The sequence below is a fragment of the Dasypus novemcinctus genome, chromosome 5, assembly GCF_030445035.2.
Source record: "Dasypus novemcinctus isolate mDasNov1 chromosome 5, mDasNov1.1.hap2, whole genome shotgun sequence".
In the NCBI taxonomy this organism is placed as follows: domain Eukaryota; kingdom Metazoa; phylum Chordata; class Mammalia; order Cingulata; family Dasypodidae; genus Dasypus; species Dasypus novemcinctus.
Window position 1 is genome coordinate 146,740,943 of NC_080677.1, and position 288,358 is coordinate 147,029,300.

Here is a 288,358-nt window from a genome sequence, read left to right on the forward strand (position 1 = left end):
ACCTATGGGATGAGCAAAAGCTGTACTGTGAGGAAAATTCATAGTCATAAATGCCTACATTAAAAAAGAAGAAAGAGCTAAAATCAAAGACTTAACTGCACACATGGAGGAATTAGAAAAAGAACAAAAAACTAACCCTAAGGGAAGGAGAAAGAAGGAAATAACAAATATTAAAGCAGAGCTAAATGAAATTGAAAATAAGAAAGTCTAGAAAGAAATTTAAAAAAACAAAAGCTAGTTCTTTGAGAAGATTAATACAATTGACAAGCCCTTAGCTAGACTAGCAAAGAAAAAAAGAGAAATGATGCAAATACGTAAATAAGAAATGAAGAAGGGAATATCACCACTGACTCCACAGAAATAAAGAGAATCATAAGAGGATACTTTGAAAAATTGTGTGCCAAAAGATGGAAAATTTAGAGAAAATGGACAAATTCCTAGAAACGCACAAGCAGCCAACATTGACAAGAGAAAAAATTGATGAACTCAGCAGACCAATCACAAGCAATGAAATAGAATGAGTCATCAAAAACTTCCCAACTAAGAGAAGTCCAGGACCAGATGACTTCACAGGTGAATTCTGCCAAACATTCTGGAAAGAACTAACACCAATCCTGCTTAAACTCTTCCAAAAAATTGAATTGAAGGGAGCATTGCCCAATTCATCCCATGATGCCAACATCACTCTAAAACCAAGGTCAAACAAACATGCCACAAGAAAAGAAAACTATAGACCAATCTCTCTAATGAACCTAAATGCTAAAATCCTCAACAAGATACTTCCTAATCATATTCAACAACACATCAAATGAATTATACACCATGACCAAGTGAGTTTCATCCCTGGTATGCAAGGATGGGTCAACATAAGAAAATCAATTAATGTAATGCACCACATAAATGGAATAAAAAAAAACAAACCTCACAATCATCTCTATAGATGCAGAAAAAACATTCAACAAAATACAGCACACTTCCTTGATTACAAAAAAACTAACACTTCAAAAGATAGGAATAAAAGGAAACTTCCTTAACATGATAAAGAGTATATATGAAGAACCCACAGGTAATATCATATTCAATTGTGAAATCCTAAAAGCTTTCCCTCTAAGAGCTGGAACAAGGCAAGGATGCCCACTGTCACTGCTTTTATTTAACATTGTGTTAGAAGAACTTGCTCAAGCACTTAGGCAAGAAAAAGATATAAAAGGCATCCAAATTGGAAAGGAAGAGGTAAAAAAATTCATTATTTGCAGATGATAAGACCCTATATCTCAAAACCCTGACAGATCTAAATCAAAGCTTCCAGAGCTTATAAATGTGTTCAGTAAAGTGTCAGGTTATAAGATTAATGTGCAAAAATCAGTAGCATTTCTGCACACCAATAATGAGCAATCTGAGGAAGAAATCAAGAAAAAAATCCCATTTACCATAGTAACAAAAAGAATCAATTATTTAGGAATAAATTTAACTAAATATATAAATGACTTATAAACAAAAAACTACACAACAATGTTAGAGGAAATCAAAGATATAAATAAATGGAAGAATATTCCCTGTTCATGGATGGGAAGACAAAACATCATTAAGATATCTATCCTACCCAAACTGATATACAGATTTAATGCAATCCCAACAAAATCTACCACAGCATTTTTTACTGAATTGGAAAAGCTAAATATAAAATTTATTTGGAAGGGCAAGGAGACCTGAATAGCCAAAGACACATTAAGAAAGAAAAATGAAATCAGAGGATTCACACTACATGACTTTAAAACATAATACAAAGACACTGTGGTCAAAATTGCACGGTACTGGCACAACGATAGACTTAATGAACAATGGAACCAAATTCAGAGTTCTGATACAGATCCTTGCATATACAGTCAACTGATATTTGACAAGGCCACAAAGCCCATTCAACTGGGAGAGAATGGCCTCTTCAGCAAATGGTGCTTGGAGAACTGGATATCTAAATCCAAAAAAAATGAGAGAGGAACACCATTTCACCCCTTCTACAAAAATTAACTCAGGATGGATCAAAGATCTAAATATAAGAGGCCAGACCACAATGATCTTGGAAGATAATATAGGGAAGAATCTACAGAACCTTGTACTAGGAAATAGTTTCATGAACTTTATACCCAAAGCACGAGCAACAAAAGGAAAAATAGATAAATGAGACTGCCTCAAAATTTAAAACTTTAGCACCTCAAAGTAGTTTGTCAAGAAAGTGAAAAAGGGAAGCAGACTTGGCCCAGTGGATAGGGTGTCCATCTAGCATATGGGAGGTCCACGGTTCAAACCCCGGGCCTCCTTGACCCACGTGGAGCTGGCCCATGCACAGTGCTGATGTGCACAAGGAGTGCCGTGCCATGCAGGGGTATCCCCCGCGTAGGGGAGCCCCACATGCAAGGAGTGTGCCCCGTAAGGAGAGCCACCCAGCGTGAAAGAAAGTGAAGCCTGCCCAGGAATGGCGCCGCACACAGGGCGAGTTGACGCAGCAAGATGACGCAACAAAAAGAAACACAGATTCCTGTGCTGCTGACAACAACAGATTGGACAAAAAGAAGAACACACAGCAAATGGACAGAAAGAACAGACAACTGGGGCAGGGAGGGAAGGGAAGAAAAATAAATTAAAAAAAAAAATCTTAAAAAAAAAAGTGAAAGGGCAGCCTACTCAATGGTAGAAAAAACTTGGTAACAATATATCTGATAGGGGCCTAATATCCAGCATACAAAAAAACCTATACTTCAGAAGTAAAAAGACAAACAACCCATTTATAAAATGGGCAAGCGATCTGAATAGACACTTCTCCAAAGAAGAAATACAAATGGCTAAAAAACACATGAAAATATGCTCAACATCACTGGCTATAAGGGAAATGCAGATCAAAACCACAATGAGATACCTTACACCCACTGTATAGACTGGCAGCTATTAAAAAAAGAGGACTACAAGTGTTGGAGAGGATGTGGAGGAATGGGAACCCTCATTCACTGCTGGTGGGAATGTAGAATGATGCAGCCATTGTGGAGGACAGTTTCTCAGAAAGCTAACTAAGGAACTGCCATATGATCCAGCAATTCTACTACTGGGTATATACCCAGAATAAATGAAAGCAGGGATATGAACAGATATATGCACACCAATGTTTATAGTAGCATTATTCGCTACTGCCAAAAGTTGGAATCAACTCAGTAGATGAATGGATAAACAAATTGTGGTACATACATACAATGGACTATTACTCAGCTGTAAGAAGGAACACAGTATTAACATATGGGATAACATGGATGAATCTTGAAGACCTTATGCTGAGTGAAGCAAACCAGGCACTGAAGGACAACTATTACATGACCTCACTGATATGAATTAATAAATTGAGCAGACTCACCAAGCTATAGTCTGGAAGACAGGTTTACAAGAGTTAGAATGGGAGAAGAAAGTTGTAAGCTACCACCCATATTTGCAAAATCTATGATAAGGTGGAAGTGTGTAGTTGTGCGGTGGAGGGGCATAACAGTGGTGTAGTGACACTTTTGGCTTGGGCGGTGCTGGATTGTCAGGGTGGTAGGTTGGGGAGGGTGGATTGGACCCACTATTGAACTGGGGGGATGGTTAGGGGAGGGAGCAGGTGAACACTGGGGATTGGCAGGTATGTGGTCGAAACTACAATGCTGGGAATGTTCTTTTGGTAATATGGCAGTAAAGGATAAATGGTTAGAGTATTGGATGTGGGGGGTATTTGGGACAGGGCAAACCTGGGACAGGCTTCTAGAGAGTGTATAATGTTCATCTTGTCATAGTTTGTTGTATCAGTGGGTGGAAATTCACATAAAGAGTGGGAATATGTTGGACTCCCATCCTGGGGAGTCCTGCTGTATTCTCAAATAGAGGGGCAGGAGTCTCTCCAGAGCATAGGCAGTCCCTAAGAGGGGAGGACAAAGCAGTTTGTCAACCCCTCAATGTTTCTGCAAATAACTATGAATCTTGTTCTTCAAGGAGTGAAACTTGGTGGTTGCCATGGGGAAATAGAATAGAGGGTACATGGGGCGTTTTGGGGATGACAAAAGTGTTCTACATGATCTTGTAATGATGGATACAGGTCATGTTAAATTTCATCAAAATTTATAAAATCGTATGACCCAAAATGTAAACCAAAATGTAAACCATTGACCATGGTTAGTAGCTATATTTCTATATTTGTACGTCACTTGTAATAAATGTTCTATTTACACGTAAAATATTATTAATAGGGTAAAAAGGGGAAAAGGGAAAGGTGTTGAGTATATGGGAATCCCCTATATCCTACACATGACTTTTCTGTAAACTAAAACTTTTTTGAAGACAAAACGAAAAAGGTAAGATGCAGGGGTAATGAAAGGAAGAAAACATCACTACACACACAAGGCAATAGATCTTTCAGTTATGAAAGACATAATGTCAAAAAATGTTTTGATGTTTTTTCATTATTTTTATTGTCTCAAATATTTTTATATTTAAAAAAATTTTGTATTTTATTTTTAAAACTATCATTTCATTTTCTTATTAATTGTATTTAGCTATTTTATTGGCTTCATTTTTGAAGAATTTTGGATCACAGAAGGGTTACAACTATGACAGGGAAGGATCATTTGTGCGGGGTATCAGTGATGGGGGAAACATGGGAGGAGGTTCACCTGGGCATACATATAAGGCATATAAATGTGCTAATTGCTCATGGGACATTTTCACAGTGGGTGGATATTCACACAATAACTGAAATAATATCAAATTCCCATCCTGTAGATCTCTTCCACATTCTCTAATGGAATAGCAAGAATCGCTTTAGTACAGGGCAATGACTAGTGAAGGAGGATGGTCCATTGATGGGCCCTTAATATTGATGACTGTACTTATGAACCTTTACTTTTGAAATTGAAACTTAGCCTAGTATTACAGGGTGCCTAAGAGTTATCTCCTGAGAGCTTCCTTGTTGCTCAAATGTGGATTCTCTCTAAGCCAAACTCAGCATATAAATGCATTACCTTCCACCCAGTATGGGACATGACTCCAGGGTATGAGCCTCTCTGGCACTGAGGGACTACTGCCAAGCACCATCTAGCAAGGAAAATGGAAAAAGCCCTTGACCAAAAGGGGGGAAAGGTAAAGACAAATGAGTTTATATGGCTAAGAGACTTCAAAGTAAGTTGGAATTATTAGGGTTGATAGGTGTACATCCAAGAGACTAAAATCTTTGCACTGTCCATGTGCCAGCAGGGCCCTGAATCTCAACAGAGTTGCATAACCTACTCTCCAGTTCATTGGACTCACCCAGGACAACTAACAAAGAGATGATGATGAACAACGACCATCCCAAGGAACTGAGTCTACAACTGCAAGCAAGAGAGTCCTATCCATCTGCCCCATGGGATCGAAGCCCCTTCCTATTAGAGGACGAGTGGGCATCACCATCCCAGAATCCTCAGGACTGGGGAATGAACTATGACCTAAAGTAGACTTACTGGTATTCTATAGACTTATTGTGATTCTAGCAATAGAAGAAATTATATCATTGATGTGGAAGTAGTGGCCACTGGAGGTTCTGAAGGCAAAGAGAGGGAAAAACAGGTGAAATACTGGGATATTTTCAGGACTTAGGAATTGTCATGAATGACATTACAATGACAGATCCAGGCCAAAACCTACAAAATCATGTGGGAGAGAGTATAAACTACAATGTAAACTACAATCCATGCTTTATGGCAATGCTCCAAAATGTTTTCATCAATTGTAACAAATGTACCACACTACTGAAGGATGTTGTTAATGTGGGAAATTGTGGGAGGTGTAGGAAGCAGCGCATATGGGAATCCCCTATATTTTTATGTAATCTTTATGTAATCTAAATATCTATTTAATATATATATTTTAAAAATATGTGTATTGAAAAAGAAGAGTGAGCCAGCGATGCCTCTGTCTTTCCATATTAGTTGTAGCTTTATTAACTACAACTAATTAACTGGGTAATGGGTCAAAACATCTGAAAAGTTGGGGGAAAATGATCAATTAAATAGCTGAACCACAAATCTTTATAGACTTAAGCGTTTGCAAAAGCACATAATATTGGAGATCTGACAACTCCAGATTTTATTGTTATTGCTTATTAACATTTTTTTATCACACACACACAATATTTGTTCATTGGAAGTAATAAGTCAGTACACATAATAACCCAAAGGGGAATAAAAATATCTCAGTTCTCACACAAACATGCAGGCCCATATTGTTTCTAAACCTGCTTTTTTCACTTATTCATATATCCTGGACATATTTCCATGACAACAGATATTAATCTTCATAATCTTAACAGCAACTGAATATTAATCCATTGTATATTTTTACAACAATTATTTAAGCTGTTGTCATGTTTGGACTGTTGGGTATATCTACCCTTTTTTAAATTATGGACAATTTGATGACAACCAATCTCTTTAAATGGAAAAAGTACAGATTTTATATGAAGAGAGAGGGCATTTGGACAAGATAAAATTCAGTGTGCACCAATATTTTAAAGTTTAAGTTGCTCTTAAACTTTAAAGGCTGATGATCTAGTGCTCTATATCTAATAGCAGGACACTGGAGTATGGCAGAGATCGAGAGACTGGCTTCAGCTCTCCTGAGCTGAGGAAAAGGACCAGCAGCTGTGCCATCTTCAAAGCTACCAGGTGTTCTCCTATTCATCATTACTCAACCTGTTACAGCTTCAATCCATTAAAGCAGTGGCTCTTAAAAAATTTGCACTCATCACGAAAACCTATGAAGCTTGTTAAAAATACATATCCCTTGGATGCACACCCAGAAATTTGACTTCACTGGTTTTGGGTGGAGCCTGGGAAAAAAAGACGTAATTCTGAAGATCATCCATATTTGGGAATTGATTCACTAAATCTGGTGGAGAGGAGAGATAAAACCATTCACTCAGAACCTTGTCCATGGCAAAGACCTTTTTTTCCCTCTTTTATAATAAATTTTTTTTTTAGCACTCTGGGTTTTAGAGAGATGAACTGGAGGATGTGAAGTGATGCTTTCAGGAGGCAAACACCAAACACAAATGTTGTGTACTTCCATATTTCACCTAGGGTGGCCCTAAAGTAAACAGCTCATTTGTGTTGCTATTACAGATTCCTTTTGCTTAATACAACCAGCCTTCTCTTAGTCTTTTTTTTTTTCATCTTTTATGCGTTCAACAAATATTTATTTAGCGTCTAGTACGTGTCAGGAGATGTGTCATCCATCCCTACAGCGAACTCTCAAGTGGGACCATCTAAGAAATTCGTTTCTCCGGGTAACCACTGAAAACAGGTGTGACTAGTTTGCCTCGCGAGCCTGCTCTTGGAGGGTAGGACTACATCTCTAAACTCACAGTACCTTGACTGGCTCATCGATAACGTTCATTAAAATTAAGCTGCTTAGTCAATCACCCAACATACGGGGCATGAATATTTTAGCACTTGGAGTTTTCTAGTAGAGCTGTCAGAGAAGCTGCCTGGCAATACAGGGGTTTCTTGAGGTAATAAGCACTCGTGTCTTATCTCGCCTGCCAAGCCTTTCCCATCCCGTCCCCAGGCGGGTCCTCCAGCCTCTGCAGGGCACGAGACCAGACCTGGGCGAGAGGCTGTCCACCTACGTTCAATTTCCTTCTCTTCAACAAGTGCGGGGCTGTGACAGCCTATGATGTGCCAGAGCCCCAGTGGCGACAGGGGAAATGAAAGCTTCCTCATCGCCGAGCTAGCAAGGCCCACGTTTTCCCCTCAACTGGAGGGTCGCCCCCCACTTCCATTCGCCGCTGACCCCAAGCCGGAAAGCCAGGCGGAAGAGACCAGGGACCCCCGCGGCTCGCGGACGTCCGCCGCCGCCCAGTTAGGCGCGCTGTAGGAAGCGGGGCGCACGCCTCCGCCGCCGTTGCGTTCCCGTCCCCCAACCGTCGAGAAGGGGCGCGAGCTCCCGGGCGGGGTCTCCGCGGCGGCCGTCGCGCCCCTGCCCGTCGGCCGGTGCCCCCGCACGCCGCGACCCGCGGTCGCGCCCCAGACAGCAGGTCGCGCTCGGCCCGCCCCCGAAGGCGGGATTGGCGCAGCTCCTCCGCGCCGCGGCCCCATTGGTGCGCGCCGCCGCCCCTGGGCGCTCGAGGCCGGCCCGGGAGGAGGCGGGCGGCCGCGCGGCTCTAAAGGCGGCTCGGAAGGCGGCGGCGGCGGCGCGGAGGCAGCGCCGGCACCTCGGCCGTTCCCAGATCCCGCGCGGGCGCTGCGCATCCCCTGACAAGCCGCAGGCACCTCTCGGCGACCCCAGTCACCATGAGTACCCCCTCTACCCCCCAGGGCTCCTTAAGGAAGCTCCTGGAACATCTCTCCGGGGCCGGCAAAGCCATCGGCGTTCTGACCAGCGGCGGGGATGCCCAAGGTGAATCAATAAGTCACCCCCTCCCCTGGCCCCCGGGAAAGTGGGAGGCTGCGGAGGAGGGCTGCCTGGGTCCCGCAGCGGATGCAGTCGCGGGCGGGGGCGCTGGGAGCGGCGGCCCCGGGCAGAGGGGCAGGAAGGAGGGTGGGTGGGGGCGCCCGGGAAGACGCTCCCAACTCCCAGGACTAGCGGTGATACCTGTTGGGGGGACGAGAGTGGGCACGGAGCCTCCGGAGTTCCCGAGGCGTGGGTAAGGGGCGCGGTGGAAGAGACTGTCATGTTTTCCAGGAAGAATCAATTTTCCACCTCCACTTTTTAAGCATTGAGCTTGGCGGCTGGGGCGCCTGAACTGGCCCCCCCGAGGCCATCCTACACCTCGCCCGTACCCCGAAAGCCAGGCCGCCCACCGCCACTTAGACACGGCCCTTCCGCGACCGCGGCAGCTTCCGATGCCGCAACTTCCACCTCCAGCCCTGTCTTTGCACCTTTCCGCCCCTCCCCAGCCCCACCCCGCCAGCACCCCGAAATGAAATCGAGAAAAAGGGGAAAAAATGCTTTACTCCCCGGCGGCTGCTCCCGCGGATCGGCGCCCTGTGCGGCGCGGGGAGGGGAGTGGGCTGTGGTGCTGCATTGCAGGGGCGGTGGCGGGCCTGGCTTCCTGCCGGGACCCCGCCCGAGTCACCCCAGGCAGCCCGAGGGCACTTGGCGTTTTGCCTGGGAAAAGGCTTTCTCCCCCCGCCCCCCCATCCCCACCCCCACTACCTCCTGGCCCCTTTCGGCTTGTGACAAAAGTGAAAATTAAAATGGGTAGCCAGGCCCTCTCCCTCCAGCCTCCCTTCTACGGGAAAGACTTCCCAGCGCGCCGGCGGGAAGCCGGGGAACTCCCCGCACGCCCCCCGCGCGGGCGCTGCGGGCTCCGGCGGTGCCCGAACCAGTCCTGGGGACTGCCATCGTGGAAGAGGAGGCGCCGCGCCCCGGGCCGGCGACACACGGAAAGAGAACCTTGAGCCTTTTTAAAGGAGAGGTGACGGGGCGCGCCGTCGGTCTTGGAAGGATCCTCGGGACCACTGGGGGCCACTGGAGTCCCCGGAGGATGTGATTTCCTGGTCCCTTGTGAGCCCGCAGTTGGCGGCAGAGCCAACAACCGCGAAGTAGAGCAGCGCTTCTCAGGCAATGCTCTCCTGCTCTTGCAGTCACTTGGTGCCTTAATGATTGCTCAGGCTACGGACGGAGTCCCGGGAGCTATTTTTCCTCCCTTGTCCCAGTTATGTTGAAAAGGCTCGAATGGTCACATTTTTTTGAGGCCCCGTATGGCATTGGGATGTTCGAGCGAGAGACCGAGCTTTTCCGGTCCCAGCCTCTCCTCGGTGCCCTGGCCTTCTCCCCGTGCCGTAACCTTCCCTTTGCCCTTGAGAAGGGGCCCACGTGCGGGGGCAAAAGCCGGGTGGCGCGTCCTGCGGTGGGGACGAGTTGTGGGCGCTGCGAGGCGCAGGCCCCTCCCCGGGCCGCGCGGTGCCTACGTGAGGCCCGGCCTGTCGCTGCGGGGCCGCCTCCTCGCCGTCGGCCCTCCCGCCACCCAGCGGTGATGCCTGGGTGTCCCGGCTTGTTCCGGGCTCGGCTGTCTCCAGACGCAGGGCGGCAGAGTACGCGGCGGTGGCTCTTGCCCAAGTCCTCACAGCATCCTCTGAAGAGAGCCCCGGAGGCCGGAAGGGAGCCCGGGAACTGCTGGCTGTCCCGTGGTCGGAGCGAGACCTTCCTCGTTCCATTAAAGGCTGCCATTGCCGAGCCAGAAACCTTCCACCTCCCACTCAACACACTTCCATCCAAGCGAAGGCTTGGTGTTCTAGGACTTAAGTATAAACGTTCTTCGTGGAGGGCTGACTTCCTAGAGAAAGAAAATATTGTGATAAACCAAAGGCTGAAATTGAGCATGTAAGAGTGAAATAGGAGATAGCTCATTTTCCAAGTTATTTAAACAAAGGTCTTAGGATATTTATGCGTGGGTTGGGGGTCGGCACTGAGGAGTCACTCCTCTGTCAAATGGCTTCAAATGCATTCCCTCCAAAGACATCAAGCTAGGACAAACTTGGATGCTCTCTGAAGGTATCTGATCTTGGGCTGTGAAAGGGAGGAAGTGACGTGTTGACACAGGAAGAGGAATTGATCTCTTCAAGCCACGAGGGCTTCAGGGTTGGGGTTTCAAGGTCATTTTAGAACTAAGGTCAGTGGGGAAAAAATTATGGGTCATGTTTTTTAAATCCTTGTCTAAAAGTTTGGTAAAATACTTGGTAGTTCATGTACAGACTTGGGAGCTAGGGTACAATGGATGGAATCTTCACATTTTCTTTGTTACTTATCATGGTTATGCTTCTTGTGGGGCGATTAAGAAGAACAAAGTTTGGGAAGTCAGTACCACTTCTGAGTGGAAGAGGATGCACTGAACACCACAAATGTATCAGAAAGTTGCTGGGTTGGTATAGCATCAGGGTCATGGGAGATGACTGCTCTGAGCAACAAATGGCCTCAAAAGACAGCATTAATTTCCTAGGGCTGCTGTGGCAAGGTACCACAAATGAGGTGGATTGACACAGAAGTTTACTGAAGTCTGAAATCAAGGTGTTTGGAGGGCTGTGCTCCCTTTGAAGACTGTGGGGAAAATCCTGCCTTGCCTCTTCCTAGCTTCCAGCCGGCAATTTGCTTGGTGTGCCTTGGCTTGCAGCTGCAGCTCTTCAGTATATGACTTTGTCATCACACAGTGGTCCCTATGCCTAATGCTCTCAGTTGTCACATCTTGGAAAAGCCAATAATTGCCCATGAAGGGCACTTTCCTTTGGACAGTGCCAGGACCTTTTACTTTTTATTTTTGAAAATATCATGTAAACAGTTTTCTCCTGCTGTGATATTATCTCGGATCAGATATAGTGGATACATTTATTTTGAGAAGGTCCCTGTCTTAGTTTGCCACAGGACTGCCAATGCAAAAGTATCCGAAATGGGTTGGCTTTTCTAATAGGAAATTTATTAGGGGTAGACTGAAATGTCCAAATGAAGGCATCAGCAGAGATGCTTCCTTAGAGGTCCTGCCATGTGGCAAAGCAAGATAGCCATAGATCTCCGCTGAAGTCCCTACCTTCCCCTCCAGAATCTCCCTGCCTTCCCCTCTATAATCTGCCATCTTCTGGAGCTTGGCTGTGGGCAACCAGGCATAGCCCTTGTCTCTTACTGGACCTCCTCTCTTAGTCTTGGCTGCTCTGCTTCCTTCTCTAGTTTGGCTGTGAACTCTCAGGCATATGGCTCATTTCTTTAGCCTGGGCTTGTCTCCTCCACCTTGAGCTCCCGCATGGGTCCAGCCTCTTGGGGGGGTTGTGCTTAAGCTTTGGTTGTTATTGATCGATTGTCAAGTCCTCACTCAACGTCTGAATCAAATGCGGCAGCTTCTTTTTCCTGCATGTATCTCTTTCCCCATGTCTCCATTTCTATCAGCTCTAGTAAGAGGGTGGAGACTCAACCTGAGTCACACCTCATTAGTGTAGTCCAGTCAAAAGGGTCTCACACCCACAGGAATAGATTCACTCAGAAACTTAATCCTTCTCTTTTTGGGATTCATAAAACAACTTCAAGCTGCCACAGTCCCCTTAAGATGTGTTCAGAGAACCTAGTCTTACGAGCAACAGATTTTCAGACACTTAGTAGATTATTCCTAGGGGTATCTATTTTGACCCCATTCTTTTACCATTTAGTCTTGATTCAAATTATACAATACTTGATTTTCTCTGGGATAGAAGAATTTTGCTTGAGGATAAAAGGAGAACATTTTAGGATCTTTCTAACCCAAAATTAGAAATTATGAAATATCTAATTGTGAAATTATGATAAAATTCCATGTTGAGATGGAATAGATGAATAGCTACTATCTTTTGGGCACATTTTATATACGAGGAGCTTTACCGGTCTTATCTCTAGGCTTAATTGCATTACTCCATATTATGTATTTTTCTCCATTTTGGAGTTGGGGAAAATGACCAACAAAGCGATAAGTAACTTAGTTAAGATAACTAATATGTGCTAATGCCAGATTCACAAAATGGCAGGTGACTGTAAGTTCTAGTGCTCTTCTTTTTTTAATGAAGTCATTTAGATAAAGTAAACCTTCACTGACCAAAATTACTCATTTTTTTTTAAATCCCCAGAGTAATATTTGTTAGCTATCAATTCCTCAATATCAGAACTCTAGAAACAGTAGTCAGAAGTGTGAGCTACCAGTTGATTTAACCCAGGCACCAAGTTGATCTTTCCACTCAGCAAATATAAATTGGCCTACAGGTCAGTGTATTGCATTGGGTTCCTTCCGGGTCCCCCTGAACTTTGCTTGCATGAGGCCCCAGTCAAATGCAAAGGGAACTAGAGATCAGCGGATATCTTTCCTCACAGCTCCAGGGCCACTTACTATCCTAGAACTCTGTAGAAACAAGTTATTTAGAATTATTATTAACCTTACGCCTATCATATGAAATCTGTAATTGCGTCATTTTTTATGACTGCAAATACATTTGTGTGACATATTTATATGACCTATAAAAACTAGACATTTTGCCGTCTTTCAGAAAGAGCATGTTTTTCTCCCTCTTGATTCCAAAGGAAAAAGGGAAGGAAAGCTCTTATTAGAGTACTCAAATCTTTTATCATGCAGTATTGTGATGAATTAAATAAGCTCTGTTAATGTAATGGGCTATAAAACAGCAATTTAAATGATGACTATGATAAAGTGGCAGTTAAGGGCAAAAATCTGGATATGAAATTTTACATCTACTATGATCGCAACTATGTTGCAATGTTTATTGAACAAAGATCAGATGGCTGTATGTTAAGAAAAGTTGCTGAGTTTTCGAGTCTCTTTTTCAACAACCTTGGTATAGGGTTATATTCTTTCTCTTTCTTTTTTTATCTGCCTGGAGGCTCCAATTTCCTCTCAACTACCCTTTATTCTGTGCTTCTTTATCACCATGTACTTAGTTTGTTCAGAAATACAGTAATTGTACCTGTCAGATGTAAGAAGCAACTAGCTTCTGGCAAGAGCAGTGTACTGAGAACTAAAAGACTTACTTACGTCTTGGTCCCATGACAGGGTCACAGATTTTTCATTTGCAAAATGAGGAGATTGGAATCCATCACTGTCTTCTCTCCCCAGTCCTGTCTTCCCTGCTTCCTCTCTCCCCCAACCCTTTTCTTTAGTGGAAGAGTTCAGGCCAAAGTAGAATGTGTAAAAGAGATAAAAGCTGGTTTGCTCTGGGGTCCCTCCAGAAGCCCTACCCTAAGAAGCTCGTTAGCCACTGAGTCTCTGCCTTCATGAGAGTTTGAATTACCTGAGGTTCTGATTTTGCGGGTTCTGATTTAGTAGGTTTAGAGGTTCTGCTTTTTGGCTTAACACACGCAGAAAATGCTGGTGCAGTTGATACCACTGGTACCAAGTTTTGAGCCAGAAGCTAAAGAGAGCAATTTGAAAACCCAGGTAGTCCCACTTTTCTCAGGTTTCTCCAAGATTTAGCCCATCTCAAAACACATGAATATTTTCTGAAGTTGGCCAGGATTTTGACTTAGAAGATTAATTAATATAGGGCCCCTTAAGTAAAAAAAATAAGTGTTTATGAAAATCATCTCATCAGAAGTTTCTTTAAAGAGGAAAAGGATTACAAAGTGTTATACATTACCCATATGCAGTCAGCCCTTATTTTTCCAGTTCTGCTTTAATATTATTAGTTTCTTTTTTTATTTAATCATTATACAAATTAAAGAATCACCACTTATGTATCAATGCTTTAGAATAGTAAAGTCCCTTCTCTCATGGAGCTCACAATATTGTGCTTTAATAGAGGGAGGAGGACGAATAAACCAATATATAGTGTCAGGGGCTGATGAGTGCTAAGAAGAAAGCTGTCCAGGGGAAAGAGTTCCTATTTTATGTCGGGTGGTAAGGAAGCTTCTGGTTCAGGACTTTGACCCACCATCGGATATAAGCAAGTGAGCCAGCAGGAAGCATCGGGTAAAGGTCAAAGCATAGGGGCCTACTTGGCTTCTAGCAGGAACTTCAAGAAGGGTGGTGTGGATGGAAAGGGTGACAGCTGTGTGAAAGTGGTGGGAAATAAGACTGGAGGGGTAGTGGCGGGGGATTGTACAGACTTGACTTTATGTGAGCTGGGTGGGCGGCAACCTGGGCTCTTTGAACTTTAGTGGAGTGATGCAAAGAAAACCTTGAGCCAGGTTAAGAAGAGAAAGGGGGAGGAAAGGAAGTGGAAACCTGAGGTTAGGAAGGAGGACAGAGAATCAGGGCATAGATGGAGGGGCTGTGTGTGAGTGGAGCTGGGGTAGATGGCAGCATGGACGTATGCCCGTAGGAACACCTCCGTGGAGAGGAAATCAACGATGCAGGAAAGAGTGGGGACTCCAGAACTGAGTGGCTTGATGAGGTCAGGGGGTGGGATCTAGTTTATAAGCAGAGAATTTGGCCTGAGATTGGAGTTCATCTTTTGCCATGGGATAAAGGCAGAGTATATGACTATATGCGGGTAAAAGGATATTCTTTGTGGCATGCTCATAATAGTAAAAAGGGGAAAAGAAGCAAAAACCACCAATAGGAAATTAATAAATTATGGTACCTGCAGTGGAATACTCGTCAGCCTTTAATGAAGAGGCTTTGTGTTGATTGTGGCCGGATGTATGCAATGCATTGAAGATTAAAAAGTAGATTCAAGAGCAGCCTACCCAGTAGAAATGTAGCTTGCATTGTTAGCTCATATGTGGTTTAAAACTGGCTAGTAGCCACATTAAGAAAGACTTAAAATTAATTTTAAAAGGTTTTTATTTAACCCAGTATTTCAATACATAACCAATATAAATATTATTAAAGAGATAGTTTACACTTTACCCCCATACTAAACCTTTGTGTGTATCTACCACAATGTATCTCAATTTGGACAAAACACTAGGCTAGTGGGCAGTCTGGTGGACAGTGCATTTCTAGAGTAATATTTAGTATGATACTGCTTCTATTTAAGAGACAAAGATATGAAAGTTTATGGTAAAGGTCTGTATGGTGAGCATAAGACCACTAGGAGTGGCCTGTTGCTAGCTAAGGTTTGCAGTGGGCTTATAAACGCAGCACGTGTCAGGTTCGTTCCACCATATGGCTTTTGCTTGACTTAAGCTGCTCTCTGCCTGGAGTGCACTTTTCAAAATGTGCACTTGACTAATGTCCCTCACCTTCGATTCTGTTCTCAAATATCACTTTTCAAAGAGGCCTACTCTAAGCGCTCCATTTGTGATTACAACCCCTCTCTGAACCTTCCGCATACCCAATCCCCCTTTTCATTTTTTCAACTTCTACTATTGAGTGTAATTTACTTATTATGTTTATTGTTTGAACTCTACCAAGGCCAGGATCTTTTTCTGTTTTGTCAATGATGCATCCCAATAGTACCTGGTAAACAGTAGGCGCATGATACATATGTATTCAATGAATGAATGAATGAATCAAGAGCTCCTTATAAGTTTGACAATAGTCTTAACATTAGACGAGGTAATTTGAATAGTGCATGAGAGAAGCTCTCAGCCTGATAACTTTGATTGACAAGATTTTCCTTAGGATTTTTTTCTCCATATCTAAATTATTAAAAGAGAAAGATTTTTCCATTACCAAAAGTTTTCCATCATCTCCAACAAAAAGTCTGTACAATTGAAACATTAATTTCCTATTCCCTACCCCCACTCTATTCCCCACTACTGACACTATGAGTTTGTTTTTCCTAATTATTATTTCATATCAGTAAGAACATTATAGTATTTGTCCTTTTGTCTAGCTCTTTCACGCAATATAATGTCTTAAAGGTTCATCCATGTTGTCACATGTATCGAATATTATTCCTTTTTATAGCTGAATAATTCACTGTATATACCACATTTTGTTTATCCATTCATCATTTGATGGACACTTGGGTTGCTTCCTTCTTTGGCATCTGTAGATAATGCCACCATGAGCATTGGTGTGTCAATATCTGTTCCAATCCCTGCCTTCAATTCCTTTGGTTACACACTTAGAAATGGAATTGCCAGGTCATAGGGTAATTCTATACCTAACATTATAAGGAATTACCAAACTATTTTCCACAGTGGCTGCACCATTTTACATTCCCAAAAATAATGAGTTGAGCATTCCTATTTTTCTGCATCCTTTCCAACATTGGTAATTTCCCATTTTGTTTTTTTTTTAAGCAGCTATTCTAACAGGTGTGAAATGACACCTCATTGTGGTTTTGATTAGTATTTCCCTAATGCCTAATGATGTTAAATGTCTTTTCATTGCTTTTTGGACATTATATGTCTTCTTTGGAGAAATGTTTATTTAAGTCTGTTCTGTCCATTTTTAAATTGGGTTGTTTCCCTTTTTTTGTTGACTTGTATGGTTTCTTTGTATATTCTACATATTAAACCCTTATATGTGATTTCCAAATATTTTCTCACATTGCATAGGTTGTCATTTTGTTTGCATGTATAAAGTCCTTCGGGGAATAATAGTTTTAATTTTAATGTGGTCTAATTTATTTTCTTTTTTTCTTTTGTTGCTTGTGCTTTGGGTGTAAAGTCTAAGAAACCATTGCCTAACACCAGGGTTCTGAAAATGGTTTGCTACCTTTTCTTCTAGGAGTTTTATAAGTTCTGGCTCTTATATTTGGGTCTTTGATCCATTTTGAATTGATTCTTATATATGACATAGGGGCCCACCTTCATTCTTTTGCATGTGGAAATCCAGTTTTCCCAGCACCATTTGTTAAAGTGACTATTCTTTTCCAGTTGAGTGGTCTTCAAACCTTTGTCAAAAATCAGTTGGCCATAAATGTAAGGGTTGATTGCTGAAAGCTCTATTTGATTCCACTGGTCTATATGTCTGTCCTTGTGCCAGTACCATGCTGTTTTGACTCCTGTAGCATTTTAATATGTTTCTGAATTGTGAAGTGTGAGCCCTCCAACAGTGTTGTTCTTTTGCAAGATGGCTTTAGCTATTTCAGGGCCCTTACCCTTCCATATAAACTTGATGACTACAAAGAAAGTGTTGGAATTTTGATAGAGATTGAGTTGAATCTGTACCTTGCTTTGGGTTGAAATAATATCTTAAGAATATTTAGAGTTCTAGTCCATGAACATGGACTGCCCTGTCATTTATTTAGGCCTTCTTGGATTTCTTTTAGCAATGTTTTGTAGTTTTCTGTGTACAAGTTCTTTACATCCTTGCTTAGATATATTCCTAGAAATTTTATTCTTTTAATTGCTTTTGTAAATGGATTTTTTTTCTTGATTTCTTCTTCAGATTGTTCATTACTAGTATATAGAAACACTTGATTTTGGGATGTTGATCTTGTACCTCACTACTTTGCTGAGTGCTTTTTTTTTTTGTTCTATTAGCTTTGTTGTGGATTCTTCAGAATTTTCTCCATCTAAGATCATGTTATCTGCAAAAAGGGAATGTTTTACTTCTTCCTTTCCAATTAAGTTCGTTTTCTAACATATTCTAACACTTTTGCTTTGGTAGAAATATGAAAACTATACAAATTTAAGTATAAAAGAGTAAGACGAATGAGCAGCCTGACTTTATTTTCAGAAGGGACTTAAATATAATATTCACATTAGTAGGTGAGTTACTGTGAATACTGGGAAATATTCATGAGACTTGGGACAACACCCAAGTCTTAACCTTAAAAAAAGGTTAAGTAAGGGGATTCATTACATTCTTCAGGTACCAGTGGAGATAAAAAGTTGAATCAAAGTTATTTTACTAGAATCAGTATATTCCTCTTTTCTTATTAGTTGATCCCAATTTAAATTTTATCAGAACAGAATTTCAGGAAGCATTTGGAAACTGGTAGGTCCTACTCAAGGTAGCCAATAACTAAGGATTTATGGGCTACTTTCTTGTTAACGCCGGGCAATAGGCACATAAGACTCCCTGACCTCAGGAAGTAAGGTGATCTTAGTAACAATCTTAAATGCATTATGATTTAGCAGAAACTATTTTAGAATATATAATGTCAAGAAAATAATTTAGTAATATATGCTTTTTATTACATCTAAAGTAATAAATTATGTATTTCTTACTTAATTGCACCCTAAGTGCTTCAAAGTTTTATTTTTGGTTCACGTAGTACAATACTGGACATTCCCTGAGGACTAGGGTGAAAGTTTTTCCAAATTTCCAAATTTCAAATTCAAAGAAGTGGCTTCAAAATTTTCCAAATTATGAATAATTTGGAATTACTTTACAATATTTATGATTTCTTGCTTGGTAACGTTTTCCCAGAGAAGTAATTATAAAAGTGTGTCCATATTCCCAAATCAGCTACCAAATAAAAAAACTCAAAAGCCCAAAGCACCAAATTCACCCAATCATGCCTGAACTGTTACCAAAAACAGTAGCTTGAGTGTTAAGTGAAAGGCTCTGCACTGCCAGGCATTCGAATGGATGGGTAGCTGAGGCCAAGGGCGGCCCTGAGCGAAATAATAAGTCAGGCAGTGTTCACCTGCTTGGGTGGTGTAAAGCTCCAAATCGAGCAGCTTAATCCCTGCCACTTGGCGTTTGTCCTCCAAGGTCCTCCACTGCTTGGTAGAATATACTTCAGGCCTGTCTTCTCAGAACACTTCCACCTCAAGGGCCCAGCATGAGGCAGCCGTTCTCAGTCCAGGTTTTACACGAAGTTCACGTGGTGAGCAAACAGGCCCCAATCCCAAACAAATAAGAATTTAGGACCCAGTTGGGTGTCTTTAAAAAGTTTCTTTTGGGGACTTTAATGCTCAGTCATTTTAATAGAGGAAATCAGAAAGTCTTTTAAGTTAGAAAATAAGATATTGTAGGCCAGGGTTCCCATTCCAGCTCTACCTTGCGTTAATTTGCTTAGCTGTGGCTAATCAGTTTATCCTTGCAGAGCCTCCATGTTCACCTCTCCCCAGGGTGAAATCACTTCCTCCACCGGCTTCCTGTGGGAATTTTCCGGGAGGCTCAGGGAAGTGGCGCTATTATTATGGTACAAAATATACCAGGCTCCAGCCAGGATGCTACCAGCTCCTCCGCTGCTGGGGCTGGAGGTACGCCGCGGCTGAAAGCAGGCTGCCTCCACTTGGTTACACTAACTTGCGACCCTTTAAAGCGGAGAGCTGTACATCTCAAAACGTGGTGGCCGGTCACCCGCATCCTTAGACAGATCCCCGACTGGGAAGCTCTGGGAGGGCCCAGCAGTCTGCGTTCATTCCAAGCTCCCCATTGACAGATGCAGGCCTAAGGTGAAGAATTACTGCTTTAGGTAATAGTGCTATTTTCCCCCAGAGAAGACAGGTTAATCCGGAAGAGGCATTGGCAGTGAGGGTGGTGTGAAGATGTTCAGACTTTGTGGGGCAGAGTTTTTGCCCCATAGGGATTGAACCTAGGATCTCCTGTATGGGAAGCAGGCGCTCAACCACTTGAGCTACATCCGCTCCCTGGGGTATGTTTTTATTCTACACGGGAACCTTCTGTGGGTCACCTGTACCATAGCCTCCTTTTCACATTTTTTCTTCCCACTATTTCCGATCCACTTACATTTTCTGAAATTCAAAAAAAAAAAAAAGGGATTATGACTTTGAAAGACCCCATGGAGGTCTTCAGAAGGAGGATGGGGTGCAAAAGGCAAAGCAAACCGCGGTAAGTCAGGTATTAATTGTGCTTCTTTATCACCTGGTGCCTCTACCGTTTAAATACTTGGTGGTTCATTTATCAATTACACTGGCTACAGAATAAAGTCCTGGAATCATCGACTCTTTTGGAAGGGGTTTTAAAAAGCTTTCATTCATTTCCTTAAGATCTAAAGGTAAATACATGCATTCACTGAGCTGCATGTTAGGAGAGCCAAGTTAAGTTAGGCTTTCTGAGGCCTTCAGACCTACAGCCTGATTGGAGAGATGGACATGCAGGCACATAGGTCCAATAAAATGTCACAAGAGTGAGCACAAAGAGGATGGGGAAATTCTCCCCTGCCAGGATTAAGGAGGAGTGAGGTGAGGGAAAAGAAAAGTCAGGAAATCTTCATGGAGAATGAGAGAAGTTGAATAGTCAAGACTAAGAAAGGGCATTCCCGTGGTGGGGGAGAAGGGTCTAGTGATGAGACATTAACAGTCCCTTGGGGAAACTGCTGTAGTTCCAGGCAGATGAAGGGTGAGGGTCAAAGGCAGGAACATGCAAAGATGGGGCTAAGCAGGTAGGAAGAGACCTGATCACAGGAGATTGTTCTTTGAGGGGTTTGGATTGTACTCCACAGGCCTTGGGGAATTCCATTGTCTACAGAAAGATTGTGACCAAGGGAGTGACATTGTCATGTTTGTATTTTAGAAAGAGAAGATGGATGCTAATATAGAAATATCCCAAACCTATTGTTGAAGGTAAAAATAAAAAGCAAGTGCAAAGCTACATATAGGGGAAGTGGGTGTGGCTCCAGTGAATGAGCTCCCGCCTACTACATGGGAGGTCCTGGGTTCGGTTCCTGGTACCTCCTAAAGAAGATGCGCAAGACAGTGAACTGATGCGATGGGTGTGTGCGGCGAGGTGATGCAACAAGATGATGCAACAAAGAGACACAAGGAGGAAAACATAATGAGAGACCCAATAAAGCAGGGAGCAAGCAGAGGTGGCACAAGCAATTAGATCACCTCCTCCCACATGGGAGCTCCTGGGTTCAGTTCCAGTCCCTCCAAAAAAAAAAAAAAAAAAAAAGATGAGCACACAATGAAAACACACAGCAAGTGCAAAAGAGTGGGGGGAGGGAGGAGAAGTAAAATCCTTTAAAAAAAAAAACAACACTACATATAGGGTAAAAACAATACTAACAATTTAATACTGAATTTTCTATGGGTACTTCTATGGCTCTTTCTAGGAGGGGAGAGGGTCAGGAAAAGAAGAAAATAGGGTATTAACTTTATTGGTGATTTTTTTTTAAACAGGAAGAGTGCACTTATTGAAGACAGGCAAATGCTGGATTCCTCAAGGTTCTTGGCTATGTTGCATGAATGAATTTAAGGACAAGCCAGTTTAGTTAGGCCAGTAAAAAGAATTTATTGGGAAATGGGGAAGAACAGAGCTTGCTGTGGAATGGGAAAGATGAAAATACACACCACGATTTGGTGAGGGCTCCTCTAGGTAGAGAGAGCGAGCTCTGCCTTGTGTGGTTACCTTTTAAACTGTTAATTGTTTTCCCCCCTTGCTAATGCTACGTGCATGGGCCCAGTTGTTATGGTTTACCCCACCTATGGTGGGGGCCAATGGTGAGGCCTGTTTGGAATTTCCAGGGCCAAGGGGAGGCCCCAGAAAGAGAAACTGGGTCCTCAAGGTTAACCTCAAGGTCTCAGCGAGGTCTCGCAGCCATGTTGTGGCTCGTATTCTCCTCGTTTCCTTGGCTAACCTGCCTCACTTATCAATAATTTATATCATAACAAGCAAAAGAGAAAAAAAACTTTTAATCATTCTGGTTGTGGGTATGGATAATGTTAGAGGGAGACAACTGGATTCAGGGAGAAATGTTAGAAGATTTAAATTTTATGGGCAAGAGGGATCTAGGATATTGGCAGTATCTAGCGTTAGTGACAGAAAAGAAAATTGTATTATTCAGCAAGAGAGAATAGAGGAGGAGGGAAAAATTACCAGGGTAAAATAATTTATTACATTTTTAAATGGTAAGTTTGTTTCTGTAAGATGACCACTAATTAATCAGTAAATCATTACCATTATGTAGATAGCCAAATGTGATATGAAACTGTCTTTAATTTCTTTCAAGGAAAGTCCTCTGGGAAAGTAAGAAAAATGCCCTAGATTTAGTTTGTTTAGGTATGATTATTTATAGCTTGTTGGTGTAGTTTAATCTTTTTCTAATAAAATTGCCTGATTTGTCTTGTATTTAAGGCCATAGTCTAAATATTTTTTTGCCCATGGTAGACAGTAATGAAATAATCTATTTTTCATCTCCTCAAGTCACAGACCAATTGTCCTTTTTAGCATTATTTTTTTTAAAATAGTAAATGTAAGTAAACACTTATCCTCTGTGTTGTTTTGCAATTGGATGTAGTTGCCTGCAAATTCGAACTGACCTGAGGCGACACATATTCTGCACCTGTTTGCAGCAAGAGACTCTAAAGTAAAGGTGGTAAAGGTACTTTATTTATAAAGATATTTAATGATTGCTTGAACCCTCAGAATGCCAGACATCAATTGTTTCTCTTAACCCTTACACTTATCCTGGAGGTATGTTTTGTGCTCTTTTGTCACATTAGGAAATTGAGGCTTAAGAGAAGTTATGCAATTTACCAAAGGTCATGGTTAATTAACAGCAGAGCCGGAATTAAAACCTAGTTCAATGAAAACCCTAAGCCACCGTCACTATTTTTATGTTTCCTCCTCAGGTATGAATGCTGCTGTCCGCGCTGTAGTGCGCATGGGGATATACGTGGGAGCCAAAGTATATTTTATCTATGAGGTCAGTTTCTGTTATATATTCACTTTCTCTAATCCTCGGGAATGAGCTCCTTGCATTTGTTCAGTGCTTTGCAGGGTGCAAAGGACTTTCACATCAGCCGCCCCGGGGGCTCCTGGCAGTAGCCGGAAGAGGTGCATATGTGATGCTGGACAAATTCAGACAGCTAATTAGGAGAGGGCAGGTCGGGTGATCCAGGTGGCTTCACTAGACCAGGTGAGCCAGCTTCTGGGGAATTTTACGCTGGAGTTAGTACTCACTGGCCTGGGCCACCATCTATGTACAGGCAGTTGGGAAATGAGAGAAGCGATTAGGTATGGTACAAATCTCCATTTTGATATCGATTTCTGGTTTTGATTTATGGGATTAAACATCTCAAATAGGCTATATTTATCTGTCGGTCTTATTCCTATAGAAGTGATATATTCATTTAAAATGTGGACTGAATTTTAATAAACATGAAGGTTAATGGAGGGAAAACTGAGCTGGTTTGAGCTTTACATCATTAATGGAAAACCTAAACCACCTCTCTACTACCTATTTATGTGTTAACTTAAAGAGTTGGAAATGAAAGAGCAGGATTGCTCATTGTCTCCTATGTTTTTAGACCCTTACAACTTAGGGGTTAGTTGATTTGGAAGAAAGGTATCAGCATAGTTTGGACTATGTCATTTATTTTAAAAACTCTTAAGAAAAATAATTTATATGTATTTCTTTACATTTTAAAGCATAATAAAACCTTAAAAATGGAAAAAAAGACAATATATTTTAAAATCATTTAGTTCCTACAAAATCACTGTTAGTTTTTTAGTCTGAATTTTTTCAGTATTATATATGTACAAACCTGGATGGAAATACATACATAATCATAATTACAGCAAAATATATTTTATATAGTATATTTTTGCCTCCCATTACATTATGAATATTTTCTGATTGCCACAGACTCCACAACTATTAATTTTAACATCTATATAATATGCCATCAAAATGATCTCTTATCACTTACTTGACCAATTATTTACTCTAACATCCCGTACCACTGGACTATTGCATTTTTCAGCTATCATAACATTGCAAGATCTATATTAATATTTCAAGTTTATTCAATATTTTGTATCATTTCCTGGGTCCCAAGATAGGGCGTTACTGAACTAAAAGGGATGATCTTTATAATGAATCTTGATATGTCTTGCCAAATTGATTTCTGAAAATTTGTTCCAACTCCCAATCCCATAGCAATGTATAGAAGCAGCAATGTCCCCAAATCCCCATCCATCATGTGGGAGACTGCATTTATCTAACTGTCGAAAGGCTGATCATATTCCCATGTTTGTTTACCAAGCCATTTCCCCCTTGGTGAAATGGCGTTCTGATTCTTTTCTCGTTTGTCTCTATAATCTTTTGTCATTTGCTGGAAAGATTTTTCTCCCCTGTTTTGATTTGCTTTTTAAGGTTGTGGTCATATGGTTTTGTTGACATTTATCTGATTTGGGTAATTTTTAAATATTTGTCTAATCAAAGTATTTCCAGGCTATTGTTCTGCCATTTTAGATGTGGATCTTTTTTTTTTTTTTAATCAGATTGCCCTTGTGAGTTTCTGTTGTTGGATCCCAGCCATCCAGGCTGACTGTCCTTTGTTCATGGACATGGAATGAGTATATTAGGCTCAGTGATACAGTATCACATTTTTTTTCTTTTTTACTTCTTCCCTCTCATATTTTGAGTTTGCATACAGTTATCCAAAATAATCTGTCACCTGGGACTACTTGCTTTTTTTTTTTTTTTTTTTTTTGCTACTGATGAAGAGAGTGAATGATGTGTGTACTATTTTAGTTTCCCCTGCCTTTTCTTTTCTTTTTTGGTGGGGATGAGCAGGGGGTGTACATTGTGCCTCAATATTTAAGAGATAGTGCAGTGCCTTCATGTGATAGCAGTTCCTAATAAGTAAGCATGGCTTTTAAAAGCTTTTTAGAGGTTGGGGCATCCTCAGATAAGGTTTTTCTGTTACCATTTTTAAAGTGTGCTCAAATTCCCTGTGGACTCATTTACTTTTTCTTCTAGGTTCCATTTTATTCCCCCAGGAATATAACCTTTACTTTTTCAGCACCAAGTGCCGTTCCTTTTATATTGCATATTGCACTTGTATATTGATTTGACATTGCTTCACAAACAGTAACTTATCTGATCTTTCTAATGATTTTGTGGAGGGTGGGAAGTGATGCAAAGGAAGTTGTTACAGTTATTCATAGTTAAAGAAACTGATGCATTATAGCCAGTATACTTTCTCCGTGACTTGAGGCTCCTTTTAATCTTTATCATGCTAAGAGTGAATATCTACACATTTTACTGCAGTAGTAATTTGATTATGGTATGCTGCTTCTGACTTAACTAAGAGTATTAGATAAAATGTGCTATAACATCATATTGCTTTTTTTTTTTTAAGATTTTATTTATTTATTTCTCCCCACCCCCTTGTTGTTTGCACTTGCTGCGTGCTGTCTTTCAGAGACACTGGGAACTGAACCCAGGACCACCGATGTGAGGGGGAGGTGCCTAATCCCTTGAGCCATCTCCGTTCTCTGTTGTGTCTCTCATTATGTTTTTTCTTTCCCTATCTCTTGTGGTGTCAGCTTGCTGTCTTGCTTATTTTCTTTAGGAGGCACTGGGAACCTCTCCTCCCTATTTTGTTGTGTTTCATTATGTTTTTCTTCTTGCGTCTCTTGTTACATCATCTTGTTGTGTCAGTGTACCATGCCTGCCTATCATACCAGCTCACTGTCTTCTTTAGGAGGCACCGGGAACTGAACCATGGACCTCCTGTGTGGTAGGCAGGAGCTCAGTCTCCTGAGTCACGTTCCTTCCCCACATTGCTTTTTTAAAATCCAAAACTTCTGAATTCTTGCATGTCTCTCCCTCTAAGGTTTTTGCTAAGTGACTTTGGACATATAGGGAGCCAAGTGACTATGGATAAATAAGTTAAGCTTTCTAGTTCCATTTCTTCATCTGTACAAGGAGAATAATATTTGGCCTTCCTACCTTTTTGCTCTTGAAAGCACTTTGAAACGTTTGAACTCTCAAAGAGTGCAAAGTAGCAGTGCTCTTCCCGTTTGCTTGTTTGCGACCATGGCATGTGTGCCTCCTGATTATGGTGTTTTGTAGCTAAGCACAGAATCAGAATGCTCAGCTTCATTTGTTTACTTATAGACTTTCTCAGAATTTGTGGAAATCTAAATGTCTCCTTTGTCTTAGTGTTTTCACGGTTATTTATGCTCTTATAGCCTGGAATTTCTTAGCCTCAGCCCTACTGACACTTTGGGCTGGATAATCCTTTGTTTGGGGAGGGGACTGTTGTACAACCACCCCCCCCCCCAGTCATTCATGACAGTCAGAAATGTTTTCAGACTTTGGCAAATATCTCCTGGGATGGGGCAAAATCACCTCCAACTGGGGACAACTGGTCTGGACCTAGTGGGGCTCAAATTTGGAAGATTTGTTATTTTTTATTTTTTTAAATCATATTTCAGTAATTTAATATATTTGTTTAGTTATAGTCTGGTTTCTAGGACTGCCTAGAGCTTTCCAGGTCACCAGCAGACCAAACCAGTAAAATAGGTTAGTATCAGTTTGTATTAATGATTTCCGTAAAGATTTTCTTTCTTTAGGACAAAGTGTGTGAACAGTGTCTTAATCCGAAAGCTCTCGTCTTTCTGCTTGGAAGTCTGGCATTTTATTTGATTGTGCTGTTCTGTCTGGCTTCTTCTTGATCTCGTAAATCTAGGACACCTACGTGTGGTACGTGCCAAGCTCTTGGACTCAACTGTGAGGCAGAGTGGTGAGGGTTTGCAGATTAACCCATTCTTTCAACCTAGAGAACAGATTGTTGATTCATTCTTTGTTATTTTTCTTTCAGGCAAGGGTTTTTTCCATTAAACATATAAATAAATGCCTCTAGCTTTTTTATTTCAATCCCTTTCAGCAGTTCATCTTTCCTATTAAAAACAACACATTCTAAACGTTAGGTACATTATGGCTTCTAATTATAAAAGAATAAGAGTTAATAGAATGGAATCAACAATTACCATGCTAGTTGTTTCGCTTTCTTCTCTGGGATCCAGGTCAGCTTTCCCTGGCTTTGAGATCTTTGAAGGTCTTGGAGCCCTGCCTCAGCTTTCTCACCTCAGCTTCAGATTCACCTGAAGTTGGCCTTTAATCAGAATTTGAACTATCAGCATGCAACCTTAGCTTTCTTTCTTTCAGGCCCTTTGACCCAATACACTAAATGAGCACTAATTTATCACTTAATAGCTTGGTATCTTTAGTCGGTTCTTAATGGAAGCCCTCAATTTTGCCCCAAGTCTCATTGGTTTTCTTCTCTGATGTGATGAGCCATCTACCTTCACAATTTTTCAAGCAGAGGCTTGTGACTACAGATAGCACTATCTTATCTAAGGCAATCCGGGTCTTTTTACTCAGAAATGTTGGCATCCCCTTCTCCAGCCTGAAATTCTTTCTGTGGTTGATAGGCTGTTTGAGGAAGGAAGTAGCTGACTTTTCTCTAGCAATTTTGTAATCTAGACAATGTCTGCATTCTGGGAATGTTGTAGGCATTGCTCTCACTCTTTGACCAGACCAAGACCAGGCGCTAGGATCAATGTTGTCTTTTTGGAGGCGTGCCAGACTTTTGTTTTTCCTTTTTTCACCTCTCTTGTCACTGACTCTAAATTTCTCCTTTTCCCAAGAATTTTGTAAAGACCAAACAAGGTTATCAATACCACATTGGGTCATATCACTTTGAGGTTTTAAACATAACTATTTCTACATTTGTAACTTCCTTAAATTGAACACTACTTATCTGTTCAATGTCTGCCTAAAAATAGTAAGAGTGATGCTTGAATGTATGGTTAAATATATCACCCTGCAACTTCTCATGTATAGCTGTTCACTGCCAAACTCTGCCATGTCTGACCCTTTTGCTAACATGGACGAATCTCTCTAAGTTGCGTAAGTTACTTAATTTGCAAAAGGCACGCCACCGGGGAATTTCCCTGTAATCCCTAAATTTTTTAATTGAAAAGTTGGCCAGGACACATTTGGGATAATGAAAAGTAATTAGAGTAGTGAGAGTCACCTTTTTTGAAGACTTCTATCGCATGCTCCATTCTTCATGTATGATCTATGACTTTGATTGCTTCAGACAAACTATTTATGGTCAATATTTTAGTTTTCAAATTGCAGAAAGATATCTCTTATCATTTTTTGGTCTGTTCCTCTATTATCTCAAGGGGAATCCATACATCTTAACTGCAGACTTTGCTGTAAGAGAAATACCTATACTATAGAACTTTGGAACCTATCACTGACTTATAGGGAAAGGTTTACTTAATTTTTTCCTGCTCGTGGATTTTGATTTTGTATTTTACCTGGAGTTGGGTGTGGTTTCCTTTGGTTAAAAGAAATTTAATAATGCTAGAGGGCTAAATAATCATGTTTCTGTGTTACTGTTTTTCCAAAGCACCAAATATTGGATTAAACAATGACTTGTCTTGTTCTAACCTATTTTAGAAATTTAAAGTTGATAGTATCTCACCAAGGACAACTCCTAAGGCAATTCCATAGGAATTTTCCATGAAGTCATTAAATCAGTGAGTATAATTGAATTAGTTGACTGTTAGGTCTCTAGCCTAGAACATTCCTCTAGAACCCCGTAGGAAGATAGAACAGTGATCTGGAAGTGTGTTAGGGAGAGGAAATATAGAATCTGGTGTTATTCTTATTAATTTCCTTTGGACATAATTAAGTTCCAATTCTTAAACTTTGGAAACCATCCATATAGAGAATCTTCTACTTCCACCTTTTTCACGAATGCTAAGTTTTGAACAATGACATTTACTAAATCTATGACTTGCGAGCAATTCAGGAACTTAACATCTCAACCTCTCTTAAGTATAGTCTCTTGAACTCTATATGAAATTTTTTTTTTAAAGATTTATTTCTTCCCACCCCTTGTTGTTTTGAACTCACTGTCTGCTTTCTGTGTCCATTTGCTGTGTGTTCTGTGTCTGCTTGTCTTCTCTTTAGGTGGTACCAGGAATTGATCCTAGGACCTTCTGGACTGGGAGAGAAGCACTCAGTCTCTTGTGCCACTTCAGTTCCCTGGTCTTCTGCATCTCTTATTGTCTCTCCTCTGTGTCTCTTTTTTGTTGTGTCATCTTGCTGTGCCAGCTCTCTGTGTGGGCCAGCACGCCTGTGCAGGCTCGCACACCACACGGGTCAGTACTCCTCATGGGCCAGCTGTCTGCTCAGGCTAGCTCGCTGTGTGCACCAGCTTGCCTTCACCAGGAGGCCCTGGGATACAAACCCAGGACCTCCTATATGGTAGATGGGAGTCTAATCACTTGAACCACATCTGCTGCCCTGAAATTCTTTAATTCACTGAAAAATTAAACGAGGAAAACCTCATTTTTCTAGGAAATGAAACATATGTCTATAGATACAGCATCTGTCTTTGAATGCATTAGCCACATCAGTAGGAAGTAAGTGAAAACAGTATCTAGAAAACACTTTTTAAGTATGTGCTATTCAGTAGATTTGTTTTCATATGGTAGTTGCATTGTTCGCTATTCAAACAGCTGTTAACTAAAGCTTTCAGAAAGTCAGATTGGAAAAAAGCATTAACAAGGTGAAAAGCTACAGGGACCCATCCAACATAAGCTTTCTAAAAGAAAATGTCTGTTTTACTATAATTTTTTTTAAAAATGTATATTAGCTTGTATTATGAGAAAGCCCCTCATAGACAAATTCGCCCTTACTCTGTTCAGAAAGTATTTAACAAATGCTTAAAAATGCAGGTCAAAATTTCACCTCTTCCTAAGCAATCATTTAAGAGCAGTTTATGCTTATTTTGACATTGCTCAGAACAATTTCAAATAAGACGTAAAAATGACTTTAGGGCCTGTGGTTCATCTTAGATAGATTTGATCATTGGTCAAATGACTCAGTGCAAAAAAAAAAAATCTGTTTGACAGAGCATTTAATACAGCCAGCCAGAAGTCCCTTAGGTTCATCTTGTAAATTAGAATGAACAAGACAGATAATCTTATATTTGGTCTCAAACTAAGGGTGGCTTTAAAGGTTTTATGGTTTCTTTTGTTTCTCTTGAGTGTCATAAAATTGCCTCTGAAGGCAAATTCTGAAAGGGAATCTTAGGAAATGTTTTGGGCTGTGGCTATTAAATAAGCATTCAACCTTCCAATGAGAAGACTTCCGTAGAAAAAATTCATCTGGAGGTGTAAATTATAGTATGTTTATATAAAATTAGTCTTTCTAATTGAGTTACATTTTCCTTGTTCATAAAAGACAGCTTGAAACTGCAGTTAGTAGTTATTTTTTAAATGTTGCCTGGGCTTAATGACTTGGCAAATTGAAGAATGAGTCATTTCCTAGCTTCTTAGTACATGTGTGCAATAAAAAAGAGCTTTGAAAGCAATGAGGATCAAATCATCCTTTTTAATTTTTTAAGCCTTTTCTTTACCATATGTATTTATGCTACACAAAGAATTAAATTAATTTTGGAAAGCATTTCACTTTTCAAAATATGTGTTACGGCTTATAAAGCAATTTCCTGTGTTATTCTATGTGCAGAGGCATTTGTAAAAGCTGTTTTTGTTGAATCATTGTTTAAATTCTTAGAAATAGTGAAGAGAAAAGGAATTTTCTATTCCCAATAAGGTCTATTAAGCAGTAAAATTTTATGTGATGGTTGACACCAAGGAACAATTTCTGTGAGAATGAATGTTCTAGGAACAATCAAAAGGTTGATGTTCTTTGTCCTGAGACAATCTAAGGATCCTTAGCAATAGTCAGTTCTATCCTCTTAAACAATGAAGGGGCTGGAACTGGCACTTTTCTCCATCATCTCTATGTTTAAGTAACAGTTGAATATTCTGAAATTATTATAGTGGGTTACCTGTGCAAGGGGATTAGTAAGTCCTCGTCTGTTCTGTCAAGCCTTACGGTTAGAGCAACCACACAGCCTGATTGGCCTGAGATGCTATTCTCATGAGTGTGCAAGCTTGGATGATAAAACACTGTCAGCCAGGGCAGGGTGCATTTCAGCACAGTGGCCTATGTTCTGAAACTTGGATCAGGTCACACACGTGGCCCCGGTTGTTTCCTTTCTCCCAAGCTTCTGAGGGCTCCTTGGGTAGTTTACCTCCTCCAGCAAGCCAGGACTGCCGAAATGGCTGCTTGTTCAGTGCTGGGCTTGTGTTTGCAGAATGGCATGTTGTGTTGTGGGCACAGAGTGAAGTGTGGTTCTTAACAGAAGCTGGGGAGTTTTGGGAGTGGTAGAGAGAATTAAAAAGGCAGCCCTTGGGCTAGGTTATCTTTCTATTTATATTTATTTATCTTCATTTTTTTATTTTAAAAGAAACTTTAGATTTCATAAATGTTACATAAAAATAAAGGGATTCCCATATGCCCCGATCCCTCCCCTTCCACATTTTCCCAAACTAACAACATCCTTCATTAGTGTGGTACATTTGTTACAACTGATGAACACATATTGAAGCATTGCTACTGACCGTGGACTACAGTTTACATTATAGTTTACACTTTACCCCGCACAATTTTGTAAGTTATGACAAAATGTACAATGGCCTGTTTCCATCACTGCAGTGTCATGCAGAACAAATCCAGTGTCCTGAAAATGCCTCTATATTACACCCATTCTTTCCTCTCCCATCCCTCAGAGCCTCTGGTGGTCACTACCTTTGCATCAATAATAAGAGTTCTTCTATTGCTAGAATAATTATAAGTCTACTTTAGTCCATTGTTCATTCCCCAATCTTGAGGATTTTGGGATGGCGATGCCCACTCTGTTTCTAATTGAGAGGAGGCTTAGATCCCATGGGGTGGATGGATGTAAGTGTCTTGCTTACAGTTGCAGGCACTCTCTGTTCCTTGGGATGGGCATTGTCCATCCTCATCTCCTTGTTAGTTGTCCTGGGTGAGTCCGGTGAAGTGGAGAGTAGGTGCTGCAGTTCCGCTCAGGGCTCACCTGGCACATGAATGGACCAAAGATTTAAGTGTTTGGGACATATGTTTATGAAGTATAGTGCTAATTATGGGTTCAAGTAAAAGGGGCAGAAGAGCCATGTGTAGAGAACCTATAAATAAAGTCTAACTCTGTTAACGCTGGGGAACATAAATTCCAAAGTATGGTGCCAAATTCCTGAGCTGTCTGCTCTGCTTACAGTTTCTGGATATCTCTAGAGCCCTCAGGAGCCCCGCTGTTTGAGGCACTGTTTCCTGTGGCAGTTAATGAGATCCTGCTATGATCCTATTTATTTTTCATTTACTGTTGAAATGAGATTCCTAAGAGTCACACAGAATGAGGAGAGGGCGGGGCTTGGCGTTTGGTGCTGAAGCAGCAGAGTTTGTGCCTTCTCTCCTTGTACATACAGTTTACGTCCCAGGCAGCAATATAAATACCACCTGATATGCAGGGCCCTGTGCAGGGGGAAGGCCTGGATCCAGTCACGTTCTTCCCTGTCAGCCTCTCTAGTGACAACTGCACCCAGTTCTATATTTAAGTGCAGTCATTTAAAAATGTATACGCTGTCAAATTTTGAGAATGAAATAAAAAGATCAAAGGGAATTTTAAAGGTAGACTGAGATAAGTTTAAGAAGATCTGTTGCATTGCCTTGGAGACAGTGGGCCAGCTACGGGCAGGCCTTCTACCAGCCTCTTTTAAGGGCTGAGTCGGCCTGGGACCTTGGGATCCTCAGGTCAAGTGCAGAGGTGCAGAGAAACTTATAGCAATGTTAACACTAACCCCTCCCTTACTTGTCATGTTCTACTTACTCCAGGCTATTTTTACCTTTGCTGTTTGTCATATGTGTAATTTTAGAGTGTACACACAGAAAAACATACATAAATACATACATGTTACATGTGTGTGCATATGCATATATTATATTTTGATGGAAAATTTACATTTATAAATGTTAAGTGTATGTATTGATCAACTATAAGGGTACTTACACTCTATGATTAATTTATGCGTGAGGATCCATACCCAATAGGATGTTTTATTTATTTATTTAATTTTAACAAATCAATTTTATTGACACATTAATAAAGCATAAACCCATCCAAAGTGTTCACAGTGATATTTGGTATAATCACATAGTTGTGCATTTATCACTTCAGTAATTATTATAACATTTTCATATTCCAATAATAATAATTAAAAAACAGGCAGAAAAGACCTCATCACCTCTCAGTCTCTCTATCCTTCCCTTGTCATACATACCTGCTATTCTGTTTCTTTCTCTCTAGTTTATTTGTATTTATATTTTGTAAAAACAGTCTTATATATGCAATATCACCCATATTCATATTTCACAGGAGGCATCACTGTGTTACACAGTCCATGTTACATTTTTTGGCTTTCCTTCTGGTAATACACATGACCTTGGACTTTCCCTTTAAAATACTGTTGTACCCATAAAATAGCTCTGTTAGTTATAAACATTATGATGTACTTTCACCATTTCTATTCATTTCCAAAGATTTAAAAACAACTTTTTACCAGTTCTGCACAGGTTAACCTTCAACTTTCCATTCTTTACCCTTTTTTCTGTTGACCTATATTCTAATTATTAACTCCATGAGTTTACACAATAAATTTAGTTCATAATAGTGCAGTCATATGGTATTTGTCCTTTTGTGTTTAACTTCAGCCAATATGTCCTCCAGGTTCATCCATGTTGTCTCATGCTTCACAACCTCATTTTTTTCTTACAGCTGAATAATATTCCACTATGTGTATATGCCACAATTTGTTTATCCATTCATTGGTTGATGGATATCTGAGTTGTTTCCATCTTTTGGCAATTGTGAATAACGCCAATATGAACATCAGTGTGCAGAAGTCTATTCTTGTCATTGCTCTCAGTTCTCAGTATATACCTAGCAATGGTATTGCCAGGTCACATGGCAAGTCTATATTCAACTTCCTTAGGAACTGCCAAACAGTCCTCCACAGTGGATGTACCATTCTGCATTCCCACCAACAGTGAGTAAGTGTTCCTTTCTTTCCACATTTTCTTCGACACTTGTAGCTTTCTGAATTTTTAATAGTGGTCATTCTAATAGGTGTGAAAGGATATCTCATTGTAGTTTTGATCTGCATTTCCTTAATCACTCATGATATTGCACATTTTTTTCATGTGTATTTTTGCCATTTATATTTCTTCTTCAGACAATTGTCTATTCAAGTCTTTTGCCATCTTTTTATTGTTGAGTCGTAGTATCTCTTTATAAATCATAGATATTAAACCCTTATCAAGTATGTGATTGCCAAATATTTTCTTCTCTTGAGTTGGTTACCTTTTCACCTTTTTGACACAGTCCTTTGAGGTGAAAAATTGTTTAATTTTGAGGAGGTCCCATTTATTTTTATTTTGTTGCTCATGCTTTAGAGAAAGGTTTAGAAAACTACAGGCTATCACAAGATCTTGAAGATTTTTCCTACATTTTCTTCCAGGAGTTTTATGGTTCTAGCTTTTATATATAGGTCCTTGATCCATTTGGAGTTAATTTTTGTAGAACATGTGAGGTAGAAGCACTGTTTCTTTCCTTTGGCTATGGATATCCAGTTCTCCCAGCAACATTTGTTGAGTAGGCTGCTCTGCCCCAGCTGTGAGGGCTTGACTGTTTTTTGCAGTGTTTTTATCAAGAAAGAGGCTGTATTTTGTCAAAAGCCTTTTCTCTATCAATCTAGAGGATTTTCTTCTTCAATTTATCAGTGTGGTTTATTGTACTAATTGATTTTCTTGTGTTGAACCACCTTTTCATACCTGGGATAAAACCCACTTGATTGTGGTGTACAATTCTTTTAAAGTGCTTTTGGATTAGCTTCTCAAGTATTTTGTTAAGAATTTTTGCTTCTATGTTCATTAGAGATATTGGTCTGTACTTTTTTTTGTAGTATCTATGAGGTTTTGATATTAGGGTAATATTGGCTTGGTAGAATGAGTTTGATAGTGTTGATTGTCTTTGGGTGATTGGTAGAATTTACCTGTGAAGCCGTCTGGTCCTGGGCATTTCTTCTTTGGGAGCCTTTTGCTGACTGTTTCAATCTCTTCACTTGTGATTGTTGGTTGAGGCCTTCTATTTCTTCTAGGGTCAGTGTAGGTGGTTTGTATGTTTCTAAGAATTTGTCCATTGCATCTATATTGTCTAGTTTTTTGATGTATAGTTGTTCATAGTATTCTTAAATTCTCTCATTTCTGCAGGGTCAGTGGTAATGTCCCCCTCTCATTGCTGATTATATTTATTTGAAGTTTCTCTTTTTTTCCTAGCTAAGGGTTTGTCGATTTTGTTGATCTTCTCACTGAACAAAGTTTGGCTTTTGTTGATTCTATTTTTTTGTTGTTGTTCTCAATTTCATCTATTTCTACTCTAATAGTTACTATTTCTTTCAGATTAGTTTGGGATTCGTTTACTCTTCTTTTTCTAGGTCCTCCAGGTGTGCAAATAGATCTTCAATTTTAGCTCTTTCTTCTTTTTTCATGTAAGCTTGAGGGCTATAAATTTCCCTCTCAACACTGCCTTTGTGGTGTCCCATACATTTTATGTTGTGTTCTCATGTTCATTCAACTGAAGATATTTGCTGAATTCTCTTGGAATTTCTTCTTTGACCCACTGATTATTTAATAGTGTATTGTTTAATCTCCATTTATTTATGAACTTTCCTTTTTTCCATACATTGTTCATTTCTAGCTTCATTCTGTTATAATCAGAGAAAGTGTTTTAATTTCCATCTTTTTAAATTTATTGAGTCTTGTCTTGTGACCCAACATATGGTCTATCCTGGAGAAGGATCCATGAGTGCTTGGAAAGAATGTAAATCCCTGCTGATTTGGGGCACAATGCTCTATAGATGTCTGTTAGGGCTAGTTCATTTATCATATTATTTAAATTCCCTGTTTATTTAGCCTCTGTCCAGATGTTCTATCCAATACTGAGAGTGGTGTATTGAAGTCTCCAACTATTATTGTAGAGATGTCTATTTCTCCCTTCAGTTTTGCCAGTATGTGCTGAATTCCCTGAAGAGAAGCACTTTGACTCACCCGACCTCCTCCCTTGTAACAGCTGATGTGGAGGAAGATGTCTGTTCCCCTTTCAGTTGGCGGCCGTGAGCTGAGGGTTTTATACAGGCTTAATGTCTTGATGGTGGAGGATGGGAGTTGCACAGCACTGTCCTGGTCTGCTGACCCCCAAAGCAGGTCCTTGGAAAGATTTTGATCCTTTCTCCAATGTTTTTTCAGAGAAGAACATTGCCTATTCCTACACCATCTTCCTGGAAGTTGAGACTTTTATTCTTGAAAAACATTATTCCTTTTTTCTTCCCTCTTGAATGTTACTAGGTAGGGAATATGAATCTATAATAATGTGATATGATAAGCTTTTCTAAATGTTTAATAATAAATGACTCTTCTGTTTTAAGGATAAATGCTCTTTGATGTGAGTCATAGGTAAAAATGCGAATAGAACATCTGTATTTCTTTACCTTGTACAGTCTGTAGAAAAGAGTAAGAGTTGAACGATAAATATCCTTGGGTTTCTAGACAAACATGTCTACTGAAATCCTAATTCACTGTAAGTTTTAACTCAGAATGGTAAATTGTCTCTAATTGGAAAGCAAGGACAACTGAATTATTGTAATAGTCACCTGTGCTTTTATATATCTAAAGGGAACATGGATTGCCTTGCCAGATAAAGGCCCTGGCAACAGAAATTGACAAAACTGTCTGCATATACATTTCTACTACTTTATGAGCAGTTAAGGTTAAATAGATCTCTTTTCAATCCTCAGGAACCATTAGGCAATAAGAAAACCAAATTTTATGCCCTGTAGTGCTCTTTGGACTAGCCTAGAATGAAATCCCCATTATTGGAGATAAATTTAAGAGGTTTTACCACAATTTATTGCTTTCATCTGACAGTTTCACTACTCTATGTCTTCTAACCACTGGACTTGTAAGAACTTAAAATCATTGTAATCTGTAGTTCCATTTTATATAATTTAAGTATCAGTGTTCAAGTTTAACCCTTTAAAAAAAAATTCTCATTTCTTCTAGGGTTACCAAGGAATGGTAGATGGAGGTTCTAATATTGTTGAAGCCACGTGGGACAGTGTCTCAAGTATTTTACAAATGGTATGTGATCTGTTTCTAGGTTAGTAAATGACTGCTAATTTGAAATCTTAAATATTTTTGCATCAGTAATACATAAAGCAGATTAATGGGCTAGTTGGTATTATTGTTACTTATCTGGGAAGCAAACACCCATAATTTGTCATTTAATTTAAAAAAAAAGTTTTATGAGATGTCAACTCTAGAATTATCCTTGCAATAAAAAGTTCTTTTTTATAGCTAGTGTTAATTGTACTTCTAGCTGAATTTTTGTTTTTTTCTTTAGACCAGATCAGTGCTGAAGCTACATCGGTCTGTTGTTGCTTTGTGTTCAGTTGCAAATCTCTGTGCCTTTTGGGCTTTGCGTGTGTCATTTAACATTAAGTATAACAAAGCCTTGGAATGATTCTGGCTGGCAGCCTCCACGGGCTGTGGATTTAAGGGGAAGACATCATCCAGGTTCAGGTTTGAATTAGACCCGGCTATTTCCTTGGTGTGAATACAAATGAGGTAGTTATCACTTCAGGTGAACCAGTAGTCCGTACTTTTAATTTAAAAGACACTTCCCAAAGTATTTTATACTCTATAAAATACCTGAAACACTTCAGTGAAGGCTCCAAATCATTTAAGAAATAAAGAGATTATTTGGAAAGAATAGATTCATAGAAACTCTTTGTAAGTGGTTTAATCTTTTTTAAAGTATGTATTAATCTGGCTTATTTTTGAGTACCTTTTAATGGAAAGAAATCAAATGGCTATACTTGGTCTGAATATGCTAGTGGGGTATATGTTTTAATGCTAGTCACATTAAATTGTTTTGTCCCAAAGAATAAATCTTGTAAGTTTGTATTTGGATCTCTTTTAATGTACTATTCCTATACTTTTCATCATTCCTGGAAAAAGGTGAAGGAAATTTCAACAACCATCAAAAATTAAATCAACAGTATTTACAAACAGGACTGTACTAAATTCCAGAGAGTCAACCTGTGTGTGAAAAGAGCTTTTCTTTTCTGGTTTTGTATTTATGATAGGACATTTACATATGGGGTGTGTGTGCATGTAAATGAAAGGTGCAACTTCCTTATTCGTGCTTTCATTCCTGAGACTGCCCGTTTATTCTATTTTGGTATTTCTGGGTTGCTGACTTAACCTCCACTTGTTATATATCGCATGATCTTCCAACGACTCTTTCTCTAATCAAAGTTCAGAGAAAAGGCTTCTCTCTACTTTTTTCCCTACATTTTCTACCATTGGTTCACCTTTGCTGTGCCATGTTAGAATATCTGTCACAGCCTTACTCACTAGTGAAAACAGTGCTGAATAAATTTCAATTTATCACTGATTTTTGTAATGTTCTGAGCCATTAAATGGTGATAATTTTCATTATAAAACACAGCTTTTTCTGATCTAAAAATAAGCATTCATAAATTAGTATTAGCTATGAACATGTCCTAGTTGTATGCGTATGAACAAATGCTATGGCATAAGCATCAGGGCTTTTCAGAAAGTTCTATCACAATAAAAGTCTGTCTTTACAGAAATAACATTATTGATAAGCACTTTACTTTATGAAAGATGCATGGATTTGAAGAATTGAGTACAAATTGAAGTTTTAGAAACTCATGATTTTTAAAGGAATCATGCGTTTTTCTAACTAAAACTAAGAATCATTAGTTGGTGTTTTTTTTTAAGTATAATAAATCATGATTTTTCTCCTGAAACTTCAGCTCATCAATTTGTTTTCTTTTTATTTATTTATTTCTAAATAACTTTTTAAATTAAAGTTAATAGCTCACATTAAAAAACATAAGCGGTTCCCATAAAACCCACATCCTGTGCCCCCACCCCATCATTTTTGTAAATTGTAATTTTTTGGAAATACATACATCACAAAAAAGGTTACATTACAAAAAACATAAGAGGTTCCCATATACCCCCCCACCCCCACTCCATTCCTCCCACACCAACAACCTCCCCCATCATTGTGGCACACTCATCACACTCGGTGAATACATTTTGGAGCACTGCTGTACCACTGGATAATAGTTTACCCTGTAGTTCACACTCTCCCCCAGTCCAGTCAGTGGGTTATGTCAGGATATATAATATGCAGCATCTGACCCTGCAATATCATTTAGGACAACTCCAAGTCCCAAAAATGCCCCCTCATCACATCTCTTCTTCCCACTCCCTGCCCTCAGCAACTACCGTGGCCACTTTCTCCCCATCAAGGATACATATGTTGGGGATTTTCAGAGTAGCTACAGTTACAAATGACAATGGAGGGAGTGCGAGTTCCTAGCCAGGGGAGCTCTGTCACATTCTCCAATGGAACAGCAACAATCCCCCAAGTGCAAAGGCAAAGACCAACAAAGAAGGATTTTCCAACAATGAGCCCTTGATACTAAGGACTATGCTTATGAGTCTGTGTGCCTGAAATATGAACTAGGCCTAGAGCTGCAGGGTGCCTAAGGGTTACCTCCTGAGAGGCTCCATGTTGCTCAAATGTGGCCACTCTCTAAGCCAAACTCAGCAAGTAAATGTATTACATTCCCCCCCAGTATGGGACATAACTCCTGGGGATGAGCCTCCCTGGCACTGAAGGATTACTACCAAGCACCAGCTGGTGATGTAAATAGAAAAAGACCTTGAATAAAAGGGTCAACTCAGATCAGCAGATATCTCAGCCCACATGTAGGATCATGTGTTAAAAACAGCTTTTTGACCTTGAATAAAAGGGGGAAATGGCAAAGACAAATGAGTTTATATGGCTAAGAGTCTTCAAAAAACAGGAGGTCATCAGAGGGGTCACGCTTACGCACTCCTCAGGAGGACCTCAGAAATGGCCAAAGTGGGTACAACCCCAGGTACTTGTTCTCCTAGGGCTTTGGAGACCCACAGGGATATGGTCATGGAAGATAGCTCTGGAGTTCAGTACCATGTCAGTAGGCCCTACTTTGGAATTTGTGTCCCTGAGTGTGATAGAGTTGGACTCAGATGAGACCCTTTACATGTGCCTCTTCTGTCACTTTTACTGAACCTTTGGTTGGTGCTAGGGTTGGTGTATACTCAGGAGACTTGAATCTCTGGACTGTCCATGTGCCAGCTGGGCCCTGAGCCTCAGCAGAGTTGCAGCTCCTACTCTCTGGTTCATTGGACTTACCCAGGTCAGCTAACAGGGAGGTGAAGATGGTCAACCACCACACCAGGGAACTGCGAGTACCTACCACTGCAAGCAGGAGAATTTCGTCCATCATCCATATGTAATCTAAGCCCCCTCTCAATACAGAGATGGAGTGGATATCACCATCCCAAGGGCCACCGAATGGAGAAATAAAATATGGATTAGAGTGGACTTACTGATATTCTATCATAAAATTATTATGACTACTAATTAAAGAAATTGTTTTCTTTTTAAAAGGGTAGCAATGGAAAAGATGTAGCACAAGAATAAATCCTTTTCACTCCCAGATTTCTTTTCATTTTTGCCTGGAAATATAGTAAGCTCAGGCTAATAAAAGAAAAGCCTTGGAGGAAGTGGATGTAGCTCAGTGGTTGAGAGCCTGCTTTGCATGTGCAAGGTTCAATCCCCTGTACCTCCTTTTAAAAAAAGCCTGGGTTATATGGAACGTTTGCTGAACAAGTTGTTTCTCTAGCAAAAAAGGTAACCAATGATGGGACTGGTCTTTGGCTTCAGTGTTTACCTGATTTGGTTCATTCACTCTTAGTTGAGTTTCTTCGTAGGCTTTCTGAATAATTTGTAATTTTGCCACCTCTTTTGTCCTCTGTATATTTAGCTAATGGCTGCCATATGTTTTTGTTTGCTACCACTTTGCATGTATATATTTTTATGTAGAGAATTCCTGTATTGGATAGCATATGGGAAAATCACAATTCTTCAAAAGATTAAAATGAGGAAAACCTAATTTTTAAAGTCCTGGGTTTGCAGGTCCACATATGCATGCACCAATCTATCTAGCTTTCTCTCTAGTTGAAAGGTGATAAATAAACACAATTTTATTTCTTTTCTAGGGAGGGACGATTATTGGCAGTGCACGTTGCCAAGCATTTCGTACTCGGGAAGGTCGCTTAAAAGCTGCTTATAACCTGATCCAGCCTGGAATTACAAATCTGTGTGTGATTGGTGGGGATGGAAGTTTAACAGGGGCCAATATCTTCCGGAAAGAATGGCGTGGACTATTAGAAGAATTGGCCAAAGACGGTACATTTCTGCTTGACTGGTGATATTCTAATAGATTTTCTGTTTTCTTCCATTTTTAGTTCCTTGCCTTTGAGAACATTTCAATCCATATATTCTTGCTCTTTTAACTATTGCAGAAGTATTTGTTGTCATCATTGCAGATCTTAACAATTCAGCACTCCAAATAAAATGTGCCCCAAATAATAACAGCAATAATAAAAATATGTATTTAGCCTTCCTCGGTACCAGTCATCTTGCTAAGCTTTTACATAGGTATTTATATGTAATCCCCACAACAGCCATCTGAAATAGGTTTTTTGTTTACCCCCATTTTACAGATTAGGAGTCTGAGGCACTACCTGAAGACACACAGCCGTAAGCATGGAGTCACGCATGTAGTCAGACTCAAGTCAGCCCTTGTAGCCGTTATCTATATACCTCTAGCTGCACTGGTGTCTTTTCAAACTTATTGTTGCAAGAATTTAAATAGTTTGTTGCTCCGTTATACTTTATCATCTTTGAAATTATTTCTGGAAGGATTCCTGAGACTCCTAAACATAGGGTCATTTTTATCTTAAAAAATAATAATAATTCAAATTTAATAAAAAATATGATCCATGAAAATGTATTATTTGAACTAAAAACAACTTTATGAAAGGCTAAAAGGCTTGACCTTGCAGTAGAGCAATTGTTGCCTAAGTTTTGTAAACTCTCCTTAGGGAATGGAGAATGACTGTCCAGCTGTAATCAACAGTGGCCTAACAGGATTTTGTTGTCCATCTTGTTCTGCTCTAATGTGGGTGTATTGATAACATGAAGAGGAATAGTTGTCATGCTTTCCATGTCTAAACATGCCCCCAACCGCCTTTGATCATTCCAATTCCATTTCTGCAGACCTGCCCAATACAATCTGTACTTCATGTGAGGCTAACTAGATACTTACTGACTAGCTTTCCCATGGCACGATAAGAAACTAAATATTAAGATTATGTAGTATTCTGGGAAATGGGTATGGCTCAACTGATAGAGCATCTGCCTACCACACAGAGGGTCCAAGGTTCAATCCCCAGGGCCTCCTGACCCATGTGGTGAGCTGGCCCACGCGTGGTGCTGCCACGTGAAAGGAGTGCAGCGGCACCCCTGTGTATAGGAGCCCCACATGCAAGGATTGCGCCCCACAAGAAGAGCCGCCCCATGTGAAAAGGAGCGCAGCCCGCCCAGGAGTGGCACTGCACACACAGGGAGAGCTGATGCAGCAAGATGATGCAGCAAAAAAGAGATGCAGTTTCCTAGTGCCACCTGATAATATAGACGGATTCAGAAGAATACACAGTGGGGAAGCGGACTTGGCCCAGTGGTTAGGGCGTCTGTCTACCACATGGGAGGTCCGCGGTTCAAACCCTGGGCCTCCTTGACCCATGTGGAGCTGGCCCATGTGCAGTGCTGATGCACGCAAGGAGTGTCGTGCCACACAGGAGTGTCCCCGCGTAGGGGAGCCCCACATGCAAGGAGTGTGCCCCCGTAAGGAGAGCCGCCCAGCGCGAAAGAAAGTGCAGCCTGTCCAGGAATGGTGCTGCACACACACAGAGAGCTGACTCAACAAGATGACACAACAGAAAGAAACACAGATTCCTGTGCTGCTGACAACAACAGAAGCGGACAAAGAACACGCAGCAAATAGACACAGAGAACAGACAACTGGGGTGGGGGTGGGGAAGGGGAGAGAAATAAATAAATAAATCTTAAAAAAAAAAGAACACAATGAAGGGACACAGAGAGCAGGCAAAAGAGGGGAAAGGGAGAGAAATAAAATTTTTAAAAAAATTTAAAAAATTATATAGTATTCTTAAGTATTTTGTAATTATGACATTATCCTTACTCAGAGACCTGTCATTCTCCAAAAGCATTGCAGGTTAAAATTCAAATGTTATCCATAGATTGCAACATGTGGATCTCCTTTCTCTCTCTCCCCCTCCCCCCTTCCCCTCTCAAATGCTTGTGTCTAAGTGTCAAATGGCAGCTCACATTTTGTGTAATTACTTTCACTTTTGTCTGGCTTTATTTTCTTAAATATACAGAATGATGTCATATCATTGCAAGAAAATAAATTAATAGAGAATTTAGAATAATGGATTACTTTATTCTTGGTCATTTTATTTCAAACTTAGTGGTGCACCAGTAGAAATGAATGGCTATTGCTAGTTTAAAGGGTTTTGTTTTGTTTTTTAATGCAGGCAAAATTGATACAGATGCCGTGAAGAAGTATTCTTACCTCAACATTGTGGGGATGGTAGGCTCTATAGACAATGACTTCTGTGGGACAGATATGACGATTGGCACGGACTCGGCTTTGCACAGAATTATTGAAGTTGTTGATGCCATCATGACTACTGCCCAGAGGTAAAAGAACTTAGGGAAACCACTGGGAATAGAGATTGGAGCCAGTGAGGTACTATGGCTTAGACATTAGTGCAGGCTCATCTTCAGAGATTCTAGAATGTTCCACAGATGGGCATTCTGGTACAACTCTTGTAATTTGAGTGTCAGACATTACTGCAAGAAAATTGTTCTCAAACTCACTTTTTATTTTTATTTAAAAATTTTTTTTCTGCTTATAATGGAAAAGTGTGTTTATTGGAGATAACTTAGAAAACAGAAGAAAAGACAAAAATGGTTACCCAAAGGCCTTCTGAAGAAATAACAAAAAGTAAAGCTCTATGTGTAGACTTTGCCATTCTACTGATGAGAGATGTGCATGTATGTTTCCTTATTGTTATAATTCTAACGAAAGTTTGACAAAAATGTAGATAAAGCCATAAAATTTTAACAGAGATGATATGGCTTCGTGACAAAGTCATTACTATTACTTTTTAATTTTTTATATTTATTTTTAAAGTAGCTTTAGATTACATAAATGTTATATCAAAAATGTAAAAATATAGGGGGACTCCCATATACCCTACCTCTCCCCCTCCCACACTCTCCCTCACTACAACATCTTCCATTGGGGTAGTACATTTGTTACTATTGATGAACACATATTGAAGCTTTGCTACTAACCATGGACTACAGTTTACATTATAATTTGCACTTTGTCCCTCACAGTTTTCGAGGTTGTGGCAAAATGTGTAATGGCCTGTGTCCATCATTGCAATGTCATGCAGTTCAATTCCAGTGTCCTAAAAATGCCCCCACATTACACCTGTTCTTCCCTCTGTCTCCCCTCAGAACCTCTGGTGGCCACTGCCTTTACATCAATGATAAGAGTTCTTCCGTTGCTAGAATAATAATAAGCCTACTCTATTTAGTCCATAGTTGAATCCCATCCCTCTCTTATGTTTGTTCATTCTTCAATCTTAAGGATTTGGGGATGGTGATGCCCACTCTGTTTCTGACTGAGAGGAGGCTTTGATCCCATGGGGTAGATGGATTGAACCATCTTACTTGCAGTTGAGAGTCATAAAACTACTTGCCGCTACATTCTGAGAAAGAGTCCATGTTTTTCACTTGACTGGCAAAGGGGTCCATGGAACAAAAAAAAAAGGTTAAGAACCCCTGCCTAGCATTTTTAAAGCACTTTCACAAAACTCTGCAAAATAGTACATAGAACAAGTACCTCCCATTTAATGGATGAGTAACTGGAAAATAAGAAACAAGCACCTAGATAGTAAGGCCTCCTGATTTGTTTGTGCCTGTGTGTGTTTTCCCCAGTCTACAATGCTGCCTCACGGGGCCGTCTCAGTGCACTGCAGGTGAACATCAGTGGCCCTCCTGAAATGCCATTAGAAGCCCTGAGATCTCTTCAGTGCTGAAAGGATTGTTTATAGTAATCAGATTTTTCCATTCGATGCAAAGACCATAGTTGTTAGTCGTGAACTTGATGGACTTTCTACTGCCATATGTGTTTGCTGTTGCGTAGACCCAGCCCACTATTCTTGACATGAGAAGTAGCTGACTTTGCCCGGAGTAGTCAGTCATTTTTTTAGAAAGATCTTAGAAAAGTGTCATAGAAGTATTTATTATGTCTTAGGGCACGAGTCAATATATGTTTTAAAATATATAGCTAGAAAGCATACTTGCTGCTGAGGATCATTTGCTTACAACAGTTTTTAAACAGCTGTTGGAAAAATATTTGCTTTTGTAGAAAATGTACCATTTTTTGGTAGTTCAGCTATGTGCCATAATTATGAAATAGAATTTCTTTCTAACTTGGCTGAAAATATGCTTTTCTCTTTATTCTTTATGTCAGTCACTCTATTAGTAAATGTACGCTACCTTTTATGTTTTCCAGCCACCAGAGGACGTTCGTTCTTGAGGTTATGGGGAGACACTGTGGGTATGTATTTGTAGAAACAGTGTGGCTGGAAAGTAACCTTAGCAATCATCTCCTTCAGAACCCTCCGCTTCCCAGTTCTGAATGCTCATATGGATAGTTCATGGAGGAGCCAGGACTTGAACCAGAGTTTCCTGATGCGTAATCCAGTGTTACAGCAGCTGAAGTATATTATATATTATTGCGTGTTAGGTACCCAGTGCTGAACGCATAAGAAGATTCATCCTTGGTTTACTGATAGTTATTGTTATTTCCAAATAGGTATTTAGCTCTGGTTAGTGCCTTGGCCTGTGGGGCCGACTGGGTGTTTCTTCCTGAATATCCACCAGAAGAAGGTTGGGAGAAAGAGATGTGCATGAAACTATCAGAGGTAATGCATACATGTTTTATTTCCATTTATTGTAAATTATTTGGGTTGACTGCTGTAATCAAATCATGATTTTTAATGGCTTTTAGAATTTTCAACTTGGACAAAGTTTTAAACAAGTGAAAACTTTCTGATTCTAAAGTTTTTTCAAGCTTGCACAGAGTAATACAAGTAGAGAAACAACTAAGGCCTATTTTTTAAAAATTCAAAATAATTATAGATTTAAGTAGAGTGGGTACCATGGGATCATGGTTATTAAAAGAAATCACATTTTGGAAGAAAATCAGTTTCATCTATACATAACATAGCTTGAACAGATCTTGGTTTTTTTTGTTCACCAATCTCAATTCCCCCCAAAACACCTTGTGACACATATTGTCACATTTCTTTCAGCTGTGTGATCTGCCTTAGGCTTACTTTCAGGTTTGCCTATTTGTTAATTACTTTGAACCAGACTTCCTTCTTTCTATTGTTAGTTGTATGTTCGTATTTCGCACTGTGGATTATTAGTGTAAGGCAAATTTACTTCCGTGAAGGCTTATAATTAAGGCATAAGAGGTCTTATTTAAAATAAATAGTGGGAGTGAATATATTTCAGTGGTTGAGCTCCTGCTTCTATGTGATGTCCTGGGTTCAATCCCTGGTACCTCCTGGAAAAAAAAAAAAAAAAAGCTTTCAGGACAGAAATCACCAAGTGTGGATTAATTTTTCTTCCCATATTTGTATAACTATTTTATAGTTGAACTACAGGTAAATTATGTAAGCATTATGGCATAAGCCTAATTTTAGTTTTATTCAGCAAATGTGCAAGCACTGCTTATGACAAATGACACATGTGCAATAAGACATGGTCATTGCCTTCAGGGTAATAGAGTAGAAGAAAAGAATTTTTTAAAAGGATATCAAATAAGCTTTGCTAACTTAAAAACCTATTGAAGAACGCTCTCCTATATGCTGGGAAAAAACATATGTCCTTTTGAAGTTTGTATCTTAGTGGCAGAATATCCATAGTTATGGTGGATCACCAAAGTACAAATATTGTCATTGGTTTTTAACCCAATTTACCCACCGGAGACATGAGCAGCATTCGCAGCTACCCAGTTATATGGAGGTTATAGAGAGCTGGTTCCATGAGACCAAGGATGATATTCCTTTCAGACTGCTGCTTTTTCATGGCATGGCAGAATCGCCATTTAACTGATATTCCATAGGACATTATCAAAGGAGCCATGATCAGATCCCCTGCCCAGCCATCCTTCTCCTTCCCTAGCACAGTTATTTGCATGGTCTACAGTGATGTTGGTCACAAGTCCAGTGGCAGTATTGCAGCAATGGTGAAACTAACCCTGACTATACATAACTGGCTAGAAAAGAAACTGTGGTAAAGTTGTGGGATTTGGGCATCCATTCAACTTTTTAGACACTGATTTTATGTGACTAGATTATTTCTTTAACTGTACTGTCTTATCCACACATCTCCTTGGATTTTAGACTGTATAAACTTCAGTGTCAGATGTGGCAAGGAATAAGAAAGTATTAGGCCCCCTCCCCGCTTTAAATGTTGGCACAATTAGAGCTGATGATTTAAACTAACCTATGTGTGGGGATGCTTGATATTGTTATATCTGCAATCTATATTTATTGGTCAGTAATGTAGCACTACAGGAAATTTTCTAAATTCCATGCTGGATAAAGTGACTTAGAAAATTAGGTCCCAGAGCATCCCTAAGCCATATGTATTTATATCACCTGACACTGAGACTGGAGGATCCCTTGGTAGAACACCTGCCTTAGGTGATATCGCTTTGCCTTCTCCCAGCTGTGCAGTTTTAGTCACTATTGACGTTGGGATTCACCAGTGCACACACACTACATTTAAAAATTTCTATAGGAGGTTCTTTAGCTTGGGACTTTGTAAAATTATGAACAAATTCACTGAGAATGACTAAACCCACCTTATGCAGAAGTTGCTATGTTCATTTTCATGTATAATTAAATGACTCCTGTAAACATGTGTTACAGTGTAGCCATGGCAACTACAAATATTTGAATAGCATGAGTCTGGCTATTAATGTTCAGGTATGGCTCTGTTTTGGACTTTGTACTCTGTCCCACTTTCTTTTTTGTGCCCTTTCTATTTCCTATGCCTGTGTATAATAGGATCTTAAAGTCATTGGGGCTAATAATGGCAATATTAGTGGGTTGGTGGGGGGTAATTTTGGAGGAGCGGGCCTGAATCTCTGGCTTTTATAAGGAGATTGAAAGGATAGTTTTCTGGTAGACTTAACTGGGAAATTATGGCCCCTGTGCTCACCCACCGTCAAACACCAAGCACACTTGCCCTGTGGTTGATGGAGGGCTTAAGTTTTAATCTATTGTTTGCAATATCATATAAGCTACCAAAGACCTTTTCCAGTTGCTCTGCAGCAGTGATGCATTCCCTCCCTCTCCCCTCATTTATATCTCCTTACCCCGAAGTCAGTCTTACCTTTACCTCACATTATCATGAAGCACCACTTGTGAAGTTTGGTAAGTAATTCTATTTGGAAAGAAGCTAATACAATTTGTAACAAACAGCCATACTTTGTTGCTGTTATTAAGGAATGGTTTAGGCATTTGAGGATTTAATTTTTCTGTTTCCCTAGAACCGTGCCCGAAAGAAAAGGCTGAATATTATTATTGTGGCTGAAGGAGCAATTGATAGCCAAAATAGACCAATTACTTCTGAGCAAGTCAAAGAAGTAAGTGCATGCAATTTATTACTCTTATTCTGTTACCCACCTGGAAGTTTGAGTTTAGAACTTCACAACACTTTTAAAAAAATTTTTCTGACACTTAAAAATATTTTCTTAATGAATCATAATTTTAATGGAATGAGTAGCCTCTAGCTCACAAACTTTTGAAAGTCAGTGCTTCTTACCTTTAGTTGGTATTAATAATTTTTCTAAAGGCTGTATGGGCTCCCCCACCCCCAAACACACAAATAGAGGAAATACAGCAAAATAGCTAGTTGTGTTCTTTATAAGAGAAAGTTCCAGCTCTTAAACCTCCCCTGCTCTGAGAAAGAGGAGGATGAACCACTTTGCTGCTGGACCTCAAATGTCTCCAGCTGTGGCAGTAGAAAAGATGACATCTTTTTCCTTTCTTCTGTCCTAGAGCGTCAGTTGAGCATATTCTTATCCACAAAGAAAGCCTCTGTGGAAACTGAATCATTGCATCCCATGGGCCTAAAGAGGGAACAGGCAATAGGAGTCTTGTTGCTTTAGGGCTTGCTCAGAGGGGGCGCACTTGTTTTCACGGAACTCATAACATAGTCTGGCCAAATTGCTCTAATTATTGGTTAACTTGATTCGTGAAGGGACCAGATGCTTGGGGAGCAGATCAGACTGCGGTTGGAGCTGCAGATCATGGCAAAGAAAGTTATCACCTTGGTTGTGCAAGTTGGTTTCTTTATTGTGTTTAAGTACAGTCACCTAGTAAGAGAAAAAAAATCTTATTGATTCCAAAGCCAGCTGTGCACCTGAATATGAAAAAAATGGAAAGATATCTGCTACTGTTACAGGATGTTATCAGTAAAACCAATGCAATGATTTCCTTTCCCACTTCACTGAAGTTGAGACTAAATCATGGACTGTTAACCAGGAAGGGACCATAGCAGTCATATAGTCCAACACCATTGCTTTGAGAGGAGTATAGAGAAATTAGGCTGGTCCAGGTCACCTGGCTGGATTGTGCTGTTGAAGTCACAACTCTACAAATCTACATTTTTACATTTTCATAAAATATTAATGATACTATAAATACAAGTTATATAGATCGTTCTTTTACTCATGTTCTTATGTCCATTTGCTAGGTGGGACATGAAGATTTTATTCGCTGATAAAAGCATTATTTGAAATAAATTTCAGCCAGCAGCTAAACTAAACATTCCTTCAGAGAGCAAAATTTAGGAATTATTATTTTTTCTAATTAGATTTGAAGAAAGACTAGAAAAATCCTTTTTCAATACTCAGCACCTTTAATGCCTCCTTTAGGATTTGAAATGCCTCCTTTAGGATTCTACATTTCCTAAGAGAGATACTTTTCTATAGCTTGTAGTTAAGCAGCTGGGATATGACACTCGAGTGACGATACTAGGACATGTGCAAAGAGGAGGAACTCCGTCAGCTTTCGACAGGATTTTGGTGAGTGAATATGTTAATATCAAACATTTTCACCAGGTCTCTAGGAAAGAAGTGTTTCTGGAAATTCAAAGGAGCCAGCTGACTCCAAAGGCTCACCGACCTTTAATAAGCTATCTGATAAAAAGTGTCTATGTCTACAGCATCAGGTGATTCATCTCTGGAGATGCTAATGGCCCGTGTTTGTATTCTAAACATCTTTTTGAGAGGTGCTAGCTTAGAACTACTTCTAGACGTAAAGTCACCCAAGCACTAGTATGCCCCACGTATTATGGAAAGTTCATGTGACTGTCATTGAGGTGGCTGAGGACTCCAGGAAGAACAACATCCAGACAACGGAAAGGCAATGTTCTAAGTGTTAGTTTCTAAAACCGTAGACAGTGGGAGAGCAGAAATCCAGAGTCCAAATCCTCCAGATTTAAAAAATATCCTGCTTTCATGTATCTCTCACCTTTTTCTCTAGATACCATCTTGGCAGTTTTCTTAGAATTATCTCCTTGTTAAAGAGAGGTGTGTTCCTATTTGGAATGATGGAAATGTTTTTGTGATGGAGGTGGTGATGGTAGCACAACATTGTGAGTGCAATTAACAGGGTCACACAACATTGTGAATGCAATTAACAGCACCGAAATATATATCTCAATGTGAATAAAAGGGGAAATGTTAGATTTCATATATGGTAACAGAAGAAAATTTTTTAAAAAATCCATGGAGCTACACTACACAGTGAACCCTAAGTTAAATTGTGGGCTTTCATTAATAGCACAGTTAGAAAAATGTGCAATCATCAGTTGTAACATCTGTTCCACAACAATGCAAGGTGCTGGTGGTGGGGTGGTGTGTGGGCATCCAGATTGTTCTGCAAACCCACTTCTTTAACAAAGGGGAAAAAAGTAAATGGTAAGATTTTAAGTACCTAATAGAGACGCTATTCAAAAGGATGGAAAGTAAGTTGATGATAGTAGAGAGTAAAATTCAGTTGGGGCCCTCCTGGACCATGCAGTACCAGGGCTTATGCCCAGGAAGCATCTGTTTGAGGGGACACCCTGGAGGTGATCTCCGGAGGCCGTGGATGAGAGAGAATGCCGCCTTAGGGAGAACGTTGTGCTGTCCTTGATAGTCGTGACTTTCACTTCCAGGCCAGCCGCATGGGGGTGGAAGCTGTCATTGCCCTTCTGGAGGCCACTCCGGACACCCCGGCTTCTGTCATTTCCCTGAGCGAGAATCATGCTAGGCGCCTGCCCCTTATGGAGTGTGTGCAGATGGTGAGTTCGGGGATGGAGCCAGTTGGTCGCCTCTCACTCGTTAACTGTAGTCAGAGGACTGTGGGTAACAACTGCTGCTTGTTCATAATCCAGTGGTAAGACAGATGCAAGCAGAGTCCTTTTGTCTGTCTGCTCTGCTGCTGATCAGGTGAACAGTGAGTTCAGTTGCCTTTCTAAGAACAGAATTAGCTGCCCCATAGGCAATGGTCACCAAGCTGTGCCGTTTCACTCTTTGGACAGCCTAGCCCATTTTAATTGCCACTTTTCTTTTCTCCTAAGCTACCATGTGTGTGACTTAATAGTAACCTTCACTAAAAATGAGTCCTGTCTAGCAACCGTTGTGTGTTTATATCAAGTCAAAGAAGATCTAGGTGGTTCCTATGTATTAGATGCTGTGGGGAGCCAAAGTATAAGAAAATGCTATGTGAGAAATTTTTTAGGGTACGAAAATGATTGCTATAGAATTTTATAGGGGATAAGCAGGGACATTGTTAAATTTGCCCAAATTTCAGCCACTTCCTGTCCTTTGCTCCACAAGGACATTTAAATCCATGATGTGACAGTGAAATGGCTAATTCAGGTGATATTCTGAGATACACCCACTTCTTTTAGGCCATAGGAATGGCATGCTAATGGACTTAGAGAAAATGATTTCTAATGTTCCAGTTATTTTTTCACTATGTGGCAGTGGATTTGCGTAATACATTTTACATTCGTTTAGCATCTTACAGTTTTCAGAGTTTTTTCGTAGCTATCATTTTATTTAGTCTTTCCATTGACTCTGAGGTCTATGGATTTCATAAAATTGACAGAGAAGAAAGTAATTAAAACAAGGAGCTGGTTTAAAGTAATCTTAGAAACATAATTCCCAAAAGCCTATGGGAGTAAATAAAGCTTTTGTGTGGGCTGGTGTGTGGGGGTGTGTGAAAGAGGTGGTAGGATTAAGAGACTGAAAACATGGGAAATATGTGCAATAAGATTATTTTTAGCCTATATCTTTGACCCTAGTATCTGTTAGTTTAGAAACAAAAACATGTTTGTTATAAGGTGACTTGTCCTTGGAGAGATCACCTAGAGATTTGGTTATTAAAATTCACAGTGACCCATTCATTGAGGACCTTTTTCTATTTGTCAGATATTTTCCTAAGTGTTTTACATGTTTTTAATCGCCATAAGCAACATCAGAAATAGGGAGTGTTTTTTCTTATTACAGTTGACAACATTTAGGTTGTTCAGAAAGATAAATCACTTGCCCAAGACCATAACTTGGGAACAGACCAAAGGCAGGGTCTGACTCTGGCGTGGCCAAGTCCAAGCTTTCTGTCCCTGTCAGTGCCACCTGCCTCCCCTCCCCAGGAGCTGCCTTTGTCGGGCGCACCTAGCAAGGCAGCGAGTACACGCAGGGCTTTGCTCCTGGCCAGGGTTTTGTTCTCTTTTGGTTTTTCAAGTGTCGTCACTAGAATCAAGCTGAGAATTTTTCAACACCCCTGCCTGATAGAGTAATTTATCCGGGCTTTGTTCTCCTGAAGAGGAATCTTTAAGATTACAAGATCCACTAAGCAATGTTTAACATGCCCATTAGCATCGGGCACCCGCTCATCCCTTTGTGCTAAAGTGGCTTAGAATTGGGGTGGGTGCTGGCAGCTCTGCCTCCGGGCCCAGCACGCGCCTCTGGCCGGAGCTGGCCACTGCTGGCCCCGGGTGTGTCCCATGGAGGCTGCTGGGCCTGGTGAGGTCGCCTTCTGCAGGGGGCACCGGAAACTGCAAGGCGAAGCTCGTTCTGCCTCCCCCACCTCATCGTCCATGGGATGTACTAAGCCTCCACGCTTTCTCTCTTTCATGATTTCCTTTTAAAGACCCAGGATGTGCAAAAGGCAATGGATGAACGAAATTTTAAAAAGGCTGTACAACTTCGAGGAAGGTGAGTGTTTTATATTTTTGAAAGAAAAAGCTTATTTTAATAGGAACATATGGTCCTCAGGCCATTTAGAATGAACTGGGAAAGTGTGCTTACTCTATTCCAATAAAAAGTAAAAAAAAAAAAATTAAGATAGTAAGGAAGGTCCTGCTTTTCAGGTTGAAGGCCTAGATAACCAGGTAGAGAATGATCGTGGTTGTTTTGTTTTGTTTTATTTGGCAGGGTGGGGGGTTGTTCAGTACTTAATGAGATTAAAGTGACCATTTTGCTGGCAGTTTGAAAAGGAAAAACAAAAGCTGTACTCTCTTTATTAGTCCATTTCTGAACCATCCAGAAATATGTAGCACTGTGGGCCCCTGCAGAGCGTCCTTGCAGAATCTGCAGGAGTGTCACATCCTCCATCCTCCTCTGCAGCCAGCATGCCAAACAAGCATTTGTTTGTTTGTGGGATACCTGCTTCTAAGAAAATTGATGTGCCCCTTCTCCCTCTTGTTCGGTCCTGTGTTATAAACTTTCATCCAAAAGCAGTCCTTTTATTTTAGGAACTTTGAGAGCAACCTGAAGATCTACAAGCAGCTTTCCAACAAGCTTCCCGATGACCAGATCGTCAAGGTAAGTGGTAATCTGGGCAGCCAGGCTGCTGCCTCCTCCTTCCCAGACATTCTCTGGGCCACCTGTGTTCTTGCTATTGCCTGGAAGGCTCCCCTGCCTTTGTGTGGCTAACTCCTTCTGCTTGTTTAGCTTCTGGCTCAAATGGCAGTTCTTCCAAGATTTTCCCCGACCTCTCTGACCTCTCTTGTCATCTTCTAACCTAATGTGAAATGATGCCCAACTTCAATTTTTTAATCTCCCGGGATCTGTCTCTGGCTACCTGGAGTAGCCCCAGCACTTGCCCCTGTGTGGAGCTCTTGCCAGTTGTGCAGTAAACAGGAGCTCGATGCAGTGACTCGCCTTCTCTTATTTTGCAGACGAATTGCAACGTGGCGGTTATAAACGTCGGTGCCCCAGCGGCTGGAATGAACGCTGCCGTGCGTGCGGCCGTCCGGGTGGGGATATCTGAGGGCCACAAAATGTTTGCTGTCTATGATAGCTTCGAAGGATTTTCTAAAGGCCAGGTGAGTATCCTACACGACACTGGGCAAAAGACTGCCCTTATTCAGAGTAAATCAGTAGGCCAGCACCCTCATAAAATGAGCAAGTGACTCTGAACACCATCTACCTCTTAAAATGTCCAGTTCTTTAACATCCTGAATATAATGACTGCCCTTTTTTTTTTTTTTTTTTTGAGGTAATGGTGCTCAACTACTGAGCCACATCAGCTTTCCTGAGTTGGTTTTTTCATTTGTTTCTCTTGCTTGTTTGTTTTTTCAGGAGGCACTGGGACCTCCCATGTGGGAGGTGGGAGCTCAACCACTTGAGCCACATGCTCCCCCAGTGACTGCTTTTTAAGGGCTAACTTCTGCTTAAGTGCCAGGCCCTCAAATTAAGCTCAGAGTATAACATCTCTTTATGCGTTCTTGGAAGGCAGCACTGAATGGCAGAGCCCCTGGAGTCTGATGAACTGGGTGACAACCCAGACTCGCTGCTTTATTACCTGTGTGCTCTCGAGAAAGTCATTAACCCTCTTCCTCTATTATATTAAGTGAGAAGAATGATCAAATTTGCCTAGCAAGGCTGTTGTAAAGTTTAAATGGAATATTGTAGGTGTATGCGTTTTCGAGAATACAGCAAGCACCCACTAAAATAAAAATGGTTAACATTTCTTGGGTGCTTATTCTATACACATCAGTTTAAGGGATTTGCACACATCAACCAATTTAAATCTCACAGTGAATCCAAGGTATTATCCCCGTTGTCCACATGAGGAAACTGAGGCATGATGACCTTAATCAACTTGACCCGAGGATTAGCTTGACCCAGATTTTAAACACAATGTTCCAGCTGCAAATCCTATACCATTAACCAGGTGCTAAGTTAGTCAATATTATTTATCCATTCAAATATTGAGCAAATATTTGAGTACTTACTCTGGAATTAAATTAGTGAGCAGAGCAGACAAATCTCTGACTCTGTGGAGCTTACATTTGAGAGAGAGAGAGAGATGGTAATAAGTAAAAATGAATCAAGTAAAATACATAGCATATTAGGTAGTGATAAATGCTAGAAAGACTAAAAGGGGGCAGGTAGGAAGTACTGTAGGGCGTTTGCTTTAATATCCTGAAGACAGATGCTGTTGAGAAGGTGAAATCTGAGTAAATAATTGAAGGCAGTACATGAGTGACACTTATCTGAGGAAGTCCACTCCTGGTAGGGGAGAGAGATAGTGCAAAGGCCCTGGGGTAGGGAGTATTGCTAATGATCAAAGGATCGTGAGGGGGGATGGTATGACTAGAGAAGAGTGAGGCAAAGGGAAATAGAAAAGAAAGAGGACAAAAAGTAAATGAGGGCCAGATCATGTAGTACCTTAGATTTAATTGGAAGGAAATTGATTTTTATTCTGAGTAAGATGGGAGGGTTTTCAGCAGCGACATGGCAATGCTGACATAGTTTTTTCAGGATCACTGTGGTGTTACTAAGAGGCAGAGGCAGAATGCAAGGAGACTAGTCGATAGGATTTTTGCAAAAATGTGGGTAAGAGAGAATGGTGGCCTGGCCCATACTGGCAGCAGTGGAGATGGTGCGAGGTAACCTAGAGAGTCTGGATGTACTTTGAAAGTAGAACCAAAATGACTTGCTGACTAAATAGATGCGCAGGTATGAGAAAAGGCGTCAAGAACTGCTCCATTTCTGACCTTATCAAATATAAAGGGTAGTGTTGCTGTTTCTTGAGATGGGGAATATTTTTGAGAGGTGCTGGCATGGGAGGTAATGTCAGGAGCTCAGATTTAGAGATGTTAAGTTTAAGCTCTACTACACATTCAAGTGGAGGTGTCAAGGAAGCAGTGGGTTATTTTATTTTGGAATTCTTCAAGATGTATGGGCTGAAGATGCAGGTTTGGGAGGGATCAGCATATAGTTGGTATTTTTAAAACCCTGAAACTAGATGAGATTACCAAGGTGGCTTGAGTGTAGACAGAAATGAAAGGGGGTCCAAAAACTGAACCCTGGGTCCTTTGATTGGAAGAGGTGGCAGGGGAAGAGAAGCTACCACAGGAGACTAAGAAGGAGTGGCAGGGATGAGGGTGGAGGGAACCATCTACTTGACATTCCTTAGAAACACCTCTGGGGTACACTGAGGTTCAGATGCCTCGCTTTGCACCCTGGCCAATTGAGGCTCAGCAAAGGGGTAAAGCCAAGGAACCCCATGTCTTGGTGGCAGAGATAGGACTAGAGACAGGCCCAACTCATGAATGAACTTTACTTTCCCCAGTCTTCCTGGTCCAGGCTTCAAAAGATTAATTGGTATTAAACTATTCTTTGCTTTATTTAAAGAAATACTACCTTCAAAACTGATTTTTATAAGGTTACAGCTTTCAATTTTGAGATTTTTCAGTGATATTATTTTGTATTACTAAAACATATATGCTGGGAAAATGTCCACCTTCTGGTTTTGGGATGAGATATATGTTCTTTAAACATAATTAATTCATCTAGAGATCTCATCACGGCATAGTAGTGACTCTTAAATCGGTTAGCTTACCCAAGATTATATGACTAGAAGTTGGCAGAGCTGGAATTCAAGATGAAGGTTTCCTGATTCTGTGGCCTGTGCTTTTTCCGCCCTGCCACATGGATGCCCAGCCAGGAATTGTATGATTACTGCCATGTGCTGACAGTTACACACTTATCATGCTTGATTGCTTATGCAGTATTATTTTTAGGTAATTAAGCTTAATTTGCTCAGACAGTCATCTGTACATTTAGATTTTTTTTTTTTTAAGAAAAGGAGTGTTCTTTTCATCTTAATTCAAAAAAGCTGTCATTTTAATTCTCTTTTAGTTTTACTTTCCAATGATAGAATTTGGCCTGCTAAATAATCCATTTATTTATGGGGAAATAATATCCAATCCTAGAATAAAATGCAGGGGTCTTCCTCTTGGCAGTGAGAAATGAATTCCATTGCTGTTCTTAGTACCTATTTAAGGTACAGAAATGAGAGCTATTAAAAAAGCTTCCTAATTTCCTTTCTTTTTCACTTCAGCTGTTTCAATATGTGTTTGTACATTAGATAAAAGAAATCGGCTGGACAGATGTTGGAGGTTGGACCGGCCAAGGGGGATCAATTCTTGGGACAAAACGGTAATTTCCAAATCTTGATTTTCTATACTGATCTTAAGGAAGAAGACAAAAAGGCATATTCCTTACATGAATAGCTGACTATGTATGCTGCTTCATTTAATTCCCTGTTAGTGAATTCCTGGAGGAAGAAACTCTGATCATTTATTTACCTGCCCTCCAGGAGGGATTCAGAGCAAGTTTCCAGGAGTGGAGGTTGATCTATAGCATTTAAAGGTACCCCTATGATGAGCATGAGCCGTTGAAAAGAGATGACTTGTGAAATGTTTTCTCCAGTAAATCCTATTTCCACTTATATGAAAAGCATACTCATCAGGGGAAAAAGAATCTCTGGGCAATAAAAGAAGTGATTTCACTGAGCTGTAGTCACCATACTATTGAAAAAATAATTAAAGCATTATCAGTATTGGTTAGTCTTGGCAAGTACAGCAAAACTGAATAACACTGTTACTTGAGGCTCCAATAGTTCTGCGACCAAAGAAATTCACTAGAATGAAATGTATTTTTCTCAATTACTGTGAGCTTCTGTTTTCCAGCATAGCTGGGGATAGGTTATTTTTTAACGAGATCCTGTATTTAATATTAAATCTCAATGGAGTGTTTTTTTTTAATAGTTGTTTATCTCAGGGATGAAAGTATTAATATCAGCCATTCTTATATAGCACATTTTAATATGAAGGGCAGCTAAATCTAATATTGCAAATCTAATATTTGATTCCATGTAAATGTGGTAGCTTATTGTACAAAGGAAATTGTCTCAAGCCTTTGTTCTGCTTTGAAACCATATCTTTTCTGGGTGCTAGCAGAAATTCTGCAGAGCTCTATTGAGTTCTCCCAAGCTGCTTGCCTCACCAAGGGTCCACATGATTGGTGTGTTCGATTGCAAAGCTATATTTAGAGGTAAACTTATTGGTTCAGTGTTTCCTGGATCCCTTTAACTGACTGCAATATCCCAGGTATAGGCTTTGCTTTAGAAGCTGACCTGGGGTCATGCTCTTGGATCAGCTAAAGGCGATTAGGTTGCAGCTTTGGGCCCATTCTGAAATGACTTTAAAAGCCTTCTATTAGAAGACAGGGAGCAATTTTGTAGTTAGCTGCCTTGTTCACATGTTTGCTGTGTGCTTTGCTGTGCCTGAAATATTTTGTCCTAAAATTTATTATATAATTCTAACAAAACTGTAAACACTTTATTTCCTCCACTCAGAATAAAAGAAAGATGGGGGTGGGAGGGTGGGGAGCAGTGGTTAGACGAAGAATTGGGACAAGGCAGAGCTAAATAACATTGGTCTAATATTGTTTGTTACCCACGTCCTTTGAAATGGTTGATAAAATGGGCGAAGAATAGCACGTATGAGTGGATATGACTTAAAATGAGCTTGAACTGGACAATGTATAAGTTATGTGAAATCTGTAAAGTTCTATTTCAGTGGTTATCTTTACCAGTAACTACAAGCTTTTACAGTTAACTTTTCAGACAGTGGAAATCCTTTTAGGCCAAACAACTCAAGAGTTGAAAAATGTCTGTCCGTGTTCTTTGGAAAATCCGCTCTCCTGATATTTGATTTTCTGGCCTCTGGGGCCTGTGTAACTATTCCGCGCCCTCTTGCACTTGCCACCTGCAGAGCACTGTGGGACGGCAAGGACCCTTGCAATGCCCCTGCTCCGTAGCTCAGGCTCCAGGGGAGGCCTGAGGAATAAAGTCGCTTCCGTCAGGTTCGTTCACGCAGCATCTGTCCTCAGGTTTGTGAAGCCTGTCAGCATCTGACCTCATCCCCAACTCTTTCCAGGGCTCTTCCCGGGAAGTATTTGGAGAAGATTGCCGAACAGATGCGTGTTCATAGCATCAGCGCTCTGCTGGTTATCGGCGGATTTGAGGTACTTGGTTGTTCTCTGTTAACCTGCTCGCTGGTTGGTTTTGTAGGCGTCATAACCCTGGGTTGGCTTCAGATGAGCAGGGAGCTTGTTTGCTGTTGTCCGTGAACTGGGATTCTAGCTCTCCAGGCCCGAGAGAATTGTGAGTGCTGCAAAGCAACAGAGTGGCAAGGCCAGGTGTACGATTTATCAGGATCCAGTAAAGCAGCTTCATCAGGAAGTCAGATCTTGACTCCTTAACTCTGGTGCATCCATTCAGTGAGTTCTGATGTATTTCAACTCTGTCAAAATAATTCTCTCTCTTGAATTTGAAGCCCATTGGCTATTTCAAGAGGAAGCCAGATGTTCTTCAAATCACAAGTTGGACTGTAATCCTTCATTGTTTCTGTTCAATGAAGTTCCAACAAATGATAAGCTTTAGGTTACTTTAACGAAAACGTAGGAAGCTCAAGTAGACAGACAGATTTAGTATTGCTTGTCAATAATAATGTCCTGTATTATCCTTTGTGCTTAAAAACTTGCTTACCTTTGTCTGTGTTAATTTTTTTAGTGGTTCCCTGATACCCTGATGTGTGCTGTGGTTGAAGTGGCAGTCCATGTGGCTCTCCCACACACTTTGCGTTCCAACAGTGTCCCTTTTTCTCCCCTCCTCTTCCTGCCTCGCCCCCACAATTGCACACACTTGTCTGACAGGCCTTCCTGGGACTGCTAGAGCTGTCAGCTGCCCGGGAGAAACACGAGGAGTTCTGTATTCCTATGATTATGGTTCCTGCTACTGTCTCCAACAATGTACCTGGTTCAGACTTCAGCATTGGTGCAGACACTGCTCTGAACACGATCACCGATGTAAGTCTGTGTGTGCCCAGCAAAGCAGACACCGGCTGACGCTAACCCCGAGGATGGCTCTGCTGCTCTTTTATTTACCAGTGCACTAGAAAAAGTCCGTTAGGGGCTGGAACACACATACCATGAAGGCAGTTTTGTTTATTTTTGTTTTTGCTTTTCCAAGAAAAATATATTTTTTAAAAAGCAACCTTTAGACTCTGGAAACCTTTGCTTTAGCACCAGATTTTTACCACCTCTTTCCCCGTCCCAGCTAGGATGATGCAATGCCTGAGAAGATTCATTAAGTGACAGGGAGCATTTATAGTTCAAGTATAAATAGGATCACAGTATTTTATGATTTGGATGATCTTTTCTTTTTTTCTTTCTTATTGTGGTAAATCCTGAATCCAAGAGCTGGCCTTAATAGCTAAGGCTAGAACTTAAGCTAATATTTTGTAATTTGATTTAGTGACTTGAACCCGCCATTTGCACTCTTTATCTGGTGGCTGTGGCCATGGTAACATAATTTTACCCTTTGTACATTGGGAATGTTAAATTACACCCAAAACAAAATCAAGAATATCACTGCTGTTTTCATTTGTGTGTGTGTGTGTGTTTGTTTTTCTGAAAGGCAATAATAATACACGTGGAAATACATTTTTTGTTATCTTATGTGTGAATCACATTTGGTAATTCATATAGAAATTTGAGAATATCTAACACATAGTGCATTTCATTTTTTAAAAATTTGGCATCTGAAATTTTTCAATAATTATCAATTATCTTTTGAATGTTTCTCAAGATTTTTTTTCCTTTAACTCTTGATATCGAACTTATTTCTAGTACTGGTAAATGAAAAAAAAAGGTTTAAAAACAAAATTCAAATGGTAAGTAGTGCTTCATGCTTGTTCCTTGCTTTTCTAAACTTCCTAAGCTTTCTGCAGTTTCTTTACTAATGAAATCTGTCTGTAGTTTCATATTTCCGTGGCACTGGAAGCTGTTTTTATTTACAATTACTGACCTCTTATTTAGTAGCTGCTTGTGCTTTCTTCATGATTGTTGTTATTGCTTTTTGCTGCTATTAGGTTAATTCAGGTTTTTGATTCATCTTCCAATTGTGAATTGTTAAAGATCACCGTCTATCACATAATGGATTTTATCCTGTATTTTAATGTTCTTTTACTTGCTTTAGCCAGATTTCGAATCTACTTAAAGTGAGCTGACAGTAGAAACAAGTAAAACTCTTTTTCCCCTAATGAGAACCTATCACAGAAGGGTAGAGAATTGCAAAGTTGTTGATGCCCCGTTTAATGAGAGCTCTTGCGGATACAGGTAAAAGCTGGTGTTGACTTACTTCTTTGTGACATTTTGGCCTGGACTTTCAGGCGTGAAGTTAAGCACTCACTTTATAAATTCTAGACACTTATGCTATAAAGAACATTTTTTCAGATTATTAATATATATAATAGATGAGTATGGTCGAAAATCTGAAAACCAAAATGTATAGGAAAGAAGAAAACCAAATTCCCAATCCCACCTCCCTTTTACTTTCTGAGGAGGATTTTATGGTTTATTATGGTTTTTAAAACTCAGTTTTTTATTGCTTTGAGTTTCTCAAAGCTTGATTAACTAGTTTAACATTTGAGAAAGAAAAAGAACAAGTAGGTATTTTATCATTCATGATGGCTTCAGGCACAAATACTACAGGGTAAGTAATATGCATATGTGTTCCTAATTATTCTGTTTGGAAGGATCTAAGGAATTAGGCTGTCCTGGTGATGGCTGCGGGTCTAGTCTTGTTCCTGGAATGTGAAAAAGCGCTTTTGGTGGCTGAAGTCATGTGGGTTGAGAGCTTCAGTGAGTGTGGTGATGGCCACTGCTGGGTGCATTCCCCAACCCGGTGAGGGATGAGAAAATAGATAAGTCCTTCTGGGAATCATGACGGCATAGGGACCTGAAGTACGGATGTGGTGGGTCCAGATTGCTCGGTTTCTTCCGGAGTTGTTTTCATGAAAGCCCAAGTGAAGGTGAATCCTTCTCTGAGGTTTGGATTGGGTTCCGAATGAGCTAGGCTGGTCTCTCCAGGGAGAGGGGGAATCATCCTCTCCAGGAAGTGTGCCGAAGAAGGTGAAAGCGAGCCTTTCTCTAGAGACACCCCAATTTTCCAGGCATGCCACCAGGGTGTTCTGGGTTGGTAGGTTAAAGAAACCTCCTCGAGGACTGTATTTAACCTCAGTTCATCCACCTTACTTAAGAGCTTAGAACAGGTGTCTCAAATAGGTTGGCCTATAGGCATAGGTCAAAGGCCACTCGCTAGGAGCTTACAGCCAAGTGCTCGATTCATGGTAGAATTACCTTCTGGGGCCTGGAAAGCCTTTAAGTTTAAAATGCTTGGACATTGCCCAGGCTGCTTTCTGGTACACTCGAATTCTTTGTGTTCAGCTAGGTCAGTGGGTCTCACCTGGAGGAGATTTTGCCGCCATAGGACATTTGCAGTGTCTAGAAACATTTTTTGGCCATCAGGGGGCGGGTGGGGGGCAACCTTCCTGCTTCCTGCCTTCTAGTGGGCAGCGTCCAGGGAAGCTGCTCACCATCCTACAGCGCGCAGGACTGCCCCTCGCAACCAAAAATTAGCTGGCCCAGTGTCAACAGTGCCGATGCCTGAGAAACCCTGAGCCAGTCTTAGAGTATTAAACTATAATGATCTTTGGACATTTAATCACCGTCTCCATAAGTCATTCCCTCCTTTTTAGCTCACAGGTGTAGCACTCAAAATAGGTTTGGTGGAAGCTGTCTTAACTCATGTGTGCATTATAATGGTTCATTGATCTTTTGGGTCAGAGCAAAAGGTAATAAGATACTTCAAACAGGTGTTCAGAAAATTCCCCCAATATGGCTTTAAGGCTTTTCAAAGGGACTTCGTTTTATTCCTCAAAAATGCACTTTAGTTTGTTCTAGACAAAACCAGCTAAAATGTACTAAGTTAGATGCGGCCGTTGAGTGACATGAGGCATCAGGAACCATAAGATTATTAATAACCTTAAATTAGGCTCATAAAAAAGTTGAAGACCATAATAATTTCACTAAAATTCCATCCATTCTCTTTTTTCAGTGTGGATAGCTAAAACTATCCAGGGTAGCTTAATGCTATTTAAAAAAATATCTACACTGGGAGCCAGAAGCAGAACAAAGGGTCACTTTCTCACAGGACCTAGAGATAAGAGTTTTCTTTATCCTTAGAGTTTTATATTTTCTGAGAAGGGTCTCCCCCACTCCTGGAATTTCCATCCCTCTTGGAGATTGAAGGAGGAAAAAAAAAAGAGGTGCAGTGGAGCGGGAATGCTAGGAACTATTAGCAGCCGTTCACAAGTTATTAGCGATTTCAAGATGGTGTTAAAGACAGTAGCACTCCCTGTGGCCCCACCTCACCCCTTCCTTCTGGACCTCAGGTTCCCATTGGGCCAGTGCTGGGCACACTAGTCTCAGAGCTAGCCAGCACACCCCACAGACATCCAATCAGAGCCATCTCAACAAAGCAGCCTTGTTTCCATACAAATGGTCCTTGATTTATTCCTAATCCCCAGCGTTCCACAGTAAAATGAATGAGAATCACCTTTTTGAAAAGGCAGTTAGGAAGCCATCCAGTAGCAGAGCCGATGGCTCCAAATCCCATGTGGTGCCAGCGTACAAGCCCAAGTGGATGGGATTCTGCAGTAAACTGGTATAGCTGGGGAAGTTGTGTGATCACCTGCCATGACCGGAGCCCGAAAAACAGAGTCTGTAAGAAGCCTGGGGTGAGGCCACGTCTGCCAAGCTCTCGATGGCAGTGGCCATGGCGTCCTTGGGGGGGTGATGGTGACGGTTGTGTTGGGGCAGGACCCACTGCAATCACTTAATCCCATCCATGAGTGCGCAGGAGTGAATGACTAACCTATTTCTTCTGACATCCGTCTAGCTGAACTAACCCACGGCAAGTCCACAATCCCTGGTCCAAAATTCTTGGGGACACACGTATTTTAGAACTCAAAATATTTTGGGTTGCAGAAAGGTAACACAGAGCATTTGCCATGTGTTGTATAACCCTTCCAGTGAGGCATGGGTCAGCACGGCTGGAGCCAAACATTAATATTTCTGCAGCAAAATGGGTAGATATTTACATTAAGTGGGATAAAGACTATAAATCAATTTTGTCAATGAATGGTGTACTCCCCCAAAAAAACAAAAAACAGAAAAACTTTAACTGGAGTTTGTTTGTTTTTTGATATTGGAATTGTGGATAAGTGGACCTGTGTTATATGACTATTTTGGTTAACACTCTCAGGCAGATGATCAGAACTCTTTCCAAGTGCCAAGGAACAGCTCACCTTTTTGACATCAGAACGAAACCATTTCACATTGGAATTCTGAAGCAACTAATTGGGTTCTTGCTAATCTCTCCTGATATTTCTAAGGATTGCAGAGGAACAGGCAAAGAAAACTTCCTAGTGAAAGAAAATAGATTCTCGTAAAAGAGAGGAAATTTTTAGAGATCCCAGAGAGATGAAACTAATGTCAGAGTTTCCTGAGGGAACAGTCCTTCTGGTAACTGCCTGTGTCTGGCTTCCAGCCGCCACCTGCTGGGCTCACTGTGTTCACATGCCTGGAGGCAAATGATCCCTCCAGACATCAGTGAGGTGGACCAGGGTCATTTGGTGGAGCATTTATGGACATTTACTCTGGGACCCCACCTTCCCTTCAGAAAGGTACAAGATTGGCATTGTTTTTAAACTTTATTTTAGTCCAATTGGCTTGCCCCGCTTATGCTAAGATGCAAAAACAAAAAAAAAACAAAACAAAAAGAACAACTGACCTCAACCCTTTCATATCAGGATCAACCACACTGATGCCACCTGTTTCCCTCTTTGCCTGCTATCTGCTCTGCTGCCTGTCTGCTTTGCATTTCAGTTTCTCTCTGCTGCTTGCTCGTATTCAGATGAGGGTTGCACCAATGTGACCCCAGTGCATTGTTGAAGCTTTCCCTGCTCCCTGCACCCTAATGTTAATCAGAAATTTCCTTTTGCTATATTGACTTGCATGAAACAGAAAGCTTGCCATGGGAAAGTCCCTCTCTCTCGCATTCCCGGAACCACAGCCCAGATGCGCCTAGTGACTAATAAGTGAAAGCCAGGTATGCTTTGCTAATGACACTTGTACTGCTGCCTTAGGGTTATGAGGGTGCTCTTATGCTAGCTGAGGCGAGAAACCGCCATGAGGAGTTTTGCATCCCTATTTGCATCCTGCCTGCTACTATTAGCAACAGTGTCCCAGGCACAGATTTAAGCATTGGTTCTGATACTGGACTGAATGTAATTACAGAGGTAAGAGAACAATATTTCCACGTGTTTTTCTGTTTTCACGATTTGTTTCTTCTGCCCTAAGAAGGCCCCTGGGGTTGGACTCTTAAGGTCTTCTTTCATCCCAACGCTCCCCGCCCTCCACCGTCAGGAGGAAATTAAAGGAGGAAGCCCCTTCAATCCTTCAGAGTGCAGGAGCCAAATTTATTATTACTTTTTTTTTTTCCTACCAGCTTGACTTTATATCCCACTTGGCGAAACCAGATAATTTTCTCTTGATTCTCTGTTTAAGGAGAGCCTGTCTTTATCGAGTAAAAATATGTTATCTATAGTCATTTGCGTAATATTTCTAGAGTACATAAACAAAAAGCATGAGATAGTTTGCAGGTGAACTCATTTCTGATTAGGCCTGCTTCTCTTGCCTGAACTTGAAAGATGGCTTTGTGATCTGTTAGAAAAAGATCACAAAGCAAGTCAAACAGCATTCAGAAAGGCGAGGTTCAGGTGGTAGGTGAGTATACAGGTTCCAAGACAGTGCAGTGCTGTCCCCCATAAAGGAATACACCATATCCTACTGTGTGAAATGAAAGGCACTTTGTAAACTAAGATAATACTCCTCTGAGGAGGGCAGTTTTTATCAACACCACATTCCTTTCAGTGTGACTGAGATGCACCTCTTGATTCAGCAGGTCATGGAGATGGTGTTGACACTTCTATCCCAATAGGTGATAATGAGAGCGTCTGAGTCCTTCCTACCTCAGTGTGCCAGCCAGGGAGTCATGTCCGATACGCCAACTGGTCTGTGTGGTCCCTGAGGTGTACCTTAGAAATCTGGGTAGCTTCAGAGGTTTTTTTTTTTAATTATTTTTTTTTTTTTTTGCTGTGAGGAATTGTCCTCACCCAAAAGGGAAAAGAAAGAAAAAGAGCCCTGTCAAGGACTCTGTCATGGCCCTCCCAGGAGGACAGCTGCGGGTGTTTTATTTTAGATTTTTACAACTGACGTAGCTCCACGGTTTCCAGGGAAAAATCATAGCGCCACTGGAGTTTCCTAGTGCACCTTAGCACAGAACCTCAGGGAAGATGTTTTCTTCCCGGTTCTTTGTTCTCCCCAGTTGGAATGATAAAGCAGGGAAAGCAGAGGAAAGGCTTCCACTCAGGACCCAGTGTCCTGCATCTTAACGCTTCGACTTCCTAACCTGAAAGATTGCTCTTAAATGTCTTCCTCATCCTCTTATTCTGGTTTTCTGGCAGGAGGTAGAATGAGGGCCCTTAGCATTGTTCTTCTAGGACTTGAGGGTAGTGGGATGGCGTAACAGGGAAGGAACTCTAGAAGAGGTTGCCTTTCGCTCCTTCACAAGTTAGGTAGGTTCCCTTGCGCGCACCACTTAACCTTTCTGGAGTTGTGTTCCTTTGCCTGTAAATTGTAGTCATGGACAGACGGAGAAAATAGCCAGCAGTCACTGACTCACGTGGTGCTCCAGGCCCTGCTAGGCCTCTCGTCTTGAACTCCTCCGCAAGGGGCGTTGAGCTTTGCTTCACTGAGGAGGAAGTAAGCTCTGCCCCGCTCCCTGGCTGCCGCCCGGCTGCCGCCCCCTGGTGAGGTTTGAGGGCTGCCTTCCTGGGGGGCTCCCGCCTGCCCAGCCCCCTCCTCAGTCTCATCCCCCCATTTGGTTTCAGTAGAATGTTGGCTTCTTTACAGTTAGTGTAAATGACCATCAGGCACGGGAAAATGAGCCCACTAGGTGGGTAATAGAGCGAGATTGTCTGTGTGCCACTGGCGTTTCTCTGTCTTGAGAGTAGATAAAGTCCCCTTACCTTTTTACTCTTGACTTACATCTAAAAAAAAATGTCGCAGAAGGTTAGCTGTATTCAAAATGTAACTTGAAATGTTTCCTTAAATGGAATTTTTCCCAGACATGATTCTCTGAGGATCATCTGCAGGCACTGGAGGACATTAGCTTTGGACAGAGACATTGGCTATAGACGGAACGGATGTGAGGACAGCGCGCATTTGCCTGCACAGTCCAGCTCTTTGCTGCTTTCCACCTGCTGCCCGTGGAGCTCTCAGCCCTCCTTTCCTCGCGCCGCCTGCTTATTCTCCCTCCCCTTTGGGACCCCTCCTCCCCATGCCGCTAGCATATGACAAGGTTGTACTTGGGGCTGTAGCCTTCAGTTATCAGTAACTGTTTTAGAAATTGAATGGGGCATTTCATACAACTGAAGTGACATTATTTTTAGAAGAAACTCAGATGCAATCTAGGTAATGAAGAGCTTCTTTAGGGAAGGTATATTTAAGCATTAAGCAAAGGTGAACTGTTCCAGCCCACCTACAATTGTTTTTATACTGAGTAAATACTGAGAGAGAGAAGATCTCAGAAACAGAAAGAATCCGTTTGTGGCTTTTGGCTTACTCAGATTTTTTAAAAAATCTTTTCCTGTTATTTGACTGGCTGTATTTAGATCAGTATTTAGATATAAAAATCAAATAATTACACAAATAATTGTAGGAAGATAAAAGGTAAAGTTTTTCTGAGAAAATTACATTTAACTCCAAGTAAGAGATAATTAGCATAAAAGGTGATCATATTGGTTTCTTCTTGTTGCTCTAACAAAATCCCAGAAACTTGATGCTTTAAAACAACACACACTTACCCTCTAACAGTTTTTGGAGTCAGCAGTCAGGAATTTGTCTCAAAGCGCTGAAAGTCAAGGTATAGGCAGGGAGGTGCTTCCGTCTGGAGGTTCTGGGCGGGGAAGGGGGCATGGCTAGCAAGCATCTGTTTACTTGACTTTTCCATCCCTTGGCTTGTGGCCCTGTGCAGCGTCTTGCTGCAGTGCCATTTAACCTCTGTCTCTCATCTCCCTCAGTTTCCCTCTCATAAAGACACTTGTGACCACACTTAAGGCCCACCTGGATAATCCCAAATAATCTCCCATCTCAAGATTCTTAATTTAATTGCAACTGTAAAGTCTCTTTGACCACGTCAAGGAACTTTCACAGGTGCCGGGGACTAGAACCTGGATATTTTTGGAGGCCATTATTCAGCCTACTCCAGTGTCTAAAGAACATTCTCAGCAAAGAAAGTACGTGTGAGGTCGTTGTGGAGGGTGAGGCTATGGCACATCCCAGAACTGAACCTTTGCTGGAGCCAAGGAAGTAGGAGCTATCGCCAGGCAGCGGGCAGAAGAGGGTAATGCAGGGCAAGGCCTTCCAGGTGAAGGGTTTTGATGTTTACTTAAAGGCTAAGTTATTGAAGGGTTTTGGACAAGGTAGTAACTCAATCCAATTTGATTTTCATAGCTGAATCTCAGTTAGTGTGGGGAACAGAGTGGAGGGGTCCGAGAGTAGGTGCCAAGAGCCAGCTTGGAGGGTCTGACAGCGGTCGTGAGAGAGAGAAGGAGTGGTGGTTTGGACTGGTGTAGAGGAGTGGGGGTGTAGCCAACGGATTTTTTCCCTCTCTCTTTCCCTTCTTACCTTCAAGGAGGGATAATGGCAGGCTGTTTCTTTAAGGAACCAGATGTCTGTACATCTAGAAGATAGCTTTGGATACCCCTGTTCATCTTTGATTAGACATACCCTAAGCTTGGTGTAACAATCATGAATGGCCTGAGGATTACCAAAACACTTAAAAACATGAGTTTTTCTGAAGAAGATAAAATATAGTAATTCTCAATGACTGAGCTGGATGTCGACACTCATAAAATCTGAGTTCATGTTGCTAACAGTTTCCACATTCTGTGAATATGAAAGTGAAAGAAGTGATCATCTTTCCCCATTGCATTTTTCGGGTCTGCTCTGCTAGGGTGCAATGGCAGAGGCCCTGGAGTCGTACCCCAATGTGGGTCACAGTATGCTAGTTGACTATAACTATTAGCTGATTTAACTCAGAGGCAATGCCTCTTCATCTGTATATATTACATCTGTATATTTAATGCTTATAAGGGCATGTTCTGTATAGAAATTGGAGAGACTTGTGGCTCCCTGGAGGAAGCGGGGCTTTCAGTTAGCTCATGTTAGGAGCCCAGCGAGTTAGGAACCGAGGACACAACCGTTGCCCAACATTGCCGAAGGTCCCCCATTGGAATAATTAATATCTGTTATCTGTGATCAGACATGTGACCGCATCAAACAGTCGGCCAGTGGGACCAAGCGCCGTGTGTTCATCATCGAGACCATGGGTGGCTACTGTGGGTACCTGGCCAACATGGGGGGCCTCGCATCTGGAGCCGATGCAGCTTATATTTTTGAAGAGCCATTCGATATAAGAGATCTCCAGGTATGAAAACTGGGTGAGACCTCTTGGGGGAAAGGGGACTGTGTTTGATTAGAATTCACTATATAAAGTTAACTGATAGTTATTTTCCTCTGAGGACTCTGAAACAGAAAATACTGTCATGAAAAAATGTACCAAGAAGCAACTGATAAATGTGTAAGCGTTAGGCAAGTGCACTGAATAAATAGAACTTAATGTTGTAAGAGGGAACCCTATCTTGGAAAGCATTTCTCATGGAAGTCGTGGTTTCCATTGACTCGATAAATATTCCTAGTAATGTGGTTTCATTCCCTTATTGCATTATCTTGTCTTATCACTCTCATTGTATTTATCGTTATCTGATCTATTCTTATTTGACCACCCCCACTAAAATATAACCAATAAGAGCAGCTGCCTCCTCCGTCTTTATTCACTGCTATATTTCCAGCACTTATGATCATATAGTACCTGACACATAGTACACTTTTAATAAAAGCTGATGGATTAGCAGAACACTCTCTTCTAGGCCAATGTGGAGCACCTGACAGAGAAAATGAAGACTACCATTCAGAGGGGACTTGTGCTCAGGTAATGGAAAAGTATTTCCAGTCTTCGTTTAATTTTAGACCTCAGTTCTTAGAATGTATTTTATGATCTAAAAATCTAATAAGCACTAATGTCTTTGCTACTTATTTTCATTTGCATACAGAAGAAAAAGAGTAATTATGTATTGTATTAAAAACTTATTTATATTAAAATAGTGATTAAAAACATTTAAAAAATTTTTTTGCTTTGACAGCTATTATTTGTAAGCTAGCTCCAAATCATTTCTTTGAGCCACTAACCTTTAAAAGAAAGAAGACAGTATGTGGAGTCATAAAAAGGGGACGGAGGAATAGAGAGTTAAGATGATTTTGGGTCAGAAAACAGGTGGCTGGCTTTTCAGCAATATTCTAGCGAACCAAGCTCTTTCAGGCAGTCAGTAGAAGATTTTGGTACAAAACATCATCAAAAGCCTGTTCTCTGGTAAATAAGCTTGATTAATTTCCATTGCTTTAGAAATGAGAACTGCAGTGAAAATTATACCACTGACTTCATTTGCCAGCTTTATTCAGAGGAAGGAAAAGGCGTGTTTGATTGCAGGAAGAATGTGCTGGGGCATATGCAACAGGTAGGATGGCTGAAGTCCCACACCGCCGGTCATTCGTGTGTAGCCCACAGTAAATGAAGCAGTTATTCGTATAATTTTGTTTAGATTGTTTCATTGTTGCCATTTTGGAAAAATGTGTATTTATAACTAAATCCTACAATGATTGAAAACAACACCTGCACTATGTTACGGATCCATTGAAAAGTCGCCACATATCAAAAGGTTAGGGAATTCTTTCTGTTTTGTGGTAATGGGGATTTTAGGGAAAACTATCAACTTTCTTGTACCTAGTGACCCCAGTAATAAATAAAATCCTTCATTGCATTTAATATTAACATTTAATAACAATTTAGTTTGGCATATCAGGCAAATAAATATCTGAGATTCATATTATACTAAGAATGATTTGGAAAGACTCTTAGATGATCTGAAGGTCCCCATCCGTGTTATGGTTTTTAAGTGTGCCTAAAATCACATACTCAGGTAGAAGGGGTTTGGGAATGGTAGGTCCACACTCTCATTTACAAGCCTCTATTCTTTCCCTATTATTTCTCATTCCTTATATTTTATGAAACTTTAAACCGGGATCTATAAATTAATTTCAAAGACTCCATGAATCCCCTGAAATTATTATGAAATGATAGGCAAATGTGTATTTTTCATGAAAACAAGTTCACAGAGTTTATCAGATTCTTAAAAAAAAAAACAACTATGTTCCCAATATCCCCCCAAAGTAAGTATAAGAATTCCTGATAGAAGATTCTAGAATAATGAAGGTTGGTCATTGAGTAAAATCTTCTATGTCTTAACATAGGAAGAAGCACTGGGACACTTGTCTAAGAGGCTGAGTTCAGCATACAGGAGTCACGGAATTTTAGTTTGTTTTGGTCCTATCTTTAAAGAAGGAGATAGAAATTGGCAGAAAAAAAATCATATTTATAAATTTGAATCTCTTAAAAATATGTGAATCTTATTAAACAGTATAAATGTTAAAATTGGTATGGTGGTAATTTAAAAAAAAGTAATGCATTGTTGCATAGCTAACGTTTTTTACCATCAATAGGGTGGAGCACCTTCTCCATTTGATCGAAACTTTGGAACAAAACTTTCTGCCAAAGCTATGCACTGGATCACTACAAAACTGAAGGAATCTCGGGAAAAAGGTACAAAGTCAAAGGAGTAGTGGTCCTCAGTGATGAGATTGATACTGTCAGCCTCAGTGAAAATATTTATTCCTCCTTTTAAAAATTTTTTTGAAGTATATCATTCATACATGAACATACGTAAACAATAAGTACATAGTAAAAGCTGTGTGAATTCACAGAAAAAAAATCCACTTGCATGTCATCATACACAGCCCCCAAACATCACTCCACCACCTTATATTATTGTGAAACATGTTACAAACTATGAAAGAGCAACATCAAAATATTGCTAACTATAGCCCCTATATTACATTTAGTGTATTTTTCCCCAACTCACCTGATTAACACCATGTATTATTAGTATTATATATTTATTATATTAATAGTTCATGAGAGAACATTCTTATATTCTGTTAACCACAGTCCGTCTTTCACCACAGGATTCCCTGTGTTATATAATCCCATGCCTTAAACAAACCATTCAAAGTGTACACTCAGTGGCTCTCATTTTCATCACAGAGTTGTGCTGTCATCACTCTGGTTTCTCTTCAGATCCTATATATATCTTTTACCTTTTATTTCTCCTTTTTAAAAATTCATCATGAGCTGTGTATAAAATTGCTTTACACTTGCTAGTCTCTGAGTATATATGACTTTTAATGTTAACTATTAAAATATAAATATAATTAATAAGATAAAATGCTTTATACCTGCTTATTGGAGGCATCCAAATTATTTTTGTAACATTTTTATTCTTTGAATAGCTAGAAAATTGCTGTGCATATACTGTGCTCTGTTAGTATGGCAGTAAAATGTGATTTTTGTTTTGTATCTTTGACTATGTAGAACACTTTCTTCAAACTGGCTTTTAAGATAATTGAAATTTATTCATTGAGTCATTCACTATGCATTTTAGAAAAAGAAACAGTTTAGGATTGGGAGGTTGTCTAGTCTGTTTTCCTCCTTCAAAACCTAAGTGTGTCCTTCAATCATATTTTATTCCTTCCCCACCAGAAGTAACCAGAGAATTGTGTAAAGATTATTCTCTTGCTTTCCTTTCGACTTTTACTACCAATGAATACATCTTCAAAGAATATATGATTTAGTTCAGCTTTTTGTTTTTGTTTGTTTGTTTTTGCTTTATATGAATGGAAGCATAGTCTAGTTCTGAAACTTTCTTGTTTCACATAAGGTTAGGTTTTTGAGATGCATACAGATTGATGCATATTGTTGTGATTTACTAAATAGCATTCCATTGCTTTATTCCAACCTAAACCACTCTAAAACCCTTCTAGGCCACTGACACTTGAGTGTTCTCCAGGTCTTTGCTAGCTAAAACCCTGCTGAGTGATTTACATCCAGAAGTGGAATTCCTGAGTCATGGCATATGCACAGGTTCTCCTTTTCTAACTTTTCAGACTGCTTTTACCAAAGACATGCTCACCTGTCCGCGGGGTCTTAGATTTCCTGCTACTCCACATCTCTAACAATTGATACTGCCAGAATTTTTAATTACTGCCTACTTGGTGGGTGCAAAATAGTCTCTTTGTGACTTTAAAATGTTAAACTTCATAGGCAATGAGAAAAGGCAATATTTTGCATGTTTGTTTAACATTATTTCTTCCATGAATTGTCTGTTGCAATGTTTTGCCTAGTTTTCTATTGGTTGGTTATATTTACCTTTTTATTTTAAAGGAATTTTAAATATTTTATAGTTATTTAATAGGAAGTTATCTATTTTATATTTATATATTTTTTATTCTGGATATCTTGTCACATGTTGCAAATATTTTCCCCTCATTTTGCACCATGTCTTTTCATTTTCTGTGAGGTATCTTTTAATGATGTATTTTTAAATTTTAATGTAGTCAAATTTACCAAGCTTTTCCTTTATGGTTTGAACTTTTTTATGTTAATATAGTCTCTTTTTACATTTAGTTCTATCATCCATTTGAATTAATAAGAAGGATAAGGTCTAATCTCATTTTCTTCTATGTGGATAATCAATTATTTGGGTGTCATTTATTGAAAATGTCATTCCTTTTTCCACTCTGCATTATAATCTCTGTCACAGATCAGGTATCTATAAACTTATAAGATTAATTCTGGGTTATTTGGTCCACTTGTCAATTATCCTTGCCAGTATTCCACCAATTTATAAATGCTGATAACTGGTAGGGCAAGACCTTATACCTTGCTTTTCTTCCTGTGTTGACTGTCCTCACCCTTTGCATTGTTAGAGAAATATTAGAATCCAATCATCAAGGTCCACCTAAAATTCTGTTGGTTTTTTTAAAATTGGGATTGCATTTAATAAATGAATCCTTTGGGGAAGAATTTACATTTTTATGTTACTGAACGTTCCAACTCTTGAATATTATTTCCTTCTCCATATATTTAGGTGCTTTATCTTTTTTTTTTTTATAAAAGTATTGTTTTTTCCATAAAGATCTTGTATATCTTTTTAGATTTATTCGTAGATTCTGGATTTTTAAAAAATAGTATCATTGTAATATTTTAAGAAATTTACTTTGTTGCAGGTATATAGAAATGCAATTGATTTTTGTAAATTGATTTTATAATCAGCAACATTTTTATACTCAATTCTAATAATTTGCATGTTTTGTTTTCTTTTGTTTTTATCATAAAAATCATCTGCATATGCTCTTTATATTTTTTCTTGATATTTGTGTGTGTGTGTGCATTATTGCACCAGTTAATCATCTTAAGTAGATGTAGTGATGGCAGAAATTCTTGTGTTGTCCTTGACTTTAATGGGAATAAGAAGTGCATTCAATGTTTCATGATTAAGAACGTTTGCTGTTGGTCTTTGATAAATGTTCATTATTTCTTAAGTATTTTTTTTCATGGCTAGATTCAATTAGCAATTATTTCATACAGGCTTTTTGCTTCAGTGATCCTGAACATTTGTGAGTAATTTCCCCTAAAGTACTGGCCTCATCAGGTGTTGGGGTCAAGATTGTTTTATAGTCAGAATAAGTTTGGGGGGGGGTGTCCCCCACTGAAATAGTTTAAAACTAGAATTTTTTTTTTTTTAATGTTTCATAGAACTCACCTATAAAACAATCCAAGTCACAAGTTTTCTTTGTAGGATCATTCAATGAATTTCTTTAACATTTATAGAACTATTCATGTTATTTTTTAGATCAGTTTCATAAGGTATATTTTTCTAGGAAACTTTCATCTAAATTTTCAAAAATTTTGGCATAAAATTTTTCATATTATCTTTTAATATCTTAAGCATTTCCATTCCCTGATTTCATTCTCGATATTGGTTATTTGTGCCAATATCTTCATTTTACCACCACCCCCCCCAGTATTTCTTGACTAATAGTACCAGAAGTATGCTATGTTGTTAAGGCAAACCATATAAAATTTCCAATGTTTGATTTACTGAAAAAAGGCATTTAATCTACAAAAACAGCAATGCAAATAGTTTCAGCCAATTTTTAGTCATTTTAAAAGAACTGACTTTTGGCTTTGATTCCTTCTACTAATAGTTTGCTTTCTACTTTGAATTTCTGGGTTGTATATTACTTTTTACTATTTGGATTTATTTTCTTCTTTTCCCAATTTTTCCGTGCATGCTTATGACATCAATTTGCAGATACTTATAGTATGTGCACTTAATGCTACAAATGTCCTGCCATTGTGCACTTATGTTTTCAAAAATTCTATTAGGACTTCTCTTTGGACCCATGATTTACTTATATAAGTGCATGATGATACTTGCTTAATGACAGCCTAGTATGTGGTCGGGTTTTGTAACTGTTCCAAGTACACCCATTCAATTACTTTTCTACCCCTCCCCTTACCTCTTTTCCTCCTCCTCAACAGCTGCTTCTCAGTACTGGGCCACCATTAGTCCCTCCCTCCTCCGCAAACACATCACCGACTGTCCCTACAGAAACAGACTGACCATGGTGGGAAGGGTGGGAAGGAATTTCTTTATGTTGTTTGTGCCATTTGTTTCAGTAGGACAGTCAATCCAGATAATTACCTTTCTATATTACTGTGGGAAAACGGTCTTTATACTTTTTAAGGCCAGTGGAAATTTCATTTTACCTTGGTTCCACTTAATAGGTGTCATGATTCTCATAAACATAAACTGCTGCTTCTTAGTATCTAAAATGTGTCCTCCTTTCTGCATTTTAAACCAATTTTTTTCTTCCAATATTTAGTGAAATATTTGTTCCCCACTAACTGTAGAAAGGCTCCTTAACAAGAATCCCTTCAGTTTGGTGACAGTATTGTTAAGTGCCATATAAGTAGCACCTCTAAGAGCAAGTGTGTGCAAGAGAGGCTCCGTCACAATCCAGGCGCTTACTCCTCTTTGCCTCTCTTCTCCCCGAATCCTGCAGGGACTCAAGGATGCGTAAGAGGTAACAACTCTAAGAGAAAGCTGAGTTAGACAGGGAAAGCCTTGGGAAAAAAATGTTTGCCAGATGGGATCTGTGCCAGAAGTTGTCATCTAGTGACTAGAAATCACTGTTTTTCATATGTAATCTGTACTGCCTTCATCAGAATGACCAAGAATGTTTGTTAAAACCAGGAATTCTTTGGCTTCCATCCCAGGGTGGTTATTAGCAGATGACTTTGCTCCCTAAAGTTAGCAGACCTTCTCCCCTCATCTTTCCTTCTTTCATATGTTCTCCTGTATATCTATCTGATGCATAATTAGTTCTTATATCACATTTTTTTAACCTTTGTAGGAAAAAGATTTGTAACTGATGACTCAGTTTGTCTGCTGGGAATTAGTAAACGAAACGTTCTTTTTCAAAGTCTGGCAGAGCTAAGGAAAGAAACAGATTTTGAGTAAGTAAAACATTTTAAGTCTAAATCTTAATGCTGTAGAAGAAATAATAAGAGGCATGAAGGAGAGAGGAAGACTGCTATAATAATTATTTTAAGTAATTATTCAAGTGTTTTAACTAATGCGTTGGCTTTTTTGAAGCTAAGTTAAATACTAGAGTTTTATACTAGACATAACATTTTAGAAGCATAAAAATAATGATTTCTTTTGACCTAGAAAACCGCTTTATCATGTAGAAGTTATTCTTTGTAATAATAGACTTATTTTAGAGAAGTTTTAGATGACAGAAAAGTTACACCACAAGATAGGAAATTCCCGTGTAACCTCCCCCCTCCCTACCCATATTTTCCCCTATTTAATAACGTCTTACATTAGTGTGGAACATTTCTTACAGTTGATGAACACATATTGAAGCATTGCTACTAACAAAGGTCTATAGTTTACATTATGGTTTACACTCTGCATTGTAGTTTTGTAGGTTTAGACAAATGTATGACATGCATCTGTCATTGCAATATCATATAGAACAACTCCAGTGTCCTAAAGATGCCTTCTGTTCCACCCATTCTTCCCTTCCACTCCCCTCAGAACCACTGTCTTTACATCAGTGTTCACATAGACCTTGGCTCACTGCACAATCACCATCTTTTTTTTGACAGACTACTTATTGCTCGTCATGGTAGTACAGGGGCAGTCAGAAGTTGTCTTAGAGTGGCAGGTATATTTACTGCTGTTTTTTCTTCTTTTGTAGGCACAGAATTCCCAAAGAACAGTGGTGGTTGAAACTGCGACCTTTAATGAAAATTTTGGCTAAGTACAAAACAAGCTACGATGTTTCCGATTCTGGGCAGCTCGAGCATATGCATCACCACCACGCTCATGAGGAGTCAGAAAGCGCAGAGTTTTAAACACCCACATATTTATCACAATACCAGAGCTGTACTGTGTGTCTAACAATGCTTTAAAAGTTAACTTTTATTGTCCTTTTTTTGTAAGACTTAAGTTATTTAAGAGCACTTTATCTAAACAGTGTTGACCAAGAATTGTTGACATTAGTATCTAATTAGAGAGCCCTGGTCACCAGTATCATTTAGATTCCCAATATGAAACTAAAAAATAAACCATCGCATTTACTGCCCCCACTTTAATGGGAGGTGTCCACCGTACTTTGTGTCAGGCTTTGAACTATGTGTACCTAGTGGAATTAAACATTTGGCAAAAACTTCAACAATAGTATTCAGTTTTTTTTTTTTAAGTAAGTTTTTTAAACCTCAGGATTCTGTAGGTGGTTACTAAAGGTTTTCTCAGCAGCTTTGTGAGCAGATATGAGGAAAATATTTTTATAGGGATCATTGAACAAGGCTATATACCAAATAAAAAGTTAAGAAAGGGGAAACAGTATGCTTTGATCAATAACAAGTATATGACTTTCTTAGTTAAACATTTAATTCCCCTTCAGTGCCAAAACACTCTTAATATGGAGAAAAGATACTAGGTCAGGAAAACAGGGCTTTTGGTTCTGGTTCTGCCAATAATTGATGCTATGACTACAGCCTCACTGTCTCCTTTTAAGGTTATACAAAGTGAAGAATTAAATAATACAGGAACATATGCCTGAAAATAATGGAATCCTATACTTTTCATTTAATCCTGGCTGCACATAAAAATCACCAAAGGAGATTTTGTAATTTTTCTAAACATGTTTTTATTAGAGAAGTTGAAGGTTTATAGAAAAACCATGCAGAAAAAGGGTTTCATAAACTCACCCCTCATACTTGCAATTTTCCTTATTATTAACACTTTGTTACAACTGATGAAAAGACTCAGTATTAACTAAGTTAATGTACTATTAACTACAGTCCATTATTTGCAATAGGGTTCACCATTTGTGTTAGTCTGTTTTTTTTTAAATATTTTAGTAACATATATACAACCTAAAATTTCCCCCTTTGACCACACTCAAATATATAAATCAGTGGTATTAGTTACATTCACAGTGTTGTGCTACCATCACCACCATCTATCACCAAAACTTTTCCATCAACCCCCCAAAAAAACTACTGCCATTCCTTACCCCTGGTAGCCTGTATTCTAGTTTCTATGAATTTGCTTATTCTAACTATTGCATACCAGTGAGATCATACAATATCTATACTTTTGTGTTTGGCTTATGTCACTTAACATGCTGTCTTCAAGGTTCACCCACGTTTTCACATGTGTAAGAACTTCATTCAGTTTTATGGCAGATATTCCATTGTACATATATACCACATTTTATTTATCCTTTCACCTGTTGATGGACATTTGGGATGCTTCCTTTTTTTTTTTTTTGGCATTTGTAAATAATGTGGCTATGAACATTGGTGTCCAAGTCATCTTTTCAAGTCCCAGCTTTCGATTCTTGGGGTATAAACCAAGAAGAGGGATTGCCAGATCATATGATAATTGTATATTTAACTTTCTCAGGAACTGCCTGTTTCCACAGCTGCTACACCATTTTATATCCCCACCAACAATGAACGAGATTTCCTATTTCTTCATGTCCTGTTTTTTTAATAGTAACAACTATAGTGGGTGGGAAATGGTATTTCATTGTGGTTTTGATTTGCATTTCACTAATGGCTAATGATGTGGAGCATCTTTTCATGTGCTTTTTGCATTTCTTCTTTGAAGAGATGTCTATTCTTTTGCCCATTTTTAAATTGTGTTATCTTTTTCATTGTTTACTTGTAGGAGTTTTATATCCTGGATATTAAACTATTATTGTTTATGTGCTTACCTAATATTTTCTCCAGTCTGTGAAGTCCCATTTATCTATTTTTCTTTTGTTGCTTGTCCTTAGGGTAAGTCTAAAAAACCATTGCCTAACACAATGTCCTGAATATGCTTCTCTATGTTTTATCTTAAGTTTAATAGTTTTGGTAATTATATTTATGTACTTGATCCATTTTGAGTTAATTTTTGTACATGGTATGAGGCAGCGGTCCACCTTCATTCTTTTGCAAATGGCTATCCAGTTTTACCTGAACTATTTGTTGAAGACATTGTTCTTTCCCAGTTGACTGCAAATGGCACCTTTGTCAAAAGTCAAAACATGTGAGGGTCTATTTTTGTATTTTCAGTTTCATTTCATGGGTCTGTATGCCTGTCCTCATGCTAGTACTATGCTGTTTTGATTACTGTAGCTGTAAATTGGGAAGTGAGGGTCCTCCAACTTCATTCATCTATTTTCAAGATGTTTTTGGCTATTTAGGGCCCCTTCCACATAAATTTGATGATTTGACTTTTCCATTTCTGCAAAGAAGTCTGCTAAAATTTTGAAATGTTAGGATTTCTTGTTTTCCTCTTCAGACTGTTCATAAGTAGTGTACGGAAACACTACTGATTTTGGGTTGTTGATCTTCATCATTTTGCTGAATTTGATTTTTATTTCTAGGAACTTTGTTGGTAGATTTTGCAGGACTTTCTATATATTAGATTATATTGTCTGTAAATTGGAAAAGTTTTACTTCTTCCCTTTCAATTTGGATACCTTTTATGTATTTTTTTCTTGCCTGATTGTTCTGGCTAAAACGTGCAGGGTAGTAGTGTTGAGTAACAGTGGTGACAGTGAACATCCATGTATTGTGCATGATCTTGGAGGGAAAGCTTTTCAGTCTTTTGCCATTGAGTATCATGTTAGCTGTGGACTTTTCATTTACTAAGTAGAAAAATTATCCTTCTGTTCTTGATTTTCTAAGGTTCCCCTCCCCCCCTGCCCAAGTGTTTTTATCAAGAGTTGCTATTTGACAAATGCCTTTCTGCCTCAGTTGAGTGATCAGGTATGCATGTGTGTGTGTGTGTGAATATTTCTATTTATGTGGTGTATTAGATTGATATTATGTTGAAGCACTATTGTATACATGAGATAAATCCCACGTGATAAAGATGTATAATTCTTTTAATGTGCTATTGGTTCAGTTTGCTAGTATTCTGTTGTGGATATTTGCACATGTAAGGGATATTGGTCTGTAATTTTCTTGTACTATCTTTTTGTGAATTTGGCATCAGTGTTTTGTTGACGTCATAGAATGAGCTGGGAAATTTTTCCTTCTCTTCTATTTTCTGGAAGAGTATGAGCATATTTGGTGTTAGTTCTTCATAGAATGGTTGGTAAAATTTACCAGTGAAGATATCTGGTCCTAGGCTTTTCTTTTGGGGGAGGTTTTTGATTTCTGATTCAATCTCTTTAGTTATTGCTCTGTTGACATCTTCTATTCCTTCTTGAGCCAGCATAGATAGCTTGTGTGTTTCTAGGAATTTGTTCATTTTATATAGGTTTTTAAATTTGTGGGCATACAGTAATTCATAGTTCCCTCTTAAAAACTTTTATAGTTCTATGGGGTTAGCAGTAGTGAACCTTCCCCTGCCTCTGATTTGTTTAGATTCTGATTTGCTTTTCTCTTTGTGCTGGTTTAGAGCTATATAACCCTGAAAAACATGTTCTTACACTTAATCCATTCCTGTGGATGTGAACCTATTTGATGAGGTTACTTAAGTTGTGGTCTAACTCAATCAGGATAGATCTTAATTCTGTAACTGGAGTCCTGTATGAGAGAATGAATTTCAGACAGAGAGGGAAAGAAAGTCACAGGAAGCGAGAAGGTGATGGTGAATGGCACCCAGAAGAGAAGGACCAGAGGCCAGGAGAGGCTGCCATGTGTATTGCCATTTGACAGGAGCCTAGGACCAAGGACCTCCAGTAGCCAAGCCCCAGAACACCAGTCATCAGGAAGAAAGCATCACCTTGATTTGGACGTTTCCTAGCCTCAAAACCATGAGCTGATAAATTCCTATTATTTAAGCCAACCCATAGCATGGTATTTGCTTTAGCAGCCAGAAAACTACTTTTTTTCTCCATCTAGCTTAAGATTTGTCAATTTTATTGATTTTTCTAGGAACCAAATTTCTCTTTCATTTAATTTTTTTCTATTCTCTATTTTGTGTCTCACCTCTATTCTATATTTCCTTCCTTCCACTTTCTTTGGGTTTAGTTTGCTCTCCATTTACTAGATACATCAATTGTGAAGTTTAGTCTCTGATTTGAGATCTTTCTCTTTTCAATGCATTTAGAACTATAAATTTCCCTCTCAGCTCTGCCTTTGCTATATCTCTTAAGTTTTGGTATGCTGCATTTTCATTTTCATTTACCTCACTGACAAGTCATGGAAGTGTTTCTCCAAAATTCTGTCTAGCCACTTTTATTTTACTTAATCTTAAACACAAAATTGTTCCTCCAGTTTTCAGAAAGATACATAGATGAGCAAAGAGTGGTTAAGTGACATGTTCAATGTCTCCTTGATAATGAAGAAAAGGAAGAATAAATGTTTAATCATATTCATATCATAAAACTAAACCCCATGTTTTTTGGACATTTGACATTGATATAGTTAGTACCTTCACTGCTTTTGCTACAAAAATATTACATTATTAACTAGTCTCTAAGTTACATTAGTTAAAATTTTCCCTTGTATCACTATTTTTCCTATATGTCACCATATTCCTAACACCTTGTAGTGGGGCATTCCTCTATTTATATTAACCATTCTCATCTACTGACAAAATTACAGTTATGCAGCCCTAGATTAGCCTCCAGCTGTCCTCCACAACTAATATTAATCTCCTTGGACTACCCCGTTTAGCCAAAATCACATCTGTAAATCAGCAATGGTTGTTCCTTATTATGTGTTACCATCAACTCAATCCATAACCATATTTACAGTCGACTTTGTTAAATAGTCTACATATATCCAGCATCAACTCCCCCTTCTCAACCCACATTGTCTCCCACCAATCTATACTCCATAGTCCAACTCGGTAAGTCTACTCATTATATTTAATTCTTATCAGTGCGACCATATAATATTTGTCATTTTGTGTCTGGCTTATTTCACTCAATGTCCTCAAGGTTCCTCCATATCATCACGTGCTTCCCCAATTCATTTCTTCTTACAGCTGAATAGTATTCTATCATATATAGATATACATACACACATATATATATATACATACCACATTTTGTTTATTCATCAGTTGACAGGCACTTAGGTTGAATAATGCGACTTTAATCAATTATGAATAATGCCACTGTGGCCATTTGAGATTATTTATGAATCTCAAAAAGAGGAAGATTATGTTTGTAAACTGATTATATTGGATTCAGTTGAGGGCTCTTGATTCGACCACATCAGTAAGGTGTGACTCTGGTTGAGTCCTTGCTCCCTTGGTGGGCCTATACAGATACTCATGAAGACACTCGGAAGAGGAGAGAACTTTTTGATCCGGCAGCCCCAGGGAGAGATGAGTCATTTTCCTGATAGCTTACAGAGACTGTTGGGAAGAGCTGAGACTGATATAGAAAGCCCAGAAAGAAACAAGCACTAATCAAAAGAGGAAGCGCTGAGAAACAAGGTCTGTGCCAGTCTGCTGCTGAGATATAGGAAGGCCTGAGAGGAGAGTCCTAACCAGGACTGGAAGCCCACAGGGAAAGAGGAGACCCAGGCAAACATCAGTGACCATCTTGCTTCAGCACATGGCAACTGACTTTGGTGAGAAGGTAACCTTGAGTTGGACTCTTCAAGGCCTTGTAACTGTCAGCTTTTGCCCCCAAATAAATACCCTGTCTAAAAGTCAAAAGATTTCTGATACTTTGCATCAGCACCCCCTTGGCTGACTAATCCAGCCACTATGAACATCAATGTGGACATACTTGCTCACGTCCTTGCCAAATCATAGGGCACATCTATACAGAGCTTCCTGAGGAACTACTGAACTATCTTCTACAGAGTCTGCACCATTCTAAACTCCCACCAACAGTGAAGGAATGTTCCTATTTCTCCACACTCTTTCCAGCACTTGTAGTTTTCTGGTTTTGAATAATGGCCATTCTATAAGAGATGAAATGATGAGATCTCATTGTAGTTTTGATCTGCAGTCCCCTAATAGCTAGTGTCATTGAGCATTGTGTCGTGTGCCTTTTGGCCATTTGTATTTCCTCTCACACTGCTTTAGCTGTCTTCAAGCTCTTCAGTCTGCAGGAAGCTCTGGAAGAGCAAGCCAGAGGAGTTTCCTGGTTCAATCTTTCATGCTACCACCTGACAGAATGACTCCAAAGTAGAGGCACTTAAGAATGCTCTCACACAGGGCCAGGAACCCACACTGGGAGTGGCGGCTAACTCCACACTGCTCTGGGGAAGAGATGGAAGAGGGGCAACAAGAGCACAATGAGCTTCTCCTACCAATTTTAAAAGCCATGTTTTCTTGATTTGGCACTCACCCAGTTACTGCAATGCTGGAATGACTCAGTTTTTGCCAGTTGTTCAAGTATTATGTGGGGGACCAGTACCCTGGAGCATCTCACACAGCCATCTTGGTGAACTGGAAGATATCAAGGAAGTTTTAAAAAGGAATTTCTGATACTCATGTTCTTCTCCAGACCAATGAAATCATTTTTTCTGGGGATAAGCCTGGAGTAAAGCTCTCCAGATGATTCTAATATGCTTTTAGAGTTAACATCTTTTGTTTTAGATTTTGGCTATATCAAGATTGAAGACCATAGAATTATATTCTGGTTTACAGGTACAAAAACTACAGGTAGAAAAAAGTTAGATGATAGACATATTTAAGGACAGTTAAGAAAATAAACATAGATGTTTCCTGTAGTTAAAAGCACTTTCCCTCTTTTCTCCAGTTTATATTCTTTCAGATTGAGACTCCAGAAGATAACATCTAACCTTTATATTTTCACTTTATATTAGAAATGAGGAGGAAAAAAGAGTTGCTTACCAAGAAGGGAGATAATCAAAAGTTAAGTCTTGTTTGGTAAATTTGAGGATGAACTGAAAAAGGGAGAATACTGAGATTTTTTTCTGTCTGAAAAATGTAAACTGTATAACAGATGAGAGATTCCTTCAATAAAGACAAACTGATGGAAAGCTAATGCTTATTAATCTAAAATATACTTGTTCTCTAACACTAGTAATGTAAACAGGAGTTCCTCAAATTTCTATCATTGCCATGTTTAACTCTTATCTTTTAAAAAAACTTTTCCAAAGGAGCATACTTTTTAATAAATCAAAGCAAGGCTTTGGAATAGCTTTGTTCATTTTATTCATTTTTAAAATAAAAGTCCTAAATAGTATTAATTTTAGCAAAATGTCACTTAATAACTAAAACACAGGTCAGAGGTGCCTTTTATTTTCGAAATTGTTGAAATAAAGTGTTTTGGGTAAAGTAAAATAAGCATTTATATTAAGTTTTAAAGTTAAAGTGTATGAATCTTTGGCATTTGATGCATAATTTTTTCAATCATATTGTTCCTTCATGGTCACTATTTTCCTCCTCTTTTATGATGAAAGGGTTTTTTTTTTTAGTCTGACCTCCCAGTCAAAATCTTTGGCAAAGTTTTAAGAATGATATATGATTAAGATTTCACCTGCAAAAAATTGACCTTTCAGAGTTTAAATAAACAGGTTAAACTGAGTTCTCAATCACAGAATTATTGTGACTGGCTATCTTATGATCCATGATGGGTCTTTAGCAATTTTTGCATTTTCTGGTCCAAGTATAGCCAACCCATGTGTGCTCTTCCCAATGCCAAGGAACCTAAAGAAAAAAAACATGGTAAATTGTGACTATTTTCTACATTAATAATTTGGAAAGGTCAGCTAAAGTCTTTGCAAAAAACAACAAGAGAAGCAGTTATGGCTCAATCAGTTGGGCTCCCATCTACCATATGGGAGGCCCTGCGTTCTCGCGTCCACACCCCAGAGAGCTGACACAACAAAGGGAGACAAGCAGACACAGAAAAAAAAGGCGCAGTGAATGAACACAGAACAGACAGCAAAACAAGCCATAAGAGGGAGGGGATGGAATAAATATATAAATAAATCTTTAAAAAACAACAACAACAAAGAAGTCTTTGCAGTGCTTCTTTCCCCTCACTAAATACATTAAACCACACTATTTATACTCACTTATTGCTCACATTGATAAGTTTGTCATGACTGACAGCCATGAGTTGTTCCCTATGTGCCTGCTTCATCTCATCAGACAGTCCACACAAGAAATAGTCCATCCCTACAAGGAAGAAAGAGAATAATTAGCAAATTATTACACGGTCACTTTATGTACATACTTTAACCAAGGGAAATTTTTACAGGTCTTACAGAGTTCAAATCATTAAACTTCACTTTCTCATATTATATCTTTATCCAACCTCAGAGTCTCCCTGAATCCTCATTACTGGGACCCACTTTTGAAGAATGAAGAATGATATTTTTCGTAAAAAAATGAATTTATATAGTAATGTGGCCATTCTTGTGCCATTTCAAGATGTTCTCCTTCAGCCTGAACTAGCAAGTTATAATACCTTAGGCAACCCATTTAACCTCTCTGGGTCTTAGATCATTAATGCCCTAAAATTAAATGATTTGATTTTTTCAAGTTGGCAAATATCATAATGTTCTTGGCTGGATGTTTTTCCAAAATATAAATTACATAAAGAAGCATATTTTGAGGTCAATATTTAGGTGGTCAAATATGATAAGTAACTGAAATGATGACGAACCTGCTTTTGGTTCATATGTCCAAAGAAGTAAATCTTTCTCTGTCTGGGAAAAATATCTCAGAAAATTTAGCTGTGTGAAATTCTATCTGGTAATACAATTATCTGTTTATCACATTTCTCTTTACTACTTAATCAAAATACCTTTGTCTGAAGGAGCAACAGGAGCATCTACCATTGAGAAAACTGAAAGTTTTGCTTCATCTATGTCCTGCTGTGTGAATTTTCCAGATTTAGCCCAGTCAACAGCTTTTCCAAAACAGTGGAGAGTGTCTAATGAATTTGGATCCCTAGACAATCCAAACAGTTAAACATTCAAACATTTTACAATGGAAAAACAATTCACAATTATGCGTTGACTTAACAGTCCTTCAACATTTTCTATTCATTAGTGGCACTATTTTCACACTTCATTGACCAAAGAGTCCACCGACAAAATCAATTACTCTCTCTAGAAATTTAAATCCGACGAAATAACCATTTGATATTTCTCCCTCTACCTAGACACATGATTTATCTGACTAATTTGGTCACTAGATTATTTAAATGTATTTTCTTGTGATTTCAATAGGACAAGTCTGGCAGAGAAAGTAAAATCAGAATTACAATGAAATTATGGGAATCTATAGAAAAGTCAAGAAGTTAAACACTAAATTTTATTCACTTCCATAAGATAAACCCTGAATAGTCTAGGAATTACCTATAGGTAGACCAATTTCTGAGAAACTTCACTTTGTCTAAATAAAAGGAGAGCTTCCATAGCTTCTTTTTGAAAATACTAATAGAATATAAAAAACATTTTATTGTAGAGATTGGGGCTAGGGATCATTTGGTTTTCTATCCTTATCTAAAAGCACAGGTCCTAGCATATATTATAGAATATGAAACAGGAGCAAAGTAGATTTACATCAGCCTGGCAACAAACAATTCACTTTTTTGTCAAAGTATTAAAATGTATATTTTTAAAGGGGTCACAAAAAATTAAGAATTTTTTCTAAATAAAAGGTTAAAAAACTTGTGGCTATGAAAACTTAACAGAACACTGTCCACATTAGGCCTCTACAATTAAAATTAGCTCAGAAGGAACTCCGATTGTCTTCTACTTAAGCAGGCCAGTTCTCAAACACTAGGATTTATATAAAGTAAAATGTTTCCTGTTCTATACTGCTGTCCCTAAAATCTAACGACAGCAAGGATTTTGCTGGGTGTGGTTAAGTGCCACTGAAGAACTGGGGAGAGAAAAAAAAAGTAAACAAGTTTTCTTTTTCTAAGATTCACCTATAGGATGACACTCAGATAATTATTAGAACCAATGACCGTAAGAGAAATAGTGTATATATGTATACCCACATGTATAAAACAGTCATAGAAAAACTCACCTGTAAGAGTAAAGAGTGAATATTCCATTTTGGCTGAGTTTTGCACCTCCACCGTAAGCACCACCTTTTTCTCGAATTTCAGTATGCAAGAATTTAGCAGTCATCAAACGTGCAAGGATCTTAAGACTGAAATTAATGATTTAAAAAATGCAAGTTAAAAGCAATGTGGCTGATAGGAACACTTGATATAAATAATATAAAGTAACCCAAGGAGATGTCAAGAGTATATAAAGTGAAAACAAAAATAAAATCAAGTTGTAAAATAACTTGTATATTATGGTCCCACTGTATTTTTTAATTTTAAAAAAGCTTCAGAAAACTAAGAAAAATGTGAAGAATAATTTTCAAACAATTGACTTGGAAATTCATTGAATAAAGGGAGTTGGGGAGAGGTGGAGAGTGAATATAAAAAAACATTTCTAATTGTTTTAACTTGTTATAATACACATGCAGTACATGCATTTTAAAAATCTGATAAAAAGGAAAGAAGAAACTAATTGTTAAGGCAATTGTATGAATGATTCTTTATTTAAATGCCTCATTAGAATATGGGGGAAAAAAGGAAACTAGAGTAAATCTTTTTGTTTTTATAGATAAGCTTCCCTAAGAAAACATATACTCCAATGAACTAAATTTCTATTAAAGAAACCTATTTTCTTGCTGATTTCCACTATGAATGGTAATATCTGGTCCTCTGGAAGAGAAAAGGATGGTTTTAGAAAGCATCTTTATATGGCACAAGATAGAACTCATTCCAATGTTCCCGGACAAGTAAGCAATGAGTGGGTAATGTTCATCAGGAAAGATACGGTTGATTGTTATACCTACATTAAGTACACAGGTCCCAAATTACCACTACCTGCTGAATGATCTTGTTCTAAACTAGATGAAGAGAATGAAACAGGCCAGATGAAAAATTACATGAATGGACGAATATAATAATGCATGTTCATAAAGATCATGATGGGAGAAAAAGCCATCTTATTCTCATTGGAGTCAATTAGGAAAAACATGGAATAGCAAAATTACAAGGTCTCATTCAGTGGTTTGGTTTTTATTGTAATATTAATCAGCTGGTAATTACTAGAAAGTTAGGAATGCCAAATCTTTGAGGTAAGGTATCTTGTGAAAAATGGTGCTTCCAGACTTGCCAAGAGACACAAGTTTTTATGTATTTTTCTTTAGAAATTTTTATTTCTATATTACATATGAAATACATGTTCACTGTTGAAAAATCATGTAACACAGAAAGGGGGGAAAACTGATACTTTCATTATGCAGAGGTAACCACTTGTAATATTTGAGTGTTTTAAAACCCACATTTTTCTTTTCAATCATAGAAACACATTTATCACTATATATGTATATATTTATCATTACACATATATATATCACTATTAGTGATTATATAGGAAAAATAAGTATTAACTGTTATCTACAAATATGGAAACTGAAAGAACTATGCCACATATTATATTTTCTACATAGAATCTTTTTCTTAATAGAAGCTTCACTTAATATTGGTTTTGTTTCTATGAACCTACCACTAACTTTTAGTCAAACTCTATCCCCAAATACCCTAACAGCCCTCTTCACATGGCTGAGCCACTAGATGAATTTGCCTTGGAACACCTGTTCTCCTCCTCCATTCTGGACTTGCTGCCATCCAATGCTTTTTGCATCATGCCCATCTTAAGACTTCCTTTCCCTCTTCTCCTAGGTTAGATTCCTATTTTAGGAGTATATTTCTCTTCTTTGTTTAATCTCTCACTTGGGTAAGGACAAGAAAGCTACTGGAGGCTTACCCAAATGTATATTTTTGGAGACATTATATGTCTGAAATATATTTACCCTACTTTCACACTTATTGATGAATACAGAACTCAATGGAAATTATTTTCCTTTAGAAAGTATTGCTTATCAATTACTATTTAGTGTGATTTTAAGAAGTCTAATACCATTGAGAGTCTGTAAATGTTCTATTTCTCCTCTCTGAAAACTTAGAGAATATTTACCAATGATGTTCTGAAATTTTTCAATGCTGACCTGGATACAGGCCTTTTTTTACCATTTATTGCCCTAGACAGACACTGAGCCCTTTCACTCTAGAACTTATGCCCTTTATTTCTGGGAAATATGTGGTAACTTTTCTTTCCTCTTTTATTCCTCATTTTCTCAATTCTCTTTCTGGAAACACTGTAAACTGATTATCTAAATTGATCCTACATTTCCTTCTGGATTTTCTCCATTTTCCCTTTTTTTTTTTTCCTACCATCTAGGAAATTTTTTCAACTTTATCTTCCAAACTTGCTGTTGAAGTTTATTTGAATTATATTTTTTATTTCTTTTTCTCTGAATGTTCCTTTTCTAAATCATCTGGTTCTTGTTTTATGGATACATTATCTTATCAACCCATGGATATTTTATAAATATACACATATGGATTTTTACTTTTATAACCTATACTCTAATATTCCTTTTTTTTAAAATTTTGGTTAATTTTTATTTTTATCTCTTTACAGCTTCCTCAAGTGGCAGGTGATACTTGGCTATCTATCTTTAAGTGTGGGGATTAGTTCCACGGCCTTGGCAAGGGGATGGTTAAATGATTTATAAAAGCTCATCTGTTCTTGCTTCAGAGCAAAAATAGCTCTGTCCTTGCATATCTCTGCAGAAGCTGTTTCTTTTCACTTCAAGTTTGAAAACAACTTCCTCCTGCATTTCTGCTGCTAGATAGGATGTGAGTGTAGGGATAGAATTTCTTGTTCCAAGACAAAACATCCTTGAGAAATTTAACTTTAACCACTGCCCTTGGCCGAATCCAAAAATACATGATATATAAGCAAGAGATATAAAGCAGAAAGGGCCCTCCCTGCATATGAGTTTTGGTGTGTGACTCTTTCACTCCCATGGCAATTGGCACCCAACGTGGGGCTCAGGATCCCACCAAATAGGGGTGGATCTATTATATGAACCTAATAGGTGTGATTAGCAGTGCAGGGGTTAAAAGACATAAGGATGAGCAATATGCACATTTTCCATGTTCCCACTTTAGCAGAGGCAAAGCACTAAAAGTAACTGGGAATTGCACAAACTTACAAACAGAAAGGTCTCACAACAACTAGGCAGGGCTTAGTGTTCTAACAGCTTTAGCCTTTGAGGGCATCCCCAAAAGTCTGTATCCATAGGTATTTCCTCTGGCTAATCTCCCCAGAGAGGAAAGAACAAATATAAGCTTGCTATAACAACTGTGGGAGCCAATCTACTAAAGGAGCCTGGGAAGGTCTCACTACTTGGGCTGCAAATATTCACATAATGATCCTATTTTCAGTAACATTCTACACTCAGCTGTGACTCAATGCAGAGCCTCTATGCTAAACTTCATATACTTGGAGGAGAAGACTTGGGAGTCTACTCCTTACAGTAACGCCCAAACAATCTGCCAATGCCCAGCCCTACCCATAAGCTGCTTTTCAAAGATACCTTTTTTGTCTCCAATTCCTAGGCTTTCCCAGGGCTTTCTTCTTTCACCCTTTGAAGTTTCTTCCTGAATGGAGAAACCTAAACCCTAGAGGTCAGTTACCGAATGTCCTTGTGCTTCCCATTTTTTCAAAAAATTTCTGCAACTCTCTCACATTGCCTGCCATCTCTTTTTCCTTGTGGTGTCATACCTTTCTTATTCCTTTACTGTTATTTTAGTGTGGTTATTAGAGCCTTCAAATACAAGCACATGACTTCACTCTGCCATGTTTAACAGGAAATCTAGAGTTTTAAAATTATTGATTAGTGAACTAAATTGGGTATCAAAAAAGGAGTCTTGCTTAAGTTTACAGGGGTCTATTTTGTTTATAAGACTGCTCTAAGGGACATAAATTATTTGCAAAAACAAGCATAACATTAGGCAGTTTGATCATAAAGATTTTATTTTATAAAGAATACTCACGATCTGTATTTCAAATTTGCTTATATATTAACTCTTTTGATTGGCCACAGTCTAGGAAAAACCAAACTCTAAATGACAAGAGTAATACTGCATTGTTGTAGGAGTTCAAAATTCAAAGTATATACACAAAAAATTTGAATAAGCAAAGCATGTTATATTGCATGTATTCAATAAACTTTTTAGTAATGCATAGACCATAGAATGTAGCATGATTTGTGGACCTTAGAACCACTATTTTTATCTTTCTATTTCATACCTGGCATGATCTGGATCTGTGTAAGGAACAGTTCTAACACATTCACCGATATAATTCACTGGGAAAGGAAGTAGAAAATGCGTCTTCATCTGACAAGGTTTGAAAGTAGGCTCCTGAGGAATAAAGGTTCACTATTCAGATCAAGCTGCATTAACATAATATCATCCATAAATGCTAAAATTTTTAGATATTGTCTGAATTTATCATTTTCCATGAGCACCAATAACTGTGTACTCATATTTAAGAGCAAGGCACTGACAATAACATAATTCTATACTTTCTTTCACTTAAAAAAAATATGAACTAGTCCAATCTTCACATTTCATTCTATAATATATCCTTTATAGCAATAGTTAATTGTATGATCTCAACTTTTTCATTTTTCTCCAAGAATATGATAAATTGTCGGACTCTATAAATTAAATGCCATAATTACCCAAGCTGAGTAAGGGGAAATGAACCACACTGCTTAACTTAAGGTGAGTTAATATTAATTCAACACTGTATGTTATATCAAAATGAAGGTAAACTGCAAAGTAATGAGACCATGTGGAGTTAACAAACGTCTTCATAAGCACAAGGAAGAGCATATCCAAGAATAGGGCACTCAGCTTTTTTCTAAAAAAGGCAGGACTCAGGGCAGCAGAGATGCAACTAGCATTTCTGAGGACAGACATGGCCCAACTCTAGAAATGTTTTGGACAGAGAAAAATTCACAATCAGAGAGCCTTTAGATGTATACTTGTGATATACAAACTAGATTTATTCTGAATTACATTGAATTGTATTAACTTACTGTGATTAGCTTTCTTATGATTTGGGAACCCTTAACATACGTATTTTCACCTGATCCGTTATGTGCAGGTTTCTGAAAACAAAATATTTCAAACATAAATGAGAAAAATCAAAAACTCAATTGAAACAGATAAGAAGGTACATTTTATAAAATTCACAGAGCTAATAAATATTAGGGCGTATTTCTTTCAGTGTTTAAAACAATGAATATTTTAATTTGTTAAATGTTTTAAACAAATGGAATTTTCTTATAAATTTTTAGATGGTCCAGGAAAAGATGACCTTGCTGTATATTATGAAGGCAAACATTTTAAGCCTATTTTTCTTCTTTTCGACTTTCTAGTCATAAAATTGCCTCTAAAACAACAGGCTATGTAAAACGAATGGGCTATAGTCAGAGGTAGACACAAGGAAACAGCAAGCTAACTTTTTTTACGACCTCTATTCACAGGACAAAATAATGAGTCAGAATGGAAGATAGGTACATAAATCCATAAATGGAGTAAGGGATATAGGAATATAATTATAGAAGCCATTAGAAATAATTCTTTTGCAAAATTTACAAATTGTAAACCTTCAGTAAGAAGTAAAGCTTTTCTTCACTGCTGGTAGGAATGCAGAATGGTGCAGTCTCTGTGGAAGACAGTTTGGCAGTTCCTCAGGAAGCTAAATATAGAACTGCCATATGATCCAGCAAAACCTCTACTAGGAATATATCCAGGGGAACTGAAAACAGCGATGCGAACAGACATTTGCACACCAATGTTCATAGAGGCATTATTCACAAAAGCCAAATATGGAAACACCCCAAGTGTCCATCAGTCAATGAATGGATAAACAAAATGTGGGATATACATACAATGGACTACTATGCTGCTATAAGAAGAAATCAAATCGGGATACATATGAAAATATGGATGAACCTTGAAGACATTATACCTAGTGAAGTAAGCCAGAGACAAACTGACAAATATTATACGGTCTCACTAATGTGAGCTAAACATGAAGAATAAACACATGGAATTAAAATCTAGACTACAGGTTACTAGGAGATAGGATGAGGACTGAGAAGACTTAATGTATTTAGAATTTTCAACTAGCTTGACTATGGAAGTGTGGAAATGGATAGATATGATGTTAACATATTATAGTGACTATAACTAACTGGCAGATTTATAAATGGGATTGTGGCCGAAAGCGGTAGTCTAGGGACGTAAAAGTCAATTCAAAGAAATCCAGAGAATAGTCTAGGAATTGAATAACATAATGAACCTGGAGGTGGATGAGGCCTGTGGTTAATAGTACAAATGCAAGAATGTTCTATGAACTAGAACAAAGGATGTCACTATTACAAGGTGGTAAGAATATACTGATGCATGGGAAAAATACAGTTAATGTAACTTAAGGACTATAGTTAACAGCAATATTGTAATATTCTTGCATCTTTGTCAAAGAAAGTAATATATCAATGCAAAGCATCAATAATAGGGGTATGGGATTTTGTCTTTCGGACTAAGGAAAACATTCAAAGGATTTTTGGGGTGATGACACTCAACTCTGTGATGAAAGTGAGAGCCACTGAGTGTACACTTTGGATAAAACGTACAAGGCATGGGACTGTATAACACAGTGAGCCATGTGGTGGAAGATGGACTGTGGATGACAGTAAAATATGAGAGCATTCTCCCATGAACTTTAACAAATGTACAAAACTAATACATATTGTTAATAATAAGAGGTGTAGGGAAAAATATACAAATGTATGCTATGGAATACAGCCTGATCATCTTCTCTCATAATCTATAACAAATATTGCACAACAATGTAAGTGTTGGTGACAGGGTGATGTATGGAAATTCTGAACATTATGCATGATGTTGTGTAAGATCACTTCTCTAATAATACATAAAAGATACTGATGTTAAAGAATTAGATTAAAACTGACTTTTCAAATTAATCCAATTGATTAACATTTACTTGATATAATTATTCTAGAGAAAAATCCATGAATTAATGAGTGCTGTTGAAACATGATTTTCTCAATATTCCAAAATCTTACACACAGGAGTAAGGCAGAGATAATTAGACCATTGTTTTTGGTTATTCTTACACTATATATCCCCAAACAAACTTTGTTCTTCTCTATTAGAGACTGGTCAGTATAAGGCACAAGTAACAAAATTAAGCACAGGCTCTGAGGCCAAACTACAGGGTTTGAATTCACTTCTTAACTGGATTGATATTGGGCAAATTAATTATCACCCTGTACCTCATTTTTTCATCTCTCTGATAGGGCTATTAGTATCTATACATAGGATGGTCTTGGGAATTAAATGATTTAATACATGTAAAAACTTTAGAACTATACTTAGTATACTAAGTAATATACTTAGTATACTTAGTATATACTTAATATACTTAGTAATATTTAATACTTAATATACTTAGTAATATACTTAGTATACTTAGTATATACTTAATATACTTAGTAATATATAATATATACTTAGTATACTAAGTAAGTGTTTAATTACTATAAGCTATATTATTATTGTTACCTCAATTACATGTGGACGGACAGGTTTTCGTTCTTTTTTACTTCGACCAAGGTTTTTAATGAAGTTTTCTACCACTTTTTCTGCCTCAGTCATCTGCTGAGGAGTAGCATTCACTGAACATCTGTTTAAAAAAGAGTATGTATACTTAAATCATTACTATAAAAAATAAAACTGTTTTACTAATTCTCTACATTTAAAAAAATAAATAATGCAATGATAAAAGGAAAACTAGTTTTTGTACTAAATAAAGCTCAAAAATGTTAAAAAGCAATAGCTTAATATGGAAATAATATAGCCATTTTTCTTTTTTATAGTGCTTCAAAAACCCTTTCTATATTTCAATCCATTAAAGCTAATAAATAGCATTTGAGATGCAAAGACATGTTCTGATTTTAAATTCTGTGTTCCTCTGAAGGAATACAGAATTAAAGAGACTGTTAAGATCTGCCAACAATGACTTCAGATTCATATTATCAAAAGATTGATAATTTTTAAAATTACTATCTAGAAGACATGGTGAAAATGTGAATTAGTTGTTAAAATAGGAAATTGTAAGTAGCCAAAAATTATAGGCTCTCAAAAACTGTTTTTATAAATCTTTATATAGTCTACATAATAAAAAATAGTACTATCAAATAAGTTACTTAAAATATCCAGTTCATTGGTAGAGTATACATTTTTTTCCATTTAGCCTGAAATATTAATTTTATTTTAGTTAATCAATAGAAGGTATCATTAAATTAATACTAACTGTATTACAGACCCTACACCAACTGATTTACATATATTATTCCTTTTAATCCCTACAGTAAACCTACAATGTAGGGAGTTATGGAGAAAGAAACAGAAGATATAAATGGTTAAGTTACCCAAAATCAACTAGCTGTAAGCATTGAAACAAAAATTACATCCCACATCTACTTGACACTAAGGCATGGTGACACTGTGCTCTACTACTTATTACCTAAATAATCTCTTATAAAATCTGTCAATGATTTCACTGATAGTAAGATGCTGAAAATAAACCGTTAGCAATTTTTAAAATTTCAGTCATGATCACAAACCTGTGGGTCTATGGATGATTATACACTAAGCTGTAAACTATCATGCAATTATTCTTACAAAAAATTTCGTTTTTACTCTGGTTTTCAGTGAACTAACCTTTACTGGGTGGTATCACTGATTCCTCATTTATAGAACATTTGCTATTTACTTCTGGATGCAATAGAAATATCTGCAATAAAACAACTTTGCAGTTTTGGGTTTAAATTGGCTTACTTTCTCTCCTACCATCTCCATCACTTAATACACTTAAAATATTATTTTCCCCCAAAGAAAATGATTTCTAATTATTATATTTGAACTCTAGAATCAATTCAGTAACCTCTATTTATACAAGCATTCTTTTGTAGTGAAGTTTATAAAATTACAGCTTCAAGTGAAAAATACCTAAAAACTACACTTAATGAAATGGAAAAAATCATGAGATCTTTGTTTAGAAAACAATCATGAAACCTACCTCATATTATCACAGTTTAATAAATGTTTCTTGATACGTGGGAGCTTTCTCAGGACTGGTTTGATGTCTGTCATTTCTGCAATTCTCTTCATCAACCTCACCTACACCGAAGGAATCAAATATGAATAGAGGTCACATCATTAAGTAGAGATCAAAGACAGATCTTCTCAGTATGTAAACTAAACATCCTTGATATCAAAAATATGGCTTGAGCATGTGATGTGTTCTGATTTTGTGCTTATATGTGTGTATGTAATTGCTCAGTCTGGTGGAGGGGTTGGGTTGGGGTGGGGGTGATGATAAAATGAAGGAGGTAAATTTAAAAATTAAAAATTTTCCCCATGAAATTTGGGGAAAGTCAGCTTTACTGAGGTGTAATTACTATTTTACCAAAGAATATTTTATCAACTTTGGAAGATCTAAATAAACCAGAATAGCAAATATTCCTTCAAAATGTTTTCACCTGATCCATCCCATTGAAAGTTTCTTGTAAATCCCCAACAGGTGTGAGGGTTCTACTGGCTCTAATGGATGCATACAGATGACCAGAATCTGGAATTCCATTTGATAGCTCTTGAGCACTCATTTTAACTAATACTTTGAAATGTTCTTCTTCTTCAAAGCATGGGCTGTGAAAAAAAAGAAAAATACAATAAATTCCTGGAGATATATCCATATTTACTTTACTATGGGGGAATAAAGATAAACATACACACAAACACATGCACCCTTCTCTATTATGGAAAATTAAGTAGAAATTTTCAGACAATTTAAAAGTCCTCAGAAATTTTACAACAGTATAGAGGAATTATAAATAAAATTAAGCTAGGAAAACTAATCACCAATAAATGAGTAAAATTTTCTATTTTTAGAACACTTCAGACATAGATTTCCAATATAGCCCAAGAATTAACATCTTTTGCAAATAACATTACTTGTTAAATATTTCACTCCACAAATGCATCATGTCTGGTAGATTTCGATCCAGGCAGAGAGATGAAAAAAGCACACCCTAAATCATTAAAGGGAAAAAATACAAAAGAAATTAATTATGAGATAAATGTAAAAGAGAAAAAAAAAAGACAGTGGAGAAACAAATCTTCGACTATCATTGTAATCTAGAAATAAAATGTTACCTGCTCATATGTATCTAAATGTGAGTCATCAGGGACCACGTGGGGAGAAACAGCCATTCCTCCTGTTTTTAGCTCTATTTGTTGAGCCTGTTCTCTATAGTCAAGACTGCCGCAGCCCAGCCTATTTAACAGCAAATAAATATTTTCTAAATTAGTAAGGTTATCTTTACCACGTCATTTTTTTCTTTTATTTTTTCTTCTTTTTCCTACATCATTTTTAATTGTGCATTTAAAATTACAAGTTAATTCAATAATCACAGCTTTCACAATTTTTTTTACATTTCGAAAATTATAAACATGACAGCAATTTTACATTATCCCTATGAGACTGCTTACTCTGCTTCTTTACAAAGTGGAAATCAGTTTTCCTTAATTCATGGAAATCCTCTTAAAAGTCCACTGGACACTTAGGCAGCCAGTGTCTATAACTAAAAATAAAAAGTATTTTTTCTTATTTAAAAATAAAAAATAGTATGCTTTTCCTGTCCTAAGCTTTACTTTTTCTAATATATTCTGACATATATTTTATTTTCACAAATGTCTGGTACTTTTGGGAGGGAAAATCTCAAGTGTAAACCTTTTTAGTTTTTAAGAAAAGCAGACGTCACCTCAGTGTCAATGGTGGTTTTAGAAGAAACATTCTAACCATTTCCTAATAGAAGAAATAATTTAAGCCAAAACCGACAACTGTGAGGTTTTTCTAAAACTGCTATAACTATAAAAGGACAGAAAGAGAGAGCTATATTTAAAAAATAAAAAATTCTGAAAAGGCAGAGAGCTTTGAAAAGGTCAAAGACATTCTTCATTTGACCAGATCTCAGCCAGGGTACACAAGAACCCACATTCATCTAACTTTCTGTAATGTGCAAATATTTTTCTTTCTACAATATGAAGACTGCTACTTAAGTATTAAATTGGACAACAGGTCCTATCCAGTTGGCTGAAATGATCTCATTTTTCTTTAATTTATTTTCCTGGAATATAAGAAAGGAAAGCATACAGCTATGATTATCTACCATTTAGCCTGCCACTGTGGTCATTTGACATGCAGCAGAGTTCTGAAAGGGATTTATGCAACTGTGTATGACTTGTGCATGTGTTTTTAAGTAGATTCATGGGCATCTATTATCAATGGGGAATACTGACTACAAATTTAGCATAGTGGAGACACAAATTAAGGGGGAAGGTATACTAGATAGTCTTTAAAATGTAGACGAGTAGGTCTACATTTTAATTTTAATTACTTTCTTTGCAAAAACCTTTAAAAAGACACTGAGTCACTGAGATAATTGTGTCTAGAACTATCTTATCCACTAGATTCATACATATCCTAATGTAAAATAGTAAGAAAATATAATTTTCATAAGAAAACAAATTCTAAATATATTGTAGGCTTTCTTATATACTGAAAGAATATTGAAAAAGAAAGTGATAAACTGAAAAGTGATTACTATCAATGCATTAAAACAATATAAATATATATACAGAAAATAGAGAAAATATATGTTAATAAAATATGTAAATAAATCTTTAAGTTTATATATCTTTGCATATCTTTGTTCCAAATATCAGACTCTTACTTGGTAAGCACACTGCAGAAGAGAGGCACATATGGTTTTAGCTCTTCAGGAAGTGTGTTTAAACTAGAAAAAGCTCTGAAATATACCACACCATTTGTTGGTTGGGCACAGTACTGAACAGGGATTTCTCCAGCTATTAAAAAAAAAATTATTTTTAAAATTATAACCAATAACATTTTATCATTCTTAAAACTTTAAAAATAACGCTATTGCTTTCAAGGGTAAAGGTTTAAAATTTCTGTTAGCAATGAAATATTATTCATTTACTATAATTTATATAAATTTCTCTACTGTACTTTTATTATGGAAAAAAACGGAAACTGTCTTAAATGCTAAGGAATCCCTGCTTTTCAAATAATTAGAACAAAACAATAAGTAACGCTGGTCCCTACCTACTTCTGTCCATTCTTATCAACTTTAACTCAAACTTTTCTCTTTATCAGAATGGAGTACTATTAGCTCATTCCTATAATATTTTATCGTCACTATTTCCACCATTTTAAATGCCACTCATCACTTTTAGGTCCTCTAGATATCTCCTCTTCTATAAAATCCTCCCTAATGGCCCAAGTCACCCAGCACTCAACATGATATTCTGTGTTGCGATTTATATCACATGTCCTCAGTGGTGTTTCTAAATTTTTCAAAAGTAGGTATTGTGTATTTTTTAAATCCCTAGCACAATGCCAGAAAAGGAAAAACCAGGAAAGGGCCTAAAATTTTATCGATGAATAATTCACATTCACTAATTCTTTTAAAGAACATTTAATGAGCTTTAACCCATGGATACTAGGAAGATCAGGAGATACAGGGAACATTGATCTTGCTTTCAAAAAGCCTAGTCTAGAAGAAAAGATTTCATTTAGATGTATGCATATACATATACAAATAAAAGAAATACCATAAACATGATAAGCACTGTTTTAAAAATAAAAGGTGGGGGAAGCGGATTTGGCTCAACAGATAGAGCATCTGCCTACCAAATGGGAGGTCCTGGGTTCAAACCCAAAGCCTCCTGACTCATGTGATGAGCTGGCCCACGCACAGTGCTGATGCACACAAGGAGTGCTGTGCCATGCACAGGTGTCCCCCACGTACGGGAGCCCCATGTGCAAGGAGTGCACCCCGTAAGGAAAGCCACCCAGCATGAAAAAAGTACAGCCTGCCCAGGAGTGGCACTGAACACACAGAGAGCTGATGGAGCAAGATGACACAATAAAAAGAGACACAGATTCCTGGTACCACTGACAAGAATATAAGCAGACACAGAAGAACACATAGCAAATGGACACAGAAAGCAGACAACTTGGGGAGGGCAGAGAAGGGGAAAGAAGTTAAAAAAAAATAAATAAATTTTAAAAATTGAAAAAAAAAGGTGAGCTAGAAATGCTTCAAAAAGAAACCAAAATAAAACTCAAATGGAGTCTAAAATTCTATCTTAAATGGATATAAGGTGAAGTCTAACATCATAGTGAGATTTTCCCCAGGACAGATCAATAAAATAAATGATTATCTACTTGTAAGCTTAACATTAACCCCAATAGGGTAACATGCTTCCACAGAGTTGTGTGTCTCCTATGCTACCAACCAGAAACTAAAGTGAAAGCACTTGTGGGAAAGCAAAAGTAGTGACAGACTTCAGGATAAGCACTAAGACGAGACAGGAGGCTGATAACAGCAAACCTCAACTCTTCCTTTCTATTCTTCAGAAGTCATCAATATCTAAAAATTGTGACACATTTCTTTATTCTTCCACTTCCTATAATCTCTTTCATAGGTTTATATCTGAGCTGAAGAGTTAGTTGGGCAAATAAATCAAAGGCAGTCTATATCCCTTAGAACCTCATTTAATACAGTCAAAGCATAATCCAAATCCTCATCTAACTTAAGTAGCAAATTACAAAGTTATATCAAATGCACTCAAAGACAAACACAAGGTTCTCTTACTGAGTAGAAAAGTCTATCATCAATGACTGTTGAACACAATTTGTAAGAAATGTGAAGAGAAATAATTATAAATCAATAGGGCCACTCATGTTTCATGAAAAACATGCAGAACATGGTTCTACTATTATGGATACTGACATCCATGAAAACTTGCACTCATGAAAATTAGTTATTTCCATTGACCTGCCAATGCTACATCCAACTCAGTAAAAGGTATGGTAGGCTCAATATCCGAAACTTTTAATGCTGGTAAACAAGAGGCATCTTGAGGTTTACTTTGCTGAGTCCGTAATTCTAAACCTGAAAAAGGAAAAAAAGAGTAATGAACATTTGGGACTAAAATTAAAAGAATTTATGCAATTGATCTCCTCGCTACTTGTTACTACATTAAAAATAACAGGCCCATGCCAACTGCTGGAAGAATATAAGTACTAAGCTTTATAAGGCAACTACCATTTCCAAACAAACTAGATTTAGAGGCACTAATAATGTGTTCTGGTAGGTAGCCTTTTCCCAATTCTTACTCTTCAATTATTTAAAAAAAAAAAAATTGCTGGAGACTAGTTGTTTGCTCAGCAGTTTCTCTCCTACCTCCTAAACTTTTATAACAGATTGAGCTGGTTTTAGAGTTTTCAAATCATTTCTTGTTGGCTTGAAATTTAATGACTTTTATACTTATTTTCTCCTATTTTATCTCACTAATCTCAGCAAAACATCTGTGTAATCACAAAAATTTTACAAATTACAGCAATTAAATTTTACAAGTTTAATTAATGCTTAATTAAAAACATTTTTCTTGGCCTGATTTTCTATTCAGATAGTTAGAGGGTAGAAGCTCCAAAGAATTACCCTGTCTATAAGAAGAGAGAATCCAAAAGTTTTACAGTATTTTTTTAAGGATAGAACTGAATGGTATATGTGTAAAAAGACTTCATAGTTTAAAACTGTCAAACATATATACAAAAACATTATTTCACTCACATGATTCATAGATGATTGCTATACTTACTATTTTAATTCAAACTCATCACAAAGAATACTCATGGTATTTGATGAGTTGACCTTAAAAGGAAGAGCAATAGTTTCCCCATTCCCTATCTTCTATTTCCACCTTTATGAACTTCCCATCAGAACTTGTTCCTTGACAACAAGTTATCATATAACTGTTTGCTTAGAGATGGGAATCCAAAGTACAAAATGACTATGGGAATTCATAACACTGCAAGAATCTCATGAAATATAGTCACTTACAATAGAAATCATTGTGACCCATATTAAACTAAAGGCTAAAACCATTCTCTACTTCCTAACTTCTCAGATGTATATTAGGAACGACTATTTCCATGGCCCAACAAACTTATACAACTTACACTGTATATCTCTTAAGTGGAGGCTATTTATATTTCATAAGTCACATCCCTTAGGCAGAGGACGGAGGAGATATTCGGGTCTCTCTAACTCTACACTGCCACTTCTTAGCTATTCTTTTTCTAGGCTCATGTAGGAAACCTCTCTACTTGTTTAAGACTCTGGCAATTACTTCATTCCTCCTCCTCATTGCCATTTATAAACCTCCTACACCACTCCTTTCACTGAAGACTCTGGCATTCCTCTCCCTTTCCCACATCCCGTGTGATTAATTATCCACGTAAATAACCCATTTAAGATCATGTGGCAAAAACAGTAATAATCTGTATTAAACTAAAAATGTAGGATGTTTGTTGTAATCTCTAGGGTACCACTAAAAGAATACTTAAAGAATGTATTATTGACTTAGTAGAGGGGAATATAGAATAAAAGATTTGATTAATCTATAAAAAGTCAAAAAAATGAAAGTAAAAAGAACATAAAAATAGGTGGGTCAAAAAGAAAAGCAGTAAACACGATAAGTTTGTAAGTATAAATCCATATAAATAAGTAAATCACATTAACTGTAAATGTACTATATGTTTCAATTAAAGCATTAAGATTGTCAGACTCAAAGGAGAAACAAAACCCAATATATGCTATTAATATTTAAGGGACACATATTAAAGACACAAAAAGCCTCAGGAAAAAAAGAATGAAAAAAAAAGAAGGCTGGTGTAGCTATAGTAAAACAAGTTTAACAAAAGTGGCAGGAAGAGGAGTTTCAAGAAAATAAAAGTAGTTAATATTGTCAAATACTAGAGAAGTCAAGTGAACTAAGGACTGCTGAGTATTAATTGGATTTAGTGACATGGAATTCATGGATGACCTGGGGAGAAAATTTCAGGGAAGTGATGGAAACAAAAATAAAACAAAATAAGAGTGTATTATGTAAAGAATGGAAGATAAAGATAAAGAGAGCTATATCAGAAAATTCTCACAACTTTACCTGTGAAGAGTTGAAAAGAAAATGGAAGACTATTAAGGCAGAAAATCACTGACTGTGGACAACATTGGAGAAAGCACTGAAATTTTAACGCCATTATTCTGTAATAACCCCAAACCATACTTCTATGTAGCTTCCTGGGGGCAGCACTCTGCAGACTGCATACAGAAGGAGAGCAAGTAAATGGCTGGACTGATTATCAGTCTGGGGTTTTGCAAAGCAGGTCTCACTGGAGAAATGGAGATAAAGGATGCCAAACAGACTGAAGAAAATAATGGAACCGAGACAACAAATTGGCAAAAGGACTGTGATATTTAAGTGGGAAAAGAGGTGTAGTAGGACAAAAGGGTCTCAAATACTAAATGACTTGAGGTTAGAGTGGAATATTGAGCTCTTAGATGTAGTAAAGTTCCAAATGAGAAAAACAAAATCCATGGTATAAACTGTTACAAGACAACCCTTTCTGAAAGAAGCAAAGTATCTACTATTCTAAAGGTTCTCTATGGCCTTAAGCTCAAACCTGTTAGATGTTTAGGACCCTATTAGGTCTTTATCTCCCTAACCAACCTAAGTTTCCTAACCCTATGAAACAAAGTTTTCAAATTCTGTGCCTTAGCTCACACTATTTCTCTGGCCTGAAAACCCTCTTCTTGTCCTTTCACCTATCCAGTCTTACCAACAGTTTAAGGATCCAGCTTTGTAGATTGATCTACAACTACTGTGACAAGCTAATTGTTCCTTCTTTGAATACAGTCATAATTAGTATTAAAAAGTCTAGCTTTTTTTTCTCTTTCAACAGATCATTAGCTCCCCAAAAGTAGGGGCTCGATTCCTTTGCAGTACTTAATATTTACACATAGACACCAGAATATTTGAGAATTACTTATAGTTTTTATTGCACATTAAATAATTTCCATTCACATATTTAAACTGATATTTATCTACAGATTGAGCTTTAATTCACAGAGATTCCAAACACTTCAAGACTTACTGACCTGAAATAAGCATTAAATGCACTAGCATTGTATACTTCTTTCAAGAAACTCTGCAGTGAATCTTTAAAAGTAAAAACATACTTTTCTTAAATGATGTTCAATCGTTATCATACTGGTTTGGAATGGACTATACTGGATTTTCTTAAAATAGAATATACCTACAAGGCCATGCCATGAATGCATAATTACTTAAGGAACATACATTTTATTCCTTAGGCAAGGGATTATTTCAACTATTTCTAATAACAATGAGAGACTGGAACTTGTCAATTGGCACTCACAAAATAAAAGTTTGTGTTTATTATATTCATCACAATGAGTACTTCAAACTTACCCAAGAGCTTGAAAGAATTGCATGTCTAAGCAAGAATTAACTGATATAAAGTATAAGGTTACGTATTACCATTAATTTTTACTTTAATTGCTATAAACCTCACACTTAGCATGAATCAATTAGGTGGAAATTATTTTCTACCTAAAGTCAACTCTACCTCCTGATAAATCTGATAATCCCTCATATAATCCCAGCCTGACTATCTTTCTGGGATGTGAGGGTATATATGCATATATTTGCGTGTGTGTATACCATTTATAAAATGTAACAGCTTTTACTGATACATAATTTACATTCAATATAATTCACAATTTTGCAGATATAATTCAGTGAGTTTGACAAAAGTCTATAAAGTCATGTAATCACCATAGTCATGATAAAAAATATTTCCATCACTCCAAAAAAGGTCTCTCATGCTCCTTTGCAGTCAATCATCTGCCCCAAATCCTGGCCTCTAGCAACATTGATCTGCATTCTGTCACTTTAATTTTGCCATTCCTAGGACTTCATATAAATGGACACATTCAGTACATATTATTTTGTGCCTACCTTATTTCACTTAACATAGTGCTTTGAAACTCACCAATATTATTTTTGAGAATTGGTTCCTCTTTACAGCTGAGTATTATTTCATTATATAGATATCCACAATTTTCTATTCACCAGTTGATGAAAATTGGGTTGTTTCAAGTTTTTTGGGGGCATATGTTTTCACTATTGGGAAAATACCCAGGAGTAGGATTACTGGGCTTCAAGGTAAGTATATGTTTAACACTATAAGAAATTGTAAAACTGTTTTTCTAAGTGGTTGAGTACTTGTACCACTATGCTTTACTATCAGCAACCTGAGAGTTATACTTGCTTCATCAATGTTTTTCTGTACTGATACATATATATATTTAAAATCTTAGCCATTGTTCTGATGTCTAATGGAATATGTTGTGGTTTTAGTTTGCATTTCCCTAAGAAAACAAATCAAATCATTTCCCAGATAAAAAATGATTTAAGTGCTTACTTGCTATTTGCATATCTTCTTGGGTGAAGTATCTGTTTAAACCTTTTGCCTATTTTTTAAAATTGGGTTGTTTTCTCATCATTAAATTGTTCAAGTTTTAAATATATTCCTGATACAAATCCTCTATTACATATATTTGCAAATATTTTCTCCCAGAGGCTAGATAATTTTTGACTATTAACTTTGATTTCTTCTTTTTCTTTTGTTGCTATATCCCATTCCTAACTCTACCTAAATCTATAAGCTTTTACAAGGTCTCCCAAATTTGGACTTTCTCTTTATTCCTATCACAACCATCCTAGCTTAGGTCTTCAGGTCATGCTTAGGTTTCTACATGCCTTTTAATAATTTTCTCTATCCAATTTCTTTCTATTTCTTTGAAATTATCCTGAATGGTAACACCAAAAGATTGCTCAAATATTTTCCACACCTCCTCATAATGTAATAGATGAAGCATATACTCACCACTTATATTCCAGGCTCTCCATAATCAAATCACAATTTGGTCTCTTCATTCTTGTCTCAGTCTTTTCGAACCAACAATTTATTACTTTCATACTCATCCATTCATCATTTTCAGAGTCCAACTTCCATGTCTTTACCCATGCCTACACTACACAGATGCTAGTTTACATCCTTTATTCCCTAGCGAGCCTTCCTAATTCTGTTTAGTTCACTCACTTGTCGTCCTTTTGAACTCAGAACTTATACTATATTGCTCATTTGGCAATCATGTATTGTGACATGACATAAAATTAAAATAATGAAATGGCATATCATAGGACCTGGTAAGTGGAAAGCACTTAAAAACATGTAAAATGAATAAATCTTATATAGCTACTTATTTTCAAGTATTCCCATTTTGCCTGCTAAATTATATATAACATTTTTGAGGGATTCAAACAAATCTTGTGCTTGAATCTATCACCCATCACACCAAACGTATACCTTGTAGGTGACCAATAAATATGTGTTGATTGAGGTAATAATCGCCTTCAACATTATTAACTCACTAAAAGAGTTTACTGGGTTTGAATGAAGCCAGGGGTATCATTTTACAAGACTGTCTCCTTAATTACTAAAAGCAAAATAAAATATCTAACCTTTTTTATATAGCTGCTGCTTGTCATTCAGGGAAAGAGAACTGATCTTTTCCTGTAGTTTCTCTGTTTCCATTTGGGTTTGTTTCTCATAATACTTGTCATCTGGTTTCATTGATAAAATCAATTTATGCTGATTATTCTGCAAATGCAACAAAAAAGTCAAATAAAAACAAGATTTTATTAAAGGTTAACATGGATACAACCTCTGCCTCAAAGTTCTTGGTTCTGTAGTTCCATTTTCCCATCTTTAAAATGATGAGGATAAAAGAACTCACTTCACAGAGTTGTTTTGCAGACTCACTTCATAGGGTTGTTTTCTAGATTAAATTATATTAGCCTTATAAAATCCTTAGAACTACTCTGGTATGTAGTAAGCATAAAATTCATATATATTGTTATCAGTATTATTAGGATTATCATTATCACATTCACTATTTCTTAACCATAAATGTATAGTCAACATTTTCTCTATATTTTGGTTGGAAAAAAACTATTTTCAGTTTTCAATACTCTGTCAGTTTTTTATTTTAGTTGAAATTGAAGATAACAGATAAAATAACTTTATGTAGTCTTCACTCTCATTTTTTCTTTTTAAGATTTATTTTTTATTTATTTCTGTGCCCTTCTTTCCCTCCCCCCCCCCCCGCCCCCCACTGTCTGCTCTGTGTCCATTCGCTGTGTGTTCTTCTGTGTCTGCTTGTATTCTTATCAGTGGCACCAGGAATCTGTGTCTCTTTTTGTTGCGTCATCTTACCACATCAGCTCTCCATGTGTGCAGTGCCACTCCTGGGCAGGCTGCACTTTTTTTGCGTGGGGTGGCTCTCCTTACGGGGCGCACTCCTTGCACATGGGACTCCCCTACACAGGGGACACCCTTGCATGGCATGGCATACCTTGCGCCCATCAGCACTGCACATGGGCCAGCTCACCACATGGGTCAGGAGGCCCTGGGTTTGAACCCTGGACCTCCCATGTGGTAGGCAGACGCTCTATAAGTTGAGCTAAATCTCATTGTAATATTAACTTCTCAAAGGTTGGAACTAATTACTCTATTCAGTACACTGTAAATTAAGAGGACAAAAATAAATGTTGATCTATTGTAAAAAAAGATGTTAGGTAATTTAATCTGCTTCTCTTACTTATATCAAGGAAAAATATACAAAATGTTCTCTTAAAACGACTATAAAAGAGTACAACAAAAACTTTATGTAAAATAACTTATAATAATTTAGAGAAGGTATGTCTCATATCCAAAAGAATAGCATGTTTTAAAATAGTTACCATGAATACATACAACAGTCTTATCCTGCCAGTAATAATTTTTGTAAATTCTACAAGATTAACGAGTCTATATCAAGGACCATACAACCAAGTACAAATGCCTAGAAATCTAGGAAAACAAATGAGCAAGCATCAAAAAATTTCATCATAACCAGAATATTCACTATATTTGTTCTCACTTTTTAATATATTAATAATTCTTCTATTAATAAAATAGAACAAAAATATGCAAAACTGCTTTATTAGTATTTACAAATATATATGTAACTATTCACATATTAAAATATACACATATGTTTACATATAAATCTAATGTATCAGAATCTGGAAAAGAGAACCTAAGTTAATACAAGCATTTAATTTTTTAATTAATAAAAAAGAAATTAAGTAAACTATGCATGAATAGAAATTGATTTACAAAACTGATTGTTATGTTCCTAAAATTCCTTTCACTATAAAATTCAACTTGAAATTTATAAACATAAATTCCTCAATTTTCTTACCTTAAAATACTGCTTTACTTTTTCTTGCAAAAATTTTGGATTTTCCATGAGGCAATGCCTGAACTGAGCCACAAGATTTCTTAACTTCAAGTGCTCCACAGGGTCTCCATCATGATTCCAGCAAGAAGCTATGTACTGGAATTAAGAATTATAAATCCCCAATGCATATTACATTAAAAACACTATATTACCCCAATAAACATTAAAGGCATGTAATTTTATTAAAATCCTAGATTTTATATTTAAAAATACCACAGATGACTGCATCTTACAAAAATTTAAGTCATTATTTGGTTACAATAAGAGAAGTTAAACTCATTTTAACCCTCCTTTTTTCCTAATAAAATGAAAAAGCACAGGCTTAACTTATATTTTTAGAAAATGTAATTATTCCCTAATAGATCACTGGCTACCACGCATTCCTACCCATTTAAGAGTCTATGTAAATCTTTCACATAGAAATCTAAAATATCATCAAAAAGTCAATTAAAGTAAGATAGTAAAAAGAAAAACAATACATTATAAAAATAAATTTAAAAAAACAAACTATATATTATGAAACAAAATTTAAAAGCTCATTTTTTATTAAATCTAAAGTAGTATAACCTTCTGAAAACACATAAGTTTCTAATGAAAGGTACAATGAACATCAATCTACATTTTCAGTACTAGGAAGAACTACTGGTTATGAAAGTCAAAAAAGTAAAAAATAAAAAAAAGTGGCAGTTAAAATCACATACTAAGCTCAGGGCGAGTCCAAAGCTGGTAGACTGATGCTTCATTTGAATTTCAGTTTTATGAAGTAAAGCCTCAATTTGATCATTTTCAAAGCCTTTCCTGAAGAACAAAATTAAGAATTGAGATACTGTGAAGAAATAAATGTTTTAGAAATGCAATATAGGAGACAGGAGATAGTGTTTAAAACAACTGAAGATAAATTAATACATGTTTTATTACATAAAGAGGCCAAAAAATTGAGACTGATTCATGAATTATTCATAAAGTATCATGAATTAAAAATGAGAGCAAATCATTATAAAGAAGCCATACTTACTCAATTACTTCATCAATTGTTCTATCAATAATGTTTTTTACTGTTTCACTATCTTTTTCTGCAATGCCTTGTAGGCCTACACTGAAGTAGGCCTCCCTTGTACAATCATTATATCTGGAACATAAAAATAGAGATAATGCATTAGAGCCATACAACTTTCATCATTTGCTTATAATATGGCTATACAGACATACCCTGGAGATACTGTAGATTCAGTTCCAGACCACCGAAATAGTGAATATCTTAATAAAGTGAGTCACACGTATTTTTTTGGTTTCTTAGTGCATATAAAAGTTATGTTTACACTATACTTTGTCTATTAAGTGTACAACATTACATCTAAAACAATGTATATACCTTAACTAAAAAATACTTTATTGCTAAAAAATGCAAACCACTATCTGAACCTTTAGCAAATTGTAATCTTTTTGCTGATGGGTGGTCTTTCCTCGATTTGATGGCTGCTGATTGAGCAGGCTGGTGTTTGCTGAAGGCTGGGGTGGCTGTGGCAATTTCTTAAAATAAAACAACAATGAAATTTTCCACATTGATTGATTCTTCCTTTCACAAAAGATTTTTCTCTAGCATGTGATGCTGTTTGACAGCATATAACCCACAGTAAAACTTCTTTCAAAACTGGAATCAAACCCTGTCACTGTTTTGTTAACTAAGTTAATGTAATACTCTAAATTCTTAGTTGTTATGTCAATAATATTCACAGCATCTACAGCAGGAGATTTCATCTTAAGAAACCACTTTCTTTTTGCTTATCTGTAAACAAATGAGGATCGATCCAAGTTTTATCCTGAGATCGTAGCAATTCAGTCACATCTACAGACTCCACTTCTAACTCTAGTTCTCTTACTATTTTCTACCACATTTGTAGTTCTTTCCTTCATTAAAGTCTTGAACCCTTCAAAGTTACAGGAGGGTTGAAATCAACTTCTACCAAACCACTGTTAATGTTGATATTTTGACATCCTCCTATGAAGTCCTTAATGACATCTAGAATGGTGAATCCTTTCTAGAAGGTTTTCAACTTACTTTGTCCAGATCCATTAAAGGAATCACTATTTATGGCAGCTATAGCCTTACGAAATGTATTTCATGCATAAGACATGAAGGTCAAAATGTCTTTCATCCATTTAGAATGCATGTTGTGTTAGCAGGCATGAAAACAACATTAATCTCATTACACATCTCCATCTGAGCTCTTAGGTAACCAAGCACGTTTTCAATGAGTAGTCATATTTTGAAAGGAATCTCTTTTTTCTGAGCACGTCTCAATGGTGGGCTTAAAATATTTAGTAAACTGTGTTTTAAACAGATGTGCCATCATCCAGGCTTTGTTGTTCCATTTATAGAGCACAAGAAGAGTAGATTTAGCATAATTCTTAAGGGCCCTAAGATTTTCAGAATGGTGAGTACTGGATTCAATTTAAAGTCACCAGCTGCATTAGCCCCTAACAAGAGAGTAAGCCTATCCTTTAAAGTTTTGAAGCCAGGCATTGACTTCTCCTTCTCTAGGTTAAAAAAAAAAGTCCTAGATGGCTTCCAATAGAAAGCTGTTTTGTGTGCACTGAAAATCTGTTAGTTAGCCACCTATATCAATTACCTTAGCTAGATCTTCTGGATAACTCACTGCAACTTCAATATCAGCACTTTCTGCCAAACCTTGCACTTTTACGTTATGGAGATAGCATCTTCTCTTGAACCTCATGAACCAACCTCTGCTAGCTTCAAACTTTTCTTCTGCAGCTTCCTCTTCTCTCTCAGCATTCATAGAATTGAATAGAGTTAGGGCTTTGCTCTGGATTATCTTTGGCTTAAGCGAATATTGTGGCTGGTATGATCTCTCCAGACCACCATAACTTTCTCCATAGCAGTAATGAGGCCATGTTGCTTTCTCATCATTCAGGCGTTCACTACAGTAGCTTCTAATTTCCTTCAAGAAGTTTTCCTTTGCAGTCACAACTTGGCTAACCACTTGGCACAAAAAGGTTTACCTTTCTGCCTATCTTGGCATTCAACATTCCTTCCTCAATAAGCTTAAACATATTTAGCTTTTGATTTAAACTAAGAGACTTGCATCTCTTCCTTTCACTTGAAAACCTAGAGGCCATTGCAGGGTTATTATTTGTCCTAATTTCAATATTGTTGCATCTCAGGGAAAAAGGAAGTCTGAGGAGAGGGAGAGAGATGGGGAACAGCCAGTCGGTGGAAGTCAGAACACACACGTTTATGGATTAAGTCTGCTGTCTTATATGGGTGTGGTCCATGGTTTCCCAAGACAATTACAACAGTATCAACAAAGATCACTGTTTACACTGTTTACAGATTAGCATAAGAGAAATAATACTAATGAAAAAGTATGAAATATTGGGAGAATTACCAAAATGTGATACAGACATAAAGTAAGTACATGCTGTTGGAAAAACAGAGCTGATAGACTTGCTCAATGCAGGGTTGCCACAAACCTTCAATTTGTAAAAACTGCAGTGTCTGTGAAGCGCAACAGAGCAAAGCACAATAAAACACAGTGTGCCTGTATTTAAAGGTCAAATACTCTACAAAACCAAACGTAGTACGTTAAACTTCCAAATCCTCCATTAAAAAGCCAATTAAAGCAGTATTCTCAGATATCTTCTTCTCAAATATAATTGGTCACATTTAAATTTATAATATTTAAAATATTTTAATATTTAAAATATTTAAAGTCAATACAATCTAAACTTTAGAATGATGACAAACTAAATTTAGAAAAAAGAGAACTGCTGAGTTTTACAAAATCTCACCATTACAAAAATATTTAATGACCCAGCTTTTAAAACAGATAGCAATATAAGTCTGAGATCTTGGAAAGTTATCTTTGTTTTTTTTATGTCAAATGTCCCCTTCAGGGCTATATAAATAGCTTTCCCTAGCTAATTCAATCCAGAGTTCTTTATTCAGGGATGGAGGGTGGGGATGAGAGCAGGGGCCTTCACTGCAACTGCTGTAGGACTTTTAGCAGCATCCTTGCTTCTACCCACTATGTCAGCAGTAGACCTCTCCTAGTTGTGACATACAAAAACATCTTCAGATATTGTCAAATGTTCCATAGGAATCAATCTCCCAGTTGAGAACCACTGATCCAATCTAATAAAAAAACTTACCCAACATTAGGAGAAAAATCTGTGCCAAGTCCAGATTCAACTAAGGCTTTGTAAAATGGAGAATTGGGTCCAGAAATCAAGAGCGAAGACAAAAGATTTAAAGTGAAGGCTTCAAATGTATTAGTGATCCTTCATTCAAAAATATAAAGAGGGAATAAAAAAAGAAAAAAGGGAAAATTGTTAAATTGTTCGCCCTTAAAAATATCTTTAATCACTATTAAATTAGCACTTTTATTTCCAAAGAAGCTCAAGGTCTACTAAAAATTATTGCATTGCAACTTCTATTTTAATAATTGCAGGGGTAAAAGAAAATAACTATTCTTTTGGTTTGCAAAGCTCTCGTGTCTCATGTACTGGGATCTTCTTTTAGGGGTGGAGGGGGGAAGGATGAAACCATAACACTGGTTTAACTGTTAAACCTCTATCAAATGCTTATCACATGATAGTCTGCCAAGTACTTTCACATATATTATTTCTATTATAACATTAGCACTAACAGTAACACTATAAAAAAGAAATTGAAATGATAAAATTAAGGAATTTGTTCAATGCTGTACAGCTACTGAGTGGCAGACAGGACCTCAGTTGAGAAAAGCAGAGTTAGGATCCTTCCTTTCCTAACTATCCCTTACGATATGTGTTCTTGACCCAGTGCCCATGAAATCTCTAAATTACAAGGTCTTCCACAACCTATATTATTCTAAGGTAAGCATTCAGACTATTCTTTACTTGCTCAAAGGGTTCTGTGACCCCAAAGATATTAATGAAAGCTATTCTAAGCCAGTCTTTTCCCTGTTTCCCTGTAAGGAATGAAACTTTTAAAGTGCAATTAAAGAAGTGAAGTATTTTTTGTCTTGATGGCTACCAAAAGCAATTTCCCCCCAAAACCATCTCAGATGTTGTTAAAATCTTTCTTGACATTTTACTCTTTGTTCTTAAACATGCTTAGCTCCTAAATTCTAACTGTACATGAATGTATACTAGTTTAACTTCCTAACATTCTAACCTGAATATTTTCTACTTTTTTTTTCAACTACTAACAGCTTTAACAATTCATACGTACTCTGGCAAGAGGAAGCTGACACTGAGAGTTACTCGAGTAGAGGAATCTGTAGCAAATGAATCTGGGCCACATGATATTTGGTATTCCCTCTGTAAAATGAGATATTTTATATCAGCATAAAGTCTGAATGGGTTTAAAGTGTACAGGTTACCCAGAGACATCAAATAACCCAAAAAATGTTTGTTACTAAATTAACTTATTTTAAAAATTAACTTAAAAAATAACAATCACAACATATAAAGATTCTTTAGGCTTAAAAAGCTCTTACAGCCATTGTACAGCCCATACGAACATTTTAAACTTATATGATTAATACATAGTTCAAGTCTGAATCTCGATATATTTAATAGGTATAATAAAAAGAATTGATTAGTCTACGGACTGGGAACTTACAGGCTTATTCCAAGGCTTCTGAGCTGGTACTGTGGTACTTGTTTCAATTTTCTGAAATTTACTCAGTGCCTCCTCGTGAATTTGTTTCAGATGCTGTTCTAACTGAAAATTACCATAAGTGAAGAACCTAAAATTTGGAGAAAATGTGTTAGCTTAATTTAGTTTAAAAGATTAGATATTAACAGTGATGATTTTTTGCAAAGAATGGAGGATACACAATATACAGTGGTTAATAGCAAGTCAGTTTCCATCTTGAAATGAATTACATAGGAAAATATAATTTTCATTTAGTTTAACTAGAAACACCAAATAGAGGCTTTAATTTTTAAATAAAATAGGTTAGTGGTAAAACAAAATGCATATCATGCTGAAAGAATAAATTAAATATAACACTGGCAAAAATTGATCTTTTATAAAGGTATCATAACACCTTTTATAAAGGTGTTATGAAAACCAAGTAGGTTATATAGTTTATGGTTCTCATTACGGTAATAAAATAAATCCATTTGAGACTGACAACCAAAATAAGGAATTACATAAACTTAATTTTAAGCTACAAATTTCAGAATTTAAATGGTTTTGAAAAAATAATTCAAACGGCAAAGGGGGGAAGGTTACAATGACACAGTTGATCTTTTCTATAACATAATGCTGTCTGAGCTATGTGAAAATTTGGGGAACTAGTCCCTTAAAAATCCTTTAAAAATTTTACACTAAAAGGTTTAGAAACAGGAAATGTGGGAAGATAGTGTCAGAGTAGGCAGACAGGGCTCAACTTTCTCACAAAAACAATGGAGAAAGAGGGATCAATAGACTAGGACAGTGCTGTACAATTCCCATGAGGGTGAGGGACAGACAGACGAAGAACCTGAAATAACTAAAGAGAGTTATCAAACATCCACAGCAGCCAGCTGGGGTGCAACCCCTGGCTCACTGCAGCTAACTGAGAGGGGAACAGACATCTTCCACCCTATCAGCTACTACAAGGGAAAACGTAGGGAAATCAGGGATTTTCCTTCAGTGAATTTGGCCAGCAGAGCCTGCTTTGAATCTTAGCTCAGGCCAGAACCAAACACAGGAAAACAGGAAATTGAAAAAACTCTATGGAAAGGTACACTGATGACTGCCATCTGCTGGCAGGTATGGAATGTGCATAGACAAAAATTGTTTTTGATTCTCTTGTACCCTAATGGCCCATAGTGAATCCCTGGCCCAATTTTGATAACTTAAGTTGGGAAATTTTAAAAACTCTGGGTAAGTTGAACCAAATATCAAAGAAGAGCTGTGAGGAAAAAAAAACAATAGGGAAAAGAGAGAAATTAGCTATCAGAGTAAATTCACCAACATATTCAGATGCCTAGACATCAGGAAATAATTACAAGCTATACTAGGAAACAGGAAGAGATAGTCCAGCCAAAGAAACAAAACAAATATCCTGAAAAGATACAGGATGTAAGACAATTAATGATAATCACACAATTCTCCTAAAGCAATTCAAAGAACTGAAAGAAAATATAACTAAAGAGATAAAGGATATTAAAAAGATACCAGATGACCATAAAGAATAATTTAAAAGACTGCAAAGAGAAGTAACAGACCTTATGGGAATGAAAGATACAATGGATGAGATTTTAAAAATACATTAGAAGCACATAGTAGGAGATTTAAATTGCTGGAAAACAGAATTAGTGATTTCAAAGACAGAACATCTGAACTGGAAAAGACAAGAGAACAGAAATAAAAGAGAATGGAAGAAATGGAACTAGGTCTTAGGGAATTGAATGACAACATGAAAAACACAGACATGCATGATCAGTGTCCCAGAAGGAGAAGAGAATGGAAAAGGGGCAGAAAGAATATCTGAGGAAATAATGACTGAAAACTTCCCAACCATTATGAAAGACATGAATATCAATATGCAAGGGCAACACACTTTCAGATTTAGGTCTAAATCCAAACAGATCTACCCTGAGACACCTACTATTCATAATGACAAATATCATAGATGAAGAGAGGATTCTGAAAGCAGCAAGAGAACAGCAAAGCATCACATACAAGGGAACCTTGATAAGATTAAGTATGGACCTCTCTTCAGAAACCATGGAGGCAAGAAGAAACTGTTATGATGTATTTAAAGGTATGGAAAGAGAAAAACTGCCAGCCAAGAATTCTGCATTCAGCAAAAGAGTCCTTCAGAAATGAGGGTAATTTCGAAGTCTTCACAGACAAACAAAAATATATGGAGATTAAATAATAAACTCTTAATCAGTAGTTCAAAGAAGGAATTGCACAAGAATTCAGGAAATATCTTAAAATGAATGAAAATGAGAACACAACCTATCAAAACCTATGGGACACTGCAAAGGCAGTGCTGATATGGGAATTTATAGCCCTCAATGCATATATTTAAAAAGAAGAAAGAGCTAAAATTGAAGATCTAACAGCACAACTGGAGTAACTAGAAAAAGAGCAGCAAACTACTAGCAAACCGAGCCAAAGGAAAGAAAGAGTAAAGATCAGAGGAGAAATTTAAAAAATCAAGAATAAAAAAACAACAGAGAGAATCAACAAAACCAAAAATTGGTTCTTTGATTAAATCAACAAAATCGACAAACCCCTAGGTAGACTGACAAAGAAAAAAGAGAGAAGATGCAAATAAATAAAATCAGAAATGACAGAGGGGACATTACACTGACCCCACAGAAATAAGAGATATCATAAGAAGATACTATAAAAAACTGAACAAAAAACTAGACAATGTAGATGAGATGGACAAATTTCTAGAAATACATGAACCACCTACACTAATCCCAGAAGAAATAGAAGACCTCAACAAACCAATCACAATTGAAGAGACTGAAATAGTCATCAAAAACCTCTCAAAGTTGAAAAGCCCAGGACCAGATGGCTTCACAGATGAATTCCAACAATCATTCAAAGATTATCTAATTCCAACCTTGCTCAAGTTCTACCAATCAAGTTCTACCAAAAAACTGAACAAGAAGAGAATGCACCAAACTCATTCTATGAAGCCAACATCACCCTAATGTCAAAGCCAGATAAAGATAACACACACACACAAAATTACAAACTGATATCTCTAATGAATATAGAGTCAAAAAACCTCAACAAAATACTTGCCAACTGAACCCAAAAGCACATTAAAAGAATTATAAAACACGATCTGGGGTTTTATGCCAGGTATGTGGTTCAACACAAGAAAATCTACTAGAGTAATAAATCACATTAATAAATAGAAGAAAACAAATCACACACAATCTTCTTGATTGATACAGAAAAGGCATTTGACAAAATACAGTATCCTTTCTTGATAAAACCACTTCAAAAGATAGGAGTAGAAGGAAGCTTTCCCAATATGGTAGAGGGCATATATGAAAAACCTACAGCTAGTACAGTACTCAAAGATGAAAGACTGAAAGCTTTTCCACTGAGATCAGGAATAAGACAAAGATGTCTACTGTCACCATTGTCATTCATTATTGTGCTAGAAGTTTTAGCTAGAGCAATGAGGCTTGATAAAGAAATAAAAGGCACCCAAATAGGAAAGGAAGAAGTAAAACTTTCACTATTTGCTGGTGATATGATCCTATATCTAAAAAATCCTAAAAAACCCACAACAAAATGACTAGAATTAATAGACGAGTTAAGCCAAGTGGCAGGATACAAGATTAATACACAAAAATCAACCGTGTTTCTATACACTACTGATGTGCAACCTGAGGAAGAAATCAGGGGGGAAAATCCATTTATAATAGCAACTAAAAAAAAAAAATCAAATATTTCATAACGAACTTAACCAAAAACATAAAGGGCTTGTATTCAGAAAACAATAAAACACTGTTAAAGGAAACCGAAGAAGATAAATAAAGGGAAGAACATTCCATGTTCGTGGGTTGGAAGACTAAATATTGTTAAGATGTCAATTCTACACAACTTATAGATTCAACACAATCCCAATAAAAATCTCAACAGCCTTTTTGCAAAAGTGGAAAAGCCAATAATCAAATTTATTTGGCAGAGTAAGGGGCCCAGAATAGCCAAAAAGATTTTTTAAAAAAAGAATGAAGTTGGAGGATTCTCACTTCCTCATTTTAAAGCATATTACTTAGCCACAATGGTAAACACAGCAAGGTACTGGCATAGACAGACACACCAATGGACCACAATCAAGAATTCAGAAACAGACCCTCACATATAGTCAAGTCACTTATAACAAGGTGGTCAAGCCCTCCCAGCTGGGCCAGAACAGTCTATTCAACAAATGGTGCTGGGAGAAGAGGATAGTCATATCTGAAAGAAAGAAAGAGGACCCCTATCTCAAACCTTATATAAAAATTAACTCAAAATGGATCAAGAACATAAATATAAAAAGCAACAACTATTAAAATTCCTAGGAGAAAATGTAGGAAAACATCTTCAAGACATTGTGGTAGGTGGTAGTTTCTTAAACCTTACACCCAAAGCACAAGCAACAAAAGTAAAAATAGAGAAATGGGACCTCCTCAAATACTTCTGCACATCAAAGGACTTTGTAAAAAGAGTTTAAAGGCACCAACTCAATGGGAAAAACTACTTGGCAATCACATATCTGGTAAGGGTTTAATATTCATTATATAAAAAGACATCACACAACTCAACACTAAAAAGACAAAGTACCTGATTACAAAATGGATAAAAGACTTGAAAAGACAATTGTCCAAAGAAGAAATACAAATTGCAAAGAAACACATGAAAAAATGTTTAACATCACTAGCGATTAGGGAAATGCAAATCAAAACTACAATGAGGTATCATTTCACACCTATTAGAATGGCCACCATTAAAAAATCAGAAATCTGGTAAATGTAGGAGAGGATGTGGAGAGACAGGAATGCTTATTCACTACTGGTGGGCATGTAGAATGGTATAGCCACCATAGAGGACTGTCTGGCAGTTCCTAAGGAAGTTGAATATAGACTTTTCATGGGACCCAGCAATATCATTACTAGGTATATACCCAGACAAACCGAGAGCAGTGACAATAATAGACATCTGCACACGGTGTTCAAAGCAGCATTATTCACAATTGCCAAAAGTCAGAAACAATCCAGGTGTCCATCAACTGATAAATGGATAAACAAATTATGGTGTATACACATGATGGAATATTATGTAGAGGTAAAAAGAAATGAAATCATCAAGCATATGACAAGGATAAACCTGGAGCACATTATGTTGAGTGAAGCAAGACAGACACAAAAGGAAAAATACTGTATGACTCTACTATTATGAACCAAATACATTATGTAAACTCATGGACTTAATAATTAGAATATAGGTCAGAGGGTTAATCTGTACAGAATTGTTTAAAAAGTTGTCTGTACATCTTTGGAAATGAATGGAGATGGTTAGAGCACATCATGGTGTTTGTGACTAGCAGAGCTATTAGATGGGCATGACAGTGGTTGAAAGGGAAAGTCTAAGGACATGTATGTTACTAGAAGGAAACCTAAAAAATGAAACATGAGACTGTAAAACACAGTGAAACCTCATGTAAAATACAAATATGGGTGATATGGCATACATAAAACTTCTTTTAGAAATTATAAATACAAATAAACTAGAGAGAAGGAAACAGAATAGCAACTAAATACAGCAAGGGAAGCACAGAGAGACTGAGAGGTGATGAGTTTTGTTTGGTTTTTGTTTTTGAATATTATCATTATTACTGGAATAATGAAAATGCTTTAAAAATGATTGAAGTGATAAATGCACAACTATGTGATTATATCGAATACTAGATTGTACACTTTGGATGAATGTATGCTTTATTAATATGGATCAATAAAACTGATTTGTTAAAAAAAAATTTTTTTAATTTAAAATTAAAAAAAGTTTTAGAAACACTAGTAATCCAGTAACAATTAACATCCCTAGCAACCAAATATTGGTTCCTAAATGCCATTCTCCACCAAGTCACATAACTCCTTGGAGAAAGGATAAACTGAAGATCTGGATCAGGGAATATATAAGATGAACCTGGAATGTATGTGTGTGTTTGCATGTGTATGTGAGAAGTCAAAGAAGTTACTGGAAACAAATAAGATCCTATCAGAAAGACACAGGATGGACTTAAAGGAACTCTCACTGGCCACAGTTGAAACAATTTATTTATAAAATAAATAAGATTAATTTAATGCTGAACCTCATATAAAAACATTAAAAGGTTCTATGACATTATTATAAGAAAAAATAAAAACAAAACAGGCAAAAAATAAACAAAAGGAAGAGCCTCTTTAGTCATCATTGGTGATAGCTATTTTACTATCTCTACCCAAATTAGCTATTAAAGGAAAAGAAAGATACATCCTGCATTTCCCATCAGAGCTGTATTTCAGGGTACCCAATAGCCTCAAGTGATGAGGGAAAGATATTTACAGAAGATGTACACAACTAGTAAATGCAGAAGAAATGAAAGAATTAGAAAATTTTATAAACTCTAATAAAAGGATTGACTCAAGCAACCATTGTTGATGAATACTAAAACCATTGATAAATAGGCTGACTCAATATTCACAGAATGCCAGAATATCAAGCCACAAAGTTACTTTGGTTGCAGAGAGAAAAAATGAACTTTACAATGGAGGAATCAAACTGTCACCATCTGAAACTAAAAAACTAAACATTAATTTTAGCAACCATACTGGTGTGTAAACATGTTATATATAACCTGATGTGATGCAATATGTATTACATAGCATCATCTATGAAGTATTATTTAAAATAGTTAACCAACTGAGTTTTTAAATCTAATTTTGGCTCTCAGGAATGATAGAAAAAAAGGAACATCAACCACTACAACAAAGAAGAAATTCCACAAACTCAGAAAGTGAGAAATTTCAGAGGACACCTGACCAGATTTCAGCAAGTAGTCAATGACACAGGGGATAGGGATATCATCCTACACTAAAGGATACTTAAGAGACATAAAAACTAAATGCAATGTGTAGGCCTTACTTGGATCTAAGACTTGGAGGACAAATCGAACAATGTGAATATGGAATAGTTATTAGATAGTTTTAAGAAAGAAATTTTTATATCATTAAATATGAAAATGGCATCATCTTATGCAAGAAAATATTCTTAGCCTTTAGGGTCACAAATTCAAGATATTAGGGCTAAAAACTATTATGAGATCTTTGAACACTGTTTTTGATTAGCTACTTTGGAACACTAGGGGCTGGCTCTAAGGCAGCCATTATTCCAACCCCTTCTAAATAAAGGTGGAGGAGACTTAAAGATGGTATGCTCCCTCCAAACTGCAGAGGACAGTTGAAGGGCTGAGTTTGCTGGGCAGGGGCCAAGTCTAGGAAGAACAGCTTTAGGGAGCCATGGAAGAATTTCCTGGAGCCCTTCCTGGTCTCTCACTCAAACCCTCCCCAGGCAGTCTGGAGTCAACTGGCAGGTCTCCGATGTTGTTCCAGTTGGGAAAGACTGATTTGGGAAATCACTATTTGGCATGCCCCCGCTTTCCAGATTTTGCCCTCAAGGTAAAAGCAGCTTGAGATAAGGAAAGCGGTATAAGAAACAATTGAGGATGGGCTGGTGCAAAGGCTTACTTACTTTAAGACCTGCAGAAGAACACCCAGAAGACTGAAAAGGACTATTTCCTGGGAAGTACAGAGGCTACTAGACAGGGGCCCAGAAAAGAGAAGGAGGACCCTGCAATTTATATTCATGGTGGGCTGACCTTCCTGATAGGAGAGCTGAACCACAACTGAGAGCACCAGTCAATACAAAGCCAATTTAAAAAGACAGGAAAATAAGATTTTCGCATAAGTTGGAGTGGTATTGTTAGCACCTGACACTCAAGAAATGTCTGTCAAATCACCAGCTGGTTAAAAACTCAAGAAATAGGTACTTCAAGAAATAAACCCCAGAGTTAACAATTAAAAATATTAAAATGTACCATGTGCAATAAAAGATTACCAGACAAAGAAATGATTTCCCATGCAAAAGAAGAGGATAAAATCCAGAAAACATCAACAGAGAAGACCAGATGTGGACATGCTGGACAAACACTTTAAAAAAACAATCTTCAGTATGCTCAAGGAGATGAAGGAAAATATAGAAAAAAGAACTAAAGGGTATCAGGAAAAAAAAAATGAATGAACAATATGAGAATCTCAATAAAGAAAAATTTTTAAAAGGAACTAAACAGAACTACTGGAGTTGATGACAATAAATGGAATGAAAAATTCCAAGGAGGGTTTCAACAGCAGATTAGAGCTGGCAGAAGAAAAGTAACAGCAAACTCGAGATAAGACATTTGAACTGAGTCAGCCTGAGGAGCAGAAAGTAAAAAGAATTATAAAAAGTAAAAATAGCCTAAGAGACCCCTGGAGTCAAACATACCAATATGTATATTACGGAAGTCCCAGAAAGAGAAGAAAGAAAAGAAAAGGACTATTCAAAGAAATAATGACAAAAATTTTCAAACTTAGCAAAAGACACAAACAAATCAGCATATCCCAAAAGTTCTCCTTGAAAAAGCCCAGAATACCAAACAGGATAAATTCAAAGAAAAATACATTCCATCACATACTGATCAAGCCATCAGATTCAAAGGACAAGGAGTTCTGAAAACAGCAAGGGAAAAGAAACATATTTATGGACAAGGGAATTCCAGTTAGATTAGGTGCCAATTTTTCATCAGAAACCATCGAAGCAAGGAGGCAGTGGGTTGAAATACTTAAAAGAACTGAAAAAAATATAAAAAACTACTGCCAATCAAGAATTTTATATCCCCTGAGATTTTCTTTAAAACAGGGAAAGATTAGGGCATCCCAGATAAACAATAACTAAGGGAGTTCATCACCACTAGACCTACCCTATTAGCAATGCTAAAGGGAGTTCATCAGACTAAAATGAAAGCACACCAGATGGAGGTTCAAAGCAGCTTAAAAAAATAAAGACCTCCAGAAAAGGTATACATTCAGTAAATATAAATGCCAGCACTATTGTACTGTAGCTTTGGTTATGTTACTCTATTTCTCACTTCCTACCAGTGCTAAAATGTAACTGTATAAAAGAAATGATGAATCTATGATTTTTGACAAATAATGCACAAAGGTACAATTAATAACAAGAACAAAAAGGTGAGTGGATGGGGGGGGTAAGGGAACACTGTATGTGTGTATTCAATTGAAGTCAAGCTGGTATCAAATCAAACATAATTGTTAAAAATTTAGGATGTTAAATTTTAACCCCATTGTTACCATAAGGAAAATATATGAAAAATATATCCAGATAGAAATAAGAGGGTTCTCAATATGATGCAATACAAAAAATCAAACAAATATGAAAATAGGCCTTAAAGGAAAAATTGAGGGACAAAAAAAGATATGACTTACAAAGATTAAAAAGCAAATGGCAAAATAAAGTCTTCCATTATCTATAGTTACTTTTAATGTAAACAGATTAAACTCTGTCACAAGGCAGAGATTGGCAGATTGAATAAAAAAGTATAACCGAATTATATGCCAGAGACTTACCTAAAATTGAAAGACATAAGGAGGTTGAAACTGAAAGTACAGGGAAAAATATACCATGCAAGTAGTAACATAAAGAGACCTGGACAGCTATACTAATATCATATAAATTAGACTTTAAGTCAAAAACAGTTATGAGGGACAAGGAAGGGCATTATATACTGATAAAGGGACTAATTCAACATGAAGATGTAACAATTAAAGCATGTATGCACATAACAGCAGAGCCCCAAAATAAATGAAGTAAATACTCACAGATGTAAAGGGAGAAATAGACTGTTCTACATTAATGGTAGAAGACTTCAAAACACCACTTTCAATAATGGAGAGAAGATCAATAAGGAAATAGAAGATTTGAATGATACTAAACCAATAAGACCTAACAGATACATATAGAAAACCAACAACAACAGAATACACATTTTTCTCAAGGGCACATGGATCATTCTCAAGAATAGACCATATGTTATGTTACAAAACAAGACTCAAATAAAAAAATACTGAAATCATATAATGCATCTTCCCCAACCACAATGGAATAAGGCTATAAATCGGTGCCAGAGGGAGAAATGAAAAATCTACAAATATGTAGAAATTAAACAATGTACTCTAAAAACCAATGGGTTAAAGAGGAAATAAGAGAAATTGCAAAGTATCTTGAGGTGCATGATTGAAAATGTAGCACACAAAAACTTATGGGATGCAGGAAAGGCAGTGCTGAGAAGGAAATTTATAGCTCTAAATGCATACATTATGAAAGATTTCAAATCAGAGACCTTACTTCAAAACTGGAAGAACTAGAAAAAGAAAAACAAACGTAACCCAATGTAAGTAGTAGGAAAGAAATAGATTAGAGAGGAGATTATAATAGAGAATGAAAAAAAAATAGAAAGAATCAACAAAACTAAAATTTGTCATACACTTATTTTAGTCAGACTGACAAAGAAAAAGAGAAACTACAAATAACTAAAATCAGAAATGAAAAGAGGAACATTAATATTGACCCCACTGAAATAAAAAGGACTATAAAAGGATACTATGAACAATGGTATGCCAACAAATTAGATAACCTAGAAGAAGTAGACAAATTCCAGAAACACACAAACTATCTATAATGATTCAAGAAGAAATAGAAGATATATACAAACCAGTAAGTAGTAAAGAGATTGAATCAGTAATCAAAAACCTCCCAATATAGTAAAGCCTACATGGCTTTACAGGGGAATTTTACCAAACATGCCAAGAAGAATTAACATCAAGCCTGCTCAAAAAATTGAAGAGGGAACATATAATTCATTTTGCAAAGCCAACATATCCCTCATACCAAAGCCAGATAAAGATACCACAAGAAAATAACAGACTATTATCATGTATGAATATAGATGCAAATATCTGCAGCAATACACAAGCAAGCCAAATCCAATAGCACAATAAAAGAATTAGATACCATGAAGTGGCATTTATCCCTGGTATGCAAGGGTAGTTCAACCAAAGAAAATCAATTAATGTAATAAACCACATTAACAGATATTAATAGAATGAAAGGAAAAAATCATATGATCATCTCAATTGATGTAGAAAAGGCATCTGACAAAATCCAGCACCCCTCTTGATAAAAATACTTAGAAGACTAAGAATAGAAGGTAACTTCCTCAACACAATAAAGGGCATACATGAAAAACTCATAGCTAACATTGTACTTAGTAAAGGACTAAATGCTTTCCCTCTAAGATCAGGAACAATACAAGGATGTTCACTGTCACCACTGTTAATGGACATTTTACTGGAATTTCAAGACAGAGCAATTAGGCAAGAAAAAGAAATAAAAGGCATCCAAATTGAAAACAAAGAAGGACATCTGCGTATGTGCAGATATACCCAAAAGAACTGAAAGCAGGGACTCAAACAGATGTTTGCATGTTGATGTTCATAGCAGCATTATTAACAATTGTCAAAAGATAGAAGCAACCCAAGTATCTATCAATGAATGAATATTAAACAAAACGTGTTCTATACATACAATGGAGTATTATTTAGCTGAAAAAGGGAAGGAAATTCTGATACATGCAATACTATGAATGAATCCTAAGATATCATGTTGAGTGAATGAAGTAAGACACAAAAGGACAAATATTGTACAATCTTACTGATATGAAATAATTAGAATAAACAAAGTCAGAGTCAGAATCTAGAATACGGGTTACCAGGGGACAGGGTCATGGAATGCAATAGAGGGTTAAGGTTTGACTGTAGAGTTTCTATTTGGAGCAATAGAAAAATTTTGGTAATGGATGGTGGTGATGGTAGCACAATATTGTGACTGTATTTAACAGCACTGATTAATATATTTGAATATGGTTAAAGAGAAATGTTAGGTTGTATATATGTTAGTTGAATAAAAATTTAAAAAAAACACACATGGACCCGCACAACACAGTGTGAAACCTAACTTAAAACCATGGACTACAGTTAGTAGTAAAATTATTAAAAGGTGGTGACATCAATTGTAACAAATGTATCATACCAATGCAATTTGTTAATAACAGGGTGGTATATGGCAACCATGTATTTTATGCATATTTTTTCTGTAAACCCAAAACTTCTTTTAAAAAAACCCCATCCCCCCAAAAAAAATCTATAACAATGTTTATAATCAACTTCAAAACACTTCAGCAAAGAAAACGTGATTATGATAGCTATGTGATCAGTTATGGAGGTTCTTTATTCTCTCATGTATGTTTGAAAGCTTTCGTAATTAAAATTGTATAACTAGTTTATACTTAAAATAATCTTGCAAGGATTTTACATTAATAATATATTTACAATTAGTGTTTTATTATTGGTGATATATGAAACATGTAACTTATCAATAAGTATCTAAGTTTAATAAACAACCATTTAGAGTATTTCTATGTGCTAAATGAAATCCTAAATGCTTTCCACATATTATTTTAATTAATCCTATGAAATATATATGATTATCAGTATTCCCATTATATACTTAATAAAGTTGAGATGCAGAAAGGTTAATGAACACAAAGCTAGAAGTGGTAGAATCAGGATTCCTCTCCATGTGAGACTCCTAAGGTAGTGCTTTTAACCATTATACTATACTAAGACTTATCACTGTCCAAATAAAATAAACTGAATGTCCAAATATACTAGATAGGTAATTTATTAAGCAAAGAATGTTATCTAACATAACATATTCTTTGAGCAAACATTTCTTTGTTACATATGAGGAAACCATTTCATTTAGAAAATGTAAACTAGTAAACTATTAACAATGCATCATTAAACTTTAAAAGTGAAACATTACCTAGCATTACTTGGGTGATAATGAGTAGCATGAAATTGTTTCAGCTGTTTCCATGTAAGATCTGGGATGCATAATGGATCACCACCAGAGATTACTGAGTAAGTATGATCAGGAAGAAGTCGATTTTGAAGATGCTGTGAAAATATCTTCTCATTGTCTGTCTTCAAATTAAAAATGAATTAAATAAATAAATAAATATATGGAGAAAATACAGTGATTATTACATTATAATAGAACAAATCAATTACATTCTGGAAGTATAAAACTATAACATATTGCAAATAAAACTGTGAACCATGCTAACAGTAAACATGGACATTCATGTAGCTATTATTTAATGTAATCATTTGATTTATTCATAATTTAGGCATGGAGCCCAGGAGAAAAGAAAAATTTACTTTTCAATGTTCATTTGAAAATCAATAATTGCATAAGTGAAGGCAATGAGAAGGATACAGTGAACCAAGGCCATATTAAGATTCATTTTGGGGCCAATAGGATTTAAGAGGAAAAGCTTTATCCTAACTTGAGTTTCAAGATGTCTTGAAGAAATGATACCCAAATTGAATATTAAAGGATAAGAAATAGCTCATCAACTGAAAGAGGTCACAGGCAAAAAATCAGGAAATAAGCCTGGTGTATACAAATAACTCCAAGGACTTCAGAAATACTAGTGCAGACCAAAGGCAGGTCTTGAGTATTAATAGGGGAAATGATGACACAGGTTTAGGACAGCAATTCTCATTTTGGGTTCAGGACTCCTTTATACTCTTAAAAATTAATGAATTTCCCACAGAGTTTTAGATTATGTAGGCTTTTTGATTACATGGAAACACAGATATTTACATGTGTGTATATATAATATATGTTTTCTTATATTAGAAATTAAAGCTGAGATTTTTAAAAGTCACTTATTCATTCATTAACATATTAACCCATCATTACATGGTGACAAATACTTTTTTGAAAAATACTTTCCATTGCAAAAGAGGTATTGAGTAAAGTGGCACTATTTTACATTTTTATAAATCTCTTTAATGTCTAGCTTAATAGAAGACAGCTGGCTTCTCATATTTGCTTCTGTATACAATATGTTATGATATCACATACCATGTTTAATGTAGCCTCTGATAACTCCACTGTATATATGAGTAGGAATGAAAGTGAAAAAAACAATAACATCTTAGTATTATTATGAAAATAGCTTTTGTCTTGCAAACGCTCTGCAGATCACATGCTAGGGGCTCCCAGATCAGTTTGGGAACCATTACGGGAGAAGTCAGGGTTCTAGAATGAACAGGAGCCTAGCCCTTCTATCATCCTATGATTCCTACAAAGTACTGTCCCCCAACTAATTCATGAAATGATATAAGATGAGTAGATTAAATGAAAGAATGTCACCTATCTTCCAAACCAACTTATATTTCAATATTTTATGCAGCTAAGACAACAATTTATAAGTATAAAAGAAAAGAAACTTACAAATACTCCCTTCATCTCATTAAAGACAACTCCTTTAAAGATCAAGGGTGTTTGGGGATCACTTGGATTCTCATGTTCTAGTCTCCAACCTTCTTGCCTACATAATGATAAATAATTTTAAGGTCATGGTGATTCAAATATTTAAAATTTAAATCAATTAACTTATCATTACATACCAGAAATCCAGTTCCCTCAAGCATGGAAAAAAGGCTGCATCCAAATACACTGAGAGAAGATTCTGAAAATCCTTGGGATTTTGTGTGGAAAATGGATACAACGTATAATCACTAGCTAGGTATAAATGAAAAATCAGATTTTAAAATATAGTATATTCACACAGAAAGTATTCAAGTCTAATTTAACCATAAATGTCAATGGTACAAAAGCTACCAATTCCATGCTATTATTCATGGCTTTGCTACTATCATTGTTTTGCTCATTTTTAAGTTTCCACATTTCCCCATCCACCACAGGGTTTGGCACTTATTAGCACTTAGTACTAATCCTCTTAATGAATGTTCAATATACAGTTCAAGTTCCTCTATGGATATTATTTCACAAGCTTTGAAAGATGACCTCTTTCAAGAAATATATACTTTGCCTTAACAAATCACCTTTGTTTAGACCAGACTATTTACTCTTCTCACATTTCCTAAAAGTAAAACTCAAACAACACCAGCAACATTAACAATAATATTAGAGGCCTAATTCTGTAGTAATATCCCCAAAAGAAAATTGTTCGAACTTTTCCAGGAAAAAATCACAGACCATTTCTTGAAACTTTGGTGTTTATAATCTGACCACCACCTGGCTTTTCTAAAGGATTAAATTTCTAACATCTTTCATCTAGAGAGATTGGTAAATGTATTCTAGTCTCCCTGGTGCCAACTATCTTCTTTCTTCTTAGAAACTGACTGAATTCAAGTAGGTCTGTCGTGCAAATTCAATAGTAATTTTGGTTCAGGACATTAATCTTACCTGTGAAGGCATTCATAAAAGTAGATAATGACCTATTTAGCATTTTGAAGAAAGGATCTCTGCATGGATATTTCTGAGAACCACAAAGAACTGTATGTTCAAGAATATGAGGAACGCCAGTACTATCCATTGGAGTAGTACGAAACTGTACACTGTGACAAAGGAAAACAAATGATAAACAAAATGGGAAAAAGGTAACTTTAATACTGCCTAATATAGTTCATAAACATAAAATTATCTCAGATTATTAGAATTAATCATCTTAATGGCACAATCTTTCAACAAAATGCTTTGACCATATGTATAAAATCAGTGATTTAGACTGTAAAATTTTCATACATATATATATATATAACTAAGGATATATGTAAGCTGAGATCATGTAATCTTTTCTTTATATTTTCAGGATACTCAGTCAATGAAAGCAAAATATCACTGAGATATTATTTTTAAATACTTAATGTCATTATTTTAAATAGATAGATTAAATATAAACACTTTAAGAACACTTTTGTACAATGCACCCATACCTAAACAAATTATTTGTATCTTCTCTTGCCAGATGCAAATATTTAGCACCTGTGTTGTCATGACTGAGTTTCACTGCAGTAAGGAATAGTTCAGGAATAGGTGTTACCTGGAAGAAGAAAAATGGCATTCAAAATGGTTATTTTAAATAGAGACAACTGGTCTGCTTGTCATAAATTAAACTGTACTGAGAACCCAGCATTTTAGTGCTGAAATGTACATAAGAAACCATCTTGTCCAAAACCCTTATCTTATACATAAGGAAATTAAGGCTTAAAAGTGATAATTACCTTTTTTTTAAAAATAATTATTATTTGCTAAATATTTTCTAAGCATTTTGCATATATCGCTGTGAGGTAGACACTGCCATATCCATTTACAGATGGAAAAACCTGAGACTCAAAGAGGTGAAAATCTGCTCCAGGTCACAAAGAGCCAGGACGGCTGTACTTTCCATGATACTATACTGCTTCCTAATAAAAGAGCTCTCTCTTTTGGAATGCTTGCTACACATACCTTCCTTTTATGCATATCTGGTTTATGATGTACTCTCAATGGTAAGCTAAAGCTATTACCAGTTACTTCATCCTAGTGGGCCGAACAGCATGCATAAAGCAAGAACCTCTGCACAGAGCACTGGAGGGTATAAAGATACCTGTTGGGGACTGAATCATGTTCGCCACAAAAGACATGTCCAAGTCTTAATCCCCATTCCCGTGGGTATGAACTCTTTTGTCAATGATGTATTTGCATAAGTTAAGGTGTGTCAGTGTGGGCTCATTTGTGAAAAGGATCTTTGAAGATCCTATTTTAGTGTGGTGAAACAGAATCAAGATGGGTGCTAATTTGTATTGACAGAGGAACTCAGAAAGCCACAGAAGGAAACCAAGGGCATCACCATGTGAAGGAGGACTGCCATCCAGAATGCCACCCTCTCCAGGAGAAAGCACGAATGGTCTTGCTGACATTTTGATTTTGTACTTACAGCCTCCAAACTGTGAGCCAAGAAATTCTTGTTGTTTGAGCCAACTCATTCTGTCATAGCAGCCCTGGCAAACTTGAGACAATCCCCAATAAAAATGAATGAAATCTCATTTCCTGGGATGGTTATCTCTTACTTTATATAAGCATCTGTGTAAGCTTTCAGATTCTCTGGTCTTATATAATTTTTATTTTTTTAAATCTCTAACTATGTCAGCTGGTCATCTTTCCTTCAATTACAACATTATATCATTGTGATAACCACACAATTTATTATTTCCATTTTTTAAGATGTGGTAACAATAACTTGTTCAAACTTATACAGCAAGTTACTGGCAGACTTGAGATTAGAACTCAGGACTTTTGAGACTGGTTGAGGCCCCTGCCACACATATGGCATGCTTAAAGTGGTATGCTAAGTAGTAATGCCTGCATAATGTATGGCTATTACTTTGGTTAAGAGGTGATCAAAGTATTTTAAATTAATAGAGGCACTGAAATGCCTGCCTAATAACTGCTTTCATAGTATATGTATCTCAAAGAATCATCGTTTTATAATAAAATACATTTTTATAAAGCTGGAAGAATAAAGGAAAAGAATCTACCACTTTGATTCATATTACCACTAACTTCTATTATACATCCAAATATCTTTGCATGGCCTTTAAGAGGTTGTCTTAGTTTGCCAGACTGCTATGACAAATACCACACAATGGGTTGGGTTAAACAACTAAACAACGGGAAATTATTGATTCATGGTTTTGAGGCTAGAAGAAATCCAAAATCAAAATACTGGCAAGGCTTGCTTTCTCCTGAAAATCGCCAGTCTTCTAGTATTGGCTGCCAGCAATCTTTGGGGTTCCTTGGTTTGTATTTCTGCCTCTCAGTGCATGGCAATGTCCTCTCCATTCTGACTTTTATGATTTCTAAGTTCTCTTTATAAGGCATCCAGTAAAACCCAGATTAAGGCCCACCCTGATTTAAGTGGCTACACCTTAAAGAAAAATACCATCTTCAAAAGGTCTTATCACAATGGGTTCACACCCACAGGGACATGGACTGAGATTAAGAACGTATGTGTTTTGGTGGACATACTTCAACCTATCACAGGAACTCCATAAATGCTCTGACCTTACTTTCATGAACCATGAACCCATGCTTCAGTCACACCAAATGACTTCCATTCCTGGACCTTGCCTTGAACTCTCTACATTACTCACTGCTTGCTTGTGATACACTCTCTGCTTACAATTCCCGTCAACAATCTTGCTTTCTCTTTTGCACTTAAATGCCATTTTCCCTATGAACTCTTCCCTACACCAATACCCAATAGCAGTTCACGCTCCCTTTTTTATCTTCCCCTGGCATTTGGTGCTTCTGCTGTGACATTAATTATGCTATTCTTTGTATTCCAGTTGCATATGTGCCTTCCTAGATTGTAAATTGTTTTACTATTTCCTATGACATCAAGCATAGCACAAAGCCAAATATTTCAATTTACATATTTTCACATTATTCTGAATGTAAACAACAACACTGAATTGTATAGGTGAATATGGTTTAAAAAGGAAACTTTAGGATGCATACATTACTAGCAAAAAATTAGAAGATAAAACATGGGACTGTACAACACAGCAAACCCTACTGTAGACAGTGGAATATAGTTAACAGTACAAGAATGCTCTTTCATGAATTATAACAAATGTAAAACACTAATGCAAGGTGGTAGTAATAGGGTGGTATATGGGAAAAAATACTACAGAACTATTATATTTTTAATAATTGTTCATGAATGTTAACAAAGATTACTGCTATAAAAAAAATAGTACAATTATTTTTTTTAAAAGTGCAGTCTTCAATAAAAACAAAAGTTCCACACCAATGCAAGATGTTGGGGTGATGTATAAGAATCCTGTATTTTATGCATGGTTGTTTCATAAACTCAAAATCTCTTTAATAAAAAAAATGTAAAACAAAACAAAACAGCACATATACACAAAAGCAATGTGATTGTTTAAGCAAATAACAAAGGCAATCAACAAACAAAAACAAGAACTAAATAACTAAGTGAAATCTATTGTAACATAAATCGAAGTAAATTTAGGTCTGCAATCCCTTATACGTAATTCTGAGACCCCATGGCTTAGAAAACAAAGTTTGCACTTAGGTTTGAAGCAAACTCATTTAGGAGCAAAACCTAACCTGAACAAATTGAAGTATGTATTATTTATTACACTCAGGGTGAACATCATATTTTTGGTTGCAGAAAAATCAGTGTGTTTGAAGAGTTATCCCAGAACCTGCTGAAAGTGCTACTCTAACAAACTTGAAAAATTCTGAATACCAAAGGATGTCAGGCTTCAAGGAGTTCCGGTAAGGGACTGCGGATCTACACTTATTTAAGAATCAGGAAATCATTTAATTTAAAATTGGTTCAGTTGAGCACCTGCTATATATTTAACTGGCCCTGAAGGAACTCACATTCCAGCAGAAGTTGCATCTCTGTTACAAACCTTGACATATGAATTGCATATCAAAATGGATCAGTACCTGGTTTATAGTGAATCCGTGGATTTTTTCTCCTATTTTATATTGTAGAGCCCTCTCACAAGCCGTATTACTCTTCTGCCTCCATATTTTCTGGTTTACACAGCTATATTTATATTTAAGAAAAGTAATCTAAATTAAATTGGGTAACAGAATTCAGCAACATCATGAAAAAACTGTCATAAGATAAAGATAATTAATTCAAAGAATATTTAAAATTTATGCTTTACACATTCCGGAAAAATAATTCCCTGTAAATTTCTTTAAATTTTAACCACCTTTTATTTCAACTCAGCTAAAGTTCCATAATATCAATAACTAAATACTGAAACGCTTTTATTTGTACATGTTTACAAAATATCATAATGCAATTACAATACAAATTTCCCAACAAGATTTACCCTTAATTGCATAAAAAAGAGCTCTCATGTCAAAATGGCTACTTCCTATCATAATATTCTCACAGGTCTTCCACAACAAAGTGATAAACTCAAACTACAGTAAAACACCATTACATACCTACCAAATTTTCACCAAACTGGTGAAAATTTAAAAGCCTAATACATTAAGAATCACCAAGAACTTCGAACATTGCTAGTGGGAGCACAAACTGGAACAACCACTTTGGAAAAGCATTTGGCATTATTAGAAAAATTGAAGACTATCAATTCCACTTCTACATACACACACGCTCAAGAAACTTGTACTTGTATGCCAGCACACATGTACCAGAACGTTGGTCCTGTCCCTAATAGCCCTAAACTCAACAAACTCAGATGTCCTGCAGAAGAATGGCTAAATTGTGGAGTATTCAGTTAATAAAATAAAATTGGCAACAAAAATGAATGGACTGTGTCTTAGTTTAGCAGAACTGCCATGAAAATACCACATATTGATTGCCTTAACAAAAGGAATATATTGGCTTGTGGTTTGGTAGGCTGGAGGTTCAAAAGCAAGGAAGGCACTGGCAAGGTCATGTTTTCTTCCAGGGTCAGTAGCAGTCTGGTAATGGCAAATCTCCACCACATGGCAATCTTTTTCTCCTCTCTGGCTTCTATCCTGTGGCTTTCTCTGACTTCTGACTTCTCTGAATGCATCCAAATTTCCTCTCATCTCAGAGAGTAGGAATTAAGGCCCACCCTGATTCAGTCTGGCCATACCTACATAGGAACTTTGAAGACTCCTTTCACAAGTGAGTCTATACCCTGACCTACTTTGTCATGTTCAAAAATAATATTTACAAATGGGTTCATACCCATGGGAGCAGATTAAGTTTTCCTGACCCCATTTCCTCTTCTTGGACCTCAAGTGATCCCCACAGTGGGTGGCCCTGAGTGGTGGATGTCTGGGCCTTTTGAAGTGAAGCGTATTACTGATGTGTGTAATAAAAACCCATGGCAGTTTATGATTCTCTTTATTATGTTGGCTCCCATTTCATTTTTTGTTATGAAAGAGTCCTTAAGGGACTTTATGCTTCCATATTTACCCAATCTGCTATGTTCTTAATGAAATTATAGACTCCCAGAATTGAACTTTTTTTAGCAACCAGATTTATGGAGAAGAAATTAATTTAGATTTCTACCGTGAATGAATGTCATGCCCTTTAAGTGTGTAAACAAACAGAACATTTTACTTATTTAAAAAATTGATAAATAATTGTTTGGTTTTCTGGCCAGTCCGCAAAACCCGCTTTAACTATGGGTTCTGTTCAGTTTAGTACTGTTGTTAGCCCACGTTATGAATCCCTGAGTGATGAAACATTGGGGATGTCAACACCGTTACAGCGTGTTTGGATCTGGCAGTAATATTATTCATATATGTACTAGTTTACAAGAAAGTACAAAAGGAAAAAGCCAAGTATTGCTCCTCGGAGTTTTTCCCCATTTGCCCCCATAGGCTTTTCCAGCAAAACCATACCAAACACTGAAAACTGAGCCAGGAAATCCCTTCCTTTCAACGCAGCCAAGGAAGAGCAAGGAAGCAAAGGGTTGTGCTGCACAGCCCACTTCGGGGAGGCAGCTCTGCCTCAACAAGGAACCAAAGAATTCCTTGCCCAGCGTCACTGCAGAGGTCCTCAGGGCTAAGGCCCAGGGAGCTGGGGGGTAAGGGGCCTTAGACTAGTGAACGGAGGACCTGGGCTTCCCTCCCGGCTGCGACAGCGGCCTGTGCGCCCGCGTGTATTAGCTAGGACCCTCCCCGTCCTCTCCTGCCGCTCCGCTCTGGCATCTCCAATCCTTCCTCCTGGACCCCACTTGCTCACCCGCCGGTCAGCCTCAGCAGCCCGCAGCAGCGCCACATGGTTGCGGTGGAAACAGGGCAAGAGCCGGGTCAGGCGACAGCCACTTAACCCCGACGTAGGCGCGCGAGGGGAGGGTCACGCTGCGTTAGCTCCCCCCATTGGCCAGCGCAGCAGAGCGACGGCCTCTCTAATAGGCTGGCACGGAAAGGGGTGGGACCTGAGGGGGCGGGTTCAGGCCGCCGAGCCCCACCCCCAGGCGCCGAGGCGGGTGGGAGGGGGTCGCGCGGAGGGCGGCGCGGTGGGAGGGGCGCGGTGGGAGAGGCGGGCGGCGGGGTCAGGTGGGCTCAGGGCCTCTGGCGGTGACGCGAGCGTTAGTCTCTTCCAAGGTCTCTGCGACTGCGTTTTGACCGTTTTCACGCATTTCACGTTCAGGGCTTGGGTAAATGATGTAAGAAGAGTAAGTGAAAATCTGACTGGAGGACATATCAGGTTACTTCGCTTCCTCGGACTTGTTTGCTTCGTTTTTAAATCAAAGCTTAAACTAGGTGATTTCTAAAGGCCACGATTCGATGATGTTATGAGTCAAGAATTGTACCCAGCAAACTAGAGGGTAACTCAAAAACTCCCACCAGAGGTTTGAATAGCCTGCTGCTTCTACTCAACGTTTTACTTTCTGCCTTTCGGTGTCTAGAACAGCTAAATATTTGTGTTTCCTTTGTTTAAGACTTCAGAAAATATCCCTGTGACATTCTTGGAACTGGAGGGAGAGGGAAACAATGGATGAGTGGGGTGGGATGGGGCGCTGTAGCTGGGGGTTTGGAATAGATATTTCTGGGTTAATTACACAGCTGCAGTGCTCGGGTGGGATGACTTTCTCAAATTCAAAGTCTAGCCCTAGTTTTTCAGAGCTTTCATCTCCCTTTTCTTCACCTTTGCCTACTAATGTAAACAGATTCAAATCTCCCTCTAAGTTCTTCAGGCTCTAAAAAGGATCGCTAAGTAGATAGCAGTGGTCTGAACAGGGAAGGACTTTGGCAGCAATGTAAGTGATAATACTACTTCAACAAGCCACAAAAATGTCCACAGAAAGTTTTTCATAATGCAGAGGATGCTGTGATTAATCTAGTACCTCCTTAGTGATGAACCCAATGAAGAACAATGAACAAAAATTTGTGTGATAAATGTTAGAGTCATTTCAGCATATCTGTGATCTGGGGGAAGGCAACTGAATATTTATTGTGCATATGCAGGAAATGGAGGCACTGGCAGATTATAATATTTTGATTTCTCTGAAGAATAGATGCTATATAAATCCAGTAATTGCCATGTATTAGTATATTCCCACAGGATACAACATCACTGATGAATGACCTAAACACACACAGACACCTACACGCAAACAAGAACTTGTAATTATTTTGAGCAACACCCAACATGACACATATATAATCTCAATTTATATTAGCACATAGCATTGCAAGGCAAAAATAGAAAATCAGAAATTGTCTATCCAATGTCCTATGGTATAAGAGAACTTATTGTTTGTTACAGTGAAATGCATCATTTTAATAAGTTTAGCAATTCAGCATTAGTCAGCATAGATTGTAGCTGGAACCTAGATGACCAATCAAGAGAATTTTGCAGTCATTCCAGGGAGGAGATTAAGCACACACAATGAGAACCAAGAACTTCTTCTGTTAAGTTTTAAAGTTAGGGAACAAAAAAGAAGAACAAAAAAAAGTCAGTTCTTCTCACAGCCATCCTTTTTTCTCCTCTTTTCTTTCAAACAAATATTTTCATCCTTACCTATCTACCTTTGAAGTCTGTCAAACTTTTAAGTCCTTTGAAATTAAAATGTAAGAATGTGGGAAGCAGATGTGACTCAAGTGATACAGCTTTCACCTACAGTATGGGAGGACCTGGGTTCATTCCCTGGGGCCTCCTGGTGAAAAGGAAGAGGAGAAATCATGCTGGCACGGCAAGCCAGTGCCCGTGTGGTGAGCCAGTCCCCGCACAAGTGAGTCATGCAGCAAGATGATGACCCATCAAAAGAGAGACCAAGGGGACAATCAAGGTGATGCGCAACAGAGACCGGGAATGGAGGTGGCACAATTGACAGGGAACATCTCTCCATATTAGAGGTCCCCAGAATCGAATCCGGTGAATCCTAGAGGAGAAAAAATGAGAAGAGAAGACGAAAAGAGAAATAGATACAGAAGATCACACAGCAAATGGACACAGCCAAAACAGCAGGGTGGGTGAGGGAAGGTGGAAAATAAATCTTCTTTAAAAAATGTGAGAATCTAATGGTGAAGGAATGTTGGCAAATGCAAGCAAGTGACAGAGTATAGAGATTCAAGGGCTCTCCAGGTGGAAATTAAAGCAGGGGGAGGGGTGGTTAACTCTACATGAATATATTGATTCCTTTCAAGTTGTAAGAATGTATAAAACGATATATTTAAATACGGGAATGTATCGACAAAAGGAAAATGAAGTATTCACGAAGGGTTCTGATTCCTTCTGCATCTTTTTGCTCACTAGTGAGAAACAGCACATGACTCGGTATTTGTTGAATGAACACATCTTTCCCTTTAAGAGTGGAGGTCAAATGAGTTGGAAGGGTTTGGGGCGATCACTGGTGGGAGGCCACCAGGGGAACATGGGAAGCAGGTCCGGTGTGGAGTTGAGAGGGTGCGAAGTAAAGAGCATAAGAAGAAAAGGAGGTTGAAATGAGCAACTGAGAGATGAATGAAAGGAATACCAACCCATGGTAAAGCCCAAGCTGTGATCTAAAAAATATAACTTTATGATATACCAGGACTGCCAGAGTCTGGGAATTCCTCCAGTAATAATAGTAACACAACTGATTGTATATTTGAGGCCTGAGATGATGTTGTCTATATTCAAACAGCTAATTTGCATTCATGGTGTAATATTAGTAGGGATCTGTCAATAACTGCATAGTAAACTCATTTCATTCAAAAGCAAAACTGGCCAGTATTATAATCAAAGAAGTATTACATATCCTTTGGTATTAAAGAGGTAATATAAGCCACTATAAAAGTGAATTAAATTAGGTGGTGACTAGATTTAATCCTGAACACTAAAATTCTTGTAATTTTCTTGCTGAGGATAACCTCAACACATTTAAAGGTTGAAATAATTTGCCAAAGTGAACAAAGGCTTGAAATTTACCCCACACAGCTAGCAAAGCTCATTAATCTCTTGTGACTTGGAAGGAAGCCAAGGTTCTTTTAACCCTGGAAGAAAAACATGAAGTGGTTCAACCAAATATGGCGTTTTCAAGGATGGCATAATGTCGCTGATACAATGTAATGATCAAATGCTATCGGAAATCCTTTATTTCAGGATCTACTATAAGCCACAAGTGATTGAAATTCAGAATTAAGAAGTAGCTCAGTGCCTCCAGTTTAAGATTATAGAAATGTCTTGAGTGCCAACAAATCTGTACTAATAACATGGTAAAATTGGAAAGAGCCGCATGTTTCTCAGAAAAGTGAGCCATTGTTCTTAGCGTTAATTTACTCATTTTTTTCAGTGAACAAATGTTCATTGTATGTCACCTGTTTTCCAACTACTGAACATTACTACTGATGAGTGTGAATAAATCATTTCATCTTTCTTTTGAGAAATTCTGTATAAAAGGACTCATCTGTGAACAATCAGAAAGAGGCTAGATTTTCTCTAAGACTAGTTTGAGTCCTAAAATTCATAGTTTTTTAATCTTACGTCTTCATTGTGACAATGATCACATCATTGACTACAGCCTTCACTTTTATTATTATTTTTGGTATTTTTAAAATAACTCATTAAAAAATCTAATTAATTTAGCTGATTTTTATTTCCTTTTTGTATCTAGGTATGCTTGCTGAAATCTACCTCTGATGACAATCAGTGCTTCTCTTTTGACTTTGGGTGTTTTAAGGAATTGTTTGAGAAATTGTAAGATGTTATTGGATGGAATTCATCTTGGCTAATGCCATCAATAATAATTTTTAAAACTTTATAAATTTATGTGTGCATGCACATGTGTGAGCATGTGTGTGTGTGTGAGAGAAAGACCAGGATTACTCATCACTAAGAAAATGTACCTTAAAGTGTTAATAATAATGGGATATTATTTTACCTATCTGATATAGCAGCTTGATACAATTTCAGGCTAGTGACGGTATGGGTATCGGGCATTTTCATACTCCGGGTATTATGTGGTACTATATTTCACCTTACACTTTGGCTCAATTTATGCAAAATTTAAATAAATGCATCCTTCACTAGAAATCGCATTTCATAAAATTAATCCTACAGTTCTATTCTCACAAGGGCACAATAATATATGAATATCAATGTTTCCTATAGCATTTTTATTTAGTACAACAAATTTGGAATTACATAAAGTTCTATCAAGAAGAATTTTCTTAAATAAAACATAACAAATACTATACAAGACTAAAATAATGATATACTGCATTTTTATATGTGTGTGTATATATGTACACATATGTGTATATACACACACACATATAAGGTAACAAATGAGTAAATCAAAAAGAAGAAGCAATATACAAGTTTCAGCTTTTGCTTGAGTGAGAAAAAATATTTTTGTCTGAGTGTAAAGAGTCCAAAGGAAAATGTAGTAATGATCCTAACATAACATTTGAATCAAAGACATTTAAGAAGACCTAAATAAATGGCAAGGCATTCTACATTCACAGATAGGAAACAGTATGATAAAGATGTCAGTTCTTTCCAAAAAGACAATGCAATTCCTAATAAAAACCCCAACAGATTTATTATCACAAAGTGATCCCCAAAATGTATATGTAAAAAGATTCAAGAATAGCCAAAACAATTTTGAATAAGGACATTGTAGGAAAGCTATTTTAGCGTATATTAAGACATCTTATTATTAAAGACTTATTAGATACTTATTAAGACTTATAAAGCTATAGCAAATAAGGTACCATACTATTAGTATAAGGAGAAGCAAAGAGGCTAAAGAAATAATAGAGAAGGTCCTGTAATAGGCATGTTCCTACATAGAGAAGAAACTCATCTGTGTATGACTTGATCTCTGACAGAATTAGATCAGGGAAAATGGATTCAAATAAATGTTGTTCATGCAATTTATAATTTTTGTGGGAAAAAATTTATTACTATAGTTCACCCTCCTCCTCTTACAAGGTTGTAACGATATTATGTCTTCTCAGTGTTTGAAGGTTTGTTTTTCCCATTTAGACTTTTAATACACATGGTTTGAATTTGGTTTCTATTATACCTCCTATAATAGATGTCCTTGAGATTAAAATGACCTCGGAGTAAGTTGCTAGATAGAATCTTCAACTCATAGTGCAATTTAGGGTTGGAGTTGAGGAGAGAAAAGGACCTCCACCAAAAGTCATCAGTGTTTACTGATGCTTGAAGTACTTTTAATGGGATACCAATTCTTTTTATTCTAAATGTAGAAAAATGCTTATAATGTAAACACCCATTTTCTTAAAGTCACATTGAATGAACTGCTTTTATTAAATCATTTTCTAAGATACTTTTGAAAGGGAAAAAAGATGGCGTGTATCTGAGGAAATAGATAAAGGATGCCATCAGCAAGTAGAAAGGATAAGATAAAGAGGGAAAAATTAAAGCTGGAAGCTGCCAAATGCTAACTTTTTTCTCTTCAAAAAAAATTTTCCCTAGATCTAGTCATTACTCATATTTGATGATTTAATATATATCTTACTTTTTGACAATAGTTCAGAATACTACTATTTTCATTATAAACGACTTGGTACCTTGCATTTCTAAACCACAGTTAACTCTCAGTTGGTTACCATACAGAACTAATGGATTTGAGACTCTGTGCTTGACCCTTTATTTGATAGCCATGAGTTACATCCTGCATATGACAGGCCATTTTACAATACTTAAAACTGGATTTGTAGATGTGAGTACAGGTGGGTTCATAATAATCATTCTTTGTTGAACAAATATTTATTGAGCTCTTAATATTGGCTGCTGTTGACTTTGGATTAATGTTTTGGAATTAACACTTCAGGCAGAAATCAAAGACATGGCCTCTACTTTTATGGAACTCATCGCCTAGCAGAGGTTACAGAAAAATAAATGGAAGATTACTGTGCAGCAAGGCATTCTATAGTAGATAAATGCACAATTTGCTCCGGAAGGGAGAGGCAAGGAAGCCATTGCAAAACCATGGTTCAGGGAAGACTTCCTGCAGAAGGAAACAAATAAGAGTTTGCTAAGATGCTGAGGTAATTACAGTGTGTCATGTTTGTATTAGTTTCCTATGACTGCTATAACTACCACAAATGTAATGGCTTAAAACAACACACTTTTATTATCCTGTAGTTCTTGAGGTCAGAAGTCCAGTGGGCCAAAATTAATGTATCAGCAGGCTGTGATTCCTCTGCAGGACTTGTTTCCTCACCTTTTCCATCTTCTAGGGGCTGCCTGCATTTCTTTGCTCGTAGTTCCAGTCCTTGATCTTCAAAGTCAGTAAGTTTGCATCTTCCTCCTGATCCTGCTTCTCTAGTTCTGAATCTTCCCCATTTAAGGACTCTTGTGATTACATTGGGCCTACTTGCATTACCCAGGACTCTCTCCAGGTTTTAAGGCCATTTGATTAGCAACCTTAATTTCATCTGCAACCTTACTTTCTCCTTGCCATGAGGTATAATGTAGTCACAGTTTCCAGGGAATATGTATGGACATATGTGGGGGCCAAAATTCTGCCTACTCTGATGTTCCAAGGACATCTTTTTACTGTATTATGAAATATTGATTCAACCTTTAAAAAGAAAATATTTAATTGTTTCAATGAAATTAACGTCTTATTAATCTGTTATTGATATTTTAGAATAAAATGGTCAGATTTATATTGCTAAAAATTGGTAGTCTCTTGATAATCTTTCACTCATTTTTCCCATAGGTTTTTTCCCTGGGCTGCTTTCTTGAGCTTCATTTAGTGGTCAGAATAATTGTTTTACAGATAAAATGTGAAGCTTTTATTGCATATTGTTGGTATTTTCAGCAAAACGTTGTATAATATTCTAGTTTGGTTTTTTTGAAGGAGGAATTTTAACATACCAGATACAGAAAGAAGGGAATGAATATTTATAATTGAATTTTCAGACATCACTTTTGGGGAACTTTGAAACAAATATCTGTCAGTTACTGAATTAATAAATGGGTGCATTTCAGAGGTTGGAGGAAGGAGAAGAATACCCATGATAACATTTGTGCAGCATTTAATATGCATTATTGTTTGTGGCAGGGAAATAAATATTCATTAGTGAAATGTCTTTTTAGGGGAAACAAGCTAGAGACAATAACATATTTACACAACATAAAGCTCAATGGAGAAAAAGCTGTTTTTGTTACTTCTCCATTGATTCTTCTTTAATTCAGACAACATATCATTAAAGTAGATTAATTTCAGCACACCTCCCAACATACTAATCATTTCAATTACTCCTCTATCGATTATGCTGAAATACTCCTTCTTGGGCAAACAGCATGGATCTTTTGCATAATGAACCAGTAGGCCAAAACTCAGCCTCATTACCCCATCATGGTTAGTCTGAAGTAAGAAGAGGAAGGGTAGTCTTTACTAATGTCCTACGGCTGCTAAAATAAATCACCACAAACTGGGTGACTTAAAAGAACAGAAATGTATTCTCTCACCATTTTAGGGGCTAAAAGTGTGAAATCAAGATATTGACAGGGCCATGCTGATTCCAAAGGTTCTAGGTAAGAATATTTCCTTCCCAGCTTCTGGTGGTCCATGTGCTCCTTGACTTGTGGCAGCATAACTCCAACCTCTGCCTCCATCTTCACATGGTCATCTTCTCCATGTCTGTATCTTCACATGATCTTCTCTTCTGTGTCTGCCTCTGTTTCTCTTTTTTATAAGGACTCTAGTCATACAGGATTAGGACCTACCCTAACTCAGTAAGGCCTCTTCTTAACTTGAATATATCTACAAACACCTATTCCCAATAAGACCACACCAAACATACCAAGCTTTAGGATTTCAATATACCGTGTGCAAGGGCACAATTCATTCCACCACAGGGGCCTATGTCTAATGTAAGGAGCTTTGCAGAGAACTGAGTTTGAGGATGTAACTTGGGGTTACCTAAATTCAGATATCAAATAAAAAGGCATGTAAGAGAAGGGTAAAAACTAAGATTCAGGAGTTGAATTACAGAAAAACAAGTCATGAATAAAGCAAAGTGACTCCTAAGTAAGTAAACCACATTTGGGTATTCATTCTTCAGCTGTTTTTTATTTTTGTTTTTGTTTGTTTGTTTGTTTGTTTTCCCAGCAGGTGTATGGTATGTAGGTGGAGTCTGATTTTTGTATACAGGTTTGAACCAGATACATGTACATTTTGAGTCCCAGATAATTTCTAAATCCATGTTCTTGACTTGAATATAGAATAAGCATATTGTAGAGAAATTAAGGACTGAGCTATCCATTTGAGCAATCATGGTTTAAATAGATAGGAGTTTTTCTTCTTACTGAGTCTGTCTTTCCACTGGATCCATCTTTTGAATGGCTTTTTATCTCCATGATTGTAAGATGACTACTGCTCTAAAAAGAACAGACAGATTGATCATAGGACCTAGGATATTATGTCCAGAAATAGATCCGAGGGCACATGAATTTTTGTATATGCTGAAGGAAGCTTTTAAATCACTGTGGAAAGGCTGACTATGCAATAAATTATGTTGAAATCACTTAGTTCAAGTCTCACCCATGCTTTATATCAAAAAAGATTCTAGAAAGATCAACAATTTTAAGATAGAAATGAGCACCAAAAAAAGTATATAATAAAGCTGGGTATATTTTTAAAAATAAGTTTGAAATTATTTAAAGTATGATATAAAAATCCAAAGACCATAAAGAAAAAAAAACTGAAACAGTTGTTAATAAAAAACTTTAAAATGTGTAGTGAACATATTATAAGAAGTCAACACACAAGGGAAAAAATATTTGGAATCCTCACAACAGAAAAAGGCCTTATATATTAAAAATTCTCTAATAAAAATACATAATAATAAAAAAATTGGTAAAGGATATAGACATTTGGTTCAAAAATAGAGTTATAAAAACCAATAAAGAAATGAATAGACTCTCAAACTCATGTCTAGGAAATAAAAACTAAAAAATGGGATACCATTTTTAGCCAATCAAATTGGCAAAGATTTAAATATTTGGAATTTACTGGTATCTAGATTAAGTCTTCTCAGATTAGTTAATTAATTAATTTATTGCTACAAATACTTTATAGTGCTACTTGGCAGGACTAAGCAAAAAGATAGAACAACACACATTTCCTAAAACCAGAAATGTTATCTCTTAAGATCTATTATGTGCCTATATCCAGAAAAGACCACAACAAATATAGGAAGAGGGTAGTTGTAGATATAGATAAACTCAAATGTCATCTAATATATTGTACGTTCATGTAATGCAGTATCATGCAAGAATAGCATACCATCCTTAACAATGCAATGGGTTGGTTAACCAGTTTGAACACGGTGAAATACAATCTTAAGTTGATTTTATTTTTTCAAGACAGAGCCTTGTTTTATCGTCCTTTCCTATCCCTTAGATTCATTTTAGGGGGAGGTCATAACTGTCCAATCTCTTTCAGATGTTAAAATAGTACATTTCACTCCAGCTTACTTGAGGTTAGAACAGAAATCCTGTATCCTTCCCTCCCCACAGCTTCAGCCATGCTCAGAGATGTGAAAGGGTCCTCCATTCAGTTCATGAGGCTGGTACTGAATGCTGACTCTCTCTTGCAGGATTATGTACACTCTCTTCCCTGTGTTTGAAATCTTGAACAATTTCTACCAATGTCCTTCTCCTCTCTGAATTTACTGACACAGGAGATACACTCTGGTTTAGTGACCTCTTCTCATTATTATCCCTCTACTCTTTTTAGCATATTCCAAGAAAACAGGGGAAATTCTAAGAAAACAGGGGAAATCCATGCAATATCCCATTACACTGAAAATGCGGCATGGCCATGTGCCAATTTGACAAGATGGCCAACCTAAAAATAGCAAATTGTGAACAGTATGATCCCTTTTATTAAAAAATATATGACTATAGGTATAGAAATCATAGAAATTATAAGTAGCTGGAAGCACAAAAAGTTGTTAATGGGGAAACGGACTTTGGCCCAGTGGTTAGGGCGTCCGTCTACCATATGGGAGGTCCGCGGTTCAAACCCCGGGCCTCCTTGACCCAGTGTGGAGCTGGCCATGTGCAGTGCTGATGCGCGCAAGGAGTGCCGTGCCACGCAGGGTGTCCCCCATGTAAGGGAGCCCCACGCGCAAGGAGTGCGCCCGTGAGGAGAGCCGCCCAGCGTGAAAAGAAAGTGCAGCCTGCCCAGGAATGGCGCCACCCACACTTCCCGTACCGCTGACGACAACAGAAGTGGACAAAGAAACAAGACGCAGCAAATAGACACCAAGAACAGACAACCAGGGGAGGGTGGGGGAATTAAATAAATAAATAAATCTTTAAAAAAAAAAAAAAAAAAAAAGTTGTTAATGGTTCTCTTTAGGGAGAGGAAATGGAATGTTAAATAGATGACATTTGAATTTTACAGTCTTCTGGGATTTTTTTTCATGAGTATATATTACTTTAATAATAACAGTAAATAAAACTGTGCATAATACCTTAATCTGCTTTGCAACAGATTAAGCAGAAAAAATATTAAAAGCTCCAGGCCTCTACACAGCACCTTTCTTATTTTAATTTAACGTGGGCTGCTTATAAATTGTTGGTGGGAATGTAAAATGGTGCATACACTCTGTAAAACAGTTTGGCCATTCTTCAGAAAGTTAAGTCTAGAATTATCAAATGACCCAGCATTCCTGCTCTGAAGTATATAGCCAAAAGAAAGGAAGGAAATTAAACAGATTTGTGCACACAAATGTTCATAGCATCATTATTTGCGTTTGTAGGTAGAAGCAACCTGAGTGTCCATCAACAGATGGATAAACAAAATGTGACGTATACATACAATGGAATATTAGTAAACTGTAAAGAAAATGAAGTTCTGATGTATGTTACAACATGGATGAATCCTGAAGACCTGTGTTGTATGTGATAAACCAGATACAAAATGACAAATACTGTGTGATCTCACTTACATGAAATAAGCAGAATATACATATTCATAGCCAGAAACTAGATAGAGTACAGGTTATGTGGGACAGAATAGGGGAGGGAATTGGAAAGTTAGTGTTTAATTGGCATGGAGTTTCTGTTTGGGGTGATGAAAATGTTTTGGCAATGGCTGATGAAGATGGAGGCAAACTTTGTATATGTGATTAACACCGCTGAATTGTACTTTCAAAAGGATAAAAAGGGAATCTTTAGATTATATATATCAACACACACACAAACCCAAACCCATAGAAATATACACATACAGTGAGCCCTAAAGTAAACAGTGGGCTAAAAGTTAATGGCATAATTATAAATATATTGTTTCATGAATTGTAAAACCAATGCAAGATGTCAGTAACAGGGAAACTGTGCGTGAAAGAGGGATCTATGGAAACTAGGTCCGAGCTGCATGATGTATGTTATCCTACAATAGCTCTAATAAAAGAAATAGACATTCGGGTAACCCTTTTTTTGAAGTGTCTGTTGGAAGAAAAAAAAAGTATGCTACTCAAAGCTTTTGTTTTTCTACATTACTTTACCTGGGAAAGAACCATATTCGTCTGCTTGTTTGGGATCCCCTTGAAGGCCAGGGGCCACATAAAATTTCTATTCATGTCACCAGTCCCAAGCACTATTGCTAGCGTTCAGAAAACACTTAGTCAGCATTGCCTGTGTTGCCTGTTTCTGCCAACGCATTTGAGTTATGAGCAATTCCTCACCTCTTTTTTCTGTTGTTTTACAGGGAAGACACTCGTTTTCTCTTCTCAATCTCTTCCCCTCTCCCCTCTTTGCCCTTTTCCTCCCCTACTCTCACACTCTCTCCCCTCTGTGACTTATTTTTTCATTGCAGCTTTCTTTTAGACAGAAGACTATGAGAGGCTATAAAATTCTATAAAATTCTCATCTGATTCACCCTCTACTACTTTTTTTAAAGAATGCATAAAATATAATTTCCAGCAAATTGCTAAGGATGGACTTTTATAGTCAAGAAAGATTTGAATTTGGATCTCAGTTCCACCATTTATCAGCCTTCAGGACATTACCTTCAGTACATTACTTAAATTCTTTAAATTTTAGATTTCTACGAAATAGGGATAATATTACCTACCTCATAAAATATATAAAATATTTAGCATAGAGTCTTTTGCATGGTAAAAATGAATAAATGGCACTTTAAAAGCTTTAAAGCCATATTACCAATTACTACTACGATAACAATAATGGTCATTCTCTATTTAATAAGTCCCTCCAAACATGTGTCTTAAAAGGTCTTCATCTTAATAAATAAATGTGGCTTTAAAAATACATGTAGACAGAACACAACAATTTATGATCTGTTGTTTCTTCACATGAGCAATAAAAGCTTTGTTCTCGGAGAAGTATTTACATTTAAAATGAATATTTTAGAGAGTGTTTCAATTAACCAAAGGATTACTGTTGAATTTTCAGAACATATGATCAGCTGTTTAAACCATGTCATGTAAAACCATTCTCATTTTGCATGATTTTTCTAAGAATTAAGGGGATAATGTATTTTAAGTGCTAACCAAAATGACCCACAAGTAGCTTTTATAATAATAGTTATTATTTATTACCATAACAGGGAGAGCAGCGCTCTTTGAAACCTATTGTGTTTGTCCTTTCTTCTAGCACCATTGCAGGGGGCTTTTCCAGGGGACATTTTCACTTAATAAAAACAATGAACCTTTACAAACCTTTCTGAATTGTTTTCTGTTGCTTTAGTTATGATGTTGAAATGTATGATACTATGGAAGGGTATATTTAGAAAAGTATCCAGGTTAAATAAATATTTTTCCTATTGTTTTTATTGGAATAAATGTGCAGCCTATTGTAATGACCTTCATTAAAATTCCTTTAAACAAATCACAGTGCTCATTGTTGTACATTTGTTTATTAACTGTATTAGGTAACATTGCCATTAAATTAGATATATCTCATTTAGGTTTTTTTCTTTTCTCAGCATAACTTGCATATCAACCATTTAAATACAACTTCTAGTTTTGAAGAGATATTGTGAGTATCCCAATTCTTGAAATAATATAAAAAGGAACATTAAATCAAATATTCAGAGAAAATATATGTGTCATTTGTGAGCCTAGTTGAACTATCTTGGTTGTTATTGTAAGTGACTTGGACCAACTAATTGGACAAATTGGTGATTTGATTAATTGCCTTACAATCTTCTAAATGAAATTCAACTGAGTTCATTCATTGCCTTATAAAGATTTAGCCTCCAAATCTGATTAGGATTCAATTGCTTGTCCATGATCAATCCCTATTTGCCTTAAGAAAGAAAGGAAGCTGAGTTTCAAAATTTTGATTTATTTTTCTTCACTAGATCTGGTATGATATGATAATATAAGTGTACAACATTCACGAAAGTAAACACAAAGTTTTCACCTAGTATAATATTTTGGATTTTCACCCAAGTCCCAACATGTATCAGTACTTCATTCCTTTTGATGGGTGAATAAATTTCCATTATGTATGTAGACCACAATTTGTTGATGGACATTTGGGTTATTTTCACCTTTTGGCTATTTTATTCCCAGTTGATGACTGTGGTTTTGTTTTTTGTTTTTGTTTTTCTGTCATGAAAGGGTGTTGTTGGGGGCCAAATCAAGCCCTCACAAAAGGCATGTTCAGGTTCCAGCCCCAGGTTCTGTGGGTATGAACGAGTTTCTAAATAGGGCCTTTGAAGATTCTTTAATTTGAATTTTAGCAGCAGTAAGGAAAGGCTATAGCCGCTAGATGGTGCTTTTTCTTTTAACTTTCATAATTTCCTTGGCAAGGTTCTGCTTTTGGGCAAACATATCCTTTACAGTGGTTTATTTGTTTTTGCTAAAATAGCTTTGATGACAGTTATTCAAACTTATACTCCCTTTATGCTGCTTGATTTGCATTTTAAAAGGGATAAGTGACACAAAGCAATTGTAGTTGTAAAGAAATGAAAAGTAATGGTGAGTTTTAAAATGCCTAGAACTTTGTTGTGCTTTATTGTTTGGTCTTTTACAATATATAGACAAATGCACAAAGCTGGAGTTTCAGAATAGAAAAAGTCTGGACTTGAGCTCTGTAGTGGACATCTGCTGTTTGTGCTTTCACAGCATGCATTAATTTCCCGTCATTCTGAGTAACAACTTGATTTTACAACGGACGGGCATCAGTCCAACTCTTTCCTCTCATTCCCCCCAATATTCACACTCTCATTTCATATGATTTAGGTAAAGTTGATACCGTCTCTTTACTCTAGGGCAGGGGTTCTTAACCTTTTTTTGTTGCATGGACCCCTTTGCCAGTCAAGTGCAAATCACTGTTCCCTTACTGAGTCCACACCGTACTGTGTATTATTTAATAAATATATCATACCTGCACCAACACGGTTTTTAAAAAAATTTTAATTCAAGCTCACAGACTCCTGGTTAAGAACATCTGCTCTAGGGAATTGCAGAATTACACAGGCTTGTGGATTAGAGCATTTTATCCCTCTGGCTACTATAATTCATTAAGGAATAAAATGATTCAAGCCAAGCCAACAAAAACTCATTTCTAGAACTTTTTTACAACTACTAGAGAAGATATTTTCATTCTTCGTTTGGACTGCTGAGAGGATAGATTATGAATTTACCTAAACGAAGCCAGGAGAGACCAAATTAGGGTTTTGAGAAAATAATGACATTTTCTGCATGCTTACATTTAGGCCTGCCTGAAGCTACCTCTATTTTTGGATTTTTACATTAGTAGGTATAATCTTTTCCTGGGTTAAAGCCTGTTTTAAACCATTTTTTAAACTTGCAACCTAACATCCTGAAGATATAAAGTCAAAGACATTGTTTAAAGTCTGGCTTGATTACCTTCTATCTAATTTTGGACAAGTCACTTTGTTACTAGTAATTGTGTCACTATCACTTCATATTTTTGAGATTGCTGGCATTTTCTGGGTAATAGACTAGGGGTAACACTATGGCTGACGATTTCTTAAAGACTTTGTGGACATGGTCTCCATCAGCATCACAGGAGTAAATCATGTGCCATCTCATTTCCAAAGGAATAAGCATAACTGGACAAAGGTTTATCTAAGCAATATTCCTTTGCATCATCCTAACAACCTAACATTCCATAAAAAGTAGCAGAGACCTGTGAAGAGAAATTGGAGTAGAGAACCTGAAAATCTGTCCTTACATGTGACGAGATTATCGTCTTTTCTTTTTCTTTTTATCTCATTAGCCCTTGATTTGCATCAGCCAATTGGCACCTGAAAATCCCCATCTGTGTTCCAACTTCTTGCTAATAGGAATGTTATTTTTAGCTGTCAAGTGCATTCCCAATATTTGGCATTGATAGATATAGCCTATCAGAATATATGAAAAAAGTTTAAAAAATTCTTCTGAATTCAGATTAAACCAAAAATGCAAGGAAATTCATGATGTTAAAAAATATATGAGTTCTGGGAACAAACAGATAGGACTATAGTTCAAAGAATCTGACCACATGGCTTTATCCTTGAACTGGAGAGCCAATTGACTACAATCCAGTTCCATTTTAACATTGCTCCTTTTAAGCCTCCCCAATATACATTACATTTGTAAGATTTAGCTTTATTTTCTATTAAATAGAGCTAAAAATAACTACTTTAGAATGTAGCAAAGATTTATGAAAGTATCTATTTCATTGTGGGAATTTCATAAATCCTGGTCAATTGGGTATATAATCAAAGTTCACTTAAATTTATTTACATACTTAAATTTTCATTAAAAAAATTCTTTCTTGCATTACTGAGCCTCCATCTGGAATAATTCTACTTCTGTCTGAAGAGCATCTTTTAGTATTTCCTTTATGGGGGATGCATTAAATACAAAAAGATATATTTTTTTTATGGGGGATCTCTCAGTTCTTATTTTTACTGATCTGAAAATGGTTTTTAATTTGATCTACATTCTTTTCAGGGAATCATTGGTGTCAGTTTTTTAAACCTTTTTGATATTGAAGTTTAAAACATACAAAAAAGGAGACCAAGTCATATAAATGTACAATATAATGAATTATAATAGGGCGAATACTTGTGTAACTGCAACAGAAGCAAATAAAATATATAAAACATTTCTAGGTTCCCCGAAGCCTTGTATATCCACCCCTCACCTCTTATTTCTAACTTCTCCCCATGGAAACATACAACCTGACTTTAAGTTAATCATTTACTTGCTCTCTTTATAGCTTTAACATGTAAGTGTGCATCTCTAAACACTGTAGTTTTGGCTGTTTTACACTTTATTTGTGCTCATACATTATATATTCTTTTGTGTTGTCTTCTTTCACTCTAAATTATATTTGTAAGAGTCATTTCTGAGTAAGAGTTGTGTGCCGCTGTGTTATGTATAATTTTGTTGCTTTACAGAATACCATGTATGAATATATCATACTTTATGCATCATTCTAATGTTGATGGGCATTTAGGATGTTTCTGCTCTAGAACTATTATGACTAATGCTACTATGAGCAGCTGTGGATGTGTTTCTTTTTTGCATATGTGCATACACTGCTGTTTGGTACATACTTAGGAATGATATTTCTGGGTTATAGAAAAAATCTATTTTCTACTTAAATAGGTAATGCATAACTGATTTCTCAAACTTACGCTCTCACCAATTTTGAGTGAGAGTTCTTTTGTTCTACATCCTCATTGACACTTGGTACTATTGTCTACATTGTTTTTAATTTAATTTTTTAGGATAGTTGGCTTACAGAAAAATCATGCAGGAAGTACAGGGACCCCCTATGCCCTTCTCACGAACAGTTTTCCATATTATTAACATTTTTCATTCATGAGGTATATAATGGGTGAACTGAAATTATTATAATTATATTATTAACTAAAGTTCATAGTTTACATTCTGGTTCACTCTTTATGTTGTACAGTTCTATGGGTTTTTTCTATTACTTTTTACTGTGGTAATATAAAAATAATATAAAAATTCCCACTTTCAGGTACATAATCCAGTTGTGTTAATTACATACAAAATATTGTGCTATCAACACCATTCATTATCAAAATTTTTCCATATCCTTAGGCAGAAACTCTATACCAGTTAAGCATTACCTCCCCATTCCCCATCCCACCCCTGCCCTGTATTCTAGTTTATGACTCTATAAATTTGCATAATCTATTTCTTGTAAGTAAGATCATACAGTATTTGTCCTTTTGAGCCTGGCTTATTTCAGTGAACACTATGTCTTCAAGGTTCATTTGTGTTATAGCATTTTTCAGAACTGCATCCTTTTTTCTGGCTGAATAACATTGCATTGCATATATATACCACTTATTTTATCCATTCATCCATTGATAGCTTTGATAGGCATTTGTGTTGCTTCTACATTTTGATTATTGTGAAAATGCTACTATATACATCAGCGTACAAATATCTGTTTGAATTCCTATTTTTTATTGTTTTGGCATTTACCTAGAAGTAGGATTGCTAGATACTATGATAATTTTGTATTTAAGTTTCCAAGGATCCGCCTGTTTTCCACAGTGTCTGCACCATTTTTACAACTTCACCAACTATACAGTGTTCCTATTTCTCTACATCTTTGGTGACACTTATTTTCCATTAAAAAAAAAAAAGTCATTCTAATGGGTATGAAATGGTATCTGATTGTGTTTTTTTTTTTTTTAAAGATTTATTTTTATTTATTTAATTCCCCTCCCCTCCCCCGGTTGTCTGTTTTTTCTGTGTCTTTTTGCTGCGTCTTGTTTCTTTGTCCGCTTCTGTTGTCATCAGCCGCACGGGAAGTGTGGGCGGCGCCATTCCTCGGCAGGCTGCTCCCTCCTTCGCGCTGGGCGGTTCTCCTTATGGGTGCACTCCTTGCGCGTGGGGCTTCCCTACGCGGGGGACACCCCTGTGTGGCAGGGCACTCTTTGCGCGCATCAGCACTGCGCATGGGCCAGCTCCACACGGATCAAGGAGGCCCGGGGCTTGAACCGCGGACCTCCCATGTGGTAGACGGACGCCCTAACCACTGGGCCAAAGTCCGTTTCCCTGATTGTGGTTTTGATTTACATTTCCCACATGAGTAAGGATGGTGAGCATCTTTTCCTGTCCTTATTGGCCATTTGTATATCTTCTTTAGATAATGTTCTCTTCATTTTTGAAAGATGTTTTTACTGGATAAGAGAACTTTAAAAATACCAAGATTAATAGGTTAGTTTTGTCCAGTACTTAAAAAAAGTTATTCCACCTGTGAAAGATTCCTATGATTATTGATGTTTATCGTAAGAAGTCAGCTGTCTGTCGTACCGCTTTTTTTTAGAAGCTTATCTTGCTGGCTATAAAATTTTCTCTTAGTTATTGGTTTTAAGCAATTTATTGTGATATGTTTAGGTTTGACTGTTTTTGCTTTTGTTTTCCACCCTGTTTTGGGTTCATAGGGATGCTTGAATATGTGGCTTGGTATCTGTTTTCGTTTCCTAGGCTGTCCAAACAAATACCATGAAAAGTGAGGTTCAGCAATGGGAATTTATTTGCTCATGTGAGGTTGGGAAAAAAATCCAAATCAAGGCAACATCAAGGTGATGCTTTCTTCCTGAAAACTGGTGTTCTGGCACTGGCTGTTGTCAATCCTTGGCACCTCTGTCACATGGCAAGACATGTGGGGACATCTTGTTTCTTCCATCCTTCTCTTTCTAGTTTGATTAATGTCTAGCCTCTTGATTCCTGTGACCTTCTCTTGTTATGTCTGAATATCATTCTCTTACAAAGGACATCAGTAATAGGATTAAGACCCATCCTAATTGAGGTGGGACCAACTGAAGTAACCTCATGAAAAGGTCCTACTTAATGAGTTTATACCCACAGAAATGGATTAGACTTAAGAACATATTTTACTGGGGTACATACATCTTCAGACCATCACAGCATCTTTTAAAGATTTTGTAAATTCTAAATCATTATTTCTTCCAATATTTCATCTTTCTCCTCTCAGACTCTATTTATACATGTGCTCATCTGTTTTTTACACACTTTCTGGATTTTCCTTTTTTTGTCTCTTCATCCTTCAGTCTGAATATTTATTCTGATTGATCTTTCAGTTCACTTATTCTCTATTCATCTGTGTCTAATGTGCTATTAAGTATCTTGATTGGATTCTAATTTTTATTTTTATATTCTTTAGTTACCAAATTTCCATTCATTCTTTTTATATAATTTTAATAAATTAGCCAATATTTTCTTTTGTGTATCATGTATTTGAACATATTAACATAGCTATTTTAAAATCTGGATCTTATAACTCCATTAATCTGTAATTCTGTGATTTTGTGTCAAAAGTTCTGCTGAGTTTCTCAGCAGCCCATTCAGTACATTTATTTTATTTTTTTTTATTTTTTATTTTTTAAAAGATTTATTTATTTATTTAATTCCCCCCCTCCCCCAGTTGTCTGTTCTCTGTGTCTATTTGCTGTGTCTTGTTTCTTTGTCCGCTTCTGTTGTCGTCAGCAGCACGGGAAGTGTGGGCGGCGCCATTCCTGGGCAGGCTGCACTTTCTTTCGCGCTGGGCGGCTCTCCTTATGGGTGCACTCCTTGCGCGTGGGGCTCCCCTATGCGGGGGACACCCCTGCATGGCAGGGCACTCCTTGCGTGCATCAGAACTGCGCATGGGCCAGCTCCAAACGGGTCAAGGATGCCCGGGGCTTGAACCGCGGACCTCCCATGTGGTAGACGGACGCCCTAACCACTGGGCCAAGCCCGTTTCCCCCATTCTGTACATTTAAAACTCGCAGTAACCTAATGGGGAAATGTGGCCCCACCTCTCTGAACTTCATTCCTGAGATGAAGTTCACATAATTTTTGTCCCCTTGGAAATTCTCTGAGGCTGTCAAATTGCTTTTCCCCCCATATTTTCCAATTTTTCTTAATGAGAGATCTATTCCTTAATAATCTAGTTGATATCTGGAAAGGAAACCTCCAGTTGACCTGTTCTTAGTAAAGCTATTCTGTAGTTTATGAAACAAAGAGCTGGAGTCTTGAATAGCAAACTTATTATTTAACTTCCCCTTATATGAGAGGTGAGCAAATAAGGATAATTTTAAGAACTGGGAAATAAAGAGCAGGGAAGTTAAAAGAAGAAAAGAGAACCTAATCTTCAAGACTCTTAAGAGTAAAATTTACCTGTATGCCTGGTGTCTAACTTAAGTACCTAGCACATAGCAGATGGTTATTATCTGTTGGATAATAATATGATGACCAGTTTGAGTCCAAGCAAAATTTTCAATACATATAATTGACTTTAGCCCCTATAAACTTCTTTCATGTCATCATGTATATCAAGTTACTACTACAGATATGGATATTTAATTCTTAAAATGTAGCCCATGGAGGTTGAAAATGGCCAACATCCAATGAGGAAAGCACCAATGGTGTTAAGTTGATATTTTGGGACCAGTGGTTTCTATCTATTGCCCCCAAAAGAAACTAGAAGTAAATTGTTTCCTATGTTAATGCCAGTTTTATGGCTCCATTGAATAATGAGTAATACTTGGCTTGCATACAAAGCTTTTCTAATTATAACAACTGAATTTTACATTGACTGTCTGTTGTTTAATCTTCCTGTAATCTTGATTGGGGGGCCTAAAGCAAAAAAGTAGAGCCACAAAGATGTCAGAATGTTGTATGGGGAAACAATAGAATTACTAACCAGAAAAAAACACAAAAAACTGTCTTCTTCTTGTTAGAGTTTCAATACAGAAATACTGTCAGATCACCCATATGTCTTTCTTGATACTGTCAGTATTTTTTACAGCTATTATCAAGCATCCATTTACTCCCCTGATGTGCTGAATGTAATACAAGGTGAGTTAAATTGACAAATTGAGTTCTAAAGAGTAGAGAATATAAAAAAAGACAGCATGGGCAGAAAGGACACATGCTAAACATATATGAATCAATAGACAAATACAAATATAAATTATTTTTTTACAACACATTCAAGGTAAGTAATGACCGTTTTTAATGAGATGGTAAATAAAGCAATGGAATCCCAGGGGATTTTAAAGTTATAAAAGATGAGAACTTTGCAAAGTGACTGGGGATTGTTCTAGGCATGAATTGCACTTGAAGGTAAGCAGAAAAGGGAGTTTAAAGATTCATTCTTATAGTTGGTTGAAAGAGCCAAGTGAGCAGCAGAAAGGGACCAGATGAATGAAATAGACTGGGCTCTTTTGCTGTAGGGTCATCTAGGAAGAACTTCATCACCAGTATCATAATAATATCAAAGAACAAAAGTTAAAATATGCTAATGATTATATATGCTAAGGATTTACTCACTGAACAAATATTTGTGGAGTGCCTACTAGGTACCAGGTATTGTTCTGGGCTTAGTTTATATCAGTGAAAAATTGGATAAAGATGCCCGGCAAATACACTTCCAGAGATTAAATAGTACAGAGTTAGTATACATAAGTACAAAAGAAACACTGGAAAACTCAAATATCAGGAAACTGTGTAATCACCTACTATAAATTATAAATCTCCCATAAATGTAGGGCACTTTTGACCCTTCTAACTTTTAACAACCACAAAAGACTAGAAGGAGAAATTTGAGTGTGAGCTGAGCCTAAGACAAGAATCAAAGTCTATGGTAGTACATGGGGTCAGGCATGGGCAAATGAAAGGAAAATCATGGTGACTAGAGAGCATTTCAATTGGTTAATCCTGGTTAATTATTACATACTCTCTTTGAGGGACCCTACTTTAAAGCCTAGGATCTTCAAAATAATTTTCTAAGTGGATGAAAAATCATATGCTTGCCCTTCCCTAGAAGACAGAAATGATGCTCAGACTCCTTCAACCCCATCAGCTTTGCTCTACCTAGAACAGTCTTTTCCTAGATTATTGCATGACTGCCTCCCTACTTCCTTCAGGATTTTAATGTACTCTAACCTGCAAGGTCAACACTGATCAACTTTGATATCTAACAATCTCTCAGCCTTCATCCCCTTCTTATTTAGCCTTCTTAGTTTTCTCCATGGCACTTAGTATAATATCACCTGATAGATATTTATTTGTATATAGTTGCATTGATGCATGTGTATATGTCTATATATTTCTTTTACATAAATATGTTTGCATATTTGCTTAATGTCTGGTTCCCTCCATGAGGCAGGTACTTTGTTTTGTTCAATGCTGCATTACTGGTCCCTAGAAAAGTGCAGCACCCATGGTAGTTTATAAATATTTGTTGCAGTACCTGTAATCTCTGTATAATCTCATGACATAGACAACTCATGACAAATACTCGCTGTTTAAACTTGCAATTTTTTTCCATGTACATTTTTATAAAGTTAACATTGTACTTTGATCTGAGACTTGTATATTTTTCACGATACTTCATATAACAATTTCTATGCTTTTAAATGTTCTTCTACAGTATAACATTTTTTTCTCCCCTCCCCCCCCCCCCCCCCCCGCTGTTTTTGCTCTCTGTCTCTATTTGCTGTGTGATCTTCTGTGTCTGTTTCTCCTGTCTTATCTTGTCTTCTTGTTTTCTCGTTTTCTCCTCTAAGATTCACCAGGATTTGATCCTGGGAATCTCCAATACGGAGAGAGGTTCCCTGCCACTTGTGCCTCCTCAGTTCCTGGTTTTCTGTTGTGTCTCGCCTTGACTCTCCCCTTTGTCTCTCTTTTATTGTGTCATCATCTTGCTGTGTGGCTCACCACATGGGCACACCCTTACCAGGAGGCCCCAGGGATGAACCCGGGTCCTCCCATATGGTAGGCGGAAGCCCAATCACTTGAACCACATCTGCTTCCCTACAGGATAATTTTTAATGGCTGCTGTTATAGAATGTAACAGCATTCTATTGTTATGCAATGAAACATTGGTATAGAATGTTCCATTCTATAATCAGTCTTTATCCCTTCTCACTCCACCTTCCCTTCCTGCCATCATCATTGTCAGGTCTCCTAAATTTATCTTTAAAGTATCTTCATTCAGACACCCATAATATAACTTTGAATATTAAAAATAGTTCTGTATTTCCTTAGGAAGCTCCCATTGGCTTTTCCAATATAAGACATAGTTCCTTTTGGTAAAGGAATCCTCAAATTGCAATCACTTTGGAGGGAAAATATTGTAACAGGGAATCATATAAGGACTGAGCTTTCATAAGCAATTGAACTATATCTGCAGACAGAGAAGATGCTCAGACTCCTTCCATTCCATCAGCATTTCTTCCTTTAACTTGAAGAGGTTGATAATGCTACTCCTGCAGTCTCGGGAACATGCTTTTCTGTGGCTGAGGAGAACTTAATTCGTTTCTCAGTTTATAATGGGTAATTCATCTCAGGCACTTATATGAATATGGAATTGAATTCTGTGTCAAATATTTTGGTGAATTATGAACTGCTTTACAAAATCAAATGTAGAAAACCTCTCATGGTAGATTGGATTGGAGGAAAAATTATAAATAAAATTGAATATTAGATGATTAAAATTCAGGAAAGTTAGATTTTTAGTGCTAAAGGATTCCATATTAATGAAAAGAGTTTGGCGATTTCTATTTCCATGTTTTTATCCTTATTACAATAGGAAATGGAATCTCTTACAATTTATTAGCCTATTAATATTATTGTCTTAGCTGCATTTCCTTCTTTTTTAATAAAATCAATATCCTTAGTACAAAACCACCTCTTCTACTCAGATTCACATAGGTACTTATCGTTTCTAAACTGAATTTTCCTCCATGTGCAGACATGTAAATTTTCATAAATTTTATTTTTGAAGAAGAAATAAACTGTGTCAAATTTTGAAAAAGAAATAAACTGTGTCAAATGGTTTATTATTTTCTTGTCTAAAGTAACTACATATTTTCTGTACAAAATGTATGGCACCTGATCTTATCAATTTGACTGCTGTTTAGTGAGTTTCTACTATATTCATGGCCCTGTCCAAAGTGCTATAGATTTCCATGCACAAAGAAGGTCTTCCATAAATATTTACTGATTCCTTATGTTAGCCTGTCTACATGACATTTCTAGTAGGATCAATATTACATCCTCACGATATATTTCCTGTTTGATTCAGGAAAAGTTAGTGATGCAAAAACAAAACCATATATACACACAGACACACATGGAGATAACAGCTGAACAAACTTAAATTCACTTGAAAAAAGATGTAAATTGTGGATTTAGGGAAACATTTCTTTATAAAAAAGTCCAAGATTGAGAATAGGCTATCCAAAGAAGGATGAAAAGTGATGTTCAGACAAAGGACTCATTAGGATGGTCTAATAAGATGAATCAAATTCATCTTCATCTTCGTTTGCTATAAGTACTTTTAGTTGCTATCTCATGCAGTAAACTTCCTGTGTGCTCTTATATGATTTCATCATTACAATTCTCTTTAATTCAGGAAGACTGACTTAAGGACCATTTGTAAATTGTAATAACTTAGTACTCAAAGGGGCAGAGGAGACAAGCAAAGATTGTAGGGAAAAAGTTAGGCAGGATTCTATTCGATTAATGTTGTTCAACGGATTCTTCCTAGGGAGGAAATTATCTACATACTAATGCTAGCCGCTGAGACATGACTAGAGGGACCAAAAGATTTGGGAGTCATTCTGTTAGTGTAGTTTTATTTTTAAAGCACAATCAAATTATAATATTTATGAAGCCACAATGCCCACTGTTGACCATAATGCCACTTTAGGGCTCAACAGTGAATTGTATACAGCCAAAATAAATCGGAAAAAAAAATTCTAAACTCCTTATTTAATTTTTAAAATTTGATTAAAGGGAAAAATAATTTTAAGCAATATTTATGTAAAATCTCCCCTTTCCAGAACTTTACCATCCAATGTCCATACAGAATGATGCTACTCATCAGCCTCTTTTCTAAAAACAAAGACAAAAAAAAAAAAAACAACCCGGAAACAAACAAATAAACTCCATTTCCTGCTTGGGTGAAATTTGGAAAGATAGGACCTTCCTGGGGGCTGAGGGGTGAGGGCAAGAGGAGGGACAAAAGCTGAAGTGAAGCAAGCTGGATACCTCTTGGCATATAAAAGATGAATAAATATTGAGAATCTTATACATTAATAATTTTTACCCTGTTATATTTCCTCCTTTGCCAATATTTTTAGCCCCCTCTTAATATTTAAGAGAAATATTAAAAATTTAAATGTGCTACCCAGAGCAGGCCTCTGATACACGGACCATTTCTGGAGTGGAGTCACTTCTAGAGGAGTGAACCTGATGGTGTGAATCTCATGTAGTAGAAGGATATGGGACTCTAGGGGCAAGCAGACTGTTTGACCTTAGTAAACCACTTTCCCCCTCTGTGGTATTTCCTCTTGGGTGGTGGTTTCCTTAGGTTTTGTGTGAAGGTTGATGAATAAACATGTGTGGAGTAAAGTTCCTGGCACAGAATAAGTATGATATAAATGCTTGTTACTCTTAATGTTCCCTATTCCCTAGTAGTTTCTAGAGGAATCTGCTTCTCCCCTCTGCCCTAGATAAATTAATCAAATGTGAGCACCATCGGCCCCTCAGAGCAGTAAGTCAGTCCAATTCCTGTTTATTATTTCCTCACTGTAAATTGCCTTGCATAAGCCCAACTTGGATGTATCTCAGACTCCATTATTCATTTCATGTTGCCTGTGGCAGTTGTCACTTGGAAGTCATTATTCTAGTTGGAACTGAAAAGCAGATACTGCTCGCCTGGCCACTGATATTGGTTAAAAACTCAGAACATACGAATGCAGTTCCTGAAGAAGCAGGACAACAAACCAAAAACCAATTCACTGAATAACCAATTTCGAGAATGATGGGTTGCCAAAAATCAGCTTCCGGATATACTGATTTATCAGTCTCTTGTTTCTTTGAAACCAGTTTATCCAAAACCAGACCAAAAGCTGGATCCATTATTTTGGGGGTATTGAAGCTTCCTGGCACTGAAATTTCCTTTTCTAAGGTGCTGAGTACATAAACTACCCTCTATACCAGGTCTGGTAGATGCTCACCGTGCTCTGAAATTCTCCTTGTGATCTCCCAATTACACTCACTGATGACTCCCACCCCCATCTCAGTGCCCTAAGGATTCACTCCCCCAGTTTGGAGAATGTCTTCTTTGCCAGAGTTGCTATGATAAATAGGAAACACCAGTGCATTTAACAGGAATTTATTAGCTCATGGTTTTGGAGGCTAGAAGTCCAAAATCAAGGTGCTGGCAAGGCCAGGCTTTCTCCCCAAAGTTTGTAGAGACTGGGCCTTCCTGGGGTTCGTTGGCTTGCAGCCTGCCTCCTGTCACATGAGGGCCTCTTTCTCCTTGTGTCTGCTGTTCTGGAGCTCACTGACTTCTGCTTTTTCTGGTGACCTTCTCTGAATTCCCTCTCTTTATAAGGCCCCCAGTCATACAGTGGACATGGTGGACGATGGGTATGGGGAAAGGCAGGAAGAGATGAGAGGTGGAGGCGTCTTTGGGACATGGAGCTGCCCTGGATGGTGCTTCAGAGGTAATCACCGGACATTGTAAATCCTCACAGGGCCCACTAGATGGAATGGAGGAGAGTATGGGCCATGATGTGAACCATTGTCTATGAGGTGCAGAGGTGCCCAAAGATGTACTTACCAAATCCAGTGGATGTGTCATGATGATGGGAATGAGTGTTGTTGGGGGGGGGAGAGGGGAGGTGGGGGGGTGGGGTTGAATGGGACCTCACATATATATTTTTAATGTAATATTATTACAAAGTCAATAAAAAAAAAACCACATTATTAGAATGCTAAAAAAAAAAAAAAAAAAAAAAGAGCCACCCTGATTTAATTTGGCCATACCATAATAACAAATGACATCTTCAAAAACCTATTTACAAGGGGTTCACACACACAGGAATGTGGATCAAGATTAAGAACACGTCTTTTGTGAGGATATGTTCTTCAATGCCCCTACAGAGCAGACAGGACTTACTCTCCCAGGTCTAAAGTCTGCCTGACTGCTCATTCCAGAAGAGCTGCCTTGTCTCTAGTTTTAACTGAAAAGCAAGTGAGCTTTCAAATAGGCCCAGGATGTCTGCCACCACCCTCCTCTCCCCTATGGGAGAGGGCTTTAATTTCTTCAGAAATCGTGTGCCTATTGGACTAGATTAAAAAAAAAAGTTTTCAATTTGTAATAATCTTAGTTTGCCTGAGCTGCCATCAAAAATACTACAAACTGGTTTGAGCTTAAATAACAAGTTATTGGCCAATGGTTTCAGAAGCTAGAAATCCAAGAGCATGGCATTCTTGTGCTGGCTGCCAACAATTCTTTGGATTCCTTGGCCTTCCCTTCACATGGCAATGCCCTCTCCTTCCCTTCCAGGTTCCCCTGACTTCCAGTTTCTCCCTGTTGTCTTTTCTTACACTGGCTTCTGGTTTCTTCTTTTTATAAGGCCCCCGACAATGTGTATTAAAGCCCACCTGCTTCAGTTGGCTTTATACCATCTTCAAGAGGTCCGATTTACAGTGGGTTCACACCCACAGGAATGAGGATTAAGTGAAAATCATGTCTAAATTGGGGTTTATAATTCAGCCCACCACTGTAATTTTTCTAAGGAGATTGTTGCCATTGGTCTTGTTGATATTTTCAGCTTCCTATTACATTATCTCAGTTCAGTGACTTCACATAATTCTATGAATAGTTAAATTTTCTGGAACTCTGTTCTAAATGTGAGTTTACTCCCAAAATGTCCTTGGCATGGTCTCTGTAATATTCTTTGATTTTCTGATAGGCTTCTAAGAACTAACCCAGCATTCAACAGGTTCATTTTTGTCCAGTTACACCAAAAGTGCAGCATATTTATAGTCATAGGGGAAAAGTCATTCCTATCCAGGCCCCCGCTGCTTATTTTAATCCAAAGTCCGCCTGCCTACTGCACAGTAGCACCCATTCCTGAACTCCCAGTGACAGGCATCTCTTGAAGTAAGATCACTCCCAGAGGGGCAAGTGGGATGGAAAAAGCCAACAAAGCCAAGACAGAACTCTAGTCTGCCATGTAGGGATAAAGTTCAGCCAAGGCTAAACTTTCGGCCAAGTCTTCTTTTTTCTGGACCCCTCACCTTGAAAGCAGCTTTTTTTGGGTTCCTTTCATTTGGGTTTTACCAAGAAAATGGAAGCGTTGAGAGAAGGGAAGTATCAATGGTAGAAGGTATGGTGATTTGTTTTAGTTGTTCATATCCTGGGAAAGCCCCTAGGTCCTTCATTCCCAAGAATCTAGTCATTCTGAACATGTTTTGGGGAACCTCTGCCTCCTGCAACAATCTCCCGGGAGCCTTCCAGCTAAGGGACACTGGATGGCAGCAGAGATCCAGGTGACGGCTCCTGACAAGGTTAACTGCAGGGAACTGGTCTGGAAATTCTGATAGGGATTGCTGTTGCTCTATTCTGGCTGTAACAATGCCACTGTGTGCTCGTTCCTACCAGGACCAAGGTCAACTGCTAATTGCCTGATTACTCTAACAAGCAGCTGGAGGAATCTTCCCTACCAAGCTCTGGAGCAACCTTTGCTCAGAATTTTCCTTGGGATCTTTAAAAAAATGCGGTAGTTAAGAAAATATTCTTCTGTTTGGGGATTTCTTAAGAATTGAGTCATTATGACTGACGTGGTTTATCCAGGACAAAGATCTGTGTTTTCGTCCCACTGGCAAAAAGAAGAACTAATAAAATGACTTTCAGAATTAGCTCATTTTCATGTCATTGTGACTGGGGCAAATTACACTGTGCCTTCCTGTTACGGTATTAAATTGTTTAATTATATTTCACAGACTCTCTAAAATGAGGTGCTGAGAAAGAGACCTCATAAAACTGCCTCCAATTTTGTACAACTCCCTGAATAATACTTAGGAATACAGTTTCCATTGTAAGCATATGCAATAAAAAAGTTATTTGAACATCCAGTCAATTGTAGGTTATTGATATTATAATTTCCACTTTGTTTTCTTTGTAAAAGTACATTTCCTTATTTATTCTTTGGCATTTAAACACATTCTAAAGTATAGTGAAAACTCAATTATCTGGGAATGAAATAACCAGTTTTTCAAATGAGCCTCGCATAGGGCTAAGCTGGAATCTTCCAAGAAGGGCTTATTTTACAGTTGGTGTATTAGTCAGCCAAAGGGGTGCTGATGTAAAATACTAGAAATCTGTTGGTTTTTATAAAGGGTATTTATTTGGGGTAGGAGCTTACAGATACCAGGCCACGAAGCATAAGTTGCTTCCCTCACCAAGTCTTTTGCCACGTGTTACAGCAAGATGGCTGCTGATGTCTGCCAGCGTTCAGGCTTTCTGGGTTCCTCTCTTCCTGCGGCTTGCTTCTCTCTTGGCTCAGGTTTCCTCTTTTCCCAGCGCTTGCTTCTTTTCCCTCACAACCAAGCTCCTCTGTGTGCTCACTTCCTGGGGCTCCAGGTCAAGACTCCAGCATCAAAACTCCAGCAGCAATACTCCAACATCGAAAACGCCAACTCTGTCCTTTGCCATGTTTTTTATCTGTGAGTCCCCGTCCTCCAAGGGGCAGGGACTCAACACCCTACTGACATGGCCCAATCAAAGCCCTAATCATAATTTCATCACTCCCAGGTATAGACCAGTTTACAAACATAAACTATAAACAATATCTTTTTGGAATTCATAACAATATCAAACTGCTACAGGTGGAAATTATTTAGAGGTGGTTGATTAACCAACCTTGAAGGATTATCTCCTCCACCAGAAGAATTGCTTAGCCTGTGAAGAAGCAACAGAGAAGCTGGGTGGAGCAGGGGAAGGTGTGTGTAGGGAGGGTAAAGCCCAAACCCATTCCTTCTCTCCTTGGATTCCCCTGCACCTCCTTATGAGCCTTGAGATACGCTCCCAGTGGAATGGAAAAGTCAGGTTCCAACCCCCGGTCCTGTGGGTGTGAACCCATTTCAAAATGGACCACTGAACATGTTATTAGTTAAGTTGTACTCAAACTGAATGAGGATGGGCCTTAATCCAATATGTCTGAAGTCGTTACAAGAAAAAGAAATTGGGCACAGAGATAGGAAAGCCATGGGGAGCAGCCAGAAGAGAAAGGAGAAGACACTACCATGTTCATAGTCATGTGATGGAAAAGTCAAGGAACCCCAAAGTCTGCCAGCTAGCTAGAAGATACTGACCCTGGGAGGAAGCAAACTTTCTATTCTCTGAAACCATAAGCCAATTTCTGTTGTTGAGCCAACCTATTTTATGGTATTTGTTTTAGCAGCTAGGGAACTACAAGTGAATGTATTTAGTTTTAATAGAAGCCAGGGCAGAGTTCTAACAGGAATGCAGGCAACACAAAGACAGAATAGGTGATTACCTATTTGACTGCAGTAGGGCAAAATGAAGAACAAGTTAAAAAATGCTTCATCTGCCCAGGATGGCTGCAGAAGTGAGGCCAGGGCATGGCCAAGCATCATGCAGAGACCTTGCTGTTGAGCTGAGCCTGAAATGGGTATTGAAATTAAAATGCCAGTGAAGAACAAGGCTGTGGTTCATTCACCAGGTGAGCAGAGAGCCCTCACCAAGGCAGGCTGGCCTGGAGATGGGGGCAGTGTCATAGGCAGAGACATTAGGAGGGGAGTACAGAGGAACAGACAAGCTAAAGCAAAGTGAAAACTCAAGCACTGGAGAAGGTATCTAAGCAGCACATAACCAGTTGATCAGAGGAATATCCTGAGGCTCTTTCCAGAAGACTGAAGACTAAGTTGTGCTTTTGGTATCTCATGTGTTTCAAGAAATTCCCTCAGTAAAAATGTTTGGTTTGGTTCCACAGTGTGTTGAGCTATTCCTGGACATGTTACTACCTTGTAAGAGTAGACTTGAAACTGAGGTCTATAAGGAAGGTGGGTCTCTTAGTTGTCAGGATTTATGACTCTAACATTCATCTCTTTGGTTAGAGTCTTATCACATCTGATCATTAACCGACGCTTACAAATCTTGGGGAAAAAAACAGCACCTAATATGTGTCAGGTGGTATGCTAGTCAACATAATAGTAGTATTCCTTTGAGCTAAGAGACTGACGGCATTCCTTTTTTTCACAGCTCTAAATTGGAAAAAACAGAAAACCTCAGGGTCTGATAGTTCTCTGGACTCTTTTGGAGGAAAGGGGTCTCTAGGTAGTTGGTATGGCATGGAGCTCTTGTAGCTTGTTAAGGCAAAAAAACAAAACAAAACAAAAAAACACACCTTGTCATGAAAGCCAGAACTGAACAGACCATGGATAGCGCCTGAGCCGAAGCTGGCACGGGAGGGCCTGTTCATTACAGACGACTTCCACCTAGGGAGGGGGTTCTCTATTTAACCCTTAATCACTGCCTATTGCAATTGCCCTTTTTCTTGCCTGTTGATAGACAACTTACAACAAATATTTGATAAAGAGTGAGTTCAAGAAATTCTGGTCACGGAATCCAGAAGAGTGAGCAACAAACCAGAGGTTCAGGGCCATACGATTCTCATTCTGGCCTGGCCCTAAAGGCTTATGTGACATCCCCAAGAATTGTAGTAAATGACGATGAGCTGTCCTGTTATTGAAGACTATAGCAACTACAACAAATCCAGGTATTTGTTAACCCATACTAATTAGGGAGGGCTTAAATTAAGAAACTATAATTTAGGATTCTTCATTTTAGTAGTACTCAGCAGTTTCTTCACATTATGAAGTGGAAATTCATTCTCCATGGCTGATGACGAGTGATTATTTTTAAAAATCTGACTTTGGAGACAGGATGGGAGAGCAGATAAGACAACAGACTGCAGTCTCTAGATCTAAAGAAAAATATCTTCATTCCATCTGATAATGGCAATAGTTTGGATGGTGATAAATATATATGGTCCCCATCTGACCATGTTAAAAGTTAATTTTAATTATTCTGCCGTGAAAAGCTTGTCAGCAGTTAACACCTTAGTTAATTTGTTGGCTTTTACAACATGACTTTCAGACCAGAGCTGGTGTCAGTTGTAGTGGGGCAAGGAGAGGGATGAAAGGACACGAGTTGGGAAGGACAGAGCTCCTGGGGGTATGTAGGATCATAAATACATTCACATAAACAAGGACATCAAACATCTACTAGGGAGAAGTATCCTGTCAGGGGAGATACGTAGTCATCAAATTTCAGCTTGATCTACTGCACATGCTATAGCAAAGCATGAAAAACCAAGCTAAGACTCTTAATAAATTTTCCCTCCTCTAAAACTTAAATAATATAAATGTGATAGGTATGTTTTCAAAACATGATAATTTATTTTTCCATTCAATAATTAAATATTTATTTAGGGTTTAGAATGGTGTCAGCTCTGAACATACCAGCACAAATTAATCCCCGTTCTGGGATAGTCAGTATTCTAGGAGGATTGCGAAAGATACATTCATAAAAAAAAAAAAAAAAAGATTAATAATTGCAAAACTGTGGTTGTTGCCAGACTTGAAATATGGGCAAAGTGCTATGGGAGTCCAAACAATGGTGTGATGAACTTGAAATTGAAACTCCTATGGAAAGGGTGATTACTAATGAAGCCGCTCGTTGTGCATGTTACTATAATTCAAACAGTGATGGCAGTAATAAGCTGCTCTTTCCCAGAAAGCCAAATCTATACTGTTATATTTAGAGAACTTTAGAATAATAATTGTAAAGGGCATTATCTTTCACTTGCTTCCAAACTATCCTGAATATATTCTTTACTGTAATTCTTATGTAACTATATGATAAGGACAAGCTTTCACTCCAATTTGTGAATAAAATCTCTGATATGTAGGCACAGTAAAATCTACACATTATTTTTGAAAACATTTGCCATGATCTGAAATTGAATAATGCTTTGGTCTTCAAAGGACACGAAGTAAACAGCTCTGGTGACTATCTCAATATTTGCAGATAATTACATGTAATCCAAATGGTGATGTGAGGTTGCAACAGCCCTGGGTGATAACACATTTCAAAGTTTCACAGAGCATACAGAGCAGCCAAGCTTTCTGTTTCCCAAAGGTGCTCTTCATCTGCCTCTCAGAAGTTTTTTGTTCTTGTTTTTTAATTTTTGAATTCTTGTCGCTTAGGTAGACTCCATTTCCTGTAATGATGCCTAAAAAGTTCCAGGAACAATAAGATAAAAGAGCTAAATATCTTCCAGATTTCTTCCTTTCTGCACAATTTTTACTGTTCTGTGTGTCCCAAGTTAGGTATGATAATGAGAATGTTTCTTTTAGGTAATAACAATAGGGTATCTAGAAGCATTTGACAACAGCAAAAACCCTGAGAAGATACAACCACAGAGGGGAGCTGATGAGGCTCAAGCGGCTGAGCACCCGCTTCCCACTTGGGAGGTCCCGGACTCAGTTCCGGTTCCTCCTAAGGAAAATGGAAACAACAAGCAAAAACAAGTGTAAAAACCAGTTCAGGGGCCAAGGTGTGGCTCAGTAGTTGAATGCCAGCTTCCCACATAAGTAGTCCCAAGTTCATTTCCTGGCCCTGGTACCTCAAAACAAAACAAAACAAAACAAAACAAAAGATACAACCACAGGAAGTAATAACGAAAATCAAGTATATTAACATAGTAGTAATTAAAGAAGGTAACTACAAAGTGAAGAACGCTTTATTCACAGGTTAGGCAAGTCAGCTTGACAAGATAATCCAAGAACGCAGTTGATTATCTAGTTTTCTCTCTACTAATGAGTGATTTTTCTCTATCCTTCCAGTTCATAAAAAGAGCATAAAAAAACAAATGTAGCAAAATTAAAATAATATCCTAGGGAGATGCCGAGATAGATCAATTTTGCTGAGTTTTATCAAAGACAAATATATTGTTAACTGAAGCAACAGTCTTAAAAGCCTTTTCTTAAAAACATACGAAGTCCTAGTTTCCATCAATATCCAGGCAAGCAAGAATTGTACTTGGGTAGTAGGGTATTCTTTCTTAGAATAGGAATACTCTTTTAGAAACCCCAGCTGGTTAATGATTTAATTCCCACAATCTTCTTTTCTCTCAACCTGAGGGTATATTGAGAACATAAATAGAAGAACAAAAGCTCTGAGGTTGTGAACAAAAATTGTGCTCATGAAGAAAGCATAGACAATGTAAGCCTCTTTAGGCATCACTGTGTAATCAAGCTGGAGAACAAAAGGATGGGTTCTTCCTTGGGTATAAGAACTACAATGAGCAGGATAACATATAGTCCAGCAACCACAGTTAATATTTCAACAATTGTATATTACATACAGTATAATTCTTTACTGTGAGGTGGCTCCAACACCTCCCAGATGTTGCTTGGGAATGAGGGTAAACTAATGTGTGGCAACCAGCTATCAATATATTGTAATCTTCTGTTGATCCACCAAAAAAAAAAACCCAAAAAAATTCTCCCAACATTTTTGTGGGTGTTCGAAATTTACTTATCAGCTTGTTTCAATATGGAAAGCTCAAGAATTATCAAGTTTCAATGGACTTTGAACCTCCTAACATTATCTGCAAAACTTTACCCATGTGTATATATTGGTATTTTCCTGAGAAGAGAATAAAATAATTTTAACCACATTCTCTGGTGTCAAAAATTAGTGCTCTAAGGAAAAACTAGGATGTGTTACCCAAAATTGGCAGGGGGTTCTGGTGTGAAATCCAGAATGATTGCACTGAGACTTTTTTTTCATGAGATTAGAAGTTTTATTTTTAAGGGGATGGTCCCAGATTTATCAAAAGATAGGGCAGTGGGGAGAGGTGTAAGAACAACACATTCAGCGTTTGGATGTCCATGTCTCCTTGTGCCCCTCTCCCCAGTTGAAATTCAAACAAACCCTTGCAGGGTGTGGAACAACCTCCCAAGAATTGTTCTAGGTGAACTTATTAATGAATTAGTTTTGTCTCTGAGGCAACTGTACCCTCTAAAGATCTCACAAACTAGTCTAATGGCCATTCTCTGGGCTCCCACTGCCTTAGGCCTGCCCTCCCAACACAGTGCCCTGTGCTCACAAACATATATGGATTTTCCCAGTCTTATTATTCCTTATCCTGAAAATTAGTTTTTGTAAATATGTGAATTAGCTCAGATGAACAATGGTGTAGTCTGATGCTTTTATAGACCCCAGAAAAGATCATATCCTTGGAGCTAATCCATTTCTGTGAGTGTGAACCTATTGTAGGTGGGACCTTTCTTTAGACTGGGTTACTTCAGTAGAGCCTGGCCCAGGGTGGCTCTTAATCCTCTTCCTGGGGTCCTTTATAAATGGGATGAATAAGGAGAGAGACACAAGAGCTCAGAGAAACTGAAAGAGAAAGGCAGACAGAGCAGGCAAAGGCTGAAACTGGCAGATCCCAGAGGAGAAGGTGGAGACCAGCAGATGCCACCATGTGCCTTCTTATGTGACAGAGAAATCCAGGATGGCCCCTGGTCTTTGGGGAGAGAGCATTGCCTGATGTCTTGATGTGGACATTTTCTAGCCTCGAAACTATAAGCTTGCAAGTCAATAAACCCCCGCTGTAAAAACCAATCCATTTCTGGTCTATTGCTTTCGTTAAAACACATGATTAACACTAATATTATTATCTAATAAGTGCATTGTAAGCTAGGCCAATACTAACTAATAACTTTGTCTACATTATATTGTTTCTTTTCATAAAAGTCTTCTTGAGCACAGTTTACTCCAAAGGAGAGAGGTACTGCAAAGGCAACAATTTTTAGATTCTGTGAAAGGCTGGTGGAGATTATTTGTATGCATAATTCAACAGATCTTTCATATATTATGTACAAAGCCTTAACTAGTCCTGTCCTTCAAACTGTATATGTACAAGTATAATAGGAGAGGCTAGGGTCTTTACTTCTTTACCTTTCCCTGATGGGACAGGGAAGGCACCAAAAATGTAGGTGGCCAGGCAGTGGCATGCTGTGTTCTCCAGGAAGCTTTTCCTCAGGAGCACTAAAAGTTCTAGAAATTATTCATTTTATTTACGATAAATTAAAAATATATAGTTTTCCCCCTCCAGATTTCCAACATTAGAAAAGGAAGTCCCAAATGCATTATGATTTAAAAATCAGAATATAAAGCAATAAACTAAATAAGGTTGAGAAACAAACTACACATTCTGGATACTCTTATGATGCCGGTTTTTAAAAAAATCATAGGGAAATCTTTGATCTAAGTTACACTGTTTTTTTGGCCTCCAAGTATATTATTTTCCTCCAATTATGTTAAATGAGGAAGATTACCTCTAATAACACAAAATAGAGATATTTGGGGTCTCATTAACTTATATTGCAAACTTGCCTCAAGCACTAAGGAGAAAATGTTCCTAAACTTTGCTCACGAAGAGGACTGTGCAACCCCAATCCCCAGATAGGAGCAGTGTCTTCATCTTATTAGAACACACTTTGGACAGTCTGTGCCACAGTTCTGTGGTTGCACTTATCTAATGAGATATTAATATGGTGCATGAAATGAAAATAGAGAAAACTGGTTTTTTAATCAAGCGAAGACATTTCTAGACAGTTAAAGCTAATTAGTAGTATCCCAAAGGATATTGTCTTTTAGCTTCAGGTATTTGCAGAAGTACTTAGAGGAGTTTGCCCAAATTGTCTTCTATTCTACATTTTGTGACACTCTTATTCTTGGCCTTCCTAATGAATGTGGAACCTTAGATTCCAAATAGTGATTTGTTGGGAACAGGAAGTGCTAAAGTTGAGAGCTGGAGTCAGACTGACCTGGGCTTGGATCTTGACCCTCCCACTTATTTGTCCGGTGACTTTGGACAGTAGCTTTATCTTTTCAATCTGCCTCCTCTTCTGTGAAGTGATTATCTCATAAGAGAATGGTGAGTTCTCCAGGCTTAGCTCAGTGCCAGGCACACAGTAAATGCTTAACAAAGGAGAACCATTATGATAATTCCAGATTTTTGCCAAACCCACATAATAACATACGGTCAAGCTGGAAACAGAATTTAAATGACTCATGCAGAAAATCAGCCCTAAGTAGGAAGAGAGACCCCCTCCATCCCCTCCTGTCAATCTTGAATAAAGTCAGGTTTCCCAGGATACAGTCTTACTCCTAAGGAGACATTTGTGAAATAAATTTCAAGCTTCTATACACAGCTTCATTTTGGTAGTTGACCAAGGTCTGTGAATTCAAGACCAATTGTTTTTTTTTTTTTCTTTTTTGCTCTAATCTGGTTTCTTGTTCAGTGACTCATTTTGTCTTCCTAAATGGTTTAATACATGCAAAGAAGTTTTGGCTTATTTAAAAACAGAAGTGTGTACTTAGCTCATTTGTTCACAGGCATATTGCCTGCAGGGCAGCTTATCCAACCAAATATTGCTTTGTAAATTGTTGCTCGTGTCTATGGTCCTTAGGGCTATGTTTAATGGACATCTACCTGGGTTCTCACCACTATTTTCACTGAAGCTACCTAATTACAGTCATATTGACACCTGGAAGTTCCCTAAACTTATAGGTCCTGAGAGTTTTTTAAAAAATCGTTAATAATTGACTGACCATCTACCCTATATTCAGCATGTACAAGATCTAGTGATACCAAATGAAAAACCTCATAGTCTTACCTAGAGGGAATATCAAATATCCAATGCATGTTAAATGCAATACGATACTTGAATTATCTGTTCTTTCACCTATTGCAGTATCATGGGAAGAGCAGGACAACTCAAACGCTTTGGGAAAGTCGTCTTTCTACTTCCTTTTACTACTATGTCTTTCCCCTTCTTCTATTGAAAGTCAGCTTTTAATAGAAAGTTAGCTGAGAAGTCACTTGAAACCCAAACATCGAACATACACACTATTAGCTCAACCAGTTAATTAGTGGTTCCCGAATGATTTTTCCCCTTTTTTGCGGGCGAAGCACTGTTGAGTCTCTGGCCACACATGACGCCAGGAAGCTGGGAATGGGGTTGTAGTTCACAGTCAGGAGACCAAGCCCTGGCATGCGAGTGCACACCTTCCAGATCATTTGGGAAAAAATCCCCAGCATCATCTCCCTTTTAGAATCAAGGAAGGTTTGTTTGCCTCATGGCTCTAGGGCAAAACTCTGAAGAGCGGCTGGAGAGCCAGCAATTCCTGGTTGGGTGAGTTGTGGTGGTTGTGGAAAGCTGCCAAATGAAACTCCTCGGTGTGTCCCCGATCTATGTCCTCCTCTTACCATTATTTAAGAACTTTATTAACTCTCTTGAAGACTAATGAGTCTCCCCCCCAAAATCTGTCAACCTTCAGTTTTGCATGCCTCTAGCCTCTCCTGCTTAGAGTGACAATTTGAACATGGAAATCTGATTATGCCCTCTACTTCCAAAATACATGAAGATCCCACAGTCTCATAGGGACAATATTTAGAATATTGAACAACTGGTGCAGTTTTGGCACCTACTAATCAGATGGACGCTTGCTACATTGAGGGAGTAGTATCTCGGAGTTACCCTGATAGGCTGGGAATTTACCATTTGATTTCTGTATTTGGAGAAGATGGGATCCAGCGGGAGGAGCTGAGGATTTTGGTAGCTGAGGGTTATTGTTGGGACCTTGGGGCAGCTGCTATTTACCAACCAGTGAAAAATATTTCAGTATTTAAAAAGCAGTCAGTTATTCCAGTAGTCTATGGCTGACCGTCAGCCTAACCTTACAGCTCTTTGATCTGGCCCCTACCTGCTTTCCCAGTCTCATATTTCTCCATTCTCAAACTCCTGCTTTCTGTTCAACCACTGTGAACTGCTCATAGTTTCCATTGCACAGCACGCTGTTCCACTTTGCTATTTCTTTTTTTTCAAACTTTCCCTCTTCTACTTGCTTTGCCTTGTAAAACGCTTATGTGCCCTTTGAGCCTCAACTCAGGCATCACCTCCTCCTTGGTGTCTTCCCTGATTCCGCTAAGTAGGGCAGTCCATTCCACGCACTTGCCTCGAGGATTCTGCTGTGGCATTATATAAGAATGTCTGATCTTGGCCATCTTCCCAGACTGTCCATACTCTCCTGGGTTTTATGTATGCAATGACCATATTTTTTAACCCCAAATTGGGGGTTAAAATTGCCTGGAATATTAGTAGTGTCCCAGAAAATGGGGGATAGTTTAGAATCAGTGGTTGCAAATGTTGCCCAGAGCTCTAAAAATTTATGTTTATCACTACTTTGAAATTATATACTTAGGCCCAATGCTAGTACTTTTTAATTAATGCATAAATAAAAAGGTACAAATATTAATCCCAAATAGGCTTTTTTATTTTGACAACTGTTTTTCAGTAATAGTAGCAATAATTTCTTTACTTTCTTATTTACTTAAAATTGTTATTATGAGAAAGATTCATAGGTTTTACTAGACTGTCAAAGAGATTTAGGGCCTAAAAATGGTTAGGAACATTTTAAGAGGACTAGAGAAGAGATAAAAGATAAATTTGGGACTGTCATGAAAAGAACAAGATGAAGACTCAAATCTAATCCTGCTCAACAAATGTTTACTGAAAGATGAATGAACACGTGAATGCTGGTTTGTGCTGTTTTGGCTGCTGATGTCTGAGCCCTTTCACTATTACTGTAAGTAACAGCTGGTCTCTAGCTGCAAGGCCTTTGCCTCCAAACATAGCTATTGTAGGAAGACGTTTCTCCATGGATCTCTTGTGTTTCTGTACATCTTGTGAGCAGAGACACTGACTGCCTTTGTCCCAGACTCTCTTTCCAAGGATGTTCATGTAGTGAACAGTGTTAAGGACAGAGCTAGTATTTCCCTTGGGGCAAAGGCCAGGCTTGTTTATAGCCCATTAGGAAAGATAACAGGGTCCCTAAACTCAGGGTTCCTCTTCTCCGATAAAAACCAGTACCTGTGCAGTTGTTACCTGGCCTTCCTTGCATCACCCGGTGAGAACTGGGACTTGAGGAATTGGCACAAAGAAAGCCGATACTCTGGCTATTGCTATTGCTACTTCTGTGATTAATAGACGTAATGTTTTCTGACCTAGCATCTATGAAACTCTGGCAGCCTAACTTACTACTTTGCAAGTAGGGGGAAATCTCCAGCCCTTCACAGTTCTTGTTAGTTACTGAAGCCAGGCTGTATCTGAGAGTTCATCCATGGAGGAGCTGGTGAATATTTGAGGCCACCTTAATCCACTTCTGCAGCTTCTTATTCTCTGAGAGTCTAGAAGCTGTCTAGAATCAGTGGCTCTGCTGAGCCCCCTAGTGGCAACTCTAGATTAAACATCATGGGAACTTGCTCAACAACGTAGAACCTTCAGGATTGTCTAAAGAAGGAAACCTAACTATCTAACTTCTTTTTTGTTTTGCACATAGCAGGGTGTTGTGCCTACTTGGTGTTGTTACCTGCTGTCAACCATTCATTTCCTTAAACTTAGAGTAGTGTTTATAGCAATTTACTGAAGATGTTTTATCATAGAGATCACACTTTTTGTTTTTTTGTTCTTGTTATTTCAATGTGATATTATTCAGGCATGGTAAGTGCCAGCAAAAATCCTAAGCACTAGAATACATACATGAGATATAATTTCTGTGCTAGCAGTACCATTTTGGAATTTTGAATTCATAGAATTTGGTAAGAAACCCACATTTATTATATTTTCTCATCTCACCCTTTATCAGTTCTCCAGCTCTGTGTCTGAACAATTACACAATAACGTCATTATTACAGGCCACATAGCCCCATTTTGAGTTTAGAAAGTAGGATTGCAGTCTCCGTAGGTAGAATTCAAGAGCCTATACGCATACCAAATTTGAGGACAGCTTTTGAGCAGCACAATTGTAAAACCAGTTGCTGCTCCTTAGACATGTCTTTGTTGTTACTGTGAGATGGCAAGTGGAAGTTGAACGTTTCCCTCTCCAACGGCAGCATGCTATTTCCAGTTATTACAGTTCTTTTACTTACTTCATAATTTTGTGTAGGAAAGGCCTTTCTAGTACCACTCAAGTTCTATACAAATCCTTTACTAATAAGGCATTTTAAAACTTATTTAAAGTTTAAAAACTTAAATAAGTCTAAGTGTTAAACTTATTGTATTTAACTTATAATATTCTTTAATATACTTGATTCATCCCATAAAAATACAATTGGAAGCACAGTGACAATACAAACGATTAATCCTATGGCATCATATTCATAAAAGTTGAAAACTGGACAAAGAGTAAAGTATTTTAATTTCTCTCACTGAAATTCCTTAGGAAGATACTTTTTTTTTTACTTTTTCACACACTGTGGCTTTTACCAAATAACAAATAAATCTGATCCATTCATTCAGTCCATGTTCATCCATCTGCTTTCAAGGTGTCAAGCTTTTATTTAAGCATTTTCCTTTCCTAAAGGATTTAGATTTAGAGTGACAAAACATTTCAGTTGGAAAGTCTCAACTGCATGTATTTTCGTCCTATAAGAGTTGAGTGAAAACACAGCATTCCCAGGCTAAAGCTGTAATTGAAATTGGAAAACCAAAGAGTTCACCTAATACACAAAAGGAGTAAGATATTCAGGCAAAACTCTTGAGTGTTTTAGGCCTTTCCTTGGGTTTTCACATTTCTGTCGAATCTCAGCATGTTGGAAATCTTTTGTTCTTGGAAAGAAATTAAAGGCAAAGGATATCTGGCAGCTCTTAGAGGTCAGCTTGTGAGCAGGTTGGAAAATTATCTCATGTTGACATTTTGATGCCAGAAGTATTACTTTACCAGTGTTCTGATCCCTTGTTAGTCTGTGGCAAAACAGCATAACCTATTTTTGAGATTTCTTAAGAGGTTTCTTAATAACTATACTTTTCATTCTGGAAGGAACAATTACATACCATAAGCTACAAAATAGTGGATTTATACAAAGCAGCTATAAAATATCAGGATGGCTGTAAGAATATTGAAACTTTCTCTTTGGCAGTTGCGTGCACACACATTCACACATACACATCATGTTTCAGTTCTCTCCCTTAGCAATTAGTTTAACTCATAATAACAACTAAGAGGACCATAACAATTACAATCTACACTGAGATTGTGGAAACAAATGTAGTCAGTTATTTTTGTATAATAATTCATATTATTTTTTCTAGTAACTGTCCTTTAAAAAGTGGTTTTAAAGTATTGTTATTATAGTTGAAGAATTATTCTGTGCCTTGTGTAAAATTTATTCATTCTCATCTTATACATTCACTTACATTTAGAAATATTATTGATTCAGCTTTCTATTCAGGTGACTGTCAGAAAATTAGTGCTAGAGAAAAAGACACAAAGAACCACACCCCATTACCTCAGTTATTGAACAAAGAGCTAAAAGAAAAGTTAGTGAAAATGAAGGAACCATCAAGGAGAGCTCAAGCACTATTCCTTACCTGTGGCTTTTACTGTTGACAAAGTGCCATATATTTTGCATGTGCTCATGTTGTTGTTGCTGCTGCCATTGTCTCTCTTAGGACATGTGCAGGCTCAGGGAAAACAAGGAAGGGAGCAAGCCAGTGACTAATCTCTATGCGCTTCAATGAAGAACTTGCAAAAGCTTTGAGGGATCAGGAGAAAAGCAGCTGTCACTCTGCCTCCACATAGGCAGACTTTTCTATGTGCGTTTTATTGCTTTATAGCCGCCCCCCCCCCCCCCCATTATTTAAGATTCAATAGTTCTTGAACATTTTCTTGAAATAAAATGTCCTTCAAAAAGCCCCAGGCATATAAACTTATTTGTCTTAATCATTTCCCCTTTTTATTCAAGGTCTTTTTCCAGATGCTTCACCAGCTAATGCTTGGTAGTAATCCCTCTGTGCCAGGGAGGCTCATTCCTGGGAATCATGTCCCAAGCTAGGGGGAAGGTAATGCATTTATATACTGAGTTTGACTTAGAGAGTGGCCACATTTGAGGCTCTCAGGAGGTAACTCTTAGGCACCATGCATCACTAGGTCAAGTTGAAATTTCAAGTGTAGTAGGCTCATAAGCATAGTCATTGGTATCAAGGGCCCATCATTGGACCATCTTTCACTGGTCATTGCCCCTGCACTTTGGGGATCATTACTGTTCCATTGGGGAACGTGGCAGAGCTCCCCAGGATGGGAATCAAGCACTCCCTCAGTTGTGTGAATCTCTACCCACTGTATCAATACCCAGTGAATTTCCGAACATATCTATATACCCTGTGTGCATGCCAAGGTGAACTCCCTCCCATACATCCCCCATCAATTACACCCCATACCAATGTTCCTCCCCTACCATAGAATCTCCTATATTTTTAATGCAATATTTTGTGTGATCTATGTATCTTTTAAAAATAAATTTAAAAAAATTTTTTAAAAAGCCCCAGGCAAAAATATGATGTGAGAAGTGTCTGACACAGCATGTGCCAATCTTTCTTTTGCTGCTACAGTGAATATTTACTGTTAGAGACACAACATCCCCTGCCCTTCTTCTTGGTAGAAGGTCACCCATTTTTCCTTTAGGATCCACTCCTTCTCCATACATCCCAGGGTGAAGCTGACTTCATCTTTGGCTACAGGAGGTAAAAGCTGAATTACCCTGTAAGGTAAGGGTGGGGAAAGCAACTGAGATTGAAAGTGGTCTGGAAGCCAAAGGAAAAGGAAACAAGAGTCAGTAAGACTGGGGATGGGACAGAGAAAGATCCCAGTTGGTGGCATGAAGTGGAAGAGGAGATTCTAAAGAAGAGACATACCGACAGAGTTTCAAAATAGTTTGTATGGAGTTTTCAGTGCAAGTCTGCTCAGGATGCCTGGTATATATCTGGAAAATGTGAGGTGGTACAAATTTTCTCATCAAGGCTTGCAGGGAAGAAGTCATGTTCAGTCCATGAAGTAGCAGTGGTTGGGTGGCCTAATAAAGGAGATGGAAAATTGCCACAGGAGCTGAAAGAAGGAATTGCTGAATTTTGACAGGGAAATTGAAATGGTTTCACAAAAGGGATGAAATCTGAGAGGGGTGTTGACAGGCAGAATTCTGAAAATGGTCTCCCAAGATTGCCTTCTGGTATCCCTAGGACACTGAATATGATGAGATATCAGACCCATGATTATGTTAGGTTGTATGGCGGAGGGGAAATTATCTGGGTGTGCCTGATCTAATCAATGAGCCAAAGGAGAATCAGAGAGATTTGAAGTAAGAGAAAGACTTGATGTGGAAGCTTCCAGTTGTTGCCTTTGAAGATGGAGGAACCATGTGCCAAGGAATGTGGGTGGCCTCTAGAAACAGAGAATGGCCCCTGGCTAACAGTCAGCAAGGACACAGTAGTGCAGACTTACAAAGGAAATGAATTCTGCCAATGAATTGAATGAGATTGAAAATGATTTTTTCTGAGTCTCCAGAAAGGAGCCCAGTCCAGCTGACACTTTGATTTTTCTATCCTTTGCAGAGAACCCAGTGGAACCCTCCTGAACTTCTGATTTATAGAATGGTTAACTGAAAAGGAACACATGGACTTTGAAGTCTAAGGAGTTTGCTGATAAATAAGAAAGCCATTATGAGCACCATGGGTGAAAACACAGGTGTCTCCAGTGGGTGTTCAGAGAACACCTTGGGAAGGCTGAAGTGTGGAAGAAAGGAGTTTGACACAGAAATTAACTAGGCAATAAAAATACTTTGGGCCAATTAAAAAGCTCTAAAATCCCTTCAGTTCTCCTACAGAATGGGATTTTAAATTTTTCTAGGTTCTTTCATATGTTATGTAATTTAATCCTCACAAAGCACCAATAGGTTTATATAGAGTAGCTATGAATGATTTCCATTTTATGATCCAGAGAAATGGAGGCCATAAGAGAGCTCGAGATTCTTCCAAGTCTACCCAGTTTGTTGGAAGCAGAGCAGAAAGTAGGCCCAGGCTTGCTTTAGTTCCCCCACATAAGGAGCAAAGTTTCTCAATTGAATACTGACCATGTCTTGCACCTGGAAGTTAGGGACAGCTGTTAGGGAGGAGAGGCATTTTCTACTGAGGAACATTTTAAGTCCCTTCAAATCCGGCTCTTATGCTTAGGCACAAGATTCACAAAAGTATAAACATATGACCCGAGTAGACATCCAAGAGACTTTGAGGCAATGCTGTATTTTAAAAATTTTCTTTACTTTCCAAATGAGTACCAGTTATTTTAAAATTTGAATGACAAACGTCCATTTAAAGCAGAACTGAACTAAAGGGGGATAACTAACCTTCCTACTTTCTCCTTTTCCTTTTAAAAAAATGATAATATAAAAATCTATTTTCTATCAGGGGGCAAAGCCTTTTGGGGACAGATAAGTGGAACAGAAATAAAACCTAATGTATGAGCCAAATGCTCAGGCCAAAAAGTGATGTAAATTAGTACAAGTTTGGTCATTTTAAAACCAACTCCCAGACTCATTATTCATTCCAGCCCTGTGCTGTGAGTTCCAGGATAATAAAATAGGATTTTAAGCCATCTCACTTTGACATGTTTATAGGCTCCTGGTACACTGTCATTCTCAGTATTTCAAAGCAATTGCTGGCTGTCTTCATACCAAAGCCAAGGGCTGGCTTCTTTTGAAAATTAAGCTACGCTGTCTTTACCAGAGATAGTGTTGGCCACTTAAGGTTAAGATCTCCTCAAGCCTGGCTGCATGATTTGGGGGGCTCAGTGCAAAATTAAAATGCAAGGCCCTTTGTTCAAAGATATTAAGGATTTCAAGATGGCAACAGGAGAGCATTAGAGTAAGCTCAGCTGCCCCTGTGCCACCAGCAAAGCACCGCCTGTTAAACACAACAAGCACTTCTGGCACTCTATCTATATATATTTTCAAAACTCTGCCTCTTTTCACCCGTATCTGTATCTGTATACATGCAACTTTCCATACTATTAGGGGAATGCCATTTGAAAAATCCTGGATTTTGTGATAAGTTTTACTATATTTATAGTCTGTTTAAGGATACAATATTATGCAAGGTCATAAAACCACAACAAAAAACCTACAGATCATCAGCCCAGTCAGTTCCTTTACATTAGTAATGAAGAAGCTGAAGTGCCAAAATGATAAGTGACTGTATTAGGCAGCCAAAGGGGTGCTGATATGAAGTACCAGAAGTCTGATTGCTTTTATAAAGTGTATTTATTTGGGGTAGAAAGCTTACAGTTACCAGGTCCTAAAGAGTCAAACTCAAGGTACCATAAGAGGCACTTTCTTACCCAAAGTCTATTGCCATGTATTGACGCAAGATCTGTGAGGGTTCAGTCTTCCTCCTTCCTCTTAGGGTTCTGTGATCCCAGCTTCTTTTGAACTCAGCTGCAGGCTGGCATAAGGTTTGTCTCTCTCCCAGGGGCTCCTTTCTTTCCGGGATCACTTGCTCTGTTTTCTTCACAAGGTCAGCTGTAGACTCTCAGGCTCATCTCTCCTCCCTGGGGATGTGTCTAAGGAGCACTCTCTCTTCCTGCATATCTGCTTCTGTGATATCTGCTTCTGTGTCTACTTCCCTGTGAGAGTCTGTTTTATCTGCCCAAGAGGGCAAGGACTTAATGCTGAGTCACCCTGTAAAGATGAGGTTGAATCAAAGGCCTAATCTTAACATAATTTAATCAGACATCTCAGCTGAATCTAATGCAATCAAAGGGTATCCTGCCCAGAAAAACAGACAAATTAACAAACATAATCAAATATCTTTTTTTGAAATTCTTAAACAATATTAAACTGCCACACTCCACCCTCTGAGTTCCAAAAAGATAATACGATATTCCAAAAAAAACTTTTTTTAAGCTTTAAAAGTATATTTATTTATTTTTTAAAAAATTTATTTGTCTTTATTTACTTTTTAACGTTACATTTAAAAAATATCAGGTCCCCATAAGCCCCCCCTCACCCCCGTCCACCCATAACAGCAACCTTCTCCAACACCATGGGACATTCATTGCACTTGGTGAATACATCTCTGAGCACTGCTGCACCTCATGGTCAATGGTCCACATTATAGTTTACACTCTCTCCCAGTCCACCCAGTGGGCCATGGAGGACATAAAATGTCTAGTAACTGTCCCTGCAGTACCACCCAGGACAACTTCAAGTCCTGAAAATGCCCCCACATCACATCTCTTCTTCCCACTCCCCATCCTCAGCAGTTACCATGGCCACTTTCTTTATCTCAATGCTACATTTACTTCCATTACTAAGCACAATAGTTCCAGAATACAATATCAGTAAATCCACTCTAATCCATACTCTATACCTCCATTCTGTGGACCCTGGGATGGTTATGTCCACTCCACCTTTGTATCAAGAGGGTGTTTAGATTCCACTTGGATGATGGATGCAATTCTCCTGTTTGCAGTTGTAGGCACTCTTGGCTCCCTGGTGTGGTGGTTGACCTTCTTCACCTCGCTGTTAGCTGGTGGGGTAAGTCCAATAAACCAGACGGTAGGAGCTTCAAGTCTGTTGAGGCTCAGGGCCTGGCTATTACATGGACAGTCCAGAGATCCAGGTCCCCTGGGTATATATTAAACCCCAGCACCAACTACAGTTCCGGTAAAAGTGACAGGAGAGGCTTGTGAACAAAGATCACATCTGAGTCCAACTCCATCACATTCAGGAACACAGACTCCAAAGTAGGGCCAACTGACATGTCACTGAAGTCCATCTGCCATGACCATAGAACCTGTAGGTCTCTGTAACCCTCAGAAGAACCAATACCTGGGGATGTATCTACTTTAGCTGTCTCTAGGACTCTGCTGAGGTGTGCATAAGGGCTACCCCTGATGACCTCCCGGCTCTTTTTTGAAGACTCATAGCCATATAAACTCATTTGTTCTTTCCATTCCCCTTTTTATTCAAGGTCAACAAGCATTTTTAACTTCTGATATTACATGTAGGCTGAGGTATTCTGCTGGTCTGAGTTGACCCTTTTATTCAAGGTCATTTTCCAGCCACATTATCAGCTAGTACTTGGTAGTAATCCCTCGGTGCCAGTGAGGCTTATCCCTGGGAGTCACGTCCCATACTGGGGAAAGGTAATGCATTTACATGCTGAGTTTGGCTTCAAGACTGGCCACATTTGAGCAACATGGAGGCTCTCAGGAAGTAACTCTTAGGCACCTTGCAGCTCTAGGCCTAGTTCTTATTTCAGGCACACAGGCTCACAAGCATAGTCAATAGCATCAAGGGCTCATTATTAGACCACCCTTCCTTATTGGTCTTAGCCATTGCATAGCGGTTACAGTTGGGAATGACGGCTGGAGGAGAGCTGAGTTCCTGGCTGGGGGAGCTCTGTCGCATTCCCTAAGGAAGAGCAACAATCCCCCAAGTGCAATGGCTAAGACCAAAAAACCTTAATTCAGTAAAAATCCTCAGTACAAAATCACATCACAACCACTTTATAGAACTACAGTTTGTCATGGGGCAAAGTCCCATCTGGCTGTAGACCTCTGAAACTTATAAAACAATTTATCTGCTTCCAATGTACAAAGAGATAGATAAAGGATAAACATTTGCATTACCATAAGGAGAAATAGGGAGGGAAACATGAGTCACAGGTCCCCTATAATTCCATAAACCTGCAGAGCATACCTCATTAGATTTCAAAGTATGAGAATCATTCTCAAGATGATAGTTTCTTCTCATCCTTGGGGACTGATGGGGGCCCACCCTTTCCACAGGCTTGCCCAATGGCCATTTTCTTGTTGCACCCTCCCCGAGCATCTAGGTGGAGATTGAGCTCCAGACCTCACCCTCTAAGAACACTGGAGTGATGGCCTCACCTTCCTCGAATCTTGGGAAATGTGCTCCACTCTCTCTGTTGTCTGGGGGTGGCAAAAACTCTCCCTGAACATTAGGTGGGACATCAACCCTCTTCAACTGCTGGGACAAACTCACTCACTCTGTACACACGGGTGGAGTTTCTCTCTTGGTGCAAGGAGATGTCTTAATCTCAGATCTCAGCTTCCATGGTTTTCCTCTTAAAGTCATTTTCCCTCCCATCTCTTCCTTTGATGTCCTTTTTAGTCCAGGCTGATGGTGGTTTTGTTCACACAGCTCTCTCAAAGAGCTTTTTGGTTTAGTATGCAAGAAGCAGAGGTCCAAGACTTTCCACAAGTCTTTCCAAGATAACCGCATCTTCAATCCTGATTTACAAGTTCCAAGTTTAGTTATGTCCTCAAATGGGGAACAATAATTTGGAGGATTGATTTCCAGAGGCTTGGAATTTCCAGAATCAGTTTCTGTTTTCTTTGTGCCCAACAATTCAGTTCTCAGCTTATCGCTCTCATTTAGTATTTTACTGTAACCTGCAAGGAGAAGCCAAGCTGCATTATCCAAGCTTACTTTGGAAAGTTCTTCAACTAAATGCCCAGGCTAGCCATTTTCAAATTCTGCCTTCCATAAAACACCAGGAGTTAATCTTGCTAAGTTCTCTGCAACTTTAAAATACAGATTGCCTTTTCTTCAGTTTCCAATAATAGCTTCATCATTTATTTCTAAGGCCTCATAAAAAGTCTCTTTAGTGTCCATATTCCTACCAACACTTTCTTAAAAACAATCTAGGCCTTTTCCATCATTTTGGTAATTGCAAAAGCACTTCTCCACTCTTTGTTACCAAATTCTGAATTAGTCAGCCAAAGGGGTGCTGATGCAAAGTACCAGAACTCTGTTGGCTTTTATATAGGGTATTTATTTGGCGTAGAATCTCACAGTTACCAGGCCCTAAAGAGTCCAACTCAAGGCACCATAAGAAGCACTTTCTGTTGCCAAGTGTTGACACAAGATTGTGGATGACATCTGCAAGTGTTCAGCCTTTCTCCTTCCTCTTAAGGCTCCATGGTGCCAGTTTCTTCTGATCTCAACTGTAGGCTGGCACAAGGCTTCTCTCTCTTCCCTGGGGCTCCTTTCTTTCCAGGCTCAGCTGCTCTGTTTTCTTCACAAGGTCAGCTGTAGACTATTGGGCCCATCTCTCTTCCTGGGACAGTGTCTATGGAGCACTCTTTCTTCCTGCATATTTGCTTCTGTGTCTACTTCCCTGTGAGAGTCTGTTTTATCTGCCCAAGAGGGGTGGGACTCAGTGCTGAATTGCACTCTAATGATTTGGTTGAATTGAAGCCCTAACCTTACCATAAGTTAATCAGACATCTCAGTTGAATCTAATACAATCAAAGGGTATCATGCCCAGAGGATCAGACCAGTTCACAAACATAATCAAATAACTTTTTTGGAACGCATAAATAATATCAAACTGCCACAGTGACTTCTCAAAATTATTTAGGAAGGAATCAAGAATATCTTTCCAATGAACATAATCCCTGACTATATTTTTGGGTTTCTTGATGACTGGGATTGTATCTTCTTTCTTTCTTTTCTCTCTCTCTCTCTTCTTTCTTTCTTTTCTTTCTCTCTCTCTCTCTCTCACTGTTTTATTTGAGATTTTATAGGTTTATAGAAAAATCATGCATATGTCACCCTATTATTAACATCTTCCATTAGTGTGGCATACTTCTTACAATTGATGAAAGAACGTTTTTATAATCGTAATATTAACTCTAGTCCGTGATTTGCATCAGGATTCACTGTTTGTGTTGTATAGTTCTATGATTTTTAAAAAATTTTACTCTATAACCTAAAATTTTCCCTCTTAATCACATGCAAATACATGTCAGTGCTGTTAATTAGGTTCACACTGTTGTGCTATTATCACAGTTATCCATTACCAAAACAGTTCTATAATTCCAAATAGGCACCTTGTACATTTTTAAACTTAACTTCCCATTCCCCACCTCCACCCTCACCCCTGGTAAACTATATTCTAGTTTCTGCTTTATGAATTTGGTTATTTTAATTACTTCATATCAGTAAGATCATACAATATTTGTCCTTCTGTGTCTGGCTTACTTCACTAAACATGATATCTTCAAAATTCATCCATGTTATTGCAGTATCAAGACTTCTTTCCTTTTTATGGATGAATAATAGTCCATTATATGTAAATACCATGTTTTATATATTCATTCTCTGGTTGGTGTACACTCAGGTTGCTTCCATCTTCAACTGTGAATAATGCTGCCATGAATATCAGTGTGAAAATATTTGTTTGAGTCCCTGCTTTCAGTTCTTTGGGATATATACCAAGAAGTGGAATTGCCAGGTCATATGCTAATTCCATACTTAACTTTTGGAGGAACTACCAAACTGCCTTTCATAGCAGCTGTTTCCATTTTACATTCCTACTAACAACGAATAAGTATTTCTTTTTCTCCACATATCCACACTTGTAATTTTCCTTTTTTAAAATAGTAGCCATTCTTATGGGTGTGAAATTATTGATATCTCATTGCAGTTTTGATTCACATTTCCCTAATAGTTACTGATGTTGAACCTCTTTTTTATGCTTTTTGGCCACTTGTTTATCTTCTTTGGAGACATTTCTATTCAAGCCCCTTGCCATTTTGTAGTTGGTTTGTTTGTATTTTTGTTGGTGAGTTGTAGGATTTCTTTAAAAACAAGTATTCTTGATATTAAATCTTTATTGGATATATGGTTTCCAAATGTTTTCTCCCATTATGAAGGTTGTCTTCTTTCATGATAAAGCTTTTTGATGTGCAAATGTTTTAAATTTTGAAGAGGTCATACTTGTCTGTTTTTTCTTTTGTTGCTTGTTCTTTGGATCTAAAATTTAGGAAACCTTTGTGTAACACAAGGTCCTGAAAGCGATTCCCTATTTTCTTCAAGGAGTTTTACAACTGGTATATGGTATGAAGTGAGGGTACAATTGCAATCTTTTGCATATGGACATTGCGTTTTCCCAGCACCTTTTGTAACAGAGACTAATCTTTCCCAATTGAGTGGTTTTTGCTCCCTTTACAAAAATTAGTTAACCCTAAAAGTGAGGGTTGATTTCTGAACTCTCAGTTTGACTCCATTGGTCTATATGACCGTCATTGTGCCAGTAAAGTGCTGTTTTGATTTCTGTGGCATTGTAATAAGGAATTGTGAGTTCTCCAAATTCATTCATTTTTTTTCCCCAAGATAGCTTTAGCTATTTGGGGCCCCTTACCCTTCCAAATATATTTGATGATTGGTTTTTCCATTTCTGCAAAGAAGGTTGTTGGAATTTTGATTGGGATTGCATGTTATCTATAAATCACTTTGGGTGGAATGAACATCTTAACAAATTTAGTCTTCCAATCCATGAACATGAAATGCCCTCCATTTATTTAGATCTTCTTTGATTTCTTTAAGCAATGTTTGTAGTTTTCTGTGTACAAGTCCTTTACATCCTTGGTTAGATTTATTCCTGGCCACTGGATTCTATTGTAAATGAATGTTGCTATTGTAAATGGAATTTTACTTTTTTTTTTTCATTTTAGCAGTTTTTAATAGAAGTTGTACATAAGATTCTTTTATTCCTGCATTTTCTCAATTGTTTCTTCCTTATATTTGCACTTTTATTAAACATATGGAATGTGTCATGAATTTGCTTGTCATCCTTGCACAGGGGCCATGCTAATCTTCACTGTATCCTTCCAATTTTAGCATATATGTTGCTGAAGCAAGGACTGTAATTATTTTTCTTGATTTCTTCTTCAGATTGTTCAATTACTAATGTGTAGAAACACTACTGATTTTGGGTTGTTGCTCTTGTACACTGCCACTTTGCTAAATCCATTTACTAGCTTTAGTTTTTTATTGTGGATTTTTTTCAGGGTTTTCTGTATATGGGATCATGCCATCTGCAAACAGGGAAAGTTTCACTTCTTCCTTTCCAATTTGGATAACTTTCATTTCTTTCTCTTGCCTAATTACTTTTCCTAAGACTTCTAGGACACTGTTGCATAACAGTGGAGACAAGGGGCATCCTTGTTTTGTGCCTGATATTAGAGGGAAAGCTTTCAGTCTTTCACCATTAAGATGATGTAACTGTGGGTTTTTTATACAACCCCTTTATTATTTAAAGAAGTTTCCTTTTATTCCTAGTTTTATAAATTTTTAAAATAAAAAAGTGGTGCTGGACATTTTCAAGTGCTTCTTTTTTGCATCAGTTGAGATTGTTATGTGTTTTATCCCCTGCATTCTGCTAATGTAGTATATTACATTAATTGATATTATTTTTTTGACTTTTTATTTTGAAATAATTTCAAACATACAAGACAGTTGCAACAAAGAAATACAAAACCCAAATAGAGAACTCCAACATAACCTTACTCCCCTATACCAGATCCCCAGATCCCCCATTTTAATTATTTTGCCACCTTTGCTGTATAATTCTCTCTCTCTCTCTCTCTCTCTTTCTCTCATCTATCTGACTAATCATCTATCTATCCATCCATGCAGGATGGATAATTATTTCTTATGTTGGACCACCCTTACTTATCAGGATAAATTTGATTTGATCACGGTATATAATTATTTTAATGTGCTGTTAGGCTTGATTTGCTAGTATATTGTTAAGGATTTTTGCATCTATACTCATAAGGGATATTGGTCTGTAACTTTCTTTTTTTGTTGTATTTTTATCTGGCTTTGATATGAGGGTGATATTGGCCTCATAGAATGAATTAGGAGTGTTCACTCTTCATTTTTTTGGAAGAATTTGAACAGAAGTAGTGTTAATTCTACTTGAAATGTTTCATAAAATACGCCACTGGAACCATTTATCTCTTTACTTGTTATTGATCTGTTAAGATTTTCTATTTCTTTTTGAGTCAGTATAGGTAGTTTGTGGGTTTAAAGGAATTTGTCTATTTCAACTATGTTATCTAATTTGTCATAGTACAGTTGCAAGGTATCCTTTCATAGTCCTTTTTATTTCAGTTGAGTCAGTAGTAATGTTCCCCTTTCCATTTCTGACTTTAGTTATTTGTGTATTCTCTCTTTTGGTTTGTCAATCTAGCTAAAGGTTTGTCAATTTTTTAAAAAAATATTTATTTATTTATTTCTCTCCCCTTCCCTGCCACACCCTGGGTCTGTTCTCTGTGTCTATTTGCTGCGTCTTCTTTGTCCACTTCTGTTGTTCAGCGGCACGGGAATCTGTGTTTCTTTTTGTTGCATCATCTTGTTGTGTCAGTTCTCCGTGTGTGCGGCGCCATTCCTGGGCAGGCTGCACTTTCTTTCGCGCTGGGCGGCTCTCCTTACAGGGCACACTCCTTGTGCGTGGAGCTCCCCTATGCCGGGGACACCCCTGCGTGGCGCGGCACTCCTTGCGCACATCGGCACTGCGCATGGGTCAGCTGCACACGGGTCAAAGAGGCCCGGGGTTTGAACAGTGGACCTCCCATGTGGTAGATGGACGCCCTAACCACTGGACCAAGTCCGTTTCCCAGGTTTGTCAATTTTATTGCTCTTTTCATAGAACCAACTTTTGGTTGATTTTCTCTATTGCTTTTTATTCTCTATTTCGTGTTTCTACTTTAATCTTTGTTATTTCCTTCCCTCTAATCCCTTCAGGTTTCGTTTACTCTTCATTTTGTAGATCCTCCAGTTTTGAGGTTAGGTCTCTGATTTGAGATCTTACTTATTATTTAATATAAGGATTTAGAGCTATAAATCTCCCTCTCAGCATTGCCTTTGCTGTATACCATAAATTTTGGTAGGCTTTATTTTATTTTATTTTTTTAGACTTCCAGTATTTCTAAATTTGCCTTATGATTTCTTCCTTGACCCATTGGTTGTTTAAAAATATGTTGTTTAATTTCCACATATTTGTGAATTTACTATTTTCCCCCCTTTTTTTCATTCATTCCATCACAGCCAGAGAAGATATATTGTACAATTTCAGTCTTTTTTAATTTATTGAGACTAATTTTGTGACATAACATATAGTCTATCCTGGAGAATGACGTAGGTGCAATAGAGAAGAATGTGTATTCTGTTGCTGTTGGGTGAAGTGTTCTATATATGTCTGTTAGGTCTAGCTGGTTTAGAGTTTGTTCAAGTCCCTATTTCATTACTGCTCTCCTATCTACATTTTCTATCCATTTTTTAAAGTGCTGTATTGATATCTCCTACTGTTAATGTAGAGCTGTCTATTTCTCCTTTCAAATATGTCAATATTGGCTTCATATATTTTGGGGCTCTGTTGTTAGGTTCATATATATTTATAACTGCTTTGTCTTCTTATTCAATTAACCCCTTTATCATTAGATAGTGACCTTCTTAGTCCCTTGTAACAGTTTTTGATTTAAAGTCTATTTTATCTGCTATTAATATAGCTATTAAACTATTTTCATGGGGTGTTTTCTTTCTGTCCTTTCACTTTCAATGTATTTATGACTTTGAATTTAAGGTAAGTCTCTTGTAAAAAAGTATAATTGGATCACATTTTTAATCCTTTTGTTTCTCCTCTGTCTTTTGATCAAAGAGTTTAATCCATTTATATTTCAAGTTATTGATGATAATGGTGGACTTAATTCTGCCATTTTGCTATTTTGTCTTTGTAAGTCATATCTTTTTTGACCCTCACTTATTCTGTTAATGAATACTTTCTTCTTTTATTTTGTATTATAGTATTGTACCATTTTGGGTCCCTTTTCATTTCTTTCAGAATATATTTCTGATTTTTTTTTTTTTTGTGATTACTAAGGAGTAAAAATTTAATATCCTAAATCTACAACAATCGCATATGATTTAATACCAATTTATCTTCAATAGTGCATATAAACACTGCTCTTATCCCTTCTGTCCCCCCACTTTTTCTGTACTTGTTACAGTGTTATTTTTGTACATTATAGGTCCAAAACCATAGATTTATCAGTACCTTTTATTCATTTGCATTTTAGCATCTGTCAAAAGTAAGAAGTGGAGTTAAGTACCAAAAAACACAATACAATATGACCGTAATTTATAATTACCCAAGTTGTCACCTTTACTGAAGGCCCTTATTTCTTTATGTCACTTTGATCCATCATGTAGTGTTCTTTCCTTTTAATCTGAAGAACTCCCTTCACCATTGTTTGTCAGGCAGGTCTTATGGTGATGAACTCTCTTGGTTTTTGTTACCTGAGAATTTCTTAAACTCTCCCTCATTTTAAAAGTAAGTCTTGATGTATATAAAATTCTTGGTTGGCAATTGTTTTCTTTCAGCACTTTAAATATTTCAGATCACTGCCAATATTTCTTGTCTCCATGGTTTCTGCTGAGAAATCAGCACTTAATCCTATTGGGATTCCCTTGTACGTAACTCACTGCTTTTCTCTTATAGGTTTCAGAACATCTCCTTGTCCTTTCTATTGGACAATTTATTTACTTTGTGTCTGATTAAGGTTCTCTTTGAGTTCATCCTGTTTGGGGTTTGGTGGGCTCCTCGAATGTGTATAACCATGACTTTATTAAATTTGGGGAATTTTCTCACATTTGTTGAATAGTTCTTCTGCCCTTTTCTCTCTTTCTTCTCCTTATGAGACTTCCATTATGCACATATTGGTATGCTTGATGGTACTCCACAGGTCTCTTAGACTCTGTTCATTCATTTTCTTTCTGTTTCCCAGCCTGTATTCTTTCATTTGTCTTGTCTTCAAGATCACTGATTCTTTCTTCTGCTACCTTCAATCTACTGTTGAAATCTTTCAGGGAATTTTTCACTTTGATTATTTTATTCTTCAACTCCAGTAACTTGGTTTGGCTTCTATTGAGAATCTCAAAGAGATTCCTATATTTCCCATTCATTTTTTTCTTCATATTTTTCAATTCGTTCTCTGTGTTTTCCTTTACCTTTTTAAGCATATTAAAAAATATGTATTTTTGAAGTCTTTGAACAGTAAGTCCAAAGTCTGGATACTTTCATTGATGGTTTCTGGGATTTTTTGGTTCCTTCAGATGAGTCAATACTTCTTATTTCATTGTTTATCTGGGAACCTTTTATGCACACTGTACAATTTAATATTTTAAAGAGTTAACTCTGAGATTTATCCATGAATCCATGAGCTGTCTGTTCCTTAAGCTTATATCTAGCTAGTGATATGACAGATTTTTTTGAATTCCAAGAGCTAATAAAAATGAACAAACTAAGGCAAAAAGCACCTTTCGCTGTCTTTGCAAATTTTTTCTGTTTTGGCTGGTGGACTCCTTCAGCATTTAGTCATTCTATAAAGAAGATCAGCCTGAGGCAAATGGAAAGTCCAAAGTCCTCTCTTTCTTATTGGAGCCCGAGTGGCACTACGGAGCCTGTTTCTTTTCCTGGGTTTGTGCTTGACAGAGGCCTTAAGGATTCCCCATTTACAGTTTACAGGATTTGACTACTTCTTCTACTTGCTTTGAAATAGACTTTCATCCCCTCCTGGGTGCTTTCTTGAGTGGCTTAAGGCAGATAGTCCTTTGCCCCAGGCCACTTCAACTTAATTATTTCTCACACTGTACCAGTTGTCTGTAGGCTGCTTCTCTGTACTCAGGACAATCTATGGGAGGATGAGCCAGACGTAAGTTCCCTGCTTAGTCTCTCAGACTGTTACCTGGTGGACTAGTACTGACATACATGTACTCCAGTATGAGCACCGTCGCCACTCTGCTCCCTCTGGAACAGGGCCAGGGATCCACAATGGAAGCTCAAGTTGGCTCCACACAATGTTAAGGGGTGGTTGAAGGGCCAGCAGGAACATCAGGAGCTCCTTCTATGACTTTTGAAGCTGTGTTTTCTTGATTCAGTACTTGCCCTGCTAATGCAACTCTTTAACAGTTTTCTGTAGGTTTAAGGAAGGTTACTGTCTTTAAGATTCCTCTGCTGCAATTGCCCAATGGTGACTGGAACAATGGACCCCCTCAGTGTGGAGCTCCAGCAATCTGCTGTAGCTGATCAAAAGTCCAGAGCTTCAGGTCCCCTGGGTATACACTAAACCCCAACTGACAGGGAACCTCTTTCCACATCAGAGGTCCCCAGGATCAAATGCTGGTAATTCCTAGAGGAAAAAGATGAGAAGACAAAAAAGACAAATATATAGAGAAGATCACACAGTGAATGGACACAGACAGTAAAAACAGCAGGAAGGTGGAAGAAGGAGGGGAAGAAAGAAAAAACAAAACCAAAAAACCCTGCATTCTTCTTGTATAGTCTGGAGTTTAAAAACATTGTGTAAAACTGACAAATCATGTACATTTGAAAGTATAAAGTATTATAAGGACTAAGGACTAAGGACAGTAAGATAAACTGAAATTAATGGAGGCAAGAAAAATGAGGTCAGAGTAATTTGAAATATACTGATTTCATATTGATTCATAATAGGGAACCAAGTGAAAACTATCTGAAGTGATAGAGGATTAAGTATATTATACACAGTTAGTTTTTAAATGCCCACTGAAAGATCTAAAACCAAAATGGAAGCCTTTCAAATTAATATAAAAGAAAGTACACAAAGCACATCTGAAATAAAAATCTCATTCATAGATCAAATATTCAAAAAGCTTAGGAAAAAACAGGAAAGGAAGAAGCATTTAAAAAAAAGAAGACAGTAAAACATAAAGTAGAATGGAAACAAGGTGCAAAACAGAATAGCATTTCTGGGAAAAAAAAATTATACGCACATATAAGCAAGATTTTCTGGAAGGATGCACCAAAAACTGGTAACAATGTTTGCCTCTGGGAAAGGAAATGGAGAGTAGGAGAGAGTGGAGAGAAGAAGATAAATTTTCCCTGTATACCTTTCAATATATTCCAAATTCTATCTCATGTATATATTCAAACATATTCAAATATATTCAAGTAAAAAAATAAATAACTATGAAAGAATGGTCCCTACATAATTAACATGACCTGACAGTTTTATTAACTATTATATGCTCATTCTATCCATTTTACTAATCAAACAAAATCAAACTACTATTTTTATCGAAAATTATAAGATATAAGATTAAAAAGACACTGCCCTTGCATTCCTTGGGTTCCTAGAATAAGAAAGATTTAAACATTTTTTTTAGTATGATACATGCAGCATGACTCTTCATTATTAAACCAAATCCTGCCACTGAAATATCCATCCATATGTATGAATGCGACTTGGAAGCCCGATTTGTGACCTCTGTCATATGCAAAGATGGCCAGCAATGGTTTCAGAAGGAGTAAGCTTACAAAAGAATTAATCATCAGTAAAAAAGAGAGGGGTTATGGTGGAAGGTGGACATAAATAAGACATTCTGATTGTCTTTGAAGATAATTGGAAAGTAAATCTTTAAAAACTATATCTACCATATTTCTTTTTCTGTTAATGTAGATAATTTTTTTAAAGTCATGAGGCACTTGAATTTTACTAAGAATTGTGATTTTAGATGTGATAAATAGTTATAGCTTAATGACAGAACTTATTCATTAGTCAGAAAGCATCTGTGGGCCAGTTCCTTTATTGTGATGGCATATTTTGAAGGTCATGAATGATGCTTTCCACTTTCCTCAGCATTATCTCCAAGTTCTATGGGCCCTGTGTTGGTTGTGCAGTTTGCACTTGTATGACTGTGACTATCCATGGATATGAATCTTGCACATTCTTTATGTCTAAAGCAAATAATCCGTCTATTTAAATCATTCAATAAAAGGCAATAATAGCCCAATTTTAAACTTAGCATCATATAGCCAAACTAATATAATGATTGATTGAATGGCTGCTGAGTTCTTAAGCAAGTGTTGTTGTAGGTATTTTAATGTCCTCTTAATGGACATTTGAAGAACAAGGTATCAAATAGATAGTTTTGAGAAAATACACTTGCCTTCTCATGAAGAAGGCATGGTTGTTTGATTTTCCATGCTTCACTCTGTCCAGTGTGATGAAGTTTTTAGTTGAATTAAATGATCTCTTGACATGCAAAACTCCCAAATCAGATAATTTAAAACTTAAGGTGAGTTTGACCAAATAAAATAAGCTGTCCATGGACAAGTTTCAGTCCTTTGGACTCAAAATTTATATGTAGGTTGGTTTTTCAATACTCAGTCTAGTAATGAAATGATAATTGAACCGGACTCAACTCACCTAGGATGATTATTATGATTCTATTTTGTGTGACTTCCATCTGTTTACAATGAAAAATAAAACAGATGTTTTATTGAACAGCAGCAGCAAACAGTAGTGAGTCCATATATTATACTCAATGCTGTTTACATAGGAAAAATATATAGGGCACCTGCAGTGATCAGATTGAAAGCAGTAATTCAGTTGAGGATTTTGCTGACATTGTGAACCGTATTATAGTTCATACCTTTGAATATAGACTCAAGATTGAATTACAGCTTTTCTAGCTAATTGAATTGCATGCTTTGTCATTCATAACGCAAAAGGACAATTTTCCAGATTAAAAAAAAAAAGAGGGCTTCCTTGAATGGAACAAGAAATTGTATCTATCACCACAAAAGAAAATTATAATAGTCACATAAGCAAATTTTCATTGAAAGATGTAAGTGGATACGAAGGTAAAATGCCCTTTTTGTTTGGAATTAACATGGATTTAAGAGCACAAGGTCCATCCATCTGATCCTATTGTCTTGGAATTATGAATATAATAAATTATTAAAATACATTAATTCAGATTTCAATCACATTAATACTCAGTCAATCAGTCCTTCACTAATAAAGGCACATCAAATGAAATTCAAATGATAAGTGAAATTAATCATGAATTAACAAACTCTCTCTGCAGAGTAGCTTCAAGGAATCTAATTAATTCTCATTCATACATTCAGTTAACAGATATCTTTTTAGGCATATATTGAATATCTATCACAGTACTAGATATTATGTGAGAAGTTCAAGGAGGTATAAGATACTACCTTAGAAAGAAAACGGGATCTAGAGACTACTCTTTCAACACTAAGAAAAACTGATTGCCTTTCAATTTGCTAGAGAGAAGCATAATGCAAACACAGACATAGACTAGGGTAGACCCACAAAAAGAGGAAGGGGGAGCCTGGGAATAGATTTATAGAAGACCTTCTCTTCTTATTTTATCCCTGCTACTCATTAGGCTATGGGCTTCAGAGTAAGTTAAAACTGCCCCTAGGGAGGATTCACAGCTCTTCAGCTTTTATCTTTAAGCCCTTAGGGTGCTCTGATCTGATTATGTGAACTTTGGCAGTCTCTTCCAGAGAAGAGATGCTTAGTTTCTAGGCTTCGGCAATAAGGAGTGTAATATAACCCAATAATACAGGAGCAAGAAAAAAGTCAAACCGAGGGCTCACTCCATCACAAACTGGAGGGTCCCTTTGCTGGCCTCTCTGCTTACACTTAATTAGGGGGAACCATCTGATGCGAGATTGGAGATGAATAACAGAGAAAAAGGAAGCTCAGTAAATGTGTGCTAGAATGACTTCAAAAGAAGGTGCAGCAGGAGGATTAGAGACAAAGAGGTTAAAAGGAAGCAGAAACGTTTCTAGTTCCCAGATTTCTTGTCTGTAAATTGAAGGCCAGGGACGCAGCCACACCTGAAGCTCCCTCCTGCTCTAAGATGTGTGAGTTGCTCAATCTAGGATGATCTGCCTTAAATATAGGGAAACTGGGTGGGATGAAAAGGAGAGAGAGCTATCCATGAGTACCTGTGAGAATTTAAATAACTCTTTCCAAAGTAAAAGGGCCAAATGAAGGAAAAATATATTCTAATATACCATCACTTGTCCAACTCAGATGTCTGACTTAATTTGGTGAATTAAAAATAGTCCATATTTAGTAAATAACCAGTTTTATTTTATTGGTTGATTGTCTTTTTGGACAAATAACAAATCTTTTCCTTTTCAACAATGGCTATACTAAGTTATTGAACTTACACTAATGCTACAAATGATGCAAATAGATGAATGCACTGTTTTTATTTGGAATGAATTCTAGGTGTTATGAATTATACCTAAATATCTAAATACCTAAATACCTAAATACCTAAATACCTAAAAATACCTAAAAAGCATAAATACCTAAAAAGCTGCTCTGTCAGACAGGATAGGCTTGGTTTTGCTGTGGCAGCAAACAATCCTCCCGGTCTCAGTGGCTTAAATAGGCATCGCTTATTTCTTATTTTTGCTCCTGTCCATCACAGGTTGGCACTGGAGCTCTGTCCTTGATTGTCAGCCATCTGTTGACATATCTCAGTTCATGTTTCCACAATTGCAAGGGCAGGGAGAAGAGAATGTGGTGAACCCCATGCTGACTCTTAAAGCCTCCCCTAAAAGTGACACCCATTGCTTCCACTCACGTTTAATTATCAAGTCATGTGGCAATGCCTGAGATCAAGTATTTTTGAAATGACCACCATTGGTTTCCTCTGGGACCTTACTTTCTCGTTAGGTATGTTTCAGATGTAGAAGGAGGGTAACAGTCTCATGGGGTTAACAGAACCATAAGTATACTGAATCTTAAAATCCTCTCTCAGGAGCCCAGTAATTCTTCTAGTAAGTGTAAAGTGATATCCCAGATTATGTGGCCATTTGAAATCCTTCAAGGTTGGACAAAGGGATTCAATTATGTGGCAATTTTGTCAGAAAATAGTGCTTAATAGTCTATTGATTAAGGCACATACAACTTGAGCTGTTGAACCCTGAATGTGCCAGCCCTTCAGAGGTGAGAGAATGGAAAAGGATGTCCATGCTCTCGGGGACTTTTTGCCCGTGGACCTCAGACCCTGGTGAGAGTCATGGAAATGCCTGACAACTTAGGATCATCCATTCCCAGGGGTCTGGGTATTTTGAAGAGCAGAGATGGCTGCCTTCCGAATGAATTCACAGAGGTGTCACTTAGAAAGTACGTGGTGCAGGGAAGCTGATGTGTGCCCCACTGCTGAAGCTGAAGGTGAGGGAGACACGAAAATGCGCGTGGGGCACCTGAATTAACATTGCTTTAAGATGTAGGCACTTTAAGCAGGTTGTGGGTAATAAGCCTCACGACCCTTTAGGGAATTCTATTGACCGTATTTTCTTACATGTTGCTCTCCCTCCTTAGCTGGTATGAATTAAGGACCGAGACAACGTGGATATAAAAGTGAACAACCTTTATAGCCTTAGCTCCTAGCACAGTGCTTGGCCCATCGCAGACATTCAGAAGTTTTATTGAATGCAGAAAAGATAATGGGAGGAGCTTTGCCTCTGATGGAACCAGAGGAAGAGAGAAGGTGATTTTGATCTTGTCAGAGTCCTCTGTCTATTGGCTCTATATGGAGCATATTTTGCTGGGAGAATGGGGGGGTACAGAGTCAGTCCTCTTTCCCTCAGTGGCAGGAATAGGACACCAGCACCCATCCCTCTTCCCCTCAATTCCGCCAACATCCTTTGAGGTAGGGAAGACATACCCCTCCCCTGTTCCTGCTCACCACACCCCTGGCAAAGGTCTCACCTCCCCAAATCAGATTCCACTTCATAAGCAAGAGAAGTTGCTCTAACCTTTTAGTACCTCAGAATTGGATTATCTTTAAAGGGTTCGAAGTTGTTGAGGTAGTCATGCACGCAACATTTTCCCTTACTAATTTTCTTTTTTAGCTTTGGGCAATCCATGCTATCCTTCATATTTATTTTTCTCTAGTTGTCAACCCCCAGATGTTGTCATTGCTGAGGTAAACTCCCAATCTAGACATTTGGATCAAAATTATGCTTTCTCTTCTAGTTTTTTAATGCAGCTTCATGACTGTTTATTATTTCAAAATTTCTTGCTAAGATACCAAGAGTTCGGGAAGAAAATAGGTCATTTCTTAAATCAGCTTTAAAATAGGTCAGTCTCAGTGCTACTATAATTGCAGTTGACATTTTGTCTTTAAACAAAGCCACATATTGCTAACAACTTAACTAAACCTTACTCTTTGGAGACACAATTGAAAAATGCAATCTGTCTCATTGTGTGGGTGAAGCTTGTTCAAGCTGGACTTCCTAATAGAAAAAGGGTGGAAAAGAGCTTATAAAAACAAAATAAAGTGATCTTTACAGCTGGCCAAATGGCTTTCCCTTCACTGGACAGAGATTATTGCTGGGTCACTTTAGACAGGGACAATTTCCTGCTCAAGTCTGTGTCCTTTTTACATCTTCCCTGAGTTCTTTCCCTTCCATCAATTATTCAGTTAAAGTGTGCTCCCAAATATTCTTTTCCAGAAGGAATGTCTGAGTGGTATATTTTCAGATCTTGCATATGTGCGAAAATCTATCTACAATCTTTACAGATGGGTAAAAAATACTCAAAGCAAAAACTTGTAGTCCTTGCTCCATCATCATTTGGCATTTTGTATTGAATCCGTGTTTCTTTGTACATAAACCATATTTCTATTCTACTTTTTTGATCCTCCTCTGTACCTTGTGCCAACCACCTGGGTGTTTGCAGCTTTTTTCCCTTTAAGTATTTTTGTTTGTTTATTGAAAAATGTGGCTAGAATGTTATTGCTTAGCACATTGTAAACACTCTAGACCTGCATACCCTGAAAAGTTTTAATTTTGTCTTGGCTCTTTTCCTATTAGTTCCCAGACATGTCCCAGTCATTTGGACAAGTTTTGTTTCCCTGTTCCCTGCCCTGCACCTAAGTCAACTTAAGTCACAACTCATCTCTTTACCCTTTTCCTCTGTAGTCTCAAGCTCAATTATCAAGAGATGTTTTTAACTATTTAGCAGCAGCAATTATTTTAGCACTGCTCTAAATAGATTTTAACTCTTCTATTTTCATTTTGTTTGTTTCGAGCCTAAATTCACTTCTTGGTCCAATTATGCAGTGGTTCATTTTCAAAGTCAGGTTTGCTGCTAGAAAAGTGGTTCTTTCAATCTCTTCTTTTCAATTATTTTGATGTATATTTGCATTGCTCCATCATTAACCCCTGCTTTTTCCCCTTATGGGTTATATGCTCCTTATCGTAGTCTTAAGAGAATGCTGTAGGATATCTTAGAATTTTGCTCTGTATCCCACTGGAAATAATATTCAGAGGTAGAGTCCTTCTTTGCATCTTAAAGATGCTTTTCCCCCACTTTCCTGCTGCCAGACACATTTTTTTTTTTTTTTTTAAAGATCTTTGTCATTTGTTCTTTCTTTATTCATCTCCAAACAAAGCAAGACCTGGGCAGACTTGATGTCTATCAATAACAAGGTGGTCACATTTGGCTGGGATATCACACTCCAGCTGTGAGAGGCCCCACCATGTATGCCTGTGAGTCCCACTCTTGTTGGCCTTGATTGGTCTCCTTCTCTTTCTCTTCCTCTGAGGAAGCATCTTTATTTTCACCATACTGCTTGGTTTGATATTTCTTTGAGCCAAGGTTAAACTATCTATTAAAAACCACAATTTTAAGTAAAATACTGTTACTAATATTGTTTCTATGGCTATCTTCATACACCGTGTAATTTAGGGAACTTCATCCTCTAGAGTGTTGCACTATAACAAGTTGTGCCTGACTTCCCTCACAGGTTTGATTTTTCAGGGGTTAGTTCCCACCTAAGTGCCATAAATGGCAGTGGTGTTGGAGTTGGCAATGGGTAGAGTACTTGGTCTTTTCATCTCTGTCCATGTAATAGAGCAGTGCCCAAGAGTAGAGAAGGCCAGATGCCTATGCACATATTAAAAGATGTGTATTCCAGAAGGGGTCTAAGGGTCAGTCATGTGCTTTTTCTAAAGAACGTAGAGATTCAATATTCAACTATGTATGATGTGATATTATTTGCAAGCATCATCCTCCAAAAAAAAAGAATGATGATCTCTTAAAATTGCTTTACATTTTATATAGTTGTCTCATTAATTATGTCTTCACCATGTTCTCTCATCCCATTGCAAAGCACATCCCTTAGAAGATAAGATGACCTCCTACTCTGTTTAAATTACAGAATCTCGAGGGAAATTCTCTCTGATCTCAGTTCCAAGAACCATAATGTGTCTCCCAAGCAGCATTTGGCTTTATCTTATGTACACTCTGAGATATGTCACTGGTTATATTTTTCTTGTAGGAGTGGCTGCTTGACAGCTCAGAGCCCAATCTATCCCTCCTATCTAAGGAATTAGGGGATCTTTTTGTGCATTTTGAGTGCTAAACACAGTGCTTGCTTCTTATTTTCCTTGCTTTCCCCCTTGCTCTTGTTTCATCATTCACAGTATTTTTATTAAAGCCCATGTCTTTTTGTAAGCCTCATTAAACTCTTCTTGCAAAAGACAGAGACTAAATAATAGCCATGAAACCTAAATTCAGTGCTAGATATAAGACAGGACAAATTAGAAATAGAAATGGTTTATCCTCAGAATGCTTTGTCCTTAGTCCATTTCATCTGGAAATGCCACTGCACTTACCATGTCAACTTTATCCCCCCGGAGTCACTTTCTAATTCATCACTGACTTTTGTTCCTGTAAAGGTAATGATACTGATTTTGTGTTTCCGTAAATTTAGGGATCTACTTGGCAAATTCAGATGATTCAATAGGCAGGTGAACTTTGGAAAAAACTATGAATCTGCCAGGCCTTGAACATCTTTCCCGGAGAGACTGTAGCAGACTCTGCTTTACTATCGGTATTTCCATCATATTAGTCTGAAGTTATTTATCTCAGTTTACACTTATAGTAGCTCAGGCATCATTATATTATAAAACTCTACTTGACTCATTATCTGTACACACATACCACTCCATCCTAGTCATCTTTATTTCTCTTTTACTCTACCAGGCAAAGAGAAGACATTCTGCAGCTTGATATAAATATCATGAGTTTCAGAAAGTTCATACATGAAAATAACATGGATTTGGGGAAATTTAATTACAATTCATTTAAGTAAATGTAAAGATTATTTTCCCACTTTTGGATTGCTTCCTACATTCTGTAATGAGCACAGACTTATTTTTCTAATTATCTTAGGTACGATGCTTAGAAGTTGCAGTGTCCTGACTATTTCTGGAATGTAGACAGAATACAGCAGTCTGAAAATTTGCTCTGACAAGTCATGAGCAAGACAGATGGGATGTGTTGTTACCATAGGGGTGGGAGTTGCTGGCACCACCCCAGAGGCAGATGTGAACTTAAAAAAAACCACAACTTTTGCATTGAAAATTTCAGACATATGTAAAGTAGAGAGAATTAAAATATAATGAACCCCCATGTACTTATCAGTCAGATTTCTGAATTATCAGTTCATGGCTGATTTTGTTTTATCCATGCACAACTGATTCTGTCCCTCCTTCTTTGCACTGGGATTTTATTACATAGCAAGTCCCAGAGATTCATCCTTTGTCAAGAAGGCATAGGCAGGGAATGTGGATGCAGCTCAAGTGATTGTGCTTCCATCTACCATACAAGAGGACCAGGTTCAATCCCTGGGGCCTCCTGGTAAAGATGTGCCCATGAGGCAAGCCAGTGCCCATGCAGTGAGCCATGCAGCAAGATGATGACACAACAAAAAGAGAGACAAAGGGGAGAGTCAAGGTGAGATACAACAGAAACCAGGAACTGAGGTGGCGCAAGTGAGAGGGAACCTCTCTTCACATTGGAGATCCCCAGGATCAAATCCTGGTGAATCCTAAGAGTAGAAAACGGGAAGACAAAAAGAGAAATAGACACAGAAGATCACACAGCTCATGGACATAGACAGCAAAAACAGCAAGGTAGGAGGGAGGGGGGAAAGGGGAGGGGGGAGGAAAATAAAAAGAAATCATAGGCAAAAACCAATAAAATTATCTGTGTTGTTCAAAGTTCTCAGGTAGCAGTGTCTCCAACGTCTCTAAAACCACAAGAGCCATCTGGGTGATGTTGACTCATCTTATTCCACAAAGATGTGAGAAGATCTTGAGGTTTATTGTGTGGGAGTTCTTCAAAATAACACATTGTTTCCAGAAAATAAAGATTCTATCATTCTTTCTTTAAAATAAAAATACCAGTATTGAGAATTATGGAACTTAGCTGCAGTTTTAGGGAAATGGTGTACATATGTTTTTCCCCAAAGAGGGATTAATCTACATGATATATTCTACAAAAGAGCTTTATATCCAGGTAGGTGCTTGTATGAGTTTATATTTAAGAAATCATGTGTTCACATGTGTATTATTCATTTATTCAAAAAACATTTGTCAAACATCTATTAATGTACCAGTAAATAAGACCATAAGGGTCTCTGCTCCCATGGGGCTTACATTCTAGTGGTGAGGGGTATGGTTTATTCTATGCATCTTATACACTCCGTGGGGACTATTAGGATCTGACACTCAAAGTGCTTACCTATATGCAAATTCATCCACTAACACTGCTTTTGATCAAATCATGTAATCCAGGAAGAAGAAAATGCTGGGAAGAAGCAGTTAATGAGTTCATTTTTGGACACAATGTCCTTAATGTACCTGAGGACAACCAGTTGGAGATGAATGATATGCAGCTCAAACATAGGACTGGAAAACAGTTGGCTTAAATGTTTTCTCCAACTATAATATCTAAGATTTAATGAAAATGGACCAAATGCAAGTGCTTGGAAAAATAATAGAAATAAGCAAATGGCCATACATCCTTGTATTAGTCAGCCAAAGGGGTGCTGATACAAAGTACCAGAACTCGGTCGGCTTTTATAAAGGGCACATTTTTAGGGGGTAGAAGTTTACAGTTACAAGGCCCTACAGAGTACAACTCAAGGTACCATAAGAGGTACTTTCTCACCCAAAGTCAGTTGCCACGTGTGAAGCATGATGGCGCGTGATATCTGTGAGGTTTCAGCCTCCTCTTTCTTCTTAAGGCTCTGCAGGTCCAGCTTCTTCTGATCTCAGCTGTTGGCTGGCACAGGGCTCAGATGCTCTGGTCTCATCACAAGGTCAGTTGTAAACTATCAGGTGCATGGCTCATCTCTCTTTTTGGGGCTGCAGGATCAAAGATGACAAAGTTTTCTCCTCTGGTATCTATGTAGCTCCTCTCTTCCCTTGTCTCTTCTCCTGTCTTCTTGATAGAGTGTCCATTTATATAGCGCACCAAGGGGATGGGGACTCAACCCTGCATGCCCTAATGACATGGTCAAATCAAAGCCCTAATCTGATTTAATCGAGTAAACATGAAGTCTTGGAATTTAAATCCATCCAAGGGTATGATGCCCAGAAGAACACACCATTTTCAAACATAATCAATATCTCTTTTTGGAATTCATAAATAATATCAAACTGCCACAATCCTCTATATTTTTTCTGAGTCTAGAACAGTAGATAAAGACAGGAAGAACACAGACTATATTCTTGCTTCATGGAGCTTACATCCTTATAGGGGAGACATAAGTTATAATTTGTATATGGTGGATCGAGAAAGTCTCTGGACATTTGAACAGAGACTCTTAATTAAGAGAGGAAGCAAGCCAAGTGGGCATCTGGGGGCAAGGCCTGTGGGCAGAGGGAAGATGTAATACAAAGGCCTGAGTGTGCCTGGTGGGTTTGGGGTACAGCAAGAAGACCACTGTGCCTGCACTGGAGTGAGAGGAGGTCAGGGAGTGAGCAGGACATGATTTTACTTAAGCTCCTGCAGACCATGTAAAGTATTTTGTCTTTTGTTCCAGGAAGAAAGGGCAGCCATTGAAGGGTTGTGAGCAGTGGACTGATTATTCTCCATTTTCCCTCCAAGACCCCTTCTCTGTGCTCAGAGAGGCTGAACCCTGCAAACTGCAGCACCTGGACTGCCTTGACTTCTGATGCCAGTTGGGTTTGGTCAATAAGAGTAATTGACAGGAGACTAGGGTAAGAGAGAGAGAGAAGTATTTAGCCCTCCTTGTTTCCTCCCAGCCTTGCTACATTTTGGCAGAGACTGATTCCTGGGGTTACATTTCCTGTTAGGCAGCCCTCTTCTTTCACAGCTCCAAGTTCTCTCTGCATTCCTCTTCAGGCCTATGGGAGGTTATGTTTTCCCTCTGGTGCTGTCCTTGGGTGCTTTAGTGTTTCTTGTCGGTTGCCTTAATCCTGCCTATACCTCTGTAAATAGTCACTTCTTTAAATTCTTCATTCATACCTTCAAACGTGCTTGCTAATGCTCTGGGCCCCTGGCTGAGAGTATAGAGGAATTATAGGCTCTAACTTATGGTTTGAAAAGAACAGTCACTGCTGTAGAGAAACAGACTGTGAGTGGGCAGGTAGGGCAAAAATGGAAGCGAGGAAACCAGCTAGAAGATATTGCAGTCCCAGGTGAGAGATGATGGGAGCTGAAGTTAGAGTGGTGAGAAGTGAGCTGATTTGGAAAGTTTTCTAAAGGTAAAGCTACAGGATTTATTGAAAGATTGACAAGAAAGATCAAAAGTCAGGAACAAATGTTACGTCCAGCAAAAAAGATTGAGAGGAGTAGCCAGGGAGGGAGAAGGGCACCCTTGAGAGTGTTGGGTCATGAAAGCCAAGAGAAAAGTGTACGTCAAGATGGGAGAATTGATTGTGTTTAATGCTGCTGAGAAATTGAAATAAATAAGACCTAGTAGATTTGGCAATGCTGGGTAACCTTGGCAGAGGGATTTTTAGTAGGGTGGTGAGCATAAAAAGTGGGACTGGAATAAGTAAATGGGAAAATAAGAGAGGAGAAAATGGAGACAGGGAATATAGACAACCCACTCAAGGAATTTTGCTGTAAAATAAGCAGAGAATTTGGCAGTAGCTTGGGGGGGGGGGTTGTTTACATTGATCAAGAAGAAATGATAAAAGGTGGTTTTATTACGTTTACTATGATTTATTTCAAGCCATCACTGGAAATTGCATGAAGAAAACCAGAGATATTAAAAGTCAAATATTTTATTAGTCATATTATTTTGAGGTGTTAAAGCTCTGAGACCCAAAAAAGATTTGAGTTTCTTTACCTTATGAACTAATGAAACACACTTACCATTTCGATTGTGGATTCATGATTTCCACTGAGCAGTCTCATCAATGTGAGATGTAAGCAGAACCTTACCAACAATTTGCATTTACTTAAAAATTAAAATACAGAAGCAGATAGAGAGAAGGTATCACATATAAAGGTGTATTAAGTACTGTTGAGATGAGGTAAAAAAAATGCTTTCATGAAATGCAAAGTCTCAGTTGGCTACAGTTTGCCTCTGTCAGAGGTGAGAGCTTAACCAAAGCAAGTTTCACATAATCAGAGATAGACTGGAGTTATAATTTATCCTAACTTTGAAAGCCACATTTTGCTAAGATTCAGTTTTGGAACCTGGTAACTTGGAAAGAGTAGGGGCAAATTCCAGCCCAGAAAGATAATTTCATTTCCTGTAATTTACATTTGAGCCCCCCATCTGCTTAGTGGTACAGAAATAATTTCAGTCAATTCTCAATTCATTCTGGGTCTCACCTTTCCTTTCTCTGAATTGTTTCCTAGGGACTGTCACTGCATTAGGGAAAGGCTATGTCTAATGTTCAGAGATCAGGGGTCCACACTGGTGTATGATGAGAATTATTTTGTCTTTGTAGGTCCACGTTTGTAGTCATCTGGTTGATGTTGCCATGTCACTTTTCCAATCCAAAAGGCTTTTCCAAATCCATCTCTCCCAACTTCTTCCTATTCGAGGGCCTCGGTATCTCCTGGAGACAGGCTCTTTTAGGACCTCTAGTCTTGGCTAGTGGAAATGATTCTACTATTGCCCTCTCTTAGCTGGGGCATGTAGACACCTTATGGGGCTAATCTGGTCTGCTCAGACATTTCTGCTATACGCTGAGCAGGTTATGAGCAAGAGAGCTCTGTGTATCTCTGGGATTTACCACAGAGAGGTAACTTTGGTTTCTTTTACTATGTTTTTTTTCATTACAGAGGTTGTAGATTTACAGAAAGAACATGATTTACAAAATAGTTCTCACATACCCTCCTCCATTTTTTAACAGTTGGCATTAATGTGGTAACTGTGTTGTAACTGATGAGAGAATATTATTAGAGTGTACTATTAGCTTTAGTCCATAGTTCACATTAGGGTTCACTATGTTGTCCAGTCCTATGGTTGTTTTATTATTGTTTTTTTAATTCTCTTTCTAGCAACATATATACCACCTAAAAGTTCCCCTTAACTACATTCAGATATATAGACCAATGGTGTTAGTTACATTCGCAATGTTGTGTTACCATCACCACTCATGCCAGTTTGAAGATTTTTGTGGATCCCAGAAAAGATCATGCTCTTGAAGCTAATCCATTCCTGTGGATCTGGGACCCTTTGATTGTATTGTTTCAGATAGGGGACTTAGGATAGATTACTTCAGTGATGTGTGACCCAGGGTGGGCCTTTGTTTCTCTTGCTGGAGTCCTTTATAAATGGAGGACTAAAAAGAACAGACACACAGAAAAATCTGCAGAGATGGAGAGAAGAAACCCAGGAGCTCAGAGAGGAACACAGGGAAGAGGAAGCCATAAAAAGAGCAGCCAGAAGCTGAAGCAATGAGACCTGGAAGAGAAGCAGATGCCTCCTTGTGACTTGTCATCTGAGTAAGGTGTCCTGGATGGCAGCAGCCAACTTTGGGTGAGACAGCATGATTTGGACATTTTTGCAACCTCAGAACTGTGAGCTCTTAACCTAGTAAATACCCATTATAAAAGTCAACCCAGATTTGGTATATTACCCCCAGCAGATTTAACAAAATAAAACACTGCTATACTCAGTACCCTAGGATTCCCCAGATGGCTCCCTCATCTGTTTGCTTGTTGTTTGTGCTTATTGTTTTTTCTTTAGGAGGCACTGGGAACTGAACTTGGGACCTCCCATGTGTGAGGCAGGCACTCAACTGCTTAAGCCACATCTGCTCCCTTGCTCATTTGTTTTTGCTCATTGTCTACTCATTGTTTTTTGCTCATTGTTTGCTTATTGTTTGCATATTGTTTTTGTTCGTTGTTTTTGTTTTATTTTGTTTTTGCTGGATGTTTGCTCATTGTCCGCTCATTGCTTGTCTTCTTTAGGAGGCACCCAGAACTGAACCCGGGACTTCCCATGTGAGAGATGGGCCCTCAGCTGTTTGAGCCATATCTGCTTCCCCCAAATATTCTTTTAATTCTCTTGTCTTACATCTGCACCTCAGCTTTTCAAGCTCAATAGCTAGGAATTTGCCTCAATTGTTTCTCTCTGTGTTTCTGCTGGGTCATCTATTTCCTGAGGCAGTTAAGACAAAAATACATGGCTGTCTAACTAGAGGGAAGGGTGGGTAAAACAGCACTGGATGAGAGAAATGTTTAATCTATCAAAATGTTATCCCATCTCACAATGCTACTCTGAAAGCCAGAGTCTCAAACTTCTAGCTTAGGAATAATCATGAAATAGGCAGTATGTCTAGTATTTACCTTACTGGATAAGCCTCTGTATTGAGTTTTGTGGGAAATCCAAAGATGAATCAGAGGCATTTCCTGGCCTCAAGAATATGATGTAATGGAGACAGACATCTATAAAACCACATGCAAGGCAGACAATGTAAAATGATATATAGGAATAAAACTATGCACAGACACTGTGGTTAAGTCTGCACAACAATGTTATGAGGTAAGTGCTATTTTACTCTTTTGTTTTACATATAAAGAAACTGAGGCATAGAGAAGGTAAGTACTTTGTCTAAGGACACAGCTAACAAATGATAAAGCTAAGAGTCTGACACCAGGAGACCCCAGGTCAGACTCCAGACCCCATGCTCTTTGAAATGGGGATGGGGAAGTGAGTTCTGAAGTCCAAGTTGTACTCACCAAGTCAATGCTAGTTAGAAATGGAGACACTGGGGACATGGAAAGGACAGGAAACCAGGGAGAAGCTCAAGAAGAGCTGGTATCTGGGAACAACAATCAATCATGGTGTCCAACTCAAAACAATCCAAACATCTGCCCAGCTATGTGACCACAGCCAAGTTTGCTTCCTATCCCTGAGTTTCAGTTACCTCCTCTGCAAATGGGGATAACAAAAAGCACCTACTTGACAAGGGATCTCATCAATAGGTTCTCATCACAGTGTCTAAAGAAAGCTCCAAAATGTTAGATGGAGATAAGAGTCGTAGCAGAGCTAGGTGTGGTAGAACCACTAGGTGAAATAACTTAAGAAATGACATGTTGTTTAAAACATTTTTGAAAATAAATAAAATGAAAAGGGGTATCATGATATGCCTACAATATTGTGTCTTGTTAAATAAAAAAGAAATAGCCCAATATGATCCAGGTTAGGACGCAAAAAAGCAATCAGGAAGTAAGTCAGTAAGTCATTGACTTACTTTTGTCAACACTAACACTAATTTCCTCTGGCTTATAAAGTTCTAACTAATTTTTGTCTTCATATTGTTTTTGTAGTTCCCCAATTTTTGCAATAAACTTATTAGTTTTATAATCAAAACTTAATATAATGAAATTAAAAGGCTTAGCACAGATATAATTTCTTGCAGGATACCTTCAGCAACATCCTGTGCACTGCTGACTGAACATCCCCAGTGTCTTCCCCTTGTCTCCAGACAGGTCTTGACACATTACTTTATTGAAATGATCTCTTAATGTGATTGTCTTTTCTATTATATCATGAACATCTAGAACATGGAACTGACTATGTCCTAACTTTTCTTTATATCCTCAGTGCCATTGAGACTCCATAAATATTTTTTGCATGGAACTGAACTGAACTGAGATCAGTGCTAGATGTGGAAGAACTAAAGACCAGGGCAACCACTGACCAACATAGCCCCTTTGCTTAGCTTTACTGTGGTAGCTTGGATTATACACCCCAGCAGAGGCACGTTCTTCATCTTGTTGCACATTCCTGTGGGTGTGAACCTGTGTAAACAGGACCTTTGGAAGATGCTATTAATATGTTTAGTTACATACAGCCAACTGAACCAGGGTGGGTCTTAATCCATATTATTGGAGGCCTTATAAAGAGAGGAAAACAGAAGTTCAAGGTCAGAGAAGGCCACAGGGAGAACCCAGAAACTGTGAGTCAGCAGAAGCTGGAAAACTCAAGGAGAGAGAGATTGTTGTGTGCTGGAAGGCAGGGATGTAAGCCAAGGAACCCCAAGGATTGCAGTGAGCCAGCATCAGACCACAGCAGACTCCAGGAGAAAGTATAGTCTCCAGGACACCTTTAGTTTCTACTTCTAGCCTCCAAAACCACGAGACAGTAAATGCTTGTTGTTTAAGCTAACCCAGTGTGTGGTGTTTGTCATAGCAGCCTGGCAAACTAAGACACTTACCCACAGTTTCCATGTCTCTTTGAGAGGAAGTATGGCAAGAATACATGTGTAGACAAATCCCATCCCCACCCTCCTAAACAGATGTTCAACCTTGGGTCCCTTTCTTCATCTTTAAAATGGAGAAGACATTGAAGACATTTGAAGGGTAGTTGTGGGCATTAGGTGATAGAATGTAAAGTGCCTGGCACGTGATTGCTGATCTGATAGGTACTAGTTCCAAACCCTTCCATTGTCAGACTGACGGAGTTCCACAAGGCAGGTAACTCTCCCTGATCCTAAAAAATCTATTTCATGAAGGCATGCTCACATTTCCAACTACATCCCCACATTCCCAACTACCCAAGTACATACCCACCACCAGTACTATCCTGGCAACTTTTTGGAATACTAATGAGACCATATATATTGTCTGCTTTATTATCTCAAATTTACTTTGATTAGAGCCCAAGTATTTGGTTTTGGTATAGAGAATAGCATGTCTTCTGGGATCCCTTCTCTTTTTCCATCTTTTTCAGATTGCTTGGTCTCCTCTCCCCTGTCCCATGACTGACAGGGATGGCATAGAGAATTTCAAAAGCAGTCCTTGTCTCATCTGATTTCCCACCCTCTCTTCTCTACCCCACAAAGACTCCATGTAACATTAGATATTACTTTGAACTCTTATTAAGATGATCGAAGACAATCTTTTGAAATAAAACCTTTCATAAAATATTTCATTTGATACACATATTTGATCTCTTTTTCTAGGAAGACAAAGGAGTAGATGTAGATTAAAAACAGCCAACTATATTCTCATTATGTGCCTTAGCAGTCTTCAGAATTAGCCAGCTCAGGCGGCGGACTTGGCCCAGTGGTTAGGGTGTCCATCTAACACATGGGAGGTCTGCGGTTCAAACCCTGGGCCTCCTTGACCTGTGTGGAGCTGGCCCACGCAGGGGTGTCCCCCATGTAGGGAAGCCCCACGCCCCATAAGGAGAGCCACCCAGTGCGAAAGAAAATGCAGCCTGTCCAGGAATGGTGCCGCACACACGGAGAGTTGACACAACAAGAAGATGCAACAAAAAGAAACACAGATTCCTGTGCCACTGACAACAACAGAAGCAGACAAAGAAGGTACAGCAAATAGACAGAGAACAGACAACCCGGAGTGGGGGGGGGGGGAAGGAGAGAGAAATAAATAAATAAATAAATAAATAAATAAATAAATAAATAAATAAATCTTAAAAAAAAAGAATTAGCCAGCTCAGAATAGAATTGGAACTCAAGAGTTTGAGGAAACATTAGGAATATTCTTGTTCACCTCTGTGTTATGAGAGAGGAAACTGAGGCCCAGAAAGATTGGGTCACATGCACAGGTCACATGGTGCTAACATTGGAATCCTGGCCAGGGCTCCAAGCCACCATTCATATGATGTCCCCCCATCTCACAGCTCCTGCAGGCTGAATTAAAAGTAGGTGTTTATGATTTTCTCTTTCAGGCTATTTCTCCTTTTTTTCTCATGAATATGCTCTTGGGTTACAAGATTCCCTTGGTTTTCTAAAGCTCATGTTGACAAGTGTCTCTTTTTGGCCATTTAAATTTGCATCTATTTATGTATTTACACATGAATCTTAATCCATGACTAGGTTACTAAAGGCAGCAGTTTCTCATCAACAATATTTAAATAAACTCAAGTAACTTCTATTCCTCCTCCGTATGACAGAAATGCATTAAAAGTCTTTATGTTATGGCATTTTGCAATTCATATATTCAGTAACAATATCAATTTTCCTTTGCAGAGGCAAGAAAGGTTTCTACTTTCTCTATTACAGTTTTCCACACTTTGCTAGGAAGGACCTTAGTAATCTTGATGATAAAACAATCTTCCTTCTGCAGTCCGTGGACAAAAATCCTGCTGGTGACCGTTGGTAAACATTTTGCAATCAATAGAGATTTGAAGAGAGACTCATTTATTTAGCCAAATAGCAAAAACAACAACAACAATAATGATTTTTGTAACAGAAAATATCAATGTCATTCCATTGAGTTCGGAATGTCTCAAACATAAAGACTGCCACGCAGTCTTCATTTACCGGACCCGGGAAGCCAGAGCCATCTCAGGAAACTTGCTGCTATTTTCTCTCCGACGCCTGCTCTTATTACTGTTCCTCTGGTTCTCGGCTGCCACTGCTTCTCTCCGAAGGATGCTGGGGGAACTCTATCTGCACAGCTGAGAACTTTGCCAAAGGGCTCCCTCTTCGTACCAAGGGCTGAGCCTCCAAGGGAAGAGGCTCAGAAGCTGGGCCAGAGCTGGGAAAGGCCCAGGAAGGCCACATGGAGGAGCCGCCTGAAGGCTGAGACGGCAAATAGTGGGGAAGTGAGGAGCAGACAGTGTTCAAAGCATCCTTTCAGAGGCAAGTCTGATCAGGGACACCTTCAGAAATAGGAAGAAATAAAAAAAGTAATCCACAGTAAGTGCACTGTGAAATGGGATGACAGCGGAAGCCAGAGAGCGGGCTGGAAGGGGACATGTCGATGGAGAAGAGAAGGGGGAGTACTCACGGCTTTGACACGTCCACAGGCTCATCCTGTCCTCTCGTGGCCCCGTGGGAACAGGATGGGAATGGGAATCACTGCCTTTCAACAGGCTCAGGAGTCCACTCACAGCATTACCCGGCTCTGCATAGGTGGAATTTAGAAGGATAAAGAGAAAAGGCAGGGGAAATGATTGTGTTCATGGCCAGCCTCCAAATCCCAAGAGACTGATGTACTCTAGTTTGGAAGCAAATTAGGGGGCGGGTGTATTAGTCAGCCAAAGGGGTGCTTATGCAAAATACCAGAAATTGGTTGGTTTTTATAAAGGGTATTTATTTGGGGTAGGAGCTTACAGATACCAGGCCATAAAGCATAAATTACTTCCCTCCCAAAGTCTATTTTCACGTGTAGGAGCAAGATGGCTGCCGATGTCTGCCAGGGTTCAGGCTTCCTGGGTTCCTCCCTTCCTGGGGCTGGCTTCTCATTCCTCTGTGAGCGTACTTCCTGGGGCTCCAGCTTAAGGCTTCAGCATCAAACTCCAACATTATAAAAAACCCCAACTCTGTCCTTCGCCATGCCTTTAATCTGAGAGTCCCCACCCACCAAGGGGCAGGTACTCAACGCCCTATTGACAAGAGGTTTACTTAATCAAGTAAACCTCTGAATCCAATATAATCTCATATGCCCAGAGGAAAAGACCAGTTTACAAACATAATCCAGTATTTCTTTTTGGAATTTATCAGTAATATCAAACTGCTACAGTGGGGGACTCACATAAGGCACTAAATTTAAGGAGGCACCAAAACAACTGTCAATGGGATAAATAATATTTTAATGCTATATGTTAAAAAAAATCAAAATTATTGCAAAAAAATACCATGATGAGCAAAATATCAACATTTCAAATACACAGTGTTGTGGAACCATATTGGAGCCTGAGGCAAAAGGAAAAATCAGCGGTACTGATCCTGTCTTTCTTTAAAATTTTGTTATTGTCTGTCAGATTTTTTGCATTAATTTTGATTTTTTTAAACGTGTTGCATTAAAATATCATTTGTCTTGATTACTGAAGTATTTTGGCACCGCGTAGACTTTGTGCCAGAGACCATGGCCTCGTTTGCCTTACACTAGTCCCGGTTCTACAAGAAATGGGTCCTGTGTGTCGTCCCAGAGGGTACATCTCTTTCCCTGATAAGTGTTTTCCCCCTTCTCCATTTCTTTATGGCTGCAGCAAGCAGGCTCTGAGGTAGGTAGGCAACAGTGGTTTTATTTGGATGGGGCTGGGGATATGATTCCAATATAAACAGAAGTATGGCACTTATATTCATTCATTCATTCCACAGTTGCTTACTGGTAAAAGGCATTGAGCAATTAGGGTCAGGTTTTAGGATTAAACAAAAATTAGGATCATTTTCTAAGTGTGCTGAGTTTCACCACCTTTCCTTTCCAGAAGGGCTCCTCAGGTTCTAGCCTGTCACCCCTTCTTCAGCCATGGTATAAGCAGAGGTTAGGAAATGGGAGACTCTTTTTTCTCCCCTTCAGGCCTTCAGCTAGCAGAAGCAGGGAAAATAACACTTTTTTCTTTTTCTTTCTGCACATACCAGGCTGACTGGCCTGCTTGGCCTTTGCAGGGGCGGGAGCTCCCCTGACTAAGCCGGGGCCACCTTCCACTCCGGGTCTGCTCACTTCTGCCACCGCAGACCTCGGCTCCTGGGTGGGGGGGCCTCGACAGGCAATCTGGGGAGGCTGGCTAGAGCCAGCCGAGAGATGAGGCAAAGATGGTAGTGGATTAGCTCCCTCTTGGTGGAAAGCTGCTGTGCCCAAGGCGAAGGAGCCAGGTCCGAGGGGTGCTAGAATCACTGGCGTGTATTTAAACTATTTAAACATGGATTGAGGAGGCCAAAGTTGGGGCTTAAGCACCATGCTGTGGACTGCCTTAGCTGGGAGAAGGAGATTTAAACCCTGGGCCCACCTTCCTCCCGGAGAAGGCGAGAGGAATGGGGAGTGGGCTGAGTGTTGAGTCCAGGGTTGGATGACGCTAGAAGGAGTTGGGCTTGTTCCAAGGCAAGAATTTAAAAGGGGGAGAGAAAGAGGCTTTCTCCCTCTTGAGACCAGGGAACACATGTTCTCTGATTCAAAGGGCAGAGCCGAGCACGGCTACTGCATTATTCATGAGCCATTATACTTCTAGGTTTGAGGGACAGTTATTTATAGCATATAATCCTTTTTACAAAATGACGCTACCCTGGCTGCTGGCTGAATTACATATAAGGCAAGTGGCTTGCCCCTGATGGAAATCCTATTGATGTTTCAAAACATACAGTATATAATGCGTGCTTGAAAATGAGTGTGTAAGTAACTCGGTTTTGCTGCATTTCTTCACAATGGAAAAGGTTTTCAACCACCAGCTCCAGCCGTGAGCTATGCCTAAAAATAGAATGGAACGACATCTATTTATATCTATTTTGAAACAGAAGGGAAAAAAAAAAAATCTCAGGCCTTATTAAAAACCACTCTAGAGAGTCTGTAGGATGAAAGATGCTGTGCGAGGCTCCGTTTTCATCTAAGTATACCATCTTGGTTTTTCAGCGCGTTCTTCCAGCCCTTGCAGCCAAGTGGGCGATGTGTTGAGTCAGTGACAAACCTGTTAGGGTTTGGGTTGGCCAGGTTCAAGCCATTCCCCCAAAACATATCCATCCTTCCTTTCACACACATCCAAACAGCTCTATGCAGAAGAAATTCCATGCTGTTGTAGGCATTCATTCATAAGAGACAAAAGTTAGAACGGTCAATGACGCAGGGCTTGACTCAGAGGGCTAAGAGATGGCCCAAGGGCAAACAAACAGTAAAGATCGCAGCCAAGGTTCCATCCAGCCAATCTAATACCAAAAGCAATCCTTTGAAATGGGTAGAGACTGGGCATTGGCGGTGGGTGGTGGAGTGGGTTTTTTGAATAGAACACGTATCATGTCATGCTTTTTTTTTTTAAGCACCGATTGGGAACCCCTTCTTTTCCCTGCTGACCTCCCACCAAGCAGGATGGTTAGGATTCATTTTTGAAATGGAAAATAATGATTGCCTGATTATCATGCTAATTAGAGAATTAAGGTGAAACAAATGAATCCAACCAGCATCGAAAACCTTAGAATAGGCTAGAACATATGACAGAACTTGGGATTTTTCAGGAATACTGATTTCAAGAAAATGGATAGTCTGTGCATGACTCTTAGATACCTCTAGCTAAGCTTGCTTAATTTGTCTTAGGCTTGCTGATGTTGTCACAGCAGTGTATCTGCAGCCAGAACAGACATCTGGAGATGAAATCAGCCATGTGGATGGGTCTGGGCTCTGCAATTTACATTGTAATCGCAGACCTGTCAGAAAACTACCATTTCAGAGGAAAAGGTGCTGAGGAAAAAACCACTACTGTGGCTTAGAAGAGGAATCTTGGCCTTAGATGAGAAGAGTGTGTTTACAAAAGAAATTCCCTGCTTCGATCCCATTCCTTCCTCACAATTTTTCTTCCAGCGGCAGGGACTGCAGGACGGCTGGACACTTTTTGGGTCCTTGGCTTCTATCCTTTTAGCAATAGCCAGAGGAGAGGCTGTCCCTGTCCCCCCTCTAACTTGCCGCTTTGTGGAATCTGCTGGTACTCTGCAGTCGTCTCTAGTCTCTGGGTGAATTTTTGCCAGAGAACAACGGCCGCCTCTCTGTTTTCCATCCCAGTGGAAGATTACTTGCAGGGGTCCTGAGCCCATGCATAGCATTGGCAATATACCCCCTCCCTACCAAAGGAAGCATGGAAACTAAGCGGACAGCAGTTATGGCAAGGATCTGTCCTAGTAGATGATCTGTAAACATGGCTGCCCAGCCCTTTAAGGGAGGGAAGCCGTAGGTGAGAAGGGATGTGCACAAAACGGTCAGTTCTTTACAGCACACAGATGCCCAATATTAGGAAACAAGGTTGACTGGGGGAAAATTACAGAGGGGGTCGTTTTTAGGTTTAATAACTCTGGTGTCCTTCTTGGCACTCTCCTACACGTGTATCAATCCCCCCACCCCCACTTGCAGGTGATGTCATACTAGACCTGGCTGCTTAGGGCCCCACCCCAACCAAAATATACAAATACTGCACTCAGAGCATTTCTAGCCTGGAGTCTTTTCTTGTTTCTTCATCTCCCCTAAACATATGCATTCTGAGTTTATTTCTTTGTATCAAGGCACCACTTTTTTTCTTCCTTTTTGGGGTGTGGGGGAGTAGAGAGGCAGTGGGTAAAAATGGATTCATTAAATAACCTACCTCTTTTGGTTAGGAATATGTTGATAACACGATCAAAATTCCTTCCTTCCTTTACAGTGAAAATTCAGGCTCAAAAAGGAAAACTTCTTTCCCACTTCAGAAAATGAGGAGGAACTATTAGAAGTTTTCTCACTGTCTCAGGAAGCTGTGTAATTAGTTCTCATCCGGAATAAAGGGAAAGAATATATATATTCTTATAAAGCAACTTTATGTGGAGATGATCTATAAAGAAATGAGAGAGATGCTATTAATCATCTCTCTTTATAGTCAACTTTTTTGTCAAAACCTAGGATGTAATTGAATAGAAATTAAATTTAAAATATGTCCTGGCTGCATTCCAATTTCAGTCATTATGGGTACTCTCGAAAAAGAGGGAGGGTTAGGGGATGGGAAAGTGGCAATGATTTCCACTTCATTTTATCTGGGTGACCAAATAATATCTATGGTTATTGTGATAGTTAAGTTCACGTGTCAACTTGGCTCAGTTGTGGTGTCTAGTTGGTTGATGATGCAAGCACTGGCCTGATTGTTGCTGGCAGGGTATTTTGTGGACTGAGATCGTAAGTCAGTTGATTGCATCTATAACCCTTTACATCTACAATCTACAGAAGAGATTGCCTTCAGCAACGAGGGAAGGCTCAGCCAATCAGTTGGCAGCTTTTAAAGGGAGAACTGATGATTTCAGCAGTCAGAAGAGAGACTTTGCATCTCTACTTCCACCAGCCAGTTTCACAAGGGGAACTCATCAAAACCTCTGAGTTTCCACTTTGAGGTCTGTCCTTTGGAATTTGGACTTGCCCATCCCCACAGTTGAGTGGGCCTGTTCTTATAATATATCTCTTAATCTATATATTAAGCTATATATCCTGTGGGTCCTGTTTCTCTGGAAAACCCTGACTAACACAGTTATAATATGAAGGCTCATCTAGTATTCAGTAACAGGCTCATTGAGATATGCTTTATGGGCGATTCAAAATTTCAAAGACCTATGCCTTATTTTCCTCTCTAATAAGCACATTTGCATCAAAATTGTCCACAATTAAATAATGCTTGGTAATGCCTTTGATAATGTTAAGGACTGAGAATGCACAAACAACTCTCTGAAAAAAGATTAAGAAAGCACAGTCCATGACACAAACTCAGCAAGCAATCCCTCAAAAGGTCACTAGGTGTCACTATCTTCCTCAAAATGGAAATCACTGGTTCCTCTCTACTTTGCCATTGAAATTTACTAGAATGAAATTTACTAGATTTCAAGGAAAACATCCTTTCTAAAAATAATGAGATGGTAATTAATAGGGGAAATGGCATAAAATTATTTCATCATTTAGTGAAACTATGGTTCTAAGTTACAGAAAAATGCCTTTTTTAAAGGTCTTTAAGCTGGCATGTAAAAAACTTCATGTTTCTGTTCTAAAATTGGCACAAGCTTGCCAAATCAAAGTAATGGCTTCAATGATACTAAAGAATCTAAAGGCAGGTTCCCTAATCTTTTCGGCTTGTCTCTTTTTCAGAAATCCTGTGCACTCCATTAGGTAGACATGGAAGGAAACCCCAGTGTTTCATTAACTCTCAAAATACTGCCTTTGTTATTGTGGGCCCATTGTCTGCATAGCCTGGTATTCCAGCTATCTTCTGGCCTACTTCATCCCGCAAGATGCACAGTCAGTTAGCTCCTAGGTGGACTGTCCATACTTCCAATTCCGGCAGAAATCCAGAGGTAGTTTGTGGAAGATTTCCAAAGGGTCAGTAAGAAGAAACCACACAGAATAAAATATCACGATCTACAGAGTGAAAGAAATATTTGTGCTCTTGGGGTGCTGAGGTGTCAGGCAGGCTGCTTTTCTCACGTCATCTCAGTTACCTCTCATTCAACCTGAAGAGAGAGGTGTTGCCGCTGTTTTAGGGATGAGAAGACTGAGGCTTTGACCAATCTTATAACTTCCTCAAGGTCAAGTTCTAAGTCAAAGTGGGTTTCAAATCTGTTCGGCTTCCAAACCCGAGCTCTGTCCCTAACACTTAGATGCCTCCCTGTTCTTGCCTTTCAAAATGGCCACCTAATAACATTAAGGAACTTGGAAAGAAAAGCTGACCAAAAGAGAAAGGATTAATTCTTAGAAAAAGCAAAAAAACAAAGGGCAGGGATTCAGAAGCTCTTTCTCTTTCTAATTTGGCTCCTCTGCTGGAAAGAAGAGAGATCCTACATTGCTGATGGAATGAAACTATTTAGGCTTCCCCAAATAGGTTGTTTTTGGAACCAATCAAATGGCAGTGTAGCAAGAGGAAAGTGCAATGCTTCCTTCACAGCTCTGCATGTATCAGCCAGGGAAGAAGAAAAGGGCTGGGCTTCCCTTTGCAATTGTTTCCATGCTTTGCCTCATGAAAAGCTTTCATATCATTCCATACAACTGACTCAGCCTCATACTGTTACTCTATTATATGCTTTACCCACATGCAGAAATGATTATTCATAACAGACCTGAACAAAGACCAATATTTATAATTACTGGCTACAATTCTCAGGATCAAGCTGGTTTACAATGGGATCTCTAAATTAAAGACACCTAATCCCAGGTTTGGAGAATTGCTGCCAGATCCTGTAGATGTAATTTGCTAAATAATTTCTTATTAAGAATAATTGCAAATCGCTGTAGACTGACTTTCACATTGTGGAACCCATAGTGACTCTGCATAAAAAGTAGGGCCTTTTTTTCCCCCTGTGGCTTTATTCTGCAATTTGGCTTTTGCTATAAGGAGCACCACATTTCTAGGAACTACAGCCCAACATCATTAAAGGAGGTATTATTTTGTGTTTAGTAGAGCACTAAATTGATGATATATAGTTGTGATTCTGACAGTGAATATCCATGTTACCATGGTGACAATATTATGTCATGTAAGGTTGTCCTTGGTGTTTCTGAGAGCAACCAGGTCACCACGAACTCCTCATTTATTTTGGAGACCCTAATAGCCCATGCTTATGTGTGCAGAATAAAATCAGGCTTATTAAGGCTACAAATAGCATGTGTGCTGAGAATCTATTCGACTCTGTTATTATATCAATTTACTACACGTTCATGAAACATTAGCATTAAAATAAAACAGACAATTAGTGAACTGCAAATGACTAATGCATCTACATTGTACAAATTTGTCTTTTCATATTCAAAGTACTTGTAAAGGCTCCAAGTTCTGCATACTCAGTCATTAACACACGAAACTCAGTGCAAGCGCGCACACACACACACACACACACACACAAATTTGTGAGAGAAAGACTCCAATTTACATGGGAACAGCCCATGTTTTCTAAGTAATGTCTCGTTTTACAAAGAGAGGGAAAAAAAAAAAGAAATGGAAAAGAAAATGAAGAGGAAAGAGTCAAGTATTATCAAGGAAGGGGGATCTTTGAGGAAGAAAACCCAGGCAGTCCCTCTAAGAAAGGATTTACTTATCTATTTATCTCTTTGTTTCAATTGAGCCATTCATTCATTACAGCATGCTTTGAGAATGATGGCAGTTTAGTATGAGGAGTACTTGAAATGTGTGAGTGTGAATGTGTGAGTGTGTGTATGTTGTGCATGAGACAGAGGGAGACAGAGGGAGACAGGGGAATAGAATAAGAAGAGGTAGAAGAAGGCGAGAGCAGACAAAGACGCAGAGAGGGAGAAAAAGGGAGAAGGTCTCCCTAGATAGATCTCACAGTGAAATTAAGAGGAGCAAACTAAAGGTGTGTGTGAAAAAATTCCTTTGCTCCCCTTGCCATATCTTGGAATTTCATTTTTTGAATCCCAGAGCTCAGAATACTTACTGACTGACTTCTCATCAGTTTCAGCCTTCATTGAGCAGAAAGAACTCCCAGGAGGAGATTGTGAATTCTGACAGGGTTGGGATAAGGCTGATTTTGACAATGAATCTTAAACTATAGTCTCACTGGGAAAAGAAATCCCAAGTGATCCTGCCCATCCAGCTCTGCGCCCTCCTGTGCAGGCATTTCATGGAAGCCTTCTGAGAACTCCACCAGAAGGTGGCAGTCTGATTGCCAAGTATTTCCTGCAAAAATTCAGTAAACATCGCATACATACAGAAGCCAAATAAGTGAGTTTTTCCCTTTGTCACTAACTTTAAACGCTGGAGAAAAAATAAGCAGAATGCAGGGAGCTTTGAAATAGCAAACAGCAGACAATATTTTCTTATAATTAAATATATATTTATATATACATAGGTGCCTAAATTTATTTAATATTTTCAAAAATAGAACCATCTAGTAATACAGGCTAAAAACTTCTGTGACTTTTCACACACATCCTTTGTCCCCACCCTTCCCCAATGGCAATAATTGAATCAATGAAAGTGCAGATTATTTTATCCCCAGTTGGCCCCAACGTGTTCGGAAGCTGACAAAATATCTACATTAAACAAAAAAAAATTCACAGGTTACAGTTTACATTAATTCATGGGCAGAATTAATAGAGTTAATAAACTAAGCAAGAAATATGTGAAAATGAAACTTGAAGAAATTAAATAGCTTGCTAAGATATCCTATAGCTTTCTGTTGATAATATTTTGAATAAAAGCAGAAAACACAGATCACCAAGATAGATACTTTCATCTACACAATGACAAACATCTGAATATCAGAGTCACAAAATTTTAACTGCAGCATTTGGCTTTTCCCTAGGATGCTGGCAGGAATTGGAGCCAGTCATGGAGCATAAATCATTGCATGTTCTCAGTGCTACTTACTTACCAGTTAGTTCAGGTCACAAGCCTTGATTTTGTGGTTGGTACACACCGACCTAGGTGAATTAAAAATGCTATGATTTGTCATTCATCATGCAATTTTCACCTTTTTTCATGTGATGGATATTTTTGGAGTGGGATTAGTGGAAGTTCTGGTCTTTGTAAATGAATACCATCCCTTCCCATGGATAAAATCATTCAAGTTAAAAGGTGCCTGGACAGCTCATCTCAGGCTGGCGAAATTGTAATCTCCACATTTGATACATGAGGGGATTCTGGCACAGGGAGGTGTGATTTGTGTAGGATCACACAGTTGGTTATAACTCCGGTCTCCTAATTCCCAAGTGTGTTGTTCTTGGGGAAGTCACCATAGCTGCCTCAAAAGTTGAACAAAGACCTTTTCAGATAACATACACAGGGCACACCTCCTGGGTTAATTATCTTTCTTTGTTTAACTGGATTTTGCCTTCACATATACTTGTTATGACTTTCTTTTATGTCCAAAAATTAAAGCCGCACCCTCTCTTTATTTTGGTTAGGTCATTCATTACCTGCAGGGGACTTTAGGTAAGTGAGATGATTGTTGGTTGCAGCCTGCTTTTTTGCTGTTTTTACTTAGTGATTATTGGTAATTTCACCATCACTTCAGGGCACAAATTCATTGTTTATTTTAGCAAATTTTCTTAACGGCCTTAATCTGCTGTCTAGTCACTGTGCTCTTCAACTTTCATGATAAATAAAATCTTTCACTGAAAGAATCTTAATGAAGTATTAGTCTCTAAGGACTTAAAGAGACTAGGATTCTTTTAAACTTTTCATCTTGTGTGTTTTGGTGCCTGGAACTAAGTTATTCTCAACCATTTAGTTAGTTTTGCAAAGCTTTTACACAAGCTGACCTAATTCTTATACCTTCTCCTTTTAAGAAGGTGGACTTTAGCTTCTGAAGTATTGGGCCATATAGAGCTAAGTTCAGAAGTACCAAGAGGCAGCAAATTCCCACGTGGTACATGTCCACAGGTGCTGAAAATCTATTTGCAAACATTTCCCCCATTTTTTATCTCTGGTATCAGATATTTCTATGAGTTGATTTTCTCCTTTGAATCAAAAACACTGGATCTTTAAAAGGCACTGTCTATAGCACAGATGACTTACTAAATACTAGTTGGCTATTGGGTAATAGAATTATGCTCTTCAGGGTTAAAGACTGAGATTCTATGAGCTTGAATATTAAAGTAAGGAATTTCCCACCCATCACTGTGGGATATGAAAACCAAAGAAAGGCATAGCACCCCAAATTATAGATCTCCAAATCATACAGGTGTGATTTTCAAAAGGCATTATGGTGAGGATGTGTTGGATTCCAAGGTAGTTATCAAAGCTGTGGAGATATTAAGGACCAAAAAGTCACAATATGGGTGATTTTTTGAAAGACCCATTGCTCTTTGTAGCCAAATACTATCAGCCTACCTGGCTTTGATGCATGAATGGGTGATGGTGGGGAATGGACTCTGGGAGTGCGAGGCAGGTTAGCATGAGGAGTGTAAAGCATGACTCAAAAATCGTAAGAGACTGTGAGGCATCATCAAGCCACTGAAAGGCATTGGATGAGAGCAGGAGTTAAAGATCAACCAAGTCAGCTTTATGATTTTTTATTTGGGTCCATCTTGCTACCAAATCCAGAATAAACCTAATTGTACACAGGTGAATCCAAGAGTGACTGCATAAGAAGTTCCAAGGAAATTGGTGAATGAGTCCTGACTCTCTCTCTTGAAGATGTTGTAATGAAATGGTAATGGCAGATGAGAGAGTAGTTGTAGGGTTACCACAGCCTCTGGGTGGCTCAGCTCTGACAGCTCCTTAGCATAATGAGTACAAATGAAGGGCATGCATGCTAATAATAGTTACTGGGGCTGATTGACTTTTTTTATATTTCTCATTGCTAAGTTAGTATTCCATTTAACTTTTGTCAATATCTCAACCTCAGTTGACTGCGTCCAATAGTCTTGAGCTCACAGAAGGTCACGATCTGTTCTGGAGTTTTGTTTTCTGACATACATTCATTAATAAAAGCAATAGTTCCCCAGAACACAAGAGCCAGAACAATTATTTCCCTGAATATCCACTTTATTCATGAATTTCAATAGTTCTTTCACAAATTTATCTGATATCAGAGGAAGAGATTAAAGGAAATAGTTGGGAAAATGTAACACCTTGCTTTAAAATTCAATTTATGGAACACATACTGATCCCTTAATTATTTGCTAAGCATTGTGACATATGTTGTGAGGAGTGGAAAAATGAATTAGTCATTATTCCTTCTTTTAGGAGTTTTTATACTGATGGAGGAAGTGAGTTCATATGATAAAATTCTAACAGAAGAGAAAAAGGACAGGCAAAAATAATACTCTAATGTACAATGAAAGTATGATATAAATAGATATTAGTTGGATTCTTCTTTTTAATGAATTTATTAATTTAGCAATCACAAACTAAGGGCCCCTACTTTGTAAGCCAGAAAGAAAATGAAAACAGCAGAGGAACTTTGTGAGCAATTGTGTGAATATTCTTAAGTAGTTCTTGCTTAATCTTGGTTTGGTCTTCTCAAATGTAAGAGGATTTTATTGTTCAACTGGGTGTCCAGTAAATTCAATAAATACAATTCAGAAGTGTGATCTGCCATGCCCTGGATTTGAAACCAGAGAGTTTAGTCTAACTTTTGGTCCATCATTCAGAATCAGTGGACATTTTTGGCTTTGCCCCATCATCTGCTGTTTGTTCTTTATGAGCATCAAATGACTGAGCAGACTGAATGTCGCTGAATGATTGATGCAACAAATTTCAGAAAGAAACCAGATCTAAAGTTTCTAGATGACAGGAACTGTCATTTATATGTTTTGAAGAGCACCAAAGTGTATTACCCAGATCACTATCACTCAGATTATCACTGATTTTTAAGCTCCTCATGGTAGGACTCTGTGAAAGCTAAAAGCTTTTTTCTCTTTTCAGGTCTTAATTCTTGTGAATGAAACATGGAACTTTCAAAATATACACTTTGCACAGTAATTCACAGTGTAGAACATACAAAATTGTTTTCCTTTTTCCAGTATAATCTCATGTGCCCAGAGTAAAAGATCAGTTTACAAACATAATCCAAAATACTTTTTGGAATTCATCAATAATATCAAACTGCTACACTCCACCCTCTGAATTCCAAAAAGACATACGATATTCAAAAAAACTTTAATCAGTTAAAATGCAATTACTAAATCATATCACCATCAACTTAAAGAAATGCAGTTTGTCCTGGGGCAAAGCCCTGTCTTCTATAGACCTCTGAAATGTACAAAATAATTCATCTACTTCCAATACACAAATGGACAGACAAAGGATAAACATTTTCATTACAATAAGGAGAAAGTAGGAGGGAAACATGCATCATTATTTCTCTACAGTTCAGTAGACCTACAGGGAATCCTCTGCTTGATTTCAAAGTCTGGGAGTCATTCTTAAGAAGATGGCTTCTTCTCCTTGGGGACATATGGGAACCCACACTTTCTACTGGCTTGCTCAATGGCCATTTTCTTGTTTTCATCCTCATCAAGGATCTGTGTGTCAACCAAGCTCCAGACCTCACCCTCCAAGAGTGTTGGGGTGATTGCCACACCTTACCCAATCTTTGGGTAAGAGTCCTAACCCCTCTAGTACAGTGATGTGAAGACAACATTCCCCCTAACCTTTGCCAAACAGCCTCAACTCTCTCAGAGCAACAAGTTGACCACCTGGTCTTCCCTAACCTTTGGGGAACAAGTCTATCCCTCTCAGACCTGTGGGGTGCTGACCTTAACTGCCTTAATCCTCAGAGAATGTGCTCTATTCTCTCTGCACCCTGGGGCAGCAAAACTCTCCCAGAACATCGGACAGGAGCATCCACCCTCTTCAACTGCTAGGGCAAACTCACCCTCTCTGTACACATGGATGGAGTTCCACTCTTGGCCCAACATGGTATCCTAATTCCAGATCTCAGCTTCCATGGTTTTCCTCTTGAAGTCATTTCCCCTTCAATCTCTCCTTTTCATGCCCCTTTTAGTCCAGGTTGACAGTGATTTTGTTCATACAGCTCTCTCAAAAAGTCTGTTGGTTTAGCATGCAGGAAGCAGGGGTCCAAGCCATCAGACAGTAAGTCTTTCCACAAGTCTTTCCAACACGAATGCATCTTCAATCCTGATTTACAAGTTCCAAGTTTAGTTAAGACTTCCAATGGGGCACTTTCATTGGGGAGCTTGATTTCCAGATCCTTGGAATTTCCAGAATCAGTTTCTGTTTTCCTTGTGCCTGACAGTTCAGTCCTCAGCATATCCTTCTCATCTAGTATTTTGCTATAAGCTGCAAGCAGAAGCCAAGTTGCATTGTCTAGGTTTACTTTGGAAATTTTTCTTCAGCTAAATGCCCAAACTCATCATTTTCAAATTCTGACTTCCATAAAACATCAGGAGTTAATCTTGCTAAGTTCTCTGCAATTTTAAAGCATGGATCACCTTTCCTCCAGTTTCCAATAATAGTTTCATCATTTACTTCTAAGTCATCATAGAAAGTCTCTTTAGCATCCATATTGCTATCAACAGGCTCTTCAAAGTGATGTAGGCCTTTTCCATCAAGCATCTCACAATTCCTCTAAAAAATACCCCTTACCCATTATAAAACTGTTCCAGCATTTCAGTAATTGCAAAAGCACTCCCCACTCCTTGGTACCAAAATCTGTATTAGTCAGCCAAAAGGGGTGCTAAAGCAAAATACCAGAAATTGGTGGGTTTTTATAAATGGTGTTTATTTGAGGTAGGAGCTTACAGAAACCAAACCATAAAGCATATGTTACTTCCCTCATTAACGTCTATTTTCACGTGTTGGAGCAAGATGGCTGCCAATATCTATGAGGGTTCAGGCTTCCTGGGTTCTTCTCTTACTGGGTCTTGTTCCTCTTTGGGTTTAGGGTTCTTCTTTCCCTGAGGCTTGCTTCTCTTTCCTCTGTGTCCTTAATTCCCAGTGCTCCAGCTTCAGCATCAAACTCCAACATCAAAATTCCAACATCAACCTCCCCCCCCAACTCTGTCTTTTGCCATGCCTCTTATCTGTGTGTCCCACCCACCAAGGGACGGGGACTCAATGACCTACTGACACAAGAAGTTCACTTGATTGCTTAATCAAGTAAACCTCTGAATCCAATATAATCTCATATGCCCAGAGGAAAAGATCAGTTTACAAACATAAACCAATATTTCTTTTTGGAATTCATCAATAATATCAAACTGCTACAGGTACCAAGTCAGGAGAAGGCCTTATGCTTTGTTGCTGGTAAAGATATCACCACTAGTAGCAGAATCTTCTATGTGTGGCTATTGTGTGTTGCCTCCTTCAGGCCATCGCCATCTTGAGTACTGTTTTTCAAATTGTGAGTCATGTCTCATGGGGCTTTGAAATCAATTTAGTGGATACCAACAAGCATTGATAATCAAGGAAGGAGGGAGAAATGGAATGGGAATGGGAGGAAGGGAGGAAGGAAATAGACAATATTTAGGTGCAATGCACTTAATAAAATGTCATCTCATGACTTTAAACAGTTGTGTGTGTGTGAATGTGTATACTCAGTCATGATGTAAAATCAATTTTTTTTTTTTTACTGTGGGACCTAATTAAAAGTGTTTAACAGCCACTGATATAATGCAATATATTATCAGCAACTTATACATGGGATGCCAATCTGTTCCTTTTTTTTCCCTTAAAAATAAAGGATTGAATTTCAACTATTGTAAACAAAATAATTGTGCCAAAGGTATGTTAAGATTTATATTGATTAAATTACCTTATAAAATATCAAACAGGATTTTTTCCATCATCTGGATTTCTTATTTTCCTTCATTCTACCCTCCCTCCCACCTTCCTTCCCTATCTTTTATAAAAAAAGTCCAAATATTAATCATCTAATATGAGTAGTGTTTTTAATACTAAAAACACAGCTTCATTTGTACACACTCAGTGAAGATTTTCCTTGTTAGGCATCATTCAGACTTCTGCAGTTTCTATTCTGAATAAGATCAACTGGACAATATTTGCAGGAAAAATGAAGGCAAGTCATGCACTAGTGGGAGTGAATATTGGATTCAATTTCCTCTGTTCTGTTTCATGACTCTGAGCTACTGCATCTGTGAATGAATGACCTTTTAGCGTTACACTCTGTTTTCCCTTTACGAGGTTAAATTGTGTTATTTCAGTATATTCTTTCCAGTGACGTACAGTAAAGCTATTCATACTCTAAGAAGGAGCCCATTTCACGATATATTTACTTGACACAAGCCTGTGATTAGAGCAGTTTGCAAAGATTTGTACTCCTTGATTTTTTTTTTTTTTTCTGTGAGTGAAATAGCAGCCTGGAGAATAGTTAATGGAGACTGTGACTCAGATCATCTTTTGCTGTGGTTGGTGCTCCATACTCGGCCTGGGTGTCTGGTTGTTTTCATAGAAACCAAGGAGAGCCCTGGAAAAAAAAAAATAGCCAGAGTAGGTGTGGTCCTCAAACTCCAAGAGACACCATCTTAAGTTTAGCTTAGAGTCATTGGACATTAACACTTGTGAGGATGAAAACCAGTTTTGCTTCCCACAGAATTAGTGTATAGTTAAAAGATTAAGCTCCAGCTTGAGGAATAAATGTTTTCTTAAACAAGTCTTTTTTTTTTTAAAGATTTATTTTGTATTTATTTCTCTCCCCTTCCCCCCCACCCCCCGCCCCAGTTGCCTTGCCCTCTGTGTCCATTCGCTGTGTGTTCTTCTGTGACCGCTTCCATCCTTATTTTCTTTTTGTTGTGTCATCTTGCTGTGTCAGCTCTCCATGTGTGCAGCGCCACTCTTGGGCAGGCTGCACTTTCTTTTGCACTGGGTGGCTCTCCTTACGGGGCGCACTCCTTGTGCGTGGGGCTCCCCTATGTGGGGGACACCCCTGCATGGCAGGGCACTCCTTGCACGCACCAGCACTGCACATGGGCCAGCTCCACACAGGTCGAGGAGGCCCAGGGTTTGAACCACAGACCTCCCATGTGGTAGGCAGATACCCCATCCATTGGGCCAAGTCCGCCTCCCTTAAACAATTCTTTAATCCAATTTTTTTCTTATCTTTGTATATAATAACCCCAGAGCAAAACACATCACCAAACAAGGGTAAAATAAGGTTGGCAATTGCAATTATAAAATGTATAAAGGATAAAAGTTCACAGTGGATAATAAGGAGATGATTATTATCATTTCTTTCATAAAATGATTTGATGCAAGATTACCTAAAATAGTAAGCCTTCTCAGTTCATTTAAAGAAGGATACGATTGACCTGAAACGTCACAGAAATACAAGCATTTTGTATGGTGCCGTCCAGCTTAGCAGATTTGTCTTTCATGACTTTTATTCACATAAAAGAGTATCTTGTGACATTCAGGAATCAAATAATTTGAGATTAAAACCTAGCAACATATATTACAAAAACAGGCAGTTCCTAGAGGTAAAGTGACACTTGGTTTAACAAGCCTGTAAAATTACTTGTGTTTACCATTTAGATTTAATTTTCTAAAACTACATAGTCGGTGATGTTTAGTTATTAGTCAAATGCTTCTTATAGAAATTTAGCCAGAAGGTGCAATTGAATTCTTTTTCTTCATGGCTATTTTTAGTTAAGAACTTTCAGGGGCCAATCTGTACCTGGTATAATTATTATGACATGGATGGAGACTGGTAGCAAATCATTGCAAATCTAAAGACTTTCTTACTGCAAATGTTTGATTATGGGAGTTCACAGTTTAATGTATTTGAGTACAGGAACCTTTTGGAAATAGGAACCAATCAAAGTTCAATTATTTGTATTAAAGACTGTTAAATTGGTATATACCCACAGTTAGAACAGAATATTTGATTTTCACATCAATATGAAAGGTTAAATTATGCTTCATGACTCGGATATTTCATCACAATTAGGGTGTCACATCATCATCTTTGCAAAGAGCTTTGTCTTGAGCCTGTGATGCCAACTGAGGTGATAAGTTGATCAGAATATCTTCATGTCTTATCCCATTTTCGACTTCATTCTGTAAGAACCAGAGCTTCAAATGTTATGTGCCAAAGCAATGGACGTAATTCAGACAATGCCAAACAGAAGTTGTAGAAATAGCTTTGTCTAGAAAGTAATAATAATAGGCTTTATATTAGACTGCATTTCAATCAGAGGTGCAAAAGTTACTAAATGCTTTTGTCTCATTAGATCCTCACCAAAGTCCTCTTTGATGGACAAGTAGACATTTCCATTTTATAGATGAGGAAACAGTCAGCAGAGATTGTGTGACTTTGCCAAAAGCCCAGAGATGGAGCAGGCACTGTGTGTGTGTGTGTGTGTGTGTGTGCGTGCGCAGCATCTTATTCTAAGTCTGTGCTCTTGCACCATTTCATACCTTTAGGCCAATATATCTGGACAGTATGAATAATCTCTTAATCAGGAAGTAGGAAGCCCGAGCATAGCTGATAAACCAAAGGGAAGAAAGAAAATTCAATGGTATATTTATCTTCGCTTAACTCTTCTGGTTCTGTGCTTATGGGGTGATCCCATTTGCCAAGAAGTCTGTGTATGTAATTAGGGGTAGTATTCAGAGAAAATAAAAAGTATAAAATACTGTTACTTCCTCACCCAAACTATTTGCACCATCGTTCTTTAAAGTTCTAAAGCTTTCACAATCACCTTCTGATCATTTTCTAATTCTCTCATCTTATAACAAAGCAACTTTCCCTGGATCTTCTTCCTCTTCTTCCTCATATCATACTTCCCTCCACAACCATCTCTAGGACTGCTGTGGCCACATAGCAACCACCACACAGGCTTCCTTTCTTCTTGAATTCAACCCTCAAACTATCACTGCCATGGACACTATTCAAAATGGATGATTACACAGCTCTCATTTGGAAGGTTGTGGAAGTAATTAGTCATTTCCCAATTCTGCTAAATCTGGAACAGGAGTGGCTGGCTAAAAGACACGATAAACCTCAATCTGTTTTTGCTGGATGCAAAATCAACTGAGAAATGATGCCACCAACTGAAATGGCTTTTTGGAATTTTTTTTTTTTTAACTCAGTTTGGAAAATTTGGGAATGCCAACAATTTTTTCTTCCCTTGCAGATTTTTATATAATGCAGTCCCATAGCTCCTTAATGATCACCTTCTGTAATTCAAAATCTACTTCTCAAAGATTAAAGATATCTGTTTAAACAGCAAAATCTGCAGCACAACAGAAATTTCAGCATAACATCAAGAGTACAAATTTCCAAATGACATTCAGCTTTACAAAACATACCTGTAACACTTTCTAGTTTACCTACTTTTGTGCCCTGTTTTACTCAACCATAAGTTTCTATAAACAAACCCAGAAATTTTTTTATAGATATTTACAAAAACTTGCAAAAGGTGTTACTTCCAATCCCTAGATGTTACGTCTCCTGAGTGCATAAACTAAATAGATCTTATTGCACTACCAAAATCTCAATCTGGTGTTTTTTCTAAATAATGACCAGTTGTTTGTCAGTCTATATGTTCATGATAGTCTATTCTTGTCTGCAGTATAAGCAGAAGAAAAATATGCAAAACCAAAAATAAAATTTTAGAGTCTTTTGGATTATAATTGGAAGAAACATAAAAAAGTAATCTATCACCAATCCTCCAATCCTCCTCACTACCTTTTTAGCACTAGGACAATTTCTGTTTAGATAGCCAAGTTATGGCTCTTTACAACTTCTTTTGTTTGCTGGTATTCACTTTTACAAAAGTCATTTACAAAGTCAGAAGATTATCTTGATGTAAGATGAATGTTTTTCCTTCCACCTTTTTAAAGTGTTCTTTTCAATTTCATTTATGCTAAGCAAACTTAGATCCTTCAAACATTCAAAATTATTCTGGGAATTTTGTCTTCAAATCGTCCCTCAGAAATAATTTCCTTCACAGTTTTACTGAATTTCCTCACAAGGAGGATAGTTATTCCCCATTTTGGAATTTTAGCCTAAATATTAGGGAAGATAACCATAATGCACATATATCTAAAATAATACTTCTCATTCTCCCAAATATGTTTATAAACCATTCTTTGATAGTGGTCTTTTTTTTTTTTTTTAAGATTTTATTTATTTATTCCCATCCTCCCCCCCCTTGTCTGTCTCTGTGTCTATTTGCTGTGTGTTCTGTGTCTGCTTGTATTCTCATTCCGTGGCTCTGGAACCGATCCTGGGAACTTCCGGAGTGGGAGAGAGGTGGTCATTCTCTTGCACCACCTTAGCTCCCTGTTCCGCTAGGTCTCTTGTTGTCTATCATCTGTATTTCTTGTTGTATCATCTTGCTGTGCCAGCTCTCTGCGTCAACTGGCACTCCTGTACGGGGCCACACTCCATGGGGACCAGCTTGCTGGATGGGTCAGCTTGCTTTCACCAGAAGGCCCTGGGCATCAAACCCTGGACCTCCTATATAGTAGATAGGAGCCCAACTGCTTGAGCCACATCTATTTCCCATTGGTCATATTTTAAATGGTGAATACCCTTTGCAAGCATAAGAGTATCTATGAAAAAAATTATTTAAACATCATTAGATTACCTGTAGTGTAGTCTTTTTTAAAAAGTTGTTTGAATAATAGTTACTGGTCTATTTGCTTTTAAATATGAGTTTATAATTAGGAATAATGATTAACATTTGGGATTTACCTGATATTGAAGACTTATAATTTCTTATTGGAAGAGTAACTGGCATCTTCCCTAATGAATTCATAGCTTAATAACACAGAGCAAGAGTGAATCTTAGAGTTAATTTAATCTATCCATCTACCCACCTACCTACTTATCTATGTCATCTATCATCTATTGTCTTCCTATCTATTAATCTTTGGATCCACCCAATTCTCCTGTTTCTTCAGGCCACAGAGGATTTGGTTTCTTTATCTCTTCATTTGCAATGAAGAAACAGAAACTGAAAGAGAAATACAGATAATGCTGAAGACTGGTTAGCTAGAATTACAAGCAAGGTCTCCAAATTCAGTTATGCTAATTTTCATCAATCTAGTGAAATAATTTAAGTACTTCTGCTTTTCTGAAACAAACGAACAAAAATTTGACTTTCAGTAGTCTAAATGTAGAACACTGAAATTTAGAAATCCTCTTTTCCCATTAAAAGAATGTGATTTAAAATGTGGAGTCAAGGGCAACTCTTAGCCCTATAAATGCAGAATTTTTTTTTTTAATTCTGAAAGAACAGCACCCTTTAGCTGTTTCATGCATGTATTTTTATCATCTGGTTATGTAAAACAAAGCTTTTTTCTTTTTTTGTATTGTTATGTTTAGCCACTTCTATTAGCTTTTAAAAGGTACAAGAGAGTTATTTAATAATTTCATTCTTTAGGAATAATTTTCATTATATTTTATTCTAACTAACTTTGAAAAAAGGATTTTGCAATATTTCACATTGGTTGTGGACTGGTTAGAAGAGTCAACAAATACACATACCTCCCCACAGGATGAGATTAGATTAATACTGCATATAATTAACCAAAGATAAAAAATGTTTATAAAAGAGACCTGACCTTGCCAAACAGGAACAGATGCCTCCTATTTCCATGAAGCTTCCTGTGGTCACAGAATTTAGAGCTGGGGGAGAGAGACTCGCTGTTTCCTCTGTCCATGCAAGGTAGGGAGAGGCTAAACGTGAGCTCAATCCTTGTGACACAAATGCCCTTTATGCACACAGGACTTTCTGAACCCTTCAGGAGAGAAAGATATACTGTCTGTTTGCTTCTATTTAAGGGAATGTTTATAAACATGGTGTTCTTCTCTTTCTTAAATTAAACCGAGCTGTGGCTGGGGCGCCCAGAGGAAGAAAGCACGGTCCCCGCCCAGGTGAATCTAAAGACTTCTGCCTGCAGCCTTCCAGCGGCTCAGGAAACCATTTCCTCACACTCATCCCCCTGACTCAGATTTCACATCCTTTCGTGTGAGTGTGTCTGCTATGATCCTTGATCTGAGGCTCACGATACTAAATCCATTTTCCTGCAACCTGAAATACCTTTTCTTCTTAATAAAAAAGAGTCAAGTGACTGTAGTTTTCCAGAATTTTATAGTTTTAATTTTAACCCAGTTTACAAGGTTATTTTAAAATTAAAACCGATTGAACATAGAACTCTGGTCCTTAACATCCAGTAGTAGCCAATACCGGTTTGATGCTGCAGCTATCTATAGAATGTTATCCCTGATCTAGCGCTTATTTTTTTTTTTCCCTTCTTTAAATTTTTTTCTAATTAGAGAAGTTGCACTTTTCCAGAAAAGTCCTGTAAAAAACACAGCATTCCCATGTACTCTCCCGTTATTAACACTGCATTAATGTGCGAAATTTGTTATAATTGATGAAAGAATATTAGACTTGTCCTATTAACTATAGCCCCTAGTTTACATTAGGATGTCTTCCCCCCCAATATACCACCCTATGATTAATACCTTGCAGGAGTAGCTTTTACTTTTGAATAGATTATTTATCATTAGTTCATGCGCTCATATTTAACCGAACATACATTTAAATTGAACATGCAGTTAATTTACATACGCCCATGCATTTTATGTCTTGATTTAATCAAACATACATATATTTAGAATGCATCAAAAATCACCAAACTATATTAGATTCAATATGTAGTGGGGGAAATTTTAAAACAGGAGGCAAGTTTTGCTTCTCCTTACCACAAATATTTATCAGGTATCAGGTACCTATGTTGGTGCTCTAAGTAAGTCACTTCAGAGCTGGAGTAGATCCCTCCCCTGTCTGTTGGGGGGGAGGTAACTACAGCATTAAGACTTGAGGGCAAGATGACGCAGGCTTGTGGTGCTATGGGAACAGGCAGAAGGTTGGGTTTCCTGAGCTATCTCACCCGAAAAGTTTTCCTCGTAACCAGGAGAATCAGGTCTGCCAGGGGTGAAAAGGAGGCCTCAGGAGGAGGGGCCAAACTTCCAGCTGAAGCCACAAGCGCCTTCAGGCAATCTTAGCTGACAGTTTTTGTTTGTTTGTTTGTTTGTTTTTTGGAGGGGGCCTGGGGGGGGGGGGCTCACTTTGTTATTAGTTCCAATATGAGAGGTCTTGTTTCGAAATGCTCCCAGAGGTTGGATTTTATTTCTGATCACTTTGGAAGCCTGTGTAGCAAGTGCTATTTTTAGCAAATTTTAATTGTCTTTTCAAAACTGAGTTGTTTTTTTTTCAATCTGATCATGTGTGAATGGAAGGACTGCCTTATCTTTTGAATGCTCCTTTTCATTTTCTTCCTTATTTAAAACACTCAGTATTTGCAAAATGGTTTCTATGGTTTTTTTTTTTTTTCCTGGTTATTTTTGGGGAAAGATGAAAATATTCTCCACCAAAATCCAGGTGAGGCAGGTGACGCTCGGAGGGCACACAACGCTGATCCAAGTTCCAGGCTTCTCTGTGGAGACCTAGAGTCCTTGAGCCTTGAGGGGGGATTCTCTCCCCTCCTGTTTCTCTCCTCCCAATTATCCTAGGTGCCCTGTAACTATGGTTACTCCTCCCAGGATGGCATAGGGAAATGTGAGAGGAAATTCTAATTTCTGTTCCACCTCATTTTCCACATCAAGGAAGGTTGAAGAAAGGGAACTACTGTCAACAACTCTATGAAACCTTCTTGGGATCAGGGTTTCTGCGCTCAAATTTGGAATTCTGTGATGAGAGTTAGCACATTTTCAAAAGGTTTCGAAATGTGTCCTTTTAAATGACATCTTACAGAGGGAGAAGTGGGAGTGAAGGGAGAGACTCTATCTGCAGCATGACTTTTGCCAGAATAATGTTAAAAATAAATGTTTACAAGAAGAAACTGACACTAACCACATTTTCAAATGGGTGTTTACTTTTTCAGCTGTTTATAAAGTAAAAATGCACCCTTCCGTTGGAGAAAACCTCCCTGGCCCCAGACTGCATTCGTCCAGGACGAGGACTGCTCTGAATGCCCGTCGATGGGGCTTTCATTCTTGTTTACTGGGATTAATTTCCTCCTGATGTACAGGCTGTTCAGGGAAAAGACATTTTGCCATCTGAAGACACAATTTTCTCAATTTAATCTCTATCCCAGTGCACTCTGAACGAAGAACAGAGCCAAAAATCTAGGCTAGCAAGAGCAAAGCAACTGGAAACCATTTGTCTTCAAAGTAAAAACCCAGCTAACTATTTCTGGGGCTTGATATTTACTGCTTCTGTTCTAACTCATTTTTCTATTCACATACCCCACTCCTCATTTACTATTACCATTCCAAAGAGAACATGTAAAATATGTCATATTAGAGTAAGAAGGAATTTTTTGGGGAGATAACTGAAGCCAAATAGTTGATTTTACAGATAAGAATAACCAAGGCCAGAGAGGTGAAGGAATTACGGAGGTTTGCAGAGCAATTTATTAAGACTGAGGACCCTGACTCACCCTTGTAGTCTTCCAGCCTTGGGTTTATTCCTCCTCAACCACAACCTCCTTATTGTAAATTACAAGGATAATCACTGTTTAGAGGACCAGGGGATTCACAAGGAGGCTGCTCAGTTGAGGTTACTCCAGTCCTATTATAGGTTATGTGTCTTGAATGGGCCATAAATTTGCACTAAAAAGACTCTTCCCTGTATCATCCATCCCTTAACCCTAAGTGGCTGTAAAATTAATTCATATCCATATCCTTTCTCATTCGATTAAAATAACCAGCAATTCCACAGGATGCAGGTGCTGCTGGAATGATGTGGGCACAGGGAGGGCAGACCTGAGAGAAGTTATAATTTTCTCTCCCATTTATAGTGGCTCTGGGGAAGAACTGCCAAAGTCTGGAAAGGAAACGTCCTTGTTTAGTTGTGGAGAAGAACTTCACTGGCTGTTCAGGCATTCGCTGTCATCACAGCACGCTTCCTTCAGCCTCCCACTTCCGACCTGCAGTCAGAGTCTATCAGCAAGAAATAACACAAACTGCACATGAACATGAGACAGCTCAATATTCATCAAACCTTCCTTCCTTCTCCTCATTCTGGGCTTCCCAAGTTCTATTTTAGTCCCTAATTTCGGTGAATACTCTCCATCAGTTCAATAATTAATTGAGAGTCGCCCTAAATTCCCTTGCTGAGTTTGCCTTCAGTGCTTGTATTTTTAAAAGCCTAACTTTAGAAGTCTTCCTAGAAAATGGAAGATGGCAAAAGCGTTGAGCTTCATAATAGTGTGAGACCCTTTGGGATTTTAATATTGTCCTGAGGATCTTATTTTATTGAGTGCTAGCTAAATGGCTGTGTACATAGCAGACAAAACGCACCAGTTCAATCCCAAACAACACAGTTCCATTACTAAGAATCTCAAAGTTTTGCCTATGACAAGCATTCTGAAAAGCGATAGAATCTTCACCAAGTAGGAAATGGCATGGCATTTTAAAACAAGTGATAGGCTTCACACTCCTCTCCAAATACAGACCCCCTTCTAGGCATACAGTTAGGTATGAGCACGGAGTATTTGCACTAGGGTTTTTGCCTCGTGCTTCTGTTTCATCTCAGGCCAAGAGGGTGGAGAAAAGGCAAAGAATTAATAAAATTGTTCACTATATGTGACCCTTTCCATATGTTCTCATTTACTTCTCTCAACATTACTGCAAAGTAGGCATGTTATTAAGAAAAAAAAATAGTTCAAGTTTCATTTTAACACAGTAGGTAGTAGTGCAAGATCAAACACCACCATGAAATATACTCAGATTATTGGAAATTAGTTAACAGTTAGTGCCGAAGTAGAAATCCTTTGTGGGGTGGGAGTGGGTGGAGCTTACTGACGAGGCCCTATCATCTCTTAATAAAGTACTGACTTTCAGCAACAGCTTCTCTGTATTAGAGCTGCTTCTGATTAGCCACTCGCCTCTCTCCCTTGGCATGCCTGACCTTAAGCAGTCTAATGCTAGGTCTTCACTTTTAGTTCTGATTACAGACTGTGTTCCTAGCATGGTGCTAAGAGATTCTGCATCTAATTTCATGAAATCCTCCCAACAAACATATAATGTAGCAGTTGTCAACTGTCTTTTTTTAGATGAGGAAACTGCTGCTCAGAGAGTTTCTTCGTTATTACTACATCCCTCGATACTCAGGCTACAGCCTGTGGCTGGCGAAGGCAGCCCAACTCCACGGGCTCATGGTCATTGCAAAAAACGTAGAACATACAAAAATGTATAAGGAAGAAAACAAAATTCATTCGTCTTTCTACAGCCCAGAAGTCACCACTTCTCTTAGGTTGGTGTGTTTCTTTTCCAAACATTCACCATTGTATAAGCATATATGTGTGTGTGCATACATATTTAACGTAATTTGGTATATGTAGTTTTGTGTCCTAATTTGTCACTCGATATTAAATCATGAGACTTTCCACAAATTCTGTTGGTAACTGAGAAATATCATCAGCCCCACTGTGTGTTTGAGAGACCTGAAGATTACAGGTCAAGTAACTGATCATACTGCAGGGAAATAATAAAGTCAGGCTACCAACCTGGACCCAGGCTGTCTTGGTTTGCTAGGGCTGCTATGACAAATATCATACACAGGGTTGGCTTAAACAACAGGAATTTATTGGCTCACCATTTTGGAGGCTGATAGCAAAATCAAGGTGTCAGCAAAGTCATTCTTTTTCCAAAGTCTTCAGTGTTCTGGTGATGGCATTCCCCTCCCTCCGTCTTCTTGTACTTTTAGCTTCAGCTGACTTGTGGTTTCTACTTCCATTCCTATTTCCTTGGCCTATCAAGGCTTCAGCCATATTGGGTTAAGGCCTGTCTTCATTCAGTCTGACCCAACCTGTACTAAGAATAGTATCTTGAGAGTTCCTATTTACAAGTGGGTCCACAACCAAAAGAACAGGGTTAGTACTTGAATATGGTGTTTGTGGGGGACAGGATCCAATCCCTAATACAGGCATACCTGGAATCTTAAGGCCATGTCTTTCTCCCCATATCAGGTTTCTATGCAGCTTCATAGATCTTAGAAAGGAGAAATTGGTGTAGTTTTGAGGAACTTCCAGAAAGACCTAGACAGTGTTCCCGGGGATTCTTTGGCAATTTGCTTCAGTAACCCTTCCTTGCTATGCCCTGTCAAACTAGAATTGGTTGCCTGACCTTGATCCCTTCTGAGTCATTTGTGTCTGAAAGAACCGAGCCCATATGTGGAAAAGATGCATTTGCTTTTTTTCCTGTTAGTGGAAAATAGAACCCCAATATGGACTCCATTAACCTTTATTTATTTAACTTTGAATAAATAAAGGTCCCTTATTACTTCCTATAACTAATATAGTTTGGCAACTACTATATGTTGATGACAGACCAACAAAGTGGGGCCTCATGGGATTTATCATCTAGTGAACATATTAGTAAATATTGGTATTTAGTAAATGAATGCAAGGGAGTCTGTAATTAAAACTGTGTTGAAGCAAAAAAGCACCAAGTGCTGTAGGGGTGTATAATGAAGGGTCTGAGATAGGCTGGGGGAGTCTGAGGGTGAGACTGAGGGAATGTCATTTCTATTGATACCTGAAAGGAAGAGGGAAGTGAAGGAGGGGCTTTAAGAGAGATGAGGCAGCCATAGGAAACAGCATGGCTAATGGCCTTGGGAGAGAGAAGCTTGGCACATTCCAGGAATAAAGCAGAATGCCTATGACTTTAGGGCAGAAATGCCCAGCTTGGAGCACTTAATGACTCAGTTTCTAATACTAAACTCTGGCTTTGCAAGATTCTATGGAAGGAGTTTAACTTGGGAGATATGGTAAAGGTGCAGAGGTAGCAGTCAAGTACTGCAGCCCTATCTGCTAAAAGCACATGGATGTGATGGGAGTCCTCATTGTTCTGAGACTTAAGAGCTGGACTGGGCAACGGTTGTGGGGAGTGGGAGGCAGGTTTCAAAGCAACTCAGGTAATATCTCATGTTGGCCTTATCCCAGGGCCTGAGAGTTTCACTCCAGAGACAGTATGGGATACAGACAGAATCCTGTGCTAGAACGACTTGGATTCTTATCCTGGTACTGAAATGAACTAGAGGTGCTATCATGGTCAAGTCCCATGGGAAGTTTCAGGTTTGATTCCCAGTGCCTACAAAAAAGAAAATAAGCAGACACAGAGAGCATATAACGAACAGATAGTGAGCACAAAATAATGGGGGGAGGGGGAGGGAAATAAATAAAATAAGTCTTAAAAAGAAAAGTGAGTCATAACAAAATACAAACATTTTTTAAAAAGACACAGTCTCTCTGGATCTCAATTCTCTGAACTCTGAAAAAACATATCAGTCAGTTCTAATGATTGCTTATAATGTTCCAGGCACATGGCAAGTACTTCATATCTCTACCTTATTTATTTTTTTCCACCTTGTTGGTTATGAAGAGGATACTGTTGTCGTCCTTATTTTCCTGAAGAAAAATGAGGCCTAAAGTGTTCACATTCAGTAAGTGGCAGTGCTGCGCTCTGAAGCCAAGTTCTACTCAAATCACATGCTCTTAACCAGATGGTTCAGAAGGTCCCTTTAGGCATGTTTGATTCAATTCCAGATTCGAGAGTGTCCCAATGATTCCTCTTTTTGTGAAAGGTATTTTAATACTGTGAAATGCTTTTTAGTCAGAAGTGATCTGTTTCTCTTTGTCTAGTTTTCTAAACCTAAATAAGAAGACAGACAGGTCTCTTGTGAAGATTGGCAGGGAAGGTGAAACTCCTCAGAGAGGCAAAGCCATGAATTCAAAAATGCTATTTTTTTAAAAAAAAACAAAGGATAGATAAACTCACAGCACACATTTAAAAAGGTTAAATCCTATATGGCCAGGCCAATATTTGTTTAACTATACTAAGTGAAATATGATTTGGCTGAGAGACCAAGGGAGAGACCTTTTATTTGATCTGATTTTACAGAAACATTTGTGCACACAGAGAGGGCAAGAAGGTTCCAGAGCCTTATCATAACCGTCATTAGATGTCTGCTCAGGGGATTGTTCATCTTTGCTCTAACTGTCATTTCCTAGATGCTGACTTAACAGACCCATATTGATAACCAAGTTTACAGATGCACTCAGCTGTGTACACATATCTGGAGATCTGCTTTAGGTAGACACTTCGATGTCTCAAGCAAAAATTTGCAAATAAGGAAAACCTGTAAATTCTCTGCAGTGGAAGTGCTATTTAGGTATTATTTATAATTAGCTAATGAAAAAAGCAAAAGCTAGAAATGGCTGTCTAGTTTGCATTCTACTCCCTCTCTGCCTTGGCTGGATGCAAAGAAATGAAAAATTGCTGATCTCTAAATTGCTGATCTTCAGCAAGTGGGTAACTTGCAAGTTTTAAGGGTCGATATGAAATTGGCATCTATTCCAATAAATCTGAATTCCACTCATCAGGATGATAAATTAACCTACATCTTTACTGTGTTCATGTTTAGAAGCAAGAGCTAAACCTCAAGGAAAATAAGTCATATTAGGGGCTGATCTAAGAAACCAAGTCAAATACATATCCAAGGTTGGTTGTTCCTAGAATAAACTCTTAGTATATATCTAATATATATTGATGAGGTTTATTTTCAGAATGATGACACAAATTACCCAATAGTCTACAATCATTAAAGAAATGTTCAATTAAGCTTACTGACTTCTGCTTATTGAGACAGGGAAAAGGGAAATAAGCTCATATTTTATAAAGATCTTCATAAGTAAGTAGGAATAATTCAGTAATGCTTATTTAACTAAAACTGTATTGCTATTTAAAATACTTTGCTCCAGCAACCTTATAAGAAATTAAAATTCATGAGACAATGCCGAGTTGGTGCTTGGCATAGCTTTGGCAGCCCCTAAAGATAATGGGTTAGAATAAGAAGGGAAGAAGAAGAAGAGAAGAAAGAAGAAGGAGGAGGAGAAAGGAGAGAAAGAGAAGGATGGGAATGAGAAGGATAAGGAGAAAAAGAAAAACAAGAAGAAGAATGAAGAGGAGAAGGAGAAACAATAAAGAAAATAGAGTCTTTGGTATGTAGGGGCTTGCAGTTGTCGTATTATAGCTTGCAGATTTGTCTTCTCTATGGTAAGAGTTCAGGCAATTAAGAACAAGTCGCTATAGCTGGTTTAGGTGCAGTTTCCAGTTTGTTTATCAAACTCACGCCAGAAACAGAGCTCTCAGATCATAGTAGTTAATAGTTTTTGAGTCAGGCATACAAGAGTTCAAATATTAATTACATCAATTACTAATGAGGCTACCTTGGCAAGTTACCTAAACTTAGCTTACCTCCATCATAGGATGATATGAAGATTAAACATAAAATGGATGTAAAGAGCTTAACATAGTACTCAGCTCATGGCATGCACACACAAATGTTAATTATTACTTAGAAAAGTGATATAGGAAGCCCGATTAGAGTAGGGGAAAAAGGATTTGTCAGACTACTGGTGGCTCAACAGTACCCATTCCCCGTTTTCCCTTAGTAAAAGAACTCCAATTTTGTAGGTTTGGCTTTCTGTCTCACCAAAGAGAGCTTTTGCCAACCCTCCTTTCAGCTAGGCATGGCTATGTGACCACATGCTACCCAAATGGCCATAACTGGAAGTTGTGCATGGGACTTGTTTAAAAGAGAGAGTAAGGCCTTCCCCGCTCTGCTTTCTTACTGGCTGCAATATAGAAATGTTGGCTGGAGCCTGAGCAGCCATTTTTATTACCATGAGGCAAAAGTAGAGGGGTAAGATGAAAGAGCCTAGGATCCTGATGATCAGACAACCAACAAATCTTGTCAGTGCTGACTCTACGTTTCAACGTCTTAGATACGTGAGGGTAGTAATTTTCTACCTTTTCTAAATCATGGATCCCTCTCCCCCCACCCCCCGTTCATTTATCATATTCAAGATCCCTAAATTAGATAGTTGAACAGAATTCAGAAACCCCAGAGCACTGGAACCAAGTTTCTAGACAGAGATTAGACTGAGAAAGAGTAGAGAAATCTCTAAAGAAAGAGGGTGGAGATAGTGGTGGATTACCATAGGAAACAGAGCTATTGGCGAACTTCCCATTCTGAGCTGGTGGGTAGGTTAACCCACCCCTCAGGGCTGACCTCCTGTTTCCCTAAAGAATTCTTTCTTGTATAACCCTGCTCTAGACTTCAGGGCAGTTTAGAAGGTGGCTAGTTTTTTTGGTAAGCATGGAAAACCCAGATGCACTTCTGCGATTGGAAAACTTATCCAGAGCACAGGCTTTTATGGTGGATTGTAAGTGGTAGGAGAAAACAGTGCTTGGATGAAATTCTCCAGATTGCCACTGGTTATTTTTTTTCATCTATGACAGTGATTCTCAAACTTTGTTGAACATTAGTTTCATTGTGTGAGCTTCTAAACATTCAGAAGCCAAGGCCATATCCCACAGCATTTAAATCAAAATCTTAAGATCATGTAACCCAAGCAGTAGCAGTTTTTCAAATTCTCCAGACGATTCCATTGTGCAGAACACTTTGGAAGCAGTAAATTAAAATCTTATTATTAAAAATGTGGTTACTGGATCGAGAGCAGTGAGAGTTCATTAGAAATGTAGAAGCTCAGGTTCCACACTGCACTGACTGAGTTGGAAATGGCATTTTAAACAAGATCCTGGGGGGTATTTATATATATATGAATCTGCGCAGCTCTGATCTCTGTGACGTTTGTTTGCTACTTCTAATATGGAAGTTAGGAAAACACGTCTACAGAGTAGGTATATCTAGTTCATCCCAAGCCCTGACATAGCTGAGAGGAAACCATTTTGTCACAAGAGCTAAGATATCCATAAAATCATAACTATCGAGGCGGTTCAAACGGCACTATTTTGAATCCTCTCCCAGAACTCATTTTCTTTCCTAATGCTTCACCTGATAGAACAGCTATGCCTCTAGTTATAAAGGTATTTCAGTGATTAGTGCTAAATGACTATCATATAATCACAACAACTATAATAAATGGCAGGCATAGTTGTTTGAATTATATTGTATTAGGTAGTGAGAAAATGAACACAGGGTCTGTACGCTACATGCGGTGCGAACATGAAAAATAGTATTGCTAATGAAAACATGAGCTTTTTGTAAACCTGATAATTAGGGGGAAACAGCTGATCCCAAATCAGAGAAAGTATTAGGATAAGTCATATGAGTACCAAATCCAATGTGGAAGATCCACACCAAAGAGCTAGACCAATGAGAAAATATTTATTTTAACATTATGTCACATAATAGCAGTGTTTTATAAGCAAATACATGACATATGATTTTAAAATAGCACTTACTGTCCTTGCAGCAACCTATCAAACCAAATGAAAGATATGCCCTTCCGGAAACTAAAAATGCACAGCAAGACTCTTGGATTGAAGAGAGAGTTAAACAGCTGCCTTGTCACCAGGCAGAGGAAGGAGAACTATGTTGGTGGGGGTACGTAGGAGAGAATAAACCAAGAGCAATCAATCCTTTCTCATGGGTGGCCCTACCACTACACACAGGAAATGCACAGGACATGCCAAAGGATTGACTTTTGGAAAAAAAAAAAAATTCAATATACTCCAGGGGAAAGATGAGGCTATGATGTACATCAGAGGAGTGAAGGTCTTTGGGAAGTGGCTCACACCAATGTTGACTCTCGTCTGGAGTGATTTGTGGTAGTTACAGAATAGATCACACTCTCTGGATAGCTTTCTGGAATTGACCGTGTGTTTTAATGTGCATCCCCTCCCTTTTCTTCCATTGTCATGAGTACTTCCACAGTATATCCTTGAAAAATGAAAATCTTTGTGAAACACCATCATTGGCAAAATGATAGCAGCAGCAACAGTGGGGAGATTTCTTACCCTAGGTGGGCAGATGATTGTTTCTGTGGTTCGGTCAGGATGGATGGACTAGCTGCCCTATATTATTAGCCTCCGACACAAGATGGAGGCAACTTCTGACAGGTTGGTCCTCAGTCTTTTAAGATGTCAACATCCAGAAGCCTTTCAGATTGCCTGAGAATTGCAGGCTTAATTTACGTAACACCAGTTCCAGCAAAATCAGACCATGGAGGGTGTTTTGGACTCTCACTTCCGGCAAATGCTACAGCACTTGCTGAATCCCCTAAGTCAAGCCCCCAACTTGCTAGGTGTTTTTGTTTGTTTATTTGTTGCTCTTTATTTGTTTTTCAGATCAATTCTTCCAAAAATTGAAAGCTATCATGTCCAAGTTGCCATTTATTTTGCTGTCTTGTAGGTGGTAGAGTGTGGCTTTGGTTTACTTTTTCCATTTTTCAATCTTTTAGTTTAGTTTAGTTTTTCCTTCCTGTTTTGCAACTTGTGGCTGCTATGTACAGCCTAGAAATGGCACGGGGGTGGGGGGTGGGGGCACGCATCTCTCTGACCCACTACTCTAATTGCTTCCTCTAGCAACTCATATTTGTATGAACACACACCCTGGACCTCCAACAGGGTCTCCCTCATGATATAATCTTTTTGGGTGATCACAGACCAACAACAGGATATAAAGTCCTAACCTTTCTCAGAACTTTTTCTTTAATATTTCAACTGTTTTTCTCCTAAAAAGCTTTTCTCCAACACAACCAGCCCAGAAGATCCAGTTCTCCACTATAAGGCAAAATTAGGTTTCTAAACCAAATACAAATAATGTAATCTGTTGTAGCAGAGATTAGCACACTAATCAGATGGCAACACTTGACAACAAAAATCATGCAGACAGCTATATTTTGATGGTATTTCAGGGAGGAGCCCAGGCAACTGGAAGTAGAAATTTTGTGTCTACATACCTAGTGGCTCCTAAAAGAAATTTCAGAAAATTTCAGAAAAGAGATGTAGCAAGATCCAAAGGAAAAAAAATTAACTTCTTCACTAATTTTCTTAGCACATGAAAAATGTTCAATTATTGCTAAACAATATTATTGAGATAGAAATCATAATTATTATTAATAACAGCATTCAAAATATGAATTAACAAGATTATTTTGAACTTCATTACTCTATGTGTGCATTTCAATTATAGATATGAACCAATGGTTTGTCATTATAAACAAGAACCAAGAATAAGGTACTGACACTTGAATAATTTAATTTATGTAATGATATTTATTTTCTTTCTAAATCTTGAACATGGCTCTTTTGGTGTGTTGTGTGTGTGTGTGTACAAGGACTGGCTGGAATAGCAGAGAGACTGTGGGTAACATTTGCCTCCAAATCCCAAGTCAAGTATAGCAAAACTTTCAATTCTGGCTAACTGAGTGCTCTGTCTAAACTGACTTTACATCAATTACTGGCAGTCTACAACTGACAGTAAATTGGGCCACCCTGCCCCTTAAGATGGCCATAAGATTGGATTGAACTTCCTATCTCTGAGAAGTCTAAAATCAAAATTGTGTAGATTTGTGTTTCTTCTGGGTACTAGTTTCCATTCATGTCTCTGTTATATCTTTACCTCTTGCTCACCATTGATCCAAATTTAGGACAAGATCCCTTTTCCTTGAGGGTCCTCACTCCCCTCCTCTGAACTGGGTGTGGGTGTGTTTCCCTACAGATGTTAGAGGCACATTATCTTGATGCAGGCTTCCTCCAAATTAGATCTTAAACAGGAACTTTAGTTCAGGTAGGTATGGCGGTAAGGTAATCGCAAGAAGCACAAGTGAGGGAGAAGAAAACTAATCTAGGAAAGATATGTAAATGCTCTGGGCAATTGGGGCTCAATTCTCCTGCATACCCTCAGGAACTGTGATGAACATACCTCCAGATTGTCTCACCAAAGGGAGGGAAGGGGAGCCTGGCGTGTATGTTCATGGGCTCTTGTCCCACATTTGTTGTGGGTTGTCTATAGAGTTGCCACATCTAGGCTGGTGAAGGGAACAATCCTCAGGCAGTGAAGCAGCTCTTGAGGGAAGCTGTCATACACATGGTGACTGCCCACAACAGCTGCAGGTTAACACTAAGGCGGGCCAATGGGTCTTAGGGGGACACCAGCAGCACTGGCTAGCATTAGCGAGAAGTAGTTACATCCCAATACTATATAGAAAATAATCACAAACAGGGCTAGAATAAGTTGCAGAGGATAAAACAAGTTTTGGCCTTCTAACAAAGGGCTAGAGGGGATTTGAAGGAGTGACCTAGATTACATTCTTTCCCCACCTTTAATTTGTATTGGCTCCCAACATCCCCATCTATTTACAAATTAATATCATTCCTCCCACTTCTTAAACAGTTCATTGGCTATTTCCATGAGGTCCAGCTGCCTCCTCTTACCAGGTCGCTCCATCCTTTCTCTGACTCTTCCCCAGTTTTCCTTGCCTCTGGTCTTTCTGAGCACAAATGTATACTCATTTGGTGTGTTGATTGATTTAGCAAATATTTTGTTTTCTCCTTTCAACTCCTTCCGTCAAGTCCTTGATAAACTATTTAGGGGGAAGAGTTGGTGGGACACTCTTTTACCAAGTTATTTTACTAGTTTACTATTTTATTTCCGTAAGGGAACTTCTAATGCATGTTAACAATTAATTTTTAACTGTACTAATGCATGTTTAAATTAATTTTTCTCAATCCTTATACTACCTCTTGTCACTTTGCATGTAGTTGTTATTATTTATTATTTTATTTGCATTTTACTTCTCTCCAAATGTACTATAAAGTACTTGGAAGAGAAGGATGATGTTCCACTTTAAAAAAAAATTCCTTATTGTGCCTAATAGAATGTTGGGCCCCTGGGTATATACTCAATAAATGTTCTTTGTTTGTTTAAAGGTTCGTGAGGTATAGACTAAGGTTGACTCAAAAAACTACTTCGGTTTGGTCTCCTATTTTTTTTTTCATCCAGTTGCATGTGGATAATGGCAGACTATTAAAAGCAGGTGATAAGATTTCACTGCAAATGCTAGAGACATAAGAATTGTACTCCTGGGAAGCGGACTTGGCCCAGTGGTTAGGGCGTCCGTCTACCACATGGGAGGTCCGCGGTTCAAACCCCAGGCCTCCTTGACCCGTGTGGAGCTGGCCCATGCGCAGTACGGATGCGCGCAAGGAGTGCTGTGCCACGCAGGGGTGTCCCCCGCCTAGGGGAGCCCCACGCGCAAGGAGTGCGCCCCATAAGGAGAGCAGCCCAGCGCGAAAGAAAGTGCAGCCTGCCCAGGAATGGTGCTGCCCACACGGAGAGCTGACACAAAAAAATGATGCAACAAGAAAAGAGACACAGATTCCCGTGCCGCTGACAACAACAGAAGCGGACAAAGAAGAACATGCAAACATGCAGTGAATAGACACAGAGAACAGACAACCGGGACAGGGATAAATAAATAAATAAGTAAATCTTAAAAAAAAAAGAAAAAAAATTGTACTTCTGTTAAGAACTCAGAACTACCAGTCTCTTAATTTCCCATTGGGCCAGAGGTACATAAGATTAGCTCAAAGAGGTTCCTCTTCCATGAAAGCAATGGTTCATGGACACAGAGCGCTTCCTTTCCAGGGAGTGAGAGAGGGGGCTCTGGAGCACTTTATGCTTCAGAGAGCTCACAGACAGTCTCTTCCTTTTTCAATAATTACATGTAAATGCATACAATTAAACAAACTGCCAAACCAGTATATCCCAATCATGTCTAAACACCGATCGGAAGCGAGCAGCTCTGCCACGATCAACTTAACAAAGTAATCGAGATGCACGCAGTGTTTGGCTGAGCTTCTGAGACGCCTCCAGCATCTCAGCCTTTACCCCAAAGTGGAGGCCACATGCATGTGTCTTCCTCTCCAGGTGCCAGGTGACCTCTGGGGCAAGCACAGGTCAGTCTTTCCAGGCTCACACCAACATGCTCTTCCTTTCTGCACAGGAAAAGGGCTCTATTGACAGGGAGTCAACCACAGTATAGGGGTGTTGGGCAGGAAGAGTTGTTAGTGTCTAGAGCACCTTTTTTTTTCAGACACCTTTAACAGTACAGACAACAATATAATGTAGAGAAAATGGACCACACACATAAAATCACATGACCACTCAAAAAACGTCCATAGAAGACTAAACTGATTATTTGAGAGCTATGGGAGGGGTGAGTACAAAAGAGTTCACCTCAGAGCAAGCAAATAGTGTGTAACTTCATATTTAAAAATCCAGTTCTGTAAATGCCTATATATCTCCCCTGCCCACCCCCCCTTTTTTTGTTTTGCTATTTCCATTTGTCCCCTCACCCTTTTCCTTGAAGATTCGCATTATATAGCAGGTAGCCATGCAGGCTGCCTCAGCTGTCTTGTCAAATTGTGCTTCATATTCTGCTTCATAGGGTTTGTCTATCTGAACCCAATGCATTATTGAGCAGAACGAAAGAGCCTTTCATTGAAACTCTTTGAAGAGCAGTAAAATCTCCAAAAAAGAAATCTTGCAGTGTTAGGTGCTCATTACCTGCCAGGCTCTCTACTAAGTGCTTTCCAGGTGTGTCATCTCACCTAATCCTCGTAACACTGTGAAGTTAAGTCCTGGGTTATCATTTTTATTTCTCATGTAATGAAACCAAGGCTTAGGGACATTGCATTTTAACAGATCTGGATCATGTTGCCAGAAAGTGGCAGAGCTGAGATTTGAACTGGAGTCTGTTGTATTCTTGAGCTAGAACTCTTAAATACTATTGTGCAGGTGTTTTGGCAACCCAAAGTACTTCCAGTTTCCAGCAGGTGCTTAATAAAAGCTTGACTGAATGAGCTATATGTTCTAACCTATGAGGAAACACATTTCTATGTGTATCATCAGGCCTCATGACATTTTTTTTTTTAATAAAACAAAGGAAGTCAGAAAGAAACTGGGCTCATTCTCTCATCTTACTCATTTTTGAAATCTATAACTTGACTACAACTCAGTGCTGCAAGTCATGCACTTCTGGAGTTTTTGATGCATCTTTGGATTGAAAGAATTCCAAACAGACAAAAGGTCTTCAGTTCAGTCCCCAATACTGTAATTGACAACAACTGTTTGGCTTCAGTAAAAACCTTCCTCTAGCACAGGGAACATTTTGTGCCTGAGCTTGCATTCAAGTACCCTAGATGCAGTTCGAGATTTTAAGTGCTCTTTTTAGTTCAATTACTTAATGTTTTCCCATCTTCAGGTTTCCTGATAAAATGATGCATGTTGGTTCTAATGCCTGAGTAGGGATGGCCAGGTGGTGATTACATTTTAAGGATAAGTGATTAGAGATCAGAGAAAGCAGAGTGATATTGCAACTCCCAGTTTCCCTTGTTAACTGAATTTCCCCAAATCTCTTTTAAATTACAACTCTGTCAAATTGCCTGGCTGTGACAGCATCCCCAGAGGATTGACTAGGAAACCTTCCAGCATTAATGCTGTAGTCTACTCAGTGAACATTTCCAAAAAACTAGTTTTAGAAATGGCATTCTGTTCTTTCCTGTTCAGTCTCAGTCTGGGTATAAGACTCTTGCATTCATCATCACCACATATGGGTACACACAAACAATTAGATGTTGTAGACTTAGGGGGATCCATTTGGTTCAGTTCCAACTCAAGTATCTAAAAAGCCCCACTTTTTTACTTTGGGGAAAATAAGAAGGAAGAATTTTGACAAATGATTTTCTTTTTACATATCCTTCACACACACACACACACTCACACACACACATTGTAGATACAGAAATCACAATATATGGTCAACAGAAAACTTCAAAGTTGTCCTACTTTCATAAAAAGCAAAGATCGAGAGCAATCAATATTTTTCTGGAGGTCTGAGATATATTTGGACATAGAAAGTGTGACTTTTCTACAAGAGTATGAACTGGACTCTAAAGCATTCATCTTCCTATAAGGGTGTGTTCATATTTGCCTGTCATAGGTTTGAATCACGGGTGTGTAGAAGATGATACCTCACTGATTCAGGGAAGCTGGCCAAGAACAAAAGGTGGAAGCTGGATTGGATTTACCTAGAGCTAAATTACATTTATTTTCTGAGGTTATTCTTAAAATGAAAATACAAAAGGAAAACAAGCATGCATGAAAATAGTCCTTACCGAACATTCTAAAAAACAACTTTGAACATAATTCCATGTCTCTCCACCACACCAGGGAATCAAGAGTGCCAACAACTGCAAGGAGAGGAATTGCATCCAATCATCCATGTGAAATCTAAGCCCCTCTTGATCTAGAGGTAGAGACGACATCACCATCCCAGGGTCCACAGAATGGAGGAATAAAATATGGACTAGAGTGGACTTTACAGATATTTTACAGATATTCTACTATAAAACTATTGTGACGAGTAATAGAAGAAATTTTAGCATTGAGGTGGAGAAAGTGGCCACAGTAGTTGCTGAGGGCAGGGAGAGGGTAGAAGAAATGTGATGTGGGGGCATTTCTGGGATTTTGAGTTGTCTTAAATGATATTGCAGGGTCAGATGCTGGACCTTATATATCCTGCCATAACCCACTGAATGTACTGGGGAAGAGTACAAACTACAGGATAAACTATTATCTATGTAGAGCAGCAGTGCTCCAAAATGTGTTCACTGAGTGCGATGAGTGTGCCACAATGATGAGGGAGGTTGTTGGTGTGGGAGGAGTGGGGGGGAGGGGAAGGTATACAGGAACCTCTTATATTTTTTAATGTAACATTTTTTGTGTGATGTATATATACTCAAAAAATACAATTTACAAAAATAATGTGGTGGGGGGTTGGGATTGTGTTATATGGGAAATTCATGGTTGTTTTTTTTTAATTTTTAAAAATGTAACATTCCTTGTGATGTATTAACTTTAATTTTAAAAAAAGATGAAAAAAATTCCATGTCTCTCTTATGAGGTATTTTCTTCTTCCCTATGTTTAATAGCTTCATCTATTTTAGCAGGTGGAAAGACGTACTTGGAATGCCAAGTTTTAAGCAGTTCAGATATCACCTTTCTGTCTGTGCATCAAGGTATAGATCTCTGCTTCCAATCTTAACATTATTTAGAATTTAATCCACTGTTTGATTGTGTGATACCTCAATGAGTATCCTAATATATTTAATAGTTTTATAATATAAATCCATGTTCTTGGCATGCTTCAATGCAGGGCCATGTGATGATGACAAGCAGCCCAACTTTGTAAAATTTTTCATATATTTAAAATATTTTTCTACAATTTCAAGAAATCTCTGAAGTGGCATGATTTCTCCTTTATCAGTTTGACAAATATAGATGCATTGCTCTAGTTTCTATTTTCACTCATCCTTCTTGCACAAATGAACAAAATTTCTGGCAATGATGGATGGTGACAGATATTAGTAATACTTGCCACCATCTCCAATTCTCCACTCCTTGTGGTACGTGTAGAAGATGAGGTTTCATTTCTCAGCCTTTCTTGCCACTGCTGGTGCCATGTGGCTAGGTCTTGACAGTGGGCTGTGGCTGAAAGTGATGTGTGTCACTTAAGGGACCCAGTGTCTGAGAACATCTGTGGCAAAACATGTAATCTTTCTTGGAACCGATACTGAATTAGGTGCTTATGGGTGATCAGACAAGCCAATGAAGTTCAGATTTCAAAGCACCTATAATGTCTGAAAAATGTAGTCAACACCCAGCTGTCTAGCCTGGAAGTTACTGAAGGAAATTGGCAAATATAAATAATGTAAATTTTTTTAGAAATGGCAATACCAGTCCTGTGAATACCAAAGAGCTAGCAATAATGTACTCACAAAAGGAGATTTGGTTACTCTGGATTCATAAATGAGGTAAGGAGACCGAATAAGGATTAGAATTAACGAAATGTAGAATTCAAGATGAGAAAAAATATTTACTGAATTTGCCTGTTGTGCACAATAATTCATTCAAGGAATGTTTTCTTTTCACTTCTGTTAAATCTCCTTTATTTCAATACATACTCATTTCTCTATATGTCTGCTCTGACCTTAAAAGTATATGAATTAATGAGTTTCCTTCCCGCTAAAGAGTAGGCTTGAATTGTGTGTTCTGATGGTAAAAGTAGAAATATTTTTGTTGTAATAAAATCTACTTCAAAGACAATTTAGTATGGATGGGTACCATATTTCTCATTTCAAATTATTGAGCTGTACGTTATTTCTCTGGGTAATTAGCTAATCCTAAATTATAGATACATAATTTCTACTTTAAATTCCTAGTTTATTTGGTTAAATTTGGTCTTGTCCCAATCAGAGGTTCTGGGCCTCATCCTAACCCAAGGCTAGCATCACAAAGGGATGTGACCATAGCCGAGTAATGCTTTAGACTCTAAATTCAGAAGTGTGAGTGGGAAGAATAGTGCAAATGAGTGGAGATACAAACCTAGTAAATTGATTCAGTTTATATTTACCTAATGTTCAGTGAGCTTGAGAGATGTTTTGATGTGGAATTTTTCAGAATTAATAATCTTGCATCCAGTTCAGCGTCGGCACATAGTAGGAAGCAATCATGCTTGTTGAAGGTATGAATGAACCAAGCCTACCATTCTGTCTTAGCTTGACAGGGCTGATATAATAAATGCCACTCTGCCTAGCTTAAACGTCAGGCATTTATTGACTTACCATTTGGGATCCTAAAAGTCCAAAATCAAGACTTTCTTCAAAGTGTGTAGCATTCAGGTGGTGGCAATTTTCTACAGTGTGGCTGTCTTGCTCTCTTGGCTTCTCCTACTTCTAGCTTCTACTTATGTGTACAATTTCCTTATTGGAATAGGACACAAAATCATTCAGTTTAGCCACACCTTTACTAATAATAGCATCTTCAAAGTTCCTATTTTTAAATGGGTTCACACCTACACTACCTGGGGTTAAGTGTTTTGTGTAGGACAAGATTCAATATCTCATATTCTCCAAAGGAACTAAAATAAATACACATATATATTTGATATTAGAATATACACATGTATTCTATTTCCTGGCTGAAGTTGAGGCTTCCTAGAGAAATGAAGTGGTGCTCCATAAAAAATGGAGAGTTAGATGGTCCTGGATATGACCTAATAAATATGCCCGTTGCATGTTCTGTTACAGTTAAATCTCCTGTCAGTTTAACTGAGAAATGGCATGCAGTAGAATCCAAATTGCCCAGGGTCTGTTCTACTCAACATGTATTTGCTGTATGCATTCCTTGGGTTGTTCTTTGTTCATTTTGGGACTGCTTGGACATAGCACTTTTACTGTGCACACATTTATTCCCAAGGAGGCCACAAATCTAATTTAATTGTTATGACAAAAGTCTTCTGGTGTCATTACCGACCAATCAGAGAGCTCATGATCAATTTTGACTCAAACTCAAGGCATCTGGTCTTGTGGTAGTCAAAGAGTCAATGAGTTGGCAAGCTGGACTAAAAGACTCTGTTCGATACCTAGATCAAACTTGGTTCATGAAGAATTTTCCAATCTCACTGTTGATTTGGATCACTTCAAGGGTAGCCTAATCCAGTGTATGACTGGTGGTCATCAAGACAGTTTTTAAAAATATTGAATCAATTTGCTTACAATTTTAGGTCTCGGCTAGTATCTTTAAACAAGGATTGCTTTTTTAAGTCATAACTCCATAATGGTTTGGTATTCAACCATGCTGACCTTTTACATCTGCAGAAGAATAAGGCACTCAAGCTTATTCTGGTACAGAAAACCTATGGGTAGATGAGTCAGAAGCCTCACATAACCACAACTAGATAAAATAACTTCCATTTAAGCAACAGGAAATGGAATATTGTCATTCATCATAAATATTCTTATTTATTTGGTGTTTCAGGGACTTACTCATGAGGATACCTGGGGACTGCTTTTAACAATGAAAACTTGCATAAGATACTGAAATAGTATGGGGGAGTAGTGTTTTATTGCAGGTTTGCATATTTGCCAGTTATAAAAATTATTTTGACTAATTTAGAACTGGCCTTATTCTTAGACTTTCAGTTTTTTCTATTTGAAGTAGTCATACTCAACCTGAGTTCAAAATGAGGATAGATATGCACAACTTCATCATATGGCAAAATATTATTAAGCTGATATTGGCTTATTCAAAAGAATGTATAATTTGATGAAATAGTTGCTTTCTGGCTGAATAGATACCTTCTTATTCCTTAATTAGAACACTGAAAATTCTAAATGTCTCTCATTCAAAGGCCATTTCCTCCTAACTCCTTACATATTAAATCAGTAGGATTTTACTGTGATGATGCAAACCACAGCTTTCTGACAGAAATATTTGTTTGAAACCTATTTCTTTTACGGCAAGTCTTCTATAGCCTGATTAATAAATTTAAACATTGCTTACTAAGTCAACCTCTGGAGGAAAACATGTCATTTTAATGAGATCCTCAGGAGGCATGAGAATCATATTGCCTAACTTTAGATTTTACGTTATGCTTCTTGCTAAAAATAACACACAAAATACCACTACCATTATCTTTTAATGTAACTGGGATTATCACAGTGTGGTGTCCTTTAAAAATGACAAAGCCTCATTAGGTTAAAACAAAATCAACATTTCTTCTTAAATACCCAAAATCCTGTGTTTCCATGATCCATCCTGGCTGCTGAGAAATCACTTCTTAATTCTGCTTTTACTGTTGTGGCTTCTAATTCTTTTTCTTTGCCATTTCCACTTTCAATTTATTAAGCACAATCGAGGAAAGAGTATGGCCAGTCTTCATTTGCTGGAAGCCAGCAAGCTAGCATTCAGAGAAATTTGGCTAATTAAGTTAATAGTAGGAGTAAAAGTGAAGGGTCTTTCATTAGCATAAAAAGCAGAGATTTGGCGTACCTTGCATAATGTTACCAGTCTCTGGAGGACAATTCTGATCTGTATGGATTTACATATTCAAAGCCCTTATGGGCCAGGGTGAATCAGGCAAGGGATTTTGATGAATAATTAGCAAATTGAATTATAAATCCATCAGATTTTTCACGTAGCCATATTAAGCTCCGTGATCTTGGCTTTAGAGAATCTATAATACACTTGAAGGATAAAGGGATGAGAAAAACTAGCTAAATCTCAAGGTGTTTAAATTGGTCAAGTGCAGTATCCCGTTATGTAAAGGGCATGATTTCTTTTCTGTGGTAATTCTTTCATATGTAAGTGACACTTCTTACTGCTAATGACTTTGCAGCTTATGAAGAATACAGAAAGGAATCAATCAACAAAGCTTTACTGACATATGAATTATAATGTAAATCAGATGAGGGTTTTTTTGGTGTTGTGTTCCAGTCATTTGTTGTTAACATCTCCCACAGATTTCGCTAATCACCAACCAATTTCATGAATAGAAAATTGAAATGTTGTTGGCATGTATTAATGAAGAGGTCCTTGTGGATAGAAGCAGGGCCAACCGTCATGTCGTTTGCAATGTTTGCAAAATGGTTTCCTAGCTAACCTGTAGATGAAACTATTTATGAGCATCTAGGGAGCAGCTGATAAGGGAAAGGGAAGAGAAATGTACAAGTGAGAAAGAACCATTTTGTTTGAAAGTGAACAATTGATAGGAAGCCAGAATCAATTCCAGAGATTATTCTAATATGACTGACTCTGCTTTTACTTCCTACTTTATTGCTCATTATTCTCATGAGAGGGTTGATAGCCCAGATTCTCTGTTATTTTAATATTACAAACAGTAGAATACTATTTGTACACTTTCTATTCTCTTCACGTTAACACTTTAAGGACTAGACAATAGGATAAGGGGGAATAAAAGTCTTTTAAATTATTAATGGATGTTCTTAGTTTAATGTGTATATGATATCTAAAGAATAGCTACAAGAATAATACAAGTACAATAGTTGCTTGCAATAAATTCCTTTTTAAAAGAATTGTTGGTAAAATTAGCATTGGAGACATAACTCACTTAAATACTATTAATTTAAAAAATTGTTATCAAAATGATTCTCTAAGCCTTATTTCTAATTACACCTTTATCATGTCTCCTTCCTTCCCTCCTTCCTTATCTTTCTCATATACATCCTTGCATACCCACACACACCCTACATGAAAAATCCTAAGGTCTGAAAAAAATCCAATCATTATTCCAAGTTAAATGGAAGCTATATAAAGCTGATAAAAGCTTTTCTTTGATATAATGCTACTATAAAGGCCATTGCTTCAAACTGGCCTGAGGGAATGATAACATTGTGACGACTCTTTTGGAACTTCATTCATTTAGATCGCTTTTGTCAGGGTCCTTAAACCAAACCAAAATTTGCCTCATAGTGTAGTATTATAGTGAGTTTTCTATACATTTATCTTCTCAGGTACACTTGTGTTATTTTCCTTGATTCCTGATACCTGCAAACTCTTCATTTTTAAATAAAGAAAATGTAACTCTTCCACAGGTAAAGTCACAAAGGATTGCATTTTTTCGCATCCTCTATATTTTTCTTTCTAATCATTTATTTTCTCAATTTCCTTTGGAATCCATCTTTTTAAAATAACTTTCAGCAAAGTATTTTTACATCAGCTCTTCAGTAAAAACATTTGGCCTTATAACAACATGCGTTTCATTTTCAAAGAATACAAAAGACAACTTGTGCAGAGTGAATAAATTATATAGGATGGAACAATGATTTCTATAAAGTCTGTAATATTATATTACTTGCTATGTGAATCTCTAAACAAAAAATCTCTATACACAAAAGTAGTAATATTTCAAATATTTTGTCTTTGTGTAGTGTTTGGTCTTTACCAATGCTCTTTTATTGCTCTTGTTTTATGTTGGTTTCACAACAATCATCTAAAATAGTTTGGGACACTGTTACTCCTTAATCCCAATTCACAGATGAAGGAATTTAAATCCAAATAGGTTGCCTGAAGTCACAGAAGGAGTTTACGACAGGGTCAGGGTCAGGGTTAGAAGATAGCTCCTTCAATTACTCATCATTTTCTCTCTTGATAAACAAGTAGAGATGGAGGTGGAAGAGAACAAGGTTGGGTGCCTAAGTAATGAAAAAAGGAAGTAATCAGTAAAGAGGTGATGATAGGCATATGATAATGAAGAACTAACCTTGTAACCTCCAATTGTCACTTCAATATGTCTCTTAATTATAGTAGCGAGGATTACATTAATACATATTTTCTCACTAATGACTGAAATGAAAATTTAAGGGATGGCCGGGGGTGGGGGTGGGGGGGACTATATAATAAGCTCTTTGGAAATAACTGTTGTGCTCTATACCACATTTATGTTCACTGCCTGCAATGGGCCTACCTCAACTCTACTTTGCCTATGAGACCAGTCCCATGCAGAAGGCTCTGCTTACAACTAATCACACATATCCCCATGAGAAGTCATCAGGACTAGTCATCATGCCTTGCATCCTTGTTTACCATGATCCCACAAGAAGTCCATCTCACATTATCTGACTTACTAGTGTTTTTTTTCACTATATGATTTTGACTGTCCTGTATTCTGACTCCGGATTACATCCTCTCCAACCCTGCAAAACCTTTCTCTAGGCCATGTGAAATTCTTGGTGATCAGCAAGACCCCTTATATCCTCAATCTTTTCTCTCAACATTTAATTCACCAGCAAAAAAAAAAACCAAGAGAGTAAGAAAAAGCAGCCATTGAGCTAGGAAAGTGCAGAGTTCTGGAAACCAAGTGATGAAAGTAACTGAAAGGAGGAGTGATCAATTGTGTCAGAGGCTGCTCAGAAGTCAAGTAAAGAGAAGACTCAAACCTGGTGATTGGATTTAACAATCTGGATACCACTCAGACTTTGACAAAAGCTGTTTTAATGATTTGGCAGTGGTAAAATCAATTAGTGTCTTCTAAATGAGTAGAAAGGGAAGAATTAGAACAGCAAGGATGGGTAGCTTTTTGAAGTGTATATTAATAGGGTAAGTTAAGCTAGATTCTCTTATAAATAAAACCTAACATCTATGTAGCTTATCACAATATTTTATCTCTGCTCAGGTCAGGTCTAATTGGATGGGCTGTGGGGGTTGGAGGAGGGAATGTATATAGTGGGATATTGCTGTTCCAAACAGTTTTATAAGGACCCGATCCTCTTTAATATTGAGCCTCTGACCAATTCTAAACCCTCACAGTCCTTTCCATTTGTCTGGCATATGGAAATAAAACTTTGGTTTTGTATGGGCCAAGCCTAGAAGTAGTGTAATTACTTCCACATATATTTCATTGACCAAACTCAGTCACTTGACCACTCTCAGCTAAAAGGGAAGTTTAAAAATGCACTCTTAACTTTGAAGCACAATAAATAGGTTTGGTGGGCAATTAGACAATATCTGCCACAGAAGAACAGAAGTACTAGCTATAGGGGAAAGTGATGTAGATAAAATGTACGTATATGTGTTTTTGTTTTGAGAGTGGAAAATTGCAGCATGTTTTCTATGTTCATGGCTATGATCCAATAGAGAAAGGAAATTTAATGATACAGAAAAGAGAGAGGACAGCTGCTGGAGGAAAGTTCTTGAAATAGTGAGAGGGGATGGGATTTAGTGCTTAAATCAAGACATTGACTTAGATGAGAATATAAACAATTCGTTTGTAGGGAAAGGAGAGAAGATGGATGCAAACGGTTGATAGTCCCTAATGAGAACATGTAAAAGTTCTCTTCTAAGTGTGTCTATGTTATCACTGAGTGAGAACGCATTGTTGGATGCTGATAGAGATGGCAGGGGGTGGGGTGGGCTGTTGGTGTGGAGATTTGAGCAGAGAAGGCAAAGTTACTAGAAGACTGAGACTGTTACGAAATAAGGAAGAGGAGTACGATTGCCATCCAACAGCGTGACTTTTCTGTCACTTGACTTCCTCATATCCAGTGATCTTTTTTTCACACTACTCACCATCTACTCCTATGCCATTACCAATAACAGCACATCAAAAGATTTCATTTCTACTTTCCTACTCTGTAATCACCATTTCTTAACTCTACTGCTCACTTCCTTTAATATATCCATTCCTATAGTTGTTTGATCCTTCTGGGACATAGAAACTGTTGTGTGTGTTTTCTTTTTTTATTGTGTCTTATTCACTTCTGGCTTCACCTCCCTCCTCACCACCCATCACCACGTGATTATGGTATCTCTTATGCATCTTTTTGCCCTTCTCTCCCTCCATATTATTCTTCAAGTTTTTACCTACCCTACCTGCACCCAAAAAGTTGAATGAGGCAAGAAAAACTTATATACTCAAGCCTCAGTGAACATCAACTGATAAACATATCACCTTCAGAGAGGATGATTTAAATCTAAAGTCAAAGTGGTAAAGTCAGAATTTGAACCTTGCCATTGGGATTCAGAATCTTTTCTGTGCCCACAGAGTTATCTTCCCTCTCTAAAGAGCAGTTGGAAGACATCTTCCTCATCTTTTCCTCATGAAATACCCCCACTTACTTTCATTTGCACTCATATACTCTGCGTTTTCTTCAGTCTATATGAGCCCAATCAGAGATCAACTTCAGAACTTAGACCCAAGATCCTAGTTCTTCTTCCTTACTCAAAGACTTTTATTTTGCATTTCTCCTCTTTCTCCTTTTTATCAGTAATATTTTATTCACTACTGGATCATTATAACAAGTCATAATAATTCCTATCTTGGAAAAAGAAAGCCCTCCTGTAGCCTATGTATACCTATAAATGCTGCATAAATTCTCCAATCTCCTTTAAACAAAATTCTTTAAAATATTTGTCCTCAATGTCTCTGAGTCCCCTCTTCTCATTATTTCCTGAACTCATTTCACAGCCATTCCCCAAATTTTATAGAAACCTACATGCCAAGGTCACCAGCGATTCCTAGATTGCTAAATCCCAATGGTTCACCTCCAATCCTCTTCCCACTTCCCACTAAATCAGCAGGATTTAAAACTGGATCACTATGGGTGGGTGTAGTTCAGGGGTGGAGTGTGTTCTTTGCATATACAAGGTTCTGGGCTCAATCATTGGTATCTCCTAAAAAATCCAAAACTGGATCACTGTATCCTTCTTGAAACATTTATACACTGTGTTTCTAGGACACACATTCCCCAGGTTTTCACCCCTACCACACTGGATGCTCCTTTTCAGTCTCCTTTGCTTAATACTTCCCCATTCCAAATAATTATGAATTGGATTATTCAGGGTTTAGTCCTTATATTTCTTGCTTCTCCAGCACATTCGATCCCTGAGAGGACTCATCTAAACCCATGACTTTAAATATCATCTGCCTGCTGATAAATCCCAAATTTATGTCTCTATTCCAGACCTCTTTCCTGATTTGGAAACCCGTTTATACACTTGCTTCCTTAATAACAACACTTGACTTTTCAATGTCTCAAACAAAAACAACTTTCTTGATGTGTGCTATTCCAAACATGTTCTTTCTCTTGTTCTCCCCCTTTCTGCAAATAGTAGCACCATTTACCTCTTGCTCAAACCATAAACAATATCATTCTTGATTTCTCTTTGTCTTTCTCCCCACCTCCAATCAATTAAGACCTAGCAGGCCTTGACCTTTTACATGTATCCCATAGCAGAACCCCTGAGTGCATCATTGCCCTGGTCCCAGCCTCTATGATCTCTTTTTTTTTTTTTTTTAAAGATTTATTTTTCATTTATTTAATTCCCCTCCCCTCCCCCGGTTGTCTGTTTTCTGTGTCTTTTTGCTGCGTCTTGTTTCTTTGTCCGCTTCTGTTGTCGTCAGCGGCACGGGAAGTGTGGGCGGCGCCATTCCTCGGCAGGCTGCTCCCTCCTTCGCGCTGGGTGGCTCTCCTTATGGGCGCACTCCTTGCGCGTGGGGCTCCCCTACGCGGGGGACACCCCTGTGTAGCATGGCACTCCTTGCGCGCATCAGCACTGCGCATGGGCCAGCTCCACACAGGTCAAGGAGGCCCGGGGCTTGAACCGCGGACCTCCCATGTGGTAGACGGACGCCCTAACCACTGGGCCAAAGTCGGTTTCCCTGATCTCTCTTTTGTACTCTGCCTTTGCCCCCTCACTGACATCCCTGCTTAGTTTCTTCCCTTCCTACAGCAAACATAGTTATTCTATTTGCTGGGATTTTCCAGAGAAATTGACCCAATGGCAAGATGTATACATGTAATATTTATTATAAGAATTGGTAACCATAGGGACTGGCAAGTCCAAACTCCATAGGGCAGGCCACAAGCTGGAAACTCTAATAAAGGTGAGTTTGAATTCCTCAGGGGTAACTGGCCAGCTGAAGTAAGAGTCAGAAATTCATTCTGACTTATGAAACCCTCAGGCTGGCTTTTAGGACCTCCAACTGATTGGGTGAGGAGGGCATCTCCTTGGTGATGGTAGATGCAAGCAGCCATAGATGCAATCAATTGACTAGTGATGCAAATCCATTTATGAAATACCTTCAAAACAACAATCAGGTCAGTGCTTGCTTGATCAAGCAACTGGACATTATAACCACCCAATTTGATATGTGAAATTAACCACCAGAATGATCATTAAAAACAGCAACACATAAATGTTACTCCCTTTCTCAAAATCCTTCACTATCTTTCCTTCAGACTATATATTCAATCCAAATTTCTTCACAAGAGTCTCCATGATTTGTCCCAAAGCTACCTCTCCATCTTCATCTCCTATCACTCTCTGTTCTCTCATTCTGCTTATTGCATTGTAATCAGAAAATTTGCTAAATTCTTATTAGTTCTAGTATTTTAAATTTTTCCATATATACAATCAAGTAATCTGAAAATACGAACAATTCTGTTTTTTTTTCCCTTTCTAATACTTCTATTTTTCTTACCCTAACCTGCTCCAAGCACCTCTAACATAAAGCTGAGTAGAACAGTTGAAAGCAGACATTCTTGTCTTGCTCCTGATTTGGAAGAGACAAATTTCAACATTTAACTGTGAGTCTGATTTTGCTATAATTATTCTTGTTTGTTTATTTTGTTTGGTTTCATTTGATTTTGTAGGTAACCTTCATCAGATTTAAGACATTCCCTTTTATTTCAAGTGAATCAATTGATTCTGTTTGGGGATTAATTTTTACTTCTGATTCACCCTTTTACTGATAGTATATCCTTTTTCTAAAAAGATTTATTTTGTCTATTTCTCTCCACCCTCTCATTGTTTGCACTTTCTGTACCTGTTCATCTTCCTTGTTTCTTTAGGAGGCACTGGAAACTGATTTGGGGACCTCTGATGTGGGAGGGAGGTGCCTACTTGCCTGAGCCACCTCCATTCCCTGCTTTTTTGTGTCTCCCATTATGTTTTTCTTCTTGTCTCCTCTCTTGTTGTGTCATCTGGTTACATCAACTAGACATGCTTCCCATCATGTCAGCTTGCTGTCTTCTTTAGGAAGCACTGAGAACAAAACCATGGATCTCCCATGTGGTAAATGGGAACTCAATCACTTGAGCCATATCTGCTTCCCAGTATATCCTTTTCTGATCCCAGATTTATGAGGAGGGGCAGGATGATTTCCTGAAGTCCCCACTTTTTTCCACCTCTCCAAAGTTTAAGAGTCCAAAACATTTCACTTCAGGTTTGCTTGGTTTAGCAGGTGCCCTCAAGACAAAAGCTTTTCTGTGGTTGGCTATCTCTTCTGGGTTACAGGTTTATATTTTAGCCTGATAATTACTTATACCTTGTTAGCCAGTCAATGATTTAAAAATAAGCTTCTTTAGAGTCCAATCAACATTTTTATTATTTTCAAAGGGAAAGATGATATGAATAACCTGATATATCATATTATTGGAAATGGAACTCTCCTTTTCTTATCTCCCCAATATTTCTACTTTTCTTTTCTACCTTATTTAAAAAAAATTCTTGTGGGCTTTTCCCTATTTTATAAGTGAGATTTCAAGAACGGGCCAAAATAGATGTGTGTGTTATCCAGTATCTTTATATAAAAGTGTTTTTTTCCCATTGTACCACAGTTTTTTTCTCCTGGCTAAGAAAAACATATAAAGTTCCAGATATAAGATGGGGGGATCCCTAGCTGAACCAAAACCTGGAAAGAAAACATTAAAACAAAAGAAAAATTAGTCAGATAAATTTCTCCTAGCATATTTAAATAATAAGCACCACTTTTCAAGAAAAATTAAAGAAATAAATGTTATGGACTTTAAAGAAATATACCCAAATTTAAAAATGCTTGCCTCCTACAAGATAATCCATTTTGAAGGTTACATACCTCTAAAATGCTGCTGCCTTTGTTTCAGAAAATATTTTTGGAGGGTGTTTTAGTTTCCTAGGCTGCTTAAAGCATACACCATGAAATGAGTTGGCTTACACAATAGGAATTTATTAGTTTACAGTTTGAGATCGTGAAAATGCTTAAACCAGGTCATCATCAAAGTGATGCTTTTCTTCTGAAGACCAGCTGCCAGCAATCCTTGGCTCCTCTGCCATATAGCAAGGCACATGGCAGTGTCTGCAGGTCTCTTCCTTCTCTTCTGCATTTCATTGATTTCTTGCTTCCAGGGCTTTCTCATTATTAGTCTGAATTCATTCTTTTTATAAAGGACTCCAGTAATAGGATTAAGTCCCATCCTGAATGAAGATGGATCACACCTTAACTGAAGTAGCCTCATCCAAAGATCCTACTTACAGTGGGTTTATGCCCACAGGAATGAATTCGATTTAAGAGTGTGTTTCTCTGGGGTACACACACTTCAAACCACCACAAAGTGCTTCCCTCCCTGCCTTCCTTTCTTCCTAGCTCTTCATTTTTGTTTAAGACTTAGTAGTGCATTATATTGTATTAGTCAGCCAAAAGGGTCCTAATGCAAAATACCAGATACAGTCATTAACTTGGTATATTGCCATTTTTGGTAACAGTGTGTGTCTAAGACTTTAAGGATATAAAATTATTGGTCATTTCTTGTATGACTGAGGGAAAGTCTAAAAGAGGGTTTCCATGGATATTAAGAAGACATTTGGGAATTCAGTGGCTAACCAGCTTAACTTTCGGATGTGACTAATGCTAGCAATGTGAATGTCAGTCATGTTTCCTTAGGGGGAAAAACCATTGTGTGCACATAGGCCTTTTTGCCCCCTGGCAGTTCTGGGTTTTCTTACAATGGTCTAACTACCTCCTGGATTTCATATTAACTTCCTGTCTTTTAAAGAATCTTTATTTTTCCTTTTACCTTACTTTGTCCCAGGAGTAGTTTCCTGACCAAAAAAACTCATCAGACTGACTGAATTCATACATTCCCACTCTAAGGAGAATATCCGTTTTTTAAGGCTGCTTCAGATTTAACTCTTGGATGATTTAAATGTTGTTAGAAGATCACAGTATAGGTTTATGCTTCTAAATGTTTTGTGGTCCGACTCATTTTTTTAAAAAAAGTTAACACCAATAAAAAGCTCCACAAAGATATTTATTTATTGGACTCTCAGTTTTCAGTAGGTTTTACAGTTTTGTCATAGAAGAAATTATACATCTCTTAAAAGTGAGGAGAAACTGAAAACATGACTTATTTTAATTTTAGTGTGAAAATGATATAAATAAACAAAAGCATGGAGAAATGGTGTAACTATAGGCAAAAAAAATGAACCTCAACTTCAACTTCACACCTTATGCAATAATTAACTTAAAATGTATCATAGCTTTAACTACACAACATAAAACAATACAATTTTTGAAAATAACATTGGAGAAAATTTTAGGGCCGAGGGATTGGTGAAGAGTTCTTAGCTATGACAATACCTAAAGCATAATTTATAAGAGAAAAAAATTGATAAATTGGACTTAATCAAAATTAAAAACTTTAAGTCCACAAAAGATCCTGCTTTAAAGATGAAAAGACAAGTGATGGACAGGGAAAAAATATCTGTGAACAATATTTATGACAATAACTAGAATATATAAATAGTTGCCAAAATTCAATATTGAAAAGCACACACATTGCAATTACGAAGTGGACAAAAGACACCAGACATTTCACCAATAAGGATATATAAATAGAAAATAAGCACATGGAAAAATGCAAATTAAAACTACACACCTATGCTGGCAATACCAAATGCTGGTGGGGATGTAGAGAAATTGTATCTCTTATTCATTGCTGATGGGAATTAAAATTATACAACTATTCTGGAAATCTGTTTGACAGTTTCTTTAAAAAGCTAAACATACATTTTGCCATATAATTCAACAATTGCTCTCCTGGACACTTATGATATGGGATGTGTGTGTATTCAGGAATAATATGAGCTGTATGTGATTCAAGAATGATATGAGCTGTGTGTGTATTCAAGCTTACCTAGTTTTCTAAAAGCCCCTAGGCCCCAAGAAACCAAAACTTGATCCAATAAAGAAAGTCTTTTCATGCCAAACCCTCTCCTGGCCCCACCCCATGGTCTCTTACATAAAAACAACCTGAAAACCTGGCTAGGGGCTCGGCTTTTGGATGCAAGTCCACAGGGCCTGGCTGGTTGTTAATAAACCTTCCTTCTCAGAAGAATCTCACATCCTGTTCTTCAATACTGTTACCACCAAATTCTCTCGACTGCCACATTTCTGAGGGCTTGTCCAGAATCACTGTGAAGGTCAGAGATGGCAATGTTTAGTTGCCCTGCTTGGATGCTCTGAGGAGGATGGGAGGGCCCAGGCTAACCCTGGCCCAGGGCCCCCCTGGACCTCTTTAGTCCAGAGAGGTCATAGACTCCCCTGGGGCCCTCCCAGAAGAAACCGGATGCACCAAACTGTTTAAAGGAGACCCTGAGGACAAAGCAGGTGAGCTCTGCATGCGAGATGGGTAAGTACCCTGGGGGCATAGTGTAGGGAAAGCCTAACTCTGAAAGTTAGAAGGGGAGCCTGATTACCTCCCCAAAGGAACTGCATACTTCCAGGAAGTTGGGGAGGAAACTGTCTACTCTAGGTCTGAGAAAAAGGGACAACTGAGTACTTGTAGGAGTTTGGGAGGAAACTGTCTTCTCTAGGTCCAGAAAAAAAAAGGAAAGAAGGTGGTTGTGTGCATGTGATTGTGGAGACTGAGTGAGACACAAAGAACCTTTATGGGGCAAGTGCAGAATCCCGATCTGTGGTTCTGTAGTGACCTCATATAGTTATAGGCAGTGAAGGAACTTTGCAAAGAGCCCTTCATCTGAGTCAGGAGTTAATACTGACCTGCCATACTAAGAGGCACTCTAAGTCCCCATGAGGGGAGTGCCAGAGACAGATGAAGTGAAAGAATTGAACCAGTGTTGTGTGACACCAACACAGGGTGAGAACATAGGAAAAACACAAAGTAGGACCCCGCTAAATTGCATGCTAAAAACCTTTACCCATGTTTTCAACTTCTGTATTAGTCAGCCAAAGGGGCGCTGCTACAAAATACCAGAAGCCTATTGACTTTTATAAAGGGTATTTATTTGGGGTAGGAGCTTACATATACCAGGCCATAAAACATAAGTTACTTCTCTCACCAAAGTCTATTTTCATGTGTTGGAGCAAGATGGCTGCCAATGTCTGCGAGGGTTCAGGCTTCCTGGGTTCCTCTGGGCTCAGCTACTCTGTTTTCTCCACAAGGTCAGCTTAGACTATGAGGCTCTCTAGACTTTGCCTCCCTCCACAAGGTCAGCTGTAGACTATCAGGTGAATGGCTCTGTCTCTCTCCCTGGGGTTTCTGCTATGTCTAAGGAGCTGTCTCTGTTCCTCTGTGTTCTCCTGGCTCAAGTCTTCTCTTCCCAGGGCTGTTTCTCTTTCCTCTGTGTTCTGACTTCCAGCTTAAGATTTCAGCATCAAGTCCAACATCAAAACTCCAACATTAGAAACCCTCAACTCTGTCCTTTGTCATGCTTTTTATCTGTGAGTCCTCACTCACCAATATAAGGACTCAATGCCCTAATGATGTTGCCCAGTCAAAGCCCTAATCATAACTTAATCACACCCAGGTACAGACCAGGTTACAAACATAATCCAATATCTACATAAACATATCAAACTGCTACACCTTCTTTCTTCTTGCCACTAAATTTCTCTTTACAGGTGTTAGAATGCTTTGGAATGTTTAAAAACATTTAATAAAAATAGTAACAGCATGAGTTAGCATTTGAGTTACCTTTGCTAAAGTAGTGAAGGTTTGGTTACAGTAAGAGAGGCTTTGGTAGGTTTAAGTCCCACTCCCTCACTCCTTTAAGAGAAAAACCTGCTGTTTGGTTTTGGCTAACTGCAAGTTAGCATTTGGTTTACCTTTGCTAGAGTAGTAAAGTCTTGGTGGTAGTAAAAGAGATTTCATGGGTTAGAGTCCCTCTCCCTCGCTCCCTTTAAGGGTAAGCCTGCTGTCTTTTGTGCCTTTATTTTGACTGCTCTCTCTCTCACTGCTGCCATGGAAAATGAGGCATCAGTATTCTAGTGCTTCCCACTAGGATACATCCTGAAAAAAATTGGTTTAAATATGGGGAGTATTGGCTACAGAAAAATGAATTAATTGATTTTTGTAATAAAGCTTGTTCTAAATATAGATTAGATGACAAAAATTTACCCAGAAATGGGTCTTTGAATTTTAATACTATATTGCAATTAAACTTGTTTTGTAAATAGAAAAAAAAAAATAGGCAAAAGGTCCCATATGTTCAAATCTTTGAGTTGTAGAAAAATAGAGGAACCAAAAAGTTATAAATCAATGCTGTGTAAGTCCCCTTTAACTCCAGGTAAAGATCTTAAAAGCAATAAAAATAATAAATGTGAAATGATAAAAAGCTTAGAAATCATACCAGAAGAGTAAAAATTATGAGTCAAATTAGCAAACTTTATGTTTCTGTTGTATTTTAACTCTTTTGTGTTTGTCTGTTTGTTCAGTGTATATTTTCATACTTCCAGATGGTAATATTAAATTATGTGACATGGTAAACTTTAGTCAGACTAGGACTCTGGGATGTCAAATCAGTTGACTGAAAAGTGCTTCTTCATTCTTCCTAAAGCAATGGGCACAGCTGCTAGCATACCAGCAAACTCCCCATAGGAGACTCTTTTCAGGAATCAGGAAATTCCGTCTATTGCTGGTCCATCTGGCCACAGTATAGCTAAGAGCGGCCTCTGTATAGAACCCTGAATTCCAGTTAAACCAGAGTAAGAAAGAGAACAGATAGACCTGAGGCCCAGAAACCTCATGTCGTGTCTCCTTAAAGAAATAAATAAAACTCAAACTTCCATTAGTTTAAACTCAGTTGTGCCTATAAAAGGTGTGAATAGTGATCAAGATAACGAGAATTCATAGGCCATCAATTAAGATCAAAGAGTTCCTAGAATTATATAAACTGCGTTTGCCATTGTTTACAGTTATTGCAGGTCTAGCCTCCCCCTTGCCTTTGCTTATGGTTATTTTTTGACAACTTCTGCCCCTATGGTTCAGGGAAAGCAAATTTAAGACCTCCCTGACTCCTGTTCTACTGGTATTAGTGACCCTGCTTTCTCTCATGGCTCCAAGTGTGGACTAAATTGCTGCCTGGTGGAATTCTTGATCCTTGAGGTTGAATGTCCACTCTTCCAGTTCAGCAGCCACTGGAGTCCTGTTATCTCCAAAGACTGGGAAGAGAAGGAGACCTCCTGCCTTGACTGTCGGGGTTCCTAAAAGTGGCAATTCATAAGAGAAATCAGTTTCTCTGAGGTTTCAATAGCCTCAGTGAATATATATATAATTAGTCTTGCTCTTCCAAAGTCTGCTAAAGGAAAAGTAAAATATAAAATTCTAAGGCAAAATAAAATTGTATGAAAGCATTGGAGACATTTTGGTTATAAGCCATTAATTTAAAAAAACACAATTCTTGTGCAAAACTGCATGGTCATAGTGCAAATTAAAAAAAAAAAAGCCTTCAACATTCTCAAACAAGCCCTCATTGAAGCACCAAGTCTTGGGTTCTCGGACCTCAGCAAACCATTCCACCTCCCTTTATATGTAGCCACAAAGCAGGGAAACTGTGAAGCCCTAGTCTCGGGAAGCCCACAGGGGGAAGCCTTTAAGGAAATCTTATAAATCTTGTTTTATTCTTGAACTTGTTTTGTAAAAAAAAATGAAAGTTTTAAGTAAGTTATGTTTCCATGTCAAACTATTCATGTCTGCCTATTTGCTCAGTGTATATCTTCAAACATCAGGATGATAATATCAAATTAACAAATAATTCTTAGAAGAGCTATATTCAAATTGTTCAAAATTAGATATGCAGTGATATATATAATGAATATCCTAGAACTCAAATTAAGCTAAAAAAAAGACAGAAGAGTCATATAGAAATCTAAATATAGCAACTATTAAAAAGGGGAAAAGGATTTTCCTGAGCTCTTTAACCTACACAGCTCCCAGCGCCTTCTCTTCACAAGAGCTCTGAGGAAGGGGCTAAATGTAACAGATTAAAACTCTTCTAAGCAGAAGGAATTAAGAATGAGTTAGTCCTTGTAAATTCATGTTTAATGAAATTAAGCTAAAAGAAAAATGTAGATCTGCTCTCTTTTAAATACATAAAGTAAATTCCATTAGTTACTAATTGTAATCTAAGGTAAATTAACCAGTCTATGTGGCTGTAGTTAATTATAAAGAGTTTGTAAGAACATCTTCCAAACTGAAGCAATTTGAATGGCTAATTCTAAAAAGCCGTTATTAACTAGAAACCTAAATTAATGTTAATGGTGAAAAGTAACTTCATAGCAGTGAAACCTGTCTGGAAGTCACCTCAAGTTGCATATTCAAGTAATGGTAATGAAAAGTTACCTTGATTCCATTGGGAATCTTCAGCTTTCATTTAAAAAATGAAAAAAGTAGTTTTTCCTCTACTGCTAAACTAAGAATACCTGTTACTTAACGTCTTCATGGTAAAAATGTAAAAGTAAGAGGCAAAGTGCTAAAAAATTAAGTTACATATTGCTTTGGAAGTGTTTAAAAGATGTATAAACACCAAGAGATAAACTTCAACATTGTCAAACTCTCTTGTGCATTCAAACCAGGCCTTGAATAAACTGCAAGTTGGCTTTCCATATGAGTTATTGGCTAAGTTGGTCACTAACTATTAAAAAGAAATAAATGTATCTACTACATCTCTGTTTGCACTCCTGAAGTTGGAAACTACATTGCAGTTTCAAACTCCTGCAGCAGCTAAGGAAGGTTCAGTACAACCAAATGTATAATGGATATCGCCTCCAGACTGGCACTGTTTCATAGTGTCAAAGAGCACTATGCACCAGGCTGGTGAAGTACTGAAAACTACTTTCCTAGTGTCTCTCTAGGGTCAATGGTACTGCAGCTTGCTCACTGTGTGAGAAACATACCAAGTGGAGCAATGATCACCAGAGTACTGTAGGTAAAACCTAAACATAATTGGCATTATAGCCTGCTTCCATGGAGAAATAACATGTAAAGTATTGCTAGCCTAAAACTTAAATCTATTAATTACAACTCAAAGAGAAACTTATGCATTGAGTGGTACATTAAGTAGTATTGAGTACTGTATCTATATCCTGTTCTAAATATATGTAATAATTATAGTAATATTTCTATTAGATCATATGCAGAAGGACATTAAACATGTTAAAAGTCCTGTAAACTTCATTTTCTGAGTAGTTAATAAACATGTCTATAATATAAAAAATGACCACCTTGCCTGAAAGCAATGGGGCCAACAGCCCTTTTGATTAAGAGGGCCACCAAATAAACTTGGGGACAACCTCTCACAGTTTTCACCCCACACCAGGTGAGGAATGTGCTTAAGGCCAGGGCCACCAGTGGCTTCCAGGTAGCCAGTTAATTAATACCAGGCTCAATTGCTAAAAACCGCTGAGCAACCCTACTTCTGGTAAAGGGCTTAAAGTCAGATCCTGAGAGGCCCCTTCTCCACTCCTGCCTTGAAACTCTTAACCAAAACTATTCAAACAGGCCAAATTTTAAAAATGAGCCTCTCATGAACCCAAACATTGAATGGTTCACAGATGGAAGCAGTCTTATTAAAAAAAAAAAGAATTAAAAAGGCAGGGAATATGTAGTTTCTTAATTTGAAACCATAGCGGCCAAAGATCTTCCCCCTGGAACTTTTGCCCAGAAGGCAGAGCTGATTGCCCTTACCTGAAATTTAAAGCTAGCAGCCAGGAAATGGGTTAACACTTACACAGGCTCTAAGTATACTTTCCTTGTCCTTCACATTCACTGTGCTGTATAGCAAATGAAACTTGCTTACTAATGGTGGGTCACCTATTAAGCACAGCCAAAATTTCCTGGATTTACTAGAAGCCATACTGTTACCTCAAGCAATAGCAGTTATGTGTTATCCAGGGCATCAAAAAAACAGACACTGCTATAGCAAAAGGAAATACTCGAACTGACACAGCTGCCAAAATGGCAGCACAAACCCAGGTTTTCCTTCTACCCCTTATTCCAGCACCTGTACCAGGACCTAAAGTTTCACAGTATACCTAGGATGAACAGACCAGGGCAGCTAGCCTGGGATTCACCCTGGGAGCTGATGGGTGGCTTGTTAAGGATACTCAAGTCTACCTGCCAGATACAGGACAGTGAAAAGTCCTTTATGACTTTACCAAGCCACTAATCTGGGGAAAGATTCCCTAACCAGGTTAGCCAAATGGGTTTCTGAAAAACAAAACCTGGTAAAAACAGTCAGAAATTACCAGAAGTTGCTTAATTAGAACCAAAATGTAAAAAAACTTTACTCTGTAGTTCTGATCTCTCCCACAGCTATTAGAGTCAGAAGAATTTCCAGTTTAGTACACTAATTCTTAGTGAAACGAACTGCCCGAAAAAGTGCCAGTTCACCAGAAGTACCTGACGAAATGTATGAATGCCAGCCACTGGACGGCCATAAATACCTCTTCAAGAGAAAAGCTAAGTAGTCTATGTCAAAGTCAACTGTTCCCTCTAACTCTTGCCCAAATGCCTATTACTAGAGGGAAAACAAACCAAATATCCCTTTAAAAAGCCATGTCTATTTTCATCTCCTTTAACTTAATTAAAAAAACAATGTTTCTTGCCATTCTACTAAAGGAAAAATACTTTCTCCCACCAACTTTTGGAAAATGCAGCCTTTGCAGGCACCAGACCTTTCCTACATCCATATTCCAGTGTTCCCGTAGTGGAACCATATATTCTCAGAATTCTAATCAAGTTTATTTCTTCCAGAATCAACATCTTGTTAGCATATGAAAACTTCATCCAGCTTCACCCAGAATGCCAGATCCATCTTTCTCCAACCGAGATAGGATAGCAAGAGAGTTTTTACACCTTGTCAGGTAGGGCCTACCGCTCCTAATAAACAGGAACTAGTTACAGAGGAAAGAACGGTCATCTCCTTTCAGCACCCCTTTAAGATTAAAGGTGTAAAGTCTCTAAGGGGAAAATAAAGCAAGCTAGTAAAATAGGGAATCAATAGATGGATCTGGAACCTGGCAAAAAGTCCATACAGACATCAATAACCCCCAAGATGGCTGCTGGAAAACCCTCCCAAGATTCTACCATGCAGAAAAAGACTTCCTCCAAAAGCTAGGAGAAGCCCTGGATATTCCCGAAGGACTTTATCATTGGGCCCTCCTAGGAGATTAATTAAAGAAATAAGCAGTCAAAGTGGTGAACAAGTGAAACTCCTCCCATACTCTCATTATACTTACCTGCTTCCTCCCTTTAATAAAAGCTAGCGTACACACTTTGATAAATAACACAGTAAAAACACAAACAGCCGCCTACCTCATGACTCTGACAATATTGATCCCAAAGCTTAATGAATTTAAGCATGCATGAAAGGGGGGAATGATAGGGGCTGTGTGTGTAGGTTCTGTGCATATTCAGGAATAATATGGCTGTATGTGTAGTCAAGAATGATATGAGCTGTGTGTGTATTCAAGCTTACCTAGTTCCTAAAAGCCCCTAGGCCCCCAAGAAACTGAAACCTGATCCAACAATGAAAGTCTCTTCATGCCAAAACCTCTCCTGGACCCACTCTGTGTGCCTCTTGTATAAAAGCAACCTGAAAACCCAGCTAGGGGCTCGGATTTTGGATGCAAGTCCATAGGGCCTGGCTGGCTGTTAATAAACCTTTCTTCTCAAAAGAGTCTTGCATCCTGGTCTACAGTACTGTAATCACCGAATCTTTTTTACTGTCACAACACTCATACTAGAGAAGTGAAAATTTATGTTTGCACAAATAACTGTACATGATTGTTTTTAGTGGCTTTTTTTTTTTTAATAGACAAAACTCAGGAACAATCAAATTGTCCCTCAGTAGGTGAATTGCTAAACAAACTACAGTATATCTATACCATGAAATACTATTCAGTAATAAAAAGGAACAGACTATTGACACAAGCAACAATTTGGATGGATTGCAAGGTCCTTATGCTAATTTTTTAAAAGTCACTTGATAAAGGTCACATACTGTATAATCCCATATATATACATTTTCAAAATGACAATATTGTAGAGATGAGAAATAGATTAGCAGTTTGCCAAGAATTAGGGATAGGAAAAGGGAAAGAAGGCAGGTGGGGCTATTAGGCAGTAGCATGAGAAACATCTTTTTGGTGTTAGAATTGTCTAGTATCTTAATTGCGATGAAGATTGCATAAATATACATATGTGATAAAATGACACAGAACTATAAACACATTTTTCCAATGCCAGTTTTCTGATTTTGATTTTGTACTATAATTCTGTAAGATATATCCTTTGGGGGAAACTGCATGAAGGATATTCCCTACCTCTTTGCATTGTCTTTACAGCTTTCTGTAAATCTACAATTGTTTCAAAATAAAAAGTTAAAAAATAAGCAAAAGCATCTCATTTCAACCATTCCCCTCCTCTCACACCCACAGACCAAATTATGGCACCTGGGAATGGTTGAATGGCCCCTGTGTGTAAGAGACACACTCTCACACACATATGTACATACACAGAAACAAAAACACCACATCTATAATATTTAAAGGTTGACTTGAGCTTTAGGACAGTTCTATGTGTGCATATCCGGTTATATCTGTAGAAGAATAACACGGGTTCTTCCAAAGGAAAATTTACAATTTGGTCAAGGAAATGATTAGCATTACTTGAACAAATCCAAACTACTTAATAAAACCAGAGCACCTTTCATGTTTTCCCATTTGCCCATTCAGTTATTTCTTTTCACCTCTAGATCACTGGGTCAGAGCCCATTCACCTGACTAATTAAGAACTGGTCAGTAAGTTGTCTATCCCTGATTTGAGAACCATTAGACTGCTTGTGTCAGGAAAGAAAAGGTAAAGTTCTTGGTGTTTTGGTATCTCCAAAAGTAAGAGTCTTTTAAAAAAATTGGTTCTCCTTGAAAGTCACTCACAAGGAGACTTATTTTATTTAAAAATGTAAACAATAGGTTAGAAGGCTTGCCATCGATGTGTTAATAGTTTATGGTATCAGTTTGCTTGGTATTGATGTTTACTTTTTTTTAGAGTGAGTTGGAGCTGCTGATTCATTTTGGAAAGAAAAAAATTAACCAACAAGATTATGTTCCAAATTGTTTTCACTGATATGACGAGGCAGTCATTTTTAATGTAGACCTAATGGAGAGTCATTTTAAACCTCATCACGTAGAAATTGGAAATAAGGTTTTAGTGATAAATGTGTAACAGCTTCATTGAGAAGTATCTCTGGAATTGCTGGCTACCTCATTCTTTGGTCTATGCTTTTCATAGTATATATTGTGATATATTTATTTCCTGTCTTATTATTGATAAATATGCTATAAGGGCAAATATCTTATTCTCTATTAGTGTCATACAAATAGTCATAAAGGGTAGCAGCCTTAATAAGTAGTTTTTCTGGGCTTTGATGCTCTGATTGTGCATCCAATCTCACAGTGTAGAAAATGTAACATTTTATGAAGTTCATACATTTTCAAAATTGCTCCCACAATGATCCTTTCATTTTGAGTTAGGCCTGGAATGATGGCTTCTATCTATTCCAGAAAACTTCAACATTGCCTCAAGTGGAAAGGAAAAGCTCATATTTCAAGGTCAGTGACTTTAGCCCATTCACATTCCACAAGGGAACATATGCCAATTCCTTCTATGGTAACAAAAACAGTGATGTATTAGAGTCTCTTTACCCATGTCTCCTCCATCAGTCTTCTTGGCTTATAGATCAGCCAATCTGGGTTTTGTAGCAGGATTAAAATATAATGTATCCCAGTGAGCTAGTGAATATCATCACTCTTTCGCTTTTTGTATGTAAACTCTCTTTTAGTGGATACAGCCATTAGTCGACAAACTATTGACATTTTTTATGGGGTTGTTTTTGGAAAACACTAACATATAATATTAAATTTAACATATGGTAGCAGTCAAATTGTGTTCCTACCATGAAAAAAGCTTGACTAATAACCTACTGCATTCCCTTGGCCAGGACACAGAGAGAAACTTGATTAATTTAACCAGTATCCCTTAATCTCCTTCATTGGCTTCCATCCCATTCTACAAGGGTTGATAAATCTTACTTCCCCTGAAGATTATTACAGTTCCTAATAGTCTTATGACATTAGAAAGAAGCTAGGCTCAATGGCACAAAAACACATCCAACAAATGAAATCACATAAATAATTTAGTTTCACAATTTAATTTTTATGGGATGCTTTTTGTTGTTGCTGTTGTTTATGGGGCATAATAAGGACTGTTGGCTTAGCCTGTAGTAAATAAAAGGGGAACACTTTGACACTGAATATTTCAATGTTATTGCTGTCCTTCACCATTGGTAATACTCAACCATCTGATTTCAGCTTAAGGTCATGCATATATTCAAAAATTACAGCACCAGGAAGGCAAATACATAAATATGCAAACATTTTTCTCTATTTTTAAAACTCAGCTAATCTGATACTTTTTTTGTTAAAAATATTTTCATCTTGTGAGCCCAGGGAAAATTCTATATATCTTTGTTTGTTCTGAAATAACCTGTGCCAAATTGTGATCATCAGTAAACATGTCTTAAGAATCCTTTGGCTCTTAAGAACAACGTATTTATTGAAATCCTTCTGTGTGCTAGGAACTCTGCTAAGTACTATGAATGGTGTCAAGAAATTATGGTGAATTCCCTGTTTTTCTCAAGTAGCTAGTCCTTCATAAATATGTGATTATTTAAATGGAAAAATACAAAAATAACAATAATGCAAGAGCAGATGCAAGTCAAGACATAACTGACAAGTCTAACAGTCTGTTTGACACCATAGATGCATAGGTTGGTCCAGATTTTTGCTTTTGAATGACCTTCAATTAGTTCAAATAAAAAAATGTGAGATGAGCAGCACATAAAATTTTACAGTGTATTTAAAATGTAATTGATGGATAAGTAATAATTAAAGTTATGTTTATACAAGTCTGCTGTGTCCCCATGATGTTGCACACTTAAGTTGATTGAAGGCCAGTCTGAAAGTATAAATGTATCTTAAAGCTTAGAATTTCTTACTAGAAAGAGCTGAGTTGCTTTTATTCAGTTGTTTCCTCCTTATTCCAGGTATAGTGTTAAGCACTGGGAACACAATGGTGAGAAAAACAGACAAGTTTCCTGCTCTCACACTGTGTATAGTCTAGTCTTTACTAAGAATAGGCAGGCAAAGGACCTGAATGGCACTAACATTGACTGTTTTCCTGTGCCAAAAAAATATCCAAAATGTAAGGACATGCATAGGTTTTTCTCCCACGAATGTGTGGAATGACTGGTAGTTCTTCTGTCGATTTTGCCAGAATTCAATTTGAGTTTTGTTGGGTTGGAAGGTCAAAGAAAACCTCATTCACATGTGGGGGCACAGGTAGGTTACCTCAGCTCTTCTCCACCCTTTCTTTCTCCAGTAGACTAAGGTGTTTTCCATACATGGTGGAGCAGAAATTCAAGAAAGCAAGCATGGAATTTGCCAGGTCTCTTAAAGGTTAGGCCGGGGCATATGGTCAATTTTGCTGTACTCAATTGGTCAGAGCAAGTCACAACATGAGCCCCATTAAAAGGGAGGGGAATTAAACTACACATCTTGATGGGAGGAGGAGCATTCCCTGTGCAGGCAGGGCAGGAGTTGTTGGCAGCCATCTTTGTAGACATGTACGACTAATCTATCACCACATATTAACCTATATCATATTCACAGTACTCCTTTGAAGGAAGGGATTGTTTGTTATTGCCATTTTTAGGTAAGAAAACAGGTTTAGAGATGTAAAGAAATGACTAAACTCCTGTGGTAGTCTGAAGCTGTATGTACACCAGAAAAACATGTTTTTAAATCTAATCTATTCCTGTGGTTGTGAACCCATTGTAAGTAGGACCTTTTCATGAGGTTGCGTCAGTTCAAGTGTGGCCCAGCCCAATCAGGAGGGGTTTTAATCCTATTGCTGGAGTCCTTTATAAGTGGAATGAAAATGAAAGGCAGAAAGAAAAAGCCACGGAAGGAGCAGGCAGAAGCTGGATATCAACAGAATCCAGAAGATTCGGCAGAGACCAGCAGATGCTGCCATGTGCTTTGCCATGTGACAAGCTAAAGATCAAGAATCACTGGCAGCCAACCTCAGAATTCCAGAGTTGTGGGGAAGAAAGCTTCACCTCAATGATGCCTTATTTGGACTTTCTTTTAGCCTTGAAATCTTAAACTAATAAATCCCTATTGTTTTACCTGACCCATTTCATGGTATTTGCTAAGGAAACTAAAGCAACTACTTGGAGTTCTCTAAACATTCTTGGAAGTATTTATTAAGAATAAGGGCATAATATGAAACAGACTGGAAAATAAATTAATGTTCTACAATTTACTAACTGTGAAACTGAGGGCAGTTTATTTTCTTTTCTATAAAATAAGAATGATGTTCCCTATTTAACATGAATTTTTTTTGCATTTGAGTAAAATGGTGTATGTTTGTATGTTAATTGCCTAGCAAGGTACCTGATAAGTAGTTGGTACTTAGGATATATTATCAAATATACTATTCAGGAATGAAATGAGGAAATTTACATCATGTGGCCTGAGATGGGGAAAGATGTAGATTAAGAACTGTTGGCAGCATTCTTTAGGGAGAGAAATGATTATTGTTGAGGAAAAATTAAAACATTTTGGCTATTTTGACTGTGGAAATTAGCCATATGGCTGTAAGGTTGTGTGGACTGGGGAGACTGAAGATGAGTGGAGAGAAAATGGAGGAGAGAGTGAGCTAACTGGACACGTTGGCTGGGCTGAGAACTGGGAAGAGGAAAGGACCATAAGAAATTCCCAAAGTGCCCAGTAATGAGAGAGGGTTATAAAGGACCTGTAAAAATACTCTAACATGTAAAATAAGTCACTGAAATGCTCCTGTCTACCTCCCTGTATTGTCCTATGATCTTTCTTAAGACTTACATGACAATATGAACAACTCAATAAATGAGTTCAATGAACATTTTCCTTTAATATCCCTTCCTTTTACTTCTCAAAGCACTAGGTATTTAATGCCACCAGACAGGGACCATAGCTGTGTTCATTTCTTAATTCACCTCCTCTGCCTAGCAGAATGCCTGGACTACCACAGGTTCTCAGGAAATATTCATTGAATACTTGAAAGGAGCTCAGACTTGTGTTTTGTTGGTTTATCTTTTCTCACTTTTTGTTTAACTAGAATCTATAAGCAACTACATTGCGTGATTTTAAAAGGAAATAAATGCATTCAGTATTTCAGTTGATGCAGGTTGGGAAAAGGGAACGGTAGGAAGAGATGATAAGAATTCAACGGGCACAATAAATTAGAGTTCCTGAAAAAGATCTTCAGATGTGTTGGTGGTAGTTGTGGTGGTTGGGTGGATTCTGCTTGTTGGTTTAATTTTGTTAAATGATATTTGGAATTGAATCACTTTCATTTCAATATTAAGAGACAAAGTCATCTCCACAATGGATAAACTTGGATGTCTAGACTGCGCTCATCTGGGATAATTACACTTTTACAAATGCATGAAAGTTACCAAGAAGGTGGGTCTAATTTAAACCGGGAAAGGGATCGTTCTATGAATGTCATGCAACATGACTTAGTGAAAACAATATGCTTTTCTTTTCAAGCATAGACGTCAAGAACTCTGACTTCTAGCTCTAGTTCGTTACTACTTGATATTAGATTTTGAAGAATTTATATAAGCCCCTAAAATAAAATGTTAAAAATGAAAGGATTAGATGAACTTTAAGGTTTTTTTCTTGGGAACATGTCTTTCCTGATTTGATTTGCAAATTTATAGACTGTTAGAGGCTATGGCAATTAAAAACAATGGGGGAAAAAGGCAAAAATGAGCATAATTAGTGCATAAAGATCTATTGCCCAGCAGTAAGAAAAAAAGAACCTTTTACTAGATATATGGGGAAAATTATCATCAGTTAGCATCATAAGCAAGTAATGAATTCTATTAGGAATAGAATTCCATTCTAAATAGAAATATGCTTACCCTCAATAATAGTAACTATTCAAATATTTTTTAAAAGGTGAGCTATCAATTTTCACTTATTGGTAAATATTTTTAAATGCATATTGTTGATGACAAAGATTGAAGTCTTTTGAGAGGACAGTTTGACAACGTTTATCAAAAGCATTAGAATTTGTCTTGGTCCCATGAATCTCATGTTTTGGAACTGTTGAGATGTCTGTAGCAATAATATGCTGCAAAATTCATAGTATTTCAACTTTGGAAGCTACTAAAATATCCAAAAAGAAGGAGAGAGTTCAGTAAATTATGGTGCATCTGATGAACAGCAATACAGTCTATTTTTTAGAGTATTTCATATCATGGGAAAATGCTTGCCATTTTACAGAAATCTAAACTGTGAATTTGGGATCACCCTAACAGTGGGAAAACATAAATATGTACCCATAGAAAATCTACTGAGAAAAATATACAACAAAACCTTGAGGATGGTTATTTCAAATGTAATTGGAGAGCTGTTGATTTTTATTTTGCTCTTTTTATTGTTCTGGGTTTACAAAACTATATTGGACATGCAAACTTTGTGATTCAAAAAAAAAAAAGCAAAATAAATATGTCTATCTACTTCAGATAGTCTGTGAATCACTTGGACTTGACCCCTGTGATGAGTGTCCTCTGAAAAGTCAATAAATTAGATTCACTGGTAATAATAGCCCTCCTAGCTGGTTGGAAATTCTAAGGTCACACTCAGGAACAGAGAGGAAACTATGTTACTTTGATGACTTTCCCTGGTGAACAGCAGGTTAATAAAATAAAGGTATAATTAGAGATTCTTGGAGGTAAAACTGCAGGTGGCTTTAATTCTTCTTTTGTCCCCAAGCGCACTCCAGTTCTCATGTAATTTTGATTTAGCATTTGCCAAGTGTAATTTAGTGCAATAAACACCAAATAAATTGGAAACATTCATTTTATTTTAACTGTTCCAATGTAGTGCATAAAAGGGAACACAAAAAAGCAGACTTCGTTTTTATAAATGCTGCAAGCAGGGTTTCACCAGCAGTGAGCAGAGAGCACATCATGCATTAGCTTGTCCACCAAGATGTGTCACAGACTACGTGTCATGTCACAGTTGAAAAGGCAACTTGGGACCTGCCTTTCACTTCCCTGAGTGGTATGTCACATGGTAAATGGGGCTACTTTCAGAGGAGCTAAATGTCACTATAAATATTTATAAGGGACCTAGTATTGTTGTGCTAGAGGGCAGTTTGTTATTATGAAAGTCACAGATAGAAAAGAAAAAATACAATAGGAAATATATTGCAAATACATCATATACACAGATATACATTTATATATATTTATACACACATGTAAGGGTTTAAATCTGTGGCTATGATGCATGTGAACATTTCTACGCCTGATTGATTTTATATATATATAGTTTTCCACATACATTTACTTGGTTTTAAAATTCAATTTTCAGGGGCACTTGTACTGCCTGTGGTCCTTGTGACATATCTCACAGGAATTCCAGTATTCAGTTTCTTTCTTGTTGCCCTGCAGCCAAAGGTATGCAGTGTACAGATAAAATTGTTCAGTATGCAGTGGCAGCTATCAAATATCAATCATGTCTATATTAGATTAGAGCTAGAGCTCTCCTATGCCTCACCTCTTTCAGGTAGTAAGGGACATGTAGAAACACACTTCTGTAGACCATCTGTGTGCCACTGAACAGCTGTTCTCTGCTTGCCAGGGAGGCATTCTGTCATAACAATGCCACTTGTAGGGTATACAAGCAATTTGTAACTACTAATAATGAAAATAGCAGTTTACTATTTGGTAATGTAAAAGAAATCACTCAAGTAGGTTCAAATGATCTCTAATAATGTCACTCCCCTTGCCCCCTGATGTGATTTCTTGACTTGTTGAGAAAAAGGAGATTTTTAAAAAGAGCTTGTTGAGTTGTACATATAACACAACTCTAATTTGTTGTCCTTAGTAGGAATCTCCATTCTCTCCCCTCCAATTCCTTCTTGAACCCATCCAAGTCGGGACTTTTTGCCCCTCCATGAAATGCCTCCTTTGATCTCCAGCATCAAATCCAATGGGCAATTCTCAGTTCTCATCTACTCAATTTCTTGCTGGCGCTTGACAAAGTCACTTGCTCCTTTTTGAAAATCTTCCTTTCTTGGCTAGTGGGACACATATACTCACAATATTCTTCTAGTTATGCCTTCTCAACATTTTTTTGCCGGACTGTTCTCCTTTTCTCTGAGTTTAAACTTTGGCTGGCCTGTGGTTCACTTTTTATATGATTTTACCTAAAATCGTCTATACACATGTTACGCCTAAATTTATATCTCTAACTTAACTTCTTCCCAGAATAACACACGTGTATAGCAGTTGCCTAATAGATAGCTTTCTTTTTTAAAAAATTGTGGTAAAATACATATAATATAAATCTCACCGATAATGATATTTGGTACATTCACATTATTATGTGACTCTCACCACTATCTAGTTCCAGAACATTGCCTCAATCCAAATGGAAACCTTACATCCACTAAGCAGTCACTCTCCATTCTCCCTTCCCCAACTTCTAGAACCACTGATTTACTTTCTGCCTCTAAGACTCTGCCTATTCTGGATATTTCACATAAATGGAATCCTATAATATGTGCCCTGTTGTGTCTGGCTTCTTTCCCTTAGCATCAAAATTTCAAGGTTCCTCCATATTGTATAGACAGCTTCACTTTTATGTTTCAAATTCAGTGGTTCCAAACTCCCAATTTTCCTTGCCCACCAAAAATCTGCTCCTCTGTACTCTCCCCCAAGTTAATAACTAGCAACTTCACTCTCCTAGTAGCTCAGGTCAAAATTCCTTGGAGCAAGAATGACTATATAATTTTATAAAGTAAAAATGATGAGATATTTGTTTAAACATTATAAGAATTTCAAGCTGATGAAAACTGAACGTCACACCTGTCTCAGGGCAGCCCTGAGTGGCCGTGAAGCTGGCTCTGCCTTACTAACAGTCTTGGCTGTTCTCTGCCCCAACTAACATCTGATCCTCCAGCAAATCACTTCTGGCTATCTTCAAAACTTAAAAATTCTTTCCGCCTGAACAGTTGTCATGTGGCCCAAGCCATCATCCTCTATTTTCTGGATTACCATGACAAGCTCCTTACCAGTCTCCTGGTCTCCCCCTTTTGCCCACTGGTTTCTGTTCACCACACAGCAGTCAATGTGATGCTTTTAAATTATCATTCAGATTACCTCCCTTCTCTGCTCAAATGCCTTCCCTGGTTTCCCATCTGTCTTATTGTCCTAGGGCTTCCATAATAAAGTATCACAACGTCAGTGACTTAAAACAACAGGAATATTATTTATCTGGAGACTAGAGGCCAAAGTCAAGGTGTTGCCAGTACCACATACCCTCTGAGACCTGCAGGGAGAATCCTTCCTTGTTTCTTTCATATCAAGTCGTTTGCTACAATCCTTTGCTTCTCTTGACTTATAGAGGCATTACTTGGCCTCCTCCATCTTCACATGGTCTTCTCCTCAGTGTCTATCATCCAGGTCCCATTCTTCCCTTCTTAGAAGGATACTAGACATATTGGATTAGTACCCACCCTAACCCAGTTTACTCTCATCTTAACTAATCTTACCTTCAAATCTTTTATGTCCAAACAGAGTCATAATCATGGACTGGGGGTGAGGACTTGCACATATCTTTGGGGGACACAATTCAACTTCAATCCATAATACCATCTCACTCGGAGTAAAATCTAAACCCTTCTCCTAGTCTACAAGCATTTGCATGATATGTTCGATGGGCCCCACACCTTACTTCCTACCCCTCCCCTACTCTTCTCCCATCTCACTATAGTCCCTGCTCATCCTTGAACCTGGCAAATACAAATTTACCACAGACTCTTATATTCACCATTCCCTCTGCTTGGAATGCTATTCCCTTAAATACCTAAGTGTTCTGCATTCCTCCTTCTTTCAGGTCACTCCTCAAATGTCAGCTGACCTCCTTAAGTAAAATACCACTTCCTCAATCACTCTCCTTCTCCGCCTCATTCTATTATTTTGTTTCCCACAGACCACACATACCCACTGGACATTGTATAGATTTGCTTATGGCTTGACTTGCCCAGTGAGAAGTCAACTTCTAGAAAGCCAGACTTTTGTTTAATTTCCTCTCTTCTGTATCTCCAATGCTTAGTACCTTGCCTTTTAGAAAGAACACAATAAATATTTGCTGAGCATAGAATCAATCCACAATCCATGTTGTGTATGCTACAGACTAAAATGAACAAATGAACATTTTTAGTGGGGTGCCATTGTGGTTATTTTTAAATTACTTACTCCTTTCTCCATACATCATGTTTGGGAGTTTATAAAAATCCATGGTGGCATATCAGACATGTGAATGTTATATCTTATGGCAGGGGTCTGTATGAGGGACAGTGAAAACCACATGGGAAAGGGTGAGAATGACTGGTTTAAGAACACTGTTGGGGAAGAATACTAGATTGTAACTGTCATGGCAAATTGCTTAGCCATAAACTTTGGGAAGGGTTGGACTTTCTGTACTATTCTTTGCCTTTTGTCTATCACTACATCAATTGTGTCATCTATTGATGTAGCAGTTCGATATTATTGATGAGTTCCAAAAAGAAATATTGGATTAAGTTTGTAAACTGACCTTTTTCTCTGGGCATATTCGATTATATTGGATTCATAGGTTTACTTGAGTAGGTAATTATGTCAACCACTTGTGCCAGTAGGGAATTGAGGCCCCATCCTTTGGTGGGTGGGGACTCACAGATAAAAGGCATGGCAAAGGACAGAGTTGGAGGTTCTTAATGTTGGAGGTTGAGGCTGAAGCTGAGCCCCAGGGAGAGAGACAGAGCCATTCGCCTTATAGTCTACAGCTGACCTTGTGGAGAAAACAGAGGAGCTGAGCCCAGAGGAACCCAGGAAGCCTGAACCCTTGCAGATATCAGCAGCCATCTTGCTCCAACACGTGAAAATAGACTTCGGTGAGGGAAGTGACTTATGCTTTATGGCCTGGTATCTGTAAGCTCCTACCCCAAATAAATATCCTTTATAAAAACTAACCAATTTCTGGTATTTTGCATCAGCACCCCTTTGGCTGACTAATACAATTGCTTATTGGTGGATGAGTGTGCCATCCTGCCATTGAAACTCCAGCCTCTAAGCAGAGACTTAGGGCCTCAGAACGACACGTCCTTGACGCCTTCACTACCAGCTCCAGTGACACCAAAGAGAGTCATTCATGCAGTATTTGAAGGGCAGAAGCAAGGAGGAAGCTGTTATGCTCCAGGGGCACCTGTGGGCAAATACGCGGGCAGCCGCAGATGGCGCTCCTGGGGTTTGCTCAAGGTCACCAGGCATCCTGAGATGACAAAGCTTCCCTGTGGCTTCTGCATTTCCAGATTCCTGAAAACAACCTTCCTTCTCTTCTCTGTGGAGACTTTATAACAACCGTGGATGCCCTAATTTCCTGTTTTAAACTTCTTCCTCCTCAAAATGCCAGTTTTCCTGACTAAACGCTGACTGACAAAGCAATCTAGATAGTGTCATGGGCTGAGCAGAAAGCAGTAGTGTTTGGGTAGTGGCAGCTCTCAGTCCACCCAGGTCTCCTGAGTTTAGACTCAGCCTCAGTTCAGGGAGAACCAACTAGTCTCAAGGGCAGGGTAGTGCCTCAGGCTTTGATTCATTCAACAACCCATGTTTACTGGCCTGAGTTCTGAGCTGTGACATGTTACTTGAAATCTGAATCTGTGTTCAACCCTTACCATAAAGTGGCAGATAAATGACCATTTCAATGGGCCAATGAAATAGTCAACAAACCAAATCATCAGAGTCGGTGACACTGAATCCCACAGCTAATAGTGGATTATGTTGGACAGATGGCCTCACTTAAAAAATAGTTGCTTTTTTCCTTTTCTAAAATAGAATAGATCTGGTTTTCCAGCAAGGAAGTATCATAAGGGACAAATTAATTCAGGTTATTACAAGGCAATTCGGAAATTTCCAAACAATGCAAACCAACAATACAAACTTATTCTCATTCCCTTTCCCTTTGATAATATTATAAAATAATAGGTAGGCATAGCACATTGTTAAGAATGTGGACTCTGAAAACTTGACTGCCCACATTCAAATGCTGGCTTGCCACTTACTAGCTATGTAACCATTAAAAAGGTACTTAAATTTTCTGTGCCTCATATTCCCCAGCTATAAAATGGGGATAATAGTGTTTACCTTATAGAGTTTTTGGAAGAATCAAATGAGTTAATGTGTGTAAAACGCTTAAAATAGTATCTGACAAGTAGAAAGCCTTTATATAGACATATATACACATTTATGTTATTATTGTTAACTGAAGAGAAACATGTTATACATTTTATTTCATTCATATCAACTGGTAAAGAAACAAATAGTATTCAGAAAGGTAACAAAAACAACTAGATCAATTATTTTAATGTAAATTGTTTTAACGCCTTCTTTTGTGGAGTGTCAAATACATAAGCTATTCCTGCTTCAAATTTTTCAGAATAACAGTAAGCCTTACA

The 288,358-nt window shown here is 38.0% G+C and overlaps 2 protein-coding genes, 1 long non-coding RNA gene and 1 other non-coding gene across 8 annotated transcripts; 1 reads left to right on the forward strand and 3 right to left on the reverse strand.

Moving 5' to 3' along the window:
• Positions 1–7,998: 7,998 nt before the first annotated feature.
• PFKP (phosphofructokinase, platelet) lies at positions 7,999–78,325 on the forward strand. 3 transcript variants are annotated; one of them, XM_004476098.3, is made up of 22 exons: positions 7,999–8,445; positions 22,906–22,979; positions 37,131–37,208; positions 41,217–41,406; positions 43,620–43,785; positions 45,677–45,721; positions 45,980–46,088; positions 48,731–48,826; positions 50,177–50,269; positions 51,406–51,531; positions 53,388–53,452; positions 53,992–54,061; positions 54,418–54,564; positions 57,618–57,688; positions 59,473–59,560; positions 60,251–60,403; positions 69,828–69,992; positions 70,495–70,556; positions 71,028–71,139; positions 72,182–72,281; positions 76,997–77,099; positions 77,849–78,325. In XM_004476098.3, exons 1-22 carry the CDS (start codon positions 8,340–8,342, stop codon positions 78,003–78,005), a joined length of 2,376 nt encoding a protein of 791 aa, XP_004476155.1. In that variant the 5' UTR covers positions 7,999–8,339; the 3' UTR covers positions 78,006–78,325. The 3 variants fall into 3 exon arrangements, with proteins under 3 accessions (XP_004476155.1, XP_012374097.1, XP_004476156.1); XM_012518643.3 differs by lacking the exon at positions 60,251–60,403 and adding an exon at positions 65,587–65,739 and having other exon boundaries at positions 8,165–8,445; XM_004476099.3 differs by lacking the exon at positions 22,906–22,979 and having other exon boundaries at positions 8,184–8,445.
• Positions 78,326–83,135: 4,810 nt separating this feature from the next.
• On the reverse strand, positions 83,136–136,852 carry PITRM1 (pitrilysin metallopeptidase 1). 3 transcript variants are annotated; one of them, XR_011648918.1, is made up of 28 exons: positions 136,710–136,852; positions 134,453–134,555; positions 130,924–131,030; positions 130,394–130,545; positions 129,592–129,706; positions 129,416–129,512; positions 127,934–128,094; positions 115,064–115,190; positions 114,671–114,759; positions 113,608–113,736; positions 110,453–110,566; positions 110,139–110,235; positions 109,399–109,533; positions 107,615–107,753; positions 101,998–102,114; positions 99,868–100,000; positions 98,288–98,408; positions 98,087–98,163; positions 97,615–97,780; positions 97,152–97,252; positions 95,633–95,753; positions 93,076–93,147; positions 92,280–92,392; positions 88,081–88,206; positions 86,846–86,991; positions 86,112–86,214; positions 85,571–85,740; positions 83,136–84,513 (listed from the first exon to the last, which is right to left on the reverse strand). XR_011648918.1 is itself a non-coding variant. In XM_004476100.3 (27 exons), the coding sequence occupies exons 1-27, from the start codon at positions 136,745–136,747 to the stop codon at positions 85,647–85,649; spliced, it is 3,093 nt and encodes a 1,030-aa protein (XP_004476157.3). In that variant the 5' UTR covers positions 136,748–136,852; the 3' UTR covers positions 83,136–85,646. The 3 variants fall into 3 exon arrangements, 2 of the variants coding, with proteins under 2 accessions (XP_004476157.3, XP_058153651.1); XM_004476100.3 differs by having other exon boundaries at positions 83,136–85,740; XM_058297668.2 differs by lacking the exon at positions 134,453–134,555 and having other exon boundaries at positions 83,136–85,740; positions 136,710–136,843.
• A 52,440-nt stretch (positions 136,853–189,292) lies between these two features.
• LOC111759893 (U6 spliceosomal RNA) lies at positions 189,293–189,395 on the reverse strand. The gene has a single exon (XR_002793741.1). It is a non-coding gene; the product is annotated as a U6 spliceosomal RNA (small nuclear RNA).
• A 24,402-nt stretch (positions 189,396–213,797) lies between these two features.
• On the reverse strand, positions 213,798–222,650 carry LOC101412478 (uncharacterized). The gene is made up of 3 exons (XR_188877.3): positions 222,491–222,650; positions 214,407–214,523; positions 213,798–214,278 (listed from the first exon to the last, which is right to left on the reverse strand). It is a non-coding gene; the product is annotated as an uncharacterized lncRNA (long non-coding RNA).
• Positions 222,651–288,358: the final 65,708 nt, after the last annotated feature.

Excerpts from the sequence above, each read along its gene's own strand:
- PITRM1 (XM_004476100.3), bottom strand. The coding sequence starts at position 136,747 with ATGTGGCGCTGCTGCGGGCTGCTGAGGCTGACCGGCGG. Across the intron at positions 131,031-134,452 it reads ACGGATTCACTATAAACCAG|GTAACACCTATTCCTGAACT; the intron begins GTACTGATCCAT and ends TTCTTCTTCCAG. Across the intron at positions 98,409-99,867 it reads TTCTGCAGTGTGCTTACCAA|GCTGGGCTGCGGCAGTCTTG; the intron begins GTAAGAGTCTGA and ends GCTGTTAAATAG.
- PFKP (XM_004476098.3), top strand. The coding sequence starts at position 8,340 with ATGAGTACCCCCTCTACCCCCCAGGGCTCCTTAAGGAAGCTCCTGGAA. Across the intron at positions 45,722-45,979 it reads GTTATGGGGAGACACTGTGG|GTATTTAGCTCTGGTTAGTG; the intron begins GTATGTATTTGT and ends ATTTCCAAATAG. Across the intron at positions 53,453-53,991 it reads GCTGTACAACTTCGAGGAAG|GAACTTTGAGAGCAACCTGA; the intron begins GTGAGTGTTTTA and ends CTTTTATTTTAG.